The sequence below is a fragment of the Bombus affinis genome, chromosome 5, assembly GCF_024516045.1.
Source record: "Bombus affinis isolate iyBomAffi1 chromosome 5, iyBomAffi1.2, whole genome shotgun sequence".
NCBI lineage: Eukaryota > Metazoa > Arthropoda > Insecta > Hymenoptera > Apidae > Bombus > Bombus affinis.
In genome coordinates, this window is record NC_066348.1 from 14,528,367 (window position 1) to 14,780,952 (window position 252,586).

The 252,586-nt window shown below is 38.4% G+C and overlaps 25 protein-coding genes and 1 long non-coding RNA gene across 100 annotated transcripts; 15 read left to right on the top strand and 11 right to left on the bottom strand.

Moving 5' to 3' along the window:
- Positions 1–2,958: 2,958 nt before the first annotated feature.
- LOC126915969 (cGMP-dependent protein kinase 1-like) lies at positions 2,959–10,483 on the top strand. 2 transcript variants are annotated; one of them, XM_050721259.1, is made up of 14 exons: positions 2,990–3,366; positions 5,117–5,268; positions 5,722–5,793; positions 6,286–6,518; positions 6,600–6,742; positions 7,186–7,323; positions 7,402–7,580; positions 7,848–8,095; positions 8,188–8,511; positions 8,797–9,028; positions 9,147–9,253; positions 9,362–9,601; positions 9,813–9,879; positions 9,965–10,483. In XM_050721259.1, the coding sequence occupies exons 1-14, from the start codon at positions 3,225–3,227 to the stop codon at positions 10,058–10,060; spliced, it is 2,373 nt and encodes a 790-aa protein (XP_050577216.1). In that variant the 5' UTR covers positions 2,990–3,224; the 3' UTR covers positions 10,061–10,483. The 2 variants fall into 2 exon arrangements, with proteins under 2 accessions (XP_050577217.1, XP_050577216.1); XM_050721260.1 differs by lacking the exons at positions 9,813–9,879; positions 9,965–10,483 and having other exon boundaries at positions 2,959–3,366; positions 9,346–9,542.
- A 256-nt stretch (positions 10,484–10,739) lies between these two features.
- Positions 10,740–14,142, top strand: LOC126915977 (cGMP-dependent protein kinase 1-like). Of its 3 annotated transcripts, XM_050721280.1 has the most exons (12): positions 10,747–10,892; positions 10,981–11,180; positions 11,259–11,401; positions 11,479–11,616; positions 11,723–11,892; positions 11,960–12,204; positions 12,313–12,624; positions 12,852–13,083; positions 13,154–13,260; positions 13,344–13,583; positions 13,665–13,731; positions 13,800–14,142. In XM_050721280.1, exons 2-12 carry the CDS (start codon positions 11,008–11,010, stop codon positions 13,893–13,895), a joined length of 1,923 nt encoding a protein of 640 aa, XP_050577237.1. In that variant the 5' UTR covers positions 10,747–10,892; positions 10,981–11,007; the 3' UTR covers positions 13,896–14,142. The 3 variants fall into 3 exon arrangements, with proteins under 3 accessions (XP_050577240.1, XP_050577238.1, XP_050577237.1); XM_050721281.1 differs by having other exon boundaries at positions 10,745–11,180; positions 12,313–12,573; XM_050721283.1 differs by lacking the exons at positions 13,665–13,731; positions 13,800–14,142 and having other exon boundaries at positions 10,740–11,180; positions 13,154–13,244; positions 13,344–13,515.
- A 329-nt stretch (positions 14,143–14,471) lies between these two features.
- On the top strand, positions 14,472–18,192 carry LOC126915968 (zinc finger protein 595-like). 2 transcript variants are annotated; one of them, XM_050721257.1, is made up of 2 exons: positions 14,472–14,888; positions 14,992–18,192. In XM_050721257.1, exon 2 carries the CDS (start codon positions 15,138–15,140, stop codon positions 17,619–17,621), a length of 2,484 nt encoding a protein of 827 aa, XP_050577214.1. In that variant the 5' UTR covers positions 14,472–14,888; positions 14,992–15,137; the 3' UTR covers positions 17,622–18,192. The 2 variants fall into 2 exon arrangements, with proteins under 2 accessions (XP_050577214.1, XP_050577213.1); XM_050721256.1 differs by having other exon boundaries at positions 14,472–18,192.
- Positions 18,193–18,308: 116 nt separating this feature from the next.
- Positions 18,309–34,773, top strand: LOC126916023 (ribonuclease P protein subunit p25-like protein). 2 transcript variants are annotated; one of them, XM_050721373.1, is made up of 5 exons: positions 18,309–18,469; positions 33,801–33,911; positions 33,993–34,171; positions 34,244–34,360; positions 34,428–34,773. In XM_050721373.1, exons 2-5 carry the CDS (start codon positions 33,801–33,803, stop codon positions 34,657–34,659), a joined length of 639 nt encoding a protein of 212 aa, XP_050577330.1. In that variant the 5' UTR covers positions 18,309–18,469; the 3' UTR covers positions 34,660–34,773. The 2 variants fall into 2 exon arrangements, with proteins under 2 accessions (XP_050577330.1, XP_050577332.1); XM_050721375.1 differs by lacking the exon at positions 18,309–18,469 and adding an exon at positions 18,729–18,747.
- On the top strand, positions 18,694–19,627 carry LOC126916026 (peptidyl-prolyl cis-trans isomerase H). The gene has a single exon (XM_050721378.1). The coding sequence runs from the start codon at positions 18,997–18,999 to the stop codon at positions 19,549–19,551; it is 555 nt and encodes a 184-aa protein (XP_050577335.1). The 5' UTR covers positions 18,694–18,996; the 3' UTR covers positions 19,552–19,627.
- LOC126915987 (tyrosine decarboxylase-like) lies at positions 19,935–23,751 on the bottom strand. 3 transcript variants are annotated; one of them, XM_050721306.1, is made up of 4 exons: positions 23,344–23,751; positions 22,801–23,013; positions 21,045–22,501; positions 19,935–20,946 (listed from the first exon to the last, which is right to left on the bottom strand). In XM_050721306.1, the coding sequence occupies exons 2-4, from the start codon at positions 22,999–23,001 to the stop codon at positions 20,940–20,942; spliced, it is 1,665 nt and encodes a 554-aa protein (XP_050577263.1). In that variant the 5' UTR covers positions 23,002–23,013; positions 23,344–23,751; the 3' UTR covers positions 19,935–20,939. The 3 variants fall into 3 exon arrangements, with proteins under 3 accessions (XP_050577263.1, XP_050577262.1, XP_050577260.1); XM_050721305.1 differs by having other exon boundaries at positions 23,178–23,751; XM_050721303.1 differs by having other exon boundaries at positions 22,801–23,750.
- On the bottom strand, positions 25,922–31,979 carry LOC126915976 (aromatic-L-amino-acid decarboxylase-like). 5 transcript variants are annotated; one of them, XM_050721279.1, is made up of 14 exons: positions 30,526–31,979; positions 29,605–29,834; positions 29,350–29,463; positions 29,058–29,109; positions 28,902–28,972; positions 28,551–28,793; positions 28,219–28,344; positions 27,901–28,139; positions 27,630–27,804; positions 27,371–27,536; positions 27,227–27,279; positions 26,932–27,137; positions 26,785–26,856; positions 25,922–26,610 (listed from the first exon to the last, which is right to left on the bottom strand). In XM_050721279.1, the coding sequence occupies exons 2-14, from the start codon at positions 29,803–29,805 to the stop codon at positions 26,472–26,474; spliced, it is 1,857 nt and encodes a 618-aa protein (XP_050577236.1). In that variant the 5' UTR covers positions 29,806–29,834; positions 30,526–31,979; the 3' UTR covers positions 25,922–26,471. The 5 variants fall into 5 exon arrangements, with proteins under 5 accessions (XP_050577236.1, XP_050577235.1, XP_050577234.1 ...); XM_050721278.1 differs by having other exon boundaries at positions 26,785–26,871; XM_050721277.1 differs by having other exon boundaries at positions 27,371–27,804.
- Positions 34,774–34,840: 67 nt separating the features above from the next.
- LOC126916021 (MOB kinase activator-like 4) lies at positions 34,841–38,062 on the bottom strand. The gene is made up of 4 exons (XM_050721371.1): positions 37,895–38,062; positions 37,072–37,445; positions 36,844–36,978; positions 34,841–36,756 (listed from the first exon to the last, which is right to left on the bottom strand). Exons 1-4 carry the CDS (start codon positions 37,952–37,954, stop codon positions 36,660–36,662), a joined length of 666 nt encoding a protein of 221 aa, XP_050577328.1. The 5' UTR covers positions 37,955–38,062; the 3' UTR covers positions 34,841–36,659.
- A 136-nt stretch (positions 38,063–38,198) lies between these two features.
- LOC126916031 (acyl carrier protein, mitochondrial) lies at positions 38,199–39,870 on the bottom strand. 2 transcript variants are annotated; one of them, XM_050721383.1, is made up of 3 exons: positions 39,595–39,870; positions 38,877–38,993; positions 38,199–38,527 (listed from the first exon to the last, which is right to left on the bottom strand). In XM_050721383.1, exons 1-3 carry the CDS (start codon positions 39,751–39,753, stop codon positions 38,348–38,350), a joined length of 456 nt encoding a protein of 151 aa, XP_050577340.1. In that variant the 5' UTR covers positions 39,754–39,870; the 3' UTR covers positions 38,199–38,347. The 2 variants fall into 2 exon arrangements, with proteins under 2 accessions (XP_050577340.1, XP_050577341.1); XM_050721384.1 differs by lacking the exon at positions 38,877–38,993 and adding an exon at positions 39,038–39,145.
- Positions 39,871–40,145: 275 nt separating this feature from the next.
- Positions 40,146–46,262, top strand: LOC126915955 (TBC1 domain family member 9). Of its 3 annotated transcripts, none has more exons than XM_050721207.1 (19): positions 40,146–40,244; positions 41,291–41,457; positions 41,587–41,760; positions 41,834–41,930; positions 42,008–42,197; positions 42,276–42,352; positions 42,441–42,497; positions 42,570–42,774; positions 42,859–43,064; positions 43,151–43,437; positions 43,504–43,707; positions 43,782–44,113; positions 44,271–44,426; positions 44,496–44,681; positions 44,754–44,942; positions 45,124–45,286; positions 45,346–45,702; positions 45,778–45,899; positions 45,968–46,262. In XM_050721207.1, coding segments are annotated over exons 1-19 (3,390 nt in total). In that variant the 5' UTR covers positions 40,146–40,242; the 3' UTR covers positions 46,187–46,262. The 3 variants fall into 3 exon arrangements, with proteins under 3 accessions (XP_050577164.1, XP_050577162.1, XP_050577163.1); XM_050721205.1 differs by lacking the exon at positions 40,146–40,244 and adding an exon at positions 40,251–40,414; XM_050721206.1 differs by lacking the exon at positions 40,146–40,244 and adding an exon at positions 40,251–40,414 and having other exon boundaries at positions 45,370–45,702.
- A 1,311-nt stretch (positions 46,263–47,573) lies between these two features.
- On the bottom strand, positions 47,574–48,309 carry LOC126916038 (40S ribosomal protein S21). The gene is made up of 4 exons (XM_050721393.1): positions 48,179–48,309; positions 48,033–48,090; positions 47,770–47,905; positions 47,574–47,692 (listed from the first exon to the last, which is right to left on the bottom strand). The coding sequence occupies exons 1-4, from the start codon at positions 48,246–48,248 to the stop codon at positions 47,627–47,629; spliced, it is 330 nt and encodes a 109-aa protein (XP_050577350.1). The 5' UTR covers positions 48,249–48,309; the 3' UTR covers positions 47,574–47,626.
- Positions 48,310–48,667: 358 nt separating this feature from the next.
- On the top strand, positions 48,668–59,914 carry LOC126916014 (ankyrin repeat domain-containing protein 29). Of its 3 annotated transcripts, none has more exons than XM_050721362.1 (9): positions 49,891–50,086; positions 50,407–50,517; positions 50,573–51,730; positions 51,825–51,923; positions 57,856–57,954; positions 58,033–58,131; positions 58,266–58,463; positions 58,549–58,644; positions 58,864–59,914. In XM_050721362.1, exons 3-9 carry the CDS (start codon positions 51,713–51,715, stop codon positions 59,059–59,061), a joined length of 807 nt encoding a protein of 268 aa, XP_050577319.1. In that variant the 5' UTR covers positions 49,891–50,086; positions 50,407–50,517; positions 50,573–51,712; the 3' UTR covers positions 59,062–59,914. The 3 variants fall into 3 exon arrangements, with proteins under 3 accessions (XP_050577317.1, XP_050577319.1, XP_050577318.1); XM_050721361.1 differs by lacking the exon at positions 49,891–50,086 and adding an exon at positions 50,143–50,279; XM_050721360.1 differs by lacking the exons at positions 49,891–50,086; positions 50,573–51,730 and adding an exon at positions 48,668–49,013.
- A 306-nt stretch (positions 59,915–60,220) lies between these two features.
- LOC126916016 (syntaxin-like) lies at positions 60,221–70,681 on the top strand. Of its 2 annotated transcripts, none has more exons than XM_050721364.1 (9): positions 60,221–60,691; positions 60,910–61,005; positions 61,101–61,194; positions 61,254–61,328; positions 66,133–66,330; positions 66,403–66,476; positions 66,556–66,693; positions 66,773–66,883; positions 70,258–70,681. In XM_050721364.1, exons 1-9 carry the CDS (start codon positions 60,659–60,661, stop codon positions 70,276–70,278), a joined length of 840 nt encoding a protein of 279 aa, XP_050577321.1. In that variant the 5' UTR covers positions 60,221–60,658; the 3' UTR covers positions 70,279–70,681. The 2 variants fall into 2 exon arrangements, with proteins under 2 accessions (XP_050577321.1, XP_050577320.1); XM_050721363.1 differs by lacking the exon at positions 70,258–70,681 and adding an exon at positions 66,959–67,159.
- Positions 60,459–65,844, bottom strand: LOC126915946 (condensin-2 complex subunit D3-like). 2 transcript variants are annotated; one of them, XM_050721172.1, is made up of 2 exons: positions 61,916–65,749; positions 60,459–61,830 (listed from the first exon to the last, which is right to left on the bottom strand). In XM_050721172.1, exons 1-2 carry the CDS (start codon positions 65,461–65,463, stop codon positions 61,410–61,412), a joined length of 3,969 nt encoding a protein of 1,322 aa, XP_050577129.1. In that variant the 5' UTR covers positions 65,464–65,749; the 3' UTR covers positions 60,459–61,409. The 2 variants fall into 2 exon arrangements, with proteins under 2 accessions (XP_050577129.1, XP_050577130.1); XM_050721173.1 differs by having other exon boundaries at positions 61,582–61,826; positions 61,916–65,844.
- On the bottom strand, positions 67,081–69,137 carry LOC126916006 (lymphokine-activated killer T-cell-originated protein kinase). 2 transcript variants are annotated; one of them, XM_050721341.1, is made up of 6 exons: positions 68,708–69,137; positions 68,475–68,611; positions 68,166–68,402; positions 67,794–68,087; positions 67,486–67,713; positions 67,081–67,398 (listed from the first exon to the last, which is right to left on the bottom strand). In XM_050721341.1, exons 2-6 carry the CDS (start codon positions 68,596–68,598, stop codon positions 67,250–67,252), a joined length of 1,032 nt encoding a protein of 343 aa, XP_050577298.1. In that variant the 5' UTR covers positions 68,599–68,611; positions 68,708–69,137; the 3' UTR covers positions 67,081–67,249. The 2 variants fall into 2 exon arrangements, with proteins under 2 accessions (XP_050577298.1, XP_050577297.1); XM_050721340.1 differs by lacking the exon at positions 68,708–69,137 and having other exon boundaries at positions 68,475–68,701.
- Positions 69,437–70,215, bottom strand: LOC126916052 (uncharacterized). Its single transcript, XR_007710409.1, has 2 exons — positions 70,100–70,215; positions 69,437–69,999 (listed from the first exon to the last, which is right to left on the bottom strand). It is a non-coding gene; the product is annotated as an uncharacterized LOC126916052 (long non-coding RNA).
- On the top strand, positions 70,507–72,793 carry LOC126915998 (probable G-protein coupled receptor B0563.6). Of its 2 annotated transcripts, XM_050721328.1 has the most exons (7): positions 70,507–70,648; positions 70,749–70,790; positions 70,960–71,219; positions 71,365–71,591; positions 71,679–71,980; positions 72,110–72,344; positions 72,429–72,793. In XM_050721328.1, the coding sequence occupies exons 2-7, from the start codon at positions 70,768–70,770 to the stop codon at positions 72,624–72,626; spliced, it is 1,245 nt and encodes a 414-aa protein (XP_050577285.1). In that variant the 5' UTR covers positions 70,507–70,648; positions 70,749–70,767; the 3' UTR covers positions 72,627–72,793. The 2 variants fall into 2 exon arrangements, with proteins under 2 accessions (XP_050577285.1, XP_050577284.1); XM_050721327.1 differs by having other exon boundaries at positions 70,594–70,790.
- Positions 72,794–72,954: 161 nt separating this feature from the next.
- Positions 72,955–78,214, top strand: LOC126915958 (trafficking protein particle complex subunit 11). 3 transcript variants are annotated; one of them, XR_007710391.1, is made up of 21 exons: positions 72,955–73,138; positions 73,248–73,449; positions 73,532–73,701; positions 73,782–73,970; positions 74,045–74,230; positions 74,294–74,461; positions 74,539–74,743; positions 74,820–74,993; positions 75,086–75,164; positions 75,233–75,287; positions 75,445–75,652; positions 75,724–75,929; positions 76,008–76,313; positions 76,376–76,581; positions 76,668–76,804; positions 76,870–77,082; positions 77,155–77,315; positions 77,381–77,603; positions 77,672–77,780; positions 77,844–77,943; positions 78,010–78,214. XR_007710391.1 is itself a non-coding variant. In XM_050721217.1 (21 exons), the coding sequence occupies exons 2-21, from the start codon at positions 73,261–73,263 to the stop codon at positions 78,034–78,036; spliced, it is 3,288 nt and encodes a 1,095-aa protein (XP_050577174.1). In that variant the 5' UTR covers positions 72,956–73,138; positions 73,248–73,260; the 3' UTR covers positions 78,037–78,214. The 3 variants fall into 3 exon arrangements, 2 of the variants coding, with proteins under 2 accessions (XP_050577174.1, XP_050577175.1); XM_050721217.1 differs by having other exon boundaries at positions 72,956–73,138; positions 77,867–77,943; XM_050721218.1 differs by having other exon boundaries at positions 72,956–73,138; positions 76,379–76,581; positions 77,867–77,943.
- Positions 78,215–80,051: 1,837 nt separating this feature from the next.
- Positions 80,052–84,936, bottom strand: LOC126916013 (probable serine hydrolase). Of its 2 annotated transcripts, none has more exons than XM_050721359.1 (7): positions 84,856–84,936; positions 84,202–84,396; positions 84,073–84,117; positions 82,941–83,176; positions 82,240–82,587; positions 81,890–82,173; positions 80,052–80,429 (listed from the first exon to the last, which is right to left on the bottom strand). In XM_050721359.1, the coding sequence occupies exons 2-6, from the start codon at positions 84,269–84,271 to the stop codon at positions 81,922–81,924; spliced, it is 951 nt and encodes a 316-aa protein (XP_050577316.1). In that variant the 5' UTR covers positions 84,272–84,396; positions 84,856–84,936; the 3' UTR covers positions 80,052–80,429; positions 81,890–81,921. The 2 variants fall into 2 exon arrangements, with proteins under 2 accessions (XP_050577316.1, XP_050577315.1); XM_050721358.1 differs by lacking the exon at positions 82,941–83,176 and adding an exon at positions 83,726–83,961.
- LOC126916010 (AH receptor-interacting protein) lies at positions 83,040–87,147 on the top strand. Of its 2 annotated transcripts, none has more exons than XM_050721350.1 (6): positions 83,040–83,182; positions 85,388–85,567; positions 85,640–85,808; positions 85,892–86,078; positions 86,153–86,295; positions 86,375–87,147. In XM_050721350.1, the coding sequence occupies exons 1-6, from the start codon at positions 83,135–83,137 to the stop codon at positions 86,575–86,577; spliced, it is 930 nt and encodes a 309-aa protein (XP_050577307.1). In that variant the 5' UTR covers positions 83,040–83,134; the 3' UTR covers positions 86,578–87,147. The 2 variants fall into 2 exon arrangements, with proteins under 2 accessions (XP_050577307.1, XP_050577306.1); XM_050721349.1 differs by lacking the exon at positions 83,040–83,182 and adding an exon at positions 85,181–85,307.
- Positions 87,024–89,376, top strand: LOC126916002 (protein pelota). 2 transcript variants are annotated; one of them, XM_050721334.1, is made up of 11 exons: positions 87,029–87,173; positions 87,308–87,419; positions 87,498–87,567; positions 87,641–87,733; positions 87,804–87,954; positions 88,019–88,132; positions 88,216–88,356; positions 88,438–88,660; positions 88,728–88,920; positions 88,999–89,105; positions 89,183–89,376. In XM_050721334.1, the coding sequence occupies exons 3-11, from the start codon at positions 87,527–87,529 to the stop codon at positions 89,281–89,283; spliced, it is 1,164 nt and encodes a 387-aa protein (XP_050577291.1). In that variant the 5' UTR covers positions 87,029–87,173; positions 87,308–87,419; positions 87,498–87,526; the 3' UTR covers positions 89,284–89,376. The 2 variants fall into 2 exon arrangements, with proteins under 2 accessions (XP_050577290.1, XP_050577291.1); XM_050721333.1 differs by lacking the exon at positions 87,308–87,419 and having other exon boundaries at positions 87,024–87,173.
- An 85-nt stretch (positions 89,377–89,461) lies between these two features.
- Positions 89,462–92,077, top strand: LOC126915985 (pescadillo homolog). The gene is made up of 8 exons (XM_050721301.1): positions 89,462–89,618; positions 89,781–90,014; positions 90,086–90,593; positions 90,671–90,810; positions 90,874–91,133; positions 91,205–91,392; positions 91,469–91,629; positions 91,714–92,077. Exons 1-8 carry the CDS (start codon positions 89,595–89,597, stop codon positions 91,969–91,971), a joined length of 1,773 nt encoding a protein of 590 aa, XP_050577258.1. The 5' UTR covers positions 89,462–89,594; the 3' UTR covers positions 91,972–92,077.
- Positions 92,078–99,273: 7,196 nt separating this feature from the next.
- LOC126915937 (uncharacterized) lies at positions 99,274–214,170 on the top strand. Of its 50 annotated transcripts, none has more exons than XM_050721084.1 (177): positions 99,274–99,504; positions 122,879–122,934; positions 123,241–123,436; positions 123,990–124,094; positions 124,478–124,594; positions 124,706–124,953; positions 125,454–125,703; positions 126,244–126,489; positions 126,660–126,779; positions 126,945–127,078; positions 127,275–127,512; positions 127,596–127,718; positions 127,807–127,941; positions 128,062–128,295; positions 128,500–129,015; positions 129,186–129,371; positions 129,467–129,718; positions 129,867–130,298; positions 130,627–130,920; positions 131,042–131,290; positions 131,467–133,227; positions 133,465–133,653; positions 133,741–134,122; positions 134,322–134,737; positions 134,877–135,027; positions 135,111–135,372; positions 135,501–135,765; positions 135,851–136,314; positions 136,401–136,656; positions 136,788–136,982; positions 137,071–137,253; positions 137,338–137,982; positions 138,320–138,521; positions 138,612–138,787; positions 138,868–139,136; positions 139,511–139,913; positions 140,003–140,245; positions 140,625–140,759; positions 141,998–142,783; positions 143,595–147,401; positions 148,241–148,384; positions 148,732–148,812; positions 149,234–149,416; positions 149,690–150,010; positions 150,288–150,668; positions 150,789–151,112; positions 151,219–151,524; positions 151,748–152,059; positions 152,187–152,501; positions 152,750–153,058; positions 153,502–153,834; positions 154,037–155,008; positions 155,126–155,458; positions 155,630–155,929; positions 156,070–156,399; positions 156,482–156,790; positions 157,088–157,399; positions 157,516–157,836; positions 158,115–158,744; positions 158,844–159,161; positions 159,474–159,782; positions 159,894–160,199; positions 160,641–160,958; positions 162,300–162,623; positions 163,244–163,555; positions 164,041–164,379; positions 164,460–164,762; positions 164,935–165,240; positions 165,320–165,637; positions 165,797–166,117; positions 166,251–166,565; positions 166,646–166,981; positions 167,061–167,363; positions 167,470–167,775; positions 167,855–168,172; positions 168,319–168,639; positions 168,769–169,083; positions 169,172–169,507; positions 169,580–169,882; positions 169,970–170,275; positions 170,356–170,673; positions 170,780–171,100; positions 171,230–171,544; positions 171,617–171,952; positions 172,035–172,337; positions 172,430–172,735; positions 172,815–173,132; positions 173,270–173,590; positions 173,684–173,998; positions 174,073–174,408; positions 174,491–174,793; positions 174,888–175,193; positions 175,266–175,583; positions 175,661–175,981; positions 176,112–176,426; positions 176,501–176,836; positions 176,919–177,221; positions 177,610–177,915; positions 178,002–178,319; positions 178,396–178,716; positions 178,847–179,161; positions 179,236–179,571; positions 179,655–179,957; positions 180,052–180,357; positions 180,430–180,747; positions 180,825–181,145; positions 181,279–181,593; positions 181,682–182,017; positions 182,101–182,403; positions 182,499–182,804; positions 182,877–183,194; positions 183,272–183,592; positions 183,723–184,037; positions 184,126–184,461; positions 184,545–184,847; positions 184,943–185,248; positions 185,321–185,638; positions 185,716–186,036; positions 186,164–186,478; positions 186,551–186,886; positions 186,967–187,269; positions 187,544–187,849; positions 187,930–188,247; positions 188,357–188,677; positions 188,845–189,159; positions 189,243–189,578; positions 189,661–189,963; positions 190,348–190,653; positions 190,737–191,054; positions 191,253–191,573; positions 191,685–191,999; positions 192,077–192,409; positions 192,499–192,804; positions 192,940–193,245; positions 193,607–193,924; positions 194,044–194,376; positions 194,510–194,815; positions 194,968–195,288; positions 195,487–195,792; positions 196,013–196,318; positions 196,405–196,722; positions 196,991–197,314; positions 197,741–198,052; positions 198,244–198,576; positions 198,688–198,990; positions 199,327–199,632; positions 199,854–200,171; positions 200,255–200,581; positions 200,674–200,985; positions 201,066–201,386; positions 201,551–201,856; positions 202,074–202,373; positions 202,724–203,047; positions 203,529–203,855; positions 204,145–204,465; positions 204,637–204,906; positions 205,012–205,200; positions 205,341–205,694; positions 205,799–206,011; positions 206,221–206,418; positions 206,514–206,708; positions 207,017–207,385; positions 207,520–207,732; positions 207,862–208,038; positions 208,163–208,372; positions 208,479–208,661; positions 208,796–209,383; positions 209,461–210,408; positions 210,651–211,019; positions 211,100–211,300; positions 211,393–211,641; positions 211,731–211,919; positions 212,023–212,261; positions 212,368–212,638; positions 212,722–212,960; positions 213,055–213,241; positions 213,413–214,170. In XM_050721084.1, the coding sequence occupies exons 1-177, from the start codon at positions 99,495–99,497 to the stop codon at positions 213,649–213,651; spliced, it is 58,503 nt and encodes a 19,500-aa protein (XP_050577041.1). In that variant the 5' UTR covers positions 99,274–99,494; the 3' UTR covers positions 213,652–214,170. The 50 variants fall into 50 exon arrangements, with proteins under 50 accessions (XP_050577041.1, XP_050577042.1, XP_050577073.1 ...); XM_050721085.1 differs by having other exon boundaries at positions 192,502–192,804; XM_050721116.1 differs by lacking the exon at positions 143,595–147,401.
- Positions 214,171–214,256: 86 nt separating this feature from the next.
- LOC126915989 (RNA-splicing ligase RtcB homolog) lies at positions 214,257–216,959 on the bottom strand. Its single transcript, XM_050721316.1, has 7 exons — positions 216,594–216,959; positions 216,209–216,535; positions 215,901–216,134; positions 215,669–215,828; positions 215,293–215,603; positions 215,056–215,220; positions 214,257–214,982 (listed from the first exon to the last, which is right to left on the bottom strand). The coding sequence occupies exons 1-7, from the start codon at positions 216,687–216,689 to the stop codon at positions 214,755–214,757; spliced, it is 1,521 nt and encodes a 506-aa protein (XP_050577273.1). The 5' UTR covers positions 216,690–216,959; the 3' UTR covers positions 214,257–214,754.
- Positions 216,960–217,295: 336 nt separating this feature from the next.
- On the top strand, positions 217,296–218,122 carry LOC126916034 (NADH dehydrogenase [ubiquinone] 1 alpha subcomplex subunit 6). Its single transcript, XM_050721389.1, has 3 exons — positions 217,296–217,463; positions 217,706–217,821; positions 217,897–218,122. Exons 1-3 carry the CDS (start codon positions 217,340–217,342, stop codon positions 218,023–218,025), a joined length of 369 nt encoding a protein of 122 aa, XP_050577346.1. The 5' UTR covers positions 217,296–217,339; the 3' UTR covers positions 218,026–218,122.
- Positions 218,123–218,189: 67 nt separating this feature from the next.
- Positions 218,190–227,498, bottom strand: LOC126915951 (receptor-type guanylate cyclase Gyc76C-like). The gene is made up of 17 exons (XM_050721181.1): positions 227,274–227,498; positions 226,453–226,759; positions 225,134–225,280; positions 224,074–224,267; positions 223,526–223,685; positions 223,113–223,267; positions 222,688–222,975; positions 222,097–222,357; positions 221,939–222,010; positions 221,681–221,849; positions 221,319–221,468; positions 220,862–221,201; positions 220,646–220,769; positions 220,463–220,561; positions 220,244–220,388; positions 219,918–220,174; positions 218,190–219,846 (listed from the first exon to the last, which is right to left on the bottom strand). The coding sequence occupies exons 1-17, from the start codon at positions 227,313–227,315 to the stop codon at positions 218,935–218,937; spliced, it is 3,822 nt and encodes a 1,273-aa protein (XP_050577138.1). The 5' UTR covers positions 227,316–227,498; the 3' UTR covers positions 218,190–218,934.
- Positions 227,499–252,586: the final 25,088 nt, after the last annotated feature.

Sequence of the window (252,586 nt, forward strand, 5' to 3'; positions counted from 1 at the left end):
ACGATTTACTTACTCGATAGAGGCTGATATCTGTTAATAATAATTGTTGTCACGTCGAGCTCGCGGAAGAAATGGAGCAGGAAAGGTTTTACCTGGCCGATGATTCATCGTGGAACGAGTACCGTAAGTTTTTTCCATAACTGCCAGATGCTTTTACAAGTTTTTGTAATTTACGATCTACCATGAACATTGAAAAAAACGAGTCCTTGCAAATGATATGATTTTCATTTGACACGTCACAAAATAAGGCAGCTGGAAGAATCGAGGATCTTGTCGAAACGCTTGGTTCGTTGTGGTCGTATAGGAAAGTGTGACACGAAAAAAGCGAGAAAATAGGAAAAAGGGAACGTCCGATAGATGAGAAGAGATAAAGGCACCGAACTGAGCGATAAGAGGCCATTTCAACGATAAAATAAGAAAACGGGTTACTATCGGTATATTCAGGGACACGGCCATAGAAAACTGTATAAAGAGTTCATTTCAAAGATGAATATACGTTCCTAACAAATTTCTTATTCGCGGCTAATTAACTATTTTCTTTGCTTTTCATTTTTTTTCTTTGAATTTTAAATATTACGGATTTTTGTATACGGTGATCGTGCCAACTATGAACAAGCGATAAATTCAAGTCTATCAATAGTAGCCTCAACGCTCGTTGCATGCATGTAATTATTTTCGGCATTAGCGAGCCCATATTATCGTGAATACAATGGAATAATTCTGTTTTTTACAATTCGTAATCGGTTAAAAATGTAATCGAGAAGAAAGCTTAAAAAGATTTCGTTCTTTTCGCTTCAAAAATTCGCTTGAGAATGTTAAAAACTAAAGAGAAATTAGAAGGGAAAGAAGAAAGATAAAACGACGGATATTCTCGCGATCCAGAAAATGAACAAGGAAGAGAACTCAAAAATCTTGTTCTATTGGAGTTTCAGAAAGATCACGGTTACAAAGTACGGAACCATCCCCTCTCCATCTGAAAAAGAAAGAACGGGCATACCAGCCTTATTAATGAAAAGAGAATAGAATTCATTAGATAAGGCATGGCCGTATGTGTACCTGCCTGTTGACACTGCGTCTCTTTGTTATCGGCTAGATAAGATTTCTGCGTCTTTGTCGAACTTGAGATATCAGTTTTATGCGCGAATTCACGGAGTGCAGCTCATCGTTCCTCAGAAAATCATTTATTTCGTTATTTGACACGTCGAGCAAAATTACATTCTTAACCATTGAACGAACTAGTTTTTAGCAAGATTTTTCGTTTCTTGGAAAGTTTTCTCGTCTCTCGGTCGCGTCTTCCACGTTAAATCTGAAAGGTGAGTTTCTACATTCAACGTCCACGTTACGAAGGCGTCGACGATTTTTATAGGAACGAAGATCGCAAAATGACGAGACTATGTACATATTACATGAATATATTCATAAGGGCGAACTCTTCCGTTTCGAAGAGTTTATCTCAAGATCTAATCGATCAGACAGAAGAACATTAATCGTGAGATAAAATTGACTCGGTCTGTTAAATCAATTGCAGTATAATGCGAGCAACGTCAGATGACAGATAAGGTTCCTGCATTTCTGTCTCGCATGACGTTGTAAAAAACAAATATTGCATCTGATTAAGTAATTTCGTTGTACAATTAAATATTAACTTCCATACATATATATAAGATAACGTTGTCTGAATTCAAATGTGAAAGAATCGAGAGTCAAAAACAATAACGATCGAAGAATGATTGATCGACGATTGCTTTAAGGTCCGTTGATTAGATTAAAATGAGAGAAAAGTTTCGATTCACCTTTTACTAATTCCATTGTTCTTGTATAAATTCGGGCGTAAAAGAATCACGAGATGACAAAGCAAACAGAGTAACCAAAGGAAAATCAAACACGATAACGAGACGAAAATATTGGCGAAGTGCAAAAATAACCGTGGAATATTTAGCAAAGTGTGTAAGACGGAATCAGAGGTGACGTCTTAAGAGGGAGAACACACACTGAGAAGCACGTGTGGAACGATTACACTCGAGTTAATTGTGCTTGTCGCAGCGGTTGATTAAGCGCGAAACACAATTAAAACACTACTTCAACGATATTTCGTTAATATAGACCTCTTCAATTTTGAGATAGGCACGCAGATTTGTTCGTGAGCGTGAACGAAACTTAACGAATCATATCAGCGAACGTGTACATTAATTACAGAATTAAACAAGACCGTGTATGTATGTACACGTACACGACGAATCTTCGTTTCTCGATGAATACGAAAAAGAGTAATGTTGTTTGAGTTTGTTTTAACAGCCTGCAAAATATGGTTAACGATATCATCGATCTTACGAATGGAATGTTCGAAAGATTTGGTCAATATAAAATATTTGTCATCTGTAGGTAAACCGACAGAGACAACTTTGCTTGACAATAATTTGACCAAATACAGTCTCGAAAGAGAAAAATGTTCCACTCTCTTTATTCCGTAGTAGCTTTTACGAAACGCTTCCTAAATAACGCGCGTGTCATTGCAATTACTACTGACAATGGAAAAATCACTTGACATTGACGAGATAAGGTAATTAGCTCGAAATGGGAAACGAGCAGGAATTAAAGGTACTGATAACGACGAAGTTTAAAAAGTTCTCGTTGTTTTCAATATTTCCAACGTCGCGAAACCCAACCGGTATTATTAACACTTCTCATTCCGCTATTATTTACTCATTTCTATCAATATTAGCATCAGCTACTCTACCATCTACTAATATGAACGTTACACATTACGCACATGACTGTCACGGATCTAAGTCACCTACATATACATACCAATTTCCAATGAAAAAAGGAATTAGAAAATGCTCTAAACCGTTTACAATTCCAATGGACGTGGTTGGACGTGAAAAATATTTAATCTTGCGTAATCGTGGCAAAATAATATCGCAGAGGAAGAAAAAATACCTGTGATATTTTCATTGTTAACTTAGATCACGATCATCGGTCGCATGCTTTTCATTCCAACGGGCTTAACGAGTAACACTCGCGCGAGCATTGTGCAAGAAAAATTGCGAAATGCCAACTTGCGCGTGCTTGTGGTGGAACGTCCTCGTGATTACGTAAAAAGAAGAAAAAAGAATAGACACAAAGAGACAAAACAGGGAAACAATGGTCGACTGAAAGGAAAAAAGACGAACGACTTCGATCGCTTCTTCGAGTTAATAGCTCGACTTCTAACGAAGCAGGAAATGCTACGCGAAACGAACGTGGTGCCGCAGTTAGATAGGATCTGCCACGGAAAGAGACGATTTTCTAGTTCCTCGCTGCTTCGGCGATCGTTTCGTGGCATTACGTATACTCGCGTGAGCTCGAACCGGCCAACTTTCGATGGTAATCTCTTTCGTTTCGCTTTGTTTCCCTGCTTCCTATGCTGATCCTCACCCTCGCCGAGTCGCCAACTGGACGGTTCTTTCGAGATAATCTCTTACTTTTGATTTATGACGAGGAAGCCAACGCAGAACGAAATTTACTCGCAGTTGAAGTTACTACGATTGACGTCTTTCCTGCAGTCGAACACGTGATTTCTGCTGATCTATGTATAATAATCAACCTGTTACTTCGAAATTATAAATTGAGTATTTTCTCTTCCTTTTTTTTTTTCTTTCTTTTTTTGGAGAATAATTTTTTAAACGGCCGAGATTATTGAAAAAGTATGACAACTAGCAAGGATGTAGAACCACGTGCTCGACAAACACGGCATAAATAACATTTGGCCAGATCCTCGTATGACTAATCAAACACCCTTATCGGTCTCTTAATATAGTATAAACCGACGTTACTCTTTGTAACGAGATTACGTTAGCATTTCAAGATACGATCAAACAAAGACTTCAATTAATCCGCCCTCATTTTTCAAATTTTCTCATATAATATCGGAGAATAATCGTTCCGTTTAGAGTTACAAACGAGTTTGCCTAATTTTTCATAAGTGTACAACTTTCTTGCCGATTAAGCTGAACTATGGCCGACAAAAATGAACATCAAGATCGCGATAACATCAACTTATTAAATTTCAATCTCTGACTGGACGATTACTCGTATTATTACTCGTATCGTACGATTAGGTACAGTCCGAAAATTATCGAATTTGATTACATAAGACAACATTCCATTCGAGTAAAAAATCGAAAGATAGATGGAACGATAAAACACTCTCTACATTTGTATTCGAGACAACAATTAAATAGGGATCGATTATGCTCTAGTTAACGCGAAAATTTGTTAACAATGGAAACTATCCAAAAGATCGTACCTTGAAACGAGAATATCCACATCGTGAGAATGTGCTAATATGTCGTGACGTCAGCATACGATGTATCGTGCATCAAAGATCATTAGCATAAGCATGTGATCGGCTAAACCACGTGCTCGTGATCGTCTGGCGTAAAAACTTTTTGTTTGACGGTAGCTTTTACGGGAGTCGACGATCTCGATAGTAGATCTCGGCAAAACATCTGTAAATTGTGATTATCGATAATTGATAGTTGAGTTTTAATTAAAATTTCGTTACTATATTTGGTAAGTTTTTATTTAAATTATTAAGAACCAAAATGAACGTTAACGCAACGCGACACTTCTAACGTTTTTCTTTTTTTTTTTTTTTTAATCAATTTACATTATTGAATTTTATCGAATTGACATTGTAATCAAAGAAAGAAAAGTTATTTCTGCATCTCCGGTTTGTGTAATAATCTTTCGTAATTCTAATACTATTCTTGTAACTCTATAAAAGAATAACTTACGCCATTTATGTCTTCAAATACTTTACGCAACTTTTGCACATTATCTATTGCTTGGTCCTTAATGGTAACGATATAAAAGGCAAAGATGTAGTTCCATCGCTATTTGAGCTTGTTTAAAAAGTCGCGACAAGATAATATTTATAATCAAGAGCGTTATAATAAAGCGCATCGCTCTTGATCAGAGCTTACGGAAACGATAAGTGATGTTATCTTAATTAACGTCGGCAAGAAATTGGAACCAGATAAGACAATTGCCTCGATCAACGCGTCAATCAGCGACTAAATATTTATACATAAACGAATTTACTGCGAAATTGAAATGATGCTTTGCCTTTCAGAAGTTAAAAGAGTGTGTTTCCGTCATGCTGTGGATGAACAAAGTATGAAGTTCTCGTGCTTCCCGAAGCCAAGTATCCTGGGACAGAGGGGCAGTATCAATCTTGTCTCTCTGTCTGGGAATGAGTCGAACAATGTGAACAGTACGACCTTAGTAAGTTTGAACATTTTCCAAACAAGGACTGCACCATAGTTTTATGTCGTATGATTCTCTCGCTAGTCGTCCCGAAAGAAACAGCCACAGTTGGCCTGATTGCTGCACGTATGCATATGTGGAAACTGGAAATAAGATTATGAAGATAAGAATAACTTCGATCCAATCGCACATATGCAACACAGGGATTATCATATACAGTAGCTACAAAAGATATTTAAATATCATTGTATTTTATCATAGCATTTACATATTAATTAATTAGGTGCAACTAAAATTGGGCGCTATGAAAATGAAACGTAGAATCTGATAAAAAAAGGCTTCGTTAGAAAATCTGCGAAATAGCCACTGTATATACAGCCAATCATCGGCTTGTTCTTCGAGGCCTGTAGTAAGAGAATCACTCTGTATGAAGCAAATAATTTTTTAATTCCTTTATTTCTTCGTTTATAGAACCAAAATGTGAAGAGCCCAGTGGTAACGAGCTACAAAGAATCTGGTGAACCAGATCTGACTCATGGCGTTGTGAGTATTTAAAAATACCTATCCGATCAGGCAGAGTGCATCATTTCGTAAATTAACGAATACTAATTAACGGACGCGTAAGATTTTCGTAAAAATCAATAACACAAAAATATTCTTAAGAAGGTTTAAAGAACTTTAAATAGATATATCTGTTTTGATTTCTTTATCTCTAAGAAGACATTAGGCAAATAGAATATGTACATATTGTAGCTTCGTGAGAGCAAACAGGTACTAATTAACAAATTGAAATTTCATAAGAATCAGTAATATAAAGACAGATGTAGAAAAGTTTAACAATTCTAAAGTAAACATACATATCACCAATGTTTATGTATCATATTCGTAACAAAATATTCATTGTGTAAAATTAAGGTAAAAGACATGTTAGAAAATAGCAGAATGTTAAAGAAAATTGATCGATAAATCAATTTAAACAATCGATAAATCATAGAAAATGGTTAATTTAACAAGGAAATTTTATTTCTAATACAGATACGACCCTTACCTGGTGCTACGGTAATATCTAATGGAATCGGCCCACCTGTACAGTCCCATGGAAAAAGTAGGGCACCATTGCCACCACAACAAAATCACAATGAGAACGATCAAGATTCTGTCAGAACTTCGGATGGTTCTGATCAACCTGCGAATCCCAGAGGCGGTATTATCGGCAAAACTCCAACGCCACTCTCTGAGCCAACTCCTGTTTACGAAAAGGACGAAAGGTAAATTAAAGAAAAAATAATTGAACGAACTATTCTAAATAACGATACATTTTCTACGTATATTTTGTTTGTTCCCTATAGGAGTAAACAACAGATTACAAAGGCCATTTTGGAGAACGAATTTCTTGGCAACCTTGAAGAAAATCAGGTGGAAGCGTTAGTCGATGCCATGTACCCGAAACATATACCAGCGAACACACTAGTGATTCGAGAAGGAGATATGGGTAAAATTATAATATTTCTTTTTCTATATTAGTTGTCGTTTAACAATAACTGAACTATTTTTATCACCGAACGTCGAATATTTCACTTTCGAGCGAAGAACTTTCTTACCTATCTATAGAGTAATTAGATTACAGACATTTATGCAAATACGTATTTGTATGAAGATACAGTTTGAAAGAAATGAAATTTATTCTTCGGATGTTTTACATATTTTTGCATATTATGCGCATTCCAGGAATGTTTCCTTCGAATTTTCAACAAATGCTTAAAAATTCACAATCCAGTGATAAATAAATTTACATAAGAAATAAAGATCCTTCGTATGATTTGATAGACTAATAACACGATTAAATGTAACTTCAAACGAAATAAATGTAAAATATTTGCATGAGTTACGTATTAATATCGCTTTTCTAAATTCCTTTCTTAATGTATAATTTAGGATCGCACCTGTACGTGTCAGCGGAAGGAGAGTTCGATATCTATGAGGGCAACAATTTCCAAAGAAGCTTTGGTCCTGGCGTCGCGTTCGGCGAAATTGCTTTGTTATACAACACCAAGAGACTTCGATCCATCAACGGTAAATATATAGTAGATTATTTTATAAATTAATTAATAACTGTATTTTCTATTGAAAAAAGTCACGTTTAACTTTCAGTAAAGAAAGGTGGAAAGGTGTGGGTCCTCGATCGACCTGTGTTTCTCACTATTATGATTGACACAACGCAGAAAAGGCTGGAAGGAAACATTCGATTCCTTAAACAAGTTTCTGTTCTCCAAAAATTGCCCGAGCCAAAGGATCACGTCCTCGCTAAGATTTCCGATCTTCTCCGCGTGGTAAATACATATATTTTGTATTTCTAATAGTTAGACCATGGACGTTTATGTGTTTATAGGAAATTTAAAAGTATAAGGATACGCGGAACGAGCGTAATATGATAAAAGTATCTGAAATATCCAAAGCAAAGTATTCGCTGTAATATGTAGCGAATTAACAAATGCCTGTTTAGATTCTATTTACGTTCATAAAAATATAAAATCGCATAAAAATCTGCAATTTACTAATGACTATCTGAAAGTAAAAAGTATATATCTTCCCGATAGGAATTTTATCCTGCTGGAGCAAAAATAGTTACGCAAGGAGAAAAAGGTGACAAATTTTTCATAATCAGCGGTGGAAACGTTAGAATAACGAAAGACACCGAGGATGGTGACGAAGAAGAGCTAGTGGTCCTTGGAAAGGGTCAATACTTTGGAGAAATAGCTCTTTATGACGACACTGGTGAAAATCGTCGACACGCCAACGTCATTGCACTGGCACCTGGTGTCGAATGTTTAACTTTGGACCAACAGTGAGTTATACATAAATCAGTAGCGATAAACTTTCTCGTCTCGTGAGTTCTCAGGAAATATTCATGCTCTTTTAAATAACATTAAACTGCAGTTCCTTCCTGAATTATTTGGGTGGCCTCGACGAGATACGCAACAAGGATTGGTTAGCGGAATACGGAAAACAGAAACAATCGCTGACGCTGAAGAAGTGGTCTAGCGAGTATTCGAACGTCACTTTGGCCGATTTGGAGACCAAAGCAACGCTAGGAGTTGGGGGGTTCGGCAGAGTGGAATTAGTCACTTTAAAGTCAGATCCTCAGAAGAGTTTTGCTCTCAAGAGGCTGAAGAAGAAGGTGATGGTCGAGCAACAGCAACAGGAACACGTGCTGAACGAGAAACATATTATGCAAGCCTGTGATTCTCCATTCATATGCAAGTCAGTATTAAAATGAATCTTATCAATTGATAAACCGCGGATTTATAAAAATGAAAGAATGCACATAGTATATAGAGTGTTCAATATAAAATGTATATAGTATCCAAAACAAAGGATTGTATAATATGTGTAATTTATAATATTAATTTATCTACTTTACAATATTTAGTGGATGAGACAAATCTTTGCTAAATATTAATTTGCATAGATATCCGCCTTCTATTAATCAAATAGAAATTTCTTGCACGATAATTCAGAAATACAATTTTCGTTCCTTTCATTTAGGCTCTACCAGACGTACAAGGACCGGAAATACGTATATTTCCTGATGGAAGTCTCTCTAGGTGGAGACGTGTGGACAACTCTCCAAAGAAGGCGAGTCTTCGATGAGCCAACTGCACAATTCATGGTAGGATGCGTGGTGGAAGCTTTGGATCATCTTCATTCGATGAACATTATTTATCGCGATCTAAAGCCAGAGAATCTTATGCTCGACGCCCGTGGATACTTGAAACTAGTAAGTTCGATCTGATAATCACTAGTAAGTGATAACAGTTTGAGGAAAGTTGATTGTCAGTAGCTTGACTCTGTTTACAAGAAAATAGATAAAACGCGACATTGTACGCATTTTCCAGGTTGACTTCGGTTTCAGTAAAAAGATCGGACCATCGAAGACGTGGACCTTCGCTGGTACGCCCGAGTATGTGGCGCCAGAAATTATTCTGAACAAAGGACACGATAGGTAAATAATTAATAAATAGTAAACGTAAAATATTCTATAAAGATAAGCTGGATCAGTTTCAAATAAAATAACGAAGGTGACTTTAAAATAAGTTTAATTTATTCAAAGGGCGGTGGATTACTGGGCTCTCGGAATTTTAACTCATGAGCTACTAATCGGTAAGCCACCATTCCGAGGTTCTGATCATATGACCATTTACAACAAGATTCTGAAGGGTATCGAAGTGGTCGGAATACCTAATTCCATTAGCAGAAACGCCAGCAGTATCATCAAGAAGCTTCTTCGTCTAAGTCCTTCTGAACGTCTTGGCTACCAAAGAAATGGCATCCAAGATATTCGAGATCACAAGTAAGTGTATTAATTAAATAATTTATTTTAAATAAATTCAATTAAAACGCGCCAAAGTTTCTCTTTATACAAATATATTTTTAAGCAGAGTTTATTTAAACGCTTCGGTAGAGTTTCCTCGTTTCGTAGAACTTGATCTTTAAATAGATCGTTTATCGCGTTTCTTCGAATAGAAAGTATAGGCTTTTTTAACGAAATAACATTTTTATAGATGGTTCAATGGATTTAATTGGCAAGCCTTGCAGAGATTAACCTTACCAGCGCCAATCGTTCCAACAGTACGTAAAACCTATTTTACGTATTATTACAAATATATTAATTTTTAAATAAACTCACCACTTATTCTCTTTTATAAAATCCTAGATACGAAATCCGACCGATACGAGGAATTTCGAAAAGTATCCGCCAGACCGTAATGTTCCACCGGACGAGTTCTCTGGATGGGACGCGAGCTTCTAAGCAGGAAAAATCGCACGATAATCTAAGCTGTACATGATTTCTCCATTAAACGTTTGATAAGAGTCGTGAAATGATACAAAAAGTGAACTTGAAGGATGAAAATAATGTTTCCAATAATACCCAACAATAAAAACACACCGATAGCAAAGAGATTATCGTTATCTTTAATCGATTCGTATATTATAGATATGTAGTTTCCTATGTATGTTTCTTGCATTCGAAAACACTAATGTATGAAGACACTAATCTTGTATCTTATGACTAAACTGTAATTAATTAGCAATATATAATAGCAATATATATAATTCTTGTAAAAGAAGTAGAAAGCGAACAAAAAGATACTCTGCGATCGATAATAATTTTAACCATGATAATTTTAATATTACTAATTAATAATAAATTTATAGGTACATGAGTTGTTAATGTGTGGTACTAATTCATTTCCTTTTCGTTTCTGATGAAATTTCCTTCGAATTTTAATACAGACACGCATATAACTATAAACGGTATATTAAATTAGTAGAAACAACACACACTTCATTGAATTAACATAGATGCCATTCGGTAATACAGTTAATTGAACGAAGGGAATTCTGATAACTTTCGAAAAAAATGTACTTTTTAATTGTCTTATCAAACAAAATTACTAAGACCGTAAGTACTGGCGGATCATCGCTGCGTTCATACAAGATAAGATCAATCAACTTTATCGTTGTTGCAAAGCATCAGTCAAGTATCAATATCCTGTGCACTAATTCTTCGAACCATTTCATTTGTGATCATTAAAACACTAATTGGTGAACTTCCCAAGAATTATCATCTATTTCAAAAAGTCTGAAATTACATTAAGTTTATATATATTTGATCGAGTGAGCTAGGATCGAACGTAAACACCTGCGGACAAAGATTTTACTTTCTAGGCGAAAGAAAGAAACGGAAAATTAAGAATGCGTCTATGCTTCGGGAAACGTACTGGTGTACGTATGGGCGCGTCCGGATCCAATCGACGCAATTCCGACGCTTACTTTCGACAACTGTCCCTTCAAAGAAAGCATGGCGTGATCGGTGAAATAAACGTATCCTCCAATCTGCCAGTCACCGTTTTCAAGAAAAATGAAAAGTGAACAAACAACTTTAAACTATTCTTTCGACAATGATTCGAAATTACGATAAATTCAAGTTTCATGTCAAATTGTAGAACGAAACAGTTGATCAAAAACGCCATTTTGAACAACCAGTTCCTCGGAGATCTCGATGAGTCGCGTATAGAGAAACTTATATCGGTGATGTATCCGGAACAGGTGAGGGCCAATACGCGAATCATTCACGAAGGTGAAGTCGGTGAGTAATTACCTTTCGAAATGACAAGATATTAATCAATGAAATATTACAAAAACGATCGCGATCGATTGTATCAGGATCGCATATGTACGTCTCGGAAGAGGGAACCTTCGAAGTTTACGTAGGCAATACGTGCCACGAGAGCTTTGGTCCTGGCGTCGCTTTCGGAGAACTGGCCTTGTTGTACAATACCAAAAGACTGTGTTCTATCCATGGTATTATACTAGCTATACTATAAATCTTAAAATCTTTTAGGAACCATTTAACAAACTTAATAAAATATTTTATTGTAACTGTCGAGACGCTCGTTTGTTCCTTTAGCGAGTACAAATGCGAAAGTATGGGTGTTGGAAAGACAGGTGTTTCAGACGGTAATGCTAAAAGATAACGAAGAATCGTTGGAGCATAATTTGAAGATTCTTCGTCAAATTGAAATATTCAAGGATCTGTCGGAGGAGGTCCTGCAAAAAATATGCGACCTTATAACAGTGGTGCGTGTGAAATGGTTCCAATAATGCTAACTCGAAATTAAAAGACGCTATTTTTGTATCGCTTTAGGAATTTTATCCAGCGAATTCGTACGTGATTCGAGAAGGTGACAAAGGAGATAAATTCTACATTATAAACGGTGGTAGCGTGAAGATCACGAAGAATAAACCAGGTGGCACGGAAGAGGAAATGACAATTCTTGAGAAGGGTGACTATTTCGGTGAAAAAGCGCTATATGACTCTGAAGAATCTCGTCGACAGGCGAACGCTATCGCGATGGCTCCTGGATTAGAATGTTACACGATTGAAAAAAAGTAAACGTTTAAAATTATTTCAAATAATTTCACGATAAAGAATTAACAAAAGCTTATCATGAAATTTACAAATTTATTAACAAAGTGTGTCTTTGTGTGATGCTATAGAGCTTTCCTAGATTATCTTGGTGGACTAGACTTGATCAGAAATAGAAATTGGTCAGGATATTACAGTGTAAATGAATCGGATGACTGGAGTGACGAATTCAAGAATTTAACTCTGTCTGATACTGTATTTGAAGGAACGATCGGAGCTGGAGGTTACGGCCGAGTGGAACTGGTCGTCGTCAACTCGATGCCTAATCTTAGTTTCGCCAGGAAAAAGATTGTCAAGCATATGATCACAAAGGGTGGCTTCCAAAAAATGATGTATAACGAGAAGAATAGTTTGAAATTGTGTAATTCGCCGTTTATCTGCAAGTAAATTAACAACTCTGCTCTAACGTGAAAACGAATTTCTTTCTTTTTTTTCAACGAATATAGAATACGTAATTAAAGAAAGCTAGGAAAGAAAAAGATTCGATCTAGCGATTCTTTAATTTATTAATGCTTGTATCGGAATTTATAATGTAAAGATTGAAGAATATTTGCCATCGAATAACGATTTAATATATATTAAGCGAAACATAATTCTACGTTCCTTGTAGATTATACAGAACCTTCAAGGACAATAGATATTTATACCTGCTACTGGAAGTATGTTTAGGCGGAGATTTAAGAACAGCCTTATACAGAAACGGCCGATTCGATAATTCAACAACTAGATTTGTAACCGGCTGTGTCGTAGAAGGACTTCAACACCTTCATTCACTGGGCATCATCTACAGAGACTTAAAACCTGAGAACATCGTAATCGATAATCGAGGCTATACTAAGCTTGCAAGTTCTTTTATTTCAAATAAATAACAATCGATAATAAATTCATTCATTGACTCGGCTATCTTTACAGACTGATTTTGGATCCAGTAAAAAAATTGGCCCATACAAGACAAAGACTTTTATGGGTACACCAGAATATTTGGCTCCGGAAATCATTCAAAGTAAACTTTATAATCAGTACGCATTCTCATGTTTAGTTACGTATTTATCAAGTTTTAAATTTAATTCTTAAAACGATTGATTATTTTTTATCAACAAAGGGCCGTTGATTATTGGGCACTTGGAATTCTTACGTACGAGATGTTAATAAATCGAACACCTTTCCAAGATGTAAGTGATATAGAAGTGTATAAGAACATTCTTCGTGGCTTTAAGGATACGCTTGTACCGCCCATTATTAAAAACTCGGCAAAGAATTTTATCAAATCACTGCTGGAAGATGATCCATATAAAAGACTTGGTTATTTACGAAATGGTGTTGCTGATATTCATAACCATAGGTACTTATTAACGAATTTATAGAATATATTTGTATTCATTAATTTAAATATTAATATTTACATAATATAAATTAATTTCAGATGGTTCCATAACTTTAAGTGGCAGGAGTTACGGAACCAAACAATGCCTTCCCCTATTGTACCAAAGGTAAATAAGAAATTGTCATTGTTATATATCTTTGAAACGGCTAATCTCATTATCTAATTCATCCACAGGTGAGGGATCATCTCGACTTAAGAAATTTCGATAAATATGCTCCAGATTACAGATCGGCACCAATGGACTATTCCGATTGGGATACGAATTTCTAACAATCTTTATTATACGATTCACCTTGTATATATTATGTTAAAGTACCTATTTATTATTTAAGCTAACTATTAAATAATATATTAGCCCTTACTTTTCATTTTGTGACAGTATTAAAAATATATTTTTAAATAACGAAAAGTCAATTATAACGCATAACATATAGTTAAATCTTTTGTAAGTTGCAAAAAAGCATCAATTTATAAAAAATTATAATTAAAGTATACATACATACTTTGTATATATGAAGCACGATTAACCAAAGATTCCAGATTAACCAAATACGAATGCCACATTAATAACACTAATTCATTGCCATCATTGCCATGTACGAGATTATTTGTCAAGAAAGATTATGCTTACTTATGAAGAAAGCGACAAACAATTGTATCGCAAACAAGTACAATATTCTATTACAGAAGAAATACTTGAATACTTATAAACACGTTTCACCAGCCTTTTTGAAATATAAAAAGTTTAACTTAGCACTGCGCAAAGAACGCCGTCAACTTCAGGTGGCGCACGATTTGCTGTACTCCTCCAAATAACCTTGTTACACTATTGTTCCAATGGTGAATTTACAAATTTATATAACAAATAAATTACGGGTGATAAAATATATTATTACTCATACTGTTACATGAGTAACATTTACACCATAAAATTGCAATAAACATAATTTTATTTGTAATCAATAAAGATAAGATTTGGCAATAGGTCGTATCGAATTAAAGTGTGAAAAAGAAAAATACGCATTATGTATTTATAATAACATCTACGACTAAACGTAACAGTGAAATGTGAATAACACGATTGTTTGTAATATTTATATGTATATATTGATATATACCGCTTGGTTATTAGTGGTGACAGGACCTAACTTAACATGAGGTGAAACTAGGTCCATAAAAATTTCAATTGATAGCATTTTGCAAAAATATTGCACGATGGAAACTCATGAGAATGAGCAGTATGTTACATTTCCCCTTTCAGAGGTACACGATAGTATACAGGATAATATTATATCTCATGAAGAAATATGTGAACCAGTTGACGAATGTGTTCTACAAGAAGGACTCACTGAAGTATCTGTTACAGACGTTAATTCTAGTATCACAGAAGCACAGGTTGCGGTTGAGATTTTAGCAAAACATTCCGACGAGGAAGATAAAAATCGTGTAGTATATCCTATATATATTAAAGAAGAAGAACAACATCAATATACATCTGGGGACGATGAATCAATGGCTGTGGAAGCTCTACGACAACTTGGAGGCATGTATCCTTGTTTCGAAGACAAAAAAGTATGTTCCCGTTGTGCAAACATGTTCACACAAGCTGAGTTAACAAAGCATCGTACTACCTGTTTTGCTAGTAAATTATCATGTATTACCTGTGGAGAAAGATTCGAAAGAAAAATAGATTTAAACAATCATATAGTTTGTCATCAAGTAGATCGCCCACATGCTTGTAGAACTTGTGGCAACTTGTTTCGTTCAAAGAACAATTTAAGATGTCATATGTTGCAAGTGCACCAAGTGCAAAAACCTCATAAATGCACCATATGTGGAGCAGATTTTCAAAGGCCTTCTAGTTTATCCAATCATATGAAAATTCATACATATGTTGCTGGGCGCGCCATTATGCAGTCACAGAGTGATAATGTATCACAGTCAGAGGAAACATTCAGAAAATGGCCTGAAAATATGACAGAATCCCAAAATAATCAAGTGCCATCTTCGTCTGTACAAACGGTTCAAAGCTATGATACAGTTCAATGGACAGTTCCATCTTATAACTTTCAAAGTGAGCAGGCAGCAGTTAATTCAATATCTAATCCTGAGGAAAAAATAGACACTTTACATGAATTTACTGTAATGCCAAATGGAGAAGTAACACAGTTTGAATATACTCAACAAAATAATATAAATAATCAAGTCAATCAGCAATACAATCTTTCATTAAACTCATTTAATAATGCTGATACAATGGTAAAAGTTGAAACTTTATCGTATAATAGTGAAGATAGAAAGAATTATATAGAAGTTGAAACAAATGGTACAAAACAGCATACTTGTAGACATTGTGGAATTAGTTTTTCTCGCGCAACAGCATTGGTATCCCATGAAAAAACTCATACATCTAAAAATTGGAACATGCCAATTGAATGTGAGTATTGTGATAAACAGTTTCAAGATGGTAATCACTTAGCAACGCATCAAACAACTTGTGCGAAGAAACTAATGCAAAATAATGTTGAACAAGGTACGCCTAATAATAAATGGGGTAAACACGCATGTTCTGAATGTGGCAAAAAATTTACAACCAAACAAAAAATGTTCAGACATCAGTGGATTCATAGAAAGAAAACACATTCTTGTGAAGTATGTGGATCCCAATTTGAAAAGCAAAATCAGTTGGATGAACATAGATTATCGGCTCATCCTGGTGACTCTCCATTTACTTGTACAGAATGTGGTAAAAGTTTTGTATCACGTCAAGGACTTTGGGAACATGGTAGAACACATGCTGGGAGTCCCGCACATTTTCATTGTGATACATGTTCCAAAACATTTTCATCGAGACAGGGATATTTAATACACCATAGAACTCATACTGGAGAAAGGCCATATGGTTGTAAATTTTGCTGGAAAGCGTTTAGAGATGGTGGAACTCTAAGGAAACATGAACGTATTCACACAGGAGAGAGACCTCATGTTTGTCCTCTATGTTCAAGAGCATTTAATCAAAAAGTTGTTTTAAGAGAACATGTTCGATGGGTTCATGCAGCAGGAAAAAATGAAACTGAAGTAACTGGGCCCCCTTTTTCCTGTCCTATATGTGGTGCTTTAAATCAAGATCGGGATGAATTATGTGCACATATTGTTAAACATTCAGATCAAATGATTGCAGAAGCAAAAGCTAAAACAAACAATAATGCACTAAAAACCAAACCAGTTAAGAAAAAGTCAAAAGTGTCTGCAAATACATATTTACAAGGAAAACAAGGAGCTGGAAATCTTATAATTCCTAAATCAGAGGAAACTGAAGCACTTTTGTCTATTACAGAATCAGATAAATCAGATGACCAACAAATTTTAAGTGATAAACAAAATAATACTTTCCTTGTAGTTACTACAGAAAAACGTGATGAAAATTATATTGCAATATCTGAAATTAAATCTGAAGACGTACAATTATTAGTTGATGAAAAACAAGATGAAAATATTCATATTTCACAAGCTAATCATAGTCACAGAGAATCTTTAAATACAACTCGCATAGTTTCTACAGAACGAGAAGGAAGTGCACTTCATACCACAAGCAGTCATAATGAAATAACTACAATGCATTTAATACAGACTTCAAAGCAAACAAATACTTTACATTTAATATCAAAGCAAAATGAATCGTTGCCTGTTCTGACACTACCAAATCCTCAGAGTCATGAAAATTTTTCCAGTCAAATTGCACAAATAAGTAATGATGATTTACCAATGGATATGGTAACTCACCATTCAACTAGGCAAAATCAAGAAATCAAGAATCACAGTGAAGTTGGACAGGAATCATTAATACAGGAGGGAGGATCCCAAACGGCTGTAATACAAGTTGTACAATATCATCAGCAAGACAGTGATGATGGAGAAGAATTAGTCTGTGGTATTTGTGGAGAAGATTTTAATGATAAAAATGTGTTGATGGAACACGTTAAAATTCACATATAATTATTGTTACTTTATTACTATTCAAGTTTGTGATATTCTCATGCTATTAATGTGGCTATCTAGAAAATAACAAATTTGAGGATTTCTTATGTTATTGAAAGGAAAAAAAAAACTAAATATAACTTTAAGTATCGTTTCCAATAGTAGTAGTAAAGCACCAATCTTCTATGTGTCTTACAAATGCACTGATATTAAAAAGAAACAGGGAATTTCAATGATATTTATACATTTTCAATTAATTTGTTTTTGTTTCTTCAAAATGCTTTTGCACATTTAGATCATACATTATACATGTGGTAAAATAATGTATATCTTTTAAAATAAAATACAGATAAAGATTATATATTATGTAAAGCACATTACTGATTGTCTTAAAGATTAAAAAAAAAACATATCGTAAGAAAACTATCTCAAGATTATATATCTCTGCTTTGACGCAATTTACGAATTGTTTGGTCTTGAATTTAGATATCATTTTTCAATATCTAAATTATAATTAAGTCAAATGACACTTAAGATGTAGAATGTGTGGTGCGATAAAAAAAAAATAAAATGCATTTTATTTTCTACATTTACTTTATATTAAAACATTTTTCTTTTTAATACCGCATCGTGTAAATTTATCATCCTTCACCCATCGCATTTGTATTACCGCGCGTTTTGCCAATATGAAGTTAGGAATGAAACTCACCACGTGTTGTTGTTAGGCCAAAATACAAGTGCGTATTATACAGTTACAGTGTACAGAAACAGTTATAATTCATAATTACATTTTGTATCATTTTGTAACGTGTTAAGTGATTTCGATAAGTCTTTACTAAATCCGCAGAAAAGCAGCCGACAAAAAAGTAAGTATTAATATTTTTTAAAAATAAGAAAATACACACATACACCTATTTTTATTTGTTACAAAGTATGATAGTATTCTTTATAAAAGGATTTTTTTATTATATATCTATAAATATAATTAATTTCGACATATATCGTTATACTCTCTAATGTTCGTTTAAATTTTGTTTAACATTAAATTCTAACCTATATTTAGCATTAATATATTTCTCCCGCGTTTGTAATCAGTTCGACGAAGCATTTCTAATGTGTTTGTGTCTTGTGCTTCAAACGTAAGGTAAAAGAGTTCATAAAAAAGAAGCGTACTCTAATTGCATAAAAACAAATTTAGTTAAGCCCTATTAGATTGAAGTAGAAAAAAAAAAACACTTTGATATCAAATTTTTCAATCTCAAACATTAAAACAAGAAATGTGTTCATAAGGTGAAGAGGTTATGTTGCCGCAACATTATTTTAATTGAAACATAATAGTATAGTAGAATATAGCAAGAAAACTTTTTGAAGTTTTTAATCAAAATATATAAATATGCCAACTTGGAATCAAATTCAAGCTCAGCTACGAAATCCGAATAATCCAGTGGTATTTTTCGACGTATCTGTAGGCACTACAGAAATCGGACGAATGATTTTTGAGCTTTTCGAAGATGTTTGTCCAAAAACGTCGGAAAATTTTCGACAATTTTGCACCGGAGAGTACAGAAAAGACGGTGTATCTTTAGGTTTTAAAGGTGCCATATTTCATAGAGTCATTAAAGACTTCATGATCCAAGGCGGTGATTTTGTAAATGGCGATGGTACTGGAGTCATAAGCATCTACGGTGGTGGAACATTTCCTGATGAAAATTTTACATTAAAACATGACTCACCTGGATTGTTATCCATGGCCAACAGTGGCAAAGACACTAATGGTTGTCAATTTTTTATCACTTGCGCCAAATGTAATTTCTTGGATGGCAAACACGTTGTTTTTGGAAGAGTTATCGATGGACTTCTAGTTATGAGGAAAGTAGAGAATGTTCCTACAGGGCCAAATAACAAACCAAAAATTCCTGTGACGATATCTCAATGTGGACAAATGTAATAGCTAACTAATTATATTTTATACTTTTAAATGTAAGATATGCTATAAAAAAGTTTGACATATTTCTTCAGAATAAGGGTACTATTTTATAATCATATACCTTTTCCCATTTTAATATTTAAATAATTTTTAGTAAATATATTTCAATAACTTATAAATATAGCCTAAATTGGTAATTATGATTGTAATAATTTACTTCGGAGCTGCCTGCATCTTACATTGCCTTCAGGTATCTTATGATTTCCTACTAATAGAGATTGCCTATCAAGACTTGCTTAATTGTACTTAAAAGTTAATAAGTTGCATCTTGATCGACGGATTGATAACTTCGAGGAACTAAAGTCGTGATTAAAAATTCTTGATACAATAAGAATAAAAAAAAGTTATCGTTTTACGAATTTCAATTTTATTCCGTTAAACTTACATACGAAATAAATAGTCATTAATATAATCTACATTGTATTGGATTGGATTTTTATTCAAACACGTTTGAAATATCAATGCGACTTACAACTCGAATCGATCTTCTCAGAAGTAAAACACCCAAAGTAAACACGTGTAATGTGTGTATGATCTAACACTATGATCAGCGTCGACTGACAAAATTCCAACCGTAAATGTTTAGGTCTTCATTTCGTATCTAATTTACAGTAATCTAATCGAAAACTATCCTTTATTCGTACATAATTCGTTCATGGAATAATTTAATATTATATCTATTAATAGCCTAAGAGACAATCGATGTACTTAACAGTGAGTCTTACTTCTGCCTAGCTACGTATTCATTTTTTTCCTTTTTAATATGCTCTGAATTGTTACACGAATCGATAAATTGCTTATACTACGAACAATTATTTCTCTTCTATTTTATCGGGCACGTTTATTATATCGTTCCTCAATTGCAAAACTAGTACAGTTTATTCGAACAATTATTCTCGTCAGCACGTAATCTCTTGCTTTGGTTGGTTGCGGAATAAATATGAAAATAAATTCCAGTTGCACTTACGTTGCATAAAATCGTGCGTAGAAAGGCAAATTCCCAAACGATTTACCAACATATCGAAAAATGATTTCCAGTAAACTTCAGTAAATAAAATATATCAATGTCCCAAACGATGACCAGTGTGCAATGCACTAAATCGAGAACACCCTGCAGACTTTCTTCATCGATCACTCTCGATAAATACCTTCAGAATCGTTTCTATCGGACGAAATTTCCAGTTTATCGTAATTCGAAGGAAACTTATCTCGATCGCAAGATTTGCTCGTTCCCTAAAAAACAACGATATGATGAACGGAGTTGTGATATTCCAAACAAGACCGGCCGGTTTCGAGAGGCATTCCTATCACATAATTCACGAATCATCTGGATATCATCATCGGGATCGTCACGACCTGAAAAAACATTACACCGATCATCATCGTCAGCAGCTCACGGCAACGATAGCAGTTGGTCCCTCCTCTTAGGCACCGTGAGCTGAGGTGTGGTCTACCTGCTGTTGCAGAACACATCTTCCTCAATGGTATCGACCTGCGAGTTATCATCGACGACCATGATGGGCGTAGCACCGTCGTGGAGACTCGATTTCGAAATGGATCTTTTGTAAACGTCCCTCGTCACGCTCCTGGTGAAGCTGAACTTTCGTACCAGCTTTTTGTCCAATGCAGCGGGACTCTTTGGTCCCTTCGCCCTAAATTCGTCTTCTGTTCCTTCGTAATGAGCGAGCATCACCTCCGTCGCGTGTTCTTCGATCACGTCCACGGCATAATCGATATCATCGTCGGTAGCATTTTCCTTGATCACGCAGAATCTCAAGATATACTTTCCCATGACTCTAGCTGGGATCATATGAAGTCTGCCGGATGCGTTAATATTCGCCAACAATTCCTGATTGATCTCATCGCTCTCCTTCAGTCTGAAGCAAACCAGACCAACTCTCACATCGTTAGTGATCTCGAATCTTTTGTCCCTTCTCATCAGAGTCTCGAACCGTCTCGCCAGCCTGATATGGTTCCTTATGTACTTCTGCAATCCTGTAATTCCGTACGATCTCATTACGAACCACAATTTCAACGCTCTGAATCGTCTGCTCAAAGGAATTCCCCAGTGACGATAATCGATAGATTCTCCGGATCTAGCGTGCTGAAGGTACAATGGATCGACGACGAGCGCCGACGTCAGCTTCACTCGATCCCGTACCCAAAGGCAGGAACAGTCGAAATTAACGAGCAACCACTTGTTGGGATTCGTGTTGAACGAGTCTGCGTGCTCGATACCCGTCATCAACGGCCTCATTTCCGGGCAAATGAACGCGTTTCCAGCGTAAGCACCGTCCACGTGGAGCCACATGTTAGGATACAGTTTGCACACTGGTCCGATTTCGACTAAATTATCGAACGCACAGGATCCGGTAGTGCCAAGAGTGGTGGAGACATAAAACGGAACCAAACCGTTTGCCACGTCTTCGCGGATCGCAGATTCCAGTCGCTTACCTCGCAAGGAACCTTTTTCGTCTGGTTCTAGAACTCGAAGCTTCACCAAACTGATCATCGCTGCCTTTTCGACGCAGGAATGAGCTTCTGTGGAACAATAGGCGACCAACCGTGGCAGAAAGGCCGAGTCCTCGGTGTTCGGGTCTTGCTCCTTCAAGGTTCGAATCGCTTGGGTACGTGCCGCAAGCATGGTGACCAGAATACACTCGGAGGCTGACCCTTGTATCACTCCACCACCTTTCGAGCTTTTGTGTTCAGCTAGGAACTCCGGTGGTAGGTCTATCGCTTTTGCGTACCAGTCGAGTACGATCGTTTCCAGTTCCGTGCAGGCCGGGCTCGCCGCCCAAGAGAAACCTATGCACCCGATTGCGTCCGACAGCATGTCCCCGAGGATCGAAGGGAACGAATTACCCGCTGGAAAGTACGCGTGAAAACGTGGATGCTGCCAGTGTGTGATCTGTAAACCATCCGTGTTTTCTCAGTAATCAACGTTTGTATTGGACGTAAAGATTTGTAGAAAAAATTTTTATACGAATTTTTCAATGTCGAGGTATGAATTTAAAAACTGCGCAACACAGAAACATTAAATTGGCAAAGAAATATTGGAAATAGGATGATCTAACGATAATGAAAAGTGTTATTTTATGATCGACCAGGTTTCTCCTATTTTTTTAGTATTCGTGAATATTATTAACATCGAAAGAGGTCGGAATCAACGAAGGGGGATCGATAATCGAGCCCATAGTTGACACTCACCCCGGGCATTATTTTGCTGTCGACGTCCCTCATTATGGCATCCCATGATTCCCCTTTCGCTGGAGCTTCTTTTGGAAGTAGGGGTCTTAGATACCCTGGATCCACGTTCGCCGTCACCCTCTTTCCCTCCAAGGTGCGGAGATACTCGCAAATATACTCGATCATCTCCTTGCCACGTACTTGAAACTCATCGATGTTCATGATAATTGCCGGCTGGAATGTAATTCGAAGGAGAGACGGGCTAGTGCGTGCCAATGAAACTCATGTTTGATTAAGCACGTTCTCGGCTAAAGCGTGTGTACGTGATCGTGACATTTTTCACCGCCATTTATCGGGATTACAGACGAAATAAACGTCATTCGCAAGCAAAGAAATACCTGGGATTAAATATCTTCTTTACGTGTTCTCTTTTCTTTACGTTACTTCTCTTTGTTGCTTTTACTTTCCTTTTTCCAAAAGATTCCAAAACAGTCCGTTGCGTTTTATTTCTCGAACTACTTTACGATTTCGATTTTTCGAAATATCGAAGCGTTTTTCACTCACTTTTTCTTTTTGATTAGCGGATAGAAAATCCGATCCGCTTTAAAGATATATCACTCGAACGTTTCAATGCGTTTCTCTTGGAGAAGGAATTTGAAAATGGTCGTTTCAGTTGTTTCAGAACATGATCCCACTTGGAAAGAAACGCGTAACAGGTTTGTCCCGCGTTGCAACCGAGACTGGTGGCACCTGGCATAGCGCCGGTCAGTTTTATGCGCGCCTCCTCTTCGTACATCCCTGCCTCACGCAGATAAAATTAAGGCGGAGCTTCATCTATCGTGAAAAATATTAACTTACCTGCTTCATTCTGGATTACGACACTGGCGCCTACTGTAACGCTTCTTACGTAAATGCCTGTTCGAAAAAAGGGATCACACCCCTTCGAAATTTCTCTTCAACCCATAAAATTCGTCATACTTCCACTCAACCAATTTAGCAGCGCTTTTTCCCTCCCACGTGTAACGTGATAATTCATTCTTTCCCTCAAATGCCTACACCGGTACACTTACATCTTCTTTATAAAAAAAAAAGTGATACGATTTTGAAAGAATTGTCAATTTTCTCGCTCGAACATTTTTTCTTTTTTTTTTGTACTAAATTTGTAGCGGTACTTGTCGACAAAAGTCATTATGGTTTTTGTCCAGCAAATCCGCTACACAAGAAACCGTGTTTACTCAAACACGAGCTAATTATAGATCTATCGACCTTAGGCGGTTCCGATCATTAGGCCAAATCCGTCGTTTTTGCCGTGACCATAGGCTCGTGAGTCAGCTACCCAAAAAGCCAACAATTGTAAACAAGGTCGCGAACTCGGCGCCCGTTGGGACGTTTCGAGAACATCCTCGAAATTCAAATCCTAACGCCTGTCGTCAACTCCGGCGGATATAAATATAGCGGACAGGGTAGCGACGGATTTTTAGTTACCGAGAGACACGAGCAGCGACAATTAACCGATACTTCTTTGCGCCGATCTATTAGCGACCGCGAAACGAGTCAGCAAGTATATTGTACGACTAGTGTACGCATCGGGTATATTCTAATAAACTACGTAGTTAGGTATATTCCGGTGTTTGTGTGAATTAATCGACACCTTATCACCTCAAATTTTAATGCTTTTTTGCAATTTATAGCTAAAAGATTTCACTAAAAATTATTTCATCTGAAAATATCTCCATTACTGTTTTAATTATTTTCTCGGAAAGGGGAACAACGATAATTGAAATTTCTGGCATGTTTCGTACCGATCGTTCGAAGAGAGTTAATTCGACGATTAGAAAATCGATTGCCACCCGCGCAGATAGTGGTCGCGGATCGATGCCAAAAATCTGAACGAAAATTCGTAAGAAGGGTGGTCGACATCAATGGTGATGTATCGAGGGGGTCGCTGCTTGAATAAGCCAGCGTGTTGTCGATGATGCACGGGGAGTAAACTCGCCCCCTCCTCCCCCGTTTATAAATAGACGTTTACTCTTCACCTACATTTACAACACCCCGTAGAAGCGGTGACAGGTCACCGCTCAATCTTTGTAACACATACAAGCAGACACATGGCGAACACCATTTTCTCTCTCGCCACTACCTTCACGCATGGTCTGCTCGCGACCGACGTTTTCGAATTGGATTCTCGATCGAGGGTGTCGATACGATTGCCATCCAGTTCGAATTAATTAATTCCACCACTGATCCCCTTTTTTCCGCCGGCCATTGTCCATTTGACTCGCGTTAGCTTCGGGCAAGTTGCCGATCAAAAAACCGCTATACCCCAAACAATTAGAAAGTTAGCTTTCCGAGGAGATCGAAGTAAATTGAATTCATAGTTTAAAACAATTAAATGTAATTTCCATAAGGAGGGAAAGAAGTATATTCGATCTATCGTTGAATCGTCGTTTTCATATTTTCTTCTATTTATTATCGAATTATTTAGTTAGTTAGAATTTGTAGGTGTTGAATCTTTTACTAAAGAAAAAAAAAAAAAAAAGGTAGAAGTATTCTCGTGATAGGTTTTTCTTACAATAAGTTACGCTCGTTTATTTTTCGACATTGGAGACTATCCTTTGATCTCTGTTAATATGCAACAGCCTACGTAAGGGATATTACCAATATAATTACCAATATTTTGCCAATGATCGACATTATCGACAGTTTCCCCTTCTCTAGCGAACCAATTTACGTTTTCGCTTGACGTAGCATCTTTCGGCGGGTGACGCCTGAGCCACGTGCGACGTTTTCGTTTTTATAACGAGATCCCGTTTTCGCAAATGAGTTCTACGAAAATGGAATCGAAACGAAATCGAATATAAATGTCACTGAATACTTAGAAGAGAGAGAACGATAACCAAGCAAACGGTCCAGGTACATCGTTCACTCTCGTGACCCCAACCTTTTCGATCGTGTAACGAATAGCTTTTTATGACCTTTTTTCGATATTCCCGCGACACGAGTTTCCGTTTCATGTTTTTTATTCCATCCTCCCCCCTCCCCCTTCCTAACTCCATGTCCGGGCCAATTCACAGACATCTCTATAACGACAGAAAACAATTACGATCGCAGATGATGTGGTGAATAATTGGAAATACCATGGTTTCTGTACTTGAGGAAATCCATTTTACTATATAGAGCACGCTTTATATATCATATATGTAATGTATATTGGATAGAATAATATGTTACATACGTAGCGTGTTTCACGTGGTACACGATTCTGTCGCGATCCAAAGAGAGCACACTTATATAAACAGATCGATAAGCAAGTAAAGATGATGTACTTATATCTATCGAGCCGCTTCCTTCGGTCGAGCCGTGAACGCGAAACTTTGCAACTACTGCACACAGTCCCGAGGGGTTGACTAAACAGGCGACGAAAAACGATGCCACGATCAAACAGGGTGGTCGATCAATTTCGACCATATTTTCATTCGTCGACTGTTGCTGAGCAATTTTAAGGGAATTTTCTTGTTTGAGAATCTTGCACCGTTTCTTTTTAATCGACGATTCCGTCGGCAGTATCCGTACGTGATTCGATTGCGAGAATCGTTGTTGCTTCTTTATTTAAGTTTCATTCCTGTCAATGTATCTGGAGAAACTTTCGAAACTTTAGAGGAAAAGAAAACGATGAAGGATCGGGCAAGGTTTTACGCTCTGCCATTTGGCGATCTTCCACGGGACGGCGAAGCGGATGGCGATGGATCCGGACTGCATCCGTTGCTACTTCCGCGACGGCTTCCGGTACCGCTTGCTTTCAGCCGTACCATGGTATCCAGATGACGAAATCTAAAATTATTTCTTTCGGTTAATAAGAAAACACGATGTAAGGATAATTTCGAATATTCGATGTGAATGCAAAGTTTCAATCTCGTTATAAGAAAGAAGAAAGACGTGAAATATTATTTTTAAAGAGAAGAAGAGAAGATAAAATAGTAATTTGCAGAATATTTTCCAACGTGCCTAAGAGATAGTTCGCTAGTATCGGCGGCGTCCTTCATCAAATACGCCAGTGGCCACGATATCCACGAACGTCTACCGTCAGACATACTAAATCAGTGATTTTGTTAAATCTCTGTAATCTATTTTAAGGATACAGCAAAATCTTACGTTGCGCTGTTCGTAGGATTCGAACCGATACCACCGATAGTCGCTTGAGTATCGAGTTTTCCCCCTGTCCTGTTTGGCGTCTTCGTAAAACCAGGCTGAATCGCAGGATCAGACACCATGCGGACGAAGAAGGACCTTCTTTGCTCCAAAGTGGCTCTCTTCTTTTCCTCGAGCATTTTCCTCTGTGTCAACTCGTCCATGACATCCTGCAATTGAAAATAAAATAAAGATACACGTAATACGCAAGAACATTCGAAGAGCGAAACGAAATTCCAATTGGAGAGATTTCGCTCACCTTGGACTCTAACAACTCAGCTAGATAATCCGTGATTATGCTCCACGCTATGTCTACGATATAAAAATAAGAATTGAGTAATAGAGTAAAAATTGAGTAAAAGAAACGTATAAGAATGGTATTATCAAGCAAGATATTGCTAACCAACGTCAGAAGCGGTGGCATTCGGCGCAGCAAGTGCGAAACGAATCGTGAAGCGTTGATTCACTCTGGCTGGCACCATATGCAGCTTTCCAGAATCATTGATAGCACTGAGAAGCTTCTGGTTTAGTTTGTCGGTGCCTTTTGCTCGGAAACAAACCAGGCCCAACTGAAAACCATTTAATACAATAAAACTTGGTAACGCGATAAACCTTGACTCCAAGCCACTGCTGTCTTCGTATTGTCTTCGCGAGTCGCTCACCACAACTTCGTTACAGAGCTCGAATCTCGAATCCTTCCTCACCAACGCCTCGAATCTTTTCGCCAATTGAACGTGATTTCGAATGTAGGCCTGCAAACCGGATATCCCGTAGCTTCTCATCACGAACCACAGCTTCAAGGAGCGAAATCGTCGGCTCAGTGGTATGCTCCAGTGTCTGGGGAAACAAGAAATTAAAAATAACGGATGTTGAATGAACAAACGATGCTTGTTTTTTTAATGAAATAAACAACGTCGATGAAATCGATAGTACCTATAATCGATGGCTGTATCCGCGTGAGTATGCTGCAGGTAAAGAGGATCGACGACGAGCGCGCCAGTCAGCTTGAATCTATCACGAACCCAGAGACAGGAACAATCGAAGTTCGTTAATAGGAATTTGTTCGTGTTGGTGTTGAAAGAATCTGCGTATTCAATACCAGCCATCAGGTACTTTAGTTCCGGACAAATGAACGAGTTGCCTGCGTAAGCCGCATCCACGTGTAACCATACCTATCGACAGCCGTAATACAAATTTTGGAGCTGAATATACGCGATAATGTAGCTTGAAAATCGTAATAAATAATCTTACGCCTGGATATTTTTTACAAACTGGACCGATTTCTCTGAGATTATCGAAGGAGCAACAAGCAGTCGTGCCTAAAGTAGTAGAAACGAAGAAGGGGATGTATCCTTCGGCTGTATCAGCTTCGATTGCCTGAAGAAAATCGCACGATGACGAAGAAGAAACTTTCAGTCAAAATCAACACGTTTGCTATATCACTTTCGCGTCTATAACTTGCTAAAACTCACAACGATACGTGCGAGTGAATATTACGAGAATTTTCTAATGCAATTCAATCGCTAATTCTCTGTGGTAGCGAACGTATTAAATATAAATATAATCCGAAAGAAAAATTCTACCTGACGCAAAGTTTCACCACGAAGAACGCTCTTGTCGTCGGGCTCCAAAATCCTTAATTTTACGAAGCAGATCATCGCGTCCTTTTCGACACAGCTGTGACTTTCGCGACTACAATAAGCCATTAATTTTCCTAAAAGAGCAGTTTCGTCCAAATGTGCGTGAGCAGGTAACTCTTTTAATCTACCAATAGCTTGAGCTCTTGCTGCCAGCATACACACTAAAACACACTCCGAAGCTGAGCCCTAAAATTCGTTTAACTGTTATCTCATTGCCTACGATTTATATATAACGATTACGTTATTTAATTAATCCAACAGAAAGTGTTTGATTCTCGCAAAATATCAATTTACTTGTATCACACCACCTCCTTTGCTACCAGGGCTAAAATAAAGAAAGTCCGTCGGTAGACCAATAGCTTTGCCTGCAATTTAGTATACCCGATGATATTCGTTCTATAATACTTCATATAAATTCGATTGATATTTAATGGAATAATATTGAATTACCGAACCAGTCACAGACTATCGTCTCGAGCTCCGTGCAGGCTGGACTGGCCGCCTAGAACAAATAAAACGTCGAAATACAGAGATGAACGAACAAACAGACTCGAGCGATCCGTCAAGTCTTTCTAATCCATGTTCGTACCCTGATCTTCGCGAGAAAATTGAATTTCGTGTATGGATGCGACTTCGGCATCCTCGGAAATTTTATATTCGTAACATATAACAGAGATGTTACATACGTAACGCGGGTGTAAAGTATTTTCTCTAAAGGAAGAAAAGAAAATATTGAACTCACCCATGAAAACCCAATGCAACCTATTGCATCCGCCAACATATCGCCAAGAATCGATGGAAAAGAATTTCCAGCTGGAAAGTACGCGTGAAACCGTGGATGTTGCCAGTGAGTTATCTATAAATATTTTCCTCTTTTTATCGAAAATTTACACGTTGTTCAGTTTTCTTTTCATTCTCAAAATCTTAAAATTCTTTCGTCACTCGTAGACATTATCAAAGTCACGGAGAATGAAAAGTGATTCCCCTTTTCACTTACTCCGGGCATGATCTTCGATTCGACGTCCCTCATGATGTCCTCCCAAGGTTCGGGTTCCCGCGGTGCTTCCGATGGTAGAAGGGGTCTCAAATATCCGGGGCCAACGTCCGGTGTTACTCTCCGGTTGTGAATATTACTCATGAATTCGCAAATGTACTCCACCATCTCCTTGCCACGCATGCGAAACTCCTGAATGTCCATGATGATCTGTTCGGTTGGCCCTTGAATACCTTCGGATAGAACGTGATTTCGTTTACCATCACAGTTATCACGAATTTGCTTTTACTACTTTCTAGTTAATTCGGTAATGGTATCTGTCACAAGCTCGATAAGGACGAACCCTTTTCCACTCTGTATCTGTCACTAAATGCGACACGATGAATTCGTCAATGAAATTAAAGAAATTGGTAAACGTAAAATTACATAGACACTCTTATTTCCAGCGACTTCAAAATTACAATCTTCCTATCCATTTGCGAAAGGAAAATTTTAATATTTTGCTCATCAAAAGCGCAAACTTTTGTGTTTCGTCTTTGTCATTCGTTCTCGTCGAACGTATAATATATGGATTTGCCGGCTACGTTGATGGTTCGCACTGAACGCATATATGCGTCGGTCGTCGACAAAAGGATAAACGATACGATAAAGATATTACAGAAACTTTCTTAGTTTCACTGGAACAACACGTCGGATAAAGACAACTAATTGTTAGAACATTGATGAATCCAGAATTGTATTCGCTCGAAGGATCAACCCTCGACACAGACACTCTCGGTTCCTTAAAAACGTAAGAAAAATTACCGCAGTATCTCGTTATACGATGCGAAAAGATGCTTGGATATATTTTGTAATTTCACTTTTTGTCACGATCGGAAGAACTCGAACGAAAATTCGTAGTCTCCACGCGGAAGACCGTCCTACCTGTTGCTAGCGACGACGACGAAGATCGTAAGGTCCAACCGGTGTACGTTGAATGAGCCACGACCGAACAATCCGCACTTTCGCCTACCACCGCGGATATATCGAGGATCCAGGGAGCGAGGATTCTTCAATTCCTGCGCAAACGCGTCCTTCCGTGCGATCTTCTTAGCGGATCCTCGAAAGGACGAGCGGGAGAAATGGGTGGATCTATGTATGGCTAGGAACGCAATTTCCGTTAAAGGGAAGATTGAAATAGACACGTAAGGGTACCGACACCCCTTCGTTCAATCAGTAACCTCATGCTTGCCCTTTGTCACGAAACTTTAACGGCTGCGTCTAATCAAAATCGCGGATTCTTTGAAAATTCGTTTTCACTTCTCTAGCGGTGAATATAATTTTGATCATATAGATCGTTAAATTGGGCGGAATTTTACGAAGGGTGACACGTGCTTCTGATAGGCTGCGATAAAAGGAGTAAGCGTCTAAGAGGTGTCCTTGAACGATAATGAACTTGACGATGTTCCATAGACGATTGCAGAAAGTGATACAATGGTAGACTTTACGATTTACCGTCGCATCTGTGACACTCACTGATTACGTAGTTTATCGTTACGTGTATTATCAATGAGAGGAGCACGGTTTCTTAATAAAACAACGAGTTCTAACGAACGAAGTTTAAGAACGTTGTTTAAGAAGGCATCGTTGGATGGTTGTTTGATTTCGTAATAGGTCATACGATGAAATAGGGAATAGAAAGGTCTTCGCGCGGGGAAACTTCATTCTGCAGGTCGATTGACTCGGAAATGTTCGTACAATCGTTCGAGGGAGCGTAGTTCTCCTCCGGAGTATTGGAGGAAAACTTCTGAAAACGGCTTGCGCCGTTCATTGGCGATGAAATCGTTGAGCGTCTTCTCCATAGAAGAGTTGGCCACTCGAATAAATTGGAAGCAAGGCTTCTGAGCGCGCGATGGTTTATTACGGTGGGAAAAGAGCGCGTAGGTATGGTTAAAAAGGTGTCAGACGCAGAATATCTCGTCCCCTCTCCCTTTAAAAGTCGTAGCGATGCAGCTGCACCAAAAGTGGTGGGAACTCCTTGACCTTTCGTTCTCTCGTTTAGAGAATCCCCTGATACATCAAGAATCTCGTCAGATCTGCCGTCACGTCGAAATTAGTTTCCTTCGTTGCTCGAACAAAACATATCGGATCGAATAGCGAGAAACACTCGATGGCTAAGAAACAATGCTTCTAACTAGTTCACCGACATCGATGAAACACATTTCCTCGTTATAGATTGAACGATCAAACGCTGGAAATTCTGTTTACCATTAGTTCCTTTTAACAAGTTACTTTCCTTCTCTACAAAGTCTCACACTAACATAGAAATCGTAATTCAACGACGCAAACGCGATGTTCTCGACTATCTATCTGCCGCCATCGACGTGCACGAGCCTAACGTAACAGTTTCTGTATCCGATATAGGACAAATAATGATTTGTGACGTAGCGAACACTGAACTAGACGTACATCGAAAGCGCTGCGCGCCTAAATCTTTAATCGAAATCGATCGGAAGAAGTGTCAGTATCTGTCCAACAAATTCTTCCGGATACGTGTACCGGTATAATTTCCATAGATGAAGAAGTCGACGCGCGATGGGACGATCAGAGGTTTTTCGAGGATCAAGGATCTTGATGAAATAACGTAGGAAGCGAATTAGTATCCACGAGTGGAAGCACCCGTTTCGTTTCACATAGGCAAAACGACGCCCTTTACGGATAAAAACGTTCATAATGCTGGAATGCAGGGGTGAGAAACTGATAGGGGTGCTTAATAATGCAATATGGCGTCGGGGAGTCGCGGCGCTATGCCGACTATGCCGCATACCACCACCATATACGCCTACACTGCGACCCCCTTATACCCTCCGTATTTGCCCCCGACTACGAACAAGCCAGAGGGGTAGGGATGTACCGTGCAATCGAATGCTGATTGGAAAATATTGATGGAGTTTCCATAGGGGATCCCTCAGACCGCCGATGCTTTTTCCAAGTTCGCCTCGGAATTCCAGAAATTACACTGAACGCCAACTTTCGAGAAACGTCCCAGTTTCATTCTGAGGAAGATTGATATTAATTGATGATCGTCGAATCGTATATTGGTTGTCGAATATATAAAGTCTCGATTTTTGAATGGTTAAGAGTTGTTATAGTTAAGTATTGACGTTATTTATTTTGTAAATAGATTCTTTGTTCGTCTTTCGAAGGATGTCTCAGTTTCGTGCTAAGGAGGATCGATATTAAGCGATGATCGTCAAATTGTCTCGATCGTTGGATCTATGAAATTTCATTTTCGAATGACAGAGGATTGAATACGAACGAATATGATATTCGTTAATGCGAGATTTCTTCTATAGGTCTTTGTTTATTTTCTATATCGTAGAAATGGAATTTAACTTTTAAGACAACTGAGCTGTTATAAGTTTTCTCATACAACTGAGATCTGTAGGAATATAAATTATTATATCACTAAGCAACAAAACGTTGTAATTCAATACGTCACTTAAGAAATTATAATTAGCTTGTACTTTTTCAAACTTGAGTGTATTATATTCTACGCTATTGTGGTGTCGCGTTCATTCGTTAAAAAAGTGTATCTTGAAAGGATTAAATTGTTTTTAACAGAGTCAAGGTATCGGTATGGCTTTGGAGCGGCGTGTCTGACCAATGATGGTCATTTTCCACTTGAAACGCGACATATCGTTTAGACTGGCGTTGAATTACAAGTAACTGAAGAAAGCGAAATTTACTGTTCACCGATTGATTTTGTCTTAATAAGAATAAGAATAAATGTACATTGAACTGATTACACCTTTAATGGAAATAAGTTAGTTCTTATTTATTATATAAAATATAATCGAATCTGATGTAAGTCAAGTTCAAGATTAGCAACTCGAAGGAATTGTAGATATTTAAACATTCCTGTATGAGAGAAGAGAAGATAAGATAGGATGAAACCGAGAAAGGTTTATGTGCAAGACTGTACTCGGTCATTCCAAGTTCCATGAATGGTTCCAAGAATGGCACGCCGAAGAACCGATGCCTGCGGACTCATGACCTACTGGCAGAGAGACGTGGTCTCCTCCGCTCTTTCATGATTCTACCCTCGTAATGATTCTCTTTAAGATTACGAAAATCAGCAGAAATATTTTTTCGAAATCTTAATAGATCGTAAAAATCTCAATAAATCTTCATTCAGTAACCGATTGATTTTCTTGCAGATGGTCCGACCAAAATTGAATAAAAAAAAGGGGATGAAAAATGTGGAACCTGAGCCAACAGATTCGGGAATTCCTATACCAGATTTACCAGAAAAATTTCTTCTAATGCAAGTAAATGTCGAAATGAAAGTTCATGAAAGATTAACAGTGCCAGTATTTTCACAGCATGTTGTTTAATGGGAATTTTTTCAGGTAAGAAGTGGCTCGAAAATTAGAAATGTTCTCGATTACGCGTTGAAGGAATTCTCAAATTATAACAACGTTGTTTGGAATGCGGTAGGGAAAGCTGTTGGCAAAGCTATTTCCTGTGCGGAAATTTTCAAAACGAAAGAAAAAAACCTTCATCAGATCACTAAAATACGTTTTATACAGTAAGTTGTATAACACGGAAAGAAATAATACTCTCTGTTTGTTTCTTAATTGAGGTATATGTATTATTAAAGGTCGAAGGAGTCGAAAAAAAGAAAGGAGAATGAAACCGCCGAAAATGTACAAATTTATCACGTCCCGGAAATATTTATTTTGCTTGCAAAAGAAGTAAAAGATACATCAGTGCCTGGGTAAATATTTATTTTGTATAATTTTATAACTATATTGTTATATCATGTTCCTGACGTTAATTTATAGCTACCAGGCGCCTGATGATAATGGAGAATTCTTAAATGACCAAGAAATGAAAAACGAGTGCAAAAGTAAGAAACAGGAAGCAGGTAGTAGTAATGTGACCCGCGTGGATGCTGGGGAATTCGCAGCTATGGGATTGAGGACTGGTCAAAAAAGGCCAAAGAAAGAGCAAACGAAAGGGCAAACAGGAACACCACCAAAAAAAAGTAGGAAAAGAGCAAACGATGGTCGATAATACAAGCGAGAGAAATTAAATTGTATTGTATATAAAATTCAATTTGAAATACCTTGTATAGAATCAGAGACAAAAATTGTAAATTTTAAATAAAAAATCACATTTTCTTCGAAACTTTGTATATTTGTAAGAATTTTAATTCTATCATATTTGTTATGCACATGAAAGAGCGATACAATGGTTCTTATTAAGTAAAAAGTTTATTCCTTGTCAGTACATGCATGTTTATTATAGAAATAATCACGCGCCTTCGGTGCATTTCTCTTATTCCAATCTCTATTAACTGATCTTATCGTTATTAGATTTCTTATTTACAAATTATATATACAGTATTACAATAGCATGCATGCACATTGCGGTCTTATAACATATACTATGAAAATTACAGTGCCTTCTACAGAAATTTAATTATAAGATCTTTTGTCTTTTGGTTTTAGAAAAAGTTATTCGCAATAGACGATTAGCAAACATCACATTTCACCAACAGTAAATGAAATTACTAAAAAATTCTTTCATGATGATTATGTTCCTCACCGTTGGTGAAACTGGAAGAGAGTACATTTTTGCAATTATTTCTGTTTTTTTTTTTTCTTTTTTTTTAGTAATATATTCTTAGTATCAAATTCGTATAAGCTTACAAAAAACATTGTTTGAATTAATCACGATTGATACATTAATAAACCAATAAATTCCAAAGTATTCTTAATTCTTTTTTTCATTTTCATATTATGTCAATTACTACTATAAACTACTTATTATGGAGCTTAGGTATTCGGCAGTAGTATGGATAATCTCCCAGCACTGATATTGTTTTTCTTACCGAGAAAACTAGAGAACACTTTCAACTTTCTCATTGGCAGAATTATTAATCGGTAAAAAATTAATGTCAATTAATATAGATAAATGATTATAAAACAAACTAAAAAATAATATTCACTTGTATTCTCTAGTCTCATTTTCAAAACGTGTGTTCCTTGATAATATAACAGATCCGTATCATCCTTCTTATGTTTAATGCTTTACAGACAATAAAAATATAACGTTTTTAAACGGACTATGCGATATTAAGAGTTATACCGGTAACAGGAGAAGAAAGTCAACATTTTAAGTTCAATCCCACATAAGATAAATATGTTATAAATAAGAACACTACACATTTACTATCATTACTAATAATGCATATAAATGTTTGCTTCATTTGGTTACTGCACGATGATTATAGTTACGTTATATTGATAACGTTTGCTACAGTAAATATATCCATTTTTTTATGATGACTCAATAAAGTAAGAAAAAAATATCGATATTTAATGTTAGATTTCGAATTAGTCAAACACATCGTAATAAGGCTACTTACAAAAGAGAAATCTAAATTTATATATAGCGTCAATAAAATTAAATATTTTTATACAAAAAAGAAGGTACAAAATATATAAAGATATGCTATGTAAAAGATTGAATAATTTTATTCTAAATTTTCTTGAATTTCTTGTTATATTATTTCATGAAATGCCATTTGGTAAAATTATGTTTCCAAAAATATTTAAAATTATTTTGTTACATTAAAAATGTAAACTCATGTAAAATTCATTAGTACAGAATTATTTTAATTTAATGTATTGTGTAGAAGGTATAATACATTTGTTTAAAATAAATTCATCTTTATACAAAGACTTAGTAATGGCTGGATCATAACTTCAACTATACCTTCCACACTTTACACATTCGATGATAAGTGAATACTATAAATATAATTTTTAAGCAAGAAAAGTTACTTTATACAATAAATTCCTGCTAGCAAAGACTGTATTAAAATGAATCTTAATTCAATTAATAACAAGAAATTCTAATGATATATTTCTAGACAGATTAGCAAAAAATTTCAATACTCTTGTAATAATTAGAACTACAAGAGATATTTCAGCGATATATCAATATTACCAATGATTTCGTTAAATTTGACAAATCAATTTTGGACAATATAAATAAACATTCAAGTTCTACGCTTCACTTTCTGTTGTTCCTTCTTCTTCCATAATTGGTACTATTAAACTTTCTTTTGACATCAAATTATACTTTGTCACAAATGCTGTAAACCTAAAAGAAAAAAGATCAATGATCAAAATAAATGAATTAATAAAATACTGATACTTCTATCTATGCTTTTACGATTAATCATTCTACCTGCGGCATAAAAAAGTCTCATTCTCAAATTCATCAAATATTGTTCTATGATGATAATATGCATGAGAGAAGATTCTGTAAACTCTTCGGCTAACAGATCCAAGTTTTGCTACTGAAGATTCTTTGATACTTACTCTGAAGTAAAACATAAAGAAATAGAGAGATAGATAAAAAATATTTATATATTCTAATTATCTATAATAATCCTTTGATACTATTTTTATATACCTGCTAGGAAAATACTTATTACTGTTAAGCAAACAAGCTGCACCATCGAGTGTATGTCGTGTATAATCAATAGCTGGACATTCTTTAGGTGTTTTATGTGCAGCACACAGAAATATCCACTGTTCAGTAGCTGTCATTTGAGTACAAGCTTCTGGATGGCATTCTGCTTGCAGTCTTACTGTTAAACCATTGAGTTCCATACAAAACTGTCTTAAATGTTCGTATTTCCATACTGCTTCATCTTGTGCTTCTGGCATTTTCAATATTAGATCGACATTAGATGGATCTCTTCTAATCATCTGTTGAATATATTGTTGCACTGCCAACGTGCTGTCCATTTCTTCAAAGGGTTCATCAGGCCACCTACAAAAGTTCTAAACAAAGAAGGTTCTTAAATTACGAATGTTTAATAAGAAATGAGCAACCAGTGTCACTTACATGGCTCGCTTATTACATGTACAATCTATTATAATAATTACTTAATTGTTAAAAAGCAGTAAATATTGTACTAAATATTATCTATCAAAATCTATATCTTTATCAGTAAAATATATTTCTACAAATATATAACTATGGGCGTATTAGCATTTAGACACGATTAGTACGCTACTGAAAATTTAAAACAATGTAAACGAAATATAATAAATTATTAGTTTGTAAACAATAATTTCTTTATAGAGCGTTCATTGATTTTCCAAAGATATGTCAAAGGCACGTTTGGATATTTCTGTAAATACGCTGTACATAACCGAACCATCATTGAACGATAGCCTACAAGACATGAAAACAATAAATTCTCATGAAAGTTAACATTTTTATTAACCTTTGCTGTAGTTCCGGGTCTATTTCTTCTGAAGAATACACATCCGTCCGCCATCTTCATTTTTCCAATTGTTGCACTCGATTAGCGTGCACGTTCGATTGAATCAAATAAAAAAAAGATCTGAGTGTCGTAATGTCGGCCTAGTAGAGAGTAGCGACACCATATCACTGCCACTACAACTAGGTGGCACATGGTTCTCCATTTAAAAATAATGTATACTTAGATGTTTATATATGAAATAAAAATATGCAATAGACGTATACTTTTTTATTTGATATTAAATTAGAATAAATACAAGGCAATATAATTTAAAATTCAATCTAGTGATTCATTTTATTTTTATTATATTTATATTATATACAGAATAAGTAAAGTCTAACTTTTACTTTCTAATATAATGATTTTAAAAATAAAAAAACTTGTCTAATGAGATAACTTATATTATGTTAATATTTATTCGTAAACATCCTCCCTATCGGCAACGTAACGTACTATATCCCTAGGTCGTAAAAGTTTCTCTGCATCCATATCTGGTATTTCAAAGCAAAATTCATCTTCCATGGCCATTATAATTTCTATGTGATCTAAGGAGTCCAAACCAAGATCGTCGATAAAATGAGAGTCCAAAGATAACTGCACAAAGTTAATTTTCTAATTATAATATGCTTCAAAAATTGGTAAACAATTGAATTTATGCATATATGTATATATATATATATATATGTATAAATTTATTACAAAGACACTACGATTCAAGCGAGGTATTAATTAATAATTTCTTTTTTCTGAGAAGCTATCTATATCAAGGTGTTCCAACAGATATAGAAAATGAATGATAATGCTATTAAATATTACAATTTATATAAAATATGATTAATAAACTTATAAAAATTAAATTTTCAACAGAGATTGGTAAATTTTATCATTTGCACAATACTTTCACAAGTATCTTTTAATGTTATATTATCTTGTGAATAGATACCTTCTGAGGATCAACTTTATCATAGAGATTGAGTACTAACAGTACACGCTGGCGAATAAGATCAAGCGATAATGGTGCAGCATGACTGTACTGGCGCACCTGCTTGACTCGTGTGCCCTGTAAAATAATAATATGTAAAAAGAAATATATAATTGTACAACCTTTTCATCAGTTATTTTATCAAAAGCTTTGACCACATTTAAAACACGATCTTCAAGTTCCTTAGTTTTAGGTGTTGCACTGTACAGACGTACAGATTGTATGTTTACCTATATATACAATATCATCATATATTATTCACGTGTCATAAAATAAATAGAACATATATATAACTAATATAATTATAATAATTCTATTATATATATTACAAAGCTTTTAATAGACATTATAGATGAATAGGAGAAGTATTGATTTTGAGTATATAACATGACAACTCTATATTTCTCGAACATGATAATATTAATGAAAGAAAATTTAAATTTTGGTGTCGTAAGATTGAATTTTACTGACTCTATTACTTTACGGATATTCAATCTAGTTAAAACATAACATACATACTAAACTAATGAAATATTCCGAATCTTATACTCTGAATACATTTATATTCACTGATTTCTTAAAATTCAGGTTATTTTGATTATATAATGTTCAAATTGAAGTACAATGTAGAAATGACCAGAAGGAATTTATGAAAACCATGGAAAAAGGCAGTGTTTACCTGCGGTACATGGGTGATGATATTTTGTCTATTACAGTGAAAAAATCGTTCATTTAATTGAAGTTGTGTAATGGCACTTCGTAAGCACGTTTGTCTGATCGAATTTCTAAATGTACCGGTATTTCTCATTAAAAGACGGACTCTTGCGAGAGACGCCATTTTCTCTACAATAAAAGATCTCCCAAGAAGACGTAACTTATTCCCGTACCCCAACTTCTACCGTATCGTAATTTTTACTACCACGGTTGGTTATTACTTAACAAGTTTACATGAATTAGAAATTGTAGCGACATCTACCTACAATATATTTACTGCAAAGTAAAAATTATTTTTGTAAGATTTCTCTATATATGTACACATACATAATACGTTAACAATTATAATTGTAAAAGATAATATTAACTTAATAATTACATAATTATTTATTTATAAATTTTGATATAATGATTTATATGTCACAATAATATTATTTATAATCATATTTTATTCAATTTGTATAATATATAAGAAATGTTAAAATGTTTCTCAGAAGATAAGAAATTTTTTGTAAAACAAGAATGTTGAATATTTAGTAACATTTCAGATTGAGAATATGGCGAAATTGCAGGAATCGACGCAGCTGACAACGACCGACTCGTAGTGGAGTTCATGTTAGTATTTATCTTTGGCAAGTATTTTTTTCTGCTGACCAGACGGCGAATTTGCTAGTGTCTTGGATAAAGTGTGCTTGAATTCGTATCGTTAGTGCCATATGTGCTGGAAGAACAGTGGTCAATATGTGGGTGAAGCCACAAGAGGTTCTACTGGCAAATGCTCTTTGGTAAATTGATACGTGTATACGATGTTCAATGTTCCGTTACAATTACTGTTTACATCGTACGTCAAAGACAGCTGACAGACGTACACTCAAGGATTTAAGTAATTTTCGAGCATTTATTTATTTGCCAGAGTTCTACAAGCTTATGTATATACTAGTCTAAACAGAAAAATAATTATCTTTTTTTAATTGATTTGTCATTTTTGTATTGTATTTAACATAATATTATTTGTTTACATCTCGTAAATATATTTGACGGTATTAAACGTTACGTGTCCGTTAGATCTTGTTAGTTAGAGTTACTATCGTTAGAACCGTAAATCATCGCTAGATGTATTTTCTTACGTTATACATCATGCAGTGTAGGAGTATAAATTATAATACATTGTATGTGGGAGGGTGTATATGGTTTATTATCGATAACAGACATCCGCTTTATTAGAATCATTTCGTCAATTATTATCTATGACATTAATTCATTCTCATTCGGTGATATGAGTAAAATACAAATGAATTTATGAATAAAATATAAATGAAAAAAGGTGAAAGATATTTACAAAAATGTAAATATAAAATTATGTAAAGTTGTTGCCTTTTTTTTGTAATATTATGGTTTACACAATAAAATTGTGGCCTTTACTACTGAAGTTTATTTGTCATATCTTTATTGTATTTTTTATGACTCGTTTCTACTTTAAAGGATTTATGTACCATACAATTGAGTTTATAACACTTCACTTTTATGTATTTTAAAAATACTTTGACATTACACCTAGTTTTTTTATTATGTTTTTTGAAATAAACAGAATTTATCTCATGTGTTAGAATGATTTTCAAACAGGAATGTTGTCTTTGAATTTTGTTGTCTCTGTCATGCAGGGTAACAGAACAAGCAACTGTATATTTTGTTTTACAACGCCGTAAAGGACATGGAAAGACAAAAGGCCTTACTTCTATATTGGTGGGGACATTGGATAGCGTTTTTGACACTAAACCTCCACCATTTAGAATATTACATCAAACGCCATCATCAGAAGTTTATTGGGGTAAAATATTTCAATATAAATCAATAAGATAAAATACTTATATTTTTTATAGTTTCTTCATATTATATTAATATAAGAAATTGTTATTATAGATAAAAATCTTTTAAAAATAATTTTTTTAACTTATAGCAGTTGCATGTTCCTTGACACATGAAGAAATTTTACAAGATTGGGAATGGCTTCACTCAAACTTGATGGATACATTAACATCATTTGATACTGAAGAAGAAATAACTGAATTTGTTTGTTGTAAAATACAATCTATTATTGCAAATAATATACCAGACTGTCAATTTGCTGACGGTAAGTTGTTATGAGAAATTGATTAAAAAATAAAATTTTTGTATAGTATTATTGAAGTCTATGTTATCCACAGAAGAAGATCCAGAATCATTTAAAACCGTATCTTTTAAATTTCATCAACTTTTCAATATACCAAAAGAAGATAAATTGGTCAATTATTATTCATGCAGGTACTTGTATAATTAACTTAAAAGTATATAAAATTTCAATAAAATTTAGAAAATCTCATAACGCTGTATCTTTTTAGTTACTGGAAATCTCGTTTGCCTAGACAGGGGTGGTTATATTTATCAATAAATCATATGTGTTTTTATGCCTATATATTGGCAAGAGAAACAAAATTAATTATAAGATGGGCAGACATTACTGAATTAAGCAAAACTAATTCCATCTTATTTCCAGATAGTATACGTGTTGTAACTAGAGACAATAAAGAGGTAAATAAGATATTGTGATTGTTTATTATTTATATTATTACACTATCTGTAGCATTCAATATTTTATTTCATTTGCAGCATTATTTTTCAATGTTTCTTCATAAATCAGATACATATTCGTTAATGGAGCAGCTTACAAATATTGCTATGAAAAGGTAATATTATTTATATGCAATAGATAAGAATGTAAGAGTATAGATAGAAAATGTACTCAATAAATTAATGTTATTTTATTTTTGCTAGGCTTATAGATGAAAAAAGTGGCTTTAACGAGGATAGAGAACTATTAAATAAACTGAGGTATTTGAAGTCACTTATAGGTTTCTGAATAAAATTTGTGTACATTGATTATAATGATAATTATATTTTCAGCAAAAACGTACCTAAAAAACCATCCTTTTTAAAAAGAGATCTTGATGCAAGAGCACATTCTGAAGCTTATAGATTACAATTCAGACTACCAGGAAATGAAAAATTAGATGGTAGTATTGATGCAACATTATGGACACCATACAATAAAAGATATGCCTGGGGAAAAATATTTCTTTCCCAGAATTACCTTTGTTTTGAAAGCAGAGTAAATATATTGATTATTTTAAATAAATGTAAATATGTATAAATTTATGTTTAATTACGTAATTCAATATCCATTTCATTGTAGGTAAGAGGATTAGTAAGTTTAGTTATACCTTTAAGAGAAGTAAGGCTTATTGAACCAGCTGAAAATCAGTCAACTAGTACAGGAATAGACAAATCTATTCTAGTAACAACTGCTCGATCGTCGTTTTTATTTGCTCAGATTCACGATCGAGATTTTGTTGTTCAGAAAATATCTGAATTATTAGCAAAATCTAAACTATCAAATTTGTAAGTTTCCACTTAATATTTTTAGTTTTGACCATACAATTTAATATGTAATATATCTATATAGTAATTAATATATTTTCAAATAGGAGCGTCGATCACGCATTTTTTCATAACAGTTTACATAGTGATAGCAGCAATGGGGAAACTAAAACCGCTAATGACTGGAAACCACAACCACCATTAATGACTCTGTTTAAAGCTCCATTAAGCAATGAAGCGACACTAAAACAAGAAGCTAAAGAAAAACAATGGGAACTCCATTTTGCAGAGTATGGTAGAGGTATTACAATGTACAGAACAACAGAGACAGCAAAACTTATAATCCAGGGTATACCACAGTCTCTTAGAGGAGAAGTTTGGCTTACCTTTTCAGGTAATGCAGTCAATATAATAATTACCATATAATTGAATGATATAACATAGTTCAATTTATTTCTAGGTGCGTTAAACGAAATGGTAATGAATCCAGGACTTTATAAATCGTTAGTTGACCAATCATTGGGTAAGTCTTGTCAAGCAAATGAAGAAATAGAACGAGATTTGCATCGTTCTTTACCCGAGCATCCAGCATTTCAATCTGACACTGGAATCAGCGCTTTAAGAAGAGTTCTTTCTGCATACGCTTGGAAAAATCCACAAATCGGTAAAAATTTTATTCGTAAAATTTATCATTATAAAGTTTTCAAAAATTATTTAATCTTAATTGTCTTAAAACAGGCTATTGTCAGGCCATGAATATAGTGGCTTCAGTTCTATTGATCTATTGTTCAGAAGAATCTGCTTTCTGGCAGTTATGTAATGTATGTGAATCGTTATTACCTGATTATTATGACAGAAGAGTAGTCGGTGCTCTTGTTGACCAAGGTCTTTTAGAAGAGCTAGCTGCTGAACACTTACCAACTTTACATGCTAGATTGCAGGAACTTGGTCTCATTAAAGTTATATCACTTTCATGGTTCTTAACCATATTTTTAAGCGTTATGCCAACTAGTAGCGCAGTAAATATAATGGATTGCTTTTTCTATGATGGAGCAAAAGTAATTTTCCAGGTATAACATATTTTATGTACATATATTTTGTTTTTAGCTCCTTAATTATTTTTTATTAGCGAAGATATTGAATTTTATTGATATCCTTTCTAATGAATACAGAATAAAATACATACAGAAGAAATTTGAAGTAAACAGGTCTTTCTTCCTGTGTCAGATAGCATTGACAGTACTGGAGTGGAATCAGGATAAATTGTTAAATTGCTGTGACGATGGTGAAGCAATGCAGTTATTAACAGATTACCTTGGGGGTGTATTCAATGATGAAGGACTTATACTTCCTAGACCAGTTGATAGTGCTGCTCCTAATAGAGTAAAAACGCTTTTATGCATTTGTTATATTTACGGAGATTCATGATTTTATTTGTATTTATTATTTTAGAGTATATCTGTTCAGACTTTAATATATGAAGCATATTCAAGATATGGATCTTTGACTATTGGTGGAATAGAAAGACTTCGTTTAAAACACAGGCTTAGGGTAGTTCAAAGTTTGGAAGATGGAATCGAGAAAAATGTAATTAGAAGTGTTATTGTTGACAAATATATGACAATGGAAGAACTGCAGGTATTAATATATTTAAGAAAGTATACGTTCAGAAAACACAGATGCTTAAAAAACAATGATATCACTATCTAGGATTTGTTAAGTTTAGTAAGAGAAGAATTAATGAGCCAACGAAAATCTGAACCTGATCGTTATGATCCAACACAGCCACCTTATGAGGCATATAAAGTAGATTTTGAACTATTTAGGATATTATTTGGTGGCTTGTCTCCATGGGGAAAATGTAGTCAAGCTGAATCTCTTGCCGCCCGATTATTTCGTGTAAGTTAATCGAATTTTACAAAATAATTTTCTACTTTTAAGTGTAGTTATTTATAACAAAAAAAGAAAATTATGAAAAATAATAGATAATATTAGAGAATTAACATCCATGTGTATGTTAGTTTTATTGAATAAGATCAAGCAAATACAGAAAATGTTCATAAGTAGTATTGTATATCAGTTAATGGATCGTAATCGTGATGGACTACTGAACTTTCGGGAATTAGTACAAGCGATTGGTATGACCGCAACTGCAGATTTAACACAAAGATTAAAACTTTTATATACTCTGCACTTACCACCATTACTTACACCTGTTGATTTCGAATCGCCAACGCATTCTGGTAAATATTATTTTATAATTAAAAGCATTATAATAAGAAACTGTTTATTGTTACTTTAGACAAGTTAAACATATCAATATTAGATGGTGCTGAAGTAGCAGCAGAAGCTACAGATTTTTTTGACAGTATGGAACAAAGCGTTGCTTCTTTAGAAATGCCAGTTAGTTTAGCGGAAGAACCGAGTATCGGTACTTTATCTCGGTCGACAAGTTTGACCAGCCAGGGAGATCAATCATGGGAAGTTCAAAGCATGGGAAGCTTACGCTCCATGATAGCATCCAAAGACAGCCCACTGGATCTTAAAACTGTGCCAAAAATGTCACAAAGACATTTCATTGCATTATGGAAAACTCTTTATGACATGTTCCCTGCACAACCAGAAGAACAAGAAACTTACCATTGTATAGCTTCAATAGGTAAATTACACACATATCAAAGTGCTATTACTACTTGAATCCATATTAAATAAAAAACATTTTCCTTACATACAGGTACGCTTTTACTCCAATTAGGCGATGTTGGTAAAAAGTTTTACGTCGGTCGAGATGAGTCTGAAGACAGTTTACTTTTGGCAGCTATTGCTGTTCAACAAACACCTCCAGCTGTGGAACGGGTAACATATTATTTATATTAAGTTATCTTAGAGTATATTATAAATTGTACATAAAACATGATTTTTAGTCACATGATCGCAATGGGAATCCGTCAAATGTAGTTGCATCTACTGGTCCAGATTGGTCAATAAGTGTCGAACAGTTCTTGGCATCTGCCTTAACAGGTCAAGCTATAGTTGATTTTTTTAGTAAAAGAGCAGATCTTTCAGAATCGATTACAACTTTAAAAAATCGTAGGTTTAATCGCGTTCATTCCTTATCAGACACTCCTGTGTTAAATGTTTGATACGCAGGTTTAACTGTTTACGAGAATAGTGTAAGATATATGTAAAATTTATAAAGTCATAGATTGCCTTGAATAATTGACCAGTAATTTCGTTTCCTAAGGAAATTTCTACATTCATTGCAATTAGATAAATAAATCTTAGTTAAAAGATAGGTTTGTAATGTGCAAAATACATTTTTGTAAGAAAATAGTAGTTAACATGAATTTAAAAAAAATTATAATATAATGTTTCAATGCAGTAATTCAAGTAGCATCTAAATTTTACTTGGTATTACTCTTATATTTTTTATTGATTCCGAAATTACAGATATAAAAAACGTTTAGTCCTTTATATCTTTAATATTATTGCTTTTTCTTTTTTTAATAAGCAATATTATGTACTAATTTACTTTAAAGATAAAATTTTACTGCAAATGTGATTAAGAATTAATTATTCTTTCAAAATTATTAATCTTTAAATATATATAAATCTATTGGCCTAATCATACAATATAATAATCATACTGATCAAAATCGAAAGATGGTATCAATAGAATATACTCAGGGTAATATGTCTGACATGTTAGTTCCAAATCAGTTCCATCACATTTTAACAATATTCATGCTTGAAGATGAAGTTCCCAATAAATGATACTAATATAATATAACAGAAATATTTTTTAGAATTAAAGTGTATTGAATACTTACAAGTTTCCATATTTTCCCAATTATGATATGAGGGAGATATGCACAAAATCATGAAATATTTTTACTCATTTAATAGATGTACTGTTTAATCTCGCAAATATATTAAAAATTTCAAAACATTAAAAACAATAAAAAAAGTATTGTACACTAATTTTTGATTACCAATAATTATAATAATAATTCGTGTGTGATAAATTGATATTTTAAAACAATATGGTAATCGATCAAGACTATACTTATACTATATACGTCCTTAAAATAATATTAGATAAATCTTCAAAATATTTAAGAATTTATACTATCTCTTATTATTCGAGGCGTTACATGCATAATACAAAGTTTAAAACGGATATATATTTTAAAACATTTGTAAATGTTTTTGTTAAATGCAGTTAAATATTAATATTTGAAATCATACTTTTTTGACATATGTAACTATATTTTTTAAAATGATTTTTATTTTTATATAATCATTGCATACATAATTTTTTAAACGGAACTAGCGAAAAAAGTTATTCCATCGTAACAAGCATGAAATATCTAAAAATTTATCTTTCTGTATCATATATATGTATATAATGATCCATTATTTCATATGTAAAACTCTATGTACAAATTATATAATAAATGATATATATAATAGAACTTTCATAAAATTATATGTACAATGGAAGTTAGCAGTTTGATTCAGTAATACACATTGTATTAGTTTTTTTTATATTTTTATTGAAAGAATAAAATAATTATCATAGATTAAAAATTTTTTGGTAATATACCATCATTTTTTGCAAGTCGTACCAAACAATCATCAGATTCACCCTGAAAAAATTAAGAAAGCAGCTATTTAAAAAAATGCTAATTTCTACCAATAATTAGTACAACAGTAAATAACGTACCATACGACGAATAGCGCCACAAATTGCATACATCTTTTGAGAGTCAGTCATGCGTCCAGTTTCAGGATCAACATCAGCAATACTTAATTGAATGGATGCATGATCCTTGGCATGAATGATACGATTACTCGATGAGCTATAAAATACAATTTATATAAGATTTATAGCCGATTTAACGTTAATTTATAGCTATATTTGCACTTTTTATTTAAAGAAGGACATTGTTATATTATTAAAAGCAGCAATCCACGTGTATCACATACCATTTTCTTGGTATGTACAAGTCAACAAGTACTCCGTTGTCGTTCTCCATTTTTATATCTGTAACAGAGTTTAAAATATATAATATACACTATGTTTTGCACAGAATTATAACACTAGGAGCTTTTAAATTAAGATATATTCTTACTTTTGAATGCTAAATGTGCAAGGTAAAATGGCTCCGTACGCAAAAGAACTTTTCCGATAACTGTACGCATATATGCCAGAAACTAAAATCACGCTTACCAACATTGACAATAAGTCTCTATATATTTCTAGAGATTCAAATATATTTCTAATACATCCATATGAATACATATTAATCTGATATTAATTTTATAGTTTTTATGAATGTAAACATAATATTTGTAAACAATATAAACATTTAATCGATTATATAATATAATTAATATAACAAAGTAACATATGAAATGACTCGTAATATTTCTTTACAAAACAATAAAAGAATAAAATATTTTTATAAAATAGCAATATTTATAATGAGGAAAATTAAATATATAATGCGATATATCTATATTCCAATTAAAAATAAAAACGAGCAAAAAAAATTGCGCGTGACAAGTATCGCCGCCAAGCGGACATCGAAGGAAATATTCCTTGTCTATATTACTGTCGTATAGTTCCATCGGGCATTCGGTGACTTGAAGTCATCCGGTAAATTATGATGCTTTTATGATGTGCCTTTGTATTTCGTAAACACGGTGAGGTGTGTTAATGTTCTGTTGCGCGTGTTTAAACAGACTGTGATACGAAAGTGTGTCCGATGTTAAAACATGTACCGTTTATTATATACATATTACAATTAAAGATAACACACGATATCTAGCCGAAAGTATGCTCGATGCACTGCGATGCAATTACAACATTAACGTTAAGTGCGCTTATATTTTTTCTCATAATAACAACAAAACGTTAATTGCGTCAGTACCAGCTACACGTGTTCATCGAACATGTCTATGAAGGTGAGCTTTTTTCTGTTAAAATTCAATTATATTTCACTCATTACCCAATGTATGCAATTTACTATATCGATATGTTTTGAATGAAACATTGCATGCCACGTTTTCGTATGCAATTCGAAATAAACAGAAATTACTGTTTTAATGTAATTTCGAAGATACTGTATGATACAGCTAATAAATCGCACGTATACAATTTTTTTATACTCGAAGAAGCAACTTCGGATAATCGAGCAAAAGGTTTAGATTTGAAATATTGTTTCTAGAATTTTAAATTGAAATCATCGTTTCAGAAAAAGATAAAATGTACGTTCTCCGAGAAAAACGTAATTAATTTTTTATGCTTATCATTTACATATTCATGAAAATTATCATTTACCATTAAAATATATATGTTTAATAAAAAAAGGTTTAATAAAAAATGACTTTGCTCGTGATCCTTTACGTGGCACGTATACGCTTAAGAACATAAAACTAGATGAGATCAGATGAAATTTATGGCGGACTGATGTCACTTCTTAGCTGTATAATAAGTTGCTAACACCTTGTCCTGTTTATTCTACGAACGAGTAAACACCGATTATGGGTTTTACAATATTTGAATATAACATGAATAAATGAATAATTTGAAATAACATGTATGAATAAATAATTTGAAATAGTCACGATCATAGATTGTAGCGATCGATTAAGATCACGGGAAATCTTTTTATGCATTGATTGTCGCGCTTAACATTAGATGACCTAGAAACATAAGTTAGTGATGCTAAACAACGTAACATTGCACTTTGATAAACTTACATGATTTATCCATTGCATAAAGGAATTATTTACGTAGAACTTGTTTTGCACAACTGCCTTTTAAATGAAATATAATACGCGCTCTTTTTCAGAATGTTTTTAGTACCTCTTGAGAGCAGAATTTGTTTGCTCGATATTTGCTTGCCAACTCTGTCCGTCGATTTACATTTTAATTATGATCTCGTTTCGTGATTTCATGGCGTACATGACGGATAAGCATTCTGTTTCGATTAATTCCGTTAATAGGTGCTCTCGCTGAGACCAACATTCGAAAGGTGTGTATGTATGTGTTCTAAAAATATTGAAAAGTTTCACGTGAAAACCAGAGAGAGAAATTGTGAAACACAGAGCATAGCTTCGTAAAATGCGATTTCAGTTACAGTCGAACAAGTTTACTTCATCTAGCGTCCCTAATTATGATTGCTTAATCGATACGTGGTTGACAGGGGACCATAAAATATTCTTTTGGTAAAAGTAGTCGTGGAAACGAAACGAAGTAGAATTAGAAACAATATCAGAAAAAGTGACCGGTGTTATTATAGAATAAAAATTGCTCTAATTTTAAAACGATCTTTATTTCTTTCTCTGTTTATAGAAAGAATCACCTTGGGACGTAGAATTACATTTGGCAGCGGCACGTGGCGATGCAAAGCGTCTTCGAGTTCTCCTCGATTCTGGTCGCGTCCATGTCGATTGCAAAGATAAGGTAAATCGAAACCATCTTACGCAACTGAAGTAATATTATTAACAAAATTTTACAGATCGCAAGTAATAATTATCAGCAAGTCAGAATATCTTTGCATAACATTAACGAGCTTGGTAGTAACAGAAATTAAGTCTTACCAGCAAATCCTACAAATTCTAAGTTATCTATATTAACCTATTTCACGAAGGATTATACAATTGTAAAAGAAGAAATCTATAATCCATTAATTTGTAATTTGTCAATTTGCTTAATATTATTATATAATAAGTTTATTGTGCAAGAGAGGAAAGATATATTCGTTCTCATTGACGCATCTACGAAATCATCGACATCGAACCAATAGATACCGTAGGAAATCAATTACCGGGAGACGATCTGTCGTTTCATTATGCAAATAACGACGCATCGTTGAAAGAAGGAATTCAAATAACGTTATTTCTAGTTTCAAAAGTGGCTTATTGGATTACGCACGGATATTCGTTCCACTTTGGCAGACGATCAAATTTAACCCGCTATATTCGGGGGAATTTGGAATTTGATCAAGAGAAGTAGCAGTTTTAACGTTAACCTTCTTTTAAATGTCATGGCGCCGTTTCCGTTTGCCCACTACCATTTAAAGAATATCTTAAGTCATTTTCCTTTGCTAATTTGCAGACGATCGGTTAAATTAATCGCGTCATTAAGGATTGGCCTTCTCGATTGGTCGTTGCATCAATTGAGGAACCTTACTAACAATCGCCGCGTTATTGCACTAAATTACTGATGCAGCGACGACGCGTGATTCGACACACCGGAAATATATAAAAGAAGTGCAGAAAGTAGAGACAGTTTGAAACAAGCGTAAGATACCGAAGGAGTTACACGACAGATTTACGACGCTTAATTGCCTGTTTAATGATACTGGTTTGTAAGAGTAATCACGATACTTGCTCCGTTCAAATCAATTAGAAAGCAATGCAGGGGAGTCCTCATTATGGAGATCATATCGAGGTGCGCGCGACTGCGCACAGATGAATTTATAACCACTTGAATTAAGTTTATTCAAGTTCTGTGATATAAATTTGATTAAAAATGAAAGGAGAGAAAACATTAAATATTTCTGCGTTGGTTTATTAGGATTAAATCTGTGGATCTTTATGCAAATTCATATTCTTACAGATAGGTACACGTGAGGAATTTCAACTCGAATGAAAGAATGTTTTATTTTCTAAATGTATGTACTTTACGATTTGTCATAAATGCACAGATATCCGCGATCTAATTATGATTGTTACCGACAGATCATTAACCAGGTAATTTGTTTTCAGGATGGAACGACTCCTTTAATATTGGCCGCCGCCGGAGGCCACATCGAAGCGGTCACCGAATTGCTGCAACAAGGGGCGGATCCTAATGCCAGACGGCTGGTAAGTCCTGAGTACACGTAGCCGGCCCATGAATGAACTAAGAATGAATGAAACCCGCTGAACGTGTACGTCCTGGCAACCCCGTTACCCACTGAATGGAAATACTCTTTGTGACCACAGAAAGTTATAGTTTCAATTGATCTCTTCGACCCTTTTGTGATCTGGTAGTCGAGTGAATCCTTTTCCTAAACTTTTAGATTTCTTAGTAAATTAGGAGAAATTATTACAAGTCGTTTCGTTAAAGTATTCTGGAGAAAATTTTAATAATTGGAAATTAGAAAAAGACAATTATTATCTTCGCGCTCTATAAATATTAGGGTGCTGCATAAATTCTGTCCGCCTCGACACATGGCGTGTAATAAATAAATTATTTAAATATAAATCCGAGGATTTTGATAAAAGAGGTATCCACATAAGTGGATGTTGTAAATTAAATTTATCTCTGATTCTGGCAGACAGAGCTTACGAAGCAATCTAATAGAACAATATTTACGATGTATACCATGATATTGGGGTTTGAGCAAAGTACGAGCGTAAAATGCAAACACGATTACTCCCGAAAAACCAATTTCACGGCATCTCACTATCGTGAAAATTTGAAATCTAAAATTTACGATATGTATTCCGGAATTTAATTTCATTTCCCTCGAAGTAACTAGCTTTGATACTGTTTCTATCTTTATCTTAATTCCTATCATACGATGATACCGTACTCTACTCGTATCCGATAATAAAACAAATTTTTACAAATCACGTTACATTCTCGATAATTATTAATCTTGGTTTAGGAGTAGAAACAAGTGTGTAACCTTGCTACGGTCTCTACTTTTTCGAAAATAGAAACGAAAGAAGACGCTATCTTCTCTGGTCTACTCACACAGAGCTTGGAAAGTCTGTGCGACATAAAAAGCTCGTCGCTTGTAACTTGTAACACGAGGCACCAGGAAGCGGTCGAGTGGCCTTTTTTAAGTGGCTCGCGACGATTTATCGCTGAGCCCACGTATACCCTCGGTGCAATCGAGGATCACGGTATTGTATGCAAATCCAATGGAACACAGGACACTGTCGCGATTTTCGGCCACGGAATGTCCGCTTAACATTCAATTAGAAGGAATACTTAAACGCGTGATTCATTAACTAAATCATCGATAATTTATGCAAGCTACCTGTCGTCATTGCGATTATTAGTTTATTTGTTATTTTTTTTCTTTGGTAATGTATAAACGAATTTGGTTGTAGAAACGGCTTCGTTTAAAAGAAATTATTAAAAGATATGTACCTACATAATGGTAACAATGGCTACAGATGAACATGATTAAAAAGATGAAACCTAAGCAGTGACTCGTTTCATCCTTTAACATGTATTTTTTATGTACATTTTTGCATCTTAATATTTTCCATAAATGCATAAACATCCGCAGTGTAACGATGACTCTCAAAACTTTCTTTCTCCTTGATGATTCTCGTACGAATCTCTCGACTCTTCCACGTGCATTCTGCGAATCTTTCCTGATATTCCTACCAATATTCTAATATAAACTTTTATTCGATTCTCAAAATCATTTATCATCCGTATGAATTCCCACATTTCTTACAATCTAAATAATATCCGTATGTCCTTCCTTTCTTTAGGTGTAAAAACATCGACCTGCAAATACGTGACTCGAGATGTAGCCTCGAAAAAAGGAAAAAGAGGTCGAAAAACCCTTTTTTTGTATTCGAGACCAAGCGACGATGTTGTATAGGATGAATTACGCAAACGCGCGTTATGCGAGCTAAACGCGTGTTGACCCGTTACACAAACGATGCCACGTAGTTTCACTTCCAGAATTTATTTTTATTGACACCTACTCTAGTAGCTCTTTTTGCTTAGTCAGTAACCTAAAACTAGACTCGGTTGCCATTGATATCGATTTCCAACGGTTTATCGGTGATCTAAATGAATTCTTGATCGGTTCTAATTATCGAGAGAGAGAGGAGAGTCAACCGAGGAAAAGTAGATGCTTGAATATAAATGCGGGAGAGGCGCAATTAATCGCGAGTCGTTCTGGTTATTTCTGCGAGTCAGCGATCTTAAGTCGCTCGATTATTTGGCCGATAGGCGAGTTTCTAATTCATATTAGAGATTGGAAAAGCCTTCTCCCGAATCGAACAAACAGCGTGACTATTTCGTTTTCCATATTAGAAAATAGGGTTATCTCTGATTTTTTAATTAAGCATTGTGATTCGTGACGAGCACGTTCCTCTTAACCATGCTGACGTGCTTCAAAGCATATAACAAACGTGTGGTGACATATAGATGACTACTAAACTAAAATCTAACTTAATCAAGATTGATTTCTCCTTATTATTAATTTTCAATTTCAATTATAGAAATTTTGTAGTTAAAGGACGAACGGTTTAAAGATTATTTTTTTAATCGAAGGAGATATGCAATAACGCAAAAAGTCAGCAAAAGTGAACGTTGAAAACTATGTACAACAAAAGAAACCGATAGCATCGAAAGCTCAAACGCGAATTCATTAACGTCGGTCAATTAACCATAGCTCGTTCTGTAGTTTCTAAAAAGCGCGACCTGAATATAACGGACGATTTTTTCCCTCGTAAATAGCTTCGCTGCTGGCGCATAAGATACCTATATAAAATACGCCTATGTATACTTATACCGTGTATAAGCACATTCAAGGTTGCTGAAGCGAAGCATGATAGGTTGCATCGCGGGTATACGCCAATTCGCGTGTTTCTAATACATTTTAGCAGCGACGTCTGCCGTAATGTGCGACCAGCCGCGTAGAACGATTCACGTGCAGCGCGTCTAAACGCGGCTTCTGCACAAATTACCGGTATCAGCTTGAAAATCGTGCGTGGGCGTTCGTGACACACTGATCCCTTAAGTTTGGCCTCGTTCAAGAAACAGACTTTCGACCGGTTCAAACAAATCTTTTTCGTGGCTAGCAGCAAATATCTTGTTACTCGAATATCGAGTTTCGTGCATTCTACGTTGCATCCTCTATCAATGTTTTCGTTTTCAAATGCTGGTCAAACTGGCTTCACTAATTCGATCCAGTATCAGAAATATTTCTTTCTTAATTTAAGGTTATGTTCCACCCGTGAAGAGATTTCCGTAGTTAGATTCCCTTCTACGAAATATTATTTTTTGGCTTAATTTATGAAGGCTTAAACTTAAGAGTGCATTCCGAAACTAAAGATCTGGTATCTAACACGGCTGACTTATCGTAATCTTATCTTGTTCATATATATTGGCCCAGATACCTATTATCTGAGTCATGAGTTCCCGAAACTATTACTCTCAATTTTTATCGCTCATGAAAACGAAAGAATACTAGGAAGATGAAAGAGATTGAAAGTTTCCAATTTTCAAATATTTGTTTCTTCAGGAACCGTTTATTTTCACACGGAAAAGATCATCGGTACATATGTTATCGATACAACGATACGTTCGTCGTTTCTTCGAGATTCCCGAACATACTGATCTGACGGAAATTTTCCAAACTTCGCCGGCGCTTCATAAGAATTTCAAATAAGCTATCAAGCTCGTAGCACGCGAAAGCGTGTTGTATCGCATAAATACGGCAAGCGCGATAAAGTAGCGTGCGTTGGAAAGCAAATTGCGCGCAGGAAGTAATAAGTCCATTATAAATCGGCGATGCCCATCATCCGTCCGAGCATCCTCTCCGTTTTGAGCGGCACGCATTCATTGATACGATCATCATCTACCGGGGACCAGGGTGCAATACGCGCCGCAGGTACCATGCACCATTTGCCACTAATTACCGCGTTCGCCCGCAGTAGATTCAACAAATTAATTAAACTACAGGGCAAAGGAGGTTTAGACTGGTATCAAAAATAACTTTGACCTTTTATCTCGTCCTACTTTACGCCCGTTACTTACACCGCAGGATTCCTACATCTGTATTTGTACTTGCAGATTCTTGTTTTACGAAATCAGCACCAGATAATCGTTTGATAAGTGTATTTCTCGGGAATCGTTGATAGTGCCGAATTACCTTCAAGTTTGACCCTCACTAAAGATTAATTTCTATAAAATGAACCTGGAGTTCTTAATTTTGAAAATTGTTTGAACATTTATCATCAGCAGGATTCTTTTACACGATAGGTTGTCGATATTTGCGAATTTACAAGTAACAACATTTATAAAATTTTCATGTACGATTTCTGTTCTGTTATTACCGAGTATCGGTGTTGATAACTCGTAAAATTTCACTAACAATATTAATTCAATCGTGCACGAGAGCTCAGATTAGTATGACTGTAGTATTTAATCATAAGTCGTTAAGAACTGGAATAGTATATCATTCCCAAGATCCTCGACTATGACGTACGTACGCGTGATCGAATGCAGGTTGAGTGGAGTAAAAAATATTCAACCACGACGGCGACTGTTACCGTGACTAGAGACAGGTTGATCGTCGTTATAGAATTTCTGCGGTTTGTAATGGATAGGTATTATGTCTCTTGGATTGATATGCTTGAGGAAACATTGGAACTCCGTGAAACTTGTGCAAGTGTGCACCTAGAACACTGTGGTAATTTCTCTATATAGAACCATAAACGAAATACACGTATGTACATGCAACCAAAAAGGGGAACATAGCCTAATTCGAACGACAAATCGATCGAGATACCTAGTTTTTTCGGCAGCGATTATCGATACTTCAAGGCAATGAAACAACGTCAGTGAAAGTGCATATACATATAGCTGACATTTGAACAGGTTCGGTTTGCATCGGTCTGAACACATGCTGTTCCTTTCGTGGATATTCGAAACGCACACCAGTACTTTCTCTCCTTTACCAATGGATAGATATTCGATTCGAAATCGCTCTCTTTTTATTCGGTTATTCGGATCCGGCATTTATCCTCTAATTGCTCTCTTTGTAAATCATCAGCGGATATTGGAATCTTACGTTACAATGATAGAAATATTCTATTACGATCAGAATAGAGTTCAATCGATAGTACATTAATTGTTCTGAAGACATTAAATAAACAGTCAGGTATCAGTTCTTCATAAACGCAGGAAGGACATATCTGGCGTATTATAATAGGTACTGTGTCGCGGCAAAGGCGACAGGATGTCGCTCTCGCTGTCAATTATCCGTAGGTATCACCATCACAGAAGGAGCTGGCGATAGTAATAATAAATTCGGTCTGAATATATACAGGTAGAAAGGCGCGTCTCATCAGGGATAATAAAATGAAAAATTCATGGGTTATTCATGCGGAACTTGAGAAGGATGTGACATTTGAACACCGAATGTGCTACTAATTATTCAGTTATATATATATATATATCTGACATTCAAAATAAATGACTGAAATTTTGCAATATTTTTTCAGGTAAAATTGGATTTTTAAACACTTTTGGAATACATTGATATTCTGGAATTTACGTAGTTATTATTATTACCACTTTCGAAAGTGTAGAAGCGTTTTATTGTTTCTTCGACAATCTCTATTTTCAGCTTTCTCTTCGTACTCCGATAATCGATATCGATATACTTTTTTGGGAATCGTTGTTCTCTTTTCTTTTTGTCAATACCGACAGACAATAAAAATAGTATATTCAGTCAAGTTTTATAGACAAAGCTACGATTTTACGCTTTTATGAATCCTACAGTCGATTCTTGTAGATATTTTTAATTACAGCAAAACAAACTTTAGTATTATAACGTTGATAATATTGTAACACTTTGTACCAAAGTTATTTCTATATTTTATTCTACTCTAACGTATTCTACTCTGTTTACAGAAGTAGCAAAACAGTAATCCTAGATAGATCGTATGTCTTCTTTCCTTGCCATAAAATTCGGGAAGCTTTCTGGCACTTTATATAATTGCCTCGACATCTTACTCAAATCTTTTACACTGTATTACTTTTTATTTTTAGACGGGTACCACGGCGTTGTTCTTCGCCGCTCAAGGTGGCTACATGGACATCGCCAGCCTTTTGTTGGAGCACGGTTCCATCGTCGACTCTTGCAGCATAGTAAGTTGTACTGTACTAAAGAGTATCGTGTAGCCAGGTGAAATGAAAACGTTCGACAATTTCTGGTTGCGATTGCAGGACGGCGGTACCCCACTTTTTGTCGCGTGCCAGTGCGGTCACCTAGATGTTGTTGAGGGACTGATTGAAAGAGGCGCCAATCCGAACGCTTACATGAAGGTGAGCTGGTTTGGTTGGACTTTTACGATAAAGAATGTCGTTTATCAAATGTAGAAGAATTATTCCTAACGTATAGTTAGCGACTATCGAATTAAAAAAAGAAAAAAAGGTAACAATTTGCTTAATATTTGTAGGATGGGGCCACGGCATTATTCATCGCCGCTCAAAATGGCCACTTACGTATCCTAGAGGTTCTTCTGGAGCATGGGGCAAAAACGGACGCGGCAAGAACCGATGGTGCCACGCCTTTATGGATAGGAGCGCAAATGGGACACGATCACGTTGTGAGGAGGCTTTTGAAAGCTGGTGCGAAGGTCGATGCCACCAGACACGTAAGTCGAGAATAATCGGACAAAGAGAGGAAGCTGGAATCGACTTTTCAAAAGAATGGTTGGTGTAGAGTGTTTTCTTTTATAGGATGGCGCGACTCCGCTATTCAAGGCGGCTCACAAGGGTCATACCGCTGTTGTAGGCGAGCTACTCAAGTACCGTCCATCTCTTGGTATTCTTCCAGTAAGTACAAGTGTCTCTTAAACTGAAACTCAAAATTCTCGACAAATCTATAAAAATCACACTCAATATATAATATTTAACAAAAATTACAAAAATAATTTATAAACAATTATGAAAAATATATCTATGTTAGATACTGTAGGGTATAATAATTCTAATGATAATGTGTTCTGTTTGTTATAGTTCATTTAAAATTACAAAAGATAATTACTGTTTCAGAATGGTGAAAGTGCACTGCATGCAGCAGCATTAACAGGACAAATGACTGTTACAAGACAGCTGGTAGGTGCAGGAGCGGATCCTTTACTCATGAATCAAGAAAGTATCACGCCCCTTCAATTAGCTATTAGGCACTCACAGACACAGGTGGCCAACTATCTGAAGGATAAAGTTAGAACGCGAACGGGAACGTCCTAGCAAAATACGCGTTTATCACCTACGTGCTAAAATAGAAATTAAGGTGAAAGAACGAAGAGGGAAGTATATACAGACTAGTGAAAGAGATCAGTATTTCTAAAGAAAATGTAATATATATACATATAATGTATATATATACTTTAGACATAGTTTGTATACAAGATGATCAAGTGATTACATCTTCATCGTATTTCGCGTAGCGTTAAATAAGATTCAAAAATAAGAGAGATGCTGATTTATGCTACAATCATAAGACTGTGGTTTAAAACTCCATCATTTTCTTAAAATTGTTTGTTCAGTGTGTATATATATTTGGATAAATATAAAACACATCCTATAGTATTTAAAAATAGGTGAACTATATTTTAATGTATTCTCTTGTTGTAAATATTTTACAACGTTGAAAGTTCTAAAAAACACTCATCGATGTACACGGCATACATCCCACAGAGTTAGTTTTGCGCTAAAACTATATATCTTGTTAATACTGAACTTGTGGTTATATATATATATATATATATATGTACCTTTAAATAATACAATCATTTTGTTCTAATTGAGGGTTCTATAAGACTGATTGATTTGCCTTGAAAAAGAGAGTAAAATTTAATGATTTTTTAGTACTATGTCTATTTCTTCTTGTTGATTTATTTATATATTATATTAGTGTTAACGCGGTACGCACAGAAAAAGGGAGAGAAAATATATTTCATGTTCTTAAACTATTCTCTATGGTGATATTAAGATATTTTATTTAGATGTATTATGTTATTTAGATGTAATGAAATATATTTATAAATGCTTGTTTGATGTTACTTTATAATATAATAAATACATTTACTGTTTTCCCAAAGTGTTATATTTATTTATAGCAATTTATTGAACGAAAAGCAGAAAATGTTTAGTCCATAAATTTAAAATAATACAGAAAATACTTTCGTTAACCACTATCCTTCCTTTATAATTACATGCTGATAAAATTACATATAAATATTAAACTTTTCTTTTTCTTCATTTAGTATCACAGAGCTTCAACTTTACATTTTAACTGTATCTTTTATCAAATTGCAATTAAATATAAATCATTTTTTCGAAATATATTTTTAAGTAATAACTTTTAATAGCGTGTGCTTATATTCATAGTTGACAAGTGACAATTTCTTCTTGATATAAATACAGCTATTGTTTATGCAAAGAAGGAAGCATCGTAGTTTTAAAAAGGGACTATTACTATTATTATAACATACAAAAAAGTGCATAAAAGAACAAGTCAAAGGTTTATAATTCATGTCAATGCTGTCCTTGTAGTCCAGATGCTAAGTGCCTATTTCCTATTTCATTTCAGATGCAAAGCATCTTCTAAGTAATGCAGTGTAACTGTGAAGCGAGTCGAGTCGTACAGAAAATAAAACCACTTACAAATATATTTAACTGATTTTCGTAAATTATACACAATCAATTATAAATAGTAATGTCAACGGCACGATGGATTTTATCAATTATCTCTACTGCACTGATAAGATAGATAAAAAACATATTTTATGTGTTTAATTTATGAAATTATCAGTTATACGCTGATTCTCAAACAATATCTATCATGGTCCGCGATCGAATGCCGGAGTTACGTGCCGTTAGTGTTTTACCATTCTATAAATTCAAATTTGAACTTTATCACTTACATTATGACATTAGAATTTGAATAAAATTACGCGTAAAGTATTATATTTATAATAAATAACATAAGTAATAAAATCTATTATGATAATATTTGTCATCGCCTTTATAAATATTGTCTCTCACTGTAAAAAATCGATATATAATATACTGTTTCTTACCACTTCTCTTTAGTATCAAAATAGTAGTACTATGTTTGGTAAAGGATTTTTACAAGATGTACGCATACAAATGTCCCAAAATAAAAAATTGAAGGAAGTATTAGATCAAGTACGTATATGTAAATATATATGAATATTTAAGTTATCATTTAAATATCACAGATTTTTATATTAGTAGTAGATATACAAATAATATTAATATAGGTTGAGGAAGTTCGAGACTTAATTCAACTTATTGCTGCCAATACCGCTATTGTAAAGGATTTACATAATAATGTTTTATCATACACTAATAAAGGTAAGAACAAAGTACCAAATGTTGTACTTACATACTAATTAACAATTTGTATGTTTCAGATATACAAAAAGAATTGGAAAGTCGAATGTATACTATTTCACAAACGTCATTTCGTATTCAACGAAAATTAAGAGGTAGGTTTAATTTTTCCTACGTTTTTACACAGTGCATCATAAATAAAAATAAAGAAACAGAGATAACTTGTCTTACTTATCCTAATCAGACTCACTATCATCTTGAACCTGGGAAATATTTCTTTCTCTTATTTCGTGATCAAATAGTTCATTTTCATTTTGAAAGAAACTGGAAAGTCTTCTAACTCTTGAAGCACGACCTACAGTGTTATTAGATTCAGAATTGAAACATGTAGGTGTACTTGTACTAGGACCAGGTTGTGAAGGTGAACATAAAATTGAGTTTGAATATGTTGGGGAATTCAAACTATCTAAAGCCCTGATTGGTGAATTAGAATTTAACAATTGCGAAACCGAAAGACGCTCTAATACAATCTTAGGGTGTAAATTACACATCGTTAGATCTAAATTTTTATTGGACGCACTTTGATTATTAATTTCTGATGCAGAATTTTCTTCTTCAGTAAAATTCTCATCATCAACTGTAATGTCTTCCATCTGTCTAAAATATATTAACATTAATAATCAGTAATATAAAATTAATAAGTCAATAAGTAATATATAAGATTAAATAAATTTGAACATACTTTTTAAACTGCTCCACTTCTTTTTCCAATTCAGGATATTCGGTTACTATGTTTAATAGTTGGTCCTTGTTATATTCAGAATATGTTTTAACTAGAATCTTTTTTACAACATTTTCTAATGGTGATTTTAAAGTAGATAATTTTATTCTAAGTTTTATTAATCTAGGTAGTAGAACATCTAAACCATATTTCTTAATTCCTTCAATAATAATGCTAATAGCATTAGAAGTTGGAATATTTGTTTGAGCTCTACATTCTTCATCTTCTTGTTGGTCATCATCACCTTGTCTATTAAAAGATGATGGTCGTAGACGCTCGTGACTTATTATATACAATGCATCCTTTAATACACCTGCTCCTTCTTCTTTTTTAATGTCAATCAAATCAACACAAGTTCCATCAAGTATTTGACTAGTTACTTTTACAAGCAATTTCATCTTTCCTGGAGGATCTAAATGATCCAGCATGAAATCATAAATTATTCTCCGTTTCTTTTCATTTCTTCTTCCAGGAAGTGTTAAAGCTTTCTTTTCTTTCTCACACATTTTATGGTGATAAATTTTATGTTGAGATTGATAATTATTATAATGATATATGCTCTGTAGAAATTGTTGTGATATTAGTGACTTATTCTTTGTTAAAAGCCGTTCTTCTATGAGAAAAATTGTTAATTCACGTATCATATTGTCCGAATCCGACAACATTGTTAATATATGAAAAAAGAAAGGACCCTTAATTTTTATGTAATCTTCCAGAAGAAGTTGAATAAATATCACCACAATAGCCTCTCGTACTTGTGGAGTTGAATTTTTCATACTTACACACATATCTGATAAGTATGGTTCCACCAAAGCAGTGAACCTAACACAAATATCAGCTAAAGCTTTTGCAGCATTTATTTTCACAGCAATTTGAACAATCGAATCTAGATTTGTTTCTTCTCTCATTAATTTACCAAATATTTGGACTACTTCTTTAGCAATTTCACGATCTCTCATTGCTTGCTGTCCAAGAATAACAACTGCTGAAGCTTGCAGTTCTTCTATTGGTTTTATAATTTCTGGTAGTGTTTCCCATTCTAATAACATTCCTTGCAAAATCCGTAGCGTTAATGGTGAAATTTTGCAGCTGCATAAAATTGTTGCATGTCCTAATGTAAACATAGCTCTTAAATAATTGGGTGGTGCCTCTACATCTTCGTTTTCACCTTTAAAAATTTTTGCAATTTCTATCTCTGAAATCTTTACCAGATTTAGCATGTTTGATTCTAACAAATTATTATTTTTATCAGGATTTAAATAATGAGTTATGTTGTGTATAATATCCAAACAAATGCTAATTAATCCAAAATTAATCTTGAATTGTTGCAAGCATTTATATAGATAGGTATGAAGATCTTCTAGAATCTCATAATCTAAAGACTTCCAAGAACATCTTAAAACTTGCAAAACTAAACTTGTGTAAAAATTATTTTCTAGAAAAATTTGCTGATAATTTGAAAAATATTTGTTCATATCTGGTAACTTGGTATTTTCAGCCAATGCAACCAAAAAGACCCAAGCTTCTATGTTATTATTTGTTCCAATATGAGATTGTATATTTTTCATTATAGAATTAGTAATAACACCATTTTTAACCCATAAGCTACAGGCTTTTGATAAATGTCTTCTCATTTTCATATTTGCTACAGCATTTAAAATTTTCCATGGCAAATTATCTGCAATAGTATCAGTAGTTGTAGAAATATTTTGTATTCTATTTAATAATAACTCTTCTAAACAACCTAGCACCTTTTCTTGTACTTTAATTTCAATGTCAAATATTTGTGGTATAACAGTCTGTACCCATTCATTTAGGAGTTGAGAATTATCTGGAAATTGTTCTAAAAGTTGAGATAGAACTTGTACAGCAAATCGCCGTACGATTAATACTGGATCTCTGCATCTGAGGCTAATTATAGGTACAATTTCATGTATCAGAAATGGAATCATTACAATCAAATTTTTTAAGATTTGCAATGTGCTTCGTCTTACCATTGCTCTTTCATCTTCTACTCTATCTGCCAACATAGTTATTAGTGCATTTGATCCTGGTAATAAATCAGTATCCTCAGATAGAGAATTCTTTATATCATGAAATGTAAGAAATTGTTTATCTACATCTGACTTTTTAAATATAGTTAAAAATATTTCTTTGTCCTTTTCATTGCTTGATTCTGTAAATTCAGCAATTATAGCCATGGCTTTTCCTCTTACCATACTTGAACAATCCATACATCTAGTCAATACAATTGCAAAGAATACTCTTTTTACCTTAGCTTTTAAGCAATCAGTTATACTGCAATTCACCAAAAAGGACTCAAGTAATAATTTTCCAATTATTTCTTGGGCAAATAATCTAAAAGGTATCTTTGAATGATGTGACAATAGCATTAAATCCTTAAAGGCTTCTAGTGCAATATTTTGGTTACATATTCCAAACAGTTTTAGCAACACATTAGCTTGTTTTTGTCTAGCTTCAAGTCGATCTGGACAGAACAACATTATATGTTGTATCAATGTTAAAATTGCAGTTTTGGCTTCTTTCTCATATTCATCCAATAAATTTTTTACAAAATTTATAGTATGCTCACGAATATTTGTAATAATTTTTGTTTGTGCATCCATATGACTATATAACAAACATGGTAATAGGTACTTTGCTATGATGGTTATAGTTATTTTGACTGGTCCGTGTTTATTATTACATAATTCTTTCAAAGCTGCATAAGCATTTTGTGGCAATGAAACATTCAAAGTACCTGCTTTTTTATTAAAACATTGACCAATTATGTAATTATCCTCTACCTTTGTAACTTCAATTAATCTAAGAATGGTAATATCTAGTAACTGTGCATGATCTTTAAACCAGAATGATTTTATCATTAAAATAAAACTGCAAATTATAATATTTAAATTTTGTATGAGACTTTCTTTTTCACTTTGTGAAAGAATTATGGTTTCATTCATTGATTGTTCAGTGATATTTAGATCATCTAGACCTATTGTTTTATTATGTTTCTTAAGAGAAGGCAATAAATGTTCAGAGCCTATTTTTATTGTCTCTATGGCTCGTTGATATAAAGCAGGATGAAATACATTGAATGCGCAGCTACCCGGAATAGCCAAAAGTATAAAATATAAATTAGTCGCATATAAACATGATTGTCTTGTTTCTTCATTGGCTGTTTTGCTTTGACCATTTTTTATTATATAACCCAATACAGCTAATAAAGCACGTACATTTATATCCATAGAAATCAATGTATTCCAAGATATTTCAGAATCATAATTTTCTGAGTTATTCTGATCATCACCTTTTTCTAGCCAAGTTTTTACAACAGTACAGGATTCGTTTAAAAGCAATCTCATGTCCTCACTCTCTAAAAACATTTGATACTCATCAGGTGGTTCATTATAAATCATAAATTCTCCATCCCACACAGATTGAATCCAGTCTTCGTTTAATTCACTAAATTTAAAATTATCGAATATTTTTAAAGGTTCCATAGTAACAATTGTATTCAGTTTAGATCATTTTAAACGAAACTACAATTATTATCACATTTCTCTATCTTATAAATGTAAACATAACCTTAACTTATCATTTGATAAAGAAAAGTTATGGCCTCAGGTTATCATTTTTTGAATACATATCGATAACGATTTCATTATTTCATTATGGTATGAACCAACAGAAAACTTTATTAGTAGTTTATCACAAAACATTTCGTATAAGCTACAAAGAACTGTAAAATAAACTTGGGCGTCCATTCGAAAGCGGGAAACCGACTGACCAATTACATTCATTAGGAAGTGCAACGTAAAATAATGCGACATTGTAGCAATTTTACATACTGTAGATTATTGAACATTTTTTACATAATGTAAATAAAAATTCCATATTTTACCAAATAATTAGTGTTTTAATTAACTAACAGTATATAATAAGTTAGTATAAGTAGATTATATATCAAAATCAATCAAAAGATACTTTAACCATTAAAGGCTATAATTTACGCGCATAAAAATATGTATGTCACATGGTTTTACAAAAATTGAATTATAAAAAAATATGATGAATTTTATGATGAAAAAATTAACGAATTATCTAACTTTATATTAGGTTTCAGTTTTTGTCTTTGTAAATTGTTAAATATTTTTTACTTATTTTTATAGAAATGGGAAAGGAAATCACTCGTCTTGATGATTTAACTTTAACCAGCGCGAGGGAAGGTCCTATACATCTACGAATTAAAGTAATACAACATACAACGATGATAAAACTATTCTCTGAAATTATGGAAGATTATAACATATCTATGATAAGATATCATGAAAAATGTCGTTTACTTTTACATCAACAAAAAATGTTAAGTATGTTTCTGTGAAAATTGTGTATCATTTTCATTTAAATACTAGTGCGCATTATTTTTACTCATCTTTTAGTCCGAAAACATATTACAAGCGAAGAATTGGAAAAATTACTCGATGCTCAAGGAAACAACTTATTTGTTGATAATGTAAAAATCAGATCTATTCTTTTACATTACCAAATTTTGTAAAATTTAAATAAGTATATATGAATTATTTTATAAATAGATTTTAGAAGATAGTAGAATTGCAAGGCAACAATTATCTGATATTCAAAGTAGGCATAATGATATAGTCAAAATAGAAAAATCTATTGGAGAAGTTAGAGATATGTTTACGGAAATGGCATTTCTTATTGAAAGACAAGTAAGTATGAATAGGCTATATAATTAAATATAAATTTTAAATATACACATATAAAAATTTATATTTTTTGTCTTAATAGGGAGAACAAATAAATAGTGTAGAATATTTTGCTGGAAGGGCAGCAGATGATGTTGATACTGGTCGTATTGACCTTAAAAAAGCAGAGGAAAGAAGTCAGAGACATAGAAAGGTATTTGCATTAAAAATAATAATTGTGTATGTAGTAAGATAACATTATCATTTAATAAAAAAATATTTCTTTTAGAGAAAAATTAAACTTGCTATCATAATTAGCACAATAATTATCATTTTGTTGATGATCATCATTTTCTTGTAAGACGAAAAAGATATAAAATTTTGTAAATAAAAATGAGATTTGTTGAAATGAAATGAAATTGAAGATATTTATTATGAAAGTAATAAAAATCAGTATATTTAGATAAATAAAAACAGTTGTTACATGTCATTAATCTGATTCACAGCTATATCAAGTTATAACATTCATAAAATTGTTTATTTAAAAAGTATTAAAAGCAGTAATGTATATATTTATATATTATTTATATACATAATTTTTAAAATAATTATCAAGACCTTTTGCACTAGGCCTCACTTTATAGTCTGCAGTAGTGCATGCAAAAAATACTTCAAGTACTCTCTCATATTCTTTTCCTAGATTAATAGCAGGTAATGCAGGACGAGTACCTGTGACCATCAAGGTATTATAATTTGGCATATAACCTGTCAAAAATTACTCCACATTTTACTAAAAAATATTGTGAAAGAACTTACCATAGTTTTTATTGCATATTTCATTAAGAAAACTATTATCATCATCTATATTTATATCATGTTCATTTGTTTTTGTATTGCCATTCATCTGCATTTCTAACATTGAATCATCTAAGCAGGATTCATCCATTTCTGAGGATTCTACATGAGGTGATGATAAGGCTATCATCTCCCAAACTACAAGACCACATGCCCAAATATCTGCTTTATTTGTAACAGGACCATTCTCTAAAGAGTCAAATTTATGATCATTCATATTACCCTTTCTATGTTATGTTAATTTTTATAAATGTTAAAAATTAACTAACCAAATATTATTTCAGGTGCACTCCAACACTCTGTTCCCACATATGTGAAGTTTTCATTTGAAGTACACATTTCTAAACTATTTGTAAGCGGCAAAGACACACCAAAATCACATAGCTTAACAATTTTATAATCTGCAGAAACTAACACATTATAGCTTTTTATATCACCATGTAAAATATGGGCAGTATGATGCAAATATTCTAATCCTTTAACAATTTCATATGTTATTTTTAAAATGTCTTTAGCAGGAAATGGATCATCACCAGCTTCGAGTCTTTCTTCTATCTTATCACCTAAAAAAATTATATTAATACAAAAACTATATTTTCAAATTTTCAAACATATTTTCATGTTTTGGTACTTTTTTATACCTAAAGAAGCGTCTAATTTTTCCATTGCCAAGCATGGCTCGCCATTTGAAAGTTCCGTAAAAGCCCGAAAACCAACAATGTTCGGATGATTTAATTTACGAAGTACTTCTGCTTCGAATCGAATGCGTTCATTATATTTTTTATTTTCCTTAATTTTGCAGTTACGTTTTTTTATCGCCCATGGAGATCGGATAAAACCAACTTTTGGAGATCGTTCCAGACTAAATACGTTAACACCTATTAATATGTTTACGTGTTAAAAAATATTAATATTGATAGTAACAAATTTAAATGTTCGTATCTTTTTACCGCATCCATAACCTATTTTCTCTAAAAACGGTGAAGCTGGTATTTTAATAGGCGTTTGCAATTCTGGATTATTTTGTACCCTACTTTTATACCTCTTCGTTGTCGGTGTCTTAAATTCACTCATTGTACTACTGTTTCTTAAAAAATTTACACAAATTTAATCAAGTATGTTCCTCCGTTAGTCAGTTGGATTTGAAATTTTCTCGATATTAAGGCGCTCAAGTAATACCAACCTTATGGACTATGACAGAAAGAAAGTTAATAATATCAGCTCTGATAATATCAAGATCTTTTCTGTATTTCTTGAATTACTTTTTTATATCCGCCAATTATGCAAAAAATAATAATTTTAAAAATTATTTATAACATTTTACACTTGCGTGTTAAATTACTATTATTGTTTATCATAAAAAAGCGCACCTAAAAATAACAAAGTAATTTAAATAGGTATATAAAGAAGGTAACAAAAGAATTTAGTATTTATATTGTATTAAGTTCAAAATATCCTTATTTGTTCCGAAATTTTAAGCATTGCTTTTGACTTGATCTTAATTTACGTTCTTAGATTTCCAGATTCTAAGTATATGTATAAAAAAATGTAAAAGTTCCTAATGACTTTTAGTCATTATTAAGCTAGGAGATATATAATTTCAAACGATATGTTTAATACCCTTAATGCTTTCCGAGTACGATCAATTTGTAATCGATGTAACACTATCCTGCAACCTACCAAGTTTACTCTACGGCTTTGCATTTTCGTTAGTCGCTTGAGTAGACACTCTATCGGGTGTAAAGGATTCCTCTAATGATGCTTTCTGCTTGAAATAACTGTTCGTTTTTTCAGGAACGCTTTTGGATATCGATGAAATTTGAAGCTCACATTACAATGATGATATTTGCTTAAAATCGTTCTTTCAAGAAATTTTTATTGTACTGAAAATTTCTCTTTTTCTTATAATATTTTTCCACTTATTTTTCTGTTTTTTTACAACATGATATTCTTGCACTTTCAAAGTTCCTCGCTTGATCAATTAAATCCTATTCTCCTGCATTTAACGATGTTCCCTGTGCTACCTCCTTCGTCTCAAACTGGCGAATATGTTATTTCATATGCGAAAAATGAATAGTTGATGATTTATATTGGTACCAGGTAACAAGGTATTAGCTGATACCTTGTTAAGTACTCTGAAGGATATTGCTTGTGGTTTTAGAAATTGTTTCGAACTTCGATGCTCCCCCTATTGTAAAAAAACGTTCTCTCTGCGTAGCAACTTTTGTTTTAAACTAGGACAGTATTTACAATTAGCAACCATAAATTCCGTTGTACATAAATTCTATTGGTTTCGAAATTAGCAAGCAATATCTAATTAAATGCTCGCTTTTGCAAAACAATGTCAACACTTGAATGCTTTTGTAAAGGAGTTGAAAATCATCCAGGCATTCGTTGGAAAGGTGACTGGGGCAAAAATGATCTGACATCAAAGTCTTCGCCGTGATGGCACAGAAGCTGATGAATAATATCACCCTAAACAGAGATAATCGATTAATTTTGAACGCGTTTCGTAGCTAAGAATAAGTTCGCGTGACGTAGAGCTTTATTTGTTACGAGAAAAGGTGTTGCGTACCGTGTTCAAACTCATGATTTTCACCTCGTTTAAAAAATAAAAGAATCAACCAGAAATGAGCGATTCTGCTTTGAACTTATATATAGGCTTGTTTAGAATTTGATATTTGTTAATATATATATACAGCATATCTATTGTAGTTAAATGTTCGTTTCCAGGAAATATCAGAGAAAAAGTAAAGGTATTTACGACAATATAAAGTTCTCTCTTAAAACGCATTAAGCGTTATGATCATCATCTTCCTGTTGGAATATTCCTTTTGGTTCTCATTGATGAAGTGCATATTGGAAGCAGAGAATTTATTAGTCGAACATGTAACATGTTTTTTTATTAGATCTTAAATTAAATTAGCTCGACGAAGGGCGCTGGAATATAATTATAATGTACAAGTAAATATACTTCGACTACAACAATAAGTCAACCTTTGTGAGAGCATGCGCAATATCGACTTTTCATGGGAAACACGGTAGTGAGTTCAACGGGGATGGATCTCACAGAACTCGTGCATCCGTTGCGTCGGTTTTACTCAAGAAGCTATTAATGAAAGCGGTAAAATGAGTGACAGAAAATTCCTTAAAATAACGATAGAATCTAGTAGATTTTCAACGTGATCTTTAAATTGTGCTTTGTCTTAAATTTGTTTAAATAGTTTTGCATCCGTATCCACTATGTTGACGGGAATATTTAAAGGGTATGTTTTGAATAGGAATGGACTTTATCTATAATTTATAATAACTTATAGATATTAAAAATGTTCATTAGTTTCTAATTTTTTAAACTTCATATTTTAATAGTAATTAAATATTATTAAACATTGTAATATTACCTTGCCGTTGCTGAATATATTTAAACTTTTTTAGAACGCTTTTATGTTGCGATGACGAAAATTCTACCTGGAATAGTATAATTAACGCGGACAGACATCCTCTCAATGAGACTACGTCTGTATTACGTGTCCTTTATAGGATAGTAATTCCTACGATCGTAATTAGCGGCATTTTTGGTAATGTTTTAATATTCCTGGTGTTATCTACTCCGGTGTTTCGAGGAATTTCATACCTATATCTCCGAGGACTAACTTTAGCAAACGCCGGGGTTCTTCTATCTTGGATACCTGTATGTATGTATCACGATATGAATATAAAAAATATTAATAATTTAATTAAAAATATTTTAAATAAACATAAGGTAATCAACGATATTTTAATTTAGATGTTATATTATATTATAATTTAGAATTTCTAAATAAAAATATATGATTTCAGTTATTAGATTAGGATATGGAACGAGGAACAATTACCCGTCTGTTTTTTACCACGCTCATTTAGAACTGGTTGCCGTAAACACGTTCGCTATAGCCAGCATTTCAATTATGACTTGCTTAATTGTCGATCGATATATCTTCATTTTTTTCCCGGTTCGCATCCGTAGCAGAAACGCACGCAAAAATATTCGCTCTTTTATCCTGTGCTCTTTTATTCTTGGATTCGCGGTATCGTCTTTTTACTTCTTCTTTTTTTTTGTAAAAAAATAATTACTGCCTATGAAAGTTCCAATTTTACTTAGAATCATTTTATAGGTAAGCGCTCCGCTAACAGGAATGAGAACGGTATATGAACAGCAAGAAGATATCGGAACTCTCTTCACACTGCGTGAAAACACCTCTATCACCCGAAGTGCTTTATGGAACGCATACATTTGGATCATGGAAGTTGTGCTACGACTCTGCCCAACTATAATTCTTCTTTTACTGAATAGCTTTGTGGTCAAAAGATTTTTGCAACTCAATGCTAGGAAGAGAGAATTTCAGTCGGTTTCGGAGAAGTTTCGTACTGCAAATGTCCCTGAAACTTCTTTATTGACCCGTAATCGAGGATACAGGTAGCGTTTAAAAAATAAAGATTATAATGCACCTTCAGAATTTTCTACAAATAAAAGTTAAATTAATAATTATTAATAATAAATTAATAAATAAATACAATTTAATTGTTACAAAAATTATTTGTTTAGAGAAGAACAACATTTGACTACATTAATGTCGATGATGGCAATATGTTTTATAGTAACAATGATCCCATCGATATTGCTTGAATTTGTATATTATGATTATAAGAGTACAGATGGTGCTTACCTCTTATTTCGAGCATTTGCTGCTGTCACGGAGCTTTGTAATTTTGCTATCCATATTATCATATACTTTATATGCAGCAGAGAATTTCGGAAAGAATTCTTCAAACTTCTTCAGGTAAATACAAATTTGAAAAGATACTCAGACCAAAGTGAAAGAATTTGAAATCGAATTTTTTAATTTAAAAAATTCGAAATATAGAATAGATGTAGGAAAAGTACAGTAGAAGAAGATCTTGAACGACCAGTAGGTGAAATCGAAGATTATAGTCGACATGGGACAACAGTTCGATTAACACCAGAGCAGACAAAGTTAAATTCTCCAGCTTCTGCAAGTAAATTGAATCCTATGGAAGAAGATAAAGAATCAGAAGTATTAAATGCCTCTGATATTGTTTAAAGATCATATTATAAATAGAACACTTTACATGTAATAAGATATATTAATTTATTTACATATATAATGAAATATTGTTTTATTCTGTCATGCAGAAGTTATGTATAATAAAATTTAATTTTTTATGTATATAATTTCATTTAGATAATAAAAACTTGTTTGTAAAAATATTTTTATAAAGTCATATCTTAAATATACTAATCCTAATAGTTATAATATATTTTTTCTATCTCATAATATCACAATATTTGATCCAATCATTATTTTAGTATCTTTCGCAATCATTATGATAATATTAGAGGGCACTACTAGTTGCAGATACACATGGATATTCCTATGTCCATACAGATACACAATATCATCAAAGAACAACACATAACCTAAACTGTCAAAGTATACATAGACACGTCGAATAGTATTAGATATCAATTTATCTATCTCTGGTATCATTTCTTGTTCACAAAATTTAGTTCAATGGTGTTTTCTTCAATGTAGTTCATTGTTTAAATAGTTGGGTATGTGTTTAAACATATATAAATAGTTATTTCATGTCAAATATAATTTATAAATATATATTTTTTCTTTATATGTATAATATATACGATTAATAAGAAAATTTTACAGTTAATCCTTAATTATGTGTGAGTTACCACCAGAATTAGTTACTAAGCCTTTAGCTCTTATTGGCTTAACTGGTTTAGACATTGCAAATCCTGTACATCGGTCAATTTGGGATGCATTCAGTAATAATCGCAGATTAGAAAGTTCTGCCATACAATTTAAATTACTTAGCCCTACTCATGAATTCCCTACAGTAAAACCCAAGGTATATCATATCATATATAATTGTATAACATAAATCATGTATGTGGTTATTGAATTACTAAAATCTTATTGATATATTTCAGAGGAATTCATATGAATATTATAGGCCCAAAGGAATATTGAAACGTAATTGGATGAATAAATATCTTAATGAAATTCCAGCAGTTGTTGTTGTATTTTATAATTTAGATTGGAATGATCCTCAATGGAACGAGAAAAAGATGGAATGTGCTTCTAAAGTACAATCTCTTAGGTACAGATTATTTTAGATATCATTAATATTATTCATTAAAAAATATTGTAATCAATACTTTTGACTGCTTGCACTTTTAGAAATGCTTTAGATGGAAGAACTACAAAAATAGCTGTAGTACTTATACAACATTGTACACAACCTCCACCTGGTTCTGAAGATTCTATTGCAACTGAACGTGCCACAGCTGTCTGTGGAGCATGTGAACTATCTCCAAAGTTATTATACGTTTTGCCACATGGAAATCATTTACTAGGATATATATCTAGGTAATTAATAAACTAATTGTAAATCTCTACTTTTGATTATATGCTTTAGTTATACATATTTATATGCATTTCAGACTAGAAAGTGCATTATATGATGTAGCACAAAACTTTTATCATCATGAATATCGTATTGTCAAAGGACATAGAGATCAACTTAATAAAACTATGCAAAAAAATGCATACAAACATTTATTTGTACGCCATCAATTTAAGATGGCATTTTTAAATGAATTAAGACAAGATCAAAATTTAGCACAGAAGTAAGTGTAATAACATAGGAAAAGATTTTGAGTACAAATAAAAGATACAAAATTATTTTATAGGCATTATACTCAAGCATATAATCACTTATTGGAAATACCAATAACAGACACAAATGTAATGGAAATTACAACTATTGCTTGTTTTATAAATTATAAGTTATGTAAAGTAATGTTCAACTTAAATGTTCCTAAAGATGCTATATCGCAATTTAGACTTCATACTGACAGGTCAGAAATATATGTAATAACATAAGGAATATATAACATAATAATACTGTTACAATAACATTAAATTGGTAATGCAGATTTAAAATATGGACTGGTCCAAAGGAACTTATATTTGAACATCATGCTTGGATGTGTAGTCAGTTTTCTACATTTGCAGAATTATTTGATGATGCTATTCGACAGGGACTTCCGGGTGTCCAAACTCAGCACCCTGGATATTATTTTCAATCAGCAGCTCATCATGCAGGCTTAAGGCAAGCAGCTTGTAAAGAACTTTGTCAGGTATAAAAATTAGCACATTTAATACAAATGATATTTTTATATACAAAATTTTTAAGCATTATATGTATTGTTCTAGAATGTTACTAGTTATCCAGATCCAGACCCATTAGCAGGCGAAGAAAAACTTGAATTCTATGGGCAACGACCATGGTGTCCTGGAAAATTCAGTGCAGAACCCATAGATCCGATAAAAAAAGCACTTGCTATACAGGCTTTACAATATAAAGAAAAATATACAGTTCACCATTCTGTAAGAAACATATTTAATACTTTCTCAGTCAAAAATGTATGTTTATCTATAACTAGAAATAACTCTAATCTAAAACTACATTATATTTTCAGAATATAATCATTGCTTTACTGGGCAACGCAATTTCACAATTTAAGATATATAGGTGTCCAAGAATGAGGAGAGTATTAGGTATGATGTATTTAATTAGAAGCTATATAGATTTTTACTTAATAATATGCATAGTAATTGTGTTTCAGTCGTACAAATGGCTGAAGAATATTATAATTCTAAAGATTATGGGAAAGTTCTAACGTAAGTCAAAAATTAAATATTATTATATTTATATAAATCTATTGACGCTACTAAAAGAATTTTATAGTATTCATTAGTTCAAAAGTTGACTCTAACATTATTTCCTCTAGACATATTTCATAACTTAACATCAAAATCATAAAATTTGATTGGCCAGATTATTGATGCACATGTTGTGGGAATATCACGGGGAACGGTGGCCCGTCTTAATCACAAATATCTTAAAGAATGCTTTACGTGCGGCATATCTCTCTACAAGTGTTCAAGACTACATCACCTTGGCATTTGAAGCTTTGGGACCTTCTACCACGTTTTCAGAGGATTATAAAGATGCTGTCTATAATAACATCATTAATATTCTTCATGTGAGTAACTTTTATTTAAATTTTGTACAATTGTTTGTAATTAAACAATTAAGCAAAATATTAAATTGTAGAAAAAACCACCAACTCCGGAATCTGACTTACCCGATGATGTGAGATATCCTGCAGTAGAAAAGTGGGTAGTGGAACTAAATAAGTCAGAACCAATTGTCTTTACAATTGATGATAATAATATGAGTTCGTTTATAGAAGTTAAAGCAAGATTTTTGCAGCCAAAGTATGCTGTCAATTCTATGGTTACTGCGGAAGTCATTATTAGGTAATTTTACAAGCTCATATTATTTTTATATATATATAGAAAAAAACAACTTATAACAGAATGTTTTGTTTTATTCAGAAATTCATACAGCAGTAGTGTTGAATTTTCTAAAGTATCGATAACGGTTAATAGTCCAGGATATAATTCAGAATTCGTCGTTGCTGATGCTGAACATAATAATCTTATTTTTCATGGGAAAGAAATGAGAAAATTTCCTTATCAATTTGAAGCCCCACAACAAAATGAGAGTAGCGAAATACGTATTACGACAATCTCATTATATATGAGTAGTGATAAAATGTGCTGTATTATTTTGAGATTTTCTGCTATAGGGAGAGAAACAAATTTTTTGAGTCGATTATATCCTGAAATACAACAGCTTCGGTATGTTTAAAATACTGACAGATATTTATGCAGAAGACTAATGCATTTTATATTTACAATAGTAGAGGAGAGTTTGAAACAATACAATCACTAGTCAGTGCTGAAATAAAACAAGAAGAATCTACTCTGAGTATAAGTATTGAATCCAACAATCCAGCACTTTTAGGAGAATGGCTACCTATTAATATATCTGTTGTTACTAATGAAAAAATATCATCAGCATTTTTAAATGTATCACTTGTGTCTGATGGAGTAAATGAACAGTCAAGTACGTATGTAACTTACCACAAAAGTCCATACTGCTATTTATTACGCATTACACACATTTGTCAATAACGATTCGTTAAATTGTAGCGGAATTAAGTTTGACAATGAATAATAAGCAGTCGGTAATATCAATACCAATTGATAATTTGGAAAAGGATTGCGTTACTCATCAAATTGTATACTTAAGGGCTCACAAAGTTGGTGATCGAGATATTCATATAAAGGTACACATTGTACTCTTTTAGCCCTTTAATTTTTGTAAAATAATATAATGTCAATTTCATAACAGGTAGAATATACAAGATCTAAACAAATTAAAGGATCAAAAGAATTAACATATTCATTATCAGTTACAAAGCCATTTGAAGTGTCAACATTATTTTATACCACTCTTTTTGAACCACTGACGAAAGGCTTCATTAATGAACCATTTATAATGATGCCTCACATTGTTTGTGTGTCTCCGTGGCCTATAAATATTATAAATACTTCTATAGAATTGGTAAATAATATTTCTGTTAGTTATTAATCTTTTACTACAGATCATAATAATGTTAATTATATACTTATATAGGGAGATTTAATAGAAAGGGAAAATGGAAGTGAGGCAGTATCTGTTTTAAGTGGTATTACACTTTCTGCAAATGAAACAGGTACAGATGTGTATTGTTTGATACCAAAAGCAGGTGGTGAGCAACCTATTAGTACTGGAGTCTATACTATTAAATGGAAACGGTAAGCAAAGGTATATAAAATTCCAAAATGGTTAAATAATATAATATTAATAGTTGCTATTTCAGTGCAAATGATGATAATGCATTAGAAACCAGCAGCAGTGTTACTTTAGCACCTCTAGGAGTTGAGGATGCTGTAATTTGTTTGGAAGCCAAAATACCTGCTCATGGTTGGGTTCGTACACCATTACTAATATCATATTTTATAAAAAATCATTCTGACAATATGATTACATTGCGACTGACTATGGAAGCTAGTGATGCCTTCATGTTTGCTGGTCAAAAACAAGTGAGCACTCATTTTAAACTGTAAAACCTTATAATATGATTATTAATTTGGTCGTTTTTCTTTCTTAGATTGACATTTACATACTTCCAAAAAATGAGAGAAAAGTTGAATGGATTTTACGACCACTGGTGGCAGGTTTTGTACAACTTCCATCATTGTCTCTAACAGTTCCCGCTGGTAATAATTTTATTGGTTAATGTATTTTTATTAATTATGTCTTGAATTATGTTTTATTTTTAGTTATATTTATATGTTACATGTAGATGAAGAACATAAATTAAGCAAAGTGCAGCTTTCGGAATTAGTAGAGCGATCAATACCGAGTCATATATATATTCTTGTAAGTATCGTAGTTACATTGTTTGCTATAAGTTTAGATTATAAAATTATATATATTTTTTTACAGCCAACTTCACAAACCCTAGAAGAATAAATAAAATAGCAAATAAAGAAAACAGATACCACAGGAGAAAGGAATTTTGTTCTTTTATCAAAATATATTATTGAACCACAGATACATTCTCCATACATTCTTAGATATAACAAGATTTCTTATATAAGAGTAATAAGATTATAAGTACCAATTTGTTAAATATAATTTATTTAAGTTATTTTAAAGTATAATAAACAAAAGTCCCTAATCCTTTAACACGCATTCGGTTACGTCAACAAGATACATATTCGTTGACGCAGAGATATCGATTTATGTTGCCATAGGTACATTTCTATAGAAACCACATTTTTTAAAATATATACACTGTGGTCATGCATACGCGCGAAACACAGTATATTAATAATTCCTTTAAAATAAAAAATTTAATAAAACTAAAAATTATGATAAAACTTAAATAAAATGGTGAATTATGAATATGAAGATCGTAAATAATGACATCAATAATGCCTGATAACGATTCTACGCATAATACTTCTTCGGAAAAACAAAATGAAACGTGCTTGGACCGATTGCTGACGCCTATTTTTCGTATAAACTCGGAAGAATCATTGGCTCGTAATCGAAAATTTTTAAAGGTAATGGGTGTTATTATTAAGATTAATTCAGCACGAAATGTATATTATAGACTCTTCATAATAGAACCTAACATCTTTCATTTTTTATGCTATGTTACGTAATCAGTAGTTAATGTAACAGTGAATCTTACTATATATTACACTAAAAAAATTATTTATAAATAGGATCTGGGACTTGCAAAAGCACGTTTGCGAACTTACGCTGCGTATACTCCAACTGATCGAGAATTACAACAACGTGCAACGGAATATCGCAAATATCTCCAGAAGTATATACGAAATTTCGCTCCATGACAAGTCGATTTTATGTCGGGAACGAAGTACATCCATTCAGTTTGATAACTCGAGCCGAACGAACAAACTTTCAAGTGAAAAGTTTGTTGATCGTTGGGATCGATGCATCAGACTGATAATTCAAAACGATAGTATTAAACTAACGAAAAAAAAGACAAACTAAATATAAGAATCTATATTGTCTAGTAATGTGTTAAAATAATATGTTTGATTATTTTAGTTACGTAATTTTATAGAATAAAGAAAATATATACTTACGGCACGACGATGATCTAATACGATGAATTCTATGATAGAGACGAATCGTTCCTATAGAAATACGAAAAGAAAACGCGTGGACAAGTACGAACGGTGTTCACCTGTAGAAATGGAATATTCACGTTCATTTTTTACGTGTGACGGCATTATCATCGCTCGTAATTACTGACACGCAGAACGTGTATGTACGATAGGATAAGTTCGTTTCAAAAGTTACCTGATAACGACCTAAACCAATAATTCGACAAAAAGCTATATAATACTCCAACGTTAAATTCTACCGACAAGTATAACTTTAGATTTCAATCTTTATAAAAATATTTTAAAAATTATACTGCTAGTATTGTGTATAAAATATTGTTTAAAATTAATATCATGTATAAATCGAAATATTTAGAATGATTATTGGTCGGTTACGATACTTTCATTATATTTCAAAATTGTAATTTATAAGAGGTTTTAAAACATCGATTAATACTTTATTAACTCTTGCTTACCTGTTTGTTGATAAGACATAAACATTCTTTATAAATCTATCTCTTATAATCGCTCTTTATTGAACAAAAATTTAAGAAGAACTGGTATGTAACAGCTGTGCCGAATAAGGTCTCAATATATAAATTTATATTTCTACGTGGCGTTACCTCATCAGCTGAGTAAACAAATTGATATTGAAACTTCTTGGTTTGACCATTGTAGGTAGCCTAAAAACATCTGTATCAATAGCATCTTTATCTCTCGTATATTATTTTCTTTGTAATTTCGTCTGAATGATAATGTAGCTCTCAATAATAACTTGAAAGAATGTTGCAATTTGAAATTCGGTCTAATTTTTATGAGAAAAATGAAATAATAAACTTTTTCGGATCCTTTTCACAATTATTTATTACAATAAATTATAAACAAGGTTTTTAAAAAATAAATTACATTTGCATATAGTACCAAAATCGTTTTTCTTTTCGTTAAAACTATGGAAATTAAGTTAATACAAGAAAAAACGAAATGATAATGTATATCGCTTTGAGGTCATTTATCACTAAGTTATGCGTAGAAGCATAAACCGGTATAAGTTTGCTACGCTGCGTTAGCAAAACTTTAATGCGTTATCGCCGTTGGCTAGTAAATATAATACCCATTAAAATAATATACCACTAAATACTATAAAAACATCGTTCATTGGCCTTGTAACTAGTAATATTTATTATTTTTTAGATATTTTTAACTCATGACTCATTTTTAAACAAACTGCAAAAAGAAAAATTATAGTTTTATTTGTAATCGGTAGAATACTAAGATATCAATTGGAATGGTATTTTTTCGAAAATTGTGATATGTAGTCATTTCTTAATTTATTATTTTTTAAAAATGGAAGAATTTGATGCAATGAAAATATATTATTCTTTCATTACTATTTTAAAAAAATAGTATAATTTTAATAAATAACTCTGTGTATATTTATACATATATCAAATATTTTATGAAATCGTTGTACTTTTAATAAATTAAATCCATTGATCTGAAGCACAAGTATTGTGGAAATATTCATTGTTTAGTTATTGGGTTGTCTGGAAGTTCGTGCCGATTTTCGATAAGTGACATTAGGACAAATCTGAATATATCAGATTGATTGAAAACAAATGACATATGTGCACATATTCTAAATTCTAATTTTTTAGAAAAAAGTTTGATTAAAATATATTAATTTTTGTTAGTTTTATACGCTCTTACATATGGAAGGAAACAAAGTGCATTATAGGCAGTTGATGCTTTTCTTCTATCAGAAAGGCAAAAATACCACACAAATAGCAAACAAGATATGCGCTGTTAAGCTGTTGAGCGGAAAAGATCTTGAGGAAAGCGGAATAAATCACCTTTAGCTACCTCAAAAGCCGGTCTTCATCCGAAGATTCATACTCTGTGTCTGATGGGATTGGAAAGGTATCCTGTATTACGAGCTTCTACCAAACAACCAGACAATAAATTCGAAAAAGTATTGCTCGCAATATGACGAACTAAAAACAGCAATTGGACAGAAACGACCAGAACTAGCGAATCGGAAGGACGTCATGTTTTATCAGGACAATGCGCGGCCTCATGTGTCTTTGACTACTTGACAAAAGCTGTTGGAGCTTGGTTAAGATCTGTTATCCCACCCATCATATTCACCAGATATCGCACCTTCAGCTTTTCACCTATTTACGTCATTACAAAATTTCCTTAATGGCAAAAACTTTAACTCTTCAATCGGCATAAAAAATCATATTGAAAAATTTTTAGCCGAAAAACCTGAAAGATTCTGCAAGGATAGAATATTCAAGTTGCATGAAAGATGGGGAAAAGTTGTGGAAGAAAATGGCATCTATATAATTTAATAAATGTATATTGAAATTTAAATGTGTTGCGTTTAAATTTTCCTTAAAAATCGGAACGAACTTTTCGGACAACCCAATATCATACTATATATAGTATACTATTTATACTATATATAGTATACTATATATAAATACTATATAAATACTATACTATAAATACTAATATAAATACTATATATAGTATGATATTGGGTATATATATATATGTATGTATATGATATATATATGTATTAAAATAATTATGTTTAAATTAAATATTTGAAATCCTATGTATGCAACTAATGTAGCTTGCATACAAGACTAATTTTTACTAGTTTAACAACTGCTACTTACTTTCACAGTTTACAGTTAAAAATATTTAATCATTAAGTACTTATGAAATTGTTAATTATGGGTGCAATTCTTTCAGGATTATTTAAATGTACATGATGAGTTCCATCTACTTTGTGGTATTCAAATCTTTTAGCACCTAGTTTTATTTCATCTAATATTTTTTCATAAGATTCTGGATTATCAAATTTCATTCCGGGTACAGCACGAATATTAAGATAAGCGCACTTTATTCGAGATGCATATGCAAGTACTAGATCCAAAGATATCATACCCAATGCAGAAACCTAAAAATTAATATTAATATAAAATCAATACATAACACATCTAATATTTTATGTAAGATATTTTACCTTCAATCGTGGATCGCGTGAAAAATAATATCGCTCAGGTTCAGTGGCAGGTCGTAAACCACGTTTCATTAATATTATTGCGCCTTCTTTAGTTATGGAACCTTTATAAGCATCTTCAACAATTTCAAGCACTTCATTATAATCGTAGGATGGAATACCACCAGATTGTAGTGATTCATATTTTAGAAATTTGTCAATATTATCACTAATTATATCGGGACATTTTTTTATATCTCTTATACTGGGACTTGCAATATCTAAACTTATCATGAATTCTACTTCATCAGGAAAAGATGCAGCATATAAAAATGATATTGCTCCTCCTAAGGAATGTCCAAGTAATTTCACCTATGAAAATGACATTTGATTATGTATAAAGATATACATAAAGCAGAAGCAAACGAGAAATTAATATTGATTTAACATAAGTTATTATATATGTACAAAAATATATGCGTATATGTATATGTATATATATATATACATGTGTGTGTGTGTATCATGCATTTTGGTCTTATAAGGCATATATCTTATGTAATGCAACATATAGATAGTTAGATATACAGTTTAGTATACATTTTCAAGGCTGACTGTTACATTTATACAGCAATAATAATAAAATAAGGTTTGTGGCATTATACATTATGTATAATAACATTTATTTAAGCTAAGGAGCGGTGAGACTGAATCCACTCGCTAACCTTTGTCCACTTGAAATATTTCACAATTCTACGTAGTAGAATAATACCATCCCAATAAACATAATAGTACTGACATTTTGGATAATGGGAAGATAAACCATGACCAGGCATATCCAAACAGAGTACTGAAATCTCATCAGATAATAGAGGAATCAAAGTGTCAAAACTGCCAGCATTGTCTTGTCGTCCATGTAATGCCACTATTGGTTGAACCCCTTTGGGACCCCACCATTTGCCTACAGGTAATTGATTATTGTGTCACAATGAAATAATTACTTAAAGAAAAAGAAAGAGAAACAGGGAGAGACAAATTTAACTATTTTAAGTATATAAATATATCAGCATTCAAACTTCCTAAAAATAAATTTCTAAATAAGAATTTTAATACGAAACAAAGTTGCAGCTGATGAATTAAAGTTTGTTATCATCTTAATATATACATGTCCTATAGTTATACAACGACACTACATGGTTCATAATACATAATTTGAAGCAATTAATATCAATGATAATGAAGAATGCAAAAACTTATCATAAGCACATAACAGTCAACCTTGTACCAAATAACTTTTATAATATTAATTCAATCATTATAAAGATGATCGTATAGTGTTACAATTTCTGCACTATAAAGTTAAGATCATATTTATATATGAATTCACATATATTTTGACATCACCAAAAACTGCAAGATACTTAGTAGTACTTTAGCAAAACTGAACTTTTGTGCAAGAAGAATATAGAATTATAAACAATCGTTGTATAACTTTTAATTGCTTGCTAACCTTGTTCCACTTATAATGTTTAACAATTCTACGTAGATTAATAAGCCCATCCCAAAATATGTAATAAAATTGTCCAATAGGAAGATGGGAAGATAAACCATGACCTGGCAAATCTATAGCTAGAATGGCTACATTTGATGGTAGTAATGGAATTAATTTATCAAATGTTCCAGCATTATCTTGCCACCCATGCAATGCCACAATCGGTTGTTGATCAATTGGTCCCCACCATTTTCCTAAATTGATTATTATTGTACTATGATATCTTTTAATTTTTATTAGCGTTAGTTAGTGAAAATTTTTGATGATTAATAAAAATTTAATGAAAAGAAAGATGAATTACTGACCGCTTATGATGCCCCATGGTACAGGTATCTGAATTTCCTCCACACCTGAAAATTATTGATATACTGTAATAATGCTTAATTAGAAGTCTGTAACATAGAAATATATTAACAAATAATGTGTTAACTTACTATGGATATTATGTCCATTTATATTTTTGGTAGGAGTAGATTTTGTTAAGACTTTGTCAATTGTACTCATTTTGTTAGTGATAGAATACTAGTTACTGTTCCAAATTTTCAATGGATATTGTGTTGTTTATATATATTTATCGATAAATCTCACTTTATACAAATTTCGTAACAAATACGAAATTAATACTTGTCCTATTTATGATATAAAAGCGCAAAGTCATTTATTAAGTCAAAGTTCGAATACCTTCTCAATTATATAAAATGTGCACTTGTATATTATATATAAAAAATTTCAAAATTTAAAATATTATATCACTTATTGTGTTTCATTTACGATTTTCTAGACTACTTGTTCTTGAAAAATGTTATTAATAATCTAAAATTGATTTTATTATCAAACATACATGAAACGAATTCGAATATTAAGTATTATATAATTTTGACGACTATATTTAAGGATTTCGTAACTGATAACATATTCTTCAAAGACATTTGAAATATTAAATACCACTTTAAAATGCAAATTATTTTAGGTATTAAAAGCTAAATGATTAGATAACACACTTGATGTTTAGTAATATTTAAGTAATTCGATTTAACTATTTATAGTAATAGCATATCGGAAAATATATTAACTACTCGTATACCTACCGTCTTTCACTTACGATATGAGTTACTGATAATTTCACACTTTCGTATGAGTTTATTGACTTAGTAAGAGGCATAAGATTACTACGGAAAACATACGAATTATTAAGGAATTAGTAAGTGATGAATAATTCTAACAATGATACGATTAAAAAACTGAAGACGTCAACCTTTAAAAGAGAGTAACGTGGAAGAAATGACTTGTCATTATTAATATTTACAGACTGATTCACCCACATAGTGATATAAAGTATAAGGTCGTTATAATTATTATATTCGTTATAATATTTTATAATAATATTGATATTGTAATCCCAAATTATTTTAGGTTGACTTTTTATTAAATTCTGTTTTATCAACTGCTGTATACTATTAAAATGGAAAGCAAGAAATACATAATAAAAACTGTAATTCATGCAGGAACCAAAGCTATTAATTTTGTACCTGGAACTAAAGTGCATATATTTACATTACTATTCTAATTATGATAAGTGTAAATTAATAATTGTAATTAGAATCATATATTAACTTTTAGGTACTCTTTCACTTTAAAACAACAAAATGTGATCCAGGAAAAACATTAATAGACGATAGCAAAGCAATGGGAAATCCGATGGAACTTGTCTTAGGAAAACAATTCAAACTTGAAGTATGGGAGATTATTATACAGAAAATGGCACTGAATGAAGTGGCTTGCTTTAGAATTGACAAAAGTGTATGTTTATAATAATATAAAAATATATTCTAATACTTAAAACTGATGTTTTAATACTACCTGTTATTCCAGTTAGTTGCAGCATATCCTTTTGTGTCTAAAACTTTGAGGGAAGTCGCAAAACCACAATCACAGAAGCGTAGCTATCATTGCTGCGGTATTGCTTTACAAAATGATGGAATTGGATACAACGATTTGAATGAACTCATCAAGTGTCCACAAGATTTAGAATTTACAATTGGTATTGATTAATCTCATGAAATTAATATTAATTTTTTATCTTTTACTTTTCTATAACTTATCTAAATATATGTATATTTATAGAACTTGTTAAGGTAATCTTACCTGATGAATATGAAAAAGAGACATGGCAAATGACTGAAGATGAAAAATTGAAAAGTATTCCAGACATAAAAGAGAAAGGAAATGCATTATACAAAGAAAAAAATTATGATCTTGCATGTGAGATGTATGCTAAAGGTATTGGAATATTGGAACAAGTTATGCTTGGGTCAGTATATAAATATGTTTACTATTTTCTTCTCTTATTATATCATATTTGTTATTGTTATATGTTATTTGTAGTGAAAAACCAAATGAAGAAGAATGGTTAGCTTTAAATCGTTTGAAAACTCCATTGCTTCTAAATTATGCACAATGTAAATTAATTCAAAAGGAATATTATGCAGTTATTGAACATTGCACAACAGTACTTAAACATGATCCAGGTTTGCTACTTTAGATCATATAAACTACTATAGATCATATAAACAAATTGAATATGTTAATAATATATATTATTCTTAGATAATGTAAAAGCATTATATAAGAGAGGTAAAGCATATATAGGTGCATGGGATAAAGAAAACGCTACCAAAGATTTAACAAAAGCTGTTGAATTGGATCCTACATTACAAAATACAGTTGAAAAGGAGTTACAAGCATTTTCTGCAGCTATTAAAGAAAACGATCAAATAGAAAAGAAGAAATTATTAAAACTATTTCGATAAATGTATATAAAATTATTTAAATTATATAAATAGAAAGATAAAAATAAATAAATAAATGAATAAATATAAATATAAATATATAAATAAATATATATATATATATATATATGCATGTATGTACGTGTATATATGTATGTATTGTATAACGAGCAAAATATTTTTATTAATTAATTAATACACGCACTTAAGCAATATGTAAGATATAAATAATGAATATATAAAAAATATCATTTATGATAAATATATATGTATTTACAAAGTTGTACATTATCTAATCAATATATAATGTAATTAATGTAATCAATTGATATAATTAATTGACATTTTCCTGTTGTAAAAAGGGAAACTTTATGACACAGACGAGATACAAGTCCAATCTATGCTTTATGACTCTTAGTTAATAATATTTTTTATCTCATCTTTTGGAATTTTGCTTTACGCCATCTGTAAACCTCGTTCTAGGAATAATGACTGTCGACCGACAGAAAAGTATCATGTTTGACATATGGTTCCATTTATTTTACGTTATTCTAATTAAGCTTAGAACATGGAGTGTCGAATTTTCTTAAATACAGATTTGTATAATTATTCTTAAGGTAATTACGTAATTTAGTTAGCTATCATAAAACTATTATCCTAACATCATACGAACTTAACCTGTTATACCATTGATTTCAAGTTAATATGTATAATAATTTGTAAAAGCGTCTCGTAAATAAATTTTTTTCAGTGTTTGTACTTCTTCTTGTTGTTAATTGTGTAATATGTCGAATGAACTTTGAAACCCTTGTAAGACAAGACAAGATCACCACAAGCATTGTATCAAAATTCGTTTAAAAAATGTATTTTAATATTTATTAATTAAGTTGCCTAAGACTGATAGAAAGAGGATTTAATGTTTAATATAAAAAAATTTTTAGGTTTAGTAAATAAAAAGCTTGTATGAAAAATGAAGCTTGTGTTTAAGAATGTTGATAAAGATGGAGAGGGGTGAGTATTAATGTTCTTAATGAATCATAATATAAGTGAACAATAGAATTTAAAAGAAAAACAAAATTATTAGGAGTGTGTCCCTTGTCCCAGAAAATACAGAAGATATGTGGCATGCATATAATCTTATTGCTGAAGGAGATTTTGTCAGTTGTTCCACTATTAGGTAGGAACTTTAATGTTAATTGTATATGGAATAAATCTTAATACTTAATTTAATATTATTATATGTGTAGAAAGGTGCAAATGGAATCTGCAACTGGTAGTTCTAACAATTATAGAGTCAGAACTACTTTGACTATATGTGTTGAAGGTATTGACTTTGATACACAGGCATGTGTTTTAAGACTGAAAGGTAGAAATGTAGAAGAAAATAAATATGTTAAGGTAAAGTAATTTAGAAGTATTCAACAAATTATCAAAAATATATTTGACTTATAATTATTTTTAGATGGGAGCATATCATACACTGGATGTAGAACAAAATAGAAAATTTACAATTACCAAAGTTAAATGGGATTCTATTTCTTTGGAAAGAGTTGATACTGCGTGTGATCCTACACAAGTAAGATTATAATAATAAGAGTAATAACAAAAATCACTGTTGGAATTTTATAAAACAGAATACTTTATTTTATTATATTTTAGAATGCAGATGTTGCTGCCGTGGTAATGCAAGAAGGTATAGCACATATTTGCTTAATAACTTCTAATATGACAATTGTTCGTGTAAAAATAGATCAAGTTATCCCTAGAAAAAGAAAAGGAAATGTTTCACAGCATGAAAAGGTTATATATATATATAAAACTTGTGTTTAAATTAATGTTGAATATCATCAATAAAATTTTCATATTATATGAATTTTTTAGGGTTTAACAAGATTTTATGATAACATAATGCAAGGAATTTTGAGACACATCAATTTTGATATCGTGAAATGTATTATTCTTGCAAGTCCTGGCTTTGTCAAAGATCAATTTATGGATTACATGATACAACAGGCCATTAAATCGGATAATAAAATAGTATTAGAAAATAAAGGCAAATTCTTACTTGTGCATTCTAGTTCTGGTTTCAAACATTCATTGAAAGGTATATTAAATTCTTCAGACTAAGTGAATATAATAATGCACATCTTATTATCTTTTTTTTACAATAGAAATATTAGCTGAGCCTACAGTAATGTCGCGAATCTCGGATACGAAAGCATCAAGTGAAGTGAAAACACTAGAGACATTTTATACAATATTACAAACTGATCCTTCAAGAGCTTTTTATGGGAAGAAGCACATTGAGAAAGCTAATGAATCTCAAGCTATTGAAACATTACTTATTTCAGATAAATTATTTAGGTAAACAATGGTACAATAATCTTTCTTTTTTATAGTATATTATATTCATATATTTACAATTATAATAATTATATCTAGATGTCAAGATGTTAATATAAGAAAAGAATATGTCGAATTGGTTGAAAGTGTGAGAGATTCTGGTGGGGATGTAAAAATATTTTCGAGTTTGCATGTATCCGGTGAACGTAAGTTAACGAGTTCTAAGTTGTTCAAGTTTTGATATTTTAAAATGTTCTCACAATATTTTTAATGTTCCATACAGAATTGGATCAACTTACTGGAATAGCAGCTATACTACGTTTTCCTATGCCAGAATTAGAGGACGAAAGCGATGGTGAAAGTGATTCAGACGAAGATGATTAAGATGTCTAAATAATACGCCAACGTATAGCTTTCTATCTGTTTGTGCTGTGCGCAATCAAAAATACAATAAAATAAGATATATTAATAACAAAAGTCGCAGATTTTATATTTTTCTCACCTGTTGTCTTTCGTTTTATTAAACGTTTAAGAATATGTTATTGGATTTGTCACATGGTGGCGCTGTTTTATATTTCTAAGTTCTTGAGTGAGTCTTCTGTTATTTTGTCTCGTGAATCACGTGGATCTATCGTAAATTATTTTTTATGTTTATATAGTTTTACATTTTTATTGCATAAGGGTCGTGATATAAAATGGTCGTAATAGGAAAGAAAAAGGTATTTGTTAAGATTATTTATGGTTTTCTTGAAAATCATTTATGTAACTGTAATTGAGGTTACTTTTTCTTATAAAGAATAGAGGAAATTTGAAAATATACATATTGATTATCTTTTAAAAGTATTTTTGTTTTATTGTTAAAACCCCTTTTATATTTGTAGTATCAGGCTGGGGAGGGAGCACAATTTATGTCAAGGAAAGCTGCCTTGAAAAAGTTACAGCTTACATTAATAGATTTCCGTAGACTATGTATATTAAAGGGCATATATCCAAGAGAACCACGTAATCGTAAAAGGGCACAGAAGGGACAACCTGGTATTAAAACATTATATCACAAAAAAGACATTCAATTTTTGATGCATGAACCAATAATATGGAAATTAAGAGAATTAAAGGTATGTTTAATTTGAATATTATAATACTATAATCCAAAGGTCAAACATTTACAAAAATTATATTTCCTTAGGTATTTAATAAGAAAGTTGGAAGAGCAAGGGCTTTGAAAGAATTTTCAGATATGAAAAGATATCTAAGTAACCATCCTACTTTGAAATTAGATCACATTGTTAAAGAACGTTATCCTACATTTATTGATGCACTTAGAGATCTGGATGATTGTTTGACTTTATGTTTCTTGTTCAGTACATTTCCATCTCTTAAGCATATACCAAGAGATCAGTCTTTATTATGTAGAAGATTGACAATTGAATTTTTACATGCTGTAATTGCTGCTAAAGCTTTACGCAAAGTATTTGTATCCATTAAGGGATATTATTATCAAGCTGAAATTAAAGGACAAATAATAACCTGGATTGTGCCTCATCATTTCAGTTTTGAGCCCCAAGCAAAAAATGATGTTGATTTTAAAATGATGTCTATATTTGTAGAATTCTACATTACGATGTTAGGCTTTGTGAACTTTAGGCTGTATCATACCCTTAATTTATATTATCCTCCAAAACTCACTACTAGTGGTAAGACGATTTTCCTGAAATATTTTTATGTAGGTGATCGATTTTATGGTTGTGTAATAGAAATATTTGATGTGTAGATAATAGTGAAAAAATACTCGTGGACGAGGAAGCATATGTATCAGAAAGAATAGCTGCTTTGAGTGTACCGTTAGTGAACCTTGATCCTACATTGCAAAATACAGAAGATGAAGAATTGGAGATGGATAAATTTGCAAATGTATGAAGAAATTAACTGAATATTTTACTTTTCTTAACATTCATATATAATTACTCATTTTAGGAAGATAATGCTACAAAACTGGAAGAAGCAATGATAGAAGCAGAAAAAATAAAAAAGTTAAAAACAATCTTTAAAGGTTTGAAAGTCTTCTTGAATAGAGAAATACCAAGAGAACCTTTAGTTTTTATTTTACGTTGTTTCGGAGCCGAAGTATCTTGGGATAAATTACTCTTTGTTGGGGCGACATTCGATGAAAACGACGAAACTATAACGCACCATATAGTGGATAGACCTAGTATGGAAAAGCAGTATATTTCTAGGTAATGCTTAGAAATATCTTTTTTATTATCGAGTTTTTAATCAATACCTTAATTAGCTGATGTTTTTATAGATATTATGTACAACCACAATGGATTTTTGATTCAGTGAATGCTAGAGAATTGTTACCTGTAGAGAAATATTTAATGGGTTGTGTACTTCCGCCACATCTTTCGCCATTCTCGGACAGTCGCCATGATCAAACTTACATTCCACCAGAGGAACGTGCTCTTATGGACCCTGAATTTAAGCTTAACGATGGTGCGTATTCGTATTTTAATTAAATAATTATTAATAGGCAATAAGTAATAAAAAATTAATTTTTCTTATTTATTAGATGAAGACGAATCCGAAGAAGAGACAGAAAATGAAGAGGAAAGAGAAGAAGATGAAACAGAGGAAAGAGACTCTGAAGAAGATTTGAAGGAGGAAATTGAAGCGAGTAAAATTTCGGACGGAATAAGTGAAAAAGAACTACAACGAAATCGATTGAAAAAGGTTCATTATTTCCAAACACATCCTTGTGTATGCTTTTATACGAATATCTGTATATACTTATTTTGTATATACTTTTAATTACAGAAAATGAAAGTCAAAACTGGAGAAGTGACGAAGGAGGATCCATGGGAGAAGAAACGGCAAGAAAGGCAAGAGTACCGATTACGAGAACGAATGATCAAAAAGAAACATCGCAAGTTGTATAGGAGCATGATGGATGGTCGTAAAGAGAGAGCTAAGGAAATATGGCTTCTTCGCAAAAAGAGGCGGCTGCATGACACCGCTGAGAAACAAAAGCGCAAGGAAGAACGCAAACAGAAAAAAGCTAAAATTGCTGAATGAAATTGAATAAAAAGAAAACAAAAAGTAATATAAGTTTAAAGTTTAATTTACTTTCGTTGTACATATATCACATTTCTAAATGTACCGTATTAAGTATTACACCTTATCACGTTTTTTATATCACTTACCACGTTCCTTTTTTATGTTGTCATATTAATGATTTCGATCATAAATTTACGAAGATTCCACCGTGGAACGTGATGACTTTTTCGATAATCGTAGGTACAGTTACGCGTAATGGAGAGATGCCTTCAATCCAGTCCTCCCACTTACCGGAAGCCCACGTAGCCGACGATCCTGGTCCCTACTTTTCCACCGAAGGACTTTGAAGGCCAGACTACCCACACACGCTAGCCTACGCAATCGCGAGCGCCATATGTGTGTGTATGTACGTCTTCATGAAAGTTATTTATCGCGATGGTCCTCTTGATTTAATGACCATGCATAAAAAATTTTGCACCTTCGACACTGCTCCGTTAATGACACTGTTCGAAAGGTCGTGCATTGATCTCGAGCAGTTCAATCGTCGAACGCTCTTCATTTCGGGTTCGTTTCGGTCATTCGATCTCTAATGCGTCTTTGATTACTTCCGTGACTTTCGCTAGACGAATTAGCATTGAAGGTCGAATCCATTTAATGGCGGATAAATTACCGTCAATGCATCCGGTCACTTTGCGTACTATGTTCGTGAGTCACCTTGAATCGAACATTGGAATCGGATGCGAGAACGAGATACTCATGGGCGGGTATCTCGCCGTTTCTGTTATTTTGCAATTTTATAATTTTTGCGCTTTTCTTTTTTGGTATGGACACATCTTTGGTATGGAAGAATTCCGAAGAGCCGTGAGCGATATTTGAATTCAACTTCAAAAATTTTATTTAGCGATTGTATCATCACGATCGTAAAAGCAAAAGTATATAGCAAGCTTTTCACACAGTGAAAGTAAACACCCGCTTTGTTACTCGTTGGATTTCTATGCGGTCATCATCGTGATTTTCACTGATCGATTATCGGGACGATTTTCATTTCTATTCAAGACACGAACCTCCCCGTTTGCAATGCTGTACGACCGATACCGAGGCTCTAACAATACTAATCGTGCTTCTAAATCGCCTATAAAGGACAAAGAAATGACTGGTTTCGGAGAGCGTAAAATAGTTATAGAAAATTAAACAAGAGGAAACGAAACAACATAAATCGTTTCTACGTAAATCAGCTCGAACTTGAGCAATACGTTTCCTTTCGATAAATCATTTCTCGTTCAAACAATCGGTAAATCGCCACGTCTTGCGTAAAAAAAAGCACTACTTCTGTTTCTCGTCAAGGTCGACAATTGATTAATGTCTATTTATGAAAATCAACTTGCAGCGTTTCTCTTTCGTCTGACATAGGTTTTTCACGAGAACGCTCTCGACTCTGGAACCCACTTCTCATCGATTTCTTCGGTTATTTGCAGTGGTGACTGAACCGATGTGTCGCGACACTGTCGTCGGTGAAGTCACCAATACTCAGTCCGATCTAGGTGTGCGAGTCGTGTTCAGATCGGATGCTTACGTCACCCTTGCTATTCCTGTTCCAGCCCATCTCCATTCCGATTCCGAGTATCCTTAAAAACGAGCATCCCTAGAAACTGCAACACGATCCAATAACGTTCTAATCTGCTGCTCTAACTTGCGGTCTTCAACAAATTACTCTGCTTCGTTAGATCTTTGGATTTCGCGCAATTCCACCATGAAAATCAAAACAATTCTCAATCGACCATCTTCCTTGATTGCATAGCGATTAGGCTTGGACATTTATTTTATGTTCTGTGAACTCGGATATATGTTCTTTTAAACGTAGAAGAATTTGTAAAGGAAGATTACGAAGCAAGGATTATCCAGTGGAGTTTTATCCTTTGGTCCCTGAATTTTTTCTTTCAGGATATCGATGCTGAATTTGGTGTGAAACCTGGAGGTGAGTGCGTGGGACGTGGCCGCGAGAACATTGGGACTACCTATATGGCTAGTGGTAACGCATCCGACTGTGAAATATCAAGGCTTTCGAAAACTCTTTCCTTCGAGTTCGAAGGTAACAGCACTTACACGAGATTAAAAGATTACATCGACGATGATGAATATAACGTGGAAAATAAAAGAGAATAGTTTAATGAATATTTTCCGTTATAAAATACAGGTATTCGAGATAATGAAAACGATAAAGAGATGTTCCAATGATTACCGTTTAGAGTGTCCCCGTCACAATGTTTCACACGGTAATATACATGGTCGTGTAATTAACCGCGGATGCAAAGTAAACAGCAAAGTTACCATATCTATTTGTATTGACATGTAGGTACGAATCAGGAAGAATGGCCTTGAATTTCATCAGTATCCCGCGTAATTGCAGTGTAGCGTCTCGCGAGGGATCATCAACGAAGTAGAAGAGGCGGGTTCCGTTTTCGCGAGGCGAACACAGCGGATCGTTACCGGTTGGAAAAAAAGTGTAATAAATGGCAGAGGATGCCTCTCATATGAGCAAGCGAATAATTATATAATCAAGGTTATTACTGCGTTAGATAATCGATGCACCAACGCGATAAAGACGGCGCTGCGTTTGGTTGATAATATTAAAGAATGGCCTTGGAACACTTCCCCCCCAAGATCTTGCTTAAAAGATCGTCATCAAAGCTGATGCTATGCGAAAGACGTTCGAGTTGAATGCACTTTCATGCGTTTAATTGTTCCCTGCCGGCCGTTCGCCTCCGACGATGATTAACTTCGATGATTTCAATGCCGACAGAAGCGATGCGTTTGCGCGAGGGATCTTAAACGGGCTTCGTGTTTCATCCGTACGACGACGTTGGCGCGAAGGAAACGTTTCGATCACGTTTATTAAAACTTGCAACGGATGAAAAAGTCTCTTTAATTATGTTTAAAATCGCGTGACGCGATGCTCTAGTTTTAGTATTCGTTTAATGCTTAAAGTTATGGCTACGGTGGACGCGTTTTAACGAATGAAACGTCTGGATGATCTTGCATTATTGAATCAATACTATTGGAGAAATTTTGCAAGTCACCAGTTACGAATTATCGATATTACTAAACATCTTTGCAATAATATTGGCAATATTAACAAGAGATCAGTGAGAGAATCGTTGTCCTCCAAAAAACCACTGTCGTAGAAATATCCTCGATCAGAAGTCAACATTACATCACATTATTAATATATTCTTGATATTTAATAAAGCCAAGTAAATGAGTTGCAGAGATATAACGAATCACGAGAACAAAGGAACGAAAATTATGAGCGGTGCTGTTAATCGTGCCTTTCATTAAGAAAATCAGCAGCAGGATTGGCTATTTCAATTCGTCGCGGCGCGAATTACGCGCTATAAATCAGCCTGGATACTTTTACGCGGCGTTCGATCGCGAAAGAGGTAAACGCGTCGATTATCGTGACCTCCGGCCGATCTAGGAATTCCTGTTGCTCGACGGAAAAGCGCGGTGCGTTATGGAGTGTCGTCGGCGAAGCGTGTGGCGATTGCATTGTGATGTAACGCATGATTCAATGGAACAGGGGATCATTCACGTCGGTTGGCGACACGTGCCTGGCTCGTTTGCAAATTGGTCAATTATCATCGATCACCGATGATATTGGTCGGTATTTTAATCGAACGTTATCCTTCCTTCTTTCGTTCAACCTTTACGGGGGGATGAACATGTTGCTGCAACCTGTAGGACAGGTATTTCCATGAAATCGGAATACCACAGAGTAAGGTAGATTTTTTTGTAACCAAGATTATCCATTATCGTGCATTAACGTTCGTTTCGCTAAAAGAACCGATAATCAAGCGTTAAATCGAGGAAATCCATAGGAAAGAAAACATTGCATAGTTAGTCCATACTAGGATTAGAGGATAATTTATTTTAAACGGAGGATGTTATTTATAGGAAGTAAAGAAGAAGGGGGAAAAAGAGCGTTTAGTTGCTACCAAGAGAGGAGTAGCCGAGCTGTTTAACCGGAGCGAAGAGAGATCTCAAAGGGGCAGGTATTTATTACGGAAGAAGTTGACTCCGGGAACAGTGTCAGCATTCATTCTCGTCATCACGGGGCGCCGTGAGCGTGTCCGTAAAAATGTACAAGATGTTCAAAGGGAGACTAATTACAAAGTGGTTTGCGTGGCGGACGGCCGAGCTTTTGAAATTTGATCGAGCAACCGATCGCCTCTCCCTGGTCTGGCGTCGAAGTTTATCCTCAGTTGGCCAGGCGGATGACGCATCGTCGAAAAGAATACGAAATGAACGTGTGCCCCCACGAACCCGTTACCCATACTACTCCCCGGCGAACTCGAGCTCCCTATCGTATAAAGTACAAGGTGTGCTTCTAAGGTGTATCTGAGATCAAGAGATTTTACTTGAAAGATAAAGTGATACGTTGTACTCTTGGTTCTTTCTTTCTTTTTTTTTTTTAATTTGCAGTTCGATTAAGCCTTAGAGGTTGAGATTTTATCTGATGAGAATTCTGTTCTGAAGCTGTCATTCGTAAAGATCGCAAGCAATAATTCTTTTACTATTTATCTTTGATCATAATTGTTTAATTATATTTAATTTGGTATTATTGGCTTTTAAAATACAAATAAAAATGTATTTTGATGTGAAATTTCACGCGCGGTAACATTATCATGATTTTCTTTAATAGATTCGCTATTGTATTGGCGCATATATCGCGTCCATTCGATTACTTTAGATTCGATTCCGACAGAAACGAAATAGTGTGCGCTGTGTTAGAAGAAACATTATTATGTAGAATAAAGGTCTTTCTGGTGAAAAAATTACGAGTGAGAGGTAGCTGCATAACGTATAGCATTTAAGGGTTAAAAACAAGACCAGATGGTTTACTTTCCTGCAAATTTCAATTGCTCTGCGTGAAACCATGAATCACCGTTAACGTAATCGCTGGCAGGTTGCGCAACATTGTTTCGACCGAGGCAACCACAAATAACGAGAAAACAAAGCTTTACCCTTTTTAATCAGGCAAAAGATCGCTCGATATCACAGGGAGGATTGTTGGTTGGATTCACGGAAGCCGAGATCTCCCTCGACCGGGATCTCATGGATCGTTGCTCGATGCTTTAAAAGATTGCATCGTGCCTCACGGATCGTTGCTTCGATCCGCGGAAGGAAAAATCCATGGGATCCGGGGATCTTGCCGGGAATCGTCTACCAGCCCATGGAACAACAGTTAATACACAACTTGTATTATACAGGTGTACACACACATACATACACACATACACATACGTATAATCGGTGGAGGCAGGAAGGACTAAAAAACCGGAGACTGAATCGCTTCGAGGATATCGGCAAAAAAAGCTCATTTGGTATTTCGTTGGCTAAAACGTTCGCAAATATTTGCAGTGTAATTATTGAAGGAGCACATCGATCCGTGCGAAGATGTGGTTTCGCACTTTCCTGCCTTGTTCGTGGACCTCTCCTTCTGTGATTGCTAAACGCTTCGCGTGACAAATTTCTTGTTACGTCAGAAAACAGAAATATAAGTACCTATACATATATGGTGTTTCATAATAATCAGATTTTACTATGAAATGACTGTTTATCTGTAGGTTCCAACTGGCGATTTGATTGATTTATCGACTATACGCGAGAGACAGAGAGAGAGTTCAGCGCCTAGAGAATATAGTGCGTATATAATCATTCGCTAGTAAAAAATATATATATATATGTACTTGTACTACTTTTCTATATATCTCTCGATATATCGCAGTAATTTATTTCAGTTGAATTCAAACGCGATAAATCCTGAAGACGTTACATCTCTCGAGCGTTCTATCTACGCTTCCTATCGCAACTTTGACAATTATCATGAATCAAGTCTCGTATCCTGTGTACGCCTTCACGGTTAACGAAGGCGGGAAAATGTCTTTTTTCGCATTTCCGCAGAGCCCCATTCCGTGAAATCACTTGCAGTGTCGTCAAACGAGATCACGAAGTCTGGTTACACGCGACTCTAATGACACCGTGTAGCCGGGCTAGAGTACATCGGTGTCGCTGAACCCCGGCGCCTCGAGGCACTTCACAGGCGGAGGCCACGGAGAAGAATCCACGGACGTGCACCTCTATACTTTGCACCATTACGCTTAATCTACGACCTGCCTTTGCATCGTGTCGATTCATAGAGGTACGCCGACGTAGAAACAAACGTCACCGACCAACACGACTCGTCCGATGTCCCTCCGTTGATTTGTGATCTCGTGACCGGAAGAAAAACCCCACGAACACGTGGTACATCGCGCGCATTGCGCCACAGGAACCAGTAGGTACTCGAGGAATTTCAAAGCTATGTTAGCTCTGGCGAATCTTATGTAAATCGAAGAAGCGTGTGCTCGCCCGTCGCTTTCTCACCTTTCCTTCTGAATTATGCATCAGCAAACGGTTCAACTAGCACGACTATGTGAGTCGGCAGCCATCACAAATCGATGAGTACCGTCAAGGTTATTTAACCATTCTAAGCCGATGTCTAAGTAAAATTATATGTACGATCGAAGGAGATGACCATTTTCGGCGGGATGAGGTATGCGAAGTGCATATCGATCCTCGCGTCTGTAGATGTAAGTAAAACGTGGTCAAACGTGAGTTATGTAAATAGCTCCACCCACTGTGTAGGTGTATATATATATATAAATATATATATAGAAAATTGTTCTTCATTAAATGGCAAGGATCCATAATTTTGTTCAATTAATTTTTTCTTGTTACTCACGACACGGGTGGAACGCGATCAACCTTGAGGAACGTAACGGAGCAAAGCCTCCGTGAAATTCCAAGGTACTGGAGTGGCGTGTCTGGTCCCGATTGACCTCTAGGAAAAGGATCATCTGTCCTCTAAGACGCTTAACCCAGAGTCTAGCTCTCGAGGAGTTTCGCGGAGGCATTCTCACACGAGCGCGAGGTAGATTGGTTGCAAACGTTGAGCACTTGGAGTTGGCGCGTCGACCGACTCAACGTGGAGTTCTATATAGCTGTTGAGCCCCGTGGAGGCGCGTCGGAACGGGTAGGAGCGATCGGATTGTTCCAGGTGAGAGACAGAGAGGAATCAAAGAGCGTGCAGGTGAGGGTAAAGGGAAGGGAGGCAAAAGAAGAAGGAGGAGAAGGAACGAGAGAGGCGAGAGAGGAGTTTGTAGAAGGAAAAGGAGAGGAGGGAGAGCCTGTGAAAAGAGAGAGGCCGATCGAGCAAAGAGAAGGACCGTCGACCAATGAGACACCAGGCCGGTGATGACGTCGTCGTTGTCTCACGTCGAAGTCTCACCAAAAGTCTTCGCAAGCCGCTAGTTCGTCCGCGGTCTCCCGACTGGACGAAGAGTTCGTCCTTTTCACGAACTTAATCACCGACAAGGTGGTTTCTATTTATTTATTTATTTTATTTTATTTTTATTTCGTATCGTGGACCGACCAGTGAAACAAGCCAACATTGGACTACGGATACACGGAAGGATCGTGGCTGAAGGAGGCTGCTGTCAGCCATGGGGACGGGTAAGTTGCTGCACGGTGGTCCACCCTGGGTACCGTCTGCTTCAAGGATTCAACTGCTGCCCCGATATGCCCGTTGCTTCGCTCAATTTTAACGATTCCATCTGGATTACCTGGTCGTTCTTGTTTCTCCCCTATTAACCCGCTACTCTCTCGAGCGATCGTATCTGATCCTTTTTCCTTCTCTCTTTTCGATCCGGTGAACACGGCGCTGGTCCGCCACTCGCCGGACATTATCGATATTCAGCGATGATTTCTCCTTTCATTTCGATATTCCTGGTCCTTTCCGCGATCGCGAGATCGACAGAAAGTATTAATTTTAGTTGATAAAATAGAGACGACCGGTAGAATAGATAGTTCTCGATCGTTGGACCCGACGCTGAACGGCTTTGGCCTCTTCTAAAGTCAAGGTCACTCCATAGGAATATTCGCGAGTGATTATATCGGATCATCGTCTATCGTAAATCGTTTGAAAGAACGTGTACCTTTCAAGGATACTTCGAAAAGCAAGATAATTAACGTTGCTGCGATCAAAGGTTCTTGCGGTTTGTTCTCCAAAATGGACGTCCTTTAGTCTTGCTCATCGATCAAAATATCACTTCACGAAGAATATTCTTTTTTTTATCTTGATCCTGGAAATTACAAATCTCCTGGTCTTGAAACAATTACGAATCCTCGAAGAAGGACGTGGAAAGTCTGTGCTGTTTCTCGATCTTCCGCGTAAAAGTATAACACTTTTGCCGATACGGCATCACTTTCATCTTGCGTCCTTTCGACCGAGAATGCGATACGTCGTATCGGTGGAATCATCCCGGTAAGATCGTCGATCGATCCGTTACAGTTTTCTCCAACCTGATCCTTCGCACGTAACTCATTAAAATGTAAAAAATACACGAAACGAAGACAGAGGTATTTGGTGAAAACGGTTGTGCAGGTGCTGTTGAATGCAGTTATGTCAGAGCGCACGATAGTTTCGACCTTTAGTACATCCTTTAGGGAGATGGTGTCAAGGATGTGCGCGAGGTGTGTGCACCATCGGATCAGAAATTATGCGACTACCTGGGCGTAACGTGAACCGGTTGCTTTTCTTTTTTTCTACGCGTTAAAATAAATCCTCCATTTTCGTTTTCCCGTCACGTATTCATGCCCCGTCCATTGCACTTTCTTCGTTCCTCCACGCGTACGGTTTCGTGCGTATTTGGCGATCGTTTCGTACGATCGCATCTTCGTGATTTATTTTTTTCATACGTTCGACCGATTACTTCCGGTTTCGTCACCGTGCCCATGTTAACGGCTTTCGAAAGTACACGTAGTAACAACCGCGGTAACGTTCAAAATCTGGACCAACCACGTTGCAAATTTTCTTTCTAAACTAGTTCTACGTTTACTCGTTTCGCGATTACTTGCGACACGATTCGCTGGAATCCTCTTCCCCGAAAGGATCGACCAGTGGAAGACTGGTTCGTCTTGGAAATTGAATTCGACCGAATCGAATCATCCACCGCTATTATCTAACCCGCTGAAGCCTCCGCTGTTAACCTTGAATCTCTCCCATGATCTCGAGTAGCCAAGCGGACGGCTGAACAAAGTGATCCGGAGATCTAAGTCGCTCTAATAAAATCGATCAACAAAAATTCGACAGTTCGTCTCTTAAGAAAGAGATACAGAGGAAATGAAATGGTAACATCCAGAGTTGTTTAATAATAAAGATTTCGTTCTTACGAAGGTAACGTAGCCCCGATGAGATCTAGTCGAAAACTGTCGAATCTTAACTGAAACGTTCAATTCCATTAGATGGATGTAACGTGGTCGTACTAGGTTTCATAAAATTTGAAGAAATTTAAATAAAATCTACCTGGAGCGAATCATTGTCGAAAAGAATGGAACGAAAGAAAGCAGTGTATATATATCATTTTATCGAATGTTTCTCTCCCGAATTTCGTTCTCATCTCAAAAGAACGACGTTCAAAGTTTCACGAACGCCGAAACGAAGCTATTTCCATTCGACTCGTACAAGAAAGGACGACATTATCGAGGGGCGTTTCGCGCTCGCGTTCCAAGGTATCTGTATCGACGATCGATCCACTCGAGGCAACTTGGAGTACGCTCGAGTGTACGTGATACCTGAGGTGCAGTGAATTCGAGCAGACACTTTCTGTGACAAGTATATACATGGTAGAAGTTTGCTGGCTCGGATCCGGTTTTGCGGCGGGAGTGCGTGCTTTCACCGGTTCGCTTCGAAATCGACGAGATGTGCAAAAAGGATCCTAGGATGATGATGATTAAGCGGCGAAAACGGGTCGCGAGTGCCGCCAAGATGATGCTGTGAGTGAGTGAGCAGTTTCGGAAAACGCGAAGAGAAAGAAAAAGGAAGAATACCGCGAGACAGTGAAGGACATAGTGTGGATCCTTTGGTGGCGTCCTTTGCGGACCTCGGACGGTCGTCATCGTCTCCGGATGTAACGCAAGTACCTATTTTTAACAGCGACCACCTGCTGACGCCATTACGTAAATTCTGTTGGCAATGTAAAAATAACCATGAATGAGGGAATTAAGACATTAAATTGTAGTAATACTCGAGATTAAGCGAATTACAATGATAAATGGTAAAAATAGCGTCAACATTTACATATGTGACTCGGTATAAAATTTTCTAATGGACAGTTTTATATCCTTGCATCGTTCTTTTTTAAGGATTGCGTAGGGTGTCTAAAGATGGTAAATTTGTAAAAATAGTATCAAGATCCCGAAGTCGTTCTTGAAGTCTTTTCATAGATTTTTTTATATTCTTGAATCACATTCTTTTTTAAGGGTTCTATAGGGGTTTAAAAACAGGACGATGATTTTTTAAAATCAGATAGAATTTCTTGTACTTTTCATGGAGGATCGAAAAAATGGAACGAGAAAGGATATATCTGTTCTCTTCGGTGAATTGGTTTTTTGGGCAATCTTTTTTGCCTATGTCTTATCGAATAAGTAAGAAACATTGGATAATCGTATGGAGTCATTTGGAGGCAGTTCAAGGCCGCGAAGAAGCGTGACACCGATTCCTAACCGCAGAAGAAGGTCACCGTCTCCGACCTCATTTTTTCTCAAAATCACATCCGAAAATCTTGCATACATAAAAAAATCGATAATCGAAAAGAAATTTTATTCTCGCTCGATCTGAAACAGGTCGGCATACTTTCGTCGTATCGAAAATAGAATTAAAAAAAAAAAGATCGGTGACCTCAAAGCGTACGTAGAAAAAGAAAGAATAAACATATCGTTTTTTCTTTCGTCAGACTCGGTACAAAAAATCGGAACAACTTTCGCTCCATTGCCTCACAAAATCGTTAATTTAAGCGTTACTCGAAAAATCACTCGGTACAAATAGGAGAACGATGACGAGTAAAGCGTGAATTCATGTGTCGTAGAAGAGCACCGTGCCGATGATTGGTCAGGCTATTTGTTCGCTTAAGTTCCAGTAGGATTCATCGTTCTAGGCAGAACTCGAGAACCTATTTTCATAGAACGACGCCTAACCGATCTCTGACATGGCACGAACCGGGAGGAGGCTCCATTATCTTGCAAATGCATTCCGAATACATTACGCGATCATTCGTTTCTGGCCCGCGCTCGCTAGCACGCTCTTGCGACTAAAATCGATTATACCGGTGTTCGTTTCCTGGAATTCCTCGGGTTGCGCGCCCGTAGCGAAACAGCATTCAGAAGGAAAGATGTACAATGAAGTCGTGCAGACCGGTACTTTAGCGTTCTACGCGTCGATTCGCGGCCATTAAAACGTGACCGTGCAAACGCGAGCAACATTTTGCGCGTTCATCGGTATTATCTTGGTCAAAGAAAAAAAGATAAGGAGCCAGAAGAATCGACGAGTCAGATGGAGTTTTCGAAAGCGAGAGTTTGATTTATAGCATGATTTACGCGATGCTTTGCTTTATGCTTATTCGTCTTGTTCGAACGAGTTGTCGGTATTACGTGATTAGTGATTGAAGTTACTGCGAAAACGTGCATGCTACTACGAATTATGTATTTACCCTTTTCTGTGTCTATTATCGTCCGGTTAACTCGTAATGGTTTGAAAATCTTGAGAACGCTGTGTCAAGTATTATTATTTTTTAATTTCGAAGAGAGTCTCTTAGTTGGATTAAGGTTGATCATAGAGAAAGTCGGACAAATATTCTTCGTACGATGCAGCTTTTTACTTACTACGCTAATAGCTACGAGTTGTTAGCTCTTCTGAGAATCGATATATAAGCTTCTACCGCGTATTTAACGAAATATGGTAAAAAAAGAAATTTCAAATAATTCGATACTCGAGGTGGTATATTCGTTAAATAAGTCATTTGCACGCTTTGATCAATAAAATTTCAATTGTATGGAAAATCAACAAAAACGTAATTGTATATTCTTGCACACTTAATTTTTCCATCAGCGTACAAACATCCGTAATCTACCAATAACAATGCTCAGCAACACTGACCATTCTCTTATGTCATCGATCGAACCACTCGCCGCGATCGACAGCGAAAGGCATTGTCGAGGTCACGGTGCACGGGTTTGTCATTTTCCCGGTCACGACTCGAAACCCATGGAAATTGGAGCAAATGCGTGGGTATTACCGTGGGTCGACCGTGCATTACTCAATCGTTACGATCTTGACGACGTACGCTCTAAATAAGATCGGATAAATGAACGAGAGATGTACCGTTTACATTGTTACATGCGACTATTATTTCCACCCAGACGTTACCATAAAGGTGCGCGATGTTGATGTCGATTAATTTTGATTGTATCGTTCGAACATCGACAGACACGTTGTACGAACATCGTATAGATCTTTTAAAGATCACAGATTAATCGCAGGAATAATCATTGTGACTATCTCTGTGTGATGTTTTCATTCTGAAGATTCTTACGTCTGATAGAATTAGAAAAAAGAATCGTAAGAACCTGAGGATTCTTGCATTCGAAATTAGAATTTCACAAGGTTGGCACATTGCTCGAAACGATGGGAATGGCTGAATGAATGCTTGGAATCGCTACGTTTCATCTTGTTCGAGCTTCGTTGGACCGAGGAATGATCAGCTCGAATATTCTTGTGCGAATTACGCGAATGAAATGCTGTAAACAGAAGAGTATGTAACGGTATACGTGTCTATTCAGAGAAACTCTTACATTCGAGTGGAAGTAGCGAAACCAGAAGACGGCGAAAACTTTCCATCGAAATCGTTTCGTTCGTGCAAGGCTTAAATATCGTGAAGATCATCCGGAACTACTCGGTTTTATGAGTCGTGCACGCACAGCGAAGGGTAAAAGTAGCGTGGAATTTTTCGTACGTCACCTGTGACCCCGTTTGAACTTAGCGTTGACAGACAGCACACAGTTGCGTAATCGAGAATGTGTATCGCACGCAAAGCGCCCGTTTCAGACGCGCTTTTGCTTGGCGCATCCGCCGTCTCTGCTGGAAATAATTAATAAGCACAACATGGAGCCATCCTTGGCAGCGTTTAATTATTCGACTACACCCGCTTGGGAACGTTCACGACCGCGTACTTAACTCGATAGCCATTGTTAATTTTCTACATTGTTCGGGAAACGCTGGATTTTAGAGAATCGGATGAACAAAATTGGACATCGAACGATGTCGATAAATTTCCCAATCTAAACACGTTAAATTGTTAACATTAAACGTTAAATATTAAATTCATCTACATCGTTGATATTTAATATCACGCATTAACACATTTATAATTTACATTTGACAAATTTACGGATAGCACATTTTTGATATTACATTTAGGTATTAGCATTGTTGATACGTTCATCAATCTTCTATTTGGATGGAAAATTTGTATATCACGATTATTCATTATAAACGTCGATGTGAGTTTTCCATAATGAAAATTATTCATATGAAATTCGTTCCTCGTTGCTGGCGAATAAGCGAGGATGCCGTTTTCGGTTCCCACGTATAAAAGCCTGGGTGGAACACGGACGAGAAGATAGGAAGTGGATAAGCAACAGGGAAATCTAGATTTCCACGTGTCTTGGTATATTCGTGTGAAAATTTCTCGATAATTAAGGAAGTGCAATTAAGCTCTCTTCATCGGGACTTGGTCTTACTTCAACTGGTTATTTTCTGTCGCATGACACGGCATCGTTATTATACCCGGAATCGTTTCTGTCGTCCTTTCTTCTTTCCATTCGTCTCATAGAGAGGCTACGTAACAAGAAATTCAAGCCTTTACGATCACGAAAAGCAAAGTTTCTGTCGGGTGTTCCTGTAATGTTGTTCTTCATGAAAGCGGCACATATTCCACAGCGGAGTTAAGGTCGTTGCGGGGCATATTAAATTCGCCAGTTTCTGTTTTGTCCGACTTGTATAAGCGAGTTTAATTCAATCGCATACATTGATGCAGGAAAAAAAGAACGAAGCGTCTATCCGGTGTAATGAGGCAAAGCGTACGCGTTAGCTACGCATAAGACTAGAGAAGAGATCGGGGCACACTCTTTTTGCCAGCGTGCCTCTGAAGATGAAAAGTCATGAAAACGCTCGGCGAACCAGCTCCTGTATAATCTTTGCATATTTATGAGTTTCGTAAGTAATATTTAACTTCGACTTCATTCAATTATGCAGACCCTTGGGCAGTTTCCTCGGCCCAATTGCATCTTTGCCGCGCTTCTCTACTTACAAATGCAAGAGCACGTTTCGGATCGCTGATTGCGACGATCAACGCCATCATCTTTTGGATGATGGAAATTCGATTTTCCCCGCTCAAAAATATTCTGTGTTTTTGAAAATACTACGTCGAACGAAACTAGGGGACAGACGAAGCGTAAAAGTAATTGAAAGGTTCGAAATAAAAACGATCCTTGTCAAATTAATCTTGCTTCTGTAGATATTAGGCTAAAATCGTCGGTAAAGATTGACAAATCGATCCGGATGGCTACTTTCTATCGAAAGATATATTATTTCAGAGATGTTCATTACTTTAATTAAATCGTGCGCGTCCCGGGCCGGTTGCTGGGCCACACGAAAATCACTAGTCGGCTACCGTATAATAAATACGAGCATGCGTGAGAACGATAGAATGTTAGAGTGAAACGATGATGATTAACTGGTCGATCGGTTAGACCGGTATCCACGTCAAGCAACGCGAAAGTGGCGAGGTGCGGTCGTCCATTGCCGATTATAGGCATCCTTCGTTTCTGAGACGCCACTCGTTCTTTCTCTCTTTCCTCTTCGTTGAGTCGATGGTCTACGAGAGAGAAAGGAAGAGAGAGTGTATCCGTTATAGCCAGTTGTTGAGACGAATGTAAGCTCGTGTTCGAGAGTAAATTTTGTCTGTGTGTGAACGTCGAATCTTTCTCCCGTCTTCTTCAGGTTTTCCCTTCATGGATCTTTCTGGTCACGAATGAGTACATCTCGCGACCTTCTGCATCGCATGCCCGCAGGTATCATTCCGGGACACAGGGGGAGAGAAGGTGAAGAACGTTGGTGTACATTAGACCGCATCCTCTGGATCGAATCGTTAATTTTCAAAGGATTCACCTTATAATTTATAGCACCTCCCCCTCGAACATCTCGCGAATATTCTCATGAGAAATTTATAAATGGCCGTTTGAACGTGAGTCTGCCCAGAGGGGAAGGGAAAAATTAAGATTCTCTGGCTCTTTCTTTTTATTAACCCCAAACTTTGCAAACTTTCATAATTTATATCTCGATTCTAAATCGTTGTCATTCTACTTTTGAACCAACGTTTTAAGAAAGTCTTTTGTATAAGATATATCAGTAACGATTATTCTACGTTCTTCTCGAATTTAAGAATCTTTTAACGATGGAAGACAAGAAACGAAAGAACGCGTTTAACGAAGTTAAATTCCGTCCAATTGAAACCTCGAAATTAATCAGATTTTACGCAAAACAGTCAGATTTGTAGATCAGAAACTGGTTTAGATGTCTGTGATTCTAGAAACGTCATTAAACATCGATAATTATACAATTACAGGAGGAAATCTAATTTAAAGGAAATATTGGATACCCGCAGTTATGTAGAAATATGATTTTCTCGTGTACTTAATTAACCATATTAAGGAAAACCGTGGGAGAAGAAGGGAAACGAGCAACCGGTATCCATGCTTCTGGATATATTTTCCTCGTCTCTCTCTCCCTTCTTTCTTTTTCTTTTCCTGCCCTCGATGCTGCGTATTCTACTAGCTCGTATATCGCGCTCCTCGGAAGCAGAATATTCTTCGACCTTTCGCGGCCACCAAGTGTAGGCGCCATTACTTGCCTCCGGATCTCCCTTCTCCCTTCTTCCTCTTCGTCGTCTTCTTCTTCTTCTTCTTCTTTCTCCTTTTCTGCTCATCCTTCGCCTCTTCTTCTTCTTCTACTTCTATAACTACTCGCGCCGTTTTTCCTTTTTCTTCTTATCTCGTCGGTCTCTACGAGTCAAGGACCGTTCTCAAGGAGGTCGCTCTTTTTAACCAGGCGTGTAGCTGTGGTACACGTTTTCCTTTGTCTCCGGGAATCGCTTTCGTATCACCGCTGTTACGTTGCCCAGACGTTTCCGTTTGCGTCGTTTCAATTTCTTGCTTCGACTTTAGGTAACTTCTCTTTGGTTGCAGAGTGCATTCAGAGAACGCCACAGCGGAAAAAAGTTAAAAATAGAAGAAGTTTCTACTTAAAATTCAGGATGTTACACCGTTTGTTTACTTTACACCGCATAGTTTGCTTCGCAAATTTTCCGTCGTTCGTGAGGATATTTTAAGGAAACTTTCTTCTCATCACGGAAGAAGATAAAAGCTGGTTTAATTGAACTTTCGATTCGGAATTTTCTACCGTTTGTTCTATACGCAGTGTTGAAAATTCTCCTTGTTTTCTAAGCGATTATATGCCATTTATGCCCAGAACTTCGGGGAATTTTACTTCCAACACAGAGAACAACGACAGAGGAAGGAAATAAAAAATGAAACAAGTTTCAATTTCATTTTCAATTGAAAACCTTTTAACGCTCCACCGTATCGTTCGGGAAATTTTTCCTGCACTCAAATATCACATACCTAAAACTCTTTAAGTATACACAGCACACGCAAAGCTTTGCCTCCGTTTTTAACGATCACGCTTCCTTTTCGTACTTCGTACTTGAATACCAATTTTGGTAAATTATCGTAATATCCAATCCAGACTTTACCTATCATTAGGTATCTCTAAGAAAAAAAAGAGAGCACAACGCAGAACTATACTTAGCGACCAATTTTAGTTGGCTCTCAACGTTTTTCATGGCTTGGAGCAATCGATTCTTACTGAATAACCCCGTGGGTCAGGATGTCATGGTCATTGGCTCTGCAGGACGGAGATATCATCACGTACCTCGAAGCAAAGTGGTTCGTAATCGAGGAACACCTGTAAAGCAACGATATACGGCTAAGTTAATAGCCCGAGTAAATTTAATCATATCGATTCCTCAAGTTCCTCTTCCTTGTTCGCTTGCAACGCTATTAAGAACATCCGATCGCGAGGTTCTTGGTAACGATTACGCGGATGGCACGTCTGTAAGTGTCACTTTTGCTTTTCTCAGTGCCTCTGAAAACTAGTTTGTCACGTTTCTTTCGAACGCACCGAAGCGTTCCACTAACTCGCCGATCTGGATTATTGCGATTGCTACTTCTTCCAGTTCTATCATTCCTTTCGAATCTTCTTCGCGCCACGTACAGCATCGTGCAAAAGTCTCGGACCACCTACGATAGCGACCTATACATGGCAAATATTTTGTCATACTTTTTAACCACGAGGAAATACTTGTACGTGACGCTATGTATAGAAATGAATTTTTAGGTTTTCCCGTCATAATGCCATTGGTTTGCGGTTTCTCTCGATTCATGATCTTCTTAGAAGTACTTGAATAAATGAAATATCGTAAAATAAATATGGAAATGAAATCGTGAGGTAGGGAATAAATTGATAAGATAAATATCGTAGGCCTCTGATTTCGAATTTGAAAATTTCATATGAAATAAGACAAGGCTTACAAAATTTCATTTGTTTTATTATCAGTCATAGGATCTTTCTCATTTTATACAAGGATATTTATCGATATTGCTAGCTTGTAAAATTTCACCACTAGCATCGGTTTAATTGTGCAAAAAAAAAAGAGAATAAAATAAGGTCACGCAAGATATTATATCAACGTTTCTTAGTATATCGTCAATAATTTGTTTCATTCATAAAAAGAGAAATTTCTGTTTATTGGGTGGTCTTAGAGATTATTGTGTTGACTTACGGTTCTTAGCAAGAATTACGAGCGTAATTATGAATACGATTCCCAGTATTGGTACTATTCCCGGACAGTTGATTCGTTCAAACGTAATAGATGAATACGTCAAGTGGGAAATACGGTTCTTTAATTGCATTTTCATGGCGTAAAAACGAATCTACCGATGATCAGCTGGCTTCTAAATGTATGCGCCGAATTTGCATACAAATAGTAGGTTTCTGCAGGCCGAGCGTACCTGACGCACGACTAATTTCTAGCTGGCCGTTTGCTTAACTGTAAAACAGCGTCACGTCTGTTTACAGATTTGTGACGGCGACGGTTACCCGAAAGCTCGTCGGCGAACTTGCAAGTGCAGCGAAGTTCTAAGATTCCGTGTTCTCGTCTTGCATCACGCTAAGAAAGAATGTTGGAGGAAAAGAGTTACGGGTATGATCACCGGTGTATGCAAAACGTGAACCGATTTTTACCGTTGCAGCGACGAGCCTTCTAACCGCTAATGAAATTACAAACGATCGCATGAAAAGAAAAAAAGAAAAAAGAAAAAAAAAGAAATGTGCAAGGAGAAACGAACGAACGCGTTACGTAAATTATATTAGCAGAGCAAATGTTGGAATATTGAAACGAGGATGTGGTTCTTTCTGTTCGGCAAATAAAGTATTCCTCTTTTGAAGGCGATACAGAGGAAAGACAGCAAACCTATATGCATCGACAAGAAAAGCAATAAGAAGCGTTTGCGTGGTTTCCTTAATTGCTGTTGTACATCTTAGGCTTAATTAACCAGCAAATAGCTTGGTTAAAATTAAACCTATGCATCGACAGAAAAAGAATGACGCATAGATATATAAGAAATTCATTCGGATAAAAATAAGGCTGAATAACAGCTTTATGACTAAACATAATCTACGTAATTTCTACTTCCTCGACAATGGTCAGTCAGAGCATCATCGTTCGATGTTGCGGAAAAGGTAATAGGAATAGAAATAGCGCAGCAGGGCTTGCCGTAGGTACAGCTAACCCTTGTGTGTCTTCTATGTACCACTAATAAAATTTCAGCATCGCTCGGTTGCCGGAAGACGTTAACAGAAGCCTCAATCATCGTCATGGAGTGTCTCGAGTACGCGGAGCCTTCGAGCGTGCTTGTTTATGCCACGATTGATTGTTTAGGATAAGCAGCAGTGATGAATGTCCACGAGAAACGGCAACAAGCTCTATCCGAGTCTGTGGCCCGGCACAATTTCCACTAATAATAATTCTCGCGAGTCGTCTAACACGTTCGCGATCGCAGACTAAGCAGAGGACTCGACCTTTCCACCTTTTAACGGTTACGATGCAATTATTCGAGCTTCGAGATGGCAGTGTCAAAAGGTCGCGGCGTAAATTACTTTTCGAGCTCTCTTCCGCGGTTCCGTTACGCGAACGCGTGTACTTACATACACATACGCGCACGGTGATTACGTAGATGATTTTATTATTTCATTGAGCGCCGGTGACTCTAATAACGAGAGTCATTACGCGACGTGATGTTTCCTTTCGCCGTGTTTCTCGCGTTGTGCTTCAGGAAACCCTGCCTTTTCCTTATGCTGACTTCTTGGCTGACCTTGCGGTTTCACCGACGTTCCTTATTTTTTCCGTCGTCTGGATGGAATTTGAGAAAAACCCGGGAGAATTTAAAATTGCAAATTTCACGGAACAAATAAACAGAGATATATAGAAGGTTTTGCTTCGGGATTCTCTAGTTTCGTGGATGGTCTTCTGTAACTGTGTGGCAAGTGTATCCAATCGATGTGGTAACGCTATATAGGTGCAGAAAACGAATCAAAGATGGCGATTGAGATTGCGTATATACATTTTAAGATTGCGAAAGATTCTATAGAATTTTCATGAACAAGCTGCACGTTTCTATGATTACATAATGTTTAGGGAATTTCGAAATTTGCGACACGTAAAGTTAGGTAAAGTGGATACATGAATCGGTTCTGGGAACCAACTGTCCCTAATTCTATGCTAAATGCTCATTCAGAGCTGCAGGAAACGAATCGATCGAAGATAGCTGGTGGATAATTCCCGTTTATCCGGTAATCTGTTTCCCGTTTCGACGAGGTGCGTCCTACAATGAAAAAATGGCCAGCGGCGCGAGAAACGTTAGAACGGTGAATTTTCGCAACGATCAATTTGTCCGGTTTAACAATCGGCAACACGTGTTAGACGGCGATCAGGAAAATTGCTGTAATTTTACCGTTTTGCAGTAGTCATCCAGGCGTGCGTACGCGCTTCGTCCAAACCGATAATAACGCCGCCGTTTTCTGCGCCAGTCGTACACCTTAAGTGGTCCATCGAGCCACGATACGAGTTATTATCCGCCAATTTCTGTTTCGTCCTCATCATCGTTCGCGTGTAATCTCTTTGAGTAATTTTAATTTGCGAGTCATTCTTGTCAAGTTGTTCGTCGTTTCGACAGGGAACACGCACAAGACAGCACAAAGAATATGAATAATAACGTTTCGATATTTCCTCTTCGCTTAAACATTTTCCCTATCTTGTTTCCCGGAATAACTTTCAATTGACTTATCGAGAAAGTTTCGTCGCGACGTGAAAGAAAACGGTACGATATGAGAGTAAAAGTGGATAGGAGGAAAGATTTTATTTCAACCAGGTCGAAAGAACACTCTGGTATTACGCGATAATGAATCTCAGCGAGTGTGTTATGCGAATAACCGGTGACACGTTCTCGTAGCGTGCGCCTTAAGTGGTCGCGACCGGAGAGTTCAATGCTTGCAACAGACAGTGCGTGCTCGGTAGCTACGAGTTCTATAGCAATCGCGCCGATTACAATCGTGTCACCAGTCTTTCCATATTTAGGGAAAGCATCCGTTAAGTTATTCTAGACCACGTGGAGATATCCTCGAGTAATTCTCTTACGAGACAAGCGAACTAACGTTAATAAAAGATACGTTACTTCGATCAAATCCTCGTACTCTGCAAATACATGCTATGAAGATGTCTAAAATTCCATGAATATCGAATCGATCATCCAATTTATCGTATACATTTATCAGTCTTTTATGCGGTAGATTCTCACGGATCGAACAACCAGAACGTCTTACCGTTAGGTAGAAGAGATACACGTTGGTGGGGAAAAAAAGCGCGACTCATGGGAGAAAATAGTTACGTTTAATAGGACGATAACATGATCGTCACGTAATGTCGAATAACTCGTTGATTAAAGCAAACGAAAGATTAGGAGGAAAATAATCGTTTTTACGATATAATCGAACCATCAACCATAACGTCTCCATCGTGGACAGAAAGTTTTATCGCGAGGATGCTTAAAACTGCTTACGACGTCGATAATTGGTATTTTACACCGCTTCGGTAATTAGCGTTCCTCGAGCTGGCTATCGTTAAACAACTTTCATGCCTGATAAGCTCGAGGGTTATGTGCTGGTGGGTTCTTTCATCACGGTTTCTCTCTCTCTCTCTCTCTCTCTCTCTCTCTTTTTCTCTCGTACCGATCGACCGTTTGAAATGGCTTCGTTTGCACGTATTATTCAAGAAGCATTGCGAATCGTCTATAAGAAGTTTACGATGAATGATTTTGTTTCGACTGTATCCGTGGATCAACTTCGGAACACCAAGTTAGAAAATTACTGCTTATCTTTATTAATTGCAGCTCGATACAGATCTTACTATCCCGTGAAGAATCAGAGTGTGAAGCTCTCTTCTCTTCATGAATTAACATCGTATATAAACGTAGAGGATATATACTAGCGTTACTTCATACAATACCACCTTGGCCATCATCAAGCTAATATATAGGTAATAGGCACTTGTGATGGCAAAACAGTCATATGTAATTTATCGCTTATTAGACATTTTTGAGGATCGTATCCTTCATTTGTCTGGTATTTACACGTGTAAATATGTATGTACAATATACAATTAAATTATTGTAGTATCATACAAGATAGCATCGTTGGATAGTTACTATCCGTAAGTCATAGACCACACGTACTAAGTGTTTAGTGATTTATCTACGGATGAAGCTGCTACTGAAACGTGAAAAACGGCTACCTAAGAAAATGTATCCTTCGAGAAACTACCTTGGTTACAAATCAGTCTTGTCTTTTTTTCTTTTTTACTAGTACGAAATAAAATAAATCGCATTTTTTACACGATAATTTAAACATTCAAGTAACTTCGTGTCACATCCATGCAGTAACTACTTAATCGAGACGATTCTCGAATCGAGGCCAGAGAGACGAGCCTTGGCTCCCATTCGCACGTCTTCGCGCAACACATACCATCTGGTTTTCCCTCGTTTTTCTCACGTCCTACGCTCTTCGTTCAGCCGCGTTCCTTTCAATCGCGACGCAACGTATTTATTCATCGATCTTCAGCGTCATCGCCTTGTACGTGCCAAAAATGGTACTCCGTTCGATGAACGTGACGCATTATCTTCTCGTTCACGTTTCACCAGGTCTATGATGTAATTTACGACTGGCTGTATGATTTCTATCGAGCGATACGATAGGTATCGAGTTGTTTATACGAAGCTAGATCCAAAGGAAAGGCGGACCTCCGGGAAATGTAGTTAAAGTAATTGTTGAAGGCGGGTTGAACGCACCGAGGAGAATTTCGATCGCTCCGGGACGTCGACGCGCGGGTGTTGCACGCGGAACCGTACGCTTCGACTATCATCGCGGAGCTCGAAGGATGCTCGCGTTATGAGGACCTTTACTGTTAGGCACCGCTTTACGACGCCAGGCGTCTCTTTCAGTGGATCGTAACAACACGGGCCAGCGCGAAATCCCTGGAAAACGTAACGGTATTGACAACACGCGTACGCTTCGCGGCTCGACGCTCCTCCTCCGAGTAACTTTATTTGTACCATTCCACCGAGCTGTGACGCGTAGATCGCTGTTTCGTTTCGAAGAGTACGCAGTTCCGTGCTCAATTTTCTGTTCCCATTCTGAAAGTTCGTGGAAAGGAAAAACACGATTCTTGCAATCGAATTGGGGCCAGTTGTAATATTTAACAAGTTGACTGTCACGGTGGTTATCGGTGAACGATGGTAATAGGTATTTTAGAATGATTAAATTGATGTAAATCTTATCGACGAAAACGTTTCTAATAACGCGAATGACGCGTACTTGGATGATGTTGCCAAATAAAAAATGAGTAAATAAAATATGATATTTTGCAAAAACATTAATAGCGCGGTATATTTTAAACTATTCTTTTCGTTTAAACTATTTCGTTAAACTATTCTATTCGTTCTAACTTTTCTTCTCGAGTATCTATGATCAGAAATTGATGTTATAAAAATATAAATTAGTTTTTAAATATTTGATCTTAGCGTCCACTATAATTTTACTACTTTTCGCGTACGAGTACGTTTCACGCCTCTTACGAATAAAATATTCCGCAAAAGAAGATATCTGAAGAGATGCAAAGCTTCTGATTGCAACGGTAATACGTTCTAAAGGTTGCGATTTAAAAGTAGTTGGATCCGTAATCGTCTGAGTTTTTACGCGTTTTAGCGTGAAAACGCAAGATGGTTCGTATCCTCCAGGCTCAAGGTTGCTGATGGTGATTTAATTCGCTGGAAATAACGGGGAGATAAACGTCTCATTAGCATTCGGCTGGTGACGCAAGCCATATGTTAAACAATGGCCGTGTGAGTTTCAGTTCGTGGCCGCTTTCCACGTTCCGGTGTTGGGCTTTCGTGGATAGCGAAAACAAAATCACGTCCCTTGACGATGCTTCGTCTTCAGCTGCTGGACGGAATTGTTCGTTACCTCTCTGCTACTTCCTGAGACCTCGCTCGCATACGAATGAGCAACGTTCCGTTGCGCCTCGTGGCGGATTCGACGGAAAAAAAAGAAACGATGATTGATCGGACGTTTCCTTTGTGTAAAGGTATAATTTTGCGGCGAGGTGTTGTAAAATACAGTCATCGAGTAAATTTAACAGCTAGAAAGGTCGTAAATGGACTGCAGGAAACTATATACATTAGATACAACGTAGGAAATTGAACTGGCAGAGATTTAGAAAGAAAGACTTTAATTTCGCGTGATGGTTACTGGTGTATAGTTACATGTAAGTCGTACAGAAGCCCTAATGATCGACTTCGTACGCCGACAAGTACGAAAGAGTAAGGATGTTGTTAGATTATTATTTTTTAAATTCACTATCGGTTATACTGTCTTATTTTAATAAATAAACTCGTGGAAGTATGCCATATCCTTTATGCAGACGTAGAATCGTGCACGAAGGTAACACAACATTAAGCTCATCATGCATCGAGGTAATGAAATTGAGAGACTTAGAAAAAGTGGAGTTAATCGGTTTGACTTCTGAGAAACTCGTATAAAATACAACGACCGTATACGCGTATTACATTTCTCACACGCGATTAACATTCATAAATACGTTAAAAAATTTTTAACGAGCGCAACTGAGAAATAGAAATTCTTATCTTCTGCTGGTGTTTTAATAAATTTATCTCTAAAGACGTTAATTACGATGAATTCGAAGATACGATTTTTCGTTTCTAAATATCATAGAAATGCTACGAAAGCTAGAAAAATAATTAAAGGGAGCGACGAACAGGCTTCCAACGGCATTTGAAGTTAATAACAAAAATTTTGGAATTGGTTCGATGACGAAGAACAGGCGATGAGAGCAGCACGCGTTACGCCAGTCTAGTTTGTACTCGAACCAACTCGAAGAACTTTCACTTCGCAACGGAATAATTCTGTCTCGCCTCGTTCGGCCGCTCTCTCGTTCCGAGCTCGCGGTGGGCGTATGTTTTAGGCCCGAATCACTTGCCGGCTTTTATACTTTGTTGATTCATGCCGGATGTTGCCACAGGCAAATACGATGGACGTCTGATCGTGTTCAGAATAGGAATTTCTTAACGCGCTGCAACCGAGTCTGATTCGGTTCGCACGCGGCATCGTCGACTGCTTCCTTCTCTTCTTAAAATAGCAATATCTTTATCGATACTCGTTTTGCTTGCAGACGCGACTCTTAATCGCGTCGTTTCTAGCCAAATATGGCATCGGCAGATGATATCTCGAAGGATAGTGTATAATGCAAGAGCAACCGACTACTAAAGCGTAAAAATTGTCTACTGAACAAATTAAAATGGAAGATAAACCACTGTACAGAGGTTTATGTTCTCATTTTCGACAAGGTACGATTTAATTAGAAAACGACGAACAAATTGATCTGCAACGATTTTAATCATCGTCGTAAATTATGATAGAAGATGTCCTAAATTACGACAAAGAATATATACACATATACACACGATATTGTAATAAGTAAGCAAGTCCATGATGTTTAGTAGTCCATGATGTTTCTTAATTTGCACGCTTTGGAAAAATACCATTACTTGTGAAACGAAGTGACGGGCCTTCAAAAATGTATGATTACAAATCCATAAAATTTCTCTAAAAAACGACAAACAGATGATCTGAAGCGTTCTGATAGCTCTGATGTTAATCGCGTTTGCCTAAGCACGTAAATCTATGTGAAATATGTTTTCGCTGAAATAACGAGCGAAATTTGATTATCGAATGCTAATGAAGCTGCGAATCCGGTTTCCAGATTTAATTCAACGATGTTTAAGTTAATCGATTTAGACGCTCGTTCACGAAGAGGAAACATTAATGGTAGGGACGTAATCGATCATCGGTTACAAGGCGATCGGTTAAAGCAAGGCTGTTGACCTATGCTTCCTCCCTATTCGAGGATCGTTATGAAACGACGCTAATTAACGCACCAGTGGCTGCTGACATGGGGAGTGGAATTAATTCGTGACGAGATACACCGCAAATTATACGAATTACCGCAGTGATTATGTCGAATCCCGACAGAAGTCAGGTTCATTGCTTTCAGAACAATTATCAGAATCAAAGGTTGGCGAGAACGCAAAACCATTAAAACAGTTGCAAAATTTTAAGAAATTCGTCAGTTATCGTCCAGATGAAATTGCCATGATAATTCACGAAATTATCTGAACAACGCAAAAAATGTTTACGGATATATTATCTGCGATTTGTGTCCGTTACAGCGTTAATGAAATCTCGAAATATTTTGCATAACACGCACGATGTATTCGTAAAAAGTTTCTATAAAATTTCTATAAAAGTCGAAACATTTTCATGAGCAACTTTCTTACGCAGAATGGCGAAATTTCACTCAATTTGCAAAATTTATTATTCAACGATATGACGTTGGTTGAATTCAGTGACTAGAATTCTAGGCTGAACGTCTTTGTCCACGGGAACCGTTATTGCGTTTCGTAGCACACGAATCCGTGTCGGTGGATGACGACGACAAGCTTTCGACTTCGCTTGCATTTCTCCTTTTCTCGCGCGAATCGAATCGGTTTTGCAACAGATAGGTACGCGTGACCAAGATGAGAGAGTAAGAGAGTCTCTTGTCGCGTCACTTTTTCCCATTAAATCGCTACAACGATTGATAAATATTTATTTTACCACGTGCGCTTCAACGCGCTTTAGAAAAGGTGAATAGCGTAATAATTAAGGTTCTGTTTCAAGCTTGACGTCTCTCGCTAAATACCTAACTGTATCCTCCAGGCGTTCTTCGATGACTCAGATTTTAAATCTCTTAGAAAAAGTCGATCTTTGGTAAATGCAATTCGCTAACAGCATTCCGAGGAAAATTGTGTTTTAAAGCGACAAGAAAATAATTTATAGTTTCATCGTGTACAAATTATACACCAGTTGCAATTCATTAATTAACGTAATGCTATATATAATAATGTAATAATAGCTTAACCATGTGTATATGATGAACGCTTATTAAAACGAATACTCTTATAATGATCCGTAATCACCTAAGAGGAGAAATTTCCTTCTGACACGCGCTATCTCGTACGCGTGGGACGATCCTCATCCATACGCAGTAAAAAGAAGAAAACTAGTACGAGTTGTCGGAACTACAGACATATTGTGTCATATCTAAACGCTTTCACGACACCGCAGGAACCACGCAGCTTCCATAAAACGTAAACGAATCGTGGGCGATTCGATGAAGAAAAAATTCACCACATCGCAAGGATTAAATTATTAAGCCGGTTCGCTATCCTTGATGGTGCCGCTTATTCATAATTACATCGTTCGATTAAGTCACTGAATCTATAGGCACGTTCGAGTATCGAAATTAACATAAATATGGAGGGGAATTGTAAATGACGTGGGCTGGAAATTTTAGAACTTTCGAGATCTTTTAATCAGCATTTCATCGTATCGTTGATAGTTAGATTGTGGATTTTTATTCATTTCGCGTGAGAACTAAAGATGAAAAATTGCATAGAATGCACGTAATATACGAAGATAAGGCGCTGATCACAGTTTCCTATAGATAAGATAAATTTCTCTAACGAAATCCTCTTTCTCCAGTTACGGTCGTAAAAATATAAATTTGCACAGAAATCCGTAGCTTAGTAATGGTGACTATAGACAAAAATTAGAACGACTAAGAAATAATAGAGGCTCGGAAAAAATAGGAAAAATAAATAACCATAATGAGAAAATATAACAGAAATGACAAGAAATGGGGTTATTTAAGGACCATTAAGAGATAATTGAAAGGAGGTCATGTAAAAGGACATCGACGAATTCTTCGAATTGACCCGTTATTTTTTTTGCAAAAGGTGTCGCAATGCAAGCGCGTGGGAGTTTTGCGTTATTTGCACGGCAGATACAAACTTGTCGAGGCACGCATGTAACTGTGGCTGGCGTGTATGCGTCGCCGACTAATTGATAGGTTTTGTCACCGTTTCCTTCTGTCTGCCTACCGGATGATATCATTGACACGGTAACACATTTCACGCCGATACCCTTACTGAGCGCCGCGACAAAATGGCATGACTTTATTTGCATAAAGTGAACGCGCGTGAGAGTGCAACACGTAGAATTTCCCTTTGTTTTGTCTGGTTCTCCACAAGAGAAATTACGAAGCTATTTAGAAAAGCAGCTCATAAAATGAAATATGGTTCGGCAATGCTAAATTGGATAAATTGCTCCGAAAATTGTAGTTTCAATAATTTATTATTAGCTACGTTTGTATTGATAATTATAATGCCTTATAAGCAATTATTTTCCCTCTTTTATATGTACGAAGTAATGGAATATTTTATAATAATTCAATTATTCGACTAGAAACGTTATATGTTTCTTTTACAAAAAATTCCTCTATTATTCTCTGTCAAAAATCTCAAATCAGAGAGTATCGAAACTTTCACGATGTAGCTGAACATCAGTTTCCCAAAGTCCATGCTATTTGATTCCAAAAAGATCTCTTCGTTCTACTAATTGAATTTCAACGATGTAACATTATCTCATTCGTTAGCGTTACCCAATTAAATTCTACGATAAATGCTGAATTTCAAGCAGCGTGTGGTATCATTTTGTTACATCACACTTTTTTCAAATCGCTTCCGTGAATGTTTCGCGCGGAATTGCGGAAATGGTGCGATATCGACACATCTGAAATTCGTAGCGAGGAGGGTAGTTAATTTCCACGACGAGAATTTAAAGTCAACCGATAGCTAATCTACCAGGTCTACCAGCTGTCTAGTCGTTTGACGTTGTGGTGTGAGGGGTACAGGAAGGCATCGGTACAAGCAGAAGGGACAGGCCACAGGTGTATCGTACTCGCATGTCCTCCTTTGTTACGTTCTTCCGAGTCGTCCTTTTCTGGATCTCGTGCTCCCATTCTCATCACGATACTCGTTAACTATCTCTTAATAAATATCAACGTTCATTGAGATTCTATTTACGAAATTGAGAAATTGATGAAAGATACAATTGTTCAATTTCGACTCTAAAAGACTCAACTTTTATGCAGTCTACACAATCCCGCAGTACTATCCACGTGATTAAATGCTCGTTACTCACGAATGAAGTTAATATATGCAGACGAAGAGTACATTTGTATTGCAACATGAATTGTTTTGAGATACGACCAACAAAGGCCATAAGAACTCTAAGGTATGCACGAATTCAAACATACGGCAAGGCTAAAAATAGGCATGATTCTCGGATTCTTCAGGCTTTTTCATGCTACGTCCCTAGTCCATAAGTACATTCGCAACGAATCTTTATCAAGATCAGGACTAAATCGTCGATGAAAAACTCGTAGGACGAGAAATCAAAAGCCCATCTTGCTATTTCTATTCCATCCTTCTTCGCCCTTCGTTCCGCCTCCTTTTCGCCGGTTTCTTCGATCTCGCTCTCTCCTTCCCTTTCTCCCTTGAACGTTTTCCCTGACGATCTTCCTCCTTTTTCCTAACGTCCTTACCGCCGGTTCCCTCCTACTGTTCGTTTTTCCTAGCCATCTTTCTACGTTCCTCCTGCTTCTTCCCCTAATTGTCCTTCTCTTTTTCCTCGTGTCGACGTTCCACCGTGCTGCTCTCGCGCGTCCTCGATCGTTCCTCTCTTCGCGGCGAATCCTCCTCCCTGCACGTACAGTCGTTAACATTTCGCCGCGCGGTTAATCGCCAGCCCTGACTTATTGTGCGACGTGCCAGGTTCTGAGCTCGCGTACGATGCGTCCGTTCTGGGCTCGCCGCGTTCACCATAAGCCGCATAGCACGTAAAGGACGCCTTCCGCGAATCGCGTGCACCGGCGTCCCCTGAAAACTCCGCTTCCGGTGCGTTGCATTGCCATGAAATCTTTATAGGTGCTTCGAGAACGACGAACGTCTTGAAAATTTCTGAAATGTTTCTCGAATACTCGAGAACACAGATGTTGACAAATACTGTACGTAACTCTAATAGTAGTAGTTGAATGTTTATAGAAACTTTTTACGGATATTATTACGCGAGTCAGTCGAAACGTTTTGAAGTTTTGTTGGAATTGTAACGAGACACGATTATTATAATACGATTATATTGATGCAACACCGAGAATGTACATAGAATATACAAGATATTTATCGCAAATATTTCAAACATTATCAACATAATGGCGATAGTCGTGTTTCGTTACGGTACTCGTGCAAAAAGTTTCCTATAACGTACGTAACATATTTATAAAAATGTTCTATAAGCGTTCGAATACATTTGCCTTTTATTGGAAGCATGTTTTTGTCGTTTTCAATGCTAACGATGGGGTTTTTAATGCTTGAATTTTGTCCGTCACGGATTTAAGGATGCTGTATTGAAGCTTGAAAGCGAGTTAAAGTTCCTTGCATGCCTATAATTAGGTACGGAGCAAAACCTGACGATCTTTAGTCACGAAGAAAACCAATTAACCTACAATCATCTGCTCTATATGAGCATTGTGTTCCCAACGTGTGTACCGGCCAAGTTTCTTTCATTTAAAAATCTTCTCACACTACCTTTCTTTTTAACATAATTTATGTTGAATTTTAAAAACTACGAGGGAATAAAATATTCTTTCACTGATTTCCTTTATCCTGATATCTCGCTGTTGTATAACAGATTGCTGCGAGATATCCTTGCACCTAGCGGCTCAGAAACGGGTTTCTTAAATTTCAAAACACCACGTAACCAGGAAATTAGGTTTTCAGGGCCAGGGCTAACGTAAATCGATATAGTTAGGTTCGGGTTTATTCGTGAGGAGGTCGCGAATACCGATATACGGCTGGAACAGGTGTTCTCGTGTCGGTTCCCTCGGTAAATAGCATCGACTAGTTTCTTCATGTTGCACGTCGAGCCTGCATTTTTCGTTTGTTCATCGTCAGAAACTTAATATATCTGTTCGTTGAGTTTTTGCTCCTTCGTTATGCATCAGCGATCTTAATAATAATGTTTCGTTGTTGCGCGAAGGATTGTTTTTCGAGTGAAACTGACGTTGGAACATGATGTCGTAAGATCAACAATTGAACGAACGTAATCCAGGAAATCGTTAAAAAAGTACAAAAGGGTTGTGTTTGTTTGACCACGAGTCATCGTGAGAACGAATCGTGCTTGAATTCTATTGCGGTTCATCTTACGAGAAATGATAGAATTCTGTGGGATATAATTTTTCATAAAAGCTTTGTTAGGTGGAAATTAATGTGTTGGCAGATGTGAATTAATTGGTTTCCATTTCAGCCAAGATGAAACATCTTTGGCCGTTGGTGGCGTGGATACTTCTATTCCTATGTCCAGTAAGTAGAACCAGCGATTTTATTTCGTTGAAAGTATTTCTAATTAAGAGCATTATTTTCCTTGGAATTTTAATTAATCTGTTATTTTCTTATCTTTAATGGTTACACGTGCGAGCGTTTAACACGTTCTACGTTGTTTTTGCGCGATTGTGTGTATCAGCGGCGGCGCATGAAAGAAAGTGTGTAGATTAAGATTTTTGAAGCGTAAAATACGCATAAAATTCATAGATGCAACTAGAAAAGTGATTTCAAATGTTCGACCGTACGCAAGGCAATATTGTAAACAGCATCTGTAACATCTTCTAGGCCGAATCTCTGAGAGGACTCGGCCACGGACTAAGGAGAGAAGTGTTCTTCCTGAACCTCGAAGACGGCTACTTCGGCTGTCAGGTAAACGAATCGACGGACATCCTACAGCTACTGGAACTCTCCAAACTGTGCGACAACAACGTCGACTGTTACCAAGGGACGGACGAGCAACGCGAGAGATTAAAATGCACAGGTAACGTGTTACACAGTATCTTTGCTACATCCAAGGAAAACAACGCGGAAAAATAGTTGTCTGACCAGATCTTAACAGGAAAAGAAAGGCTTTACCTGTTCCACGATGCGATCGCGCTACCGTTACGATCTTCACTGTTCCTTTACGTCATTCTGTTGTTCTCGGCACCGATTACGCCAGCAAGGCGATCCTCGCGTGAAACCGCAAACATACTTGCGCCTCGCGCGTAACGCCGCCTCGTCATAGCAATTACGAGGAGTCGCGAACTTGTCATCACGTTTCTCCTCCATCGAGCCTGTCTTCCGCCGTCGATTAATCGGTGACATTCATTTTTATTATTGTTATTCCGCTGGCGTTTGCACGCGCGTTAAACGCAAGCGTTTTGCCTCGACGATCACGAACGGATGGATGATGAACGCGTTACGTAAGGGAAACGAATTACTCATAGTAATCGACATGATTTTTACCCGATGCTGTTTTCTCATAGGATGACTAAGGGATTGTATATCCACGATGAATCGGTAATTGATTTACACCTTTCTGTTTGAGATAGACGATTGTACCAAGGAGGACGGCACCAGGTGTCTGAATGGCGTCTGCTTGGACTCCGTGTGCCATTGCAACGACGGTTTTGGTGGTTGCAATTGCCAGGTGCCAGGTAAAAACTCTTGAAACTAATCTTTTACTCGTAAATAATCTAACCAAGTAATTCCTCTAACTTGTCGGAAAGCTCAAGTCGTTTGGTTAAATTTTAGAAACGTTATTCTGTATTAAAGTACGTTGGAAAATTAGAAATTAAAAAATAAAATAGCTCTCAAAGAATAACTTATTAATTGGAAATATTTTGAAATTGCTGAAAGCTACTGAGTATTTAGAAAGTAAATAAATCAGTCGATTTGAATAAATGAGAAAAAGATCGAAGTATCTACTTTCGATAATTTGCCATGTTACCACTAGACAGTTGAAATTTAAACCGCACCTTTACTAAGTTTCTCAATCCGTATTGGTCATATTTTATGGAGATGTAAACACATGTTGCAGACGAGAACGAGTGCAAATACCGTCCCTGTGATATATTCGCGCATTGCACGAATACTCTTGGTAGTTTCCAATGTTCCTGTTTTCCTGGTTATCAAGGCGATGGTTTCCATTGCGAAGGTACGTACGCGTGTCTGATCATTCTTTCTCGCACTCTATCATTCTGCTCCATTGATTTCTTATAACGTTATACGAGATCGTTTTATCGTTTGCTTGGACGCGTGTCTACAGATATCAACGAGTGTGATAACCCGGTACTTGCTGCGAGATGCGTGGAAAACGCCGAATGTTGCAATCTCCCGTCGCATTTCCTATGCAAATGCAAACCTGGCTACATCGGCGACGGCGAGGTGCATTGCGAGGATGTGAACGAGTGCGCGATATCTGGAGCGTGTGGTGATAATACGGTCTGCAACAATATTCCGGGGAACTACACTTGTGCCTGTCAACCTGGGTTCACGGGAGACCCCTACGAAACTGTAAGTATTTATATATGCATACACAGGGTGTCCCAATTCTATACGTTGTCAGTGTATTCTATGGGATAAAAAAAAAAAAAAAAAAAAAGAAAGAAAGAGAAGAATCAGAAAGAAATGTCATACGAGCATATGCCATTGGGAACATCAGTTAAACAGATACAATAGGAAAAAGAAACGATAAATGAAATGAACAGCAACGAACATTTACTATGGAACAAGGTATGGATAGATCAGGAATATTTACGTCCAGTAGTAGTCAGAAGGTATCATAATACTTCGACGACTATTGATATATACGAAGTATATAGGAATACGAATTAATAATAAAAAATATAAACAAGCCTGTAGGTAAAATGATATTGTACGAACCTCATTGTGTAAGGTGTATACTTGCTTTTGACTCTCACACTGTATATGTATACGGAAAGCATTTTGGGGGAAATAAAGATAAAATCATTGGGTGTTTGCATATGGTACAAGAGAATATTAATTTTGTGCAGTGTATCGATATCAACGAATGCGATTACGCGGGTGCTTGCGGAAGGGGTGCCTTGTGCGTCAATCTTCCGGGCGCCCACAAATGCGAATGTCCCGAGGGATATAACGGCGATCCTGAAGAAGAATGCGTGGACGTCGACGAATGTCTGCGCAGTCCTTGCGGTCGTTCAGCTCAGTGCACAAACGTGCATGGCAGTTTCCGCTGCTCTTGCCCGGAAGGAATGAGCGGCGATCCTTGGGTAGGCTGTCACGGTGGGTAACTCGATTTCTAATTATCCGAAACATTTTCTTACTAACTTACGAGCCCAGCTGAATTTCTATCGAATACTTCAATATTATTACGTACATATTAGTTTGTAGATTACATAGATTAGCTCATAAAACCTGATAATGGTAAGTTCGGAAAACAACGAAGAAGATCGATGCATTAAATATATTAATTAAATATATTAATTTAAATAACAATCTGAGCTTCCTAATTATTCGAGATATCTTTTTATTACGTTACACGAGAAATTGAATGTTCACCTAATGTTTAAATTTTACTTACCAAACCACCCTATATAATTTTATAACGGCGAGCGAGAAAGACAAAGATAAATTGTAAAATATTATATACTCGCCTATTCGTTCATCCGCGGAGACGTACGATTCTCGTTAATAGCGTTATTTTCGATGATATTAACAAAATAAGAATCTTAACATAGATTCATTAGATAACACGATTAATAAACCATAAATAGATTAATTGAAACACGTAGTAAATAAATATTGACTAACCATCGCTAATAGATATAAACGAATGCGAGGAGGGTACACCGTGCGGCTCGGATGCTGAGTGCGTGAACACAGAGGGTAGTTTCGAGTGCAGATGTCAGGCAGGCTATCAAATGGATGAAACGCATGGTTGCATCGATGTGAACGAGTGCAGCCGGTTGGATGCATGCGCGGAGAACGCAAGATGCATCAACGTACCAGGATCGTATAAGTGCATCTGCCCCCAAGGCTTCATCGGTCAAGGACTAACATTATGCGAAAGTCAGTCATCACCTAACTCATCTTATTACAATATTAAAAAAGAGAAAAGTAACATTTTAGTCTCATTCTGTCACTGGCAATCCCCAGATATAATTTTTCATCGCCCAATCCCACAGTAACAAAATGATAAAATTAATGCTCAGCGCCTGATTAACCGTGTTGATTAACAGACGTGAACGAATGCGAGAGAAATCCTTGCGGCGAAAATGCTGAATGCAGCGACACGATCGGCAGTTTCGTATGCAGTTGCAAGGCGGACTACACTGGGGATCCGTTTAAGGGATGCAGCGGTTAGCAACTGAGATTATAGTTTTTCCATGAATTAATTACACTAATTGCTTGTTAAATTTGAGACTTTAAAACGGTACAAGGCAACAAGATATTATTATATTTTCTTCAACGTTAAGTCTTCTCTTCTATCCGTTGAACTTCGAGATTGTTTCTCTGTTTCTCAGATATCGACGAATGCACAGCATTAGAGAACCCTTGTGGAAGGTATGCGATTTGCAAGAACACGGAACCTGGTTACAATTGCGTCTGTCCACCGGGATATAGTGCCAATCCCAATCCGACAGTCGCTTGTGAACAGGTAATTACATTAATTTTTTCTTACTTTACCATGTTTCTTTAGCAAATTTTTCTGAGATTGGAAAATGTTCATTATTTTTAACCATTTTTTTCCCCACTAAAATTTCATGGAATCACATAATCTATATTATATTTAACTACTTTACCATTTTTGTTTTTCTCTCTATTCATCCATTGTGAAATTACAAAATGTTCAGACCGACGTGACAACACTTTGCAAATCAAACTTCGACTGTGTGAACAACGCCGAGTGTATCGAAGGTCAGTGCTTCTGCAAGGACGGATTCAAAGCTATTGGAGCCGAATGTGTGGACGTTGACGAATGTCTTTCGAACCCTTGTGGACCTGCATCGATTTGCAGCAACACTAGGGGCAGTTATCATTGCGAATGCGAATCTGGCTTCGTTGGAACTCCGCCACATATACCTTGTAAAGGTAAATAAATTTCGAATAATCGTGATGAAAGAATAACGTTAATTATAGAGAGACATCTATAAATACGATTTTACATTTTATAGCACCGTGTGACGAAGTAACTTGTGGAGATCATGCGTACTGCAAGGCAGATGGTCACGAAGCTTATTGTATCTGCGAGGATGGTTGGACTTTTAATCCGAATGACATTGCAGCTGGATGCGTTGGTAAATGTTTCGAAATGTTGTTAAAAAATGATTAATATTTTAGCATTTTGATGGATAATCAATAATATTTGAATTCTCTTTAAATTAGATATAAACGAATGTGACGCGATAAATGGTCCTTCGGGACGTTGCGGTAAAAATGCCATCTGTACCAATACTCTGGGTGGATTTAGTTGTCAGTGCAAACCTGGATTTTCTGGAAACGCCTTCAAACAATGCATGGGTATACTATAAAATTTGATACTTTTGAAAATTCGTGACAATAAAAATTTACTATGTTTATGTCATTATATTATTAAGATGTCTGTATTAGCACTGATGTTTTATTTTTGATTTAAAATAGACATAGACGAATGTGGCAGACCAGATGCCTGTGGTCACGGGGCCACATGCACCAACACCGAGGGATCTTATTCGTGCACCTGTCCAGAAGGGACCATTCCAGATCCTGATCCTTACATCAAGTGTGTGGGCATAGTTACCTGCGAAGTCGATGGTGATTGCCCCGGAAATGCCATTTGTGATCCACAGAAACGTTGCCTGTGCCCAGAACCCAACGTTGGGAACGACTGTAGACGTGAGTGAATTTTCTAGTCGAAACATCGAATCGTTATAGAATTTTTCTCTCAATTTAAGTTTAAAAATAATATTCTAGTTAAACCAGACTTGACATCAGGAAACTGTATAGAATATTTTACGCTATCTTATTTTACGGAATCTTTTACTACAGTTTTCACAAAGAATTCTAATATTTTTTGAATAACTGTTTTCATAAAATCAGATCCGTGCGAAGACTTATCTTGCGGACCAAACGCCCACTGTATGCTGTCAAACGACGTGGCCACGTGTTTGTGTCGCAGTGGTTACACAGGAAAGCCAGGAGTGAAGGGCGGTTGCAGAGACATTGACGAATGCGCCATTAATCCGTGTCCTCAAGGAGCGATCTGTAATAACGAGCCAGGATCCTTTTCCTGTCAATGCCCCAGTGGCACCACGGGTGATCCTTACAGTGGTGGTTGTCAAGAATCGAAGGCTCCTCATGTATGCGGACCAAGTACTCCGTGTCCTGCCGGAGAACAGTGCATCAAGGATGAATTTGTGGGGAGCAGCGTTTGTATTTGTCAGAGAGGATATACTAGGGATCATGAATCTGGTAAATGTAGAGACATCAACGAATGTATGGAACTCAGAGATAAACCTGCCTGCGGTGTTAACGCCATTTGTAAGAATTTACCTGGGAGCTACGAGTGCCAGTGCCCGCCTGGATTTAATGGAAATCCGTTCTCCCTTTGCGAAGGTAATGAACTTTTGTTTTTAAAGATTTATTAATGCTAGAATGATCTGTTTACAATGTGTACTTAAATACACTGCAGATTGCATATCTATTTCAAATCGTCACGATTCGAAATAATTCCTGTGTTAGAAGAATATGAAACCCAGCGTAATCATTTGACTATTTAATTACAGAATGCAACAGTATCGAGTGTCAATGCCAGCCTCCGTATAAGATCGTCAATGGGAAATGTATGTTGGCCGGATGTTCCAAGGGAGAAAAATGTCCCAGTGGTGCAGAATGTATCACCATTGCTGGAGGAGTCAGCTACTGCGCTTGTCCCAAGGGTTACACTACCAAGGCTGACGGTTCTTGCGAAGGTTTATATCAAAATCTTCATTCTTTTTCGATCGTTCAACTTCATTTAGATTATCAACATAACCGAAACGAACGATACAATAACATTCACTTACAGATATAAACGAGTGTATCGTTGGACACCAAGTATGTGGCTACGGAGCAGAATGCGTAAACCTGCCAGGATCTCATCAATGCGTTTGTCCACACGGTTATGGCGGAGACCCATACAACGGTCTGTGTTCTCCGGCTCAGAAAAGATGCACAAGCGACAACGAGTGTAAAGCCAACGAGAAATGCGTGCAGCCTGGTGAATGTGTTTGTCCACCGCCATTTTACACGGATCCTCTTGATGGAAACCTTTGCAAGAGTAAGCGTCTCCATATGAAACACTATGCTCAATATCTGATTCGCGAAATTCGTGAGAATCATTTTACACTGATGTTCACACATTTTTCATATATTTCTTAAATACATCTCTACCTAGGACACATACATTTTCTCTTTTTAATTTCCAGATCCTTGTGACCGGTTCCCATGCGGTATAAACGCAAAATGTACACCAAGCGATCCACCGAGGTGTATGTGCGAGGCTGGTTACGAAGGTGATCCTCAACACGGTTGTGTGGACGTGAACGAGTGTGCTAATAATCCCTGTGGTCACGGTGCCTACTGTATTAACACCAAGGGTGATCACATTTGCGAGTGTCCAAAGGGAACAGTGGGCGATCCTTACGGCGGTGGTTGTACTAGAGTCGCTGTGACTAAGAACGAATGTTCTTCTAACGACGATTGCGACAATATCTTCGCTTGTGTCAATGGAAGATGCGTGAATCCTTGTGACAATATACCTTGTGGACCAAACGCATACTGCGAGCCTGATAAACATGCTGCATGGTGTCGATGTGTAATTGGATTTGTGGAAGGCAAGAACAACGAATGTGTTTCACGTGAGTATTATATCTTTATGTAATCTTTTAGCGCGCTATGTTCTTTAAGTGATTTCTCATACAATCGCGTTTCTTACTATCCGTAATTTGTCTTAAAACACAATCTTTTTGATTCATTGGAACGAGATGGTTGAGTGAACCTTCAATTACTGCGCTAAATATTTTGAGACTTCTATTAGTAGTTAGTATACATAATTAGTACTTTCTTCGGTTCATTCAGAAAGAATTGAGACTGAGGAAGGTCCTAACGTCAACGTTAAATAATCGCGATATTTTACATGATTGTTTTAATATACCAAAAAAAGAATTGTAATAAATGGTTTTACAGAGTGCGATGGTTTCGTGTGTGGCTCTGGAGCACAGTGTATCGTGAGTTATAGTGGACCAACGTGCAAATGTATCGAAGGTTTCATGGGGAATCCGTTCCCTGGTGGTCAGTGTCAACCGGACGTTTGTTCTCCAGAAGTTCCCTGCGCAGAACCAAGCGTGTGCATAAGTGGAAGGTGTAAACGTCGATGCGAAGGCATAGTCTGCGGGGTTGGTGCATCTTGTGACCCAGCGACGAATAAATGCGTGTGCAATCCTTATTTCATTGGAAATCCGGATCTCCTCTGTATGCCACGTAAGTGTTACACGAAATGACGATCAAAGATTGATCGAGCTTCTCATCGGAGAGCATATCGATCAATTCCACTTTTCTTAAGTTTCTCAATTTAATGGATATATTTTTCGTAATTTGATAGCGATTAATCCAGCTGTCTGTGATCCTGCTTGTGGCTCTAACGCTCACTGTGAATATACGTTGCAAGAATCTAAGTGTGTGTGCAATCCTGGTACCAGTGGAAATCCATATCATGGTTGTGGTGTGCAACAAAAATCTGACTGCTCCACTGCTTTGTGTGGCAAAGATGCACATTGTAATGCTGGACCGAATGCTGTTGAATGTTTGTGTCCGCCTGGATACGCTGGAAATCCGTATATTCAGTGTCATGGTACGTATTATTGAAGCAAAGTCCCTTCCTTAAATTTTGACAGAAAGTTCAAGAATTTTATAGTAACTAAAAAAATATCAATCCACTTTTAAATCGGCTATACCCATTTGTAAAAGCTTTTAAAGAAAATTTGAGGATAATACAATAATGGAGAGAAATTTTATTAATTTCTTCAGATATCAACGAGTGTAATGGAAACGCTTGCGGAAGCAACGCAGTATGCATCAACACTATCGGCAGCTACGACTGTCGCTGTAAAGAAAGTTACTTTGGCAATCCCTTCATCGGTTGCCAACAGGTCCAGGTCGGTCCTTGCACCGATCCATCAAGCTGCACCTGCAGTGACTCGATACCTTGTCCATTCGACTACAGCTGCGTGTCTGGCAAATGCATAAATCGCTGTAGCGATGTCAAATGCGGACCCAGATCAGTCTGCCAGGATGGAGCTTGCGTGTGTCCACCTGGTTATAGTGGCAACCCCAACGACTTGACCAAAGGTTGTTATCTTCACGGTCACTGCTCTAACGATCTCGATTGCGAACCTCAACAAATCTGCTTCCAAGTTGGGAAAGGTGTTAGGAAATGCGTAGACGCGTGCAGCAAGTTACAGTGTGGTCCAAACGCATTGTGTATCACCCAGAATCATGTGTCTTCGTGTCTCTGCGTCGATGGATACAAGGGAAATCCTAGCAATCTCGTAGAAGGCTGTGAACCATTTAAATCAGCGGTAACACCAAGATGTGAACACGATTCAGATTGTTCTGAAGGCTCTTCCTGTATTCTTCTGGACGGTGGTGTTCGCGAATGTGTAAATCCATGTAGCAAAGTAGTCTGTGGTGCTCACCAGAAGTGCGAGCCTGATATAATCCCTGGTCACGCTACCTGCAAGTGTCAAGATGGCTACGAATGGAACCCGATACTATCCTCCTGCGAAAAACCATCTGTCCCTGATTGTATCTCTGACGATGATTGTCACACTACAGAAGCTTGTAGGCCAGACGCTCTTGGTGTATTAAAGTGTGTCTCTATTTGTAAAAGTTTCACCTGTGCGATTAACTCCCAGTGCATGGCAGAGAGACATCGAGGTCGCTGTGAATGTTTGCCTGGTTTCATCGGCAATCCAAACGATCGTCAAGGGTGTCAAACACCTAGGAAAGACCAGTGTTCCACTGACAGCGAGTGTCCAGAGGATCAAACCTGTAGGAGCACTAAAGAAGGTCTTCTGACCTGTCAACCAGTCTGCAATTTCGTTTCGTGCGGTCCAAATGCTTTGTGTGTGGTGCATAATCACGTAGCTAATTGTGAATGTCCACCTGGCCTCTACGCTGGTGATCCCAATGACGTTGTAAAAGGATGTCGAGCTGTTCCATGCGTGTATAACATCGACTGTCCACCCACTCAGCTTTGCAATAGATTGACGCACACTTGTTACGATGCCTGTGATGAAAATGCTTGCGGTGTGAACGCTGTTTGCATCGCGGATGATCATAGGGCAATTTGTCAGTGTCCTCCAGGGCTGAAGCCTAATCCTGTTCCTGATGTCGAGTGCGTTCCTCTTGAAGCTTGTCATCCGAATCCTTGCCATGAAACAGCTCTCTGTGTTCCTGGACCATCCAGCAACCCTGTTTGTCAGTGTCCACCGAATTTTGTCGGGGATCCTTATGTGAAAGGCTGTCAACCGGAAGGATATTGCGCCAGTGTCAAGGATTGTCCTGTGCATTCCATTTGTCACAATAATCGATGCGCCAATCCTTGTGAAAACGCTTGTGGACTGAATTCTATTTGCGATATTATCAATGGTCAACCCACTTGCAAGTGTATTCATAAATTTATTCCATCTTCGAAGGGCCCGCAGGATGGTTGCGTTCGTGCCACGAATTATTGCAACGTCGACGCTGATTGCGTGGAGAGCATCTGCCTTGAAGGACAGTGTATAGGTAAGATTTGTCTTTCCGATCAATTAATACCAGAATTATCGATCTGTAGCATCGCGTGTACTACTGTTCGAAAATATGAACCGTTTCTCAATGGAAATTAGAATTTTGATCAGCAAGGAAAAAATTGCTGGAAAAGATACGAAATTCGTAATTTTGACGAGTTTTCTAGTAGTTACAATATTAATTTACTGTGTAAAATGTGATTGGTTTTATTAAGGAAGATGTTGGTTGTTGTAGCTGTTTGTCGAGCGATTACCGACTGCTCTGCTGGTGAAAAGTGTGTGGATAGTAAGTGTATGATACCTTGTGTTACTCATACACAGTGTCAGACTGATCAGGCTTGCGTTAACGGAATGTGCATTCTGGGATGTCGAAGTAATAAGAACTGTCCTTCGACGGAATCCTGTATCGACAACAAGTGTCAAGGTATCGAGGCGAAAAATTAATTTAACCCTTTGATAGATTTCAACCATCCGACGTCAATAACAAACCATTTTCCAATATTTTGTTCAGATCCATGCAAGGGAAAAGACGTTTGCGGTCCAAATGCGATCTGCAGCTGCACAGATCACGCTACCACTTGCACCTGTCCCCTTGGATTCCACGGAAATCCCACACCTCAACAAGGTTGCGTCAGAGTGCCGAATATCTGCGAAGGTCCTCAAGACTGCCCCAGTCAGCATCTGTGTGTCTCTGGATTCTGTCAATGTCAATGCAGCGAACAGGACAACTGTGCCGAAGGAGAACGCTGCAAGAACGGAATATGCATGAAAGTGTGCTACGGCGACAGTAATTGTTTGCCAGGTGAATTGTGCATCGATGGAGTTTGCGAAGTAGGTTGCACTTCTGACGTTGGTTGCAACGAGAACGAGGTGTGCATCAACAACAAATGCAAGTAAGTATCGAATATAATATGGCTACTTTGGCAAGATAGTGGCAATAGTGCAAAATTGGATCAATTTGTATAATATTTTTATGAATTCAAGACATAATCGTTTATACTTGTTCTAAAATACTTTCTATCATTCTTATTTATAATTATTCTTAATCATTTGGTAAAATTCCTGTCAACAATTATAAATTTTCTTCCGTAGATGTAGCCACGGATTCATTGCTGGGCCAGAACACTGTCTAGACATCAACGAGTGTGACGATCAACCGTGTCACTCGAGCGCAGAGTGCGTCAATCTTCATGGATCTTATCGCTGCGTCTGTCCACAAGGCACAGCTGGTGATCCTGTGGGAACAGGTTGTGTAATTCCTCACCAGTGCACCGTACACGCAGATTGTGCCGATTCACAGGCTTGCGTCCAACATAATTGCACCGATCCTTGCTCTCTGGTTGACTGTGGTCTCAACACTATTTGCTCCGTTTTGGATCACACGGCTGCCTGTCAATGTCAGCCTGGTTACATTGGGGACTCTTCAGGGTGCTTCAAAGTGGAATGTCTTTCTAACAACGATTGTTCTATAGACAAATACTGCAATCAAGATACTAACAAATGCAGCAGTAAGTAGAGTAATACGAGTAATTTTACAAATGGAGTATGTTAATTATTGAGCTGTTTGGTAATCGGCGTTCTTTTCTCATTGATCAAACATAAAGTGATAGTTTCTCTCTCATACTTATCGACAATTCATTTATTCAGGTCCTTGTAATCAAGTGGACTGTGGATACGGCAACTGCATAGCGTCCGATCATTCTGGAATATGCAAATGTTATCCTGGTTTCGAGCTAGCGGGTGACATTTGCGTAGACATTGACGAATGTTTGAAGAATCCTTGTCATTCCTCTGCGGTGTAAGTTACCTCACCATTTCAAATATTCTTCATTTTAGATTTCAATCGAGTTTGTGATAAAAATATTACAATATTTTTCATAGTTGTCAAAACACGGAAGGCTCTTACGCTTGCATCTGTCCTCATGGTTTGGTCGGAGATCCTTTCAAATCTGGTTGCAAACAACCGGGAGACTGCTTCACGGACCTTGATTGCCCAAATACAGCTGCTTGCATTGATAATAGATGCACCAATCCTTGCGACGTATCACCGGATAGTCATTCGTGCGGAAGAAACGCCGAATGTTTCGTTCATGATCACGTTCCACTTTGCAGATGTCCTGATCAAACCACTGGCAATCCAACAGTAAGTATAAGTTATGGATAGAAAACATGATTTGATTTAGAGTTGACTTTTGTTGGTTCGCTTAAATTACTGCAACACGTAGTTATTCTTCCATTGCTCAATCGTTTGTTCCTGTTTCTGAATTTTAGACGGAATGTATTCACTTAGAATGCAACTATCACAGCGACTGCAGTCCTTCCGACGCGTGTTACAATCACAAGTGCGTCGATCCTTGTTCTCTTGCAAACGTATGTGGACAAGGAGCAGATTGCTCTTCTTTAAATCACAGTGCAGTGTGTACGTGTCAACCTGGCGGTACTGGCGATCCTAATTTAGGTTGTACACCTGTCCAATATTGTAAATCGGACTCCCAATGTGCTACTGGTTCAGCTTGCAATGGAGGAATATGCACTGGTAAATGAATGAACATAGATTTCTAAGAAGATTTAATTTAACGTATTGAATTCTTGAAAATTTTCTAAATTTCATATTCTTACAGCCCTTTGTGGAAGCACGAGGGATTGTATCGGCGACCAGCTTTGCATCAATGGTCTCTGCCAGCCCACCTGCAAGAGCAACTCCAGTTGCCCCGAGTACCAATACTGTAACAACAACATCTGTGTACAAGAATTACGTTGCATATCCGACGATGACTGTTCTCACGACGAAAGATGCATCAAGAACAACATTGGACAAGCAGAATGTCAGAAAGCTTGCGATCTGCTGCTCTGTGGACGCAACGCCGAATGCAAAGCGGATAATCACGTTGGAGTTTGCTCTTGCAAGCCTGGATTCTTCGGAAATGCGAAAGACGACAAGATTGGATGCCAATCTATCGAATGTGAGGTCAACGACGACTGCAGCGGAGAGAAGATTTGTGACGCGCACAAGTGCAGGATCGCTTGTTTAGCTCACAATCCTTGTGGCGTCAATGCTATTTGCACAGCAGAGAAACACGTTCAAGTAATTAATTAATTACTCGATCATGCGTCACGTTCGATATTTTACAAGAGACAATTGTGTTATACATGTTATTTATCGTTTTTCAGATTTGTACGTGTCAACCGGGCTACACTGGAGAACCAACTCATGCATGTCAATTGATAGATTATTGTTCGGATCAACCTTGCGCACCTGGTGCTGTGTGTGAAAATTCCAGAGGGTCCTATAGGTGTCACTGTCAACAGGGAATGGTTGGAGATCCTTATAATAGCGGTTGTCAGCCACCGGTAGAATGTCTGCAGGACGGAGACTGCCCACTGACTGCAAAATGTATAAACGTCAACAACGTACCCAAATGTTTCGGTAGGTTTATGAATCTGAAACATTGAAAAGTATCTTTCCTGATAATTATCTCCTAATATCAAAGATACAGATTAAAAATCAATTTGCGCAATGATTAGCCAGTAATTCTAACTTTTTGTTCGATGTTGCAGATGTCTGTTCACGTACACAGTGTGGACCAAACGCAGACTGTGTGGCCACTAATCACGCAGGAGCTTGTCAGTGCCGGTCCGATTACGAGGGTGATCCGAACAACCTAAGTATAGGCTGTCGTCCTAAACCGGTTGTTTGCACGTCAGCCGTGGACTGTTCGCCCAATACATACTGTTACGAGGGGATCTGTCGACGTGAGTATCGTCTAACGAGCCAGAGCAGTTCATTTGCTTCTTTATTCTATACTATACGATGGATTAAGGTGATTTGGAATTCTTACAGCATCTTGCCAATCGGACGAAGAATGCAACCTGTCAGATGTGTGTCTCAATGGACAATGCTTGGATCCTTGTAACGTGAAGGCCGCGTGCGGAATAAATGCGGAATGCAACGTGAAGAGTCACATTAAACAATGCAGCTGTCCACCTGGGTTCACCGGTAACTCGGAAGTGGAATGTGTCAGATGTAAGTGAGAAATTTTGTGAAAACGTTGAAAATTTTGGGAAAACGTTGTGAATGATACAATCTTATAATATTCACCCTTTCCAGTACCTGTGTCCTGCAGAGACACCAACGACTGTAACGATGGCAATACTTGTCGCGACAACGTGTGTCTTCCAATTTGCACTAGTGACAACGAGTGCGCCTTCAACGAAAAATGCATCCAAGGAAATTGCCTTCTCACCTGCAGACTCGACAATGACTGTTTCTTGGGTCACATCTGTCTGCACAACATGTGTGCGTTTGGTTGTCGCGCGGACGAGGACTGCAACGCGAACGAAGCTTGCATCACGAACAAATGCATCAATCCTTGCGAAGCCACTCCTTGCGGGCCAAACGCTAAATGCACAGTATTTAATCAACGAGCCACCTGTTCGTGTCCAGCAGGCTTCATGCCGAATCCAACTGCAAAAGTGGCTTGTTTAAGATCGCCTGGACCCGTTTGTCAAGCGAACAGGGACTGTGCGACAGGAACAGCTTGCATTGGAGGACTGTGCACTCCTGTCTGTTCTACAGACTTAAATTGTTTGAGTAACGAACGTTGTGACCCTTCGGGAATCTGTAAATCGTTGTGTAGAAGAGACGAAGATTGTAGAAGCGGGGAGATTTGCGAGGGATTGGTTTGTGTCATTGGATGTCGCGCTGACGTGGAGTGCCAAGAGAATTTCGCTTGTTTGAACAACCAGTGTCAAGGTAAGAAGCTTCGATAGTGGAACTTATTTTTTTTTCCGTTCGTATCCATAATATGTATATAAATATTAAAACATTGAAATGGTACGTAAAAGAAAGAGTTTTGAAGTTCACAATATTATATAAAATACCTGCAAAGATAAAGGTATTTATAAAAAGAAAGCTTTAGGAAGTATCTGTATTACATACTAAACCTACGAACATAGCCAGAGTACTTACTATAATAATTAATTATTCTAACGAGTAATAATTATAGAAAAATTCTACTAATTAAAACCATAGAAAAGTCGTTAACACGATTGAATTAGACTGTAAACGTAGTTTCATCTGTATTTCATAGATCCTTGCTCTCTTCCTGATGTTTGCGGAGTGAACGCCAAATGTGCGGTCGTAAATCATCAGAAACATTGTTCCTGTCCGGCACCATTAGTCGGCGATCCTCTAATTGGTTGCAAACAGGCGTTCCTGCCTTGTAGCAACGAAGAGGAATGCGTTACTGGTCAGACTTGTTACGGAAGATCTTGTTACGCCACGTGCAGAAGGTAAACCGATTAAGCATTTAAGCGACGTGATTATTTCTTGGTTTTTTTTTTGCGAGTTGATTTACTATGTTATTTGAAATTATCTTGCAGCGACGCTAATTGTCTAAGCGACGAACGTTGCGACGGAGGAATTTGCAAGGCCATTTGCAACAGTGACGATCATTGCGTGGCTAATCAGATCTGTCAAAATAGGCTGTGTGACATCGGATGTCGTAGCGATAATACTTGTCCCAACGACGAGTCCTGCGTGAACAATAAGTGTAAAAGTAAGTAGAATGCAATTAAAATGTAAAGATACTCATCTAAGACGTTTGATTAATCTTGGTTGTCTTTTATTTTTGTATAGATCCTTGTGAGGGTGGCAAGGCTTGCGGAGAATGTGCCGGTTGCCGCGTTGTAAATCACGTGGCACAATGTAGTTGCCCAGCCAATTATTATGGAAACGCTTTGATCAGTTGCGCGAAATCTATGATTCCCTGTGATGGCACTTGCGAGTGTGACGAAATTGGTTTCTGTACGAAGAGCTGCTATAGTCAGGATCAATGTTCTTGCGGGGAAGTTTGTCACTCTGAAAAGTGTCGCATCAAGTGCGATGTTAACAACTATTGTCCGAAGGTACCGTCTTTAGAAAATTTCAGATCCTCTATTTTTAATTGTAATATTCTCTTATTGAATTATTTACGAATTAATTCGATGCTCTTTGCCCATAATTTATCTCATAATTTTATCATAATAAAATCTTGAACACGAATATGAATCATGAAACAGATCATTTGCATCAAAATTCTATTACTAAATCAATTACCAATTAAGTCGACGTTTTTTCCTCACAATGTAGACTCTAAATATTGATTCACGTAAAACTTCAACACAGAAATGGATGAATTCTAAAGAAAAGCGTTCATAAACCTTAAACACAATTTAAGTAAATTGCGCATACATAAATGAATTAATTCTCATTAACTATAAATATATTGTTTGATTTACAGGGATACGTTTGCGACCAAGGACTATGCCTCATTGGTTGCCGCACTTATTCCGACTGTCCTTCCTCCTTATCCTGTGTCAGTGGTCAGTGCGAGGATCCGTGCTCAGCCAATGGATCTCCCTGTGGAACCAACGCACTGTGTCGTGTTTCGAATCACAGAGCAGTATGCTTATGCCCAGAAGGATACCAGGGAGAACCCAGTCAAGAATGTTACCAATTGGAATGTCATCATGACGACGACTGCGAGGCCAACAAACGATGCAGCGAGGATGGCGTTTGCACAAATCCTTGCTTGCAACATGGTGTCTGCGGCTTCAACGCACAGTGCAGAGTAGTTAACAGGAAGGCTCAGTGCTCTTGTCCACCTGGACACTACGGAAATCCTAAGATCAACTGTAAGAAAGGTAATGGAAATTGCTCTTCCACATTTTTCTTTTTCCTTTTCCGTAGAATTGATTTTTCTAAATATAATATTTTGTACGATGCGTTTTAGGTGGAGACGAGTGCTTAAGGAGACCGTGCGGCGTGAATGCGAAGTGCAGAGAGACTCTGAATGGATTCGAGTGTACTTGCGATCCTGGATGCCACGGAGATCCTCATCAAGCTTGCATCTGCGACGGAGGAGAGCTGTGCAAGGATATGCGTTGCGGAGTGAACGCTGCATGCAGGATTTATAAGAATCAACCACAGTGCTACTGTCCATCTAATTATCCGTCCGGAGATCCGACTCAGGCGTGTAAGTATTTGTATAATAGATCGATAGTAACGATTTTTCATTATTAGTTACAAATTGTCATTGTTCGATAGTTATGATTTCTTATTACAACTTGGAGAAGTTAGCGTTTACAATGATTATGAATGTCACTTATACTAGTCGTCAAGCTTAAACTCTAAAAGAATTCTTTTCTTGGAGAAGTTAGCGTTTACAATGATTATGAATGTCACTTATACTAGTCGTCAAGCTTAAATTCTAAAAGAATTCTTTTCTTTTCATTAAAATTGTTTCTAACACAATCTGTTGCAATGAAAAACAAAAGAACATTTCATTATCGACCGATCTTTTCTCTTTATTTTCTTAACTTTCACGTGTGCCTAACTTTTTATTACGAGTACAGGTAGCGCAGAGAAGAGTTTAGACTGTCGCACGAATGGTTGCGGTAAAGGGGCTGAATGCATACGAGACGGTGCGATATTCGTATGCAGATGTCCACCGGGTACCAGTGGATCGCCGGATATCGAGTGCACCACAGGTAAGAGACGGCCTACTAACTGTTTAACCGGGCAGATCGATTAATTTTCCATGTACAGCATTTTGTGACTAGCGAGCAATACTGACGAAACAGAGGAACATGGTCCGTAGAATAACCATGTATTATCGTCTTTAGTAGGACTTGAAGTAATACCATTAGAATGTATTAATCCAGTGAATCGTTTAACAATCGAGAGACAGATGTGATTGGACCAGTTTTTTAGACGATTCTATTATAACGTACTTACTACTATACATATTGTACAAAATACGATACAAAGATGTACGACACTGGATTTTACCCACAAAATGGTCGCGCGAGAAACATACATACCTGTACATATATATCTATACAGTTAGGCAATACTGTACATAATGTGCCGAGGAAAGGAGGAACACGTTTCACACATGTCTCACACATAACTATTCATATGTAGAATGTTTATTTCAGTATCCAATCTGTCTTGTGGAAACCGTGTTATATCAAGAAAAAATGCTTTAACGAAAATATGATATAAAAAAGAAACAAAAAAAAAAAAGATAATGGAATGAAAAAAAAGTAGAGACAGAGAGAGACGGCAAATATCTAAATTGCAACCGACATAGAGAAAAAAAGGTACACATTTCACAGAGAATGAAACACCAGATGATCCGATTAATTTTTTTAGACCTAGGACTAATGATACAGATTGGGAACTGCGAAAGGGACATTCTCATATACCCATGCTTGTTATTTTTTTGCTGGATTTATCCACTGTTTTACATTATTTTCCCTCTTATTTTCTTTTGAATTCTGTGGGGGCTTGTGTTGTAAATATCGCTGCTTGCCAATTTATACGTATATATATACATATAATCGATTCGTTTCTCTGGACAACGAGAGGTATCCTGTCTCGTATTACGTCCCGGATAAAACAGTGTAAAAGTTCGGTTCTCTATTTTACTTCTTCACAAAAGCTACCCTACTTATTTCCGTATTACGAATACAAAGCATGTGGTTTATGTTATTTGTGAGAAAGTTTCTTTTCACAGTTCTTATAAATGCTTTTTTCTTTTTTTTTCCTGTCCCACCACCACCACCACCATCACCTACCGATTCTCCACCGTGTGACTCTACACCACGACTACTACACTACGACTCTCTCAAAAAACCAAAAAATCCAAAAAAAAAAAAAAAAATCGAACAACAATAAAAAAAATGAACCAATCGTGAAAATCGTGGGTTTGTCGGTGATCTAGAGCGCGAATGCACCAGCGACCTAGAGTGCCCCAATGAAAAAGCCTGCATAAACCTGCAATGCGTGGACCCGTGCGGTCTCCGCGGTGCCTGTGGAATCAACGCCCTGTGTCGTGTGGTTCTGCACAAGCCACGATGTTCCTGCCCTCAGTGTTATATCGGTATGCCTCACACGGCCTGTCATCCAGACCCCAAATGCGAAACGCTGAATCCCAGACCTACGCCGAACATCGGTTGCTCGTCCGATCGCGACTGTCCAGAGAGTCTATCCTGTCATTCTCGTACCGGAGAGTGTCGTGATCCGTGTCTAAGTTCACAATACACCTGCGAAGTAAATAAGAGATGCCAGGTGCGGAACCACAGGCCCATGTGCGTGTGCAAATACGGATTCGTCGTGAACGAGGTCGGGGAGCTGACCTGCGCCCCCGACACGTTGACATGCACGAGGGATTTCGACTGTCCGTCGAACGCCGCGTGCGTTAATGGAAAATGCCAGAATCCGTGTAACGTGAGAAAGAAAAAGCCGTGTCCGGCTGATAAAACCTGCGATGTCCTGGACCACCGTCCCGTCTGCATATGCACACAAAACTGCAATCCCTCCCTCTCCATTTGCCTGCGAGACAGTGGCTGCTCTCCAGACTTGGCGTGCCGCAACTATCGCTGCGTGGACCCATGCAGAAACTCCACCTGTCCGGCTGATGCCCCCTGTTACGTGGAGGAGCACAAGCCTATCTGCAAGTTCTGTCCCCCCGGCTTTGTGCCAGACACTAAATACGGATGCATGAAAGGTAAACACCATTTCTCACCACCTATCTCTCTCTCTACTACTCTATTCTCTCGCTCTCACGCTCTACAGTTCTGTATTCTGTTCCTTTATTTATTCTATATCTATAGAGCTCTGTCTTCGTTCCACTTTTTTGGATATATTATATATATATATATAAATAGCTGACACAAGTTACTATATTCTTTCACCGAATTTGTTCACAACGATATATATATATCTGGAATATCTGTCTGACTCTTACTCGCCTATACTACTATTATACTATACGCCTCACACCGAACATACCAGTTGCTACTTTTCAGGTTTCTTATCGTTCAAACGGTGGAATGACTCGATAACGTGGTTGATTCGAATGTTTCAAAGAATACGGTTTGATCGATTTATATATTTTGTAAAATGAGAGTGTTCCAGCGTCTGAATGGAAAAATCAGATGTTTCAGGTTCCAATGCCACATATACAACTATTCATCCCGATACCTATACTCTCCTTTTACTCTGCCGACGTCCTCACTGTTCAACGATTATTATTTTCTCCGTTACATCTGTCTCTGTAAAGACCCTAATCGATTATATATTTCTGACCGATAGCTTGTCTATTTATTACGCGAGCATGCTTATATAACTTAATATTATTAATTCGTAGAGTGTGTTTTTTTTTATATTATTTGGAGTAAGCCAGTAAATCTGACGTGATCGTAGTGATTAGTCTAATCGAGAAAAGAGTGACGCTTGAAACATTTTCAGCTGCCTCTTTGAGCTACTTCGACTTATCTTGGCTCGTTCAGCGTGTTTATATTCTATTGTATCCGCAGCAGTACTTCACCACACGCCCGACCGTTTCTGCGAGTCCGATGACGACTGCAGCGACACAGAAGCCTGTGTCGATGGATCCTGCGTTGATCCTTGCGTCGGCCACTGTCGATCGACAGTTCGATGTCGGGTTAAAGCACACAGGCCTGTTTGTGGCTGCGACCAATACGATCACACTTGTACAAACACTACCACAACTATGCAAACTTTCGATTATTCGACACCAGAAATCTACGAGATGACTACACTTTCGACAACTACGCAATCTAATTTTGATACCACAATATATACTTCTTCTACTGTTATGGAGGAAAGTACGATTCCGTATTCGAGTGAAAGTACAGAGTCTTCAAGTGAAGTAGCCACTGAAACTTCTGAAGCCTCTATGACGACTATACAAACTTTTAATTATTCGACACCAGAAACTTACGGGATGACTGCACTTTCAACAACTACACAATCTAATTTTAATATCACAGCATATACTTCTACCGTTACGGAGCAAAGTACGATTCCGTATTCGAATGAAAGTACAGAATCTTCAAGTGAAGTAGCCACTGAAACTTCTGAAGCCCCTATGACAACTATACAAACTTTTAACTATTCGACACCAGAAACTTACGGGATGACTACACTTTCAACAACTACGCAATCTAATTTTAATACTACAGCATATACTTCTACTGTTACGGAGGAAAGTACAATTCCGTATTCGAGTGAAAGTGCAGAATCTTCGAGTGAAGTAGCCACTGAAACTTCTGAAGCCCCTATGATAACTATGCAAACTTTCGATTATTCGTCACCAGAAATCTACGAGATGACTACACTTTCAACAACTACGCAATCTAATTTTAATACCACAACATATACTTCTACTGTTATGGAAGAAAGTACAACAATCTCGTATTTCAGTGAAAGTACAGAATCTTCGAAAGAAGTAATCACTGAAATTTCTGAGACTTCTATTATTCAAGAAAGTACATCCGTCTCTATGGAGAGCAAATCAACTTTAAGTACAACAGTAGCGGATGACGTATTTAAAACTTCCACGACGTTGACAACAGATGTCGAAGGTGTAGAAAGTACTACTGCTTCAGACGTCTCAGAAGTGTTTACTGTTAAAGATATTTCCGAAGAAAGTACCGAAATTATTCCAACAGTGAAAGATATTGAATTCAGTAGTGAGAAATTTTCTGAGAGTGAGACAACTACTATGTCTTATGTTAATACTACGCGGTATATATCAACTACTGAAATGACGTTTACTACGAATTTAATTAAAGAAACGAATGTAAGTACAGAAGTAACTGAACCGACAAAAGTGCAGATAGTCACTCCTGTTACATATGTTTATCCTCCAGATGAGACGTTGCCATTGGGTCATGTTGTTACTGTTACTCCCATATGTGTAGGTGAGTATACTACAGAAGTGCCAGAGATTACTGAATCGACAAGTATGTCTAGTAGTTTTATTGAGAATGTTACAATGGGCGAAAGTTCCAATACAATGGGATTGATTACTGAGAATTTACATATAACGACAACAGAAAATGTAACATTGATAACTGTGACAGCAGAATATCCTCAGAAACATGAAACAGCAATCGAGACAACGACAGAGATGTCGAAAATAACAGGGGAATATTCGACAGAGCCATTTTACCATTACACAACTTTAGAATCTTCTACAAATAAATTGGGATCAACTACTGAAAGATCAACCGAACGATCTTTTGTAACAGATTTTTTCACGAAAGAACCTTCAGTAACAATATATTCTACGGAAGAATCTTTGGAAACTTCAACGATTGAACAGCCACGAACAGTAATGCAATATATTACGGATCAACCTTCTACAACTACTCAGTTTTCTATCGAACAACAATCAACGACAGCACAATATTCAACAGAACAATCCTTTACAACTCTAAAGTATTCAACAGAATCACCATTGACAACTGAACAATATACCACGGAACAACCTTCTACAACTGGTCGGTTTTCTACTGAACAACAAACAACAACACAGTACCCAACAGAAAAAACTTCTAAAAGCTTACAATATACGACACAGCACCCTCTAATAACTGAATATACCAACGAACAAAGGTCAACAACTGAACAACCACAAACAACAATGCACTATATGACAGAACAATCATTTACAAGTAGTGAGTATTCCACTAAACAAGAATTAACAACAACGCAATATCCTGAAAAATCTTCTATAACTTCACAATATTCAACAGAACATCTTTCAACGACTGAACAATACACCACAGAGCAATCTACAACTAATGTCATCGAACAACAACCATCGACAATACAGTATTCAACAGAATTCTCAACTGAACATACCACAGAACAGCATTCAACAGTTCAACAATATTCTACGGAACAGCCACAAACAACTATACAATATTCCACGGAACACTTACGAACAACAACGCAATACTCAACGGAACAACCCCCAACAACTATTCGACATTCCACTGAACAACAACCAACAACAATACAGTATTCAACAGAACTCTCAACCATTGAACATACCACGGAACAGCATTCAACAGTTCAACAATATTCTACGGAACAGCCACAAACAACTATACAATATTTCACGGAACACTTACGAACAACAACGCAATACTCAACGGAACAACCCCCAACAACTATTCGATATTCTACCGAACAACAACCAACAACAATACAGTATTCAACAGAGCTCTCAACCACTGAACATATCACGGAACAGCCTGCAACAATTCAACAATATGCTACGGAACAGCCACAAACAACTATACAATATTCTACGGAACACTTACGAACAACAACGCAATACTCAACGGAACAACCTTCAACAACTAATCAATATTTAACAGAACAACAACAACCAACAACAACAATACAATATTCAACAGAACTCTCAACCACTGAACATATCACGGAACAGCCTGCAACAGTTCAACAGTATGCTACGGAACAACCACAAACAACTATACAATATTCTACGGAACACTTACGAACAACAGCGCAATACTCAACGGAACAACCTTCAACAACTAATCAATATTTAACAGAACAACAACAACCAACAACAACAATACAATATTCAACAGAGCTCTCAACCACTGAACATATCACGGAACAGCCCGCAACAGTTCAACAGTATGCTACGGAACAACCACAAACAACTATACAATATTCTACGGAACACTTACGAACAACAACGCAATACTCAACTGAACAACCCCTAACAACTAATCGATATTTTACCGAACAACAACAAGCAACAACTATACAGTATTCAACAGAACTTCAAACTACTGAATATATTACGGAACAACCTTTAACAATTCAACATTATTCTACGGAGCAGCCACAAACAACTATGCAATATTCCACGGAATACTTACGAACAACAACGCAATATTCAACGGAACAACCTTCAACAACTAATCCATATTTCACCGAACAACAACCAGCAACAACACGGTATTCAACAGAACTCTCAACTACTGAGGAACAACGTCCAACAATCCAACAGTATTCCACGGAACAGACACACATAACAATACAGTATTCCACGGAACAACCTGCAATAACTGTACCATACTCCACAGAGCTAGAACAATCTTTCACAGAATCATATCCCACATTAACAACTCCTATAAATACTCCAGGGCAGATACCTTGCGACCAAACCACCATCAATGATTCCGAATGTAATATCTGTTTGAACGATACGTGTCGGCCCGTGTGCTTCAACCTAACAGTGAACCAGAGTACACCTAATTGTTGCATACTCCCAGGTAAAAGATCTTTCTCGTCGGGAGTTATTATAAATGTGCTGTCCTCATGTTCACCAATATATGTCTCGACAAACTATTCTCCAGTGTGACATCATCCGGTATCCAGATAAAAATTGGAGGCAACCAATTCTGGAGAGTTTTATTTCTTTTTTAATTTTTCTGATCGACAGATCGTACACGAATTGACGATCGTGATACATCCTGATCGATCAATTGTCCGTGGGAACAATGGAAAAATGGCATATTTGATAAATATTATATGTATAAATATAAGTGTAGTTGCAGTTTACCTCTGTAATTCAGTGCAGACATGGACCTGCTGCATTAGCGCTCTTTTGCATGTTGTATACTATTTTTGCGCCTGTGCACGTTTTCTTCTTGCTTATCTATATGTAGTGATTAATTGTACTTTTTTGTGGAGTTGCAAGAAAGTTTAAAGGAAACTTTTAAGCAACGTTTTCTATTCAAAATAATTTTTAGATAATTCCCTTTATGTGATGTGGAAATGTGAAATGGAATGTTTCCTTTAAATGTGGCAAAACTAACGATTGTTTCTGGGCTTTACACATATAACACAAAGACCACTATATGTTTTAGAAATTAGGGGATTGTGTATATTATTTTCTGTGTTTATTGTTTTATTAGTTTTTTGTTTAGATATACGTGTATATTTTTTTACATATATATTTTGAGAAATTTTTATTTAGAGAAGTCATTGAATAAGTTATAAAGAACAAATAGATTCTGATAATTCTTTTATATGGAAAGTTTAGTTTGAAATAGTATGAACTATCGTGGTCGAGTTATTTTGAGCTTCTAATGTACGTTCATTTTGTTAGATACCAAATGCAAAACGCACGACGACTGTCTCTCTCAATTGGCCTGCATAAACGATCAGTGTCTGAACCCGTGCACTCTTCATAATCCTTGCGACTTCGTGGAAGTCTGCCATGTTCAAGACCACAGACCTGTTTGCGTGAAAGGTAGAATATTAGAAAGAAAAATTAATCTGAGACAAAATTGGATGCAAAATTTGGTTGGAAGAAGATAAAGATCAATTGATACAACTTCGAAACTTAAAACCAGGACATTTGATACTTAATACTTATTCTCAAAGTTCACAAATTGATGTCTAAGAGATTTTGAAAGTTTAATTTCAAAGTGTTTAGAATTTGAAAATCGGTAATCGAATAATAACTGAATTTGTATCATTTGACGTTCAAAAATCTCTACCAGTTAAAAAATGTTATGTCCCGCCATTTGCATCCCATTTTTACCAGAAGAAACAGCAAATTTTCCACGAAATTGATCTTTTTTTCCAATTTCCCAGATGTAATAAACGATAAGACAGACTGTCCCTACTGTCCAGCGGGTATGGAGTGCGATCCAGCGACGTATACTTGCGTAAAAGGTTCGTACAAGAACGAGTACATCATCATCCATCATTTCGTTTCTTTTTACAGCGCTCATTCAACTTGTTCTGTAAATATGTACATATGTATTGTACATATATATTTTGTACGTATTACGTGCAATTTTAATTATTCAACATTTGATTTTCACACTATATTTCCACGACTCTCAAGTCATTCTCAAGTCTTAAATTAGATCTGTTAGCATTTTCCCTTCGATACTTATCCTTTAACTTTCAAATCTTGAAAACGACACGATTGTTTTATATCAATCACGATCTTCGTGCATTCACATATACACACAGAGAATACTGTATTTTATACAAGCTGATTCACTCAATACGAGCCTACCACCCTTATTTTTATACTCGTGCACTCTTTCTCTGGGCTATACGGGCTTTTTTCTCAATCTTTCCCTAGCGGGTTGCACTAGCAACAAAGATTGCCCGCTGACAGAGGCGTGCATTGAGGGCACTTGTCAGGAACCTTGCCTCGTTTGGAATCCTTGCACCAAAAACGCGATCTGCGTTAACACCAATCACCAAGCGGATTGCAGCTGCGAGGACGGTTATCATGGAAATGGATTCTCCTACTGTGAACCAGGTAATTTCTTCGTTATATAAATACACCAAATTTTTTCGATATTTATATATAATTATCAAATTTTAGAAAGATTAATGTAATCTTCATATTTTAATTTCTATTAGAATCTATTTTACATTAAAATACGTTGTTTGCGAAAGACTGATGCATGTAGCATTCTACATATATATATTTTGCTTCATAAATATAAGATATACCTAGATATAAACATAAAACAGATAAAACAGATATGATATAAATGTTATAAATATTTGTGAATTCACAACGTTTCAGAAGAAGAAAGCAGAAACATATGCCAATACAACGAAGATTGTCCATCGAGCAAATATTGCGATCGCCTTAACCGGAAGTGCATCGACCCATGCTTGGAGAACGATTGCGGTGTGAACGCTAATTGTTATCCAGAGAATCATCAAGCTCAATGCAAGTGTTTGCCTGGATTCCAAGGAAATCCTGAAGTTGGATGCACACTAACGACCACCAATCCGTGTGTTCCAAACCCTTGTGGTTTAGACGCCATGTGCGAGAACGATAATGGCAATCCTATATGCTTCTGTCCGAAAGGATTGACTGGAAATCCGTTTGAACAATGTAGTAAGTTTCTCAAATATATTTTCTTTAGTAAGTTTGAAGTATAGAATAATTTTTGTACCGATTGAAATTTTTCATGAAATTTCAATTAGGAAGAGAGTTAGTAAAAAAAATATTTAATAGAAATTAATTAAATGTTTTACCCAACCATCTTTATATATAAATTATTGTAAATTAAAATTTCCAATGAAATTCCAACCAAAATTAAAGCGTATATGAAGATGAAGAATATTTAACGGAAATTCGATTTTCTAACGAGCCTAAAAATATTTCTTCTCAGTACCAGAAGGTGACCAGTGCCAAGAAAATCCATGTGGCGTTAATTCTGGGTGTCGCGTGGTGTCAGGGCAAGTGAGATGCTTCTGTTTACCAGGATACGAGGGGAAACCACCTGCTTCCCCTTGCACGCTTCCTAGCAACCCTTGCGAACCATCTCCTTGTGGACCTAACACTCAATGTACCGTATTGAACAACGGCCTTTCGAAATGTACTTGCCTACCAGGATACATCGAGAGTCCAAATACGATCAGGGGATGCGTGCCTAAGTCTGATCAGTGTAGTCCTAATCCTTGTGGACTTGGCGCTAAGTGTGACTCGGATAGAGTACCTCCTTGTTATTGTCCGGAGCATACCGTTGGAAATCCTTATCAGAGTTGCGCAGGTAAATGTTTGTCAAATTTTTAACGATCTATACAATTCGTAAAATTCTTAACAGAACGCGTTATGTACACGTAAAAGATAAAACACTAATTCAAACGTGGCTTTTATTTTTTGTTTTCAGTAACTCCATCAGATACATACTCACCTTGCCTGCTAGTTCCTTGCGGAAAGAACGCGGTCTGTGTCGAGGAGGATGGCATTGGAAAATGCAAGTGTGTTCCACCATTTATTGGAAACCCATACATGGACGGTTGCGAAGCGGAATGTATCGTGAATCAAGACTGCGACAACCATCTTGCGTGTTTCAATCAGCATTGTAGAGATCCTTGTCCAGGTGTTTGCGGTTCCAATGCAAAATGCGAAGTGGTTGATCATGTTCCAGTTTGTTCTTGCTTACCTGGCTACACCGGCGATCCGTTTGGCTCTTGCAAACTCGAGACGTCTCGTAAGTCTTTATAATTATTGGGATCGGATCATTGTAATTGTATTATAAAAAGTTTTATTCTAAATCTATTTAGAGAGTAAAATTGAATTTCAATCGGTTCTTCCAGCTCTTCCATCTCAGAATCCTTGCATGCCATCACCTTGCGGACCGCACAGTATCTGTCGCGTGATGAACGATCGTGCGGTTTGTTCGTGCAGTCCAGGATATCATGGAACGTCGCCTAATTGCCGTCCAGAATGTCTAGTTAGCTCAGAGTGTCCTGCACATTTGGCTTGTATCGGTCAAAAATGTGGGGATCCTTGCCCTGGTCTCTGTGGACAGAATGCTTTATGCCAGGTCGTCAATCACAACCCCATTTGCAGTTGTCCTTCGGATTATCTCGGTGATCCTTTCACTCAATGCGTCAAAGAAGGTAATTTAATCGAATTTTTCGATTCCTTAAAAATATTTATAAACGATTCAAAGACAAAGAAGTTTATGAAATATCTACCGAATGAAATATTTAAGTCCCTGTCTCTAGGTTCTACTTCTTTAGTTGTATTCATAAAAGTATGAACTGGCGTAATGTGTTAGAGGGCATTACAAATAATTAACAGACTATAATTCAATAAAACTATTTATCTTTTCTTTGTCAGATATACCACTGCCAAGACCAAAGAATCCTTGTTTACCATCGCCCTGTGGCCCGAATGCCGAGTGTCGTGTGCAAGAGGATCATCCAGTTTGCACGTGTATCAGTGGAATGTTCGGAGCACCGCCACTTTGCAGACCAGAGTGTTCGATTCATCAAGACTGTCCACATTATCTCGCCTGTGTTCAAAAGAAATGCGTGGATCCTTGTGCTGGTTCTTGCGGATTTAATACCAACTGCACCGTGCAGAACCACCGGCCGATGTGTCAATGTAACGAGGGTTACGAAGGGGATCCATTCTCTGGATGTAGCAAAGGTAGAAGTTCTTGAATTCTATAAAGAATATCGCAACGTTTCATTTCAGCGATACAACTTGACTTTGGATTGGACGTAGTAGCAATATTTTCCCATTTTTTACTCGATCAAATTTGTTCTTTTCATAGTTACATTCCCAGTGCCACTGCCATGCGATCCATCGCCGTGTGGCGCGAATGCAATTTGTAAAGAGCGAAACGGAGCTGGTTCGTGTAGCTGTTTACCCGACTACACCGGAGACCCATATCAAGGATGTAGACCAGAATGTGTTCAAAATTCAGACTGTGTTCATACGAAGGCTTGTATAAACAATAAATGCAAGGATCCATGCGTGGGTGCGTGTGGTATAAATGCTCAATGTCAAGTGATCAATCATCAACCCTCGTGCAGCTGTCTCTCTGACTACACGGGAGATCCATTAAAATCCTGCCATATATCGCCTGGTAAATTTACGAAATAACACGAATTAATACTTTGACAGTGTAGCCCGAGAAAATTTTAGGCAAATAATGGACGAATATTTGAAAATTCAAAGATTTTAAGAAATTTATAAATGCACGAAGTTTCAAGATTTGAATATTCTGATAAAGAAATCGTTATTTACGACATCTTATTACACTATCAAAGAATTTAAAGATCAAATCATAATTCTTGCCATTTCATTATAAAACGTCATTTTATCTTCTTCTAGTAACACCACTGCCACGTGATCCATGCCAACCATCACCTTGTGGATCATATAGTAATTGTCGTGTGATCGACAATCATGCGGTTTGTTCCTGCCAGCCGGATTATGTCGGTAGTCCTCCACAATGTAGACCAGAATGTGTGGTTAGCACAGATTGCGCTCAGAACATGGCTTGTATCGATCAGAAGTGCAGGGACCCTTGTCCAGGCACTTGTGGCCAGAATGCTGATTGTCAAGTTATCAACCATAATCCCGTATGCAGTTGCACGTCTGGATACACCGGAGATCCGTTCTTTGGTTGTGTTAAAGAAGGTAAGATCTTTATATTTCTTACTTCCCATGACTCTCTACATAGGCCAGACTTTATCCTTCGGGCAGGATGGCCACCAAATGTCCTAAATACCTTTATTTCGGGTCCGCAATAATCTTAAGAACCCAGGATAAATTTTAGCATTTTTTATAGTTATGGTCCTTAAGACCAGACAAGTATCTTTTAAGTTGAAGTATTCCTTAGATTTATTGTCCATACTGTCGATTATCGTATCGTAACGAGAATTTACAATTCCTATTGGCGCCTCTACCGCGACCACGTCTCTTCGCGAACAGTTGAACAATTTTAATCGTTCATTTTACATCAGAATTGTATTTTTATTGAAACGCTTCAATTATTCGTTTTATGTTACACATATATTTCTCTACGATCGTATTCTCAGTGATTGTGATTTTGCAAAGTTATTTTTAAATACTTCTTAAAGTGGAACCGAAACAACCTGGACCAAAACCAAGTGGAAATCCATGCATTCCATCGCCTTGCGGTCCAAATTCTCAGTGTCGCGTGATTGATGGATTCCCAGCATGTTCCTGTCTACCGAATTACGTAGGCAGAGCACCGAATTGTCGACCGGAGTGTGTTATTAACGAAGGATGTCCTGGAAATCTTGCATGTCAGAACGAACAGTGTGTAGATCCTTGCCCGGGATCCTGTGGCGTGAATACTTATTGCAATGTCGTGAAACACAATCCAGTTTGTATTTGCAACACCGGGTACACTGGAAATCCATTCACCGAATGTGTACCTATTATGAAAGGTAAAGTACCGATGGTTCAAGAATTGTTTTTCTGAATGATTTTAATCTTCGAATTTTCAGATATTTAAATTTGTAAACCTTCGATTTTCAAGTTGTAAACTTTACAAGTTTCCGAATTTTCAAACTTTCAAATATTTACAATCCTCGATTCACCAGTTTCTAAATTTCCAAATTTTCATCTTAAAACCTTTCAAATTTTCAGTACCCACGACCACGGAACAACCGCGCACGCCATGCAATCCATCTCCGTGCGGAGCGAACGCGATCTGCAATGAACGTAATGGCGTAGGATCTTGCACTTGTCGTCCAGAATACATCGGCGATCCCTACACAGGATGTCGACCAGAATGTGTGACAAACACCGATTGCGATCGTAGCAAGGCTTGCCTGAACAATAAATGCGTGAATCCATGCCCTGGCACATGCGGTCAGGGAGCAACTTGTCGCGTGATCAATCACGCTCCATCGTGTTCCTGTCTTCCTGGTTTCACCGGGGATCCTTTCAGCGCCTGCGCAGTGTTCGAAGTGACGCCAACCTCACCGCCACTAAATCCCTGCGAACCATCGCCATGTGGACCCAACAGCAACTGTCGTGTTCACAATGGACACGCTGTGTGTCTTTGTCAACTAGGATTCGTCGGTGTTCCTCCAACCTGTCGTCCAGAATGCACAGTGAGCTCGGAATGTTCTCAAAACAAAGCGTGCATCGATAACAAGTGCGCAGATCCTTGTCCAGGTTCCTGTGGGTTGAACACTAAATGTCTGACAGTGAATCACAATCCCATTTGTACTTGCACTAATGGATACACTGGCAATCCACTGGTTCAGTGCACCAAATTTAACGTGTCTCAACCACCGTTTAAGGATGTTGGAAGTCCTTGCACTCCTAATCCTTGCGGACCTAATTCTCAATGCAGAGTTATTGGCTCTCAACCAGCTTGTTCTTGTTTGTCGAACTTCATTGGTCGTCCACCGAATTGTAGACCGGAGTGCACTGATAACTCGGATTGCTTCCATTCGGCCGCGTGTATTAACCAGAGATGCAAGAGTCCTTGTCCCGGAGCCTGTGGAGAGCTGGCTAGGTGTACCGTTCAGAATCACATTCCGATTTGTACGTGTCCCGAGGGTTATGAGGGCGATGCCACTGTTCGGTGTATTCTGGCACCTCCTCCAGGTATGACCCCTTATTTCTAATTCTACGATTATGCTTCAAATTTTCAAGCTTCCAAATTCTCAAACTTTTCAATTTTCAAATCTTTATTCCATTATAACTAATCTTTATTTTATTTAGCAACGGACATAAGCGTAACAAACCCATGTTCTCCGAATCCATGCGGTCCAAACGCTCAATGTCGCGAACGAAACGGTGCAGGAGCCTGTGCATGTCCACCAGATCTTATCGGAGATCCGTACGATAACGTGAAGGGATGTCACAGAGAGTGTGAATCGAACAACGATTGTGCTCCACAATTAACCTGCGTTGGTTTCAAGTGTTCTGATCCGTGCCCAAGTACTTGCGGTACATTATCCATCTGTAATGTTCAGGAACATGTTCCAGTGTGTACTTGTCCTCCAGAATACACGGGAGACCCGTACTTCGCTTGCGAAGTTAAGGAAATACCGAGTGAGTCTGTCATCTATTAAATTTCATACATTTCGTATTTATTTCACATGTATGTTTGATTTCTATAGCACTTGGTTATATTTAGATCGAATAATGATTTTTATTGACTAATTGTTACTATATGTATAAAGTATCGGATAAATATTTTATTATTGCGAATTCATTTTTCAGGAGAACCAATGGATCCATGTTCACCATCACCGTGTGGACCCAATAGTAAGTGTCGCGAAGTGAATGGTCAAGCAGTCTGCACGTGTCTTCCGGAATACAGAGGAATTCCACCGAACTGTAGACCTCACTGTGTGGTCAATGCTGAATGTCCAGCTCACTTGGCTTGTTTGAATAAGAAATGCACGGATCCATGTCCAAACACCTGTGGATTGAGAGCATTGTGTACTACTAAGAATCATAATCCTATTTGTACTTGTCCTGTTGGATTTACGGGAGATCCTTTCTCACTATGCTCGCCTGGTAAGGATTTCATCAATTTTTATATGGATACAATTTTAATAATGATACTTTATGAAGATAGAATTCTTTAAATTATACTAATTATACTTAAATTTTTGAACTCCTAAGTCTTCAAATTTTTTATCTTATTTATCTATTAGCGCAAGAAGTTCAACCGTTCACGGAACGACCGCCGTCCTGCACTCCATCACCCTGCGGTCCGAATTCCCTGTGTCAGATCATATCCGGAAACCCAGCGTGCTCCTGTTTACCAAATTACATCGGTGTTCCTCCAGAATGCAGACCAGAGTGCATTCTAAGCTCCGAATGCAAGAGTCACCTTGCTTGTGTGAACCAGAAATGTCAGGATCCTTGTCCAGGATCTTGTGGCGTTAATGCTCAGTGTCACGTACTGAATCACATTCCTGTTTGCACCTGTATGAATGGTTTCACTGGTGATCCGTTTACACAGTGCACAGTGATTCCACCAAGTAAGAAGATATATTTCATTATTATACGAATTAAATGATTGTTCAGTTTCTTACGAGACGCAAAAACGTATTTTACCCTTAGCAACCGTACCATCTGTGAGCGATCCATGCAGCCCATCGCCTTGTGGACCTAACGCCATATGTAAAAATGGAGATTGCGAGTGTTTACCTGAATATATCGGCAATCCGTACGAAGCTTGTCGACCAGAATGTATCCTCAATTCGGAATGTGCACGCGATAAGACTTGTCTGAAGAATAAGTGCAGAGATCCTTGCCCTGGCACATGCGGACAGAATGCGGTGTGCGATGTTGTGAATCATATTCCTGTGTGTTCCTGTATTCCTGGATACATTGGAGATCCGTTTGTCAGCTGTCGTGTCCAACCACAAAGTGAGTAGAATTGAACAGCAATTACCTGATTTTTTAAACTATCTGTGACTTCTCAATCGCTTGAAGTTTATTTAATCGTCCACTAATTAAGCTTTCGTCCCACTAAGAACTTCCCTGTATCTATTTTTTACAAATTTTTAAATCTGACCTCCCGGACTTACGAATTTTTAAATTTTCAAATTACTAGATGTTTCGATTTTCAAATTTTTCAAATTTCTAATCTCCGATAAATTTTTCGGAACTCAACCAAGAAATAATATGTAACGATATCCAGTAAGTCATAAAATGCATTTTTAGTTCCAGAAGCAAAGAGAGATCCATGCTCGCCCTCACCATGTGGGCCAAACAGCCAATGTCGTAACATCGAGGACCACGCAGTGTGTTCTTGTCTTCAGGGATATCTTGGATCACCACCTTCGTGCAGACCAGAATGCGTGGTCAGTACGGAATGTCCTCCGACTCGTGCTTGCGTGAACAAAAAATGCACGGATCCCTGTTTGGGTTCTTGCGGCTTGAACGCCAGATGCGAAGTGATCAATCATTCGCCGATCTGCAGTTGTCTTTCTGGACAGACTGGAGATCCTTTCAAGAGCTGCTACGATACTCCGAGTAAGAAATTTTCAATTAACTATCAGGTTGCATAATAAATTCGTTCGCCTCTCGCAATGTCGAAGTTACAGTCCCAAATTCTACATTAATTACGTTCATCTAATTTTTCTTTGCAGTCTTACCAGACGTCAAAGACACAGGAGATCCGTGCAATCCATCGCCATGCGGTCCGAATGCTCAATGCCAGAACGTGAATGGCTATCCATCCTGTTCTTGTCTTCCAACTTATATCGGAACCCCGCCGTCTTGTCGTCCGGAGTGTCTCATAAATCCCGACTGTCCATCGAACAAAGCTTGCGTAAATTCCAAATGCACGGATCCTTGTGCAGGGTCCTGTGCCGAAAATGCCAGGTGTTTGGTAGTCAATCATGCTGTTACCTGCTCATGTCCAGCCGACTATACAGGAAATCCTTTCGTCCAATGTGTCGAACTGGATCGTAAGTTCATTTAATTTGCTCATTACATTGTTCGGAAAGTTCATTTTCTTAAAGTAACCTAATCTCTTCCCAAACAAAAAGATTTTTTCTACGTCTCTAACTTCTCGTTAGTTTTATACGAGGAATTATCTCCTTTCTGGTTGCACCGCGATTTCGCAAACCCCTTGTATTTCCCACGTCCATTAATTAGTTATTTTATTGCGTATTTTGAATTTCTTCCATTTAATCATTTTCATACGAATACTCTTAATCGGTATACTTCGTATCTTAAATTGCAGAAGAACCAATTAATCCATGCGAGCCTTCGCCTTGTGGTCCAAACGCGATCTGCCAACAACGTGACAACGTCGGTGCTTGTATCTGTATCGACGATTACCACGGAAATCCCTATGAAGGCTGTCAGCCAGAATGCATCCTCAGTTCAGATTGTCCAACGAACAAAGCCTGCGTTCGCAACAAATGTGAAGATCCATGTCCAGGAATATGTGGCATCCAAGCTCAGTGTTCCGTCATCAACCACATCCCTACTTGCACATGTCAGCCTGGCTACGTAGGAGATCCCTTCAGCATCTGTAATTTACCAATTAATGCAGACACTGAGCCTACTATCACTGACCCATGTAGTCCTACGCCTTGTGGACCCAATAGCTTGTGCAGAGCCGTGAAAGATCAAGCTGTGTGTACTTGCCAGGAATCGTTCGTTGGTTCTCCGCCTAACTGCAAGCCTGAGTGTGTCGTAAATTCTGAATGTCCTCAAAATAGGGCTTGTTACAAATACAAGTGTAATGATCCTTGTCCTGGAACGTGTGGAGTGGGAGCTAATTGTCGTGTAATTAATCATAATCCGCTGTGCAGCTGTCCTCAGGGCACTACGGGAGATCCTTTCTCTAGATGCTATCCTCAGACGAGTGAGTATTTAAAATAATATTTATATGACCGGTTTTTAGAGACCTTGTTTGAATTAAATTAATAAATTGACATTATTTTAAAATTATATTTTTTTCCAGTCACACCATCGCCACCAGTGGGTGATCCTTGCAGCCCAAGTCCGTGCGGCCTCTACGCAGAATGTAGAGCAATTGGCGATCAAGCTGCTTGTTCATGCCTCAAGAACTACATAGGACTACCACCAAATTGTCGACCAGAGTGTGTCGTTAACACAGATTGTCCTTCTAATCAAGCCTGCATCTCGGAAAAATGCAGAGATCCTTGCATTGGATCGTGTGGACAAAATGCAGATTGCAGGGTGCAGAATCACATTCCTGTCTGCTTGTGCCAACCAGGATACACCGGCGATCCTTTCACGCTATGCTCGCAGATAATAGGTATTTATTAAATTCGAAGGGAAAACACGACAAGTCTATTTTTGCTTATTTTTTTTTATTTCAAACAGCTCGTTAAATCGACGAATATGAATTTTTTAAAAATAGATCGTACGCCTATAAAATTTTGTAACAATCGTACATACGTGATCCGACAACCAATTAAACGGGCAGTAATTTCATGATAGCGAATCGATTATTGAATTTTAAAATTGCTTATTATGATTTTCGTCTGTGATCTTTATTGCTCGTGTTTTGTCTTTATCTATTCATTAGACAGTTGAATTCACGTTTGTATTATTATTTATTTTATAGAACAACCAAAGCCAGAAGATCTGTGCAATCCATCCCCCTGTGGACCAAACGCAGATTGCAGAGAGGGAATCTGCACGTGCCTTCCAAACTATTTCGGTGATCCATACTCGTACTGTCGTCCAGAATGCACTATGAATTCGGACTGCTCTCGAGTAAAGGCGTGTGTCAATCAATTTTGCGTGGATCCTTGTATTGGCACGTGTGGAACCAATGCGAAATGCGACGTAGTCAATCACATTCCTATGTGCAGCTGTTTCCCTGGTACCACTGGAGATCCGTTCACACTGTGTCGACCACAGATATCTGAAGGTGTGTATAATATATATATGAGTTTTAGTTTTAGTGTACATATGAATTTGTATAAGCAGTCCGCACAAGTACATGAGAACTATATCAAAGAAATTTTGATCGATTTCCCAGAACCAAGAAAACAACCATGCACACCGTCTCCCTGTGGGCCGAACAGTATTTGCAAGGTGGTGAACGATCATGCAGTCTGTTCTTGTCAGACTGACTTTATCGGTAGTCCTCCTGCGTGCAGACCAGAGTGTGTAGTGAGTGCCGAGTGTCCGTTAACTCAGGCGTGTCTCTCTAACAAGTGTCAAGATCCCTGTCCAGGAACTTGTGGACAGAATACCAAATGTCAAGTAGTCAATCACAATCCAATATGCAGCTGCTCTGAGGGACACACTGGCGATCCTTTCACTAGATGTTACATCATGCCCAGTAAGTTTTTTCATTTCTATATTTAGACATTTATCCATCCACATAGTATGGTTTGAACAGCAATGGAATTGTCGATATATTGAATCATACACCGAAAAAAATTCTTCTAAAAATCGTTCATTTTATCGAATGTATGCTCCTTCGATATAAAGAAAGAAATGATAAATCAGTTAGTAAATAGATTTTTCGAGACACAATTGCATTATGTCAAAGATATCGACTTCAAATCTCTCGAAAGATATTGATTTCGAAAATATTAATTGTCGTATTTTACATACTAAACTTATATATTTGCATCGAATACATTTTCCCTCTTTTTACGCCTGTTATATCGAATACAGCCTTTTAATCGCTAAGTAACATCGAAATCAGATAATCGACAGAATTATATTTACATCTATTTCTTCCGTAATCTTCAAATATTATTTCTTCGAATTTCAGAACAACCACCAGTACCAACGAACCCGTGTCAACCATCTCCGTGCGGTCCGAACGCGGAGTGTCAAGTGCGAGGTGATAGTTCAGCGTGTTCGTGTATCGAAAATTACATCGGTGTTCCACCAAATTGCAGACCTCAGTGTACGATTAATCCCGAGTGTCCGCCGCATTTAGCGTGTATGCAACAAAAGTGTCGCGATCCGTGTGTCGGTCTGTGCGGTTTGAATGCTCAGTGTACGGTTGTGAATCATCACGCGGTGTGTGCTTGCCTCGATGGTTACAGCGGAAATCCGTTCAGCGTTTGCGAGACGATCCAGATGGGTGAGTCTACTAAAGAACAATTTTTCATATTTCTTTCCTTCTTTTTCTCCTATTTGCAAATTTCGTCGTTTGCATGCGGACGAAGTGCAGGTAAGTGCTGATTTACATCTTCCAGAGTTAGACTGCGGATATCTGCAAATTTATGAAAAATTTGAAGGTGCAAAGGTGCGTGTAATATACAAAAATATTTGTGGAATATAATGTATAAAAAAACGTACAATATGCAAAGTATAATATAATGTAAATATAATATAAAAAATATAATGTAATATCTCGTCATAACGTTTAGTAGGTAAAATAATTGTCTATCTACCATTATCATTTCTTAATTAAATTCGTAAAAGTATGAATTTGCGTAAATATCCGCAGCCTAATAATAACGACCATTTCGTTTGCTAACAAATAATCATATTTTCGTCGTTGAGAAAGAAGAGGCCCTAACAAACTCGGTGACAAAACGTCACTATGGTGGCGGGGCCATAAATTATCATCAACATGCACTTAGAGTGAGAATAATCGCTAATTGCATAATCACATCTGCAATTAACGTACCCAACGAAGTTGAGCACGGCTTCGAAAACCCCCCACACGTACATATAATTGAGAAAGTAATCATAAATGAAATATATAACCAAGTTAAGAGATTGAATGGTGGCGGGGCCTATGGAATATAGGCTCTAATTATATTGTCCCTGAATGATACCCGATAACCAATTCATCCCCTCGAATATGTAGGATATTGCACGTACTGACCATTCCCAATCCAAGCATAATGCTTTGAAACAGCCCTAAGGTTGAAACGTCCTGAGTTGGAAAAGTCTTGGAACGTTTGGTCCCCTATGTACCCCGTATGAATTACCCTCGTTGCCCTGGATACAAAGGCATTAACCCTTAAAAAGTGATATGAGCTTACCCTTCCTAATTAAAGATTGAAACCGACCTCGAAGACACGCTTATTAGAAATTACTTATAAGAATTAATTCCCTAACCCTATATTACTAAGAAGATTAAAAACCCTAATAAACCCCGAATGCTTAGAAGCGTTTAGAAGATAGTAGACGTTTGAAGACACGCCTCATGAACCCAAATCAAACCCTAACACCCGATGCTAGAGCGAGAACCAATAATAGGAGATTGAATCCTACCCTTGAAGGATCAGACAAACGCAAGCATTTCAATGCTTGCTATTTAAGAAAGCTTCTGCTTATCCCCGATCATTCATTCGCAAATTTATTAAAATCTAATGAAAATTCAACGAATATTCATACCACTGCACGAGCTTCCACCAAACACCGCATGATGAATTTAAACATAAGTGAAAGTGTTTCTCTTTTCGATCAGATACACCCTTAGATATTAGGAAACCATGCGAGCCATCCCCCTGTGGTACCAACGCAGTTTGTCGCGAGAACAATGGCGTCGGTTCCTGTTCCTGTCTGCCAGACTACATTGGTGACCCCTACGAAGGATGCAGACCTGAATGTACCCAAAACCCCGATTGCTCCAAGACGATGGCCTGCATGGGCCTCAAGTGCCGAGATCCCTGTCCAGGAACCTGTGGATTGCAAGCTCGTTGCGAAACGATCAATCACGTGCCTGCGTGTTCATGTAACCCTGGATACACCGGCAATCCGTTCACCTATTGTTCCCCCATCTCCGTTGCTCGTAAGATTCCGTTTTCTGTCACGTTTTGCAACCAAAGACGCTTGATCATTAAACAAAGATAGAGACGTAGAACGTAGAATCGAGACCTTCATATTCATATAGCAACGAGTAGAATAGTAACGAGGAATCAAAGTGTTGTTTAGATTAATCAAGTTGTTAGTTCGTTCAAGTAACTTGAAACAATTTTACGAGAGTGAAGACTCGATTTACTTAATTTAGAATATATTATATTAATTTGTAAACTTGAAGTATATGCACGTTTTGCGTGTTTTAAGCAAAGTTCTAATTAGTCACATATGAAAGAATATTCCAAGTCAAGTAAATAAATCACTCAGACCGATCATATATTGTTTCAAATTACTCGAACTGAAGTACCTTAATTAACCTAAATCATACATTAAGAGGATACCATGGCAGGGGACATACACAGAAAACTAACTTTCCAATCAGATAGTCGATTTAATTTCCGTGAGATCTCCTCATTTTTTCTCGACTTAGAATAGAAGATCATCGTTATGTTTCATTAGATTCGTTGCACAAGTAGTTTAACGAGCACAAAGCTTGATATGTTTGCAACTGTGGCATATGTAGGCTGTTTAATGCAATTTTCCCTTACACAGCAAACCCCATAGAGTCAGACCCCTGTAGTCCGTCTCCATGCGGACCGAATAGTCAATGTCGAAACGTCAACGACCATGCTGTGTGTACCTGCCTGGCAAATTTCATTGGAAGCCCACCAACTTGTCGACCCGAATGCGTGGTAAACAGTGAATGTTCGAGGGAACTTGCGTGCATTAATCAAAAATGTGCGTCCCCGTGCATGAACTCATGTGGTATCAATACGCAGTGTAAGGTGATCAACCACAGCCCCATATGCATCTGCAATATTGGATACACTGGTGATCCGTTTACGAAATGCTTCCCTACTCCACGTAAGAATATTTCTCTTGATATTTTCTCCATCATGGATCATCGAGCTTTTTTAACCCTCCATTTAAAAGTCAGGATCAGCCAATAACAATTTCTATTTTATCAGACTCTAAAGAAAGCATACGAGTTGCTTTAATATACCAGATTTCAAAGATTCACAGCTTCTATTGTACGATGGTTTCGCATTATATTCTCATTATTTATGGTCTCATTATGATTTCTAATCTCATAGATGTGCAATTTATAATTAATGAATTTAGGATACTTTCATCGTAACACGTTCGTCAGCTTGAATCTCATATTATGCATAACCTACTTCGTCAAACATCCAGAATCTAAAACATTTTAAAACCTTCGACAATGCGTAATCTACTTCATCAAATATCCAGTATTCAAAAATTCTAAAACTTTCGATTCATCCTAACAAATTGAATACAAACCGCTTCTATTAAAATTAACCACGTATAACGTAATCAACAAATTTTAGAATCACCCCAGAAAGACACTGACCTCGCTCCCAAAGATCCGTGCGTGCCATCACCTTGTGGCATGTACGCAGAATGCAGGAACGTCGGTGGTACAGCCTCTTGTTCCTGTCTGCCAAGATATATCGGATCCCCACCGACCTGTCGACCGGAATGTCGCGTGAATTCAGATTGCCCCATGAATCTTGCATGTACCAATGAGAAGTGCAGAGATCCTTGTCAAGGATCCTGTGGTGTTACGTCCCTGTGCACGGTTTACAACCACGTGCCTGTGTGCACCTGCCCCGAAGGATACACCGGCGATCCTTTCAGCAATTGTTATCCTGCACCCATTAAACCAAGTAAGAAAATTCAAGAAAAAGTAAGAATTGAAATTTGTATGGTCTGTAAAAAATACGAGACACGTTCGTTCCTTTAACAGCTGAACCAACTGTTGTTGACCCTTGTGTATCGTCACCATGTGGACCTAATGCACGTTGCGACGATGGAATTTGCACATGTTTACCAGAGTATCAGGGAGATCCTTACGTTGGTTGTCGACCAGAGTGCGTACTGAATACGGATTGTCCTCAGAATCGAGCTTGCATCAGGAACAAGTGTGTCGATCCTTGCCCCGGTACATGTGGTCGAAATGCGCAGTGTCTGGTATTCAATCATGTTCCTATGTGCAGCTGTCCTAGTGGAATGGTTGGAAATGCATTTGTTCAGTGCACTGTCCTTCAAGGTATAACTCCAGGAACTTATCTTTTAACCCTTAATTCATATCGCTATATTATAGATGGTATAACACATTTGGTTACATTTGAATTAATTACCAATATTATTTTCGATACTAACGCGAAAAAATATTCGCTATGACGGAAACTTAAATATCTACGATACTGTAACAATGACAGATACTGTAAAGAGGAATCCCTGTTCGCCGTCACCCTGTGGACCAAATAGCGTGTGTAGAGAGATCAATGAACAGCCAGTGTGTTCCTGCGTAGCAGGATACCTGGGTGCACCACCTACCTGTAGACCAGAATGTACAGTCAGTTCAGATTGTCCTTTATCAGAGGCTTGTTCCAATCAGAAATGTGTCAATCCTTGTCCCGGCTCATGTGGATTCAGAGCTACTTGTAACGTTGTCAATCATAATCCTATATGCAGTTGTCCATCAGAACTCACTGGCGATCCATTTGTTCAGTGTGTTCCACGACGTAAGATTTGTTTCCTCGATGTACCATCATTAGTGAAGTTTATAAAACTAATAATAGTAATCCACATATGTACTTTTAGCACTCGAGCCCGTAGTGCCACAAAACCCATGTGAACCATCTCCGTGTGGACCCAATGCAGAATGCAGAGTGGTCAATGACGCTCCCTCTTGCTCTTGTTCACCGGAATTCATAGGCGCACCACCCAATTGTCGACCGGAATGTGTCAGTAATAGCGAATGTCCTAGTCAGTTTGCTTGCATCAATCAGAAATGCAGAGACCCTTGTCCGGGATCCTGTGGCGCTAACGCTGAATGTCGCGTTGTCAGTCATACACCCATGTGTGTGTGTCCGAGCGAATATACCGGTGATCCCTTCACTCAATGTACACCTAGACCACGTAAGGATCAACATTTTTGTTCATTGCTATTCTGTTATTATAGCCGTTACTTATGGTCAGAGGAATTAGCAGTCAGAACCCTTTACTTTGATTATCTATGCAGGAAATATTTTATTGCATTAATTTTCCGTATTTTCTGACTATTGTAAATCTTTTTAGCTGTCCCTGTGAATATTTCTCCATGTACTCCTTCGCCATGTGGCTTCAACGCGATATGCAAAGAACAAAACGGTATTGGTTCGTGTTCCTGTTCGCCCGATTACATTGGCAACCCTTACGAAGGTTGTCGCCCTGAATGTGTTGTTGATACGGACTGTCCATCTACCTTGAGCTGTATACGTTCTAAATGTCAAGATCCTTGTCCAGGCACTTGTGGAACGAACACAGAGTGCAAGGTTATCAATCATCGTCCTGCGTGCACGTGTATTCAAGGTTACAGTGGAAACCCCTTCCAATACTGCACCTTGATGCGTGAATTAGGTATGAGTATTTAGCTATTCGTTCTAGTATGCATTCGGCATAAAGTCTTACGAATGAAAAGATTGCAATTCTCGTCTTTCGAAAGGTTACAAGATTACAATATTTTCTATAAATTTAAATCGCAATCTTGTAGAAGATAAACCGACGTACAAGGACCCATGCAATCCTTCACCTTGCGGACCAAACAGTCAATGTCGAGTAGTAAATGATCAAGGAGTTTGTTCCTGTCTGCCAGAATATACAGGCGTACCTCCAATGTGCCGACCTGAGTGCGTTCTAAACTCAGAGTGTCTTCAAGATCGTGCATGTATTAATCAGAAATGCGTGGACCCGTGTCCAGCTTCTTGTGGTACATTCGCTACATGCGTGGTCAGGAATCACAGTCCCATCTGTGCATGTAGGCAATCATACACGGGGGATCCCTTCACTAGATGCTTCCCTATTCCACGTAAGATATATCGAAACATTTCGAGTAACTTAATATTAGAAAAATTGAGTACGATTCACATTTCGCAATTGCACTTTTAGAAGCTACACCTCCTACAGCACTCGAAGTTACACAACCATGTTTGCCTTCTCCTTGCGGTCCAAATTCAGAATGTCGTGTGGTTAATGGTGGGCCATCTTGTCAATGTCGACCATCTTATATTGGCAGTCCACCAAACTGTCGTCCAGAGTGTACAGTGAATTCAGATTGTTCTCCTAGTCAGGCTTGCATGAGAGCAAAATGCGGAGACCCTTGCCCAGGTTCTTGTGGATCTAATGCTCAGTGCACTGTACTCAATCACGTTCCTATATGTTCCTGCTTCGAAGGATACACGGGAGATCCTTTCAGTAACTGCCACCCCGCTCCAGTTAAGCCAAGTAAGGAAGTTGAAATAAAAAGCCCAATCTGAGATTATTGAAAAGTTCCTAGAATATAACAGGTTTGTTCCTTTCGCAGCTGAACCCACTGTTGCTGACCCCTGTACACCATCGCCTTGTGGTCCCAATGCACGTTGTGACAATGGAATTTGTACATGTCTATCAGAATATCAGGGTGATCCATACGTAGGTTGTCGTCCAGAATGTGTACTGAATACGGATTGTCCTCAGAATAGAGCTTGTTTAAGAAACAAGTGCGTTGATCCTTGTCCTGGTACATGTGGTGTCAATGCAGAATGTTTAGTATACAATCACGTGCCCATGTGCAGTTGTCCTAATGGAATGGTTGGAAACGCATTCGTTCAGTGCACAATTCTTCAAGGTATAGATCAATGAATTTTCTTTCCAACATTCGATTCGTATCGCTTAATTTTGTAACACGTTTGAAAACCATTCCAAAAAACTGTATCGTATTGCGATGATGATAGATACCGTCAAAGGGAACCCATGTTCGCCTTCACCGTGTGGACCAAACAGTGTTTGTCGAGAGATCAATGGTCAGCCTGTTTGCTCCTGCGTAGCGGGATACTTAGGAGCACCACCAACTTGCAGACCAGAATGTACAGTCAGTTCCGATTGCCCACCGACACAGGCTTGCACCAATCAAAAATGTGTCAATCCTTGTCCTGGTACATGTGGGTTTAGAGCCATTTGCAATGTTGTCAATCATAATCCGATATGCAGCTGTCCACCTGAACTCTCTGGCGATCCATTTGTTCAGTGTATTCCACGACGTAAGATTTGTTTCCTCGATGTACCATCATTAGTGAAGTTTATAAAACTAATAATAGTAATCCACATATGTACTTTTAGCACTCGAGCCCGTAGTGCCACAAAACCCATGTGAACCATCTCCGTGTGGACCCAATGCCGAATGCAGAGTCATCAATGGTGCACCCTCTTGTTCCTGTTTGTCGGAATTCATAGGAGCCCCACCTAATTGCAGGCCCGAATGTGTTAGCAATAGCGAATGTCCTAGTCAGTTTGCCTGTATGAATAAAAAATGTAGGGATCCTTGTCCTGGATCTTGTGGAGCTAACGCCGAGTGTCGTGTTGTTAGTCATACACCTATGTGTATTTGCCCTGATCACTATACCGGTGATCCTTTCACTCAGTGTACACTCAAACCACGTAAGGATAAAAATTTATATTTTCTTCCTTTTGAACTTTCACTAATAGTCAAAGAAGTATTTTCGAGAATGCAGGACCTTTGACTTTTATAATCGCTTACTATATTTGTTGCCCTTCGATTGCTCTATTATTTCAAAAATTTCTAGCTGTTCCCGTCAATCTCTCCCCATGTAGTCCATCGCCGTGCGGTTTCAATGCAATATGTAAAGAACAGAACGGCGTCGGGTCATGTTCCTGTGCAGCCGATTACATCGGCAACCCTTACGAAGGGTGCCGCCCTGAGTGTGTCGTTGACACGGACTGTCCATCAGCATTAAGTTGTATACGCTCTAAATGCCAAGATCCCTGCCCAGGTACCTGTGGCACGAACGCAGAATGCAAGGTCATCAACCACCGTCCTGCGTGCACGTGCTTCCGAGACTACACTGGAAATCCATTCCAATACTGTACCTTGATACGTGAAATTGGTACGAAAAATCTCTCAGATGTTTGATTAGGATCATTATAGTAAATTTTTTCCACTCATGAATTTTTATTTCTGAAGATCAGGCGAAATAATTTTCGCAACGTAAAATCTGAATTAAAATATCTTGTAGAAGACGAAATGAAATATAAGGATCCGTGCAACCCTTCTCCATGTGGACCAAACAGTCAGTGTCGTGTAGTAAACGGCCAAGGAGTCTGCTCCTGTCTGCCAGAATTCACGGGTGCACCTCCTATGTGTCGCCCCGAGTGTACTCTAAATTCCGAGTGTCCTGAAGAACGTGCATGCGTTAACCAGAAATGTGTAGACCCGTGTCCCGCATCTTGTGGCACATTTGCCACGTGTGTGGTAAAAAATCACAGTCCAATTTGTGCTTGTAGAGAAGCATACACTGGAGATCCATTCACTAGATGTTTCCCCATCCCACGTAAGACATTTCGGAAAATTTCAAATTAATTTATATACTCTTTGATATAAAATTAGACAGAATTCTGATTTCGTAATTGCCCTTTTAGAAGCCTTACCACCAGCCACAGTCGAACCTTCACAACCTTGCTTGCCATCTCCTTGTGGTCCAAATTCAGAGTGTCGTGTAGTTAACGGAGGTCCATCTTGTCAATGTCTACCAACTTACATTGGAAGTCCACCAAACTGTCGTCCAGAGTGTACAGTTAGCTCTGACTGCTCTCCCAGTCAAGCCTGTATAAGACAAAAGTGCAGAGATCCTTGTCCAGGGTCTTGTGGCTCTAACGCACAGTGTAGAGTATCGAATCACGTTCCTGTATGTTCGTGTCTAAGCGGATACACAGGAGATCCTTTCAACAGTTGCAATCTTGCTCCCGTTAAACCAAGTAAGAAAAATTAAAAGTTAGTAATTATGATTAATCTATAGAAAATGCGAAATATTTTTGTTGCCTTTATAGCTGAACCCACGATTATTGATCCTTGTGCATTATCACCTTGTGGACCAAATGCACGTTGCGACAGTGGAATCTGTACATGTTTACCAGAGTATCAGGGAGATCCTTACATTGGTTGTCGACCAGAATGTGTGTTGAACACAGATTGCCCCCAGAATCGTGCTTGTCTGAGAAACAAGTGTGTTGATCCTTGCCCTGGTACTTGTGGCATAAATGCAGAATGTCTGGTGTATAGTCACGTGCCCATGTGCAGCTGTCCCAACGGAATGGTTGGAAATGCATTTGTCCAGTGCACTGTTCTCCAAGGTACAAATTAAGAAATTTCATTTGCGATGATAATATAATTCTCATCTCACACGCCGCTGACTGTCTCCCATTATATTTTAACGATAGATACTATAAAAAGAAACCCTTGTTCACCTTCACCATGTGGACCAAACAGTATTTGTCGAGAGATCAATGGACAGCCCGTTTGTTCATGCGTAGCAGGATTCCTGGGTGCTCCTCCAACTTGTAGACCAGAATGTACACTTAGTTCTGATTGTTCTCTATCAGAAGCTTGTAGCAATCAAAAATGTGTCAATCCTTGTCCCGGCTCATGTGGATTCAGAGCTACTTGTAACGTTGTCAATCATAATCCTATATGCAGCTGTCCGCCAGACCTCACTGGCGATCCATTTGTTCAATGTACCCCACGCCGTAAGCAGTGTTCCTTTAAAATTGGATCTTTTGTAGATCTCTTTTCAAAACATAAAGCTTACTCATATATATGTTTTTAGCACCTGAGCCCGTTGTGCCACAAAACCCATGCGAACCTTCTCCATGCGGACCAAATTCTCAATGTAGAGTTGTCAACGATGCTCCCTCATGTTCTTGTTCTCCAGAATTCATAGGCGCACCTCCCAATTGTCGACCGGAATGTGTCAGTAATAGTGAATGCCCAAGTCAGTTGGCTTGTATGAACCAAAAATGCAGAGATCCTTGTCCTGGATCCTGTGGAGCTAACGCAGAGTGTCGTGTTGTCAGCCACACTCCGATGTGTATCTGCCCAGACGCTTATGTCGGTGATCCCTTCACCCAGTGTACACCTAGACCACGTAAGGGCCAAGAGTATTCTTTTCCTAATACTTTTTTTTCTAAATTACAGTTATCAAAAATTTTTATTCCTTGAAAATGTTAAATGATAACGTTAAATCGTTTTAGCTATCCCTGTCAATATTTCTCCATGCACCCCATCACCGTGTGGTTTCAACGCGATATGCAGAGAACAAAGTGGCGTAGGTTCCTGTTCCTGTTTAAATGATTATATTGGCAACCCCTATCAAGGATGTCGCCCTGAATGTGTCGTTGACACTGACTGTTCATCCACATTGAGCTGCATACGCTCTAAATGTCAGGATCCTTGCCCCGGCACTTGTGGCACGAACGCAGAGTGCAAAGTCATCAATCATCGTCCTGCATGCACATGTCTTCAAGGTTACAGTGGAAATCCCTTCCAATATTGTACACTAATCCGAGAAATAGGTATGAGTATTTATCCATTCGTTCTAGTATACATTTGACATAAACTCTGACGCATGAAAAGCTTGCAGTTCGCGTATTTCGAAAGATTACAAGAAATATTTCTTATAATTCGAAATCCTCATTTTTTAGAAGATACACCAACGTACAAGGATCCATGCAACCCTTCACCTTGCGGACCAAATAGTCAATGTAGGGTAGTAAATGATCAAGGTGTTTGCTCTTGTCTGGCTGAATTTACTGGCACACCCCCCATGTGTCGTCCCGAATGTACTTTAAATTCAGAATGTTCACAAGACCGTGCGTGCGTTAACCAGAAATGTGTTAATCCATGTCCTGCTTCATGTGGAACTTTCGCCACTTGCATGATCAGAAATCACAGCCCAATTTGTGCCTGCAGAGAATCATATACCGGGGATCCTTTCACTAGATGTTTCCCCGTTCCACGTAAGATATCGCGACACTAATTTAAATTGTTCTAAAATAGAAAGATTCTTCATTCCGTAATTCCATATTTAGAAGCTGCACCACCTACAGCAGTCGATGTTTCACAACCATGTTTGCCTTCTCCTTGCGGCCCGAATTCAGAATGTCGTGTGGTTAATGGTGGACCATCTTGTCAATGTCTACCAAATTATATTGGTAGCCCTCCAAATTGTCGTCCAGAGTGTACAGTAAATTCTGATTGTTCCGCAAGTCAGACTTGCATGAGACAAAGGTGCAGAGATCCTTGTCCAGGTTCATGTGGTTCCAATGCTCAGTGCACGGTGCTCAATCACGTTCCTATATGCACCTGTTTCGAAGGATACACTGGAGATCCTTTCAGTAACTGCAATCTCTCTCCCGTCATACCAAGTAAGAAAAATACAAAAATATGACGAATTATAATTTGCGAAGGAGTTCTAAAAAATGAGGAATATGTTTATTCCTTTGATAGGTGAACCAACTATTGTTGATCCCTGTGCATCATCACCTTGTGGGCCCAATGCACGTTGCGACGATGGAATATGTACATGTTTGGCAGAATATCAAGGGGACCCTTATATTGGTTGTCGACCGGAATGTGTACTGAACACAGACTGTCCTCAGAATCGAGCTTGTTTAAGGAATAAGTGTATCGATCCTTGTCCTGGTACATGTGGTTTAAATGCAGAATGTTTAGTATACAATCACGTGCCTATGTGTAGCTGTCCCACTGGTATGATTGGAAATGCTTTCGTTCAGTGCACTGTCTCCCAAGGTATAGTTTGTAAAATATTCTTTGTTATATTAATCGCAAGAAGTTCGCTTCTGACTCTCATCTGATCGTCTATCATATTGCCATGATGATAGATATCACAGAAAGAAATCCATGTTCGCCTTCGCCATGTGGACCAAACAGCGTTTGTCGAGAAATCAATGGTCAGCCTGTCTGCTCCTGCGTAGCAGGATTTTTAGGAGCACCACCAACTTGTAGACCAGAGTGCACAGTCAGCACTGATTGTCCACTGACACAAGCTTGTACCAATCAGAAGTGTGTAAATCCATGTCCGGGTTCATGTGGATTTAGAGCTGTTTGCAACGTTGTCAATCATAATCCTATATGCAGTTGTCCAGCAGACCTCACTGGTGATCCGTTTGTTCAATGTGTTCCACCACGTAAGATCTATTTCTTCGTATATGATCTCTGAACAAAATTATTGTCAAACATATTAATAATTCATACACATATTTTTAGCACCCGAACCCGTAGTGCCACAAAACCCATGCGAACCCACTCCGTGCGGCCCCAACTCTCAATGTAGGGTTGTCAACGATGCTCCCTCATGTTCTTGTTCTCCAGAATTCATAGGCGCACCTCCCAATTGTCGTCCGGAATGTGTCAGTAATAGCGAATGTCCTAGTCAATTTGCTTGCATCAATCAGAAATGCAGAGATCCTTGTCCTGGATCCTGCGGGGCAAACGCGGAGTGTCGTGTTGTCAGTCATACTCCAATGTGTGTTTGTCCTGAGGATTATACTGGTGACCCCTTCACGCAGTGTACACCAAGACCACGTAAGGATGAAGAATTCTTTTCCCAGTATTCGAATGTTTAAATTAGTGCTATTGAAATATTTGTCCCTTTATGGATATAATACGTAATTCTATCTATCTATAGTCTCAAATTTTCTCATTTCTCAAAATCGTTTTAGCTGTTCCCGTCAGTCTTTCTCCGTGCACTCCATCACCATGCGGTTTCAATGCGATATGCAAAGAGCAAAACGGTGTTGGATCTTGCTCCTGCTTGTCTGATTACATTGGTAATCCTTATGAAGGTTGTCGGCCCGAATGTGTCATTGATACCGATTGTGCATCCACATTGAGCTGTATACGATCCAAATGTCAAGATCCCTGTCCAGGGACTTGTGGTACAAATGCAGAGTGTAAAGTCATAAATCACCGTCCTGCATGTACATGCATTCAAGGTTATAGTGGGAATCCCTTCCAATTCTGTACTCTCATACGGGAGATAGGTATGAAAGAAATTCGCATCGCCATATTTAGCAAACATCGTTATGGTTACAAACATGGTGAATAACTAACACTTGAAAAATGAAAATTTGTAGAAGATGACACGAAATACAAAGATCCGTGCAACCCTTCACCTTGCGGACCCAACAGTCAGTGTCGCGTAGTAAACGGACAAGGAGTCTGCTCCTGTCTGCCAGAATTCTCGGGCACGCCACCCATGTGCCGCCCCGAGTGTACTTTAAATTCAGAATGTTCACTAGATCGTGCGTGTGTTAACCAAAAATGTGTTAATCCATGCCCTGCATCATGTGGAACATTCGCCACTTGCGTGGTCAGAAACCATAGTCCAATTTGTGCCTGCAGAGATTCATATACCGGCGATCCATTCACCAGATGTTTCCCTATTCCACGTGAGATATCTGAAGATCGTATTTTAACCGCCCAAAAATTAAACAGATTGTTCATAACATGCCTGCTCTTTTAGAAGCTACACCGCCTACAGCAATTGAAGTGTCGCAACCTTGTTTGCCCTCTCCTTGTGGTCCAAATTCAGAATGTCGTGTGATCAATGGTGGACCATCTTGCCAGTGTCGGTCAACTTACGTTGGCAGTCCACCAAACTGTCGGCCAGAATGTACGGTCAACTCCGATTGTTCCCCTAGTCAAGCCTGCATGAGAGAAAAGTGCAGGGACCCTTGCCCAGGTTCTTGTGGTTCCAACGCTCAGTGCACGGTGCTCAATCACGTTCCTATATGTTCCTGCTTCAACGGATACACCGGAGATCCTTTCAGCAATTGTTATCCAATTCCGGTGACACCAAGTAAGAAAGCCGAAGACGTAACATTCACTAGAATTTGTGAAAGGTTTGACATTCATATGAGACACGTTTATTCTCCAAATAGTTGAACCGTCGGTAAACGACCCTTGCGCATCATCCCCTTGTGGCCCCAATGCACGTTGTGAAAGTGGAATCTGTACATGCTTGACAGACTATCAGGGTGATCCATATGTTGGATGCCGACCAGAGTGTGTATTGAATACCGATTGTGCCCAGAACCGCGCTTGCTTAAGAAACAAATGCGTTGATCCTTGCCCTGGTACTTGCGGTCGAAATGCAGAGTGTCTAGTATACAATCATGTGCCCATGTGTAGTTGTCCAAGTGGAATGGTTGGAAATGCGTTCGTACTGTGCACTGTCGCTCAAGGTACGTCTTAGAAACTTCTTCTCTTTCCTTAATTTTCTCCGCAGGGTAGTACTAAGTATTGCTCAGAATATTTACTATATTACCATAATATCAGATACCGAAAAGGACAACCCGTGCTCTCCTTCACCTTGTGGACCAAACAGCGTCTGTCGCGAGATCAATGGTCAGCCTGTTTGCTCCTGCGTAGCAGGATTCTTGGGAGCACCACCTACCTGTAGACCGGAGTGTACAGTCAGTTCCGATTGTCCCCTGACACAAGCTTGTAGCAACCAGAAATGTGTAAATCCATGTCCGGGTTCATGCGGGTTCAGGGCCACCTGCAACGTCGTCAATCACAATCCCATATGTGGCTGCCCACCTGAACTTACAGGCGACCCATTTGTCCAATGTGTCCCCCGACGTAAGATTTCTTGCTTCAGTACCCCAGTTACTAATGAAAGTTTTAAAAATCATAATGATAATTCTCTTTTAGCTCCCGAGCCCGCAATACCGCAAAATCCATGCGAACCCTCTCCGTGTGGACCCAATGCAGAATGCAGAGTCGTCAATGATGCACCTTCTTGCTCTTGTTTATCTGAATTCATAGGCACTCCGCCCAATTGCAGACCCGAATGTGGCAGTAATAGCGAATGTGCAACTCATTTGTCTTGTATCAATCAGAAATGCAGAGATCCTTGTCCTGGATCCTGTGGGGCAAACGCAGAATGTCGTGTTGTCAGTCATACCCCTATGTGTGCCTGTTCGAACGACTATACCGGCGACCCCTTTACTCAGTGTACACCTACGCCACGTAAGGCTTACGAAATCATTTTCTTGCCTTTAATAATCCGTTTCTGGTCACTAAATTGCTTCTTCAAAACATTGTAGTTGTTCCCGTCAATCTCTCCCCATGTAGTCCATCACCGTGTGGTTTCAATGCAATCTGCAAAGAACAGAACGGCGTCGGGTCATGTTCCTGTGCTGCTGATTACATTGGCAACCCTTATGAAGGATGCCGCCCCGAATGTGTCGTTGATACTGACTGTCCATCTACACTGAGCTGTATACGTTCCAAATGTCAAGACCCATGTCCGGGCACCTGTGGCACAAACGCAGAGTGCAAGGTCATTAATCATCGGCCTGCATGCACATGCATTTCTGGTTACAGTGGAAATCCCTTCCAATACTGCTCCGTAATGCCCACAATCGGTAGGATATATTTTAATTTTTATCAATACGAAGACAATAAACCAAGATATATATTTTATTCATAACGGGTCGGATCAGAAATTCGTTAGTTTTTTTTGTTATGTAAAATGTAAATTAAAATCTCTTGTAGAGGATGAAACGCAGTATAAGGATCCCTGCAGTCCTTCGCCTTGCGGACCCAACAGTCAGTGTCGCGTAGTAAACGGACAAGGAGTTTGCTCCTGTCTGCCAGAATTCACCGGCACGCCACCCATGTGCCGCCCCGAGTGTACTTTAAATTCGGAATGCCCACAAGACCGTGCCTGTGTTAGTCAGAAATGTGTTAATCCATGCCCTGCTTCATGTGGAACATTTGCCACTTGTGTTGTCAGGAACCATAGTCCAATTTGTGCCTGCAGAGACTTATATACCGGAGATCCATTCACTAGATGTTTCCCCGTTCCACGTAAGATATACCAAACACGTATTTATACTTCCGGAAAATGAGATAGATTGTTCATATTATACTTCCTCTTTTAGAAGCTACACCACCTACTGCAATTGAAGTGTCGCAACCTTGTTTGCCCTCTCCTTGTGGTCCAAATTCAGAATGTCGTGTGGTCAATGGTGGGCCATCTTGCCAGTGTCGGTCAACTTACGTTGGCAGTCCACCAAATTGTCGGCCAGAATGTACTGTCAATTCCGATTGTTCCCCTAGTCAAGCCTGCATGAGAGAAAAGTGCAGAGACCCTTGCCCAGGTTCTTGTGGTTCCAACGCTCAGTGCACGGTGCTCAATCACGTTCCTATATGTTCCTGCTTCAACGGATACACCGGAGATCCTTTCAGCAATTGTTATCCAATTCCGGTGACACCAAGTAAGAAAGCCGAAGACGTAACATTCACTAGAATTTGTGAAAGGTTTGACATTCATATGAGACACGTTTATTCTCCAATTAGTTGAACCGTCGGTAAGCGACCCTTGCGCATCATCCCCTTGTGGCCCCAATGCACGTTGTGAAAGTGGAATCTGTACATGCTTGACAGACTATCAGGGTGATCCATATGTTGGATGCCGACCAGAGTGTGTATTAAATACCGATTGTGCTCAAAATCGCGCTTGTTTGAGAAACAAATGCGTCGATCCTTGCCCTGGTACTTGCGGTCGAAATGCAGAGTGTCTAGTATATAATCATGTGCCCATGTGCAGTTGCCCAAGTGGAATGGTTGGAAATGCGTTCGTACTGTGTACTGTCGCTCAAGGTACAATTTAGAAACTTTGTTCCCAATTTTTTATTCATATTGCTACCTATTATATATATATTCTATAATATATATATTATATATATATTCTACCTGCCCATAATACTGCCATTTACGTTAGGATTTTTAATTTTATACCATCTAGTTCGACTTCCTCATATCCTACAAATATTATTAATGATCGCTATTGCCGGAAAATCACGTGTAAGCAGAACTTTATTGAGTATACGTTCATTGAGTTTACGACTCAGAATATTACAATCGCGTTAAATATATATATAACACACCGATACTAGCCGATAGCTAAGTTATTCATACCGACAGTATTGCTATTCAAAGTACTTACTGTAGCACTGCTCTGAATTTTTGCCGCTTTTTATTACATCAGATACCGAAAAGGGTAACCCATGCTCTCCTACGCCATGTGGACCAAACAGTATCTGTCGAGAAATCAATGGACAACCTGTCTGCTCCTGCGTAGCAGGATACTTAGGAGCACCACCAACTTGCAGACCAGAATGCACAGTCAGCTCCGATTGTCCGCCGACACAGGCTTGCTCCAATCAGAAATGTGTCAATCCTTGCCCTGGTACATGTGGGTTCAGTGCCATTTGCAATGTTGTCAATCATAATCCGATATGCAGCTGTCCGCCTGAACTCTCTGGCGACCCATTTGTCCAGTGTGTTCCTCGACGTAAGATTTAGTCCTTCATGATTTGAATGCTTAACAAAATTTAGAAACGTAAGACTGATAATCGTAATTCGTACATGTTTTTTTAGCACCAGAGCCCGTAGTGCCACAAAACCCATGCGAACCCTCTCCGTGTGGACCCAATGCAGAATGCCGAGTCCTTAATGATGCTCCCTCTTGCTCTTGTTTATCGCAGTTCATAGGAACCCCACCAAATTGTAGACCCGAATGTGGCAGCAATAGCGAATGCCCCAGTCAGTTAGCCTGCATCAATCAGAAGTGCAGAGATCCTTGTCCTGGATCCTGCGGGGCAAACGCCGAATGTCGTGTTGTTAGTCATACCCCTATGTGTGCCTGTTTGAATGACTATACCGGTGACCCCTTCACTCAGTGTTCACCTACGCCACGTAAGGCTTCCAAAATCCTTTTCTTGCTTTGAACAATCCGCTTCTGGTCTCTAATTACTTCTTTAAAACATTGTAGTTGTTCCCGTCAATCTCTCCCCATGTAGTCCATCACCGTGTGGTTTCAATGCAATCTGCAAAGAACAGAACGGCGTCGGGTCATGTTCCTGTGCTGCTGATTACATCGGAAACCCTTATGAAGGATGCCGCCCCGAATGTGTCGTTGACACTGACTGTCCATCTACACTGAGCTGTATACGTTCCAAATGTCAAGACCCATGTCCGGGCACCTGTGGCACAAACGCAGAGTGCAAGGTCATTAATCATCGGCCTGCGTGCACATGCATTCCTGGTTACAGTGGAAATCCTTTCCAATACTGCTCCGTAATACCTGCAATCGGTAGGATATATTTTAATTTTTATCAATACGAAGACAATGAACCAAGATATATATCTTATTCATAGCGGGTCGGATCAGAAATTCGTTAGTTTTTTTTGTTATGTAAAATGTAAATTAAAATCTCTTGTAGAGGATGAAACGCAGTATAAGGATCCATGCAGTCCTTCGCCTTGCGGACCCAACAGTCAGTGTCGCGTAGTAAACGGACAAGGAGTCTGCTCCTGTCTGCCAGAATTCACGGGCACGCCACCCATGTGCCGCCCCGAGTGTACTTTAAATTCAGAATGTTCACAAGATCGTGCGTGTGTTAACCAGAAATGTGTTAATCCATGCCCTGCTTCATGTGGAACATTTGCCACTTGCGTTGTCAGGAACCATAGTCCAATTTGTGCCTGCAGAGACTTATATACCGGAGATCCATTCACTAGATGTTTCCCCGTTCCACGTAAGATATACCAAACACGTATTTATACTTCCGGAAAATGAGATAGATTGTTCATATTATACTTCCTCTTTTAGAAGCTACACCACCTACTGCAATTGAAGTATCGCAACCTTGTTTGCCCTCTCCTTGTGGTCCAAATTCAGAATGTCGTGTGATCAATGGTGGGCCATCTTGCCAGTGTCGATCAACTTACGTTGGCAGTCCACCAAACTGTCGACCAGAATGTACGGTCAACTCCGATTGTTCCCCTAGTCAGGCCTGCATGAGAGAAAAGTGCAGAGACCCTTGTCCAGGTTCTTGTGGTTCCAATGCTCAGTGCACGGTGCTCAATCACGTACCTATATGTTCCTGCTTCAACGGATACACCGGAGATCCCTTCAGCAACTGTTACCCTGCTCCCGTGACACCAAGTAAGAAAGTAGAAAACATAACATTCAGTAGAAATTGTAAAATGTTTGAAATATATGTGACACACGTCAATTATTTCTAATAGCGGAGCCGTCAGTGGTTGATGCTTGTGCATCATCACCTTGTGGTCCCAATGCACGTTGTGAAAGTGGAATCTGTATATGCCTGACAGACTATCAGGGTGATCCATATGTTGGATGCCGACCGGAGTGTGTATTGAATACCGATTGTGCCCAGAACCGCGCTTGTTTAAGAAACAAATGCGTCGATCCATGCCCTGGTACTTGCGGTCGAAATGCAGAGTGTCTAGTATACAATCATGTGCCCATGTGCAGTTGTCCAAGTGGAATGGTTGGAAATGCGTTCGTACTGTGCACTGTCGCTCAAGGTACTCTTAGGAACTTCTTCCATTCCTCTAATTTCGATTGCTGCTTGGAACTGTGGTAGTGTTCAGAATATTTACCAAATTATCATGATAACAGATACCGTAAAGGGTAACCCATGCTCTCCTTCACCTTGTGGACCAAACAGTGTCTGTCGGGAAATCAATGGACAACCTGTATGCTCTTGCGTATCTGGATTTTTGGGAACACCACCTACCTGTAGACCGGAGTGTACAGTCAGTTCCGATTGTCCTCTGACACAAGCCTGTAGCAACCAGAAATGTGTCAATCCATGCTCTGGTACATGCGGGTTCAGGGCCACCTGCAACGTCGTCAATCATAATCCCATATGTGGCTGTCCGCCTGAGCTTACAGGCGACCCATTTGTCCAATGTGTCCCGCGGCGTAAGATTTCTGACTTCAGTAACCCAGTTACTAATGAAAGTTTTAAAAATCATAATGATAATTCTCTTTTAGCTCCCGAGCCCGCTGTACCGCAAAATCCATGCGAACCCTCTCCGTGTGGACCCAATGCAGAATGCAGAGTCGTCAATGATGCACCTTCTTGCTCTTGTTTATCTGAATTCATAGGCACTCCGCCCAATTGCAGACCCGAATGTGGCAGTAATAGCGAATGTGCAACTCATTTGGCTTGTATCAATCAGAAATGCAGAGATCCTTGTCCTGGATCCTGTGGGGCAAACGCGGAATGTCGTGTTGTCAGTCATACCCCCATGTGTGCCTGTTCGAACGACTATACCGGCGACCCCTTCACTCAGTGTACACCTACGCCACGTAAGACTTACGAGATCCTTTTCTTGCCTTTAATAATCCGTTTCTGGTCACTAAATTGTTTCTTCAAAACATTGTAGCTGTTCCCGTAAATCTCTCTCCATGTAGTCCATCACCTTGTGGCTTTAACGCTATATGTAAAGAACAAAATGGAGTAGGTTCCTGTTCCTGTTTATCTGATTATATCGGTAATCCCTACGATGGGTGTCGTCCCGAGTGTGTCGTTGACACCGATTGTCCATCTACACTGAGCTGTATACGTTCCAAATGTCAAGACCCCTGCCCTGGTACCTGTGGCACAAACGCGAAGTGCAGGGTCATCAATCACCGGCCTGCGTGCACGTGTATTCCAGGTTACACTGGAAATCCCTTCCAATACTGCTCCATAGTGCCCGCAATAGGTACGATATATTTTAATTTTCGTCAATCGGAAGACAATGACCCAAGATTTATATTTTATTCATAGCGGGTCGAATCAGAAATTCATTATCTTTTTTTTTTGTTATGTAAAATATAAATTATAATCTCTTGTAGAGGATGAGATGAAGTATAAGGATCCCTGCAGTCCTTCGCCTTGCGGACCCAACAGTCAATGTCGCGTAGTAAACGGACAAGGAGTTTGCACCTGTCTGCCAGAATTCACGGGCGCGCCACCCACGTGCCGCCCCGAATGTACTTTAAATTCGGAGTGTCCACTAGATCGTGCGTGCGTTAACCAGAAATGTGTTAATCCATGCCCTGCTTCGTGTGGAACTTTCGCCTCTTGCGTTGTCAGGAACCATAGTCCAATTTGTGCCTGCAGAGACTCATATACCGGAGATCCTTTCACTAGATGTTTCCCCATTCCACGTAAGACATTTCGGAAAATTTCAAATTAATTTATATACTTTTTGACATAAAATTAGACTGAATTCTAATTTGGTACTTGCCCTTTTAGAAGCCTTACCACCATCCACAGTCGAACCTTCACAACCGTGTTTGCCATCCCCCTGTGGTCCAAATTCGGAGTGCCGTGTAGTTAACGGAGGCCCATCTTGTCAATGTCTATCTGCATACATTAGAAGTCCACCAAACTGTCGTCCAGAATGTACAGTAAACTCTGACTGTTCACCAAGTCAAGCCTGCATGAGAGAAAAGTGCAGAGATCCTTGTCCGGGATCCTGTGGTTCCAACTCTCAGTGCACGGTGCTCAATCATGTTCCTATATGTTCCTGCTTCAACGGATACACCGGAGATCCCTTCAGCAACTGTTACCCTGCTCCCATGACACCAAGTAAGAAAGTAGAAAACGTAACATTCAGTAGAAATTGTAAAACGTTTGAAATATGTGTGGCACACGTCAATTTTTTCTAATAGCGGAGCCGTCAGTGGCTGATCCTTGCGCCTCATCACCTTGTGGTCCCAATGCACGTTGTGAAAGTGGAATCTGTACATGCCTGACAGACTATCAGGGTGATCCATATATTGGATGCCGACCGGAGTGTGTATTGAACACCGATTGTGCTCAGAACCGCGCTTGTTTAAGAAACAAATGCGTCGATCCCTGCCCTGGTACTTGCGGTCGAAATGCAGAGTGTCTAGTATACAATCATGTGCCCATGTGCAGTTGTCCAAGTGGAATGGTTGGAAATGCGTTCGTACTGTGCACTGTCGCTCAAGGTACGTCTTAGGAACTTCTTCCATTCCCCTAATTTCCTTTGCTGCATGGTACTGTGGCAGTGCTCAGAATATTTACCAAATTATCATGATAACAGATACCGTGAAGGGTAACCCATGCTCTCCTTCACCTTGTGGACCAAACAGCGTCTGTCGCGAGATCAATGGTCAGCCTGTTTGCTCCTGCGTAGCAGGATTCTTGGGAGCACCACCTACCTGTAGACCGGAGTGTACAGTTAGTTCCGATTGTCCTCTGACACAAGCCTGTAGCAACCAGAAATGTGTCAATCCATGCTCTGGTACATGCGGGTTCAGGGCCACCTGCAACGTCGTCAATCATAATCCCATATGTGGCTGCCCACCTGAGCTTACAGGCGACCCATTTGTCCAATGTGTCCCGCGGCGTAAGATTTCTGGCTTTAGTATCCCAGTTACTAATGAAACTTTTAAAAATCATAGCAATAATTCTCTTTTAGCTCCCGAGCCCGCAGTACCGCAAAATCCATGCGAACCCTCTCCGTGTGGACCCAATGCAGAATGCAGAGTCGTCAATGATGCACCTTCTTGCTCTTGTTTATCTGAATACATAGGCACTCCGCCCAATTGCAGACCCGAATGTGGCAGTAATAGCGAATGTGCAACTCATTTGGCTTGCATCAATCAGAAATGCAGAGATCCTTGTCCTGGATCCTGTGGGGCAAACGCAGAATGTCGTGTTGTCAGTCATACCCCTATGTGTGCCTGTTCGAACGACTATACCGGCGACCCCTTTACTCAGTGTACACCTACGCCACGTAAGGCTTACTAAATCCTTTTCTTGCCTTTAATAATCCGTTTCTGGTCACTAAATTGCTTCTTCAAAACATTGTAGTTGTTCCCGTCAATCTCTCCCCATGTAGTCCATCACCGTGTGGTTTCAATGCAATATGCAAAGAACAGAACGGCGTCGGGTCATGTTCCTGTGCCGCTGATTACATCGGCAACCCTTATGAAGGATGCCGCCCCGAGTGTGTCGTTGACACTGATTGTCCATCTACACTGAGCTGTATACGTTCCAAATGTCAAGATCCCTGCCCTGGTACCTGTGGCTCAAACGCGCAGTGCAGGGTTATCAATCACCGGCCTGCATGCACGTGCATTCCGGGTTACACTGGAAATCCCTTCCAATACTGCTCCATAGCGCCCGCAATAGGTACGATATATTTTAATTTTCATCAATCCGAAGACAATGACCCAAGATTTACGTCTTACCTAAACCTGACAAAGGCGGAAATTTATTCTTCTGCTTCGTGATGTAAAAGATGAATTAATGTCCCTTGCAGAGGATGAGACGAAGTATAAGGATCCTTGCAGTCCTTCGCCTTGCGGACCCAACAGTCAATGTCGCGTAGTAAACGGGCAAAGTGTATGCTCCTGTCTGCCAGAATTCACGGGCACGCCACCCACGTGCCGCCCCGAGTGTACTTTAAATTCGGAATGTGCACTAGATCGTGCGTGCGTTAACCAGAAATGTGTTAATCCATGCCCTGCTTCATGTGGAACTTTCGCCACTTGCGTTGTCAGGAACCATAGTCCAATTTGTGCCTGCAGAGACTCATATACCGGAGATCCATTCACTAGATGTTTCCCCATCCCACGTAAGACATTTCGGAAAATATCAAATTAATTTATATACTTTTTGACATAAAATTAGACTGAATTCCAATTTGGTACTTGCCCTTTTAGAAGCCTTACCACCATCCACGGTCGAACCTTCACAACCGTGTTTGCCATCCCCCTGTGGTCCAAATTCGGAGTGCCGTGTAGTTAACGGAGGCCCATCTTGTCAATGTCTATCTGCATACATTGGAAGTCCACCAAACTGTCGTCCAGAATGTACAGTAAACTCTGACTGTTCACCAAGTCAAGCCTGCATGAGAGAAAAGTGCAGAGATCCTTGTCCGGGATCCTGTGGTTCCAACTCTCAGTGCACGGTGCTCAATCATGTTCCTATATGTTCCTGCTTCAACGGATACACCGGAGATCCCTTCAGCAACTGTTACCCTGCTCCCGTGACACCAAGTAAGAAAGTAGAAAACGTAACATGCAGTAGAAATTGTAAAATGTTTGAAATATATGTGACACACGTCAATTATTTCTAATAGCGGAGCCGTCAGTGGTTGATGCTTGTGCATCATCACCTTGTGGTCCCAATGCACTTTGTGAAAGTGGAATCTGTATATGCCTGACAGACTATCAGGGTGATCCATATGTTGGATGCCGACCAGAGTGTGTACTGAATACCGATTGCGCCCAGAACCGCGCTTGTTTAAGAAACAAATGCGTCGATCCTTGCCCTGGTACTTGCGGTCGAAATGCAGAGTGTCTAGTATATAATCATGTGCCCATGTGCAGTTGTCCAAGTGGAATGGTTGGAAATGCGTTCGTACTGTGCACTGTCGCTCAAGGTACGTCTTAGGAACTTCTTCCATTTTCCTAATTTCCTTTGCTGCATTTTACTGTGGCAGTGCTCAGAATATTTACCAAATTATCATGATAACAGATACCGTGAAGGGTAACCCATGCTCTCCTTCACCTTGTGGACCAAACAGCGTCTGTCGCGAGATCAATGGTCAGCCTGTTTGCTCCTGCGTAGCGGGATTCTTGGGAGCACCACCTACCTGTAGACCGGAGTGTACAGTCAGTTCCGATTGTCCCCTGACACAAGCTTGTAGCAACCAGAAATGTGTCAATCCATGCTCTGGCACATGTGGGTTCAGAGCCATCTGCAACGTCGTCAATCACAATCCCATATGTGGCTGCCCATCTGAACTTACAGGCGACCCATTTGTCCAATGTGTCCCGCGGCGTAAGATTTCTGGCTTTAGTATCCCAGTTACTAATGAAGCTCTTAAAAATCATAATGATAATTCTCTTTTAGCTCCCGAGCCCGCAGTACCGCAAAATCCATGCGAACCCTCTCCGTGTGGACCTAATGCAGAATGCAGAGTCGTCAATGATGCACCTTCTTGCTCTTGTTTATCTGAATACATAGGCACTCCGCCCAATTGCAGACCCGAATGTGGCAGTAATAGCGAATGTGCAACTCATTTGGCTTGTATCAATCAGAAATGCAGAGATCCTTGTCCTGGATCCTGTGGGGCAAACGCAGAATGTCGTGTTGTCAGTCATACCCCTATGTGTGCCTGTTCGAACGACTATACCGGCGATCCCTTCACTCAGTGTACACCAACTCCACGTAAGGCTTACAAGATCCTTTTCTTGCCTTTAATAATCCGTTTCTGGTCACTAAATTGCTTCTTCAAATCATTGTAGTTGTTCCCGTAAATCTCTCCCCATGTAGTCCATCACCGTGTGGTTTCAATGCGATGTGCAAAGAACTGAACGGTGTTGGGTCATGTTCCTGTGCTGCTGATTACATGGGCAACCCTTATGAAGGATGCCGCCCCGAGTGTGTCGTTGACACTGATTGTCCATCTACACTGAGCTGTATACGTTCCAAATGTCAAGACCCCTGCCCTGGTACCTGTGGCACAAACGCGCAGTGCAGGGTTATCAATCACCGGCCTGCATGCACGTGCATTCCGGGTTACACCGGAAATCCCTTCCAATACTGCTCCATAGCGCCCGCTATAGGTACGATATATTTTTCGTCAATCAGAAGACAATGTCCCAAGATTTACGTCTTATCTAAACCTGATAAAAAAGCGGAAATTTATTCCTCTGGTTCGTGGTGTAAAAGATGAATTAATGTCTCTTGCAGAAGATGAGACGGAGTATAAGGATCCCTGCAGTCCTTCGCCTTGCGGGCCCAACAGTCAATGTCGCGTAGTAAACGAACAAGGAGTCTGCTCTTGTCTGCCGGAATTCACGGGGGCCCCTCCTATGTGCCGCCCTGAATGTACTTTAAATTCCGAATGTCCTCAAGATCGTGCATGTGTTAAGCAAAAATGCGTGAACCCTTGTCCCGCTTCGTGTGGCACTTTCGCATCTTGCGTAATCAGGAACCACAGTCCAATATGTGCTTGTAGACCATTATATACTGGAGACCCTTTCACAAGATGTTTCCCTGTGCCACGTAAGATATCTGGACGTGGTTTCAATTGTTCTAAAATTAAATAGATGTCTCATGTTCTCATTGTCCTTTCAGAATCCTCACCACCTACAGCAGTTGAAACTTCACAACCTTGTTTACCTTCTCCTTGTGGCCCAAATTCAGAATGTCGTGTGGTCAGTGGAAGCCCATCTTGTCAGTGTCGACCAAATTACGTTGGAAGTCCACCAAACTGTCGGCCAGAATGTACAGTTAATTCTGACTGTTCTCCTAGTCAAGCCTGCGTGAGAGAAAAGTGCACAGACCCCTGCCCAGGTTCTTGCGGTTCGAATGCCCAATGTATGGTACTCAGTCACGTTCCTATATGTTCCTGCTTTGAAGGATATACTGGTGATCCTTTTAATGGTTGCAACCTAACTCCCGTTATACCAAGTAAGGATTTTAAAGAAAATTCATATCTCATATTTGTGAATGTTTTGTAAGTATTTGCAACACGTTTGTTCTTCCTGCAGCAGGACCAACTGTTGTTGATTCATGTGCATTATCGCCTTGTGGCGCTAACGCACGTTGCAATGATGGAATCTGCACTTGTCTACCAGAGTATCAGGGTGATCCTTATGTTGGTTGTCGACCAGAATGCGTACTAAATGGGGATTGTCCTCAAAATAAGGCTTGTCTAAGAAACAAGTGTGTTGATCCTTGCCCTGGTACATGTGGTGTAAATGCACAGTGTCAAACATACAATCATGTGCCCATGTGCAGCTGCCCAAGTGGAATGGTGGGAAACGCCTTCGTTCAATGCAATGTTGTACAAGGTATAGCTTGACGAATTTTCCTGACATTCTTGACCGGAATTGTTGCGTTATAGGATATTATTACGTGATAAATAGAACTAATGTCCTTTGTTACGTAAAAGGCAAAATATAAATTTTAATATTGTGTATTTAGATAACATAACCTACAAGATTGAGAATTACTAAAAGTTCAAAGACACCAGTTGAAAAACAATTACTGACATTGTTTGCAAAATTAATTTGAAGAACTTATCGATGGAACACTCCACTGAAACTTTATCATCTTATGTCATAGAAACCGAAAAGGAAAACCCTTGCTCTCCTTCGCCTTGTGGACCTAACAGTGTCTGTCGAGAGATCAATGAACAAGCAGTCTGCTCGTGTGTGGCAGGATATCTAGGTTCTCCACCTACCTGTAGGCCAGAATGTACAGTCAGTTCCGATTGTCCTCTAACAGAAGCGTGTAACAATCAAAAATGTGTAAACCCCTGTCCTGGTACATGTGGATTTAGAGCCACCTGCAATGTTGTCAATCACAATCCTGTATGTAGCTGTCCAGCTGATCTCACTGGCAATCCATTTGTGCAGTGTGTTCTACGACGTAAGATTTGCTTCATACAAATTTTCCTGTTTATACAGCTATTTGCGTAACGTGAACAAAATTGATGCTTGTTGTTTTAGCACCTGTGCCCGTAGTGCCACAAAATCCATGCGAACCCTCTCCATGTGGTCCAAATTCAGAATGTAAAGTCGTAAATGATGCACCTTCCTGTTCCTGTTCGCTAGAATTTATAGGCACCCCTCCCAATTGTAGACCCGAATGTGCCAGTAACAGCGAATGTCCAAGTCAGATGGCTTGTATCAATCAGAAATGCAGAGATCCTTGTCCTGGATCCTGCGGGGCGAACGCGGAGTGTCGTGTTGTCAGTCACACTCCGATGTGTGTCTGCCCTGGAGATTATACTGGCGATCCTTTTACTCAATGTGCACCTAGACCACGTAAGAGTCAAGAATTTTCTTTTCTTAGATTTTTTTTTTTTCTCTAAATTACAGTTATTAAAAATTTGTATCCCTCGAAGATATTAAATGATATGTTAAAACGTTTTAGCTGTCCCCATCAATATTTCTCCATGCACCCCATCACCGTGTGGTTTCAACGCGATATGCAAAGAACAAAACGGCGTAGGTTCATGCTCCTGTTTAATCGATTATATGGGCAATCCCTACGAAGGATGTCGTCCAGAATGTGTGGTTGACACGGATTGTCCATCCACATTGAGTTGTATACGCTCTAAATGCCAAAATCCCTGCCCTGGTACTTGTGGCACGAACACAGAATGCAGGGTCATTAATCATCGTCCTGCGTGCACGTGCATTCAAGGTTATACTGGAAATCCATTCCAATACTGCACCCCCATTCCACAAATAGGTATGAATAAATATACAACCGTTTCGTTCTCTGACGAGGTGGCATCACAAGAAATATTATGTATTCTGAGCAAGCTTTGAGGAAAGAAAAGATCATGGTTCTTTTTATTCCTGACGATAAGTAGAAATATTTTTTCACGATGTAAAACAAACATTAAAATCTTGCAGAAGATGAAACGCAAAACAAGGATCCGTGCAACCCTTCACCTTGCGGACCAAACAGTCAATGTGTCATCGTAAATGGGCAAGGTGTCTGCTCTTGCCTGGCTGAATTCACTGGCACGCCTCCCATGTGCCGTCCCGAGTGTACTTTAAATTCAGAATGTCCACAAGATCGTGCGTGCATTAACCAGAAGTGTGTTAATCCATGTCCTGCCTCTTGCGGAACATTCGCCACTTGTGTAGTCAGGAACCATAGTCCAATCTGTGCGTGCAGAGAATCATATACCGGAGATCCTTTTACCATATGTTTCCCCGCGCCACGTAAGGACATTTCGAAAATTGAGGAATTATTTTATATTGTTTTATAATTAAATATCCCGTTCATTCCTTAATTACCCTTTTAGAAGCTACACCTCCTACAGCAGTCCAAGTTACACAACCCTGTTTGCCTTCACCGTGTGGTCCAAATTCGGAGTGCCGTGTAGTTAACGGAGGTCCATCTTGTCAATGTTTACCAACTTATATTGGAAGCCCTCCTAGCTGTCGACCAGAGTGTACAGTAAACTCTGACTGTTCCCCTAGTCAAGCTTGCATGAGAGAAAGGTGCAGAGATCCTTGCCCAGGTTCTTGTGGTTCCAATGCTCAATGTATGGTCTTGAATCATATCCCAATATGCTCCTGTTTCGAAGGATACACGGGAGATCCTTTCAGCAATTGCTATCCAGCTCCTATTAAACCAAGTAAGAAAGCTGAGAATACATTATTAAATGAAGTTCCTTAAATGTTTGAAGAAAATGAGAAACATATTTGTTCCTTTCGTAGCTGAACCAAATGTTGTCGATTCCTGTGCATCTTCGCCTTGTGGTCCTAATGCACGTTGCGACAATGGTGTCTGTACATGTTTACCAGAGTACCAGGGTGACCCTTATGTTGGATGCCGACCAGAATGCGTATTAAATACAGATTGCCCTTTGAATCGAGCTTGTATAAGAAACAAGTGTGTCGACCCTTGTCCTGGAACATGTGGCTTAAACGCAGAGTGTCGCGTATATAATCATGTACCCATGTGCAGTTGTCCAAGTGGAATGGTTGGAAATGCGTTTGTTCAGTGCAATATCCTACAAGGTACAACGCGACGAACTCTTTATTCAATGCTTGATTTATGTCTGTGGGTAGTAGGTGATCGTAATATCTTCGGTTACGTTAATGTTTGAATACTTAATTTTTATTTTTATTTCGTACTTTACATGATATTAGCGATAACTGTTAACATAGCTTATGCCACGCCTGTGCTATTTCAAAGGTAACTTTGAGAAGAGTTGAGAACACGTGTGCGTCTTTTGGATTCGGAAAAGTCACATTATTCGCTACCAGCATGCACAGCCGTGGCATAAACCAGGGGTTTTCGAAACGTCTCTTAATGGCCGCTAAGAAAACGACGATTGAAATATTAAGAACACTATCGTAAATTAGCATCTCTAAATGTATACCATATTTCCATGATAACAGATACCGTAAAAGGAAACCCATGTTCGCCCTCGCCATGTGGACCAAACAGTGTATGTCGAGAGATTAATGGTCAGCCTGTCTGCTCCTGTGTAACAGGCTATTTAGGAGCACCACCTTCTTGTAGACCAGAATGTACAGTCAGCTCCGATTGTCCCTTGACAGAAGCTTGTAATAATCAGAAGTGTGTAAATCCTTGTCCCGGTTCGTGCGGATTCAGAGCTACTTGCAACGTTGTAAATCACAATCCTATATGCAGCTGTCCACCTGAACTCTCTGGCGATCCATTTGTTCAGTGTGTTCCACGACGTAAGATTTGTTCCCTCAATATTTCCACTGTTACTAACGATATTTATGAGACGTGTAATCGTAATCCACATGTGTAATTTTAGCACCCGAGCCCGCAGTACCGCAAAACCCATGCGAACCCTCTCCATGTGGACCCAATGCAGAATGCAGAGTTGTCAATGATGCTCCCTCTTGCTCGTGTTTATCGGAATTTATAGGCAGCCCACCCAATTGCAGACCTGAATGCGCAAGCAATAGCGAATGTCCAAGTCAGTTGGCCTGCGTGAATCAGAAGTGTAGAGACCCTTGCCCTGGATCCTGTGGGACGAACGCTGAATGTCGTGTTGTCAGTCATACTCCTCTGTGTGTCTGCCCTAGCGACTATACTGGAGATCCTTTCACTCAATGTTCACCCAATCCACGTAAGAATTAAAAATTTCCTTCTTTTGTTTTTTAACTTCTAAATTATAATTGCCAAAGATTCCTTGGAGATACTGCGATTTCTAATTTCCGATCATTATTGAAATTTATTCGTGGTCGAAACAATAATCTTATGCAGAGAGGACCTTTAACATTGATTGTATTTATTGGTTATTTCTTACCATTGAAAAAATTTTTAGCTGTCCCTGTCAATAAGTCTCCGTGCACTCCATCACCGTGCGGTTTCAACGCGATATGCAAAGAACAAAACAATGTAGGATCCTGTACCTGTTTGGCTGATTACGTCGGTAACCCTTACGAAGGATGTCGCCCCGAATGTGTCGTTGACACTGACTGTCCATCCACGCAGAGCTGTATACGCTCTAGGTGTCAAGATCCTTGCCCCGGCACATGCGGCACAAATGCAGAATGCAAAGTCATCAATCATCGTCCTGCATGCACATGTATTCAAGGTTATAGTGGAAATCCTTTCCAACATTGCGCATTGATACCTGAAATAGGTACGAATAAACAAACTTTCATCCCTTCTTGCATTTTACATAAATTTTTATCAACAAAAATTTCAAAGAACACCGAGCTGTTTCTCATTGTTCTAAATTAAAATCTTGTAGAAGATGAAACGAAATACAAAGATCCGTGCAACCCTTCATCTTGTGGACCTAACAGTCAATGTCGTGTAGTAAATGGCCAAGCTGTTTGCTCTTGTCTGCTAGAATACACAGGCACGCCTCCAATGTGTCGTCCCGAGTGTGTTCTAAACTCAGAGTGTCCTCAAGATCGCGCCTGCGTTAACCAAAAGTGCATGGACCCGTGTCCCAATTCTTGTGGCACGTTTGCCACCTGCGTGGTCAAAAGTCACAGTCCGATCTGTGCTTGCAGAGAATCATACACCGGAGATCCTTTCATCAGATGTTTCCCTGCACCACGTAAGATGTCCTGAAACTAATTTAAATTATCTTGCAGTTACATATATAGATTCCTTATTTCATAATTGCCCTTTCAGAAGCACTACCACCGACAGCAGTCGAAGCTACACAGCCCTGTTCGCCTTCCCCGTGTGGTCCAAATTCAGAGTGTCGTGTAGTCAATGGCGGTCCATCTTGTCAATGTCTACCCACTTACATTGGAAGCCCTCCAAACTGTCGGCCAGAATGTACAGTTAATTCTGACTGTTCACCTAGTAAAGCCTGTATGGGAGAAAAATGCAGAGACCCATGCCCAGGTTCTTGCGGTTTCAATGCTCAATGTACAGTATTCAATCACGTTCCTATGTGTTCTTGTATCGCTGGATACACCGGTGATCCTTTCAGTCAATGCAATCAACTAGTCACTCCTCGTAAGTAGTTTTCATTCAGAAAGATTTTTTATGTTCTATCACCGATTCGATTGGAGTTTTTAAACTGATTGATACAAAATTCTTGGTAGCAGCTGAACCAACACAGACGGATTTATGTAATCCATCACCCTGTGGACCTAACGCTATTTGCAACGATGGAATCTGTTCTTGCATGCCCGATTACTATGGGGATTCTACCATCGGTTGTCGACCAGAATGTGTACTTAACAACGACTGCCCCCGAAACAAAGCTTGCGTGAGAAATAAATGCGAGAATCCCTGCGTTGGTGCATGTGCCCCTGATGCAATTTGCGACGTGGTTAATCATGTTCCAATGTGCAGTTGTTCTCCTGGTTTCGAAGGAAATGCCTTTGCATTCTGTCGTCCAGCTATAGGTACTTTGTCGTGTTGAAAAGAATTTTCTGTTTCCTTAATTTAGAAGTCAAGACCATTTATTTACTTAAACAAATTATTTAGTTAAAGAGGGCATTTAAATCCAGACGTTTTTACAAGTAATCGTATTTCGACAGCCGAACTTCCATCTAATCCGTGCAATCCATCGCCTTGCGGATCTAACAGTCAATGTCGAGTGAAGAATGGCCAGGCAGTGTGTAGTTGCGTACCAGGTTATTTAGGAAACCCGCCAATCTGTCGCCCAGAATGTGTAGTTAGCTCCGATTGCCCACCAAACGAGAGTTGTAGTAACCAGAAGTGCATAAATCCTTGTGTGGGCTCGTGTGGCTTGGGAGCTCGTTGCACTGTCGCGAATCGTAATCCTATTTGCCACTGTCCTGAAGGATTCACGGGAGATCCTTTCATTAGGTGTCTTCCACTTCGTAAGTTCCCTTTTTTTAACTGAGAGATTCGGTGCACAAATGATACAAGTAAGAATATGTATTTTTAAATCCAAAAAATTACAGGTAAAATTAAACTCTAGAAATATTAGAACATATTAGTATATCAAATTAAATAAAACGCTAGTAGATAAAATATTATAATAAATATCGAAACAGATTACTAATATTGTACTTCTAATTGTGCTGATTCGTAACGAAACTTTATAGATAAATGTAACATCCCTTTATCTTTTTAAAACAAAATTCATTTGTACCAATGTTCCACCGAGTCTGCAAAATATCACGAATATCTGAGCACCCATGAAGAGGTTCATTTTTAATATCTGAATAAAATTTTTAGCGCCAATTCAGCCAGAACCGATAAACGTTTGCCAGCCATCACCATGCGGACCCAATGCTCAGTGCCAAATATCAGGAAATTCACCTTCATGCAGTTGTTTACCCGAATTTATCGGTTCACCGCCATATTGCAAGCCAGAATGCATTAGTAATAGCGAATGCCCTACAAGTTTGGCGTGCATAAATCAAAAGTGTCGCGATCCTTGTCCCGGTTCCTGTGGCGCCAATGCAGAATGCAGAATAATTAGCCACACGCCTATGTGCGTTTGCTCTTCGGGTTTCGTTGGTGATCCATTTGTACAGTGTACTCCAAAACCAGGTAAAAAGACTCTCACATTAAACGGTTAAAGTAACAAACGAGTAAAATATTCCCAGAAAATATTCTATCGTCGAAACGAATAAGTATTTCTCACAAGAGAAATAATTTACAATTTGTAGTTATTCAAGACCAAGAAATAGAGAAACTCACCCCTTGTGTACCATCTCCTTGTGGATCTAATGCAGTGTGTAACGAACAAAACGGCGCAGCATCCTGTAAATGCATCACTGATTATATTGGCAATCCTTATGAAGGATGTCGGCCAGAGTGTATCGTTAACTCCGATTGCTCGGCTGATCAAGCTTGTGTTAGATCCAAATGTCAGAACCCTTGTCCAGGATTCTGTGGATACAATGCAATGTGCCAAGTTGTTAATCATGTTCCATTATGTACCTGTCAATCTGGATATACGGGAGATCCGTTTGTTCAATGTAACTTTATTCAAGCTCCACGTAAGTGTTTATATTAGGCGGAACCTCCATTATCCGAAATTTTCTTATTCAGATATTTTCGAGCAGTGCAACTTATGAAAATAATGTCAAAGTCATAGGTTTTCACGGTTTTGTAATATGGACGTTCTTATAGCGGAACCAGCTGACCCTTGTAATCCATCACCCTGCGGTCTGAACAGTCTGTGTCGTGTATTCAATGGACAGGCTATCTGTTCGTGTTCACCTACATTTTTGGGATCTCCACCGATGTGTAGGCCAGAGTGTACGGTCAGCTCAGAGTGTACAACAAACCGTGCTTGCAAGAACCTCAAATGCGTCGACCCTTGCCCTGGAATATGTGGTATCAATGCTAGATGCGAGGCCATTAATCACAGTCCGATCTGCAGCTGTAACGTAGGATACACCGGCGATCCCTTCGTTAGATGTTTCAAAGTTCCAAGTAAGTAATTCGGGCTGAATTTCGTGCAAAACTATTCCAATTCATTCGTTTTAACCCACTGAAATTTAAAACCAGTTGTCGATCATTTACTAAAGTACAACGTTGGATGAAAAAGATAAGGATAGGTTCTCAATGGTAATATTTTCCTTCAGCGGTACCCGAACCAGTGAACCCTTGCGTGCCATCGCCCTGTGGCCCGTTCTCCGTGTGTCGCGTCGTTGGAAACGCAGACCTACCAAGCTGTACCTGTATGGACGATTACATAGGAACTCCTCCAAACTGTCGACCGCAGTGTACCATCGATTCAGAATGTGCCAGTAACCGAGCTTGCCTCAGACAAAAGTGTACAGATCCTTGTCCAGGTTCCTGTGGTACTGGAGCAGAATGTTTAGTAGTGAATCACATGGCTGTGTGCACTTGTCCCCAAGGATTCACAGGCGATTCATTTGTCAATTGTTTCCTAGAATCTCCTCGTAAGCATTGTCATAGAAATTTAGAACTTTATGAAAACAATAATACGAACGCATCCCTTCGAAACAGTATTTTTAATATTTTTTCTGATACATACAGAACGATATTTAATAACATTTTTCATCACAATTTTATCCCTCAGAACAATATCTAATAGTTTCAGCCTTTAGAACAGAATTTAATGATATTTTTCCTACTAGCTTCACCAACAGCGCCCCAAGATGCCTGCAACCCCTCACCGTGTGGATCGAACGCACTGTGTCGCGATGGTACATGCACTTGCCTACCAGAATACCACGGTGATCCATATTATGGATGTCGTCCAGAGTGTGTTCAGAACCCAGACTGTCCTCTAGACAGAGCTTGCAATCGTAACAAGTGTTTTGATCCTTGTACCGGTGTCTGCGGACAGAATGCCGAATGCGTGGTGATAAATCATACTCCCATGTGCAGTTGCCCCGATGGCATGTCAGGAAACGCGTTCACAGCATGTTTCCCAGTGAAAGGTAAATTATTATAACATGACAACGATCAATAACATTGAACCTGTATGTGATTTGTGATAAGATTAGTCGAGAAAAAACTGAAACGTGTCGAACATCCTCGAAATCGTTGAACCGAGGCCTTTGTCAACTTAAACATTCGCTGACGCACAGTATTCTGGAATAGCTATCTAGCCAGGGAAAATTATATTTTGCCTTAAAAATCCAACCCTTTGTTTTGCAGACCCAGAGATAGTACAACCTTGCAATCCGTCACCCTGTGGTCCTAATAGTAGGTGTCAGGACATCAGTGGACAGGCAGTGTGTTCGTGTGCCCCTGGTTACATAGGAAACCCACCAGCTTGTCGACCTGAATGTATAGTTAACAGTGACTGTCCATTGAACGAAGCTTGCGTGAATCTCAAGTGTAGAGACCCGTGTCCTGGATCCTGTGGAGTATCAGCTAGGTGTCAGGTCGTCAATCATAATCCTATTTGCAGCTGTCCTTCAATATTCACTGGTGATCCTTTCGTGCGTTGTTTACCTAAACGTAGGTGTCTTTTATGATTATTTAATTTAGAGATAACATCTCATTACGGAGGTAACGGAAATTTAATTTGTGGGTTTTTTGAAAAGCTGAGGAACCAGTGCAACCAACCAGCCCGTGTCAGCCATCACCGTGCGGTCCAAACGCAGTTTGTCAAGTGGTTAATAATTCTCCGTCGTGTTCTTGTAAACCAGAATTTATTGGTGCTCCGCCAAATTGCAAGCCAGAGTGTATCAGTAACAGTGAATGCGGTAGTCACTTGGCGTGTATCGAGCGTAAATGCAGAGATCCTTGCGCCGGTTCTTGTGGTTCGAACGCGGAATGTCACGTTGTGAATCATGTTCCATCGTGCATTTGCTCGAAGGACTTCACAGGAGATCCGTTCGTTCAGTGCATCGCCAGACAACGTAAGTGTCCCGATCGATGTTTCATTTATTGATACCTTATTGACGTGACTTTGTTATGATTGGTAACTTTGACAAACTAGTATAGTAGCGTAGAATTTTTCTTGAAGAAAAGAACACTTTTTTTACTAGAAATAATGAAGTTTAAATGCTTAAAAAAATCAGATAATTCGAGTTCCCAAAAAAACGTACATTATCTTTCATTATCTTTCATTCTATCATTATTCATTGACTTAATAATCCAAATAAATTCGTCCTTAACTTCTTTTAGCGGAGACAACAGTCGCATCTAGACCCTGTCAACCCTCTCCGTGCGGAGCAAACGCCATTTGTCGCGAACAGAATGATCTTAGTTCCTGTACCTGCTTGCCCGAGTACATCGGCAATCCTTACGAAGGATGTCGACCAGAATGTACTCGATCATCAGATTGTCCCTCTCATTTAGCTTGTATCAGATCCAAATGTCAAAATCCTTGCCCTGGTTCTTGTGGCTCCAATACCAACTGTCAAGTAGTAAACAATCTACCTGTGTGCACCTGTATCCCGCAATACACTGGCGATCCATACGTGAATTGCGTATACAAAGCTCCCACAAGTGAGTAATTAACACGAATAATTGAAGAGTACAGAGGAAAAGACACGATGTGTTATATTTTTCACTTTTTACAGGGGAGAATATTTTCTAATTTAATACGTTGTCAGTTAATTCTATGTTGCAAAAATTGTATTTTTCCACTGTTGTCATAATTTTAAAAATATTTCTTGCCAGAGTATCAAAATTCTTGATAGATGTACTTTCAACTTTTCATAAAATTTCCCTAATCCTCCAGTTATTTTTAAAAGGATCATATCTTTGAATTATTTTCAATTCTTAAAATACTCCTTTTGAGTCATAAAGAGACATTAAAATAAAAATATCAACAAAAACGTCCCGTCGGGTCTTTCTCCTGTGATCTTCAATTTCACATTGCTCCTTCTATTCTTGCTTCGAGATAGAAGTTCCATGTTATACACTTTACAGTCGACGAAGACGAGCGAGACGTATGCCAACCATCCCCTTGTGGTCCAAATAGCCAGTGCCAGAAAGTAAATGGTCAGACAGTGTGCTCGTGTCAGCCTCAATATGTAGGAACCCCACCGAACTGTAGACCAGAGTGTGTCGTGAATTCGGAATGTAACTCGAATCTCGCGTGTATTAACCAGAAGTGTAGAGATCCTTGTCCTGGTACCTGTGGCCGTAACGCACAGTGCAAAGTTGTGCACCACAGTCCGATTTGCAGTTGTGGAAGTGGTTTGACGGGAGATCCGTTTGTTTACTGTTTCCCTGCTCCAAGTAAGTTTGAAATAAATCTTGTTATATAATCTCCGTAAATCAATTATAATTAACAATAACATTTTTCAAATATTTTTCTGAGCTTTATGGTGTACTCCCTGAACCTGTATAAGAAAATTTATGCGATTCCATTATCAACTAAGAAGTGTTCCCTATCAATATCTCGTATTTCAACGATATTTACGCTATAGTGCCAAAACCGGAAGAGCCGTACCCTAAGGATCCCTGCACCCCATCCCCCTGTGGTTCAAACGCCATGTGCAAGGCCGTTGGAGAAACTCCAGTCTGCACTTGCATAAACAACTACATCGGAGTGCCACCAAATTGTCGACCGCAATGTTCCATCAATTCAGATTGTACAGCAGACAGAGCTTGCATTAGAGAGAAGTGTAGAGACCCCTGTCCAGGATCTTGTGGCGTGAACGCACGCTGTACAGTTGTCAATCATACGCCAGCTTGCACTTGTCCCGAAGGATACACCGGCGATCCTTTCACCAGCTGCTCACCAACTCCTCCGCCAATCAGTAAGAATCCAGACAATCATTTAACATTTTTTTTTTCTTTTCTTCTGTTCCCCTATAGGGTTAGTATGTAAGTGATAGACCGGGAGGAGTACATTGAGTCACTTGTTTCAGTCTCAGAAGCCCCAACAGACCCATGCAACCCATCACCGTGTGGACCAAACGCACAATGCAATAATGGCGTGTGCACTTGCCTGCCTGGTTATCTGGGCGACCCATACACCATTTGCCGCCCTGAATGTGTTATCAACACCGACTGTTCCCGAAACGAAGCCTGCCTACTGCACAAATGCAGAAATCCCTGTGTAGGAACCTGTGGAGTAAACGCAGAGTGCAACGTGATCAATCATCTACCTATGTGCAGCTGTCCTAGGAACATGACAGGCAATGCTTTCGTTTCGTGTAATCCTATCCAAGGTTGGTCCCCTGACTCATCTTTGGTTTTATTCTTCCCTGAAATTATTTTCACTTCCACCGTGTATGATACGTAGCCTGTGAATTTTATTTAAACGAATCTGTTTTAATTACGTGCGGTATCACGTTGTATATTTTGTACAATAGTGAGTTGTAACGTAAATTCATATCGTTTTCTTATTTATGAAAAATGAAGGAAACGGGACGAATATACGTTAAAACTTAATATAATGTTACTTTTTATACTTTTTTTCCTTTGTAATCTGAGAGAAACTCAGATTGCCCAGCAGCAGTTGAAACACGCTTATTATTAATATTTTGGAATTTATGGTATGACAGAAACCACCGCAGTTGATCTATGCAACCCATCACCCTGCGGTTCGAACAGCCATTGTCGTCCTTCCAACGGTCAAGCTGTCTGCAGCTGTGTTACTGGATTCAAAGGATCGCCACCATACTGTAGAGCAGAGTGTATTGTTAGCACAGATTGCCCTCGAAACAGAGCTTGCAGTAACCAAAAATGCATCGACCCTTGTCTCGGTGCTTGTGGATTGTCTGCTCAGTGTTCCGTGATTAATCATAATCCTGTTTGTAGCTGCTTCGAGCAGTATACCGGAGATCCATTTGTTCAGTGTGTCCCACAAAGTAAGACTCATTTATCACTCCAAAGATTTCTCGTCAAAAATATATCTCTGTTCCGGCTTTTTCTTGAAAATTTTGAATTTTGCAAATTTGAAATCTGAAAAATATTTATCAATTTAATTTTACTTCCGGATCCAATGTATTTTACTACTATGAGATTACACAACTTACTAAATATTTTTGTACCGAGGGATGGTCCTGCTAAGATTGACATTTTCTTTTAGTAAAAGAGCCAGATACCCCGATAAATCCTTGTCAGCCATCGCCTTGTGGTCCAAACGCTCAATGCCAAGTCACCAACAACGCACCCTCGTGTTCTTGTCTTCCTGAATTCGTAGGAGTCCCACCATATTGCAAACCCGAGTGTCTGAGTAATACAGAATGTTCAGCGCAGCAGGCTTGCATCAATCAGAAATGCGCGGATCCTTGCCCTGGCTCTTGTGGCAGGAACACAGAGTGCAGGACGATTAGTCATACCCCTATGTGCACTTGTGCAAGCAATTTCACTGGGAACCCGTTCGTACAATGTACACCCCAACCAAGTAAGATTTTCTCTTCCTTAATCATCCATTTTTAAGTACATTTAAAAAAAATTAACGTCACTTCTTTTTTATTCCACTTATAGTCGAAGATAGACCACAAAAACTCAACCCCTGCCAGCCATCTCCCTGTGGCCCGAACGCCATTTGTCGCGAATCGTACGGTACAGCTCGGTGCACCTGTTTACCTGACTTCTATGGAAACCCATACGAAAATTGTAGGCCAGAGTGTATTATCAATGCCGACTGTCCATCTAACCGAGCCTGTATAAGGAACAAGTGTCAAGATCCCTGTCCAGGAACCTGTGGCTTTAACGCCGATTGCCAAGTGGTGAATCACATTCCAATTTGCAGTTGTAGCTCAGGTTACACTGGTGATCCATTTACAGCTTGCAGCATACTTAAACAACCCCGTGAGTTTTCCCAACTGCAGATTTTAAGAAATATTCTCCATTTATGTAGAGTATAATTTGATAACGATATCGTAATATATCCATAACAATAGCTGCGACAAGTCCGACGAATCCCTGCGAACCTTCACCTTGTGGACCAAACAGTAAGTGCGCCAATGTGAATGGCCAAACCACTTGTTCTTGCCTTCCCGATTTCAAAGGCACACCACCAGGATGTAGGCCCGAGTGTGTTGTTAGCACAGAATGTGCTAGCAACAGAGCTTGTGTGAATCAGAAATGCGTTGATCCTTGCCCTGGAGTTTGTGGGATAAACGCGAGATGCGAAGTTTTCCATCACAGTCCCATTTGTAGCTGCGATCCTCGCCAGACGGGAGATCCGTTTGTAAAGTGTTTCGATGTGACCAGTAAGTGGCTGAGAATAGTGCCGTGTGATTATATCCGTTAAATCATGACCGAATTCTTGAATTTACGCTCCGTGTTTTAGCACCAAGTCTGCCTGTGCCTGTAAATCCATGCGTTCCATCACCCTGCGGCCCATTCTCTCAATGCCAAGATATAGGAGGCATTCCATCCTGCTCCTGTTTGCCCAATTACGTTGGCTCAGCCCCCAACTGTCGACCAGAATGTTCGATTAATTCCGACTGTACCAGTGACAAGGCTTGCATCAGAGAAAAGTGTAGAGACCCGTGTCCCGGATCCTGTGGAACGAACGCATATTGCAATGTGATTAATCATACACCTGTTTGCACTTGTCCTACAGATTACACGGGAGATCCCTTCACCAGTTGCCGCCTAACGCCCACACGTAAGGATTATTCTTGATTATTCCATGTACAATGGCTCACGAAAGTATCTGTCCACTATGAGTGTTCGAATATTTTCACGAGTAATGTTGTATTTAGTAAGATGAAAGTAGCTGCACATTTTCGTGCGATGAATAATTAATTGATTTTATTGCGATAAATATAGCTGTACTCCCAGTCTCAGTAGACCCGTGCAATCCATCGCCTTGCGGTCCGAACGCGCTATGCCGAAATGGCGTGTGCAGCTGCATAAGCGAATATCGTGGTGATCCGTATCAAGGTTGTCGACCAGAATGCGTGCAGAATTCCGATTGCACGTTTGATAGAGCTTGCTCCAACAATAAATGCGTGGACCCTTGTACTGGAATCTGTGGACAGAATGCTGAGTGCGTTGTGGTTAACCATATTCCCACTTGTAGTTGCGTTGAGAATCACGAGGGAGATCCATTTACCCTCTGCAGACCTATTAGAAGTGAGTGCAGAATTAATTAACTCTAAAGAAAAGTTTGAAGAATCTTATTAGCCCCCGAATAGTTTTGATCAATTAGAGAGAAAAATTAAAAAGTATCCCATTAAAGAAACTACGAAAATCTCAATAACTGTTAGTTAATTTTAATAAATCCTAAAAAGAGTGAGAAATGCCATGAACCATTGATTAATAAATGATTTTACGTGTCACATTATAATAGAACGCGTGAAACCCTGCGAACCTTCGCCCTGTGGACCCAACAGCGTTTGCCGCGAGTTTGGCGAACAAGCTTCTTGTTCCTGTCTCTCTGGATATTTTGGAACTCCACCCAGCTGTAGACCCGAATGTTTGGTGAACTCTGACTGCGAACAGAGCAGAGCTTGCGTGAACGAACGCTGTCAGAACCCGTGTGAAAACGTATGCGGTCAAGGCGCGTTGTGTAACGTACGAAACCATAATCCCATTTGCAGTTGCCCCGCACAGTATTCCGGTGACCCATTCGTCAGCTGTTTCCCCATGAGTAAGTAACCCATCAATGTGTATTTGGATCGGTGCTGTCTTTAGAATCCTCTACAGAAACACTACTACTTCCAATTATCTGTTGTTTAATTATTTCCCTTTAAATGATCGATTATTCAGTTATTCCTCTTCGCACTCTACTGTTATCAGTTATTACTGTTACCAATTATCGATCTTATTATAAAGCTTTTTTCCAAAACAGAACCAATCAATTTCTAAAATAAAGAATAAATCCTAAGATTGTATACTACAATAAATCCCATACAGCACCGATTTCTATATGAAAAGTTTCCATTTATAAGATCCATCAAAGCCATTGTTAACCGAGGACAAATTTTTATCAACGAACAGAACCGCAGTACGAAGAACCCAGCCAGGACCCATGCAAACCCTCGCCGTGTGGACCAAACTCCCAATGCACAGTATCACCAGACAATAAAGCCTCTTGCGCCTGTATGCCTGAATTTGTAGGCTCTCCTCCCAATTGTAGGCCAGAATGTCTCGTGAACAGCGAGTGTCCCAGCAATCAAGCTTGCGTTAGACAGAAGTGTACCGATCCCTGTACAGGACTCTGCGGCACTGACGCTCTCTGCCAAGTTACCCTGCATTACATCCGTTGCGTGTGTCCCGAGGGATACACTGGAAACCCATTCGCTATTTGTTCCGTGGCCAGCAGTAAGCAATAATCCCGTGAATAAAAAATAATCAAATCGAGCAACTTTATCGAGCAATCAAGAATGAGAGACGAAATCTCGCGACTTTTCATTTAAGATATCTTAAATTATGTTCCTTTAACGAATACTTATTACTTTATTATTCATCGTTTTTAATGATTTTATTGGATTCTACTTAGTTTGTATATAGTGTATATAGAGATTGTACGATGTAGAAAGAATTGCATGTTGACTATACACAGGTATTATTAGTCCTGTATCAAGATCTCGAAGCTTTGTCCATACACGTTCTTCATTCTCTCTTATTCTTTCCACGATCTTTGTTTAAATCATTTGCCATTTCTATCCGCGTTCTTGTACAGTTTTATGTTCTTGTAAAATAACTCTCTTTCACGATCACGCAAATTCTTTCTTGTAAAGTACTAACCGACGTATTACTTTAAACGGTTTATTAATTTCTTTGTGTCCAAATTTTATTGCAGCGCCTGTAGAACCACCGACACCTTCGAGACCGTGCAGTCCTTCACCGTGTGGAACTAACGCGTATTGTCGCGAGAGACACAATACTGCATATTGCGAGTGTCTGCCAGATTTCAGGGGAAATCCGTATGAAGGCTGTCAACCAGAGTGTTTGGTGAACACTGACTGTCCAAAATCCCAGGCTTGTATTCGAACCAAGTGCCAAGATCCTTGTCCCGGTACTTGTGGCGTTGGAGCCATTTGTACTGTGTCCAATCATATTCCGATTTGTTCCTGTCCTTTACCTACTATCGGAGACGCGTTCACCATCTGCCATGCTGTTCCTCAAGGTATTTTATTCTTACACGTTTATTCTACTTTTTTTTTTGAGCTTAGCAATTTTTTTAGCAGCGATTATTATTTAGGGTGTATTAACAATTCGTTGATAGCGTAGATAGTGTAAAGTTGCGAAAACACAATACTATTGAACACAATACTATTAAACAAATAAAGTAGCTTGGACTTTGCCAAGACGTGAGAAATAGTAGAATAATGTAGATACTTTATCGAAGCTCACTACGCAAGCTTTTCGTTCTTCGTCCGAATCGTTGTCAATACATAAAATTATTTTGCTTACAGTACCAAAGGAAAGAGATCCTTGCTCACCATCTCCATGTGGACCTAACACAATTTGCCAAAAAATCGGCGATTCGGCAGTCTGCAAGTGTTTGCCCGGTCTTCAAGGAGTTCCTTCGAGTGTCACAGGCTGTCATCCAGAGTGTGTGATCAGCTCAGATTGTCCAGGAGACAAGGCTTGCATCGGCAACAAATGCATAAATCCTTGCACGCAAAACGTGTGTGGTATCAAGGCTACGTGTCAAGCTATCAATCACAGTCCCCTCTGCAGCTGTACATCTCCGTTGATCGGCAATCCATTCGAAGAATGCTACACCAAAATTGGTAATTTCGAGATTCTCAAACCGTCATGTTCTATTTTAATTAGTCGCCAATTTTTATTGATTTAATAGTAATAGAAAAGAATAATAGAGATAATGTAATGATAAAACGAGTTAATTGTTTACGAAAATAATTTTCGAATCGATTGAATGAAGATTGATTTATTTGTTTCAGAAACCGATCCTTGTAATCCATCTCCGTGCAGCTATAACGGTGAATGTCAAGTCAGAAACGGTGTTGCAGCGTGCATTTATCCGGAATGTGTCATTAATTCCGACTGTCCACGAGACAAGGCTTGCTTCGCCCAGAAATGCAGAGACCCTTGCATCGGTTCTTGTGGTATTAATTCACTGTGTCAGACGGTCAACCACAAGCCTGTCTGCTCCTGTCCGTCTGGATTTACTGGCAACGCTCGCATACAGTGCACCGTTCTAACAGTCGAAGGTGATTTTTTGAAATATTATCAACAGATTACAAAAAGATCTTAAGATTCTTAATAAAAAGAAAAAGGAGGAAATTATAACATTTGCTTTCAATATACTTTCGCAGAACCAACTGCAGAGTGCACTCAGAACTCCGAATGTCCAAACGACAAGACTTGTTACAATCAAAAATGCGTCGATCCTTGCACACTGGATTCCTGTGGCTTCAACAGTCGTTGTCACGTACAAATGCATCGAGCTGTCTGTGTCTGCAACGAAGGCTTCACTGGCAATCCTCAACAATATTGTGGCGAAAGTACGTTCTCCAAATATCTTTTCACGCGAGTCGATTTTCTCTCTATATTGTTAAACGTATTATACATTCAGTAAGAAAACATAATATAGAATAGTACGAAATAATATTTCTAGTATAATATACCTGTTATATTTTTGCAGTTGGTTGTCGCGGTGACAGCGACTGTCCATTGACTCAATCTTGCATCAACAACGAGTGCATAGATGCCTGCTCTGTGACACAGTGCGGTGTGAATGCATTCTGCAGATCCGATGGATACCATAGGCCAAGATGCTACTGTTCCGATGGATACTTAGGAAATCCGTACCAAGCATGCGAGAGACCAGAGTGTGTTAGTGACAACGACTGTCCATCGTCTTTAGCCTGTCGCGATTCAAAATGTGTAAACCCTTGCGATTGTCCACCATCAGCGCAATGTTTCGTGATTAATCATCGTCCTATTTGTCGATGCCCTCCGGGTTACGTGGGTAATCCATATACCTCGTGTCTAATGGGTAATTAGAATGTCTCTATTCCTATTTTTCTTAACTCTTTTATGGCCGTACTTAATTCTATTTGGAATGGATCAATAAACGAAAAATTTGTCGGTTTGCTTTAGAACCGATCGAACCACAGCCACAGTGTCAAGTAGATGGAGATTGTCCCAGCAAACTGGGTTGTTTCAATGGCGTTTGTAAAGATCCGTGTGTCGAAACCAAACCTTGCATCGCTGGGGCGAAATGTACCGTCGTAGACACTTTACCAATGAGAACCATGGTCTGCGAATGTTTGCAAAACTTTGCTGGAGACGCGACCGTCGCTTGTATTCCCGGTAAGTGTCAAATAATCCTTTGATCGCGTAATAAAATGACGAAGAATTCAGAATGTACGATTTAGAGAATAATCGTTCTTCGTAAAAAAAAGTGCGTATTTTCGACATTTCGTAAAAAATAACACGGCTTGAATTTGATTTATAATTACAATCTGTGAAGCGGTTGCGTATTAATATGCAATTAATATAATCTTGTTCTTTTTCTCCAGTGGACAAACAGATCGAAGCCGTTTGTAAATCCGACACCCAATGCTCTTCCAACATGGCCTGTCTGAATGAAAGATGTATCAATCCGTGCATTATCAATCCATGTGCTTCAAATGCAGAGTGTTCTGTCCAAAATCATTATCGACAGTGTCATTGCTCGCGTGGCACCGCAGGCGACCCATTCGTAAATTGTTATAGAGGTAATTAGTCGAAACTGATATAAAATAGAAGATGAACAATGAGAGTTGACTTTTAAGGAGGAATGACTGAAACAAACGTTTTAATTTTATTTTAGACACTGACTCGTTCCCGGAGTGTACAACGAACGCAGATTGCGCGACCAACGAGGCTTGCATTAGCCAGCTATGTCAGAGTCCATGTGTCAGCACGCAATGTGGTTTGAACGCGGAATGTATCACTGTCAATCATCATCCGACCTGTCGCTGCCAGCAGAACTATGCGGGAGATCCTCAAGTGCAATGTTTCAAACGTAAGTTTGTTACAAGACGTTTCGTTCTCCAGAGATAAAACTTAATATACGAAGAAATGTTTGATGTCAAATTTTATTTTTTTGTTAGTTTTGCGTCCTTCTATCTCGAATTCTTTTATGTATTTCAACATGAGACATCTGTTTCAAATTTTCCAGTACATCTTCAAAAGTAAAAACGTGCTGGTCCAATTTGCATCACGCTTTATACTTCAAAGTTTTGAGCTTTGCAATTCTACGCTCCAACATTTTTTAAACTATATCTTTGAACTAACTTTAAAAGATAATAGAAAAATTTTCTTTCTTTCTAGCCGAGTGCAAGTCAGATAGCGATTGTCCTTACGACAAGACCTGTCTGCGCGACAATTGTGTCACCCCTTGCCTGGTTGGAGATATCGCGTGCGGTCGTGGCGCAGAATGTATCGCGGTCTCTCACAGGGCGCAATGCGTCTGTCCACGAGGTACCCAAGGCGACCCAAGAATCGCCTGCATTTCCACAGTGTGCCATTACAACGAGGATTGCGCAGATCACGAAGCCTGCGACAGGTTGAACAGAGTCTGTCGACCAGTTTGCGAGGAAGATACTTGCGCGGATAATGCGAAATGCGTCGCGAGAAATCATCAGCCTAAGTGTACTTGTCCTCTGGGAACTACTGGAAATCCATATGTTGAGTGCAGTGGTAAGTTGAGTTTTCTTTCACGTTGTTAACATTGTTTTAATTAAACCTTGACCTTGGTGTAGTTAACGTACAGCATAATATAGAGCATCCTCGGTGAAGAATCGAAACTAAAAATAATTCTCTTGTTCTCCAAGGTGTGCCAATTGAAGCAGAGTGCAAAGAAGACAGCGAATGTCCAGCATATTTCGCATGCATCAACTCAAAATGCCAAGATCCTTGCTTATCCTCTAACATGTGCTCTGGTGAACAAGAATGCAAAGTACTGAACACGGTGCCTCTTCGTACGATGATCTGCACTTGCCCTGCAAACACTATCACCGACGTAAATGGACTGTGCAAGGAAATCGGTAAACATTATTTCAAACAATCATTATATTATATTCTTTGGTCAATAATCTTATACTATTAGTAGTTTTACATATATCATTTGAAAGTACATCATTTTGTTACAATATGAATTTTGTTTTCAACATTAGGAGTCCTGCAGTGCCACCAAGATCAGGACTGCAACGATTCTGACAAGTGTGTGGGTGGAACTTGCATCGAGGCTTGTCTGACCACTCAGTGTGGAGTGAATGCCCAATGTGTGGCAAATGGAATCTGTCATTGCGCGCCTGGATTTACTGGCAATCCTTACATCGAGTGCGGTAGACGTAAGTTTTGAATATATTTATAATATCAAATATAGTAGCTAAATAATAAATAAATATAATAATTCACAGTTCAAAATTATATTGTACATTCGTATACTGAAAGTTGTTCATTTTTCCATTCCAGTACCAATACCACTACCACCAGTTCGTCCAGAATGCTACGCCAACAGCGAGTGCTCCGACGACAAACGGTGCATAAATTCTCTCTGCGTGAATCCTTGCGTTGTTGAGGACCCATGCGGCAGAAATGCACTATGTCACGCGAACAATCACAATCCAGTCTGTAGATGTCCTGCCAACTACATTGGTGATCCAAGAAGCAACTGTGTTCCACGTAAGTGTTTTGAACTTGAGAAAATTAATATGCCTATACGAATAACAAAGTCGATATATCACCCTGTTCGCAAATGATTTACGATGTATACTTATTTATTTTACAGCGGAAATTGTAGCCGAATGTACTTCGAACAGCGATTGTGCGGGTAACGCTGCCTGTGTAAACAACTTGTGCATCAATCCTTGCAATTGTGGTCCGAACGCCAAGTGCAACGTCGTAGATCATTATCCATCCTGTATCTGTCCGCCTGGTTATTCTGGAAATCCTCAACTAGGTTGCTTCAAATGTAAGTTAACAAAATTCTGAAAAAATAATTCGATCTAATTAAGTTTCTCAATTTCATAAAATTCCATAAAATTTATAGGAAAATAATCCAATTAATTGAGCTTCGCAACTTTACAAAATCTTTTTTTTCTTCAGTGGACTGTGAATCGGACAGTGAATGCAACAGCGCAGCAACGTGCTACAATGGCCAATGCGTGAATCCTTGCATCCTGGAGAACAAGTGTGCGATAAACGCAGAATGTTACGGCCAAAACCATCGAGCCATTTGTCGTTGCGGTCCAGGTTATCTAGGCAATCCGGAAGTGCATTGTGAAAGAGTGGAATGCAGTGCTGACCACGATTGTCCTCGAAATTTAGCCTGCGACAGCGGACGCTGCGTTAGTCCTTGTCTAGAAGATTCACCGTGTGCTCAAAACGCAATCTGCTACGTTCAGGATCACGTGGCCACCTGCCGTTGTCCAGAGAATATTCCTGCTGGAAATCCATATTCCTATTGTACACATCATCCCACGATAACATTCGACGAACCAGAATGTAGAATCGATATTGATTGCGCTGACAAATTGGTGTGCATTAAAAATAAGTGTATCGACCCCTGTCCAGTGATCAAACCATGTCTGCAGAATGCACGTTGCAACGTTTTGGACACTGTGCCCGTGAGGACCATGACGTGCACGTGTCCCGAAGGTTGGACCACTGACGTTGACGGCGTTTGTAGACCAAGTAAGTAACTCCAAGGTTAAAATCACAGACTTCTTTGGTTTAACTTTGCATTTTTCTACTAATATTTTATTTTCCAGTCCAAATAGCAATAATCGGCACTTGCACGACAAACGACGAGTGCAGCGACACAGAGTCCTGCATCAACAGACAATGCAGGAACCCTTGTAACTGCGGTACCAACGCTGCGTGCATCGTACGAAATCACAAACCGATCTGCTCTTGCGAAGAAGGCTACCAAGGCAACCCGGATATCGCTTGCTATTCCGTAGAGTGCACGCGCGACAGCGAATGTGCTCTAGACAAGAGTTGCGTGAACAACAACTGCGTGAATCCTTGCCTAATCTCCGATAACTGTGGAGTAAACGCAGAATGCTTCCCCAACAACCATAAAGCTGACTGTCGATGCCGTAACGGTTATCATGGAAATCCTTTGGATCGATGCAGAGTAATCGGTTGCTACAGCAATGGCGACTGTCCTGGAGACCATTCCTGTATCAATATGCAGTGCATCAATCCTTGCGTTCATAGCAATCCTTGCTCGTCCAGAGCCGAATGCAGAGTCTTTAATCATCTACCCATTTGTCGTTGTCCACCTCATCACACAGGCAATCCTTACATCGCTTGTAAACCGGAAGAAAGACCAGAGTGTAAAGAGGACAGTGATTGTCCTAATTTGTTGGCCTGCTTTGATAATAAATGCCAGAATCCTTGCACTGTCGTGCAACCCTGCAGCGATCCATCAGAATGCAAAGTCCTTCCGACGTCCCCGGTTCGAACGATGGTCTGTGTATGTCCTAGTGGATACGTGAGCAGCGGCAGCGGAACTTGTAGACCCACGAAACCGATTTTGGAGATTGAATGTACTAACGATAGCGACTGTCCTTCAGAAAAGTCCTGTGTTAACGCGGTGTGCAAGAATCCTTGTGCCTGCGGCCCCAATGCGAAATGTAGCGTTGCAAATCACAAACCAATTTGCTCTTGTGTTCTGGGATACGATGGAAATCCTGACTTGGCTTGCACTAAAGGTAAGACTGTGCTTCTGTCATTAACCATTTTTCTCAGAGGCGAAAGATGTCGATTTTGGAAAGATTAAGCAGTAAGTTCTAGTATCATATACATATAGACAGCGGATGTTTATGTAAAATCACATTTTTTGAATGAAACCTAAATATTGGAAGCTAAGTAGAAGTTTATCTAATAAAAATTTGATGATAATTTAACTTTTTAAGACAAATTTGTCTGAAGTTCAATGTAATTTAATTTTCAGTCGCCGGATGCCGCACAGATAGTGACTGCAGCGGATCACACGCGTGTGTCCAGCACAACTGTGTTCCAGTCTGTTCTCCATTAATCACCACCTGCGGAAAAGACGCTCAGTGCAATGGTATCAACCACAAAGCTATCTGCGAGTGTCCACCAGGATATGGAGGCAATCCTAGAGTTTCCTGTGTCCTTCTTGGTTGCAAGAGTAACTCTGATTGTCCCACGAACAAAGCTTGCATTAACGAGCGCTGCGAGAATCCTTGTGGAATAAATCCTTGCTCCGGGAACATGGATTGTAACGTCTATAACCATGTAGTCGAGTGTGCTTGCCCTCCCGGTTACATCGGAGATACTAAAGTGGGATGTACTAAACGTAAGAGTGATTCGATTTTTATAATACTATAGGTATTACCTTTTTGTTATTTTTTCTTAACGTTGTTTCTTAATACTCAGTGACAGAGAAATGCAAGGCGGATAACGAATGTCCATCTCAGACCGCCTGCTTCAATGGCGAGTGCATCAATCCTTGCGTGAAGATCGAACCTTGTGGAATAAACGCGGATTGTAAAGTACTCGACACGTCTCCTGTAAGAACCATGATCTGTGAATGCATTCCTGGATATAGAGGAAACGCAGTCGTCCGCTGTGACAAAAGTAATTTCTTGCTTTATATCAAACGACTTTTAGCGAAAAATGATCGAGCAATTTATAAAATAGTTTTTAAATGAATCTGCTTTATCTTACAGCCAACGTATGTCCAGTAGAAAAGGGTCAAATTCTCGATGAGTATGGCAATTGTGTATGTCCACCTGGATCAGCTAAGGATGAAACAGAAGTTTGTATACCGTGTAGGAAACAATCTGGAATGATCATCAATGATGAAGGATACTGTGTGTGTGCTTTGGAAAACGGTATGATCATCGATGAATATGGTCGCTGTGTGTGTCCGATTCATCATGGATACAGACTGGACGGGAATGGATATTGCAAATTGGGTATGAAAAGAATGTTATATAATAAATATTATTTTGATAAGTATTCCTGCTTACCTAAATTTTGTTTAATTAATGAAACGTATTTGTAGTTGACATAATCGAGTGCAAACACGACGATGACTGTGCTGATAACAGATTCTGCGATAAAACCAGCCAAACATGTGAAGATCCTTGTTCAACTCAATTATGTGGTCTTTATGCACTCTGTAATGCAACTCGTCATCAAGCTATTTGCATATGCATCAATGGTTATATTGGAAATGCTTATACTCAATGCTGTAAGCAATTGTTCTTACAAGAGACTCCTATTGTTGTCATATTTGTTATTCAAATTATTAATAATTAATTATTAATAATAAAATATTAATCTTCCCTTATTAGATGACAAGAATCGATGGCGAACCGATTTCCCCAGACCAGAGATGGTTGTTAGCTGTTTATCGGATGGGGTGCAAGTCGAAATACATCTTCACGATCAGGAATTCGATGGTGTTCTATATGTCAAAGGTCACAGCAAAGATGAGCAGTGCAGGAGGGTTGTTTCCATTCCAGCAGAAACTATGCACAAAACCGAGATATTCAAGGTGGCATTTGGAAATTGCGGATTGATACATGTAAACGTAAGTTATTCTTATGTAAATTTATTAATTGTATTACCAGTACATATATTATTTTTATTATATTCTTTGTTTCAAAATATTATATATACAAAATGATTATTTTCAGGGACAAGCAAGTTTCGTACTGGTCATACAAAAGCATCCGAAATTGATGACATACAAGACTCAAGCATACCATATCAAATGCATATACCAAACTGGAGAACAAAACGTCACCCTGGGTTTCAATGTCTCCATGTTAACTACAGCTGGCACCATTGCTAACACTGGTCCTCCGCCAGTCTGTCTGATGAAGATCGTTACTCAAAGCGGAAATGAAATAAACTCTGCTGAAATTGGAGATAATTTGATGTTGCAAGTCGAAGTTCAGCCTTCAAGTAAGTATATGGCTTTTAATTAAAGAAAAAAAAATCGTGAACCTTATATTTCTTATAATTATATGATAATTTTATCATTTTAGCCATTTATGGTGGATTTGCCCGAAATTGTGTGGCCAAAACGATGGAAGACAATTTGGAGAACGAATACATTGTAACAGATGAGAACGGCTGCGCGACGGATCCGACGATATTCGGAGAATGGGAGCAGGATCCTGAAACTCAGACGTTAATGGCCAGCTTCAATGCTTTTAAATTCCCAAGCAGTGACAATATTCGATTCCAGTGCAATATCCGTGTGTGCTTTGGACGTTGTCAACCCGTGAGTATCCTTCTACTTCAAAGTACTTCGAAGTAAATGATTAGAATATTAAGATTTTAATTAAGATATTAAAATATTATTATGACCCTTTTAGGTCAATTGTCGAGGATACAACGCGTTCGGTCGTCGCCGTCGAGACGTGAGTTCCGAGACAAATGATACGTCTTTAAGCATCACGGACGGCTTTGAAGGACAACTTAGAGAAGAAATAACGATCCAGTCGAATCTGATATTCACTCTGGAGAGGAGAGAAGAGAGGTTTACAGCAGATCCAGCTGAGAGTAAGTCCATATCCTTTTCTTCTTAAGTTAGAGAAGGATCTTAATTTCTAGAAAAGGTCAATTCTGACTCTTGCAGCTTGTTCAGTTGACTTTTCACTTTGTCGCTTTAACGCTGAACGAAAATTAAAATATACTTTATTATTACAATACAATCTTTTTTTCCTGTTTCAGTCACCTCAGCTCAAAGAGTAGAAGACATTTGCGTTTCTACGGTCGGCTTTGTGATAGCACTAGTAATTACAGCACTCTTGGCACTAGTCGCTGTAGCTATTGCTGTGTCGTGCTGGCTAATGGCGTATCGTCGCCAGCCAAAGACTGCTGGACCACTGCCACACCCACCAGAGTTCCCAAATCCACTGTTCACTACTGAGTCCGTAGCTGAACCGTCTCCTGATTATCACCTATCATAAGTACTCTAGGATAATTATTCTTTTGTAACGTAATTTTATAATTCTCAATGGAATGCAGTACAGACCACATCACTTTTTTTCTCGCTGGTCGGTCTTGTATTTCTTTCAACGACTCCTCCAGTGACTCTTTCTAGACTCTTCCGTTATCTTCCTCTCGGGGGTTCATACCGAGCGTGTTGTACGTTTATTGTTACATACGAGTACCCTGAATCAAGTTATACATAAATATACATAGATAGTTAGATCAGAGCGCGTGCGAGAGAGAAACGTTTACTATTTATGGTGATGGTTAGCTTCCATTATCTACACAATAGAACTTTGTCTTCCGACGTATTCTCTTGTCTTCTGTACCTTTGCTCTTCTCTTCCTGTAGTCACTGGAGGATTTGTTAAGCATGATACAGCGAATTTAATTCCCGTGTAAAGTCGAACGAATTAGTCTAATATAGCTTTCTTACTTCGTGCGTAGGTAACTGTACATTTTATCTAATAAAATGCTAATGTAATATTTTTAAAATAATCTTGTTCATTATACCATATTCCTTAATACCTATTCAGTCCGGAAAATAGATGAAAACGAACATATCGAAATGTGTAAGTAACAAGTTGTTCAAAAATCGCCATACATTTTTATTCCAATTATATATTTCTGTTAAATATACATAATTTACAAAAAATGTACGATACCTAATATATATATATAAATACGTATGAGCTCAGTTCATACGTTTTTTTAATAAATAGATGTAATATTAACAATCGTAATACTGTTAAATGATTCTAATCATTTTTGAACTCAATAATTTAATTATAATTAACATTCAATTTGAGAATAACAATTTAGCGTGAATATTTATAACAAGTGATTGAATTTTAACAGTTAGAAATTTATTAAAAGATAGAGTATTTGAAATGAAAATATGAAAGAAAACACACGTTATCTAATGTCTTAGTCCTGAAAACGCTTATAGTATCAAAACATTTACGTTGTTAAGTCGTTTTGTGTGTTCAGTTGTAGCGTGGTACTGAACTGTATGTTTAATAATCATTTTCAATATATTTATTTGTAACTTTATTTGCGCATAAGACCGTCGTGTAGTTTAATTATCCTTTGATAACTGCAATTGGCCTTAATTTTATACATTTCCGGGAAATACCTGCAGCATGGCATGTATCCACAACATCTGTCACATTTTTGTAAGACTCTGGTGCTTCTTCCATAACTAACTTAGGTGAAGCAACTCTAATCGATATTCCTTGTCGTTCTAATTTTTCTAATACATCTGTGTAGTCCAAGTTTCTGCGTGACTTGGCTCTAGATAAAGCTCGACCCTAAAGGCAATTTTGATTTAATATAGGTATCATTGGATAATTTTATAAATAAAAAACGTTCTGAAATACTTACTGCTCCATGACAAGTGGATCCAAATGTTTCTTTCATAGCTTGATCAGTTCCGGTAAGAACGTAACTACAAGTTCCCATAGTGCCGCCAATTAAAACAGGTTGACCTGTTAATTGATAGTCTACAGGAATCAGAGGATGGTGAGGTGGAAATGCTCTTGTAGATCCCTATGAAGAATATAGTAATTATGTAAACATCCTTCAATATAGTTAGTAGCAATTTGCTTTCATTCCATTTACCTTCCTATGTACTAGAAGGGTTTTCTGTTTTCCGTCGACCATATGCTCTTCTATTTTTGCAATATTATGGGAGACATCATATATAACATGCATGTCTAAATCATCGGGAGATTGTCGGAACTGTTTGGCAAATGCTTGTCGACTGAGGAATGTCATAGAGCTTCTATTGACCCATGCAAAATTGGCAGCCGCAGCCATAGCTTTTAGATAATCTTGACCTTCTTGAGATTTTATATGAGCGCAAGCTAACTGCCTATCGTTAGTTTCGATATTGTCTCGTTTCATGGCCTTTTCCATTTGTACAAGTGCATCTGTACTAAATAAATAATTTAATATACACTGCTTTCTAAAAATGGATTTATTACGTATTTATTACCAGTTGCAACTTGGTGTCCAAATCCTCTGCTACCAGAATGAATCATCACACAAATTTGACCCTTTTCTTCGATACCCATTTTACATGCTGCCCATTTGTCGTAAATTTGATCTACTACTTGAATCTCTGCATAGTGGTTTCCTGCACCTAATGTTCCTAGCTGTAAAATAAATTGTTGTAGTAATCAAGAATTGTTAAATATTTATTTCTATAAATTCTCCTAATATCTTACCTGTGGAAGCCCGCGTTTCTTAGCCCTCATTGATACCTTAGAAGAATCTGCATTAAGCATTCTACCATACTCTTCGCAATGTTCTTTATCCTCTGCCCAGATATAACCTTCTCTGAGAGACCAATCCATTCCCATTTCTAAGGCTTCCTCTAAATCACGTGCGTTCATAGGTATGATTCCTTTTGAACCAACACCGACAGGAATGTGATCAAACATGCTCTGGGCAAGTTGTTCCTAAAAACAACTATTGGTTTATTTTTTTTCCTATGATATAATTTCATTAAAACATAACTGATAGAAAATAATACCTTCACAGGCGAAACATCCTCTTCGAACAAGTTAGTTCTTAATAGACGTACTCCACAATTTATGTCAAATCCGACTCCACCAGGTGATACTATAGATTTTGGGTCATTCATATCAAATGCTGCCATGTTACCAATTGCAAAACCATATCCAGAATGTACATCAGGCAATCCAACGGACCTCCAAACGATACCAGGAAGAGCAGCAACATTGGCAATCTGTTTCATACCTGGGAGAAACCCACCCACTGCTCCTGGTCTGCATGCATTTTTTAATTCATCAAACATTAACCGTTCTAACGTGTTATTTACATAAAAAACACCTTCAACCTATAAATAAAGAAATATTTAATACACATGAGAAGATAAAATATGATTAACAAATTACCTTCATATTAGGTTGAAAACCCTTCTTTATTCTCCAGCATGTTTCAGTTATCTTTTCTAAGTATTTTAATTCTTCTTGATATTGCCTAACTACCATTTTTTATTATAATAAATTACTTTTTGAAAATATATTAATTATCTCTAGTTTGAAGTACAGATTATATTTTAAAATGAAATATGATTTCTTATAATTGTTTAGAGATAATATCTTTCGATTAATATTATAAAGAACTAACACTATAGAACCAAATACGCTTTTTTTATATTTTTATCGATTATAAATACATTTTTATTGACAGATTAATCTAACGATACAAGCAAGCAAAGTTGTGCAACCGGGTAAGTGACTGCGCCATATAAATCTAACGACTGTCAGTGTCGCAAACTTATAGTTTCTAGAAAATTGTTATCCCTTCCCTTATTTAAAATTCATTCTCAACAGTACACATTTAACATATGAGTAACTAGATTCCTAATCTTTGTATTTTTATGCAATATGAACTTTCTGACATGATTTTGATGATGTAAAGGGAAATAATAATAAAGATATTGATTCAAATAGGAATGTATAAAAACGAATTACTGTTAATAAGAAAGAAATATCTTATTCTTATTTTGAATTATACAACGTTTTTATACGGTGTTCTTATATAATATTAACGAGGGAATATTAATCGGAAATGTTGGTATCATATGTGATCTGAATACAGAACACAATATACATAAGTACGTATGTGAAGTGCAAAAATGGCTAGTCGTGTAACAGTAGGTTTAAAAAAAGTGAAACCAATTTTGTCACTAAGTCCTATAGATGCTCATAGAAGAGTAATAACATTATATAAAACATGGTATCGCCAAATTCCATTTATCTGTAAGTACTTCAATCATTGCATGTTTTTGAAAATCACGAAAATGTGTTGTTACCTAACCTAAATATTTAAGATAGTATATGGATATATGTATTTCAAATTTGTTTCTTTTTGTACAAAATAGAATGTATTAATTTTCGTCCTAGTTTATTTGAACTTCACTAAAAATAATTTATAATCTGTTATTATTTCCATTACAAAATTGTCAGATTTATATATTTATATATGTATAATTAATTTATAGTGTCAAACTATGACCTTCCAGTGACAAAAGAAGATTGTATAAAAAAGTTACGAGATGAATTTAAACGTCATGCCAATGTAAAGGATACAAGAGTGATCGATATGTTACTTATTAAGGTAAGCCTAATATTTATTATTGTTGTTTATTTCATACATACTGTAACAGATATATTAATAACTATATTATATTAGGGACAAATGGAACTTCAAGAAACTTGCTCTCAATGGAAACCAGCTGCAACATTAATGAATTATTGGAAAGTAACTCAGGAACCAAAGCCAAAGGACTTCATATCCAAGTTCATTTCAGGTCATGATTAAAATATTTAACTGTACAATATATTTATAAGTTATGTAGTGTAATTAAATGTATACAATTTTTAAGCTATATAAAAAGAATGTATATGATATTTCAGTATGTAATAATGTTATTATTTAAGAAGTAAATATGTTAGAAAGGAAAAAACGTATTTTTCTACTAAAAATTGGAGTTATACAACATTTCAAAAGATGAATCTTTAATCAGCTCTTACAGAAGATAATATTTCTTTTAATTTACATTTTATTTTTACATCTATATATTATTATTCACTTATATACATTTGACAAGATGATATATTACTAAGCACCTTAGGTACAATCTAGTTCACTTTTCACAGCCATACGGATAATTTGCTTTCCTTCAGTGAACAAGTATCGAAATTGTACATACATACATATATATACATACATACATATGTTTGAAACGAGTGTATTTGAACTTGCGTAAATGTACATTTTCAACTATGCACGTTCTTCTTTCTGTTTGTATTAGAATGGGAATCGTTTGTGCTACGTCGAGACAGATTCTTTTACATGATTTCTGTACTTGTGTATACTTTGGTTAGAATCATTTTTATAAAAGTCATTCTAGTTTTATTATATTCTCGGATTAAAAATTTTAACAGATAAATCTCGCACTATGTAAAAAAAAAAAAAACGTGTTTGCCGCCAATATAAAGCGTACTTTAATACAAGTCATAAAATATCTAGGTATTAAAAATATACACGGTCGGTAACTTTTATACCCACACATTCCACATATCTATACGCTAAAAAAATGGCAACAATACATCATGCTTATGACTCATAAATGTAAGAATGTTTTTGTGCACTCATACGTTTTATAGTAGAAGATTCCATGTTCGAATTCCCTTCATTCTTTCTCTCGACTACAAAATCAATTTTCTATCAAACTATACTTTCACGTTCCGACTGTATATCGTAACCTGCTATTACACCCCTTCTTAAGGAAACATCGCTGTTGCGTAATCCATTGCTATTGAATAGATTTACCAACCAACTTCTGATCGAATTTCTTGCGGAAGATTTTTTATCAGGCACACTGTCTGTACTAGGAACGGATACCACTTGATCGAGAGAACGCCAACGTTTAACAGGCATAATTTCTCCCATACAACCACTCTCATCTCCTAGTAATGGTGTCTCTGCTTCGTTCGGCGACTCGTCCGTATGGGGCACTATTATTACATTACCATTCGGATAGTTGTTATTCAACACTTTCTCAGAAATATTCGTCTTTGAGTTAGTCCGTGTGCACTTTTCACAATTCTCTAGCGATCGAAAACTTTTCTTCGGTTCCTTCCAAGAGAAATTCGGCGACTCGAACCTCTTATTATAGAGCTCCAATGGGAAAGGATCTAACGAACGTGACTCCCGTATTATCGTTTGGAACGGATAATCGCTCGTAGAGGACGACGAGGCAATCGTCGACAGAACTCTTGCATTTTTCCTAAATTTCGGCCTCGTGTCGATAAAGAAATCATCGAGTGCTATCTTAATGTTAGCCGCCCGATTTTCAACTTCTTCTTGCAACGCAACGTTATCTAGCGTTGTCTTCGATATATTATCGGTCAAGTACAGAGGAAATCGGTCTAATTTCCGAGAGTTAAGAGATTTAGGAACTGGACTGGACCCTCCGTACTGAGACGAGGAGTCATCCGGCGTTGGTCTTGGAACGCTCGACTGTCTGCGACTGCCAGCTCCTAGACCACCTAGTAACGAAGCCTGTCGAGAATCTGAATTTAATTTCGGACTTCTTCTTGGTCTACAAAAGAGTGGCGGAAGATCTCCGACGTCGACCTGATTAACATAAAAATCAAGATTACATGACATTGATGTAACAATCTTATTATATTGATTTTTATACAAACCTCTCGTTTTTGAATGGCCTTTTCAGTGGCTCCGGTGAGCCAATAAGTTTTTACTTCTCCCTTTCCTTTCATGTAAACCAAGCCACGTTCTTCGATTATGTAGCCACCGATCTTATCCAAAGCATCTTTACACTGCTCGCTTATGTGAATACGCAACGGTTCGCCGTTTGATTCCATACGTGAAGCTGTATTTACGGTATCTCCGAATAAGCAATATCTAGGCATCGTTAAACCAACAACACCAGCCACTACAGGACCTGTAATATTTGTTACGTATATTTATGTCATTTTTATTGCGTTTAATATTTTTTCCCAAGGCACGATACCTGTGTGAATTCCAATGCGTAATTTAAGAGTGTCTTGAGGCCTGTGAGCTATGGTGTGATGTTTCACAGCGTTAAGTAATTCTAGGGACATCGATGCAATTTCTCCGGCATGTCTGTTTCCATTTTTTATTGGCAAACCAGAAACCTGACAAAAGCGATGTATCGTAGAATTATATAGAATAAAAAAATGTATAAAATTTATAAAAAAAGTTTACTTACCACCATATAGGCATCGCCGATCGTTTCCACTTTATATACATCATATCCTTTGATTATGCGGTCAAACAAAGTGTACAAATCGTTCAAGAAGTTTACGACCTGAAAAACGAAAGAATTATAATAGCAGCCATACAAAGATATATATCTTGTTTCCTTAACGATTAGTTTAATCGAAAAACATACCTGGAAAGGCGTGCTTTCCGCTGACATTGCAGTGAATCCAACGATATCGCTGAAGTATATAGTAACCAAGTCAAAAGCTTCAGGTTCCACACCGATTCCATTTGTCAAGCAATTTGCAACGGGTCTGTAAGAAACGTAGACGTGGTATCATTAATGTAGATAGCAAAGTTTTTTTTTCTTTCTTTTTAATGAAAGAATTTATATAGTTCAACCTACTCAGGCAACATTCGATGAAGTAAATCCTCTGTTTTTTGCTTTTCCTCGAAAAGAAGGCGTGTACGTTCACTGACTAGATCTTCGAGGTTGTTTGCATACTTCTCCATCATGTCCATCATTTGGTCCATGATATTGCGATGCCTTCCCGCTTTCATTTTCTTTAACCGTGTCCTTATCATTTTGAAGTCGGGCCTAAGTTCTGGACTTTCCGCCCAACAGTCGGTAATCGTACTAACTATATACTCAGCACAGTCTGCTTCAGACTCGGACAGTATCTCTATGTTAGGTCTAAACGGCGGTTCACCATCTTCTGGGAACCTTTTCACTCGGTCTATGATTTCTGTCAATTTGTTAACGTTCATATTTATATTTCTGCAGCTATACCTTTTGGCAAATGCCGATTAACGAATGACAATCGTTAACGATTACGGATTTTTAGCTACACACGGATATTTACCTTTGGGTTCTAGATTCACGCCACCGTACGGCCCCTTCCGTCCGATCATCTCGAATAATATAATCGCGAACGAGTAAATATCTCCTTCCTGGGTACCTCTGATCGGAGCATTGGGATTCCTTAATAGTTCAGGTGCCTTCCAGAATAAGTCTATGTAAGAGAAATATTTCAATTAGAAATCGAGTCACAAAAATCATTCGAAGGGCAGAAAATCATAGTGGTGTAGATCAGTCAGTTTCCTAAAAGATTCTCAAAATCATGACTTACACGACTATAATTTTCAGTTCGCTAATCGATTGGCGATAGAACAATAAAGTATCGTTATATTTCTTTTTTTTTGTTTTTTTTTTTAAATTTCGTACTTCGATAATACTGATGTTCACCAATGCTGTCAGATTCGGCGCAGTGCCGCATATCGTGCAGGCCAAAATCGGAAACTTGGAGTACCCATCGCGAGGTCACCACGCAATTGGATGACTTCAGATTACCATGACAGACTAGCACAGATGACTCATGAATGTACAGCATACCCTGAAACGGAGCAAACAATATTTTCACAATAGTTTTGCAATCGGTATACATATCATTGATCTGCCGTGCGAACACGTATATATACTTGCCTTAATGAGATCGTGAACTAATGATGCGATGAACATATCGTCTAACTTGATATCTTCGTTCTCGATAATATCCTGAAACACATACGCAATGCGATCATTCGTTGAAAACACCAGCAGACCAGATTACACACGTTCATTCGTGTATTAAGGTGACGTACATAAAGACTTCCTTTGGCGCAATAGTCCGTAATTAACAATATCCTCATTGGCTCGACGCACGCCCCGATGAAAGAGTTCAGGTTACCGTGCCTAATCTCGCGAAGGATACGCATCTCCTTCATCACGTCCCTGGATATGTCCTTCTTCTTTGAGAACTTCAACTCCTTTATCCTTACTGCTACCCCGTGGTAATGCCCGGTTTGCGCAAACACCTGGCCCCCGCATCTTGACTCGTAGGACATTGCACTAACTAAGCTTAACTGCAACGACAGTTCAATAGAAGATGGCGTAACAATTCGAAAAATCATTAGATAAATAAATAGGTATATTGAGCGCTAATAGTTAATGATCGCGCAGTGTTATTGTCGCGCCAGCGGTCGTCGTTATAGCGTTCATTTTTTACCTCTAGAGTTTACTTAAATAAAGATACGCACGTTCTTTGCCAGACTGTGAATTTTTATGCTTTTAATTAAAATAAAATAAAATAAAATAAAATAAAAAGTTCAAAGTATATGTGATATGCAAATATATATAAAATAAAGTACCTACGCAAGTATATAGGGATTAGAAAACGGTAAATGGTATCTTACCTTACTAGGGGAGGACATCATGTTGTCAAGATGAGGGTATCCGTGTATCTCGCTCGGATCGATCTTCCACAGCAGCCCCTCGATTTCCTGTTCTATCTTCCACCTTCGATATATGCTCATAGTGATCACCGCGGCGCAGAACAATAAAACAGCTAGCACTCCAGCGGCCACGATGCTTCGCAGGTGTGTGTCATCTTTGGGACAGTGTTCGTTGAGGAAACCGCATCCAGGTTCCGCTTCCGGCTTATTCTTACCCGGCCAGTCCATCGCCTCCGATGGCCTGTACACCTGAACACGATCGGTACCCTTGGTATTTTGATAATTTTAAACTTCTTTTAAGTTTTGCCGATTAGAACGATCGTAGGAGTAATTCGAGAACCGCGAATGGATATGAGCTGCACGAATGCTGTAAACAACTCACTCACTAGAGTTTCACCCTGTTGAAATTGGCCTACAGGCTTCATTTGGAAATCGCAGGAGAAGTTGTTGAAATGGAACGGATCCTTCTTCAGGGCCAGTACCGAGAAGTTTCCCTCCGAGTCGCCGAACTTATCGAACTTGATCGTCGCGCCGCTGACACCTGTTTTCGCAGAACACGATTATACATTTTTTTTCGTAAATATCCAGCACCGAGAATGATCTTTTTAATATCTAATATCTCTGATCTATAATTCTCAAGTGTTTCTAACTGTCTTGAAATCGCGCAAAGAATCTACGTAACAATACATATATCGATTGCACCCACTCGTTCTAATCAGATCTAGCCTTGTCGAGAGATCGAGCCACTTCAAACTTGATCGTGTTAGCAATTTGCGGTGCAAATTATACGAATACGTACTCTGATACGTGTGATTTCTGATAATCGTCTCGATGATCTGAGTGCCATTGCTGGCGATCTCCTCGAGGGTGTGTTCTGGTTGATCTCTCAGGAGCTGGTCCAGGGCTCTCGCGTACAGTTTCACCGAATCGTAAAGATACGCGGCGTGAATCGACACATACTGAAACCAGAAAATCACTCTATAGATTGATAGACGAATTTTAATTTCAGCTTCTCCTCTTATAATATAATACGATATCTACCGTGTCACAGTTGCGATTTAACGTTTGACGTAATTACGATTTAACAAATACAAATTGTATTTCTAACAAAGCTTGGTTCTCTAGTTTTAGCTTCAAATACTTGGGTATTATTATGAAATATATATTTCGTAGTGATGCGTAATAATAATTAACGTTTCAATATCTTGCATTTAAGTAATTACTAATAAACCTAGATTCTGTATTTTTAGGCATAGATCCTACGCTTTTAATAGCCCTTATAGCATAATTATAAGACAAGAAGTCAACATTCGACGAAGAGCGTACGTTTGATATAAAGAAAGTTACCTTTTCGTATTTTCTCAGCAATTCAGGGATGACAAAGTTGAACGGTTCCTTGCTGCTATACTCCCGGACCTTTTTGGTGAACTCTTCGTAGTTCTGTGTGGGTGGCGTAGATACTACCACCATCAGGGATCGTGCCCTCTTGAGGAAGTCCTTCGGCTCCAGGCAATTCCGCAGATTGTCGAAGTGTTCCGGTTCTGTAAGAGACCGATCGCGTGCAAGGCGAGATGAAAAAGGAGCGGTGTTGTACCCTCTTTCGTACGAGGGAAACGGAAATATCTGATTTCGAGAGCGGAGCAACAACACGGGACCGACGACTCTAGAGGAACGTCCATTAAAATCGGATCACGTGCGGGAAACCGGGTCACGAGCGAGCCATGCCTGACCCATGACGTTCAGTTAATCTCGGATTAGATACGGAAATGATGAGGTAACGAGGAACGCGGTACGTTTCGTCAAGGAACACCGGAGGATCGCCAAGGAGACCGAAGAATCGGGTCAATCGAATTTCACGAGTCGTTTCGTTACCGGAATGGACCCGCTATGGGCCTTCTTGCGCCGTTTCGCTAATTATTATTAGCGAAATTTTAGAAATTACGGTGCTGACAAATTTTCACGCGTAACAGTAACAAGAGCTTATTCTTACGTACAGTTTATCGTTACTAAACTAACTATCTAACTAAGTCACTTTCTTGTACAAGTATCATTAACAGCTCAAGATGTAAAAATGAAATTCAAGGCAGTTGCAAAATTGTAAAACCGTGCAACGGACGCCTATAGCCTATAATCTGTAGCTTGTGGACTAGTCGGTCAATTATTGCGCAAGATGTTCGTGATTATTAGACTGCGGACGTTTATGCATTAGCGGGAAATTTAAAATATCAAGATACATAAAATATCCTTCAAATTCGCTATTCGTTGTAGTATTTAGCGGATAAAAACAAATCTATTCTTCGATTCCATTTCTTTAAATAGGATCGTAAAAATATGAAATTGCTTAAACATGCGCAGTCTGGTGATATTAATAGTATGTAAATGTATGATGTATATAGTATGTACTTACTCCATAAGTACTTTTGCGCCTCGCGCTGTGAGTACGTCATCATGTCCACGTGTATCACCATGTATTCCCCGTTGTCTAGCAGCCGTTGATTCTGCATCGAGTTCATCATGTCTATCAGCGACATCGCCGTTCCCAGGAATATGTAAACTGTCGACAGATTTACGCCTTCCGTTAGACGCGCTCCCGCCTCCCGTGAAGCGTTTCATCAACGACGACCGACCGATTTCCAGAACGGAACTGACTTTCACGCTTCATTTTCCTACCGGCGGGAAACGGCTGCTCCGTTTGCCGCGCAATTATCGGTGAGATCATGGAATAAATAGATCTATATACCGTGTACCAGTTCTCACGAAGGAAACACACGAAAATACTCACGAAAGGAAAGTATTCGCGCGATCGGAAAATTCTGTTGTTTCTGTTCCTCTTCTCTGAGAGAAAAGAAATCGACTGTTTCAACTGAGATTTCTATTAATCTGTAGAATTAATTGAAGTATCATTGTAAAAACTTTGTCACGTTTCATCGACATCCGTACATTTTTATTTTCATTATTCGAATATTGTTCTACAAAGCCTTTACAATTGATTCAACGATCGATTCTTAATATTAAACATTTTTTCTTCGTGAAGAATTTTTATACAGATATAACTATCGATCTGCTTAACGAAGAATGTGAAAGTTGCCTGCACTGCAAATTTTTGATCGAATCTTCGACATTAGTTAATTTTACCTGGTAAGCAATATCTGGCGACAGAATTTTCCAACCACTATATAGGTTCAATCATCGCTGTTGCGCTATAACACGCGTCGTTTTTCGCTTTATAAGCGATCTAGCCTCAATGGCATTCAGAGAATTTTAAAGATTAAGCCTAGTAAATATTACGTCCTATATCAAGTATAGCATCGAGTCTAATTAAGTTTAGCGATAGGAAAGAGAAATTTTATCTATTTCGTTTCTACCGTCTTTTAACGAACTCGCGCTACTGGACTTTAGTCGAACGCGTTAAAGATCAATTTGTATTCTTTCGTTGACGGGGTCAATTCCAGTATCTGGGACACTAAAATCTCGCTCGAACTCGCGCGATTCAACAACCGATGGAGTTGTACAATGGAACCGTCTCTATTTCGAACCGAGGAAACACGAGTCTCGCGTGTTACAATCGCGCTAAAACCGTTTCAAAAACGAAGGCCACGCGATTCGAAGACAAACAGAACCGGAAACGAGAGGCCGATAGAGAAGGCGGTTCTCGACGAACACATCGTTTCGGTCGTCTCGATGACTTTCTGAGAAATATCGAACGTAAACGAAACTTCAACTGACTTCTGGTCATATTTTTGGTCTCCTGTATGAGTTGAAACCATACGCTGACTTGACAGCAAGGCAGCCTTTCCTCGCAGCACGTGTGTCGATCTTCCACGGTCTTGTAATGATTGACGGTGAGATTATTCTTGGTGGCCTGTTCCTCCAGCGACCTGGCCACCGTCGACCAAGCACTCTCCGTGATGATAGTGAATTTGTTCCAGCCATAATGGAGCAACAACGCGATCACCGACTTCGTCACCTGCGTGTCCGGTGGTTCGGTCCTCGCGAACGTGTTCACCTTCGACGCCTTGTAGTCCGAGCATTTCTGCAATCCACACGGTTTCCCGATCGTGTTTAGCGTCCGTTCAAGTGCACACGCTCTGGCAAGTGTTTGCGTTACGAGTTAATGCGAGCCAGTTGGGACAGCGAATGTTGATGTTGGAGTTCGTATTGGTTTTGCGTTTCTAGCAGGTTTTGGTCGAAATGTTGCATTCTATGTTGGAGTTTATGTTTGCAGAGAGGTAAAATTAAGTATAGAAGGATAGTTAGTTGTCGTGTCGACTGTGGATAAATTTCGTTATTTTAGCGCGATACATAGTGGCTACTATACGAGAGAAGTATTTTCACACCGTTGTATTTATTAGAGCATTTACGTGGTAATTAATTAGGTCCAAATATATTAAATTTCGCATCATCTATCGTTAGTGGTATGTACCGATAAAATGAAATTTGACGCTATGAAACTGAAATATAGAACCTGACGAAGAGACCAGTCACTGGAAAACGAGGGTATGCGCGTATATTTTTTCCTAGTTACTGTATATATAACGTATAGATACCTTGTTAAAACAACACAATCGCTTAAGTTCTTCATGATACATTTAGCACTTTGCATTGTTGCAATTCCACCACGTAATCACCATGACAGTCAACGTGTTAAGGGACGATGTTGATATCTCTAGATCGAGCATTACATTAAAATTCATACACCGTCGGTGACACTTTTCCATCGATTACAATTTTTTATGAACGATCAACGAATCACGCGTACGAATTCCAACGTTTCGAGTTTAAAAATTACGCAAGGAACCTTGAACACTCAGCAGCTAAACAAGAGAACAAAGGCCGCGAAAACAAAGTATCGTCGAAAACAAATCGGCAAGTAAGAGGGGACGAATCGGCGAACAGCGGGAAAACAATCACAAGCGTCGCAAAGGAAGAGCGAAAGCCAGAAAGCTGAAAGACCAACGAGAGAAGCAACGAAGGTGAAGGATCGAAGAAAGAAAACAACTGAGAGAAGAGCGATCGATAGCGATGGAATAGGGAGTAGAGTATGGAAAGAAGGAGTAGGTGGCCGAAGAGATAGAGAAAGAGGAAAGAATGGAAGAGATGGAAAAAGAGTAGAAGGCAGGAGAGTAACGCGGCAAAGTGGGCTGCGCCGGGTGCCATGGTGTGTGGCGCGCGGTTAAATATAAACCTGTGGCAGGCGGTACGAAGGAGGGCAGGAGGAGAGTGGAATGAACGGGGCAACTCTCTTCTCTCTTCTCTCGGTGATCGCGAGCGGAGAAGTGCACGGGGCGGCTGCTCCGTACCGTTGAAATGTGACATGCGCTCATTAACATATAAATTAAACGTGACAACTGGGGGTCAGTTCTACTTTAACCGTGGCGACCACCGCCAGGCCACGATCCACTTTCCGTTGTTTTTTCCACCTCCTTGTCCTCCTTCTTTTACTCCGTTTCGTTTCTTTTTTCCCCTCTTCCATCTTTCTGCTTATACGCTCGCTCTTTTCCTCTTGTTCCACACTCGATCGAACGACCGAGTAGACTTCTCTACCGACAACCAAAGAGACCACGAAATTCATGCATCGAATGAGTCGCGATCACCGCCACCGCCGCAACTCCATCGCCACTTTTCCCTCGTTACAGTCTGCCGACCATGGGATTTGCGGTTATGGGGAGCGTTGCCCCGTGAATCTTTACAACTATCTTACTGCTTGGGGATTGCCAGCGAAAAATGATCGTTGGCGGGACCAGGAAGTCTCTTCTTCGTTTATTCGTTGTTATCGACTAACTCGAGTATCGAGCACTTCTTTTTGATATTATACGATCTTTCTCTGTATTACGATACGGCGTTGCCGTAGCATATCGGATGCTTCAACTATAATTTTAATAGAATTTCGTTTACAGCTCAATTCTGTCTATTAATCTTCATCTGCCTTTTATGCAAGTTGCCCGATACATATAAGAAACTATAATCTGAACACCGATTTACGTATATTATTTATGTACGAACGACGAGCACAATTTTACGTCCGACTACACAGACACTTTACTTTCTACTTTCGATGAAAGAATTATCAAATTCGGCCATTTATCTCTTTATTGCGCCAACCTTTGTCGTTATGTCAACTTGTCACTGCGACATTAATAAATAAATTGGGTTCGGCAAACGAACGAGGACGAACGAAGTTTAAAAATAGCAACTGTCTTGTTAAATAATCTATGTTATAAATTGCTATATCTATATCTCGTGTTTTGATAATTCTGTCCTCATATCTTAAAAAAGAATTTTAAGCGTTCGATCAATTCGCATAGACACGATCGCGCGCGCCAAAATCGAGCACTCTCTCTTTCCAGCGTCCTCTGCTCGTCCTCCCACGATTCCAGGAAGTCGAGATCGTCAGCGATTTACCCACCTGGTCAGAATCGCTCCTTTTTCTCTTATTCGCGATCCCGCGTGCGATGGCGAAGCTGGCCGGTGCTTTTTGCGCAGAACTTCGACTCGCGATGCCAAATTAGACGAAGTCGAGGAAAATACTTGAAAAAACTAGAGTCAAAAGGAACATCCACACTTCCCAAGATTATCCTCTCGAATACCGGACGTCGCGATACATGTGAATGTACGACGCTCGCTTGTGAATTTGCCGAACGGAAGATGACTATACGCCGCGTATGATAGCGACATTTATCGTTATTACATTGAAATGAAAGAAAAAAAAAAAAAAAAAAAAAACAAATTGATTCGGCAATGGCGGGAGGATGTTGGTCGAGCCGCATCAGAATGACAAAATTACGATTGTTCGTCGTTCCAGCTACTATGTTGCTGTGTTTGATTAAAAGAAAGCTCTTTTAATGCGTGTTGCCTTTGTTGAGTATATAATCTTGACCTTGGAGGAATTAGGGGATGTTGATTCAATCCTGACCAATTCAATCGACGATCTTACGATTCATCAAACTAATCCTTGCGTCGTTGATTCATGCCGTTACACAGCAATCATACAAATTTCCAATCAAAAGCTTTGCAATCCTGTATTCACAGAATACTACCGAGTCACAATTACATTTGCAACAGACAGAATAAAGAAACTCATCCTTTGTTAAACATATGCCTATCAAGCAGAATATGTTTGGTGAAAGGTACTAATTTGACGTTAATGTGAATTTATAATGTGGAAATATTAATTCACTGCGTTCTGGATATTGTTACGATATCGACAGCAACTCCAGTAATCTTTTAACATTAAAACTCGTTCAACTCGTAGGATTTGTCTAAAAAAAGAAAAAGTTCATGAATTTATTTATGTGTTTGTCTCCTTCCCTGTCCCGTATCTTTTCAACGAGCACAATACTCTTCTAGCAACGTCAGATAGTGCGACGTTCGCGAGGTACAAAGGGTTAAGTATTCAAGAAAACTCGAAAAGCATCAATTATTACATACATAATCTGAACAGAATCGGTTCAGAGAAAAGCCACAGCTGCAACCGTACGTGAATAATTAAAGCTGAATTTACACTGCTTCATTTTGCAAGAACACGACCTTCTCGAAAACGACGTGTTCCCGCAAACTGAAACGGTGTAAATTCGGTTTAAGACGCGAACGACGCCACGCAGAGGTGTCCTCTAGTTTTGCATAAAAGTCGATCGGTGATCGATGATCCGGTAGACGAAACTGGTCCGGCGTAGAAGAAAGAACCAGTTCCCTATTCCCTTGGAGGCAACGGGGCCAACAAACAAAGAGGACGCGCACACTAACTCGGAAGAGTCGTAGAAGAGCATTGTTTTAAAGGCAGCGTGGTACCGTGGCCCTTTCTTCTCTCTTCTACGAAGTTGCAAGGAGGAACGAGTCCGAGGGCTGGTAGACAAAACTGACCGACCTGGTCGGTTATCCTGCTGGCTGCCGTTGGCTGGCTCTCTTAGTTGGCTTGGTGAACGAGCTGGGCTTTGGTCATTGCCGGCTCGCGACGTGCTGTTATTCTGGGCTCCACTCGGCTATATTTAGACGAGACCACCTTGAGGGAGCTCGAGAGAGCTCGAGTGCTCTCCGCGGACTGCAACCGCAGAGAGGCTTTTCTCTATTGGCCGATCGTGTGCGTTAGTTGTGCAACAAGCGTTCGCGATCCTTTGGAAACGCGATCGAGGAATTCCTGCCCACGCTCTTTTTCCACGTCGCTCCTTTTTCATCGTACTTGCTCTCTAGCTGACCTCGCCGTGCATTTAGGTACACAGTGGCTCGCGAAAGCTATCTGAACGGTTGTACAAATTTTTTACCAATCTATCGTTGTCTAATGTCATACGAAACATTTTGAGATTCTGAGATTTCATTAGCACCGTAACCAGATTCCAGTATCACAATTATATTTTCGAGTTTCAAACAAATCCGAAAACTTGTACAGATGCTACTGGATATTTAGTACAAGGATACACGCGTCTCTCCTGGGAATCATAAATATATGTATTTTAAACGTCTAACTCTAACTGAAGCAACACTCAGCAGTTGTTCAAATAATAGCAGCTCGGCTAAACATATCGGATAATCAGACGTTAACAATGAAGTTTCTTTTTCGTATAAATGGAATTTGTACTAAGAGAGTTCTACTATGGCAGAATCGCAAACTGTTGTATACTACGTCGTTAGTCGTATATGTGTGTGTGTGTGTGTGTGTGTTGCTATCGAATCACATATCGTTTATCGTGTCATCGTTTCCCGTTAACTGGCAAAATCGTCGCCATAAACAGTAGCAACAAAGTGTCCGTTTCGATGCTGTCTCATCGCGAATTCTTCGCGGCACTTTTTTAAATTTATACCCTACTGTTTTATAATTGTTTGCTACATCCATAAAACATGAACCGCGGATATTTCATCTTTCCGCCGGGCAGCGATCCACGTCGTTGCTCAAAATTATGCCTCTAAACTCGTCTTTACATCGGGATAGGCAACGCACGTTGCGTCCCGGTGCATCGACAGCGGTCGTGCCCGCTGAATAACAATCGAGCAATCCATCGGTGTCTCATCTCGCGAGCCAGTTTAATCGCGCGAATCGATCCTTGCCCCGGCTTAAATCGCGATACTATCAATCGACGACTAAAAATAACAAAGCGTGCCACTAGCTCGTTGTCCCTCGATTGCTCTTCCTGTTTGCGTAAGACGGAAGTCACACCTGACGATGAAGAAGGGAGTTCTATGGAGAGGAAGTTAAGAACGTGTCGGAATATTAATCTCGCGCTTAAATCTGTCCAGAACATCAACGAGTGTCAACAATATCGAGAAACGGCCAAGGATCGACCCAGAAGCCAGGTGCCTTCGTTTGCGCAAACTACACCGATGAATCACTTTAAATCGGTTACCTTGAGCATCTAGATAAATAAAAGCGGATAAGAATTTTTCTTATCTATTTTAAGCAAACAAGAATGATGACCTTGTTTCCTTTTTCCTTTTTTTTTTTCTCAAATTACTCGTTATTTGTAAGTTTGGTATATCTGAACCTCGATAATTCCTATCGGATTACAATTTTCTCAATTCTCAGAGATACAAACTTTCTCTATCTCTGGCACGTGTGTAAGCGTGTTATTTAATTTCTATAATTGGAACTTACGCAGAGGTCCATCCTTTGCAAGTCAAAATTTACCTCTATAAGTCGAACTTTGCTCACTGCTGTCTCTACGACTCTAAATTATATTATATAATATTGTATATATATAAACATAAATTATTATTTATGTTCGCGAATAAATAGCTGATCTCTAAAAGTTGAACTTGCCTTTCTTCGAACGGCTACGATTTGAAAGATACTAATCACTGTACAAAGCTTCTGTAAGTCATCCTCGTTCGTTAATTCTCTGTTTTCCGAAAACCTCGATAAGACAAAACTTGCATAAATCGAAGATATCTTTTCCTGGAGATTCGAATTGGCGAGGTCCGACCGTACAACGGAAGCACTATCCATCGTGAAGCAACAGTTATAAATAGGCAGATCGTTTCAAGAGATAGGACTTACGAAGAAATCATTACTATAGCTCAAAGTGGTAATTTCACAAGTCTATAAAAACATACAAATTTCCCACTTTCCCTTTCGTGGTATAAATTATTCCACGTTCCGAGTTGGACAGGTAGCACCGGATTTAACAAATCGGAGAATCGATCGAGTATCCTGGACACGATCGGTTTTCGTGCGAAGTAAACGAGTGGACGTGTCTTCTCGCGGCGAAGGTGACAAGCGACAACGGTAACGTTGTGCCAGAAATACCTTTTCTTCCCGATACGACACGGCGAAGCTACCGCGAGTCACAGAACGGAAAGATCGTTTCCCGGAATTCGCGAGCGTGTGAACGGATCACGTCCTGGCCCGTTAATGGTGGCTATTAGTGTTCTCGAGGGAGACCGTTTACGTGCACCAGGATCTTGCCAAACGACACGCTCCGTGTCGCAGATAAATTCGTTGCTCTCTTCCCGACCGGTGAAACGTACCGGGAGCCTCTTTATCTTGAATATCAATCGATAATCCTTCGGCTCGTTAACTCTCTCCATTTCTTGTCGTTCCTCCTTTCTTCTCTTTTCTATTCCATACGCCTCTGCGTTAAGCGGCGTCCTCACTGAACCAACAACGAGAAACTTTTTATCCATGTTCCATGTTTCTTGAAAAAGTTGCTGTTGGGTGCTCGTTTCGCGTTCGGAGCGATAAACATCCACAAAGACAAATGTCCACAGTGCGTACAGTTTACCGATTATTTCACAGCTAAGAATTGTCTCGCGGTTAGTTTCCAAATCCTTGGAACAGGTTGCATCGATACGAACAAAATGTTTCCGCAAATTGATGTCCGTTGGTTACCGTTTGCAACTAGTTTCCAACGAAAAGGATGCTCGTTGTTGGATCGGTAATGACGCGGTTCTAAGTTGACTAGCCTCTTGGGTTATCCATAGACAGCGTCCTGGTCGGCCACGAGGAAAAGTATCATTTTCTTTCACCTGGTAACGCACGCTTTGTCGGTGAAAACGCGATGTTAACGACAAAAAGAGACGAAGAGAAAGGGGGAGAGAAAGAATGGCTCATTGAACGAGCGAATTCTTTCCAGGGAATTAGAAAGCAGCAGCCAGGGAGAAGCTACGGCGCGGTCGCTATTAGATAATTGAACTTGAAGTCGCGAGACGTTGCCTTAACTCCAATTAAGCTTCTGGCCGCTTTCAGATTATCTCCGGGAACGTTCTCTCCTATCTCTGTTTGCGTAGCGGAAAGATCTGCCTTGGACGAGTGTCCGTCGTTCGTTTCATCGGCATAACTTCCTAAATTATGCCGTTAATGCGCGCTATTCTGGATTCCACGGTGATCGTTGATGGCCTCGGCCAGAGGATCAGCTTTCTCGATAAGGGTGCTCGTTAAACGGGGTAGGGCGGCTCGTATCGTCGGCGCTGGTCGTTTCTGATCGCGCGATCGTTCGAGTTTTATTAAGTGACACCATACGCCGACGTCTTCCGCCAATTAAACAGCCCGCTGACGGATAATTAAGGGAAGCCAGGTGAACAAGATGGCCGAGAAAACGTAACACGTTTCTTCGGTAATCACGTCGTTTCCTCGGTCTTACGCAATCATTATGGTTAAGCAGGATAAACATAACGAACGGAGAGTAAGCGGAAAGTAAAGATCGTGGTTACGTTTCATCGGTTTCTTATGGCGTATAAACTTGTTATGAAATACACAGCTAGAATATTCCGAGTTGGTTAGTATCGTTTTGGTTCGCTGTTAATATGATTCGTGTCAATAAGCAACAGGGTTGATACTTGTTTCTAGTTTCTAGTGAATTACGATCCACTCGAAAAGACCGTAAATCCACCGGTATATTCCTATTCCAGATCGTTACGAGGTCGAGTTTATTTCTTCTTTAAACATCGGTTTTATATTCGCGTGGCGAGTCCACTTCGAAGTCGGATTTCGCAGTGTCCGCTTATCGACTTGCGAAATATCTGCGCGTCCGTGTTTGCCACGCATTCCACTGCAACCATCGATCGAGAATGAATTTTATTCAGAGAGATCAGAGATGTCGAATGATATTTAGATCAGGCGTATTTATATTTAGCCTCGTGCCACGCGCACGACTGCGTTCCGGCATAAACATAACATAGCTTATTTACTAATTCAACTGTGATATACATTCTAATTTGAGGAATGAAAAGCAGAATGTTGTAACTAACGGCTCTACGGCAGGCTAACAGACACCAGACCAAGGGCATTCCTATTTCCAGTTTCGATACACAAATACACGTGCGTCAGATTTCTCTATTCGCGTCTTTAACCCTATCGATAAACCGTATCTTTAACTACCTTCGAAATTTAACTACCAAAAAGTATTAATAAAAGTTTTAATAATTCAGCTATTATGTAAATGTAAGAATGAACTTGGAAAGTTGAGCACATTTCCATAACACACGAGGGACTCATGGGACTTTCGCAATCAGTGCGCTTCACGCGGGAGATTTATTGACCGAGAAAGGTGTTCAAATTGTGTCCAACAAACGGTACCCGGGTCTAAAAATACATTTCTAAACCGGAGAATCATTGCGGCGGCCCTGTTCGCGAGGAACGCGTGTAGCGGCGGTAACGGTGGTGGGGGATACACAACTCTTTACGCACGGGCGCATGCGTACGGGCGAGAATCACGCGGAGCGCAGGCGCGAACGCTGCGCGCGCCTTGGTGGGGGAGCCGCGCACACAGAAACAGGGCGGTGCTTTCATTTATTCATAAATCAACAGCATCTATTTATAGCCCCGACGGACAAATAGCGATAGTTGTGTGTTAGCGCGCAAGCTCGCTTGCGTGCGGCCGACGTTGTATCCTTGAATGGCGAAACAATCGAATGGAAATTAATGCGATCCGATGAAAAATCAAACGGGCCTCGACACCCGGCTCTCACTTTGCACCGTCTCTTCCTCGAGCACGTGGACAACTTTTAGCGCGACTAAACGCGCTGGTTTCCTTCGGTCATGGTCGTACACTCGTATCAACTCCGTCGTCTACTACTCGTATCTATTCATTTTTTCCTCCAACGTTTTTTTACTTCGTCTACTATTAATACGCTATCAGTTTAGGCTTAATATCAAAATAATTCGCTCTTGCGTTACAAGATCCATCGTCCGAGATTAAAATCATCCAAGGCGGATCTCAAGGACTGAGAATGGGAAATTGCGAGAATAATCTTTAAGCATAGTTCCACAGAGTCTATATACGTACTTTCTTACCATTATACGATCAATGAATAATTTTGTTGCAAACCTCCAAAGAATTTCCTGCCTGAGAAACTCGTTTCAGTTGACTCGAGTTTTGAAATACACGTGCGATATACTCAATAACGTTCGCGAGAACAATCAACGACTCGAGTCTTTAAATAGAAAAACGCGTGGACCGCGTTTGGAAAGTGCTGCATCTCGTTAAAATGTCGCAATGTAAAGAGCAAAACGGAACTCGAGCGATCCACACGGATCGGTTCTCCAGTGGGTGTCGATGGCCGATACGATGTGTACATGCACAACTTTGGCTGCAAGTCTCAAGAAGAGCATATACGTAAGGATGGTGTAGGCTCGTATATATGGGACGGGACATAAGAGGGAGAGAAAGAGGGAGTAAGAGAAAGAGCATCGAGATGGGAAGTTGGCCGGAACGGTGATGCCGGTGGTGGCTGCTGGTGTGTCGATCGGTTGTAGCTGGTTCGTTCAGTCTGTCGCTTGGCAAAGCAATAGCCCAGGCTAAATATAGCCTGGCGATAAACATAGGCAGTTAGTGGAGCCACGGTGTGTATAGCGGCGTCGGTATCCTTGGTTATACTCGAATGACGCCGGATACACGAGTCTCTCTCGTAACGCCGTGGGATTTCGGTTCTACCTGACAAGCCATTCAAGAATTCCGACCAGACCGGGGGCATAACAGTGAACGGGCCGGGCAAACACTGTTTCGCTGCCGACGTACAGTGTGTTAAAACGGCCGTTTGACCGCGAAAAAGTCACAGGCTATTGTGCAGACTAATATCGTTTACAGCGCTTAACTATTTGATTTACTATATTTATTTTCATCTTTCTACCATAAAATATAAATATTTCTCTACAAAATCAACGACACGTGAAACTATTCACTGGAAATGTCGCCTTTTACGAGAAGAATCATCGACTTCTAATTTGTATTCTTCGAGACAGTAAGAGATTAGTGATCTCTGTATACCTGTTAGCGTATTCAAATAATTTCCTTAGAAATATAGAAATTTAAAAGTAAAATCAAGAATCGGTAAAGGGAAAAATCATCAAAGTTGTCGCTTTTTAGCAGCCGTCTTCGAAAACATTGTGCGACGCGGTTTCAAGCACGGTGATGGTAACCGAGCGTGGAAATTGGAAGTCGATGCGGCGTGCCTCGATGTAATTAGCGTTTTCGACTGTCGTGTGTTGGCCAGGCAAAGCCGACGTTAACGCTCGGTATATGGTAATGGGTAATTAATATTGCATGACGCGTGTCCGAGCTGTTGAACTTTCCACGTGGAATTCGTCGCCGCGATTTCGTATCTGCTCTGCTCTGGAATGTGATCCGGGATTAATGTGCATTCGTTTACGGAACGCAGTTTCCTTCTCGTTTTTTTTTCACTTCTTTTTTTTTTGTTGGTATGATACAGTATGGTATAGCAGAGAATGGTGGTTGGTTATTAGTAGAACTAGTTGTATTGTGTGCACTTAAATGTAGCGTATATAGGTGATTGTAATCATAACCCTTTCACGCTCGACATTGGGTACACGAGACGTCGTATCGCAGCAAATTATTAAGTAAACGTATTTCCCCGTTTTCTAGAATAAATAATAAAGACGTCCCTTCGGTCGAAAATTCATCGGGAATTTATATCTTCTAATAAGTGACGATAGTCAATAAAGAAAACAATGTTCACACATCCGAAGAAATATGCTAGATTTTATCTCGATGAAACATTGAAATTAACATTTTCGCATTCCACGCTGTATACGTATGACAATGAGACGAATGTATTTCTTGTCGATAAAATTGCTTACAATTTTTGTGCCTTACGTCTTATTTACAAGAATACCAAGGAAAATATATTCCTAGTTTTCAACACAATCGATATAAATAATGGACGAAGCCTAAAAGTTACACGAAAAACACTTGTTTCCATTTTTATGATTGTCGCGCGGATCAAGTTGGACTCGGACGATTTTACGGTTTTCTCTGGACGGTGACGAAAGCCGTCGGAACGAAGAGTATTCTCTCCTTCCTTGATTCGATTCGCGTTTCTCGACAAAGCAATACCCGATCTAAATATAGTCGATCCGATAAACACAGACACTTGGACATATTCTCTCCTGATAACGGATAGTCGCTGTAATACGGTTGCTGTAATATCGTTCACACCGCCGTAATACTACATGATTTACGCTGTTTTCGTGCCGCGATTACCAGTAAATATTGACAGACGCTGATAGGGCTCGTTCAAATCTACACAAAAAGGAGCCATCTTTCAGTCAGCCACGAATATATACAGGCACACTCGCACGCACACATGCGCGCGCGGACGTCGCACAGATAACAGCATATTTGTGCAAAGTATGTTTTTTCTTAAACAAAGGATTTTCTTCAAACCGAGAACGAAATAAAAGAGAAAGAGGGATTTGTCACGTTTCGAGCCTCGCTCTCCTACCAGATAACAAGTTTCGTCGCGTTGTTCGCTGAATCGTCTCGGATCCAGAACAATTATAAACCAGAAATAAACGGACGGGCGAATTCCTGTACGATCACGTAAACGCGCGACATACATGCGACTTAAAAATACATATTTTGCAACAATAAATTGCGTCATGCGACGACAATTCTTTTTTCTATGGAATTCCACGATTGCTTTCAAGGCGATACGGTGTCAAAAGAAGAAGAAGAAGAAAAAAGAGAAAGGAGAGGAAAGAAACAAACAAATAAAGGAACACGTGCAGAAAAAAGGAGAAGAAGAAATGGTATACGAGACTGTTTCCTGGAACAGTTTTAGCCACAACATTGAACGGATACGCGGGCTGTTTCGCAAATTATCGGTCTTGCTGCACGGAAATTATATTTGGAATCGCGGCATTAGGCTTAACGCGACGATAGAACGAACTTAGCCGACGACAAATTAAGGCGATTGCGAGCGAGCCGTCGCAGCTCGTTAAATCGCACGCACTTCGCGTATCGCGGGGAGCCATTTGAAAGCGCCGCTTGTATGCGCCCACTGCTCCGCGCAAGATTTCGCCAAGATCTCCGTGGTACCCGTTAATTCGAACCGTTCTGCCTCGTCTACAACGTAGACCGCCATTCCATGAATACTTTTTCTTTACTTTATACCATATTTCTCGCTGTTAAATTCGCCCAAAAATATTAAAGGGCTCGGGGCTTGTTCTTTTGTACATAAAAATAGTCGTTTTCAGCGTCGTCGCGATCGTTCAATGGTTCCCTTTCTCTGGATCAAGTGGAAGAAAAGGAACGTGCTCTGTCGCGTAAGCAAAACGGGGAAGTGGCACAAATCACTCGAAGAAACAACGACACACAATTGCAGAGAAAATGAAAACCAATGGCGCCGCGATTATTCGTAAATAGAAATACTTAGTACTAGGAAGTTTGACGATCTCGTTATCGCGACATGATGTACGAGCAGTAAAATTCGACCTTAACGCTAATTCCTTTGTGCATCACGATGGTAACGGCTGGTAGACTTACATAGGAAAATATTTCTCCGACCACGTGCCTCGGAATAATCGTCTCAGGAACTCGACTAGGAATTATCTTCCGCTCGATTCCACGACGATCTTTAAATATTCTTTATTTTTCCCGGTGTATCAAATATTTCCATAAACAAAAGAGTCTGACCTCGTAGAGGAAAAATAATAATAATAATAAAAAAATAAAAATAAAAAGAAAGTGGAGAAAAAAGTAGAAGATACGTCTAACGGCGTTTACAACGTTTTTAGATAAATAGAGCACGATTCGAGGCGCGAACTTTCCACGCGACCAAGATGGCCAAACATGCTGATCACGTGCTCGAATCTGCGGATAAGCTCTCGCGACACGACGAAGAAATTCGTTTATCTGCGTGCCAGAAGCGAGCCACGAACGACGTCGAGTCGTAAAACGAGGGAAGAACAACGCCGGTCGACCATACATTCTTGTTGACCGAATGAATACGCGTCGGTACGCCGGGCCCATAATTGGTGCCGGCCAATTAAGGGTTAATTGAGTGTATTTTAGACTGAAACCAGCCGCGTCGTCGTTACTTAAGGCGGCACCCACATTAAACTCGAGTCCGACGCTTGCTTGCTTGCTTGTTTTCCGTTCGCTCGTTCCCTGCACCAACGGTCGAAATAACGTCCCTCCTTGTCTATATACGAAGACTACTTTGTGCCTTGCACCCCCTCGTCGTCGTGGTGCGACCAACGCGATTATCCGGCCATCGATTTATTCGCTGTACGTTAACCTTTTTATGGGTGTCAACCGACCGTATGTGTATATGCGGAAAAAAGGTGAATGCCGGCTTTACAGCGAGCTGACACGTGCTTGCACCGTGTCGTTAAGCGATTCTTTCTTTCGTTTTTGGTCGATCTTTGTTGCCGGTACCGGCAACGCTCGTTAAAGGCAAATTTCCTGTCGTGAATAGTTGTTTCCGAAGGGTAACACGAAGAAAGGAACGGACTGTACATTACGGCGGAACGAAAAAATCAAAATTACGTAACTATCTCGTAATAGCGAAAAGAAATTGCCTCTACTCTAGCGGATTAAGCATGCGAAAGAGAACTTGTACGAAACGAATATTCGACGTGTTGCAAGGATATCTACCGAAACAAAGAAACGGTTCAAAACAAATAAATACATTCCATTGAGATTTTTCGTACATGATATTCTGACTATTCGTGGTGTTTCGATTGTAATTCGTTTCGACATTCTTATCGTTGTTATATCGTTGATTGTATACTATCTTTCTCTTTTTTTCCGTTTTATATATTACAAATCGATCGATATTCTAAGATGAATATGTAAAACGATGTTCGCAACATAATAAGCAAATAAATTATTCGATGGACGAATTTTCAGCGTTAATATTAGGCCACGAATTGGTCCAAGCGGTTTGCGCGGCACTTGGTCGTCGGCGGCTAATTCGAACAGCGATCCTTGAACGCTGACAGCGAGTCGCAGCCAAGGTTAAAAAACACGTTAGTCACGTTCGATCGGAGCGTGTGCCGTGAATCACATGGTACACAATCGGGAAAACTAGAATATCTTAGGTGGGATTCGAGATCATCATGGACGACATCCTCCATTATCGTCGACAGTCCTATTACAAGTTATCGCGCTTTTCACAAAATATTCGACATACCGATCGATAAACGAACGATTCGTGCACCGATAATACGAGTCTACTCCCCCGTTCTTTCTTCCTTCCATCGACCATTTCAATTTCAAAACATTCGACGATCTGTAGGAAAAAAATAAAGAAGAAAAATTCTAGATCGAAATACGGATTAGAAAATGAACCAGTTTCTGCACGGTTCGATGGGAAAGCGACTCAACTTCGCGAAGGGATTTCTGCGTAAATATTAATTAATCCTGTTGACGCGATATTACGTTACGAGCCCGTTCTCTCTCTCTCTCTCTCGCTCTTTCTTCCTGCTGTTCGAGAGCGGACACGAGCCGCCAATGACGGAGCAAACGAGCAACCAGCCAGCCACCGACGTGCCTGCGAAACCAGTATTTTTTCTTTTTTCTCTTCTCACACTCTATTCGCTCTTTTATTCCCGCCCGCTAAAAATAGAGCCTACTCCAGTAAAAACGACCGCGTTGTGTTTCTCCTCTGGCCGTGATGAATGGATCGTTCCCCGATGCCTTCTCTCTAATTCTGAACACCGCACGGACCATTTCAAACCGCGTGTCCGTAATGCACGTATGCATACTCTGGTTGCAACTCGATCCCCGATCGACTTTAATCCCGCGAGCTTTCGTTCCAATCCACGTTATGTAAAAACCAATTGACCCATTTATCGGAAAACTATGCTCGTTGTCGACCTATTGCCTCTGCCAACCAACGTCCCTTTCGGACGAGAATTTCTTCTTCCCTTCTGCCGAGAATTTCTTTAATATAAGAACAAAGAGGAATTTAATATTTTAAGAATAAAATTGCAACGACGCTTTTACAAATTGCTCGTATCGGAGAAATTTCCTAAGAATAGGAGAAATGACCGAAAGAACGGAACAGGGTTAACACAGTGAGACATGTTTGAGCTGGATTCTCGGAGAGTGTGCGGGGCTCTCTCGTTTCAAGGGGGAATTATCCATTAGTCTTTCTTAAAACCTCGACAGGATACCATGAACTTGACACTGTAAATTAGAGCCAGTCTTCGTGAACAGCAAACTCTGCTTCGTTACAGACGAAAAAACTTCTTCTATATCTTTAGAAGCATCAGTTATCTAACGAGATACAGTAGCATAATTCTAATAGGAGACTACAGATTTGTCATTCGTTGCTAATAGTTGTACATCTCTTGACCAAACTGTTCGCCTTATTCACTGTTTTATATTAAACTATACGTTTGTTTTTCCACTAAATAGCATCGAAATGAAAAGATCGAGATAAAAATACTCGTCATGTTCTTCTTCTGCGATCTTCGATTACGTCTATTACCACGAATATAAATAACGAGTTGCAAACAAATAATTCTGAATAGAAAATAATTACTTCCGTAAACCACGAATACAGTTCATACATCGTCGAACAGTTGGACGATAGATTAAGACAATTATCGACATTCTTTTTAGATTATCGATAGAGGGATATAAAAATAAACCGCATTCTTTCTGGATATAAAATAATTTCATTGATCACAAATCATCGTCGAATGTCCGAGCGATGAATGCAGCATTATCGATGAATTTCTCAACGTTATATCATCTGCATTAGCGTTGCGTAATAAGCTTGGGCCTTGCGGGCGGCTAATCGAGGCGCGTGCACGTATTTTCTCGATAAAAAGGATAAGAAGATAATCAGTGCATGTATGCGCGTGCATGCACCAGGTTAATTTTACGTAATATCAGGAGGACGTTTATATTCTCGCGGGCCGATCGACGACGGGACTCTCCTCGGCCAGTGGCGCGTCCGGTCGCTCGTAAATTCCTCACGCTATCGCGATATATTTAACTCGGCGATAATGTAGCAAACAAATCGTATCGTTTCGCGCGGAACCGGTATTCTCACGCTCTGTTCAGCTCGTCCGCGTTACTCCCTTGCTAAAGATAGCGTGTATTTAAGCCGTCTGTGTGCTGCACGCCACACGGATTCTGCGATGCACGCTGCACGCTTCGATACAGAAAATCACGCAACAACCGATCGACCATTTGCCACCGATGGTTTCTCGATGGATAAACGTACGGGATAAAGTCTAAGATCGTATTTCGGATCTCGTTATTTATACTCTACCATTTAATCTTTTGGCAGTAGCAGTTAAATAGCAACGGTTGACAAATAAAGACCATTGCCCGCGGATATTGTCCCTAGCGGTACGATGCACGCAGCCTGAACCAACATCGTGTACAATGTTCAGACTGCGGTGGACGCACGTATGACAGCTGTGGAAGAGTTTGATTTTCCATGTTACCGTTTTTAGTTGAGACGAGGGATAATATAGCATAGCGTGTACGTTTTTAACCATTCAAATTAAGGAAAAAGGGAGAGATCTTGTTTTATCGTTAATCTGTTTCAACTTTTGTATTCTATTTCTGTTCATCGTACGTTTTGAACATCGTCTGTTCGTTATGAAGTTACAGACTTAGAATCTTAAATATACGGTTGTGTGCTACAGGTTTCTCATAAATCTCGAAGGAACAATGGCAAGAATGGCGGTGCGATGCAACATACACGGCCTAGAGAGGCGTGCTCGCAACGAGAAATCGTCGATCATAGTTGGTCGACAAAGCGTTGGCTAAAGATAGCCTGGCGATTACTTCATCGTGGAAATCACGTAACGTCACTCGAAACAGAGATATAATGTGGGTCGGTGTCGAGGAGACGAGGAAATGGCCGAGAACGATTCTAACATAATCGTTCCCTTCTCGCGCCGATGGAACACGATTGGTGCACGCGTATCGCCGCCGCGTTACGACGTTTCTATTAGTTTCTTCTCTTCTGCTTCTACGTCTACTTTTATCTCTTTCCCTTTTCGATCCGCGGATCGAAACCACACGATCAAGTTTTTACCGGTAGCCGCGTGTACGCGACTCGCGCGCTGTATAAATAATGCATACGCGACGCCAAAGAAGTGCACAGTCCGCTATTACCGTACCGATAGTCACCGCAGAAGCGCTATTATTACGTCGTTATTGCACAAGATGAAAGTATCGCAATGCTATTTTACGCCTACGCGCCAGGGGAATCTCGGAAAGGAGCGACGATCCCGAGATTCAGAGGCGGGTAGATCGCCAGACAGCATGGCCAAAATCGTCACCGTGTCGAATTCTTGTTTACAGCACACACGTGTCGCTTATGACAAGTTCTTACCGTTGTACCAGTGGAGAAATTGCGCGAGTGTGAGTGCAGAGTGCTGCTAGCTTAGCAATGGAAAAGAACGGAGGAGGAGTCGAAAGTAGCAACTGGCAGACCAGTTGTTTTTTGTGCGACGAACACGTACCTTAGAAACGCTATAAATTACGATATAGACTCTTTGAACTATTAGCAAATTCTAGATACCGCTTCAACGTACCTCACGTTTGTGATGACAGATTTTTGGACCGCACTATTAGTTAATTTTAAGCGAAACTTTCGATACTTGGATCTCGAGAAATTCGCATATTCCGGCGCCACATATTGTTCCGCGGCTGAATCGTTGCCAAAATGTTGTCGTTCTTCGACATTCCTGTTAATATGATGTTTCTCTGATAAAGCGCCAAATATAAACAGTACAACGTGTCTCTAAAAATGAAGCGAAGAAAAACGTCTATGAAGAAGTCTGCAGATAATAAATCAAACGGAACTATACGCGGTAGCTTATATCAAATGAGAAGTTAATAATAAACTTGGTCTATCGTCTCATTCCTGGAAGTTACGAATAGAAACGTGCACGCCTATCGGTTCGATAAGGTTTAACGAAGTACCTAATGTAATCTAAATTGAATTTGTCTATCAAAATATCGAATCGCTGAGATAACGACCATTAAACTAATCCATAAAACTTTCTGTCTTTCGTCTTGATTCCATCGAGTTAAATCGTGTCACTCGATTTCTGGAGGTTACCGATAGAAAAGTGGACGCGTGTCAGTTGGACGTGGTAGGACACCGGTGAGCCGGACCAGGTAAGCGTTCGAGTGCGTGGGGCATCAACAGGCTCGGCTATAAATAGAACGCGAAGGTCAGGGGAATCAGCAGTTTTCATGCAAATACGGCATCGATGGAATAATATTGCTCCTTTCGCGGCGAAGCTTTATCGCGTGGTTCCGGTTACTCGTCGCGGATTTCTATTCAAAACTACCTCCCAACCTCATTACCTGCGAATTATTTGGATCAATTGCCTTAGCGTTTGCGCGTGTGACACACAGGGTCAAGCAAGCAGAAACATCTCCTTTCGCCACGTGGCGGCTTATTCAGTTCGGATACGTAGCAAATTTAACAAAGACGTTTGTTCGGAACCTCAGATAGGAAATTCCCCAACATACGTTTCGTTCGTTTCGACGGTTCTCTTCAAAATATCTTCTAAATTCCGACTTCCACGGTAATATGGAACGACAAAAATTACTCGAATATCGGTTTGCGCCAGAACTAGAAGGGTTTCATCGAGCAAAAGATTAAGGACATTACGAAGTGCTTGTACCTAATGTTGGAGGATACGTAGTTTATCGCGTGGCTAGAAAAACTGTCGCTTAAGAAACTAAATTTTTCAAAGACAACAGGAATTTGAGCGCAAATCTAACATAGATTCGTCTTGTTAGAGCTATCCTTTGTATGTGTATATTCGTCGTAAATTTGCTAAAGATAAGAGCGTTAAGGGATTTAGACGTTACTGCGCGATCGTGCGTGCTTACCACCTCGGGCGAGCTCTTGCTTCTAGCACGACGAGACACGTGGAATTTATATCTGTAATTCGTGTTATTTACTTGGTGGCGTCACACGACACTTTATCATCATTGTGAACGCGCCATTTGAATTGGAAATTTCGCGTAAAAGCGAGACAAAAGCGAGAAGGAGAGAACGATACACGTTGTAGGTTACGACGGACAGATCGCCGTAGCTATGGACACGACTCGCTGTACGGTTTCTACGTACGCGGTAATAGGACTTTACGGCGATTTCTTGACCGCTCAAAGGAACATTGTCACCAACGGCGAACTCTCGGGTTTCAGTCGAGTCTCGTATGCCGAGCGAACGCTTCAAATCGAGTTACGCAAGGTCTGAAAGGGTAATTCGACGTGGAGGCGTTTACGCGGTCCCTCGGGGAATATCGCGCGCGAAATTGCCGGCAATCTTGGCCAGAGATTCTGCCACGGTGTCGCGATAACTCGCGCCACTTTCCTTCGTTTCATTCTAGTTTACAATCTCAATGGATCGATACCGTTCGAATTTCTCGCCAATCTCGCTGGACCATACTTTATGAGTATAGTAAACGTTTGCGAGTGATCACGGCGCTGGTTGATCTAGAACACGATACGAACTATGATGTTTCGCAATTATTAAATTATTTCACGAAACTGTATTCAATCGCGTCAAATCTTCCGAACGATCGTCAAGTATCGGTTAAGCAACGCGGAAGCGAAACCGATCAATCTCGTCGAGCGAAGTCGTACATTCTAATTCTAATTCTAATAAGAATTTTAGCAATGAAACTAAAAGGCTGGAATCGACCAATTTCGTTTCGCAGTATGTAACTTAAACTTTCTCCATTCAAAAACCTTTCAAATTTGGAAATCTTTTAAATATTCGATTTGGAGAGCTTTCGAATATTCCATCTTTCAACACGCGAATCTTTCTATATTCTTAATTTATCGATTTAGAAATCTTTCAAATTCCCGATCCTTTCAACTCGGCGAACCCTTGAATCTTTCGCAAAGCTTCCGTAAGTCTTAAATTTTCTTTTGAAAGTAGTTATATCCGAGCGTGCGTCTAGCCGCAAGATGTATACACGAGAGCGCGTCGTGCCGACAATTTTCCGATCCGCGGAGACGTCATCGACTCGGTGGCCGGTGCAATCAACAGGTGGTTGCACCAACCTCGATGCAGTGACCCGCGTGTGCATGCGTGTGTGTGGTAGAGCAGCGTGTTGACCGAGTCGAGAGGATCGAGCATACGAGAGAGCGAGTCCGCGCGCTTATCGAAAGTTCCCACTGGATCGTGATACCCGCATATACACTCTGGTTACGAGATGTCGAGTCGTGGCATAGGCGGGTTGTTACAGCCTCTGTGGTCCACCTACGGCTATTCGCTTAAATGGTCAGACGTTTGGTGTACGGGGTGGTCTACGTTAACCGGGTTCACCTGCGAAGCTTTCGTTTCGACGAACAGACGTGCAGGACTTTCAACGATTTGTATTTCCCTTCATTGTATCGGTGGTTGGCTATTTTGTATGCAGGAATGCGCTAGGAGAGAGTTCAGAGCTCGGAGGATTCTTGAATTATTCGCGTGTGGATTGGTTTCTGTGCTTAGCTAGGCGGGAAACGCAACTATGCGGGCTATGATCTTTAAAATTCCAACTGCAGCCTCGGGAATGTTGAGATCGATAGGTTGAACGAGCGATGAGGCGTTGATAAGTCGGCTGGCTTTGACACGGACACGTGGTATTTCGCTTTTGTGATACGTGAACAGGGGAAAAGAGGATAATGGATTGATTAGTCCGTCCATGTACCTTTAACCGATAAATCGAATGGCAAGAATGCCGGTTTCCAATTGCGTTCTTGAACCTTGGCGATTCTTCCCTTTGGCGTCGTTCGTTTCTCACTTCCCATCGACTATCGCGCTTCCGCCAATTCTATTTCCATGCTCGTTTATTTAAATATATTTAAAATTCGTTTAATTATTTTTCAATCCTTGCGGATACAAGATAGAATGGTATTTTCGTCGGAGAATAATCGTCGAATTGCAGATAACTGTTACGTCAACGCTCGAAAAACGATTAATATTACTTATATTCGTGACAACCTAACGGACCGTCGAAAATCAAGAAATAAAGAAAAATAGATTTCTAGTATGCTGTACAATCTAAAGAAATACAGACAAAAGTTCGTGGCTCGGAATTAAAAATCAAGAAAAACGATCACAATTCCAGCCAACGTTCATCTATAAACTATAAATAACGTTTTTATCCGCTATGAGACGTTACGTTCCATCTGCGAAGAGGTCGCGGGCAAAGTCAGAGAAAGAAACAGAAGAAAAAGAAGGTGAGAGATCTGGCGAGTCATGTGTCGCAGAAGCTTGCAGTTTTCAAGAGGGCGACGATCACAAAGCGACGCGTGGGAGCGGCACGTTTTTCGCGCTGGTCGGCTCCAGAAATAGCCGCGCGACGCGGCGGATACTTCGCCGCCAGGCAGAAAATAAGCCAACGGAAGTTCGTACACGCGAGCGCCGGTAAACATCCGGCGGAAGGAAAACGCGCGAGCCTCGTCGAAATTGAACGAGGTGCGTGCGAGCGAGAGACGTGGTCCTCTGGTCTCGCGGCTGATTCCATTTGGCTCGCTAACGAGTGAAACTAGGTGAAAGTAACGAGAACCCGTGCTTCTCTTTATGTTCGTACGCGGTTCGACCCTCGCGTTGGACGCGAGACAAGGGCCGATCTACGCTCGAATCGACGAACGAAAGGAGTACGATAATTCGTGATCCTTCGGTTCCTTTCCAACGATTCAATTCGTATTATTAAGGAAATTCTACGTGTCATCACTATTAATAAATTCTGATTGTTGAATTCTTTTGCGCTACTCAACTAATGCAATTTATAAATTAGTCGATTATCTCTTTAAATGTAAAATCATGGAGGAGAAATTTATAACCTATAAATTGTCATTTATCGATTCATTGGTTTTATTAGTTGGTAAATTATTGTGTAAGCGGACTATTACGTAAATATGTAAAATAAACGAATTTGTATTCAGCGGAGAAATATATATTCTAGAAATATTTTCTAGAAATATACCTCCCTCGATGATTGATCAGATAAGGTCACGTCCTGTGGCCATTTATCTAGCCACTACCGTACAAATAATACTGTACTCGGCATCAGCTAGCCAACTTCCTTCGATCCGTTTCCTGGTTCGGCAAAAACCGTTCTCACGTGGCCGTTTCATTTTCTTACGACCTCCTATTAACATAAATTAGTCTGCAGATCTTTTTACGTTCGCGTACCACTTTCTCACATTCGAATCGGTAGAATGATGCGAGAGAGTCCACGAACGCATCCTTACAGCTTCTATCGAGAAAACGTTCTTCAGCTTTTTTTCACTTTAAGCAGTTTAAACGGTTGAAAACGCGTGTAAAGCAATACTCGGAACTGTTAGTTCATAGGGATACTCTCGGAGCTTTGTTATTGCTACAGCGTCACGTTACCAGTAACTAAAAGTGGCTGAATTCGTAATAAAAACAGCGTCGATGTTACTGTGGCGGCACTCGACAGCAAAATACCACCGAACGACACCAACTAGCGTCGGACGACAGCAGCAGTGGTTAGCGCCTTAGGTTACGAACGTTTGACATCCGGGTTCAAATCCCGGTGATCGTACTCCGATTTTTCTTTTCACGGCATCTAAAATGAGAAGAGAAGCAGCAGTACACCCGCAGCAGAACCTATTTCGGTACCTACACCAGCGGAGTAGCACTATCACGACGACTAACACATATACACCTCGTTACTATTATAATAGTTGGTAAGATCTCTCAATGCAAGATGATAATGTCTTGGAAAAGTTTCTATCGTTTCATCCGTGCGAGTTAATCGTTAACAACGAACCGTGTAATTTAGCTGACTTTTAAAATAGATGTGAGCGCAAAATATTCGATGTAACATCCTATTTCCTTCGCTGTTGTATCGTTAATAGCTTATGGTTAATAAATTAATGCCACTAAAATTCTCGTTCAGTAAAAATGTGGATTAACCTGTCTTGATGTCTCGATATAACGATGAATACCATCATCGAACTCCTGCAAAATGCTATACCAAGACTTCGTAGGAAAACTATTCCTACGATTCAGTTCGTCGATGATGTAGCACGATCGTTGCTTTGTCTATTCCTATCGTCCAAATCTGTCTATTTCTTTCGTAACAATTACATTTTTCTTTGTCTCCACCGTGTGGCTGTCCCGTAGCTCTTTAATTCCTCTCGAAGCGTCGCGTAATCGAGTCGCGTGAGTTAAATTTAAATTTGCGAGAAGAGAACCGTACATCGTGACACGAGCACGACGTATCGTGAGATTCTGAAAATTTTCCATTAAACATTCCTACCTTGGATCGCGTGTTAATAACTGTACATCGTCGGATCGACTTTTCCGTGAATTATTCAGCTCCATTCGCGCAGGAGACATCGGGGACACTTTCACGAAAATTCACGAGCTACTTGAAGATTCAGTAATTTCTTTCTCAGTTCGTAAACATTGTAACTGGAAGACAAGATACGGTAAAAAAATTTCGTTTTGGAGTGGAAAAACTACGAAGCATCGACGGAGAGGATTCTTTTTGTTTCTGCCAATGGTGAGCGCGTTTTAATCGAGAAGGGGATCGGAATATTACCCAAGAGGTGGGACACCAGAAATGATCCGTCGAATTCGTTCCAATGTGCTACTTTTCGGCTGGCGAATTCCATGGAAACGACTGGTCTGAGGACGATTCCAGACGATTAACGAGGCGTACAAGCAGACGGGTTAACCGATCAGCCGGTTAAAAATAGATGCGGATCCGTGACATGTGTTTTTATAAATTGCTACTGGCGGACGCATCGCACATTTTCAAGCACTCGTTTCCTGATCGTTTCTTCCATGAATAATCTTCGAATTTTTCGGTAGGTCCGGATGTTAAAAGAGCACACCATGGTGACATAATGGCGCTACCACGACGCCGCTGTAATCTAACTTCCCTTCTATCTTTTCAAATCGATTATTTATGTTGCGATCAACGTATCTATCACTGTGGTACGCTCTACGAAATAAATCTGTAATATTTATTATATTTCTTTTTTGGGTCTTAAAGAAGACAGAAAGATACGATATCTGGTAGGAGATATTTGAAACGTCTAGTTAGTTAGTCTACGATCAAGTTGCGTAATAAATTCCCCTACCTCGTCGTAGAACTTTGATCGTGGTTCGACAAGTCTGAGTAGAAAAGGCGAATCGAAAAAAGAGAAGATCAAAAGAAGAATTCAAGTGGCATCGCACGAGCAGCTGATACGATGGCCAGGCTGGTTCTCAACGATGTCAACAACATCGTTAAACAGCTGGACTCGTAACATCAAGGCAAATAGGCTCCAAACGATTACAAGATCCTCCTTAGATCCACGTGCATGGAAATTCCGTATCCATAATTATCATAAGAAACTAGAAGAATAAGTAACGCTATCGACGAATATCAACAAACGTATAGACTCCTTATGTTTCTCTCTTACGTTTCTCGTTACGGTTCTCATATATTTGGCACTGATAGTTGACGCTCGTAATGCGTCGGTGTCGTGTACATTGGTCGTCACAGTGTTAAATTTCAGAAAAATGTGTACTACTTAGAATTTTAGAAATGTGTACTACTTAGAAACGCAAGTCTATCGGTCATTCGTCATCCGCCATGAAGTATTTTAACTGGGATCAGAGGTCTGATCTTACGACTGTTGGAGCCTAGAATAGCTCAGAGTCAAGATGATTTAAGTCGATCGTGAGCTCGTGCTCGGTCAAAAACCGCGAACGAGACTATGATGGAGGTGATTCGAAGTAGGAAGACACGAAGGCTTCGATCGGGGGCACCGAATCGAATGCACGCGCTTTGTGTCCACCCCGATCGGGTATAACCGGTTCGATTCGGTTTGCCTGGTGATCGATGCGTTTCTAGATCCTGTTCAGATGACTGCGTTACGAGCCTCGGACCTAGGTTAATCTATGGTTTAAGATATCTCGGACTCCAGATAACTCGGACCTAAGATAGCTTCGATAGCCATAGTTCAAGGCTCAACCTAGGACTAACGTGGCTCGATCTTAAGTACCATCGAGTTACAAAAGACCCGTTCGAAACTATGAAGCGAAACGATGATAGAATTCCTATTAGACCTTAATAGGCAGGATGTAACTCGAAGCCAGACGCAGCTGGTCTCCAAATCTAATTCCATCTAATTTCCGTACTTTCCTCCTTCGAATTTTAAATCAAGACAAATGATCGAACACTAAGGGTATTTTTTTTTTTTTTTTGGTACATGGGAATCGATCTACTGTTTTTTTATTTCATATCGCGAGTTATCTCGGAGTTTATATCAAAACGCGGAGAAAAGTGACTTCCAGTCTTTGCAGTTTTCCCAGTTTCACTCCCGAGCTATTTGAAGCAAGGCTGATAATGAAAAATCAGAGTAAGATAGTTCAGACCGGATTGCATATGGTAAAATTACCACTTTCTTTACATCTTTACCGCCGACAGTACTCGGTTAGAAAAAGCTTTCGGTAAGTTTCGACGCGAGTGCGATCTTATATACTGTAAAACGAAAAACAGGATGAAGAAGCATGGCGGAGGGTCCAAGAGGAAGGCAGGATGCTAATTTTTCAGGCGGTCGATCGAAGCCCCGAGCGAAGGCAGGCATCGCGTGTTCCTAACGTCGCACGGACGAAAGCTTCGAAACGCACACAGCTGCGCGCGGAAGCAACCCGTAATTATATTGTCACGCCGCGGGTG

Bases quoted from the DNA above. Each gene is read 5' to 3' on its own strand.
- LOC126915946 (XM_050721172.1), bottom strand. From the start codon at position 65,463: ATGGAACCTTTAAAAATATTCGATAATTTTAAATTTAGTGAATTAAAC. The intron at 61,831-61,915 runs GTATGTTCAAAT...AATATATTTTAG, and splicing joins GAAGTGGAGCAGTTTAAAAA to ACAGATGGAAGACATTACAG.
- LOC126916031 (XM_050721383.1), bottom strand. From the start codon at position 39,753: ATGGCGTCTCTCGCAAGAGTCCGTCTTTTAATGAGAAATACCGGTACA. The intron at 38,994-39,594 runs GTAAACACTGCC...ATTATTTTACAG, and splicing joins TCATCACCCATGTACCGCAG to GGCACACGAGTCAAGCAGGT. The intron at 38,528-38,876 runs GTATCTATTCAC...AACTTTGTGCAG, and splicing joins ATAAAGTTGATCCTCAGAAG to TTATCTTTGGACTCTCATTT.
- LOC126915989 (XM_050721316.1), bottom strand. From the start codon at position 216,689: ATGGTAGTTAGGCAATATCAAGAAGAATTAAAATACTTAGAAAAGATA. The intron at 216,536-216,593 runs GTAATTTGTTAA...CTTTATTTATAG, and splicing joins GTTTTCAACCTAATATGAAG to GTTGAAGGTGTTTTTTATGT. The intron at 215,221-215,292 runs GTAAATGGAATG...TATTCTTCATAG, and splicing joins CCCTTCTAGTACATAGGAAG to GGATCTACAAGAGCATTTCC.
- LOC126915969 (XM_050721259.1), top strand. From the start codon at position 3,225: ATGCTACGCGAAACGAACGTGGTGCCGCAGTTAGATAGGATCTGCCAC. The intron at 9,029-9,146 runs GTAAGTTCGATC...CGCATTTTCCAG, and splicing joins CCCGTGGATACTTGAAACTA to GTTGACTTCGGTTTCAGTAA. The intron at 9,602-9,812 runs GTAAGTGTATTA...ACATTTTTATAG, and splicing joins CAAGATATTCGAGATCACAA to ATGGTTCAATGGATTTAATT.
- LOC126915951 (XM_050721181.1), bottom strand. From the start codon at position 227,315: ATGTATCATGAAGAACTTAAGCGATTGTGTTGTTTTAACAAG. The intron at 221,850-221,938 runs GCAAGTATATAT...GCTCCGTTTCAG, and splicing joins TAGTTCACGATCTCATTAAG to GGTATGCTGTACATTCATGA. The intron at 220,175-220,243 runs GTATCGTGCCTT...CAAATATTACAG, and splicing joins ACGCATTGGAATTCACACAG to GTCCTGTAGTGGCTGGTGTT.
- LOC126916016 (XM_050721363.1), top strand. From the start codon at position 60,659: ATGGTCCGCGATCGAATGCCGGAGTTACGTGCC. The intron at 61,329-66,132 runs GTAGGTTTAATT...TTATTTTTATAG, and splicing joins TATTCAACGAAAATTAAGAG to AAATGGGAAAGGAAATCACT. The intron at 66,694-66,772 runs GTAAGTATGAAT...TTGTCTTAATAG, and splicing joins CATTTCTTATTGAAAGACAA to GGAGAACAAATAAATAGTGT.
- LOC126916010 (XM_050721349.1), top strand. From the start codon at position 85,230: ATGGAAAGCAAGAAATACATAATAAAAACTGTAATTCATGCAGGAACC. The intron at 86,079-86,152 runs GTCAGTATATAA...TGTTATTTGTAG, and splicing joins TTGGAACAAGTTATGCTTGG to TGAAAAACCAAATGAAGAAG. The intron at 86,296-86,374 runs GTTTGCTACTTT...TATTATTCTTAG, and splicing joins AGTACTTAAACATGATCCAG to ATAATGTAAAAGCATTATAT.
- LOC126916013 (XM_050721359.1), bottom strand. From the start codon at position 84,271: ATGAGTACAATTGACAAAGTCTTAACAAAATCTACTCCTACCAAAAAT. The intron at 83,177-84,072 runs GTCAGTAATTCA...AATTACCTGTAG, and splicing joins ACCATGGGGCATCATAAGCG to GCAAATGGTGGGGTCCCAAA. The intron at 82,588-82,940 runs GTTAGCGAGTGG...TCATTTTCATAG, and splicing joins AATATTTCAAGTGGACAAAG to GTGAAATTACTTGGACATTC.
- LOC126915976 (XM_050721274.1), bottom strand. From the start codon at position 29,805: ATGGACATTCAGGAGTTTCGCATGCGTGGCAAGGAGATGGTGGAGTAC. The intron at 28,140-28,218 runs GTAAGATTATTT...GGCTGTCGATAG, and splicing joins TTTGTAAAAAATATCCAGGC to GTATGGTTACACGTGGATGC. The intron at 26,611-26,784 runs GCACGTTGGAAA...AAATAATTTTAG, and splicing joins ACTAGCGAACTATCTCTTAG to ATTTCGTCATCTGGATACCA.
- LOC126915987 (XM_050721306.1), bottom strand. From the start codon at position 23,001: ATGAACATCGATGAGTTTCAAGTACGTGGCAAGGAGATGATCGAGTAT. The intron at 22,502-22,800 runs GTGAGTGTCAAC...GATGGTTTACAG, and splicing joins ACAGCAAAATAATGCCCGGG to ATCACACACTGGCAGCATCC.
- LOC126916014 (XM_050721360.1), top strand. The intron at 58,132-58,265 runs GTGAGCTGGTTT...TAATATTTGTAG, and splicing joins ATCCGAACGCTTACATGAAG to GATGGGGCCACGGCATTATT. The intron at 58,464-58,548 runs GTAAGTCGAGAA...TTTCTTTTATAG, and splicing joins AGGTCGATGCCACCAGACAC to GATGGCGCGACTCCGCTATT.
- LOC126916023 (XM_050721373.1), top strand. From the start codon at position 33,801: ATGGTCCGACCAAAATTGAATAAAAAAAAGGGGATGAAAAATGTGGAA. The intron at 33,912-33,992 runs GTAAATGTCGAA...GAATTTTTTCAG, and splicing joins AAAAATTTCTTCTAATGCAA to GTAAGAAGTGGCTCGAAAAT. The intron at 34,361-34,427 runs GTAAATATTTAT...GTTAATTTATAG, and splicing joins AAAGATACATCAGTGCCTGG to CTACCAGGCGCCTGATGATA.
- LOC126915955 (XM_050721205.1), top strand. From the start codon at position 40,371: ATGTGGGTGAAGCCACAAGAGGTTCTACTGGCAAATGCTCTTTG. The intron at 40,415-41,290 runs GTAAATTGATAC...TCTGTCATGCAG, and splicing joins CTACTGGCAAATGCTCTTTG to GGTAACAGAACAAGCAACTG. The intron at 44,682-44,753 runs GTATTAATATAT...ATCACTATCTAG, and splicing joins TGACAATGGAAGAACTGCAG to GATTTGTTAAGTTTAGTAAG.
- LOC126916006 (XM_050721341.1), bottom strand. From the start codon at position 68,598: ATGAGTGAATTTAAGACACCGACAACGAAGAGGTATAAAAGTAGGGTA. The intron at 68,088-68,165 runs GTATAAAAAAGT...TAATTTTTTTAG, and splicing joins AAAATTAGACGCTTCTTTAG to GTGATAAGATAGAAGAAAGA. The intron at 67,399-67,485 runs GTAAGTTCTTTC...TGATGGTCACAG, and splicing joins AATATGCAATAAAAACTATG to GTACTCGTCCTGCATTACCT.
- LOC126915937 (XM_050721084.1), top strand. The intron at 133,228-133,464 runs GTAAGATTTGTC...TGGTTGTTGTAG, and splicing joins CCTTGAAGGACAGTGTATAG to CTGTTTGTCGAGCGATTACC. The intron at 186,037-186,163 runs GTACGATATATT...TGTCTCTTGCAG, and splicing joins CTCCATAGCGCCCGCTATAG to AAGATGAGACGGAGTATAAG.
- LOC126915985 (XM_050721301.1), top strand. From the start codon at position 89,595: ATGGTCGTAATAGGAAAGAAAAAG. The intron at 90,811-90,873 runs GTATGAAGAAAT...TACTCATTTTAG, and splicing joins AGATGGATAAATTTGCAAAT to GAAGATAATGCTACAAAACT. The intron at 91,134-91,204 runs GTAATGCTTAGA...ATGTTTTTATAG, and splicing joins GAAAAGCAGTATATTTCTAG to ATATTATGTACAACCACAAT.
- LOC126916038 (XM_050721393.1), bottom strand. From the start codon at position 48,248: ATGCGTACAGTTATCGGAAAAGTTCTTTTGCGTACGGAGCCATTTTAC. The intron at 47,906-48,032 runs GTATGTGATACA...TGTATTTTATAG, and splicing joins TTGTACATACCAAGAAAATG to CTCATCGAGTAATCGTATCA. The intron at 47,693-47,769 runs GTACGTTATTTA...TAATTTTTTCAG, and splicing joins GTGGCGCTATTCGTCGTATG to GGTGAATCTGATGATTGTTT.
- LOC126915958 (XM_050721217.1), top strand. From the start codon at position 73,261: ATGTGTGAGTTACCACCAGAATTAGTTACTAAGCCTTTAGCTCTTATT. The intron at 73,450-73,531 runs GTATATCATATC...GATATATTTCAG, and splicing joins TCCCTACAGTAAAACCCAAG to AGGAATTCATATGAATATTA. The intron at 77,604-77,671 runs GTGAGCACTCAT...TTTCTTTCTTAG, and splicing joins TGTTTGCTGGTCAAAAACAA to ATTGACATTTACATACTTCC.
- LOC126915998 (XM_050721328.1), top strand. From the start codon at position 70,768: ATGTTGACGGGAATATTTAAAGG. The intron at 70,791-70,959 runs GTATGTTTTGAA...AAACTTTTTTAG, and splicing joins TTGACGGGAATATTTAAAGG to AACGCTTTTATGTTGCGATG. The intron at 71,592-71,678 runs GTATCGTCTTTT...ATCATTTTATAG, and splicing joins CTTTTATTCTTGGATTCGCG to GTAAGCGCTCCGCTAACAGG.
- LOC126915977 (XM_050721280.1), top strand. From the start codon at position 11,008: ATGCGTCTATGCTTCGGGAAACGTACTGGTGTACGTATGGGCGCGTCC. The intron at 11,617-11,722 runs GTATTATACTAG...TTGTTCCTTTAG, and splicing joins AAGACTGTGTTCTATCCATG to CGAGTACAAATGCGAAAGTA. The intron at 13,584-13,664 runs GTACTTATTAAC...AATTAATTTCAG, and splicing joins GCTGATATTCATAACCATAG to ATGGTTCCATAACTTTAAGT.
- LOC126915968 (XM_050721256.1), top strand. From the start codon at position 14,841: ATGGAAACTCATGAGAATGAGCAGTATGTTACATTTCCCCTTTCAGAG.
- LOC126916026 (XM_050721378.1), top strand. From the start codon at position 18,997: ATGCCAACTTGGAATCAAATTCAAGCTCAGCTACGAAATCCGAATAAT.
- LOC126916034 (XM_050721389.1), top strand. From the start codon at position 217,340: ATGGCTAGTCGTGTAACAGTAGGTTTAAAAAAAGTGAAACCAATTTTG. The intron at 217,464-217,705 runs GTAAGTACTTCA...ATTAATTTATAG, and splicing joins TCGCCAAATTCCATTTATCT to TGTCAAACTATGACCTTCCA. The intron at 217,822-217,896 runs GTAAGCCTAATA...ATATTATATTAG, and splicing joins TCGATATGTTACTTATTAAG to GGACAAATGGAACTTCAAGA.
- LOC126916002 (XM_050721333.1), top strand. From the start codon at position 87,527: ATGAAGCTTGTGTTTAAGAATGTTGATAAAGATGGAGAGGG. The intron at 88,357-88,437 runs GTTATATATATA...TGAATTTTTTAG, and splicing joins ATGTTTCACAGCATGAAAAG to GGTTTAACAAGATTTTATGA. The intron at 88,661-88,727 runs GTATATTAAATT...TTTTTACAATAG, and splicing joins TTTCAAACATTCATTGAAAG to AAATATTAGCTGAGCCTACA.
- LOC126916021 (XM_050721371.1), bottom strand. From the start codon at position 37,954: ATGAAGATGGCGGACGGATGTGTATTCTTCAGAAGAAATAGACCCGGA. The intron at 37,446-37,894 runs GTTAATAAAAAT...TTCTTTGTTTAG, and splicing joins GACCCGGAACTACAGCAAAG to AACTTTTGTAGGTGGCCTGA. The intron at 36,979-37,071 runs GTATATAAAAAT...GTTTTACTTCAG, and splicing joins AATAAGTATTTTCCTAGCAG to AGTAAGTATCAAAGAATCTT.